This window comes from Artibeus jamaicensis, unplaced genomic scaffold (genome assembly GCF_021234435.1).
Source record: "Artibeus jamaicensis isolate MK-2021 breed Jamaican fruit bat unplaced genomic scaffold, CSHL_Jam_final contig_465, whole genome shotgun sequence".
Classification (NCBI taxonomy): Eukaryota; Metazoa; Chordata; class Mammalia; order Chiroptera; family Phyllostomidae; genus Artibeus; species Artibeus jamaicensis.
Window position 1 is genome coordinate 17474082 of NW_026521843.1, and position 267628 is coordinate 17741709.

The window sequence follows — 267628 nt, forward strand, 5'->3', positions numbered from 1 at the left end:
CCCTGCAAAAAAAAAAAAAAGGGCAAAGGGGACTACTGTGGCAGAGCAAACATGTATACAGAGTGTTTGCCACATAGGTAAACAGGCCATCTAACAGGTTTCATGTATTTTGACATTCTTCTGTGGGTGGGGCAGCAAAGTCCACAAAGTGGGTGATTTTTGTTAGTTCCCCAAAATATGAGATGACTGGAGGCTTACCTAGGGTGAGTTTGCTGTGCTGTGAACTGAGTCCTGGATGGATTATGAACTGTCTGAGCCACGTTCTTAGACTCAGAACAATAGGTGGTGACAAATTTAACATTACCTTCAAGGGAAGCATTATGATCACTCAGGTTTTCCAATCAAAGTGCCCTGGTCCTTCCACCTATAGTGGAATTTTGGACAAACTACTTAATTCTCAGCCTGTTTCCTCAAGGCTGCAATGGTGTTGATGATAGAATCTAACTCATCGGGCATCGTGGGAATCAAAAAGCAAAGGCAGGTACTGGTTAATACTAAGTCTGGTACTTAGTAACTCTTCAATAAACGGTGATTGGGATTTAGTAATCTGGACATATACCCGGTTGGTGGAAGTTTAGGAGAACCAGGTGAGGAGAGAGGCTGAGACTTCTAAGATGGAAACCAGAGTCACTTATGGAAAGGACGAAGGTAATAACCCAGCCATGGAATTTGAACCTGACACACTGACAGAGGAAGTATGGTAGGGAATAGGAAGCCATTTTCACTTGTTTGTTAAACGTCCATTTCCATGATAAGCCCACATACTGCAAATATTGCCTGAAGAGCCTGGTACTGTCCATCTCTGGTGTGTCCACTTGTTGCTGCACTGAGAAATATAAAAGCATTTGGCCACAGAGACATGAGTTCATTTACTATTGTGGGAACCTTGGTCATGGGCAGGCTGAAAGGCCATGAACTCCTTTGCTGCGTCCTGATGTGGTGCCCGTGGTGGAGGGGGACTGGAGAAACCCAAGTGCTACGTGTGCTGAAGGAGCGGGAGGCCAGCACTGGGGTGCGTGTCTGTGTCAGAGCAGGTTACTGGGTGCTTGCCCTACCCCTCTCAGTGTCCCAGCGTCCCTCAGGGCGAACTCCTTCGGGGGACGCCCAGGTCCATGGAAACACACTCAGAGGGTGCCCACTGTCGTTGCAGCCTGAGGAGGTTGCATGGACCAAGGCCCTATCCCATCCTGGGACCGTGAAAGGATCAGGGGATAAGATAAGGGGGAGGTTAGGAATAGTATAGGAAATGTAGAAGCCCAAGAACTTATATGTATGACAGACACATGGACATAAACTAAGGGGGGAAACGCTGGCGGGAGGAGGATGGAGGGGAATAAAGGGGAAAAATGGGACAGCTGTAATAGTATAGTCAATAAAATATGGTTTTTTTAAAAAAGATAAGCGATTCCGATTAATTTTAAAAAAAAAGATAAGGGATTCCGATTAATTTTAAAAAGATAAGGGATTCCGATTAATTAAAAAAAAAGATAAGGGATTCCGATTAATTAAAAAAAAGAAAAGGGACTCCAGTTGCTACTTCCTTCTTCGATTGCATCCCTGAGAAAGAAGTTCTGAGGAATTTGAGGTGAGAAGGTCAGCCAGTGCATGTGGTAGGCTGGGGAGAGACGGCGTCAGCTGTATTCTGTATTTTCATTTTTTAGCTAACCCAGAGCCTTGTGGAAAACCCTTCCTTCTTCCTGAAACATGATGCATGGGTAGGGACAGGTATAGATAAGAAATATAAAAAGTTGGTACGTAATGGCTGGAAGACAGAGGAAGGGCAATTGGTAAATTGGCGGGGGGAATGTTCACTTTCCAAGAAAAGTCAATGACCGACCTTGGAGGCGGGGCAGACCTTGGGGAGGGGAGGAAGAGGCAGCAGGCTCAGGACAAAAGACTGGCAAGCAGGTTCTTGCAGGGCCTGGGGAATGCCCACCAAAAGTTACATGGGGGCGCAATGGAAATAATCAGTTCCGAGTCAGTCACCTGAAGAGGCTCTCAATCCTGATGGGTGGACTTCCAGAGACCCTCTAAGGACAGGATCATGGACAGTGTGTGGATTTGGGGGATTCTCCATCTTCTCCCTGGCACCATGAACAAGCAAACCAATCAGAAAGGATGCCTGTGCTCTTTGGGGTGGGGAAACAGAGAGAAATGAATGTCCTGAGGAGACTGTCTTCATTGAAGCCAGTTTTGGGGTGTCAAAAGGGGCAGAGCAGAGAAATTAACCTCTGAAAAAAAAGGAGAGCACTCAGGGGACTTGGAGAAGAAGAAAGGGAGACCGTGGGACCTGGGCCAGCTGAGGATCCTGTGGAGCTCCTCACGGGGCTGCTAATGGCCCATGGACACATTGCGAAAGATAATCCGAGTAATTTCATTGATACGGATACTGGCATCATCACAAAGAAATTAAATGAGGAAGTTAAAACTGACAAGTACTACTGTGTATGAAATACGCTGAGATGCCTCACAGAGATCAGACTTCAGTTAAGCTCAGATATGCCTGTTATCATTAAAAAATGCAAGATGGGTGAGCAAAGAAAATAACGTGCTCTCTGGGAAAGAAAATGCTACTGGGGAGGTGCATACAAAACTATTAATATCTATGTTTATCCATCTTAGAGCCACACTTACATCTTGAGGGGACAATTGCTAGACAGCGGGCCAAGGGTGAAGATGAGCACAGTGTCCTCAATTGCCGACTCTTCCTCTGAACAATCAAGCTTTATTCATTTCTGGTACGCTTATCATGTTAACCTTTTATTATGCAAAACTGTCAGTGCAATTGCACAGTGCAAAATATTTGGGACAACTTACAAGCGATGCTTACCATAGCTGTTAAAAGGAAAAAAAGCGAACTAGAGAGGATGCTGGAAGGATCCTCATGCTCTGCTCGGATCCTCATTGGCAAACTGATCTGGTCATCCAGGCTCCACCACTGCCGCCCCTGTACCCTGGTCCTCCACCCTAGGTGCTAGGCCACTAAAACACCTCAGAGGGACCTGAAGGGCATCAGGAGCACAGCTATGAAATGCTGGACTCCCAGATTCAGAAGTTCATTCCAACTCTGACCTCACCGCACTTCAAGACACTTCGACAGAGGTTTCTCTTCCAGGGGTTCTTCACCCTCTGGGATCTGTCATCAACAGCTGTAACCAGGAATTTCCCTCCTCCAGCATGTCCTCCCCATGCCCCTTCTCTAGATAATAAACACACATTTTGCCTTGGCTGGTGTGGCTCAGTGGATTGAGTGCCAGCCTGCGAACCAGAGGGTCACCAGTTCGATTGCCAGTCAGGGCACATGCCTTGGTTTTGGGTCAGGTCTCCAGTAGGGAACACGCAAGAGGCAACCACACATTGATGTTTCTCTCTCTCTCTCCCTCCCTTCCCCTCTCTAAATATAAATAAATAAAAATTTAAAAATAAACACAATGTTTTATTTTCTAAGCTACAAATCAAGACAAAGACTTAGAAAGAACCACTCCTTTTTAAATTATTTTTTATTTTTTAAATATATTTTATTGATTATGCCATTACAGTTGTTCTATTTCCCCCCTTCATTCCCCTCCACCCTGCACACCCCTCCACCACCATTCCCCCCCTTTAGTTTATGACCACGTGTCTCAAGTTCTTTAGATTCTATATTTCCCCTACTATTCTTGCCCTCCCCTATCTATTTTCTATCTACCGTTTATGCTACTTATTTTCTGTACCTTCTCCCCCCTTCTCCTTCTCCCACTCCCCTCTTGCTAACCCTCCATGTGATCTTCATTTCTATGGTTCCGCTCCTGATCTAGCTGTCCTCCTAGTTTGCTTTTGTTTTAGGTGTGGTTAATAACTGAGTTTGCTGTTCTTTCACTGTTCAACTTTTTTATCTTATTTTTCTTAGATAAGTCCCTTTAACATTTCATATAATAAGGGCTTGGTGATGATGAACTTCTTGAATTTGATCTTATCTGAGAAGCACTTTATCTGTCCTTCCATTCTAAATGAAAGCTTTGCTGGATAGAGCAATCTTGGTTGTAGGTCTTTGGATTTCATGACTTGGAATACTTCTTTCCAGCCCCTTCTTGCCTGTAAGGTCTCTTTTGAGAAATCTGCTGACAGTCTGATGGGAATTCCTTTGTAGGTGACTGTCCCCTTATCTCTTGCTGCTTTTAGTATTCTCTCCTTCATTTTAATCTTGGCTAATGTAATTATAATGTGCCTTGGTGTGTTCCTTCTTAGGCCCAACTTCTTTGGGACTCTCTGATCTTCCTGGATTTCCTGGAAGTCTATTGCTTTTGTCAGATTGAGGAAGTTCTCTTTTATTATTTGTTCAAATAAGATTTCCACTTGTGGCTGTTTCTCTTCCCCTTCTGGTACCCCTATAATTCGGATGTTGAAGTGTTTAAAGATGTCCTGGAGGTTCCTTAGCCTCTCATTTTTTTGAATTCTTGTTTCTTCATATTTTTCTGTTTGGTCATTTTTTTCTTCCTTCTGGTCCGCTCCCTTGATTTGAGTCCCAGTTTCCTTTCTATCACTATTGCTTTCCTGTGCATTTCCCTTCATTTCAGTTACCTTAGCCGTCATTTGTTCCTCTAATTTGTGGCTAAAATCAAGCAGTTCTGTGAGCATTCCGATCACCAGTGTTTTGAACTGTGCCTCTGATAGGTTGGCAATTTCTTGTTTGCTTAGATTTATCAGCTCTGGGGCTCTGAGTTCTTCTTGAGCCATGTTTTGGTCTGTTCGCACCTGTTATGTATGAGGAGAGGGGCCTTAGGTGTTCACCAGAGCGGGGCCACCCAGGTCACTGGGTTGTGATGCTGTATGTGGGGGGCGGGGCCAGAGAGGGAGCAAAAGCGGTCCCCTCTGCTCCTTCCCACCGATGGGGTCTGCGCAGTCTGTCTCAACGCTCGCTCCTTTGCTGGTTTATCTGCGCACAAATGTGTGACTGTGGTTAGACTGGGTCCACCCGTCACTACCCCACACCTGGGATCTGCCCTTGGCTGCCTGCGCACCTAGGTTGGGGGATCTTTTTTGCCCGACCGCTCCGCTGCTGGCTCCACCCCTCTTACTGGTCTAGCTGAGTGGTTTGTTGTTGTCAGACTCCTATATTGTTCAATTTTCTGTGGTTTAGCTGCGTTTTTTGTTGCTAAAACTTTGTTGTTTTTAGACTCGGTTGTGTGAGAAGGCACAGTGTTTCCACCTATGCCTCCATCTTGGCAGAAGTCCAAGAACCCCTCCTTCTTAAGACATTCATTATCAAAAGTGAAAGTGCATCACAAGGCTACCTTACTATGCGAACAGCATAAATCATTTTATGCATGGATGACCCCAAACACCAGGAATCATCACAGAAGATGATACTCTAACATTTAGCATGGATCACCAGCCTATTAACCAGTGCTGGGTCTCAGGAGACTAATATGCATATTAGTCAGGAGACTAATATAATAAGGTACAACACTATTTAATAGTCTGGTGATCCATCCTAAATGTTAGATTATCTTCTTCTGTGAAGATTCCTGGTGTTTGGGGTCCTCCACACATACAATGCCTTAAATGAAGAGTCTATCAAAGAGAAGTTTGTTTTGGAAAAACACCGATTTGAAAAAGTATGTATACTTAGAATTGTGCACTCGGCACATTTATAAATCTATCCTGAAATATGTTTCTGTTTTTTATCATCTCTCTGTCTGCACACATATTTAAATGCTAACTGGGTCAGAAAGTATTGCGGTGAATTGTATCAAATGGGATCTGTCAGGGAAAGCTTCTGGGAGGAGGCGAAGCATGTGGGCAGTGATTTCAGAAGAAAGACATGGTCCAGCAGGAAAGAAACAGAATGCCTTTCTGGAAAAGAGGCGATGCCCATGGCAGGTGGGTAGTTTTCTGAATCATTTAAAATATACTTATACAATTACTTAAGTATAAGTTATTTAGTACTAAGAAGAGAGCACTAGAAGAATTAGTTTTCTTAGTAATACTAACATATTTTATAAAATAAGGTTTAACATTAATTTATAATAGTTATTACATATTGGTGATGTTTATTACGATGATATAGTATTGATATTTATTATGATGATGTTGCATAAACACAATTTTATATTATAATACCTAGAGAATAAGTCCTCCCTAATTATGCTTTCTTTATACAAACATTCTGTCTACTTATTTATTTTTATTTATTTATTTATTTTTGCTGAAAACATCCTGACCTTTATTTTTTTTATCTTTAAAGATTTCATTTATTTAGTTTTAGACAGAGGGGAAGGCAAGGAGACAGAGAGGGAGAGAAACACTGATGTGTTTGAGAAACATCAATTGGTTGCCTCTAGCACATGACCAAATGAGGATGGGGTGCCTAGCCCACAATTCAGGCATGTGCCCTGACTGGGAATCGAACTGGTGACCCTGTGGTTTGCAGAATGATGCCCAACCCACTGTACTACACTGGTCAGGGTCTGACCTTCATTTTAAATGAAACAGTTATGTCCAAAATGGTTATTATCAACCCAGGGCAGTAATATGCTAAACACTGCTTCTGCAGCTCCTGGGAGCCAATTGTCTACATCTCTTCCTAGGTTCACATTCAGTGACATCACAGGGTAGCTTCAAATCAGCCCTGAAAGGAGTATTTACACCATGGCCATCGGCAAACAGTACAATCAGGGTTTCTTCCCTCTCTTCTCAGAAGCCACTTACCACAAGGCCATTCGCCCAGGGCTTGTATAAACCAAATGAAATGTGAAGCTACGACTTGAGCTCAGGTCTTCTGACTAAATACCTGTGAATTACATAATGTCAGCAGTCTCCAGAGGACCTGACAGACTATGATTCCATCCTACGAAAAAATCAGCATATGGCATCTATATTGCCATGTGTATAAAGTCATCAGGCACTGACCCCAAATACTGTCAGTATATACTGTTGGGCGTATAAGCTGAGTCTTACAAAGCAAGTTAGAAAACACATTGAACGTCTTAAAAATGCTCATGTGAATTGGCCAATAGTTTAACTTCTAGCCCTCTATGCTGAGAAAATCATCCCAACAATAAAAAAAAAATTGTGCACATAGTTCGTATTCAACTTTGATATGTGTTATGGTGTTTTATTGCAACAAATTAGGAAAAGTAAAAATATTCAGCCATCCAGGACTGGTAGGTAAATATGATACATGCCCCCTGGTAACAGATGCAACCATTACAATTAATTTTATTAAGACTGCAGTATGACAAATGCACAGTTTAGTCACAATTATGAAAAAAAATGAGAGACACAGAACAAAACCTGTAAGTTTTTCTGTAGGCATTGGGCTGATAAGGTATATTTCCTCCCTATTTTAAAAATATTTTTATTACATGTTTTTTTCAAGATAAAAACAACTATTTTATTTGTTTTCAAATTAAAGAACTCAGGGGGATATAGGTGCTGGGCAGAAGCTTTGACTTTTCAAAAAAACCCCGATTTAAAATACTTTAGGTATCTGATGAATTTTATATACTTTTAAGTATCACCTCTTCTATGAACAAAATATAATTTTGCACAATAATCAATTTTAATAGACAGTTTCATTGATTTACTTTAGCTGTGTTCTATGAATAACCTCACATTGCTCACTGGAAAATGTATGTAGCCATTCAAACATACACACACACATACATAGTCAACAACACTGGGGAAAAATAATGTAGAGTAAAAAAAAGATTAAAATTTTATTGGTGATGCTACTGAAATTACTCTGCTTAAAAAACATAAGTAAATAAAATTGGGTCAAGCCCATAAATATAAATTTATAAAGAGGAAGAAGATGAGACAGAAATATCTCTGAATGATGGAATTATGAGTAGTAAGTTATTTTCTTGTTCAGACATATATATTTTCCAAATTATCCACAAGTACATATGTTACCTACAAGTTATTGAAAAATTATTTTAAAAATATTATTCTCTGCTTGGAAAATGGTATGGTAGTTCCTCATCATTCAAATAATTGTGTACTCAAGCAATTCCACTTCGAAAGAGTTGAAAGCTGCGCCCCAAACAGTATGGCATGCCCATGTTCACAGCAGTATTAATCGCAATAGTCAAAACATGGAAGCAACCCATGTGTCTATGAATGGATGAATGGATAAAGACGATGTGAATATACAACACAATATGATTCAGCCTTAAAAAGGACAGAGATTCTGATACATGTTGCAACATGAGTAAACCTTGAGGACATTATGCTAAGTGAAATAAACTAGTCACAAAAGGACCAGTACTGTGTGATTCCACTTGTTTGAGGTACCTGGCATAGTCAAATTCACAGAGACAGACAGTGGAGTGCAGGTTACCAGGGACTGGGGAGAAGGCAATGGGGAGTCAAAGTTACGGGTACAGAGTTTAGTTTCGCAGGATGGACAGAGTTCTGTGGATGGATGATGGAGATGGTGGCGTAACCAAATAAACGTACTCGATGTCACTGAACTTTACACTTAAAAATGATTGAAGGGGTAACTTTTAGGTTAGATATCCTTTCCACAATTAAAAAAAACAATTTCTATCTGATTTGAATTAGAACCCAGATAATACTGAGGCCCAGACAACATGATGAGGTTGATGATGAAGCTGGAAGGCAGTAGACTGAACACTGCAGCAGCCCACAGAGCTACTAGGTAGGGGGAGCGCTGGGGAGAAGATGTGAACAACTACTCTGCCAGAGAAACCATCAGCAGTCACGCTCTGGGTGAACTGAGCAGGTGTGTTAGGAGAGGGGAAGGAAGTCAAAAGTTATCAAAAGCCTCCTATATCCTGGATGCTCTACATAAACCTCCATGTTTATGGCTAAGGAGAGAAAGGCTAAGGGAAGTGACTTGGAAGTGCCAGGGTTCCAAAGCTGGCAGGTGGCAGACACTGTCTCTGACCCCATATCTGTGCTCTTTTCTTCAGGACATGTTACTTCTGGGGATTAGGAATGAAGAAAGGAGGAAGAATAGTGGAAGAGGAGAAGACGAGGGAATGGGAAGAAAGTAGAAAAAAAGAAGGGAAGGGAGTGCCAGGGGACAGGAAGGTGAGATGCAAAGCTGCAAACAGGAACCGACTTTTAAATAAGGCCCCCCGAGTCTGCATCGAACTTTTTGACGATTGTGGTTTGTCAGCATGGTAACTGATTCATAATTATTTTATGGGAGTTTAGCAACTCTAAATGTAAGGCTCAGAGCTGTTGCAGAGCTGTTAATCCTGAATATTTATTACCCACCATTCAATAGAAAGCTTAATAAATCTAAAGTCCAAGTTATGGGGGTGGTTATGGCATGCCATTCAAATTCTAAGTAATTACAATAAAACCATATCTATTGAGGGTAATACATTTTTTAAATTTGATATTGGAGGATGCAGGAATTCGACATTTCTTTGAGCTATTCTTTGTTTTCTGTCTGGACCACAGGGGGCCAGGGCAGGGCAGAGGTCAGAGGCTGTCCCTGGGTTGCTGACTGCCAAGGCAATGGAGTGAAATACGGGATGCTGGCTTATCACTTTCCATGGTATTTAGGGATCCAGGTTCCTGGTGATGGTGCCATTTCAAAGTGTGTGGTTCCCTATTCAGGGCTCATCTCTGGTATGGCAGAGTATGCCATAGCCTACATTGGAAGGGCTTTCATCATCATCTAGAAGGTAAGTGATTTGGGAAGAGTCAGGAGAGGTGACCTCTTCTCACAGGTCCCATCAAGATCAAGGACTTCTGCTCTCTGCTTTCTGCTCCATTCCAGGAACCTAATGCAGCCACACAGAGGGTAGAATAGAACAAAGACAAAATAGAACACTTCATGGTATTATTTACCCCTTGACCCATGGGTCTCCTCTCATTCCCTGATATGCTGCCTTCCATTGTCTGCCACTAAGGAAGCAACTGGTTGGAGGTGATGCAAAGAGGGGCAGAGGGACAGTCAAGTGGGAAAGATATTGGCCTAAAGGATTGTAGATCTGGTCCCGGTCTTGGCTCTTATCTTTACTGTGTGGCTTTGGACAAGTCACTTCAACTGAGAGGCCTCAGTTTCTCCTTCCAGTTCTGACATTCTGTGGGTTTATGCTTCAATAAAGAGAATAGGAAGCAAATTAGAGAGACAGGCAGGAAAGGTGCTGAGCAGAGAAGGAACTCTGTCCAAACTGGAAATAATACTTATTTACATCATCAAAAGGCAGAAGTCTGAATCCACCATCTCCCAGCTCAAATATTTATCGAGCACCTACCTATTCAGTGTGAAGTTCAATGTCTGAAATCGTATGCAACTGAGATGCATTCCCCTCCCTGTTAGTTCAAATCTAGTGAATTAGGAGACATATATTTAAATAATTATATGACAAGGAGGTAAATGCTAAACTGGTATTTTAGAGAAAATGTTTTAGGGGCAGAGAGAAGGAAAGCCACCTGTTTTGGTTTGGGGAAGGATGTGTTTAGGTCAGTCTCAATAGAGAAATTGACTGAGCTTAGCCTTAGAGGTGGATGAACAGATGACATTCACCATTGAGAAAACTGGGAAAGAGCACCCCAGGTAAAGGGAAGAACAAAGGTAAAAAGGCATGGAAATGCATTCATTCACCTGCAACATGCCAGGAATGGTTTGGGGGCACTCGGGGTACAATAGTAAATCAGACAGAATCTCTGACTTCCTGGAGGTTACAGACAAGTGAGTAGGGACCACTACTAAACGGTCAAACATATCAATGAATGAGATAGTGTTAGGACATGGCCAACCCTGTGTGCAGGGTGCATGATGAGCAAAAGCTAGATATCAGCTTGAAAAGACACTAAATTAAAAGATTGTGGAGGGTCATAGATACAGTGCTTAGGAATTTGTATTTGTTCTTTAGGTAGTGGGAAGCTAACAAATGTTTTTTAGTGGAAAAATATTCCCAGCTTTATGTTTTAGAATGAAAGCCAAGTAAAAAATACATTAGCAAGAAAGAGACTGGATGCTGAGAAAGCAAATACACTGTTGTTACTATAATCTGAGAAAAAGATGATGAGAATAAATAATAAATGTAGGGACACATCTGCGCAAATGAAGACACGAGGAGAGATTTGAAAGGCATTACAGAGGCACGAACAAGGTCTGGTGACATAAGCAGTGAATGAGAAGGAGGCAAAGATGAGGCTGGTTACAGACTGAGTGACTGGAAATATATACCATCCTTGAAGATAAGGAAGACAGAAAAAAAGAGGGGGTTAAAGGAAAACCATGCAGTTGAATTTGAGGTGACTACAGGTCAGCACTTGGACCTCATAAGTCCAGGCTGGAGCTAGTGATCTGGAATCTTCAATCTAGATTTATAAATTGAAGCCATGAGAATGCATGAGGCTACTCAGAAAGAAAGAAAAAGAAGACTAAGTCACACTAATGAAATTCATCCAGAAAGGGGTAAGTGAAAGAATTTAGAATAAACACTCAAGAGAACGATGTCCTAGAAAAGAGTAAAAGAAATAAGTAAACAGATGAAGGGGCTTTACAGGATAAATGCTGCTGGAAGGCCAACCAAATCCAGAAAAAAAGGGGAATGTACCATGCAAACCGTAACCAGAAGAGAGCGGAACAGCTTTACTAATCCAAGAAAATAGACTGTAAGACAAAATTGTTAGTAGAGACAAAGAAGATGGAACAAGTGAAAACACAAATGCACCTAATAACAGAGCCCCACACACATGAAGCAAAATGCATGGCAATTTAAAGGAAAAAACAGATAATTTAACAATAGCCGGTGTCCTCAATATTCTACTTACTAATGGGTAGAACAACTAGACGGAAGATCAATAAGGAAATAGAAGACTTCTACATAGGAAACAACACTATAAACCATCTAGACCTCCCAGACATCTCTAGAACATTCTGCCTGACAATAACAGAGCAGATGCACCTGGGGTATGCTCCAGGACAGACCACACTGAGTTCATAAGACAGGCGTCAATACATTCTAGAAGATTCAAATCCTACAAAGTCTATTTTCCACCAACAATGGGATAAAATTAGAAATCAACAACCGAAGGAAATTTGAGAAATTCACAAATTGGTGGAAATTAACCAACATACTCCTAAATAACCAATAAGTCAAATAAGTCAAGAAGTCATGTAAGTCAATAGTTATATAAGTCAATAATCATAAGGAAAACTAGAAAATATTTTGAGAAGAGTAAAAATGAAGACAAATTTTTAAAAACTTAATAGGATACAGCAAAAGCAGTGCTTAAAGGAAAGTTTATAAAATGTTAATATTTTTAAAAGAAATATAAAAAATAAAAAAGATTAAAAAACGAAAACCTAACCCTTCTACCTTATTAAGAAACTAGAAAAATAGGAGTAAACCAAACTTTAAAAAAGCAGAGGAAGGAAATAATAAAGAACAGAATGGAAATAAGTGAAATATAGATTAAAAATAGAGATAATCTATAAAATTAAAAGTTAGTTCTTTTAAAAAAATCAATAAAATTATAACTATAAGTATAGTTATAGTAACTATATAGTAAAATTATAACTCTAACTATATTGATAAAAATAAGAATGCTTAAATTACTAAAATTAGGAGACATTACTGTTGATTTTATAAGAAATAGTATTATAAGGGGATATTATAAATAATTGTAGGCCAACAAACTAAATGAACTAGATAAAATAGACATGTTCCTAGCAAGATATACACTGACTCAAGAAGAAATAAAAAATCTGAACAGACCTAAAACAAGTAAACAGATTGATTTAGTAATCAAAAAATTCCCAAGAAAAGTCCGGGATCAAATGGCTTCACTGGTGAATTCTGCCAAAGTTTTAGAGAAGAATTAGGACTAATCAATTTACAAAGTCTTCTAAAAAAAAAATGGATGAGGAAGGAAATTGGAACCCTCATACATTACTGGTGGGAATGTAAAAATGATACAGCTTCTTTGGAAAACAACTAGTTTGGCAGTTTTTCAAGAGTTAAACATAGAAATACCATATGACCCCACAATTATACTCCTAAGTATAAACCCAAAAGAAATGAATACTCATGTTTGAAGGAAAAAAATACCTTGTATTTGAATGAATGTTCATAGCAGCACTGTTCACAGTAGCCCATGGGTAGAATCAACCCAAATGTCCATCAGCTGATTAATGAACAAACAAAATATGATACCCATACAATGGAATACTGAGCCATAACAAGAAATAATTTTTTAATACATGCTACAACATGGGTGGGCCTTAAAAACCTTATGAAAGTGAATGAAGCAGATGCAAAGGCCACATATTGCCTGATTCCAATTATATAAAATGCCCAGAACAGGCAAATCCAGGGAGACAGAAAGCACGTTTGTGGTCATCAGGCACTGGGGGATGAGGGAAACAAGTGAGGGGCACAGATTTCTCCAGGTGAAGAATATGTTCCGGAATCAGGCAGCAGTGATGGTTGTAATACCAATGTACTGTGCACTTTAACAGGTACATTTTATGTACCTAAATTATAACTCAATTAAAAAAATCTATGATAGTTGACGCATTTTGGTAAAAAAAGATATAACAAAGATCTATAAAGTGTTCGCAATTGAAATGGTAGATAATTCCTCTGCTATGCAAATAGAAGTTATAAATTGACCAAGAGAATAAATCACGATAAACAGAATAAATTATAACAAAATATAATTCACAGAAGGGCATATGCAAATGGCACAAAATATACTCAATTCCCTGAGAGTCTCAGAAGTCTAAATTAAAATAACAATAAGATATCATTTTGCACCCATCAGACTGGCAAAAACTAAAAAGAATCATCCTATCTATGGCTGGCAGGGCTGGCAGAAGTGGAGCATTCTTATGTGTAGCAGGTGGGGACAGTGATACAATTACAGCTATTTTGGAAGCCAGCAAGCAACAATTATTAATTCAAAGTGCATATATACTTTGACCTCACGACTCCACTTCGGTGACTATCCCATTGAAATAAAAAGAATGGTTTCTAAGGACACAGACAATAGAAAGAAAGACACACACACACACACACACACACACACACACACGGGGGCAGTTGAAAGCAAGTGCTAGGGGCCATTGTGACATTCTTTTGAGTAAATAAAGCTATTGTAATAAGCATAACCTGAGTGTCTTTTTCCATAGAAACAACTGCAAACCTACTTTTGCCCACCCCTGTATATTTGCTGAATTGGTTATTGGTGTTTAAAATGGGCCCCAACTAAACAAACCATGGTACATCTATCCTGTGGAATGTTATATAATCACACAGAAGTATGAATTGGAGAACTACCAGATTTTAGAGGGAGTTCCAGGTGTTTTATTGGATTAGAAAAGATATAGAAAGTATATATAATATAATAAATTCCCTTTTCATAAAGTAATTACAAAGAAGAATACATGTCTACACACACATATCATATACTGATTAAAAGGAGGGAAAAGACCGCTCTGGGGGTAGTAGTGGGGAAGATACTTAAATGGAAGCACAAATGGGTGGTGCAGAGAGCAGCGGGGAGGCCCCTACAACAAGCAGTCCAGGAAAGACACAATGAGGGCTTCGGCTTAATCTACGACAGAGCCTGGGGGATCGGCCGGTCTCAAGTTCTCTTGGGACATCCTCTCCAGGGCTGTCTTTTGGATGTTAGCATCCCTGCTTGTCTTCTGCCCTGCAGACTGGTGGCAGGCCTGCTGGTTTCCTGCTCCTCGGCCAACGCCCATTCCTCTCTCTTGGGGTTCAGTACCCAGTGAAAGCATCTTCATGGCTTCTCCCCACCCCCATCCTTGCCCCAGTCCTTGTCATGAGCACACCTTCCTACCCTCCTGATATTCTCCATTAATTTGAACCATTAAATTACAAACAACAATAACAACAACAAAACAGACAGGGTCAATAAGACATCTACAGTGATATCTTAATGGCCTTTTTCTATATCCTCAGTCTAAATGGGTAATAAAGACATCCAGCTGTGAACCTTCCTCCGCTTCTCTCCGGTCTTCGGCTGGTTTTGTTGTTATCCCTCCTCTGGGAGACAGCTCCACTCGTTTCTTCACTGCCTAGAGCTTCTGAATTCCCTGGAAATCCATGTACTTCTCTATCCCAACCCAGCTCTCTTTTCTTCAGGCCTAGACTAGAAACCCTCGTGTTGGGGCTGGGTTTGTATATAAGAATCCTATGGGGAAAGCTATTCAAAATGCACAAGCCTGACACTCTATCCACCTTGGTTCCCTCCCCCATGTCTCACAGGTTCTGGAAAAATTTGTTTGTTTTTACTAATAAGTATTAAGATAGTACCATATACTATCCTCATTTTGCAGATCAGGAAACTGAAGACCAATGAGATTAAGTGATATTCCTAGGATTTATGACTTTGGAGCACACACTTTCTCTGCTACACTCCAAACTTTGTAGGAGAATTTACCAAAGACTCCGACCATGTTCCCTAACGTCCCAAAGGAACCATAGGAGTCCAATGCCCAGCAGCTTGTTCTAGTTTTCCCTTTTCTGCAAACAATTACTGGGCCGGGCATTACATAGGTGCTTGGAGTCGGGGATGAGGAAGTGAGAGGAGAGGTATGAAAATGCACAGATGGACAAAATAGCATTGATGAGCTCACAGGAAATGGGGAAGCAGATGAGTAAAATGAGGCCTTTACAATCAATACCACTGACACAATCCACAAGGCCAGAAGAACTGGGGATTTGTCCTGCCTGTGAAGGTTCCAGTGAACAGACGTGTAAGACCCACTTGCGATAAATGGGTCTATTTATATATTCCTGTTTGTAAACGGGAGTAATTCTGTCTCTCTGAGCAGGTAAAGCCTGACTTCTTGGGGTCCGTCATGTTTCACCCTTAACTTGGGGGCAGCCCAAAGGAGAACAAAGTCGACCACCACTTCCCCGATTCCCGAGGGCTCTGCAGGAACCAGGCTGCCATGAGGTTCTTTCTGGCAGCAGGGACTTCCGCACGTCCCAGCCTCAAGCTGGGTATGTGAGTCTTTAAAGTACCTAAGGACATGAGTGTGATCTTACAGAAAAGACAGAGCTTTACCAAGCGAAGAAAAAGGAGAAGAGATCTCTGAACAGACGGAGGTATGTGAGCAGACATGAGAGTTCAGAAGGCTCAGAGTCATAGATCGTGGACCAGGGAACTAAATTCCCTGGGTGGAGCCCCAGCTCTGTGGTTCCCTAGATGTGTGGTCATGGGCCACTTACCCAGGGAGAGCAGGACGCTTCTAATTTGAAACAGAGAGAAATTTGTGGACAGGCGGGTGGAAGAGGTGGTGATGCTCAGATTGTAGGTTTGTCCAGATTGTAAAAGATCCTGCCTGAGTTTGAGCTTTAGTTGGTTGGCGAAATTGGGAGCTAGAGTAGATTTTTAAGGTGAATGTTGCAAGGTCAAAAAAATTAATTTTGATCATTTCTTCCTAACTCCCCAGTGGTTTTACTGCCTGGCAGGGATTTTTGTGAGGCACTTGAAGAATGCCGGAGAGCAGAATCAGCCACAGAGGGATGGCAAGAAGAACACTCATCTGACAGGGACTGAATCACATGTCTCTTCAAAGCAGCGTGGAACCCAGGGGAGGAGCTCAGTGGTACCCCAGCGTGAGGGAGTGAGAGGGGCCTGCAAAGACGCGTCTGCCTTTCAAGCCCAAGAACTTCTAAAACATCTGGTCTCCCTCTGTGCTTTCAACTTATAAAAAACTGTCTCTTTGATCTAAAAGAAAAAATATAGATTCAGCCTCTAGGTTAATGCTGTTGGCTAGGTATTTCAGAGAGGCTGCATGACTTAAGTGTGAACAGAGAGCCAGGCATTGCACAAGCAGCTGTGGAAATAAAGCCAACCCACTTCACCAGTAGGAATCACACTGTCCTCATCTATAAAATGCTATAAGATGGGGGATGTCACCCCTGTCCCATATTCCCAAGGAGGGGGCACAAGAGGTCATGCAAGGCCAGTTTCTGCAGCAGATAGCTGTTGCCATACCAGTGATGCTTAAGCAAGCCCTCAGAACCACAGTGACATAAAACAGTAAACACGGAATTAGCCTATGAGTCCGTGGGGTCCAAATGATCTGGGTCCAGCCGCTCCTGACTGTCTGCCAGTATGACTCTGATCAGCTGCACATCACCTGAATGACTCTGCTGATATGGGCAGGGATCACTCATATACACCTGGGAGCTGGTTGGCTATTGCTGGTCTGGGTGGCCTTGGGACAACAGGGATGCCTTGGCTGTGTTCATGGTCATGTTCTTCTAATGGCCATGGCATGGGAAAAGAAGGAGTGAAAACTCGCAAGTGCTGCTCATGTCATGTCTTCTAACATCCCGTTAGCCAAAGCAAACCACTTGGTTATGCCACACAGTGGAAGGGCGTTGCATAAGGTGAGGGTGCAGGGAGCAGTGAAAAATCGGCCGTTTTTGTCATCTACTATGGCCTCTATAGACTGTAAGCTATGCAAATAAGTGTGAGATGATGCTACCACCCAAAGGCAATTTAATCAGTGGATGCTTGTTGCATTGATTTACATGGGCATTGGCCTGTCTCAGACCTGATTACTTTTGCAAGTTTTTCCCATTGCCCCACAGTTTTTCATAGCTAGACTAAAATTCCATTTAAAAATTATCTGTAAATTTTTCTTGGACAGCTGAAGCTCTCTGCTTTCTCTCCATCTGATATTACAATGTGTGCATGTGTGAGTGTGTGCGTGGGGTGGGTGGGTGTTAGTGGTGATTTTCTGTTTCCATTTAGCTTAAGTCATCAGCAATCACTTTAACTTGGCAGTTTCATCGGGGCTCTTTCTAAATGTGCTGACATTTCAATTAAATGTCAGTGGCGTCATTCTGTTTACCAGCCGGAAGACTTGCAGTGGGGAATATGGGTAGGGCTGGAGACACGAGACTTCCACTCGGTGAGATGCCCGCCAGTGCCTCTCATCTCTCCTGTACCCCGAGGGTCCTCTGCATGTGTGTCTGGACAGACGGATTGTCCTGTCAATATGTCCCCTGCAGTCTAGGGCAGGAATTTTCAAACTCTACCCTGAACCTTAGAGGATGTGATTCAGGCACATGGAATAAAACTTATTTTGCGCACCCAACGTAATTAAAGAATGGCTTGGGTTAGCAGGCTGGTCAGTTAAAAGGCTGCTGTTTAATCATTTATATATCTCTCGGGCTTTTTATTGGGAGCAGCAAAAGAAAACAGTTATTTCCATAAAGGGCTGTGGGGCTTCTCTGCCTGGGTTTGAGCCCGGCTCTGGCCACCCCCTAGTTGCGTGCTCTTGGTCCACTTACCCAGGTTCCTGTTTTCTTATTTAACTGGTTTTGAGAGAGAGAGAAACATTGATTTGTTGTTCCACTTATTTACCGTATTTTGCTGTGTGAAATGTACTCCCATGGATAACGTGCACCCGCATTTTCAGCCCAAACTTTCAGGAAAAAAATGTTCGTTTTAATTTTTTGGATGCAATTATTTATTTATTTCTATTCAGAAACAAAGTCGGTTATTGTGCTCCAGGGTATTATTTTACATATGGTTATTGTTATTGCTTTCTAGAGTTATACTTTTAACTGATAAACATAAATAAAAGAATTAAAAACATTTATGTGGATACGGAATTAGTACTACCCACGTGTAATTCGCACCCTTATTTTTCCCTCAAAAGTTTGGGAAAAATGCACATTATATATGGCAAAATACAATATGCGTTCATTGGCTGATTCTTGGATGTGCCCTGACTGGGGATTGAACCCGCAGCCTTGGTGTATTGGGATGATGCTCTACCTATTATCCAGGTTTCTGGGCCTCTATTTCTATACCTAGGAATGATAATATTGTCTGTGCTGAGTTAAGTGCTTGAAGCAGTCAGAGAAGTGTCGAAGTATTTGTTATTGTGTATTATTAATACAATACAACCAAAATAAGATACAGATATAAATCAAATGCAGAAGCTGATATAAAAAATACCACCGTCACTCATCGTTCCTGATTTGATCTTATTTGTTAATCCAATCTCATTATTGTCACCAGCAGACTTTGTAAAAAAATTAAATATCATTAATTAGAAATTACAAAATAAACACATAAGTTCCTGATGAAATTTCACTTGGGAAAAATATTCTGCTGCTTAAAAACGTTGAAAGCCCCTGCTTTGAGCTGTCTCATGTGATTCTGAATTAGGAGTTTAACAAGCAAATCAGATCAACCCATTTGGCCCTGGAGGACAGACGTTGGAGTGAGCACTTAAGTGTAACAGTAAGAGCTGAAGTCATTCCACAGTCCTTTCCACTAGCACATTTGGTTGCACCAATTTGCAAGAGTATTTGGTGGCAACAATCCTCTATGGACATAGTAATTGCCTCAGGTATTGACCAGGGTCTGGAAATGTCCTGTGAATGGCTGCTAAAGTAAAGGAAGCCTCCGAGACATGTGTGGCTATTACCATCTCTGTGATAGGCCCAGTTCTAATATTCTGTGTCCTCGGAATCCACAAACACCACAGGATATCAGGGGCAGCGGCAGCAGGTCCCTGCCTCTCCACTCCTGCCACCATGTGGACAGAGCGCTGTAAATCGCTTTGATTCAAGCTAGGGAAGAGCCTGATGGGACAGCAAGTCTAAGCACAGCAATGGTGGGCCCCCTCTTCTTCCGGGGTGCCGCTGTGAAGCTGCCCTTGCTCTTCCGGTGCTTGGACAAAGCCAAAGGAGCAGCAGGGAGACGGGCAAGTGGGGATGCTGCCAGCTCAGACTGTGCTCAACACAGCTCCCTGTAGTGGACAGAATCCACCCCATTCTACAGACAGACACACTGAAGCCTCTCTCAGTGACTCAGCAGGGCTTGGAACTAATGCTTTCTGTCTGCAATTCCCTTGTGGATTTGACTTTTCTGGGTACCCTTCAAAGGGGATTGCTTCAAGGAGGAGCTGGCAAGTGCTGAAAACTTTAACTTATAAATTAATGCGAAGTGTAATTAACCTGCATTATCACTTTGTTGTTGGTGGTGGTGGTGTTGGTGGTGGTGGTGGTGGTGTGGCACCCAGTTCAGCTGTTTCTGGTTTTGCTCCAAGCTGTATATGCCCAGGAGGCCTCAGGGAGACAGAACCTGTTCTCCTCCGGGTTTTCCCATCGAGGGAGCCCAAAGCTCCCATGCCATGAGCTCCTACCTCGATTTCACTGGCCTTATCCAAATCTACACAATCAAAATACTTTATTGTTAACATTTCTGTTGTGCTTGACCACGTGCATTGTTCTTACTTGTCACATTTCACTGTACTGTAAACATCTTCTGTTGAACGCCAAACCATCCCTGTCCATGTACGGGTATGCAGTTTGTTTCTATACACCTTATTATCACAGCAAGAAAACAGGCTCAGTTCGGAAACAGTGGAAGACACTGGGCTTGACCAGACACCTCCCTCGGCTGAGTGGGGATGGTGGGGCGGGGGTGCAGGAAAGACTGGCACCAAATTGCGAAAGGGCTTGAGTGGCAAGTGCAGGTGTTTATATATATTTTTTCTGGGCAACAGAAAAGGTATTGCTAAAGAGGAAGGGTGGGTGATGTAGGCAAGCAGAGTACGGGACTGTACATCTGCAGTCGAAAGTCCAAACTGAATGAATAAAAAGGTACGAGGTCAGGCACTGATTGCTACAGTTATTACGGCTCCCTTCATCTCTGCTTCCTTGTCAACGAAAGGATTGGACAGCGTAGAGCACAGAGGGGGAGTCCCGGGCTCAGAGCCAGATAGGCCTGATGCAAAGGCGAGCTCAGCTACTTTTCAATCTGTAAACTGGGGAGAAGGTTACGCACTCCATAGGATTATGCTGATGATACCGCTATGGTGTAGAGGACACAGTCCCATGGTTGCGTGAGCTCGGATACGCAGTAACTGTTTCGTCCTCGTTAGTTTTATGGACTGGAGGTTCCCTAAGCTGTCTTCCAGCTCAGATGTGCCACGCTTTCTTCATGTGCTGAGAAAACAATTTAGAAGAATGAGGGTCTAGAAATTAAATCACTGGTTAATGAATTCATGGCTTAATCTATTTTAAAAAGCCCTCTCCTGGCAGGAACCCCAAGGAAAATAATAGTAAAGATCTAAACATCTCGCCGAGAAACAAAAATGATGGTGACTAGAGAGTTTTTCTCTAAAGCGTGTTTAATTCACATCACTTGAGGCTGCCCAGGCCTCACGGGTCAGTCTCCTCGCGCTCTCAGGAGAGGAACGGAACGACACGAGGAATACACCTTGAAAGTCTTAGATGACAAAAAAGGATTAAAAATCAATACTCTTTCTGCTTCAACTCTTTCAATTTTGTTTCCATATCCCTCCTGGAGAATGAAGCACAGCTACTGACGAATGGCTGGTGCATTTAGGGCACCTTGTGTATTTCGCCAAGGGATGTGGAAGGTCTTTCTAAGGGCCATTGCCACCTGCAGAAGTCCACTGCATTGATGTTTGCAGAGGCGGCGGTGCTGGGCCTTAGGGAAGGGAAAACACTAGAGCTGTGCTGTCCAGTATGGGAGCCACTAGCCACCTTCCAAGTGGCCCACAGCCACGTGTGGCCGATGGCTTCTGGATTAGCATAGGAAGAGGGCATTTCCATCATCACAGGGGGTTCTGCTGCATAGCACTGGCCAAGAGACTAATTTGCTGGCCCAGAATCTGAGTCTCCCAATGTTAGAACACAGGGATATGAGAGAGACTAGTCTTGCTCCAAACCAGACCAGATGGCAGAAGACCTATTTTTAGTCCCAGCTCTACCACAACTTGCATGTGGCCTTGGTTTACCAACTAAGTGTCACGTGCTTTGGTTTTCTCATCTGTACAATGGATTTAATCATTCATCCAGTCTTTAAGCTGATTATTTTTTAAATAACTACTGAGATTAGACGATTACGAACATCAAGGCAGGTTTTACTGAGTTTCTAGCAGCATCCCCGAGAGCTGATGGAGACACACCACTGTGTCACAGGACTGCCAGTGAGAAGCACCCAGATAATACGCACTGAGTGCCTTCCACTGGGTGTGGCACACAGGACAGGCTCAATATGCTGTCTCACTGTGCTGTCAGAAGGCATGAGGATAAAGAGAACTCCTTTCAGGTTCTCCCTTCACATTTTGCTGGTCTTTCGCTCATGTTGGCAAGCTGAAAATGCCTGAGAGAAGAGACAGAGCAGTGATCCAGAAGCTGGTGTCTGGACAAGGTATGGCCTTAATCCAAGGCCACCTCCACCCCTGCCCAGAGAGGTTACAGGCTCTAGGAACCAATGGAAAGAAGCAGCCCCAGGGGCCCCCACCTGCTCAGATGAACCTGGAGTATCTGTTCTTAGGGGAGAACCTGGAGGCATTGCCTCCACATCTCGCCTTGGCCCTACGGCATCTTAGCCACGCTAGCATCTCCTACTTACAGGGCATAGGCGAGGAGGTAGATGGAAGAACTGATGCTCAGACAGGATAGAAAACCCACGCACCTTCACAGCGGCTGGTACTCAGGCCTCCTGAACAGGACATAAGGGCATTTCCTGTGTTGAGACCTGTTTGGCCCTTCCTGCCCACATCAAGTCTTGTCTGTGTCTCTTGTCATGTGTATGCCCAGGTGAGGGCGCCTCAGCCCCACAGCCTGTGCCTCCAGAGGAGTGTTCTGGGCTAGAGGAGAAGATACCCAAGGTTCTGTCTCAGACTTAGCTGTGTGATCTTGGGCAAGACAACCACCTCTGAGGGGCATTCATCTGTGAATAACCATAAGTCTTATGTGTGTTTTAATAAGAGCCAAACATTGAGAGCTAAAAGGAAAGAGCATGAGTGAATCAAAGCCCCAGACAAAGGTACTGATGTTTTGTGAGTAGCGTGGATGCTCTGGGGAGCTACTGATACCTGCAGTTATGTTCCAAGTAAGGAATCTGAAGCTTCAGGACCATGGAGAAAAGGCAAAGAAGGCCCCCAAACCCTTCCTCTATTGCTAACTGAAGCTTGCTCTAATGCCCATCTTCCTTCCCCAGCCATCTACATCCTGAGAATCTCAGGGACAGTCGGGTCTCAGGCTTCCCCTGTGAGCAAATCCCTGTGGCAGAATCTCTGTGCACTGATCACATGGCCTATGTTCAGACACTGCCGGTGACCAAGAGCTCACTGCCTGTCAAGCCTGCCCTTTCCATCTTTGGGCAGTCTTGGCTGATGGAACAAACAGCAGGATGAAATGCTCTTTTGGAGAGTTGTCTAATTTACTGTTAGTGACTGCCTAGACAAGCTAGTTAGGGAGGAGGTAGATGCTGCCAGGCTCAGTGGTGGAATGATTAACTACCGTATACTTGCCATTGGTGGGGAAGAAGGCAGCTGTAGAGAGGATGCAATATATCTGTCTCCTCACCCCCCGGTGCTAGAAGCTCTTCTTTCTCTAGGTCAACTCTGCTTTTACTTTATTGGTCCTTATTTTCCCACTATGGTGAACATTGTTGGTGGCCTTGCCAAACATCCATTTCCCTTTCTTTCTTCCCCACAGAACCCAATATTGCTCAGGTTTCCACTGCCCCGTGTCCCCACTTCATGAAATCCCAGAAGAAGCTGACCTGCAGCAGCTTCCAGCTGGGTCATGATTAGTAAAATTCCATCTTCTGGACCACAGTGATTAATTTAGAAAGGAGTGTGTCACCCAGTTCAGTCAGTGAGATGTAATCAGAGGTATAGGCTGGGGGGTTCTAAGAGCTTTCCTAGTTTTTCTGAGAGTTACGGGGAGTCAGGTCTTACTGGATATGAGCATGCCACCATTATCGCTACCAGTGATTGTCCTAAGCACACCAGAGTGACCAACTGAGGTAATGCCAACCTGAATGGCAGAGGGGAGGAATGGAAAGAACCTGAGAGCCAGACTGTAACACTGAGCCCCTGAATCCACCAGTCCTGAAGACCATCTATCTCTAGAACTCCAGTTACACAAACTAATAAATGTCCTAGTTATTTAGAGTAGGGTGTCCTGCTGTCCGCACTAATTCATTCATTCTCCTCGGGCCACACAGATGTGACAAGCCTAATTCATATTGAAACACCTAGAGATGGCCACCCTCTGCTCCTGGGTCTTCTCTTCTCCAGGTTCCACTGTGGTTCCTTCAACTAGACTTCATATGGACTAGGAGCAATTCAGAATTTTGCAAGCTATCTTCACGTTGTTTAAGTAACTCTGTATTACCTGAATATAGTTTTTGTTTTCCATACCTAGCCACCTGGTGAGGCCAGTAGGAAAGCGAGCCCACCATGTACCTGCCACCCTGCCTCCTGCCATTGCTCCGGCAACCCCTGCGCTGCTAGTGGTCACACAGGGTTTCTCTACTCCCCTTCTCGGCCCAGGCAGCCAAGTTCTTCTTGGCTTCCGGGTAAATAACTCATGTTCCCGTCACTGCACGTCACAGATAGAGAGTTTTCAGTGGGGTTCAATGTAATTGCTACCATCTATCACTTTAATAGCCTAATGAAGGTGAGATGTAATTAGAAAGGGTGTCAGTGGAATATGGAGTTTGTTTTACAATTATCCATACAGCCAGAGGGACCATCAGCACAGAACATTGCCTTTTAAAAGCCCAAGAAACATGGAGCATAAATGTTCATCACTAAAGGACATAAAGGGAACTGTGGTCCAAATTCCACCCCGTTTTCTTTCGGCTCCTTTGAATTCTGCTGCAGGTTTGTTTTGGGGCAATTAAGTGGGCTCTGAAGGACGCTGGGTAACAACTGAGTTTTTGTAAATCAAATCCTCACGTCTTAGTGGTTTACATTAACATTACTGAGCTGTTTCTCTTCTCTTTTCATGTCTTGAGTGTCTTTGGTTGCCCCTTCTTTGAAGAGCAGTTAGTGATTTTTAAATAAACATAATCATCCTGACTTGCTAGTAAAAGGAACTTTGATAGCATAACATCCCTTTTCTTCAAGTGGAGAATTTCTGCCTGAGGATTTTTTTAGTGCAGTAAAATATACATAACATAAAATTTAGTGTTTTAACCATTCTAGGTATGATTAGATGGCTTTAAGTACATTCACAGTGTTGTACAACCATTACCACCATCCATTTCCAGACATTTTGCATCTTTCCAAACGAAAACTGTCAATGCATTAAATCGTAATTCCCATTTCCCCCTCTCCTTAGTCCCTGGTAACTTCTATTCTACTTTCTGTCTCCGAATTGGACTATTTCAGGTATCTCATGTAAGTGGAATCACACAGTATGTGTTCTTTTGTGTCTGGCTTATTTCACTTAGCGTAATGTCCTCAAGGCTCATCGATATTGTAGCCTGTGCCTGAATGTCCTTCCTTTTTGAGGCTGAGTAATATTTCATTATATATATAGGATATATATGATATGATATATATGATGTTCATATGTGATATTACATATGAAATATATATATATATATATCACATTTTGTTTACCCATGCAGCCATGGATGGACACTTGATCTACCCTTATCCTTTTAGCTCTTGTGAGCATGACTACAGAAGTACCTGTTTTGGTCCCTGCTTTTTTGTACTCTTGGACCATGTATAGGCAATGAATCTAACTTGTCTAAGGTCCAGAACCAGGAATTGGTGGGTCTGGACTTGAACCTAGGTCTTCTGATGCCAGGTCTAGGGCTACTTTGATGACAGGTCATTCTGAGCTCCTTGACTCAAACACATTCCCCATTCAGGTCTGATGGTAAAAAGACAGGCAGCAGGTATCAGGAGCAACAAGAGCCTCTTCTTTCACTTCCCTCACAACCAGAAGTTCACCACCCTGGTCATTTTCTGGGTGTCCTGTTGTGTTTAGGCATGAAGGTTTGCTCAAGTGGAAGTGAAGATTCTCCCTGGTATTGTCTTCTGTGTTCTCCCCAACAGTTGTTCGTCAGACATACGTGAGACCCAAAGCTCAGGCCAGCTTCTCTGGCTGAGCTGTGGTATGACCACTTTCTGTAAACTTCTCTCTCACTGTCTCCCCACCGCCCTATCTCAGCGCCCCCCGCCGCCTTGCTTCGAATGTGGTTTATCCCACAGGAGGAAATCAGGGGCAGACAGACCACTGGATGACTGACCCTAATTTAGAAGATATTGTCAGTGGGAAGAACACTGCCCCCAGATAACAATCACTTCCCGCCAGATAAATGCCAGGGCTTGTTTCCTGATGGATGTTGCGGAAGAAAATAACAATTACTCACTGTAACTTGGTTGGATCACTGCAGCACTCACACTTGCTAAGGGGCACGCACACACTTCTGGGAGCTGAGCTGCGGGGGACCAAGAACGGCCTCGGTTTAACACTCAGGGCCCAGACCAGGAGGCAGGAGATGCTAAATGGGCAAGAGGGAGGGAAGAAGGAGGCTCCATCTCCAATCTGCTATGGGACTTTGGGGTATTTGGTTTGTTCCAAGGTGCCGGAGAACAAGCACTGACTTCCGCAGTGGGGATGATGAGGACGTGTATACTGGGCACCTTACCGGAAGACGCAACCCCCGAACTGGAGTTTCATTCAGCCATCACAGATATTTGGTGAGCACCTGCCCTGTGCCAGACACTGTGTTAGGGTCTGCAGTAGCACAGAGATGGCAGCCAAGGACCTTCCTTCGTGGAGCTTCCATTCTAGCCATGGAGATAATGAACGAGTAAACAAGGTAAGTACGGATGGTGAAACGTGCTCTGGAAGAGGTAAAGAGGGTAGCGTGATTGTCCATAGGCGGGGGAGGCCTATTTTAAACCTGGTGGGTAAGGAGGTATTCTAGGAATGGGCTTTTGAGTTCAGACTTGAAGGATGACAATAAGTCTCTTACAAGTAGGGCTGGTAAAAGCTCCAGATGGAGGAATCAGCAAGTGCAAAGGTCCTGAGGTGGAAAAGAGGTCATGTGTCCTGAGTACAGGAGGAGGTTTCTGTAGCTAGAGTCTGCTGGACACCAGGAGAGGCTGCACTCTCATGGTCAAGAGCTGTCTTGCTGCTTTTGGGAACAGGGGATGTTTATAAGGAAGGAAAGGATATTAGATAGATTTTAGGGTCACAGAGAAGTACATGGCCTGCAACAGACTCAGCACTCCCCACCTCACTACCTAAATGACCCTACTGATCCCAGGAATCTTTATTTCCTCTTTCATTCATTGTGAAATGTTTGCATTAGTTTTAATTTTTTTAAATAATATTGCATTAAAATATTGTTTACCTTGATTATTGACTTCTTGGTGCCTGCTTACATTTTGCTCCTGGAGTGACTGCTCTGTTCTCCTAGGCCCTTACCCTCTTCCTTCAGATGCAGCTCAGAGGGTACAGACTTAGAGATGCCACAGCTTTTATTTCCTGCCGATGCTTTCAGAACACTCCTCCCTGACTTCTGCACTGTTCTCTGGTGTGGTATCAGGTGTGCATGGAGACGCCATTCTTCTCCTTCATCTAATCTCTCTCAAATGCTGAGGGGCTGGGTAACAGCAGCTGTCCCCAGAAATCAGCAACCCAGGAGGGCTTGAAAAGCAGACGGAGCAAGAATCCAAACTCTCAGACACTTGGCAGCAGAGCCCCGCTCTGTGGCCCCATGGATCTGGCTGAAATGCCTCTTGTCCCACTCAGGGCACAGCACTCTTAAAGGGAGACTTTGCTTCCTACCCCGGAGAGATAAGAAAACCAACAGAGTCTGGAGAAGGGCAGAGAACAATGAGCAAATTTAATAAAGGGCCTTTGGGAAGCTCTAACCCCAGCAAGGTAGCTCTGACATAGGAGCCAAGCACGGATTTTGATGCCTTTATCTGGCTACCCCTGAAATCCCGCTGCCGCACTTCCTGATGCTGGGCCAAGTAAGCCTCCCACAGGAAATAAGAGCCTCTATTCAAGAGGCCCTGGGAGGCAGCCAGTCTTTCGGGAGAAGCCTCAGCTATGGCAGGGGATTAGGGCTCAGCTCCGTCTCACCTCCAGCCTGGTTCATGCCTGTGTGCCTCTGTGATAAAATCCCCAGAAAGACGCCCTAGTTCCCTACAGGTCCTCAACTTGTCCATGGCTGGGTCTGTGCTGAGCAGCCTTGTCTCCAGAAGCTTAGCTGGTGGGACCATCATTCCGATATGCCAAGGCTATGGGCTCGGTCCCCCCCAGGGCACATATACAAGAACCAGCCAGTGAGTGTGTAAATAAAACACACTACAAATCTCTCTCTCTCTCTCTCTTTCACACACACATACACAAATTAATTTTTTTTAAACTAAGTAAAATCTTATCTCTGCATGTGATGTGTGCCTAGCACATAGTTACACCCTTAACAAATTTTGGTGGAAAGATGTATAAGATTTTTAAAAATCAAAAATGTGAAGTCCTATGCCAAGGACAGCAGAGGTGGGGAGGGCACCTGGGGGCCTCTTCAACTGTCCTCAACTCAACAATCCTTGTCTTCTACCCTCTGCCTTCTCAACTGGATTTATCCCTTAGTGATAAACTCTTCCTCCCATGAGAGCTAAACTGGAAAGATCTTTGCTGTTCTTGAAGACCTTTGAATAATGTTTGAAGTATATTTAATATACTGGAGGGAAGATTGAATTTAGGGAAGAATTTGGATTTCATGCATAACAGACCTAGGCTTGGAAACTGCTTTTACTTGGAAAAAAAAGTTTCTTAAGTATTATATAATTTTTGAGGGCAAAGGATAGGCATTCACACAAATTCCTCAAATTCTCCCCACTGTGGGTGGTGACCCCTTTAGGGGAAACCCAGCACAGACCATTTGGATTGAGATCTTTTCTCTCCTCATTTCATGCAGTAGGTGGCAAGGTTAAATGTACTTCCTGGAATCCCCTCCTCTCCAGGCTTCCACAGTCGCCTCTCCGACTCTCCTACCTGACATGCTCCTTGCATTTTCTGTCTCAGTCTTGGCTGTCTGCATTCCCTCCTCCGACCTCTTAGTCATTGGAATTCTCTGGGACTCTCTCCCAGGACAAGCTCGCTGTCCCCTGTGCTGGCCTGTCACTTCGGTCCCCGTGACTTCCACTCTTTCTCTCCAGCTCTCACCTCATCCTGGGACTCCAGGTTCAATACCCAGCCTCCTTGGGGAAATGTGCTTGGATTCATATCGTGTCTGAAATGAAATCTGTCTGAGAATAAAGATTCACGCACCTCTCCCCGACCAGGAATCCTCATCTTAATGAAAGATTTCCCCACCCATTTCGGCCCACTGGGGCGAGCTTTGAAGTTTCCTGCCTGCTCATCTCTCACAGACAGATTAACAGAAATGCTACGGATTGTCCTTGGGAATATTACTTATTTGTGCTCTCCTCACCATAGCCACTACCTCTGATCTAATTCAAATCTTCACATTGTTTTTTAAATTTTGCAAAATTATTGCAAAGCCCTCAAATGGATTTTCACCCCTCAGCCTCTTTCTTCTCCAATGTGCCCTCCACGCCCTGGTCCACGTCTTTGTGGTTTGACCGTCAGGAATCAGCTGTTTTACTGCCTTCTGCGGCCTGGGAAGTGGGGGGAGGGTGCTGCCTGCATCCACGCTGGTCTAGGCATGTCAGGAGCTGACAGTGAAGCCCCCTGTGGTTTTTCTCATTCTCTCTCCAAGCTCCCACTCAACTGGAAGCAAAATGCCAGCTCTTAAATCAGCTTCGGAACTAGGACTTTAAAAAAAAAGCATCTTTTTTATTGAGGAAAACTTCAAACATATATGGAAATAGAGAGAAAAGTATAATAAACCCCAGTGAGCCATCACCTGGTTCAACCACCAATTTTTAACTCGTGGCCAAACTTGTACCTTCTGTACTCTGTGCGATACTTCTCTCCACACCTTGGGTTATTTTGAAGCAAATCCCAAACTACGACTTTGGGTTTTGACAGCGCAGACCCACCAGGGGCCCAAGCCCTGCAGTGAGTGATAACCTTGGTGCCCACAGTCACCTTTTCTCAGCACCTCCCTACAGAGCAGCTCTTGAGGGCAGGGCTCTATGAGGGACCCAGAGACTCAGCCGTGCTAATCAAGGCTCATGGGCCTCTGCTCCGCTGTCGTCCATGGGTGATGCTACCCTGGTGCATGGGCATGGAGAGAAGTAGCTGGGGCCGCGTGCCTGGTACCCCCGCACGCTGGCCAGGTTCCCCACCCAGGACCTCCAGCTGCCCTCTGCTGGAGGGATCTGGGCAGCCAGCAAAGCACTACCCATCCCCTCCCCAGGCTGGGATGTCTCACGGACAGGGGGCTCAGCAGATTTCCCAGCAAAAGTTAAGATCCATTCCTCAGCTTAAAGAGGGCCTAAGAGAGAAGGAACAGCAGCAAAACAGAGAGAAGGAACACAGATTCTGAAGAGTTAAAGTAGAAAGTACAGTATCCAGGTTCCCAGGGACTCCTTAGAGGGACCCGACAGAGTAGTTTAGGGAGGGAACAAGGGTGACCAAGTCACAGTTGGCACTGTGAGGAGATACTGTGTCCAGGCGGCTGGAAGCCAAGGGTGTCAGACCCGAAACTGAAGTGGTTAGTGTTTCCTGAGGGCCTCAGCAGAACCTTTTTTGTAATCAAAACCATTTGCAGAACTCTGGGCTCAAGATACAAATTTGCATATTGCTTTACATAAGTCAGCATATGGAGTTCGCTCACCCCTAACACCAAGAAAGGGAAATTAAATTCAATTAGATTAATTAGTGCAACTGATTGCAAATTGTTTTCAGGCCTAATATTAAGGGTGCTGCACGCAGGAAAGAGAATGGATTTTTTAATTGGGATTGGTGGGAGGATGGGAGGGAGGAAGGCAGTTGGGGCAGCTCAGGGAGGCTTTCAGAGCTGAGGGGGAGAAATATAGAGGGTGGGAGGAGGGTGTGCCTGGGCTTCCAGGGGGCATTGTAGCCCTCCCCCCACCCCTCCCCTGTATTACAGCTGTTCCAGACCGGGCAGAGGCCAACTTCCCTGGAAGAGAAAGCTTGGGCTTGGGGCCACTCTCTGGGGTAATCGTTTCCACACCCAGGGTTGCATTTGTAAATTTTGAAGAGAGTCCTTGAATGGTATGCTCCTTGAACAGTATGCCTCACATTCCTAAAAACCTACATCCGCCCCTGCTCCTCTCCCATCCTCCCGCTCCTCCTTCCCTTGCAGGTTCACTTCTCCTTTTTCCTGCCTTAGTTCTTGGAATTCAGAGTGAGGGATAAGGGCTCAAGGGAAGAGAGGTCTTGTGGGGGTGGGTGCTGAGGGCGACCCCTGAAGGCCCTATGAGCACAGGCCTGGCCAGCTCTGACACCCAGCCAGGCACACATTGGTAGCTCCAGCTCCTCCAGGTCAGGGGTTTACTGGCCACGTTTATCAGGTGCCTGCCCTGGCCATGTCTGAGACCTGTCTCTAGGGGCCTGTCCCCCCTTGGCCTACTGGGGTTGCTCAGTTCATGAGAAGGATAAGCCTCTGCCTTATACCCTGTGCTAAGAAAGGACCACTGTCAAGAGGCCCAGCTCACCTGGCAGGGGCCCAGCATCCTGCAAGCCCTTGTCCTGCCCACTGGACATCAGTTTTCCCTGGCATTTCCATGCCAACGGGGCAGACGATGGGAAGTGTGGCATGCCTGCCACTCCCTGCCACTCCCAAATCTGGTCCTGGCTCTCTCCCGTTTCCCTGGCTTGTGTCCCTGGGGTGTCAGTGTGCCTAGGTCTGTGTCAGTCTCAGATCTCATAAAAAGGGATTTGCATGCTTCCTTTACTTTTGCTTTCCAGGCCCGGCCTCTGGAGATGGCAGAAGGCAGGGCACTCCCCAGAGAGGCAGGGGGCCTGGTCAGGAGCCTCTGCCCGACTTCCTCCCCACACAAGTTCTCAACAGGGTGCTGTAGATGGGCTTTCTGCACAAGGAGTCCCAGTAGGTGGCACAGGGACTCCTGGGTGGCTTAGTAATGCCGAAGACTCCCCTCCCTCCCTCTTACCTTTCCTTCCTTCTTTCTTTCCTTCCTCAAACACATATTGCCTCCCATGTTCTAGGCCCTGCGCTGGTATGAGGTCATTCAAATTTAGACCATATAATCTAGTAAGGGGGGGTAGGACAAGGCCAGAAATAACGATAACAGGAAACAGAACAGAATAAGCCTTCAAGAGACACACACGCACACAGAGCCTAGGTTGTTTAGAGGTAAGGAGCACATATCTGGGTAGGCAATCGAGAAAGACTTCTAAACACAGACCATACAAACTGGCTTTCCGGGCAAGGTAAGAGGGCCACCAATAGGAATGGAGGGCAGGGCCCGATACAGAGGGACCAGAGCCATCACGGTAAGTTGAGGTGGGACGCTCACCCCAGGAAGGAGCTGAGCTTGGCCCTAGAGTTTGGGTGGGGAGCAAGTTGACAAGTCTAGAGAGCTTTGTGGGTGACGGGCAGCCTAAGGGGAAAGGAGAAGGTGTAGGTATGAAGGAAGTGGAAGAGGACAGACACATGGCGGAGGTGTCCAAGACCTCTTATTCCTTTTCACAAATTCCTCCCCTTTCCTGCTACTCCCAGCTGCTGGTGATAAGGGAGGTTAGAGGATCCTGTACTCACTGACCCCTAAGCTAGACTCTGCTAAGTCTGGGCTGAGGCCTCCATGCATATTACATGTAAACAGCTGGGGTTCCCCCGAGAGCCTCAGAGTTCCTCAGCTGGGCCTTGGGCATCTGAGGAGTGTGGCTCTCCTTTCAGGCAGTGGCTCATTCTGTGTAATGATAAGCATGTTCCTGACGCTGCTAACTACTTCTAATAAACCCCACACCGGTGGACACAGCATGGAGGGGTAATCATCACCTTCCTGGCTCACTCATACTGTAGTCAGGATTACAGACACATGAATCAGAGACGGTGGCCTGTAACAAAAGCTTTGTCTCCAGCTGTTCCGTTCATTTTCTAAACAACAACAGAGCATCCCCTCCTCCCCCACTCCTCCCATTTGTTCCTTTGTGTGTGAGAATTATTATCAGCAAATGCATTTATCTAAACCTCCCAGATCAGAAAACTTGAAGGAGGGAGGCCAGAAACCCCCGCATTGCAGGAGGCTGCCCAGTGTCCCATGGTCACTCACTTCTGCCTCTCTTTGCTGCTGGAAACTTCCTACTGAGAAAGGGCATCCCGGGTCCCTCTATGCCCAGCTGGACACCATCCATCTCCCCTGCTGGCTCTGTCCCTGACCCTTCTTCCAGGGCTGCTCTTGCTCAGGGAGCCCTGGCCCTGTGTGCTGAGGCTTAGCACCAGGACTCTGGCTAGTAAGTGGGCTACTGCCTTGTATTGTGTTTGCTCCCCACATCACTTATGTCTCCACTCGAATATCAGAGAGCCTGCCTGGTCCCTGCCTGGTGCCATGGCTGTCCTAAGGTCCTTATTGATTGATTGATTGATTGATTTTTTCATTGAGGTGAAATTCATATAACATAAAACTGACCGTTTTAAAGTGAGCAATTCAGTGGCATGTAGCACAGTCATATTGTGGTACAACCACTACCATCTTGTTCCGAAACATTTTCATCACTCCAGTAGGAAACCCCATACCCATTAAGCAGTTACTTTAAATTTTCTTCTCCCCACAGACCCTGGCAACCACCAGTCTGCTATCTCTATGGATTTACCTATTCCGGATATTTCATATCACTGGAATCACACAATACGAGAGACCTTTTGTATCTGGCTTCTCTCACTTAGCATAATGTTTTCAAGGTTCATCCACATTGTAGCATGTATCAGTACTTCCTTCTTTTTGTGTTAGAATAATAGCCCATTGTTTGTGTGTACCACAATTCATCCATTCTTCCATTGGTGAACATTTATTTCCATTTTTGGCTATTGTGAATAGTGCTGCTATAAATATGCATGCACATGTATTTGTTTGAGCAGATTTCATTTCTTTTGGGTATATACCTACAAGTGGAATGACAGGATAAACTCTACACTTAACTTTCTGAGAAACAAGCAAACTGTTTTCCACAGTGGCTGAACCATTTACATCCCACCAGCGTGAGTGTTCCAATTTCTCCTCATCCTTGTCCACACTTGTTTTCTGTGTTTAATACACCATCCTAGTGGATATCAAGTGGTATCTCATTGAGGTTTTGATTAGCATTTTTCTAATGACCGATGATGTTGAACATTTTTCACGTGCTTACTGGCCATTTGTATGTCTTCTTTGGGGAAAGGTCTATTAAATTTCTTCATGTATTTTTTTAACTGGGTTGTTTGTCCTTTTATTGTTGAGTTGTAAGAGTATTTTATATATTCTGGATACTAGAATCTTATTAGATGGTTTGCAAGCATTTTCTCTCATTCTGTAGGTCATCTTTCACTTTCTTGATAACATCCTTTGATACACAGAAATTCAAATTTTGAGGAAGTCCAATTTATCTATTTATTTCTCTTGTGTTACCTGTGCTTTTGGTGTCATAGCCAATAAATCATTGCCAACTATACGGTCATGAATATTTACCCCTAGGTCTTCTTTTAAGAGCTTTATGGTTTTAGCTCTTATCTTTAGGTCACTGATTGCTTTTGAGCTAATTTTGGTATATGGTATGAGGTAGGAATTTTTCACTTACTCTTACCTCCTTCTCCCAACTCCACTTCAGCCTGGGGTCCAACCCAGGTTTCTTAGCCTGCTGGCAGTTGCCCCTGATGCCTGCACTGCCAAGTGTTTCTTGCCCCGGATTATCCGTCGGTCTGAGATGCCCCTCCATCCTATGCTAGCCTTCATGATGTGGGTTGTTTGTCTAGACCGCTGCTCTTTGCCCTGGATTGAATTCCATTAGACAGTACTTCCTTTTAGCCACAGAGCTAGGTCTCTTCCTCTCTGTCGTAGATGTAACCCGGGCCCTCTCCCTCCCCTGAGACTGAGCTCTTTTGCTACAGCATCAGGCCACGCCAGCAATATCTTGTGACAACATCCCATTTCATCAATAAAGTACATGGAATCTGGAACAGGGGACCAAATGCCAGTTCTGCCACATACTACATGTGTGACTACAGGGAGTCGCTTAGCCTTTTCGTGCCTCAGTTTTTTCATGTATAAAATGGGGGAAAATATTACACATGCCTCACAGGGTTGATGTGGCAATAGAATTAATGTATTAAAAGGGTTAAGAAGAGTGCCTCCAACACATGGTAACTCCAACACTCTGTGACTGTTAAAAATGTCTAAAAATACCACTGGTCCCTGGGAAGGGTAATACAATCGACCAGAACAACACTGTAGCATGATGAGCTCATTGTTTTTCTAGGCCCAAGGTTGGGAGGGGGTTACCTACCACACCAAGGGGAAGAATAAACCTACTTATGCCAACGGCTATGATGAGCAACTAGACACAGGAAGGAAGGACAGGAGGAGGGTGCAGGGCTCAAAACCAGCCTTGCTGGTTGCAAAATCTTGTTGGTGCCTCCAGGTTAGATAAATCTATAGCAAATGCATGATCTAATAAAAGCAGCAGAAAGCAGGAACTGATTTCGCTGAGTTTTCCTGCGTTGTTCTATTTTTTCCCCTGATTTGCCCACCGTGGAGCTCTGGGGGAACCTTGTTATCCCTGATGTAATCACCACGGGCAGGTTTGTGTCCTGAGGCAGGTTTGTGTCCTGAGGCCAGGATCTCAAAGGTTTCCTCAGAGTCCCCCATAAAGAAGCCTGGGAAGAGGACCCCTCCCTGTCTCCAGCCCCATGGCTGTGTGTCCTTTTCAGAGTTTCAGATGTTTCATCCCCGGAGGAAGGTGAGCCACCGGAATTTATTATCTGTCTGAATAGGCTCTGTGCAGTGCACCAAAATAAAATGGAAAAAATAGAACTGTCTCAGCAAAATCTGCTGAATCAGAATTAACAAGAAAATCTTGTAACGAATGACCAGAAATTAACATGTACTTGGGAGATATGGTGTTTAACTGATTAGCAGGGCTGCAGAGTGATACTGTGCAGGATAACAGAACTGGAACAGCTCAAGTTCTGCTGTAACAACCAAGGGTAGAAGGTTCCCAAACTTATCTAGACTGGTCCCCAGCAACCTGGAGTGCTGCCTCTGGACAGGGGCTTCCTTTTCTCCTCACCCCAGCTCTCTGCTTCTCTCACTGAAGGTGCCTTACCTTTCTAAGCACCTCTCAGCTTACAGTCTGTGTCTCATGACCGCCGTGGGACACATGAAACAGTTTGCTGTGACCTCCCCTCATTTACACAGACACACATTGATGTGCACAGAGGTTATGCCCATAATTGGTAGAGCATAACCCAGGACGCGAGTTTTTGAATTATTGGAATCCCTGTACAAAGGCATCCTTGTAAACACATGATCTCTAATTCAACTTTTCTGTAAACCTAGATTTTCATGTATTGTGTACTTAACGAGCTGTGGACTGCAGCATGCTGGAAAATATTGGCGCCCGAAGTGCGAAAGTGTGGTTGTTTCCTATATTTTAAAATGTTTTCTTGCTTGCCTAACTCTAAAAGCACTTAAGTTTTACAAAGTAATTCAGATCTGGGGCTGCACTGAACCGTGAATGTTTTTAGTCTCAGAGCAAATGTCTCATAACTTCTTGGGAAGTTATGGAGAATGAAAAAGAAGGATGTAGAAAGAAAAGGGCTTGCAGCCTCACAATGCCACCTTGTCTTTCAGACAACTCTTGTGGCCACCAAATTATCAGTATCCCAATTAGCCACACTTCACTTGCCAGAATAATGAACACCAGTGAGGGAGGAGCCTGTCGGTCTACCCGCTGAGGGAGAGACACTGGGTGGTTTGAGTTTTATTTGCACAAGTCTCCCGGGAAAGACAAAGGAGGCCGCCCCTCCCAGGAAAGAGAGCTGCACCCTTTAATTCTAGGGACACAGCAGGAGCCTAGAGCAGAAGCCCGTCTGGAGGCTGGGCCTCCAGTCTTCCTTCCACACTTCAGTCTTGAGGTCTGGAGAGAATAATTCTCTGCTTTGCCTCATTTCCAACATCTCTAAAATGGGAATAATCATGCCTCCCTTGTACGGTTGTTGAAAAGTCTCAAATACTGTATGTAAATTATATGTCTATAGACATAAAAATGCAGTGCTTGAGCTAGAGTAGGGATTCAAGGATAACATATGTGGTTATTAGTAATACTAGCCAGAGTAGCAGTCTCTGTACTGTAATAGCAGGAGGCATTTGGTTCAGCATTTCCTAGGTCTGACTTGGCCCTTCTCTACGACTATACAAAAATGGTCTTCCACTAAAAGTCCTGCTGAACTTCATCTTAGTGTGACGCCTCCCTGCCATACCAGTCTGAGGTCATCCCCCCTTCCTCCTCAGTGTTGTCTGCATTTCATATGAGACCAAATATTGCAACACCCAATGACACATTTCCTATTTATAGAGTCTGAGGCACAGACCGAGCTGATTGGTCCAGAGTGGAGCAAAACATCAGAACTTGGGTGGTGAGTGGTGGGCGAGGGGTATGATTAGGCTATGAGTCTGGACAGGGCGAGTGAGTCTACAGAGCCAGCCTGAGACCAAGAGGCCAGTGTGAGGACAGAGAGGCGCCAGGTGGAGAACCAGAGCTGAGGGGCGATGCAAAGTTAAGGTCTGGGTTTTAGGTCATGTCCAGCCAGGCCAGTGGGTTGGCAGAGATTCAAATGGGCAGGCAGTTTGTACCAGGGATGTGTGGCCTAGGAGATCAGAGCTCCAAATTTAGGCAGTAGGCAAGAGAGGCAAGAGGCTGTCGATTAGTAAGTAGGTCACTAGAATCACTTTGGAGAGTTTCTCGAAATACAGATTCCCACGCTCCAGCCCCTGAGATTCTGATAGAGTAAGTCAGACGCACCGTCAGAGAAGTTTATGAGTGTTCTGGCTCTGCAAGTGCATGTGCTTACCAGGTGATGCTTTTCTTAAAAGCCTCATAATAGCAGTGACTTTCAACTTAAACGTTTTACCAAGAGGAAGGAGGTCTTCAAAGCATGTGAACCAGATGTTCAGAAAGTGTGATGAGCTTACAAACACTTTAGGAAGAAAAAGTTTTTAAAAAGAAAGGCACACACCATTTTGAAGACCAAGAAACCAAGATCAAATTATAGAAATAGAAAAAGAAAAAGAAAAAAAAAGCGGTTGTTTTCTTCAGACAGTTCCATGTCGTCACCAGGATCCCAGGTTCTTTCCTCAGGACATCCTGCCTCAGATTTCCCTCCTCAGACAGACCCACTAAGAACAGCCATGTCTAAGAGGGCACAGTAAGTATTCAATCACGCATCCCGTTGCCTTAATGAACTTGAAGGTATTTCCCTTGACATTGGAAGAGGCGGCTCAGGCTCTAAGCCTGAGGCCCATTGAGAGGCTGGTTTTGAGGGAAAGACCACTGTGAGGCCAAGAGGGTCAGGAGGCATTGGTTTATCAAATGCACTTATTTCTTCTCTTTGATAAAAACCTGCTTGCTGAAACTGGTAGCCCCCACCTCTCTTCCCCTGCCTTATACCCAGAAAGCCACGCTTGGCATACATCTCCCCAGCAGGAAACCAGCGGATTGCTTCATGGAGAAGCTAGAAGAACCAAGAGGAAACACCTTCTGACACTGACAGTTGAGTGAAAGGCCCCAATGACAAGGCCGCATCACCGTCAATCACCCTGTGGTTCAGCTCACCAAGCGGCATGCCCCGCCCGTTCCCAGGGATTCCGGTTGCTTTAGTCTCTCACTCTTAAATGCACGCTACATGCATAGGTAATTGGAAATCTGAGGAAAATACTCCAAACTGAATGACTGGGCAAAGCAATCAAACAAATCCACAGGAAACTGAAAAATTTCATAGGAAGCCATCTAATAACCAAAGAACTCATATAAGACGAGTCTCCAGAAATGCAGGATATAAGAATCTCCAAATTGATATGTGGAAATATCAAAAGAACAGGTATAAGGAGACAGGAGGGAAAAGACAAATACAATAAACTGGCTAAAGAGATCGATGAACTAAGAAAATGACTGCCCTGCCATCAGCAGAAGCCCAGGAGCAGTGGGGGAACTACGAGGCAAGAAAACCATTTTGGGTAGACGAGTAACCACATGTCTCCTGCGTTCCTGAATATCTTGTAAGAGAAGCACTGGCCGCCTTTGTTCTGGACCCCCTCTCAGGTATGCATGTGTGGTGAGCAGCTTTAGAAGACAGCGCAGGCATGCCCATTATAAAAGATTTGGGTTCCCTAAGCTTGGGGTTCCTGGCTTGCAACACAACTCATTGTGTGTGTGCAGGCGTCATGTGGCCCCCTTGATGTCCCCTCTGAGAACTGGGGTTAGAGAAATAGGTGCAGAAATGCTGACATTGTGGCTTCTCCCAGTGCTGCGAGTAATAGCCTGACCCAGGAGTACTGGAATCTCCCACCAGTCTCCAAGTACTGGGCCAGGCCAGCTTGCTGGCGGCTCCCGAGTAAAGCAAAACCTCACTCTTCACAGTTCCTGACAGCCGTGCCGTCAGAATTCGGAAGGAAAATGACTTTCACCTTAGAATTTCATACACGACCAAAGCAGAAAACAAATGGGAAATAGAGAGTTTTAAAGTTCAAAATTTTTATCTTGACAAACTTAAATTAAAAAAAAAATTACCTGCAGTGAATGCACCCATCCTTAGGAATGGATTCTAGGATGTTGTCCAGGAAAACTAACTAAATAAATTAATTAAGAAATAAAAAGGTTTATAATCCAAAAAAAAAAGAGAAGCAAAATTAGAGTTGGAGAAGAAAATTCCCAGGATGTCAGCATGCATTATGGAGAATATTTTTATAACATGTAGAAAAATTTGGAGAAGAGTTTGAAAGATCCACAGAAAACCAGGGTAATGAAAAAATGAAGCAATTAATAATTCTAGAAAAAACAAAAGTTTGTACAAGAAAAGAACATCTGGTTTACTATTGGCTCATTAGGTAAGTGCTGATTGTTAATTTTGCCAAAAATAATTTTATAAATATGTTATAGGGGTAAAAGGAGAGAGATGTGGGCATTGGGATGGAAAAACTAAGTCCTTATCTACCATGCACAAAGTCAACAGATAAAACTGATATTTCAGGAAACAGCAGCAGAATTTTAAATTATAGAGGTAATTGCCAGGGGAGAGCCCTAGAAGTGCGAAGGACGTTATGTCTGGGGACAGAAAGTGCATGTGGAACAGGGGATTTTCTAATGCAGGCATTACTTCAAACAAGTATTACTTGGTAAACATAACCAACAAATAGAAATTCGGGTCTTTAGAAACGAAAAAGATAGCTTGCACAGCCTCTTAGTTTCTGAACCTTTTTCCAACCAGAAAAAGGGCTAGTCATTACCAGATTGGGCTAGTCATTACCATCTCAAAACTCCCCTTTTTCTCATCATGAAAAGACAATTTTTAAAATGTGTTCCATTTTGAATTTCTTAGTTATACTATATATCACTTCAGTTTCATGTTTTTCTTGATAAGATCTTTTTGAAGTTAAACTTTCTTGAAAAAACAAAAGGAAGAGAACAGAGGCCTGGGATGTGGAGCCAAAAGACGTGGGTTGCAGCCCTGCCTGCCCTTGACTTGCTGTGCGTCCTTGGACAAGTTACTGCACTGCTCTGAAAGGCAGCCAGCCCCCTGGCCTGCGGAGAAAGCACACACCACCCTCCTCACGCGGGCAGTTACAGGCAGGGCTGGGCCTTTTATTATTGCAGCCTCAGTGGACTGGCTACACGCATCCACTAAGTTTTGATTTGATTAGAGTAAACTGAGTGATTTCTAAAGACATTTTAAAACAGAAGCAAGTGGCTGCTATTATGTGGGTGCAGACCTACCAAAAAGCTGAATTTGAACTTGAAATGCTGTTTCAAGATTCTGTTCATGCTCAGCCTTCTAGACTTTTCTTTCATTCTATCAGAGAAATGCACAATTTAAGGCAATACAGTCGGGCTCTTGCAATTAGAAAGAATGGGTAGAGAAGAGGCAGAGGTAATCATACCTGTTTCCCCAGGAATGACTTGGCCTTATTTTATCTTATTTCTTACTTTTTTAAAGTTCATTCAAGGACATGCTTTTTGATTTATAGAGAGAAAAGAAGGGAGAGAGAGAGGGAGAGGAACATCAACTGATTGCCTCTTGTTTGCACCCTGACCAAAGCTTGAACACATGGCCTTTTAGTTTACAGGACGACACTCCAACCAACTGAGCCACACCTACCAGGGCGACTTCGCTTTTTAATAAAGAATACGTGTAGGGCCACACTGGATTCCCAGCAGACGCGGGGACTTAATCTTCAAGCCACACTCCCTCACTGGAGCTCCCGGTTCTGGAGATTGAACTATGACCTGTGGTTGGCACACACCTGCTGGCGTCACTGTGCCTTCCTGTGGGTTCCCTTCCCCAGGCACGGCCTCGCGGGTGGGCTGTTATCAGAAGTTGAGTTGGTCTGGATGTCCCAAAGCCAACTGTGGCAGGGAGGAAGGTCAGTAGTCATCCCTTCCAGCTATGCTCTGCCATTCTCAGGAGGGCCAGTCCTGCTCAGGGTGGCTGAGTGAACCTCAGGACAGCAGGAGTTCCCTCAAGGCAGTTCTGAATGCTCTGAAGTTCTCATTAACTGTGTATTGTCAATTCCCCAGCGCTGCAGGGCAGAAGCACCTGATTATCCATCAACAGAAGCTACAGCCTGAGAGCTTTTCATTTGCTTCATGATCCAACAGAAAGAGTTCTTGTAGTTACAATGAACTAACGGCCTGTTTGTGCTGCTCAGGTTGCCAGGGTCCATTCTGGAGAAAAAAGTGGGTATGGCCCTGGCCTGGCTGATTAGACACGAGAGCAAGTGAAGGAGCAGTTTAATCTGGGAATCTGGTTCGGTCCACTCAGGGTGGTTCAGTCCAAAAGGCAAGCTGAGCACCAGTCCTGCCAGACACAGGGGGTCCTACCCTGTGAGGGGCTTACACACAAGTGTGGGGGTAGACAGACACACAGATAGAGGTGCAGGTCATGAAGCACTAAGTGGGCTCCGCAGAGAGGGCTGTTCCTACAGAAGGACACAGAGACCCCAAGTGTTCCATGAGGACAGAGGCTGCCACAGGGACACTTAGCCTCCCAGCACCCTGTCCTGCTGGGAGTCCAGAAAGGGTTTCCTAGGCAATGGCTCAGCTTCCTTCAGTCCCATTTTCGTATCCAACGTCAAAACAAATCCTCAAAAGTATGTAAAGATAATGCCTCCATTGTATCATTGCCAGGGTTGAGCCAGGTACTCAGAGACACCATGGAGAAGCAAAAGTGAAATCCCGGGTCCAGAGCTCTGCCCTCTCTTCCCCTTGCATGAGATGGTCAGCCTTCTGCTGAGAGGTCAGCCTTCCAACTCAGCCACCCTTTCTCTGCGAAGCTGGTCCAGCCTCTCCTCTGTGCCCCTTGTACTCAAGTGACCTCTGTCACAGCCATGATCACACCCGGCACATCCTCCACTGCTCTCCTCCTCCCCCCGGACTCTTTAATATAGGATCAGATCTCTCCCCTGCTTGTTGTCCTTGAAGGCAAGGGCTGGTGGCCAGCTCCCGGCATCATGCCTGTCATGTAACAGGTGTCTAGTAAATATTTGTTGGTTAGTGATTTATGGGTACGGTGGTTGGGGGGTGCTGAATCACCATGTACTTTGCGAGGCAGCATGGTCACTGAGAAGAGGCTCTGCCACCCATTGGTGGGGCCACCTTGACCAGTTATTTAACTTCTCTGAGACTCATGTTCCTCGTTTGTAAAATCATGAGGATAACAGCTACCTCACTGGAGAGCTGTTAGCATTCAACGACATGGTGACTGTTAAGCACAGAAACATAGCTGGTGCAAAAGTGTAGCTCGCTAAATGCTAGTTCCCTCCTCCCTTCCTTACCCAACAAATGGCTCAAGGGTGGACGAATTTGAACATCGATGTGGCTAACCAGTGGTTAAAGATGTAGAACTGCTTGATTTGAAAAGCCAGCCCCATAGGGAGTTTTGCACCAGGGACCTCCCTGTATTTGTGACAAGAACACACAGTCATTATTCCAACCTCAACGTGAGAAGCAGTGTAGCCCAGTGGTTATGAACCCAGAACTCGGGAGTAAACTTCTTAGATTTGAATCTCACTTCCAGTGTCAGTTAGGAGGCTTTGGGTAGGTTACGTAACCATCTTGGCCCTCAAGCTGCTTAGTTGAAAGATGGAGGGAACAGCAGTAATTATTATTATGTAGCTATTATTTTCATGAGGATTGACTAAGTTAAATTCTTTAAAGCTGTTAGAACAATATCGAGCATAGGGAATCACGGTATAAGTGGTTGCTAAGCTACTGTTCTTCTTTTGCATGTGTCTAAAACGTTTTATGATTAAATAATTATCAGGTACTCAAATAGAACAATTAAACGTGGGACCTTGAAGACACTAGCTAAGTAGACAGAGCAGGATCTGCTTGGCATCAAGGCCCTTCTCTCACCTTGCTCCATCTCTCTTTCCCCCCCACCCACGACAATCTCCCACAACCATGGTCTACTTTCTACTCTGGTGACATGGTCCTGGCCTCACAATCTTTCCTGGACATGGCCTCTGACAGGTCCCTCTCCCCAGAACCCCACCTCCAAACCACCTTACTCTCCACGCCTTGCTACCCCTTCTCCCTTCCCCTTCTCAGAATCTGGTCAGTGTTACTTCCTTGCTCCAGCACCTTCAGTGGCTCACAACTACTTACCCAGTTACGTTCAGAATCTTCTGCCTGGCATTCAAAACCCCCCTCTTTGGCCTCACCTGACCCGCATTCTCCTTCATTTCTTTTACCTCAGGCTGGCTGACCTGCTCCGCATTCACTGAGAAAGGCCAGTCCTTCTCTATTTCTCTGCCTTTGCTTAGGCTGTTTTCCCCTAGGATCTGTCCCCATCTCCAACCTTCTGAAGTCTCGCTTATACCTCAAGTTCATCTCACACAAGATCTTTTCTTCCTTTGAAACTCAGAGTTCTTTATTTGAACTTTTTTTCTGACAAGACATTCTGGCTGAACTGCTTTGGGATCTTAACATCCTGTCTGTTTTCTCAGGACCGTGTGTCCTGTAAAGCCACTCCTGGTTTAGTGAGACAGATGAGACCCTACTCCTGGAGCAGGGGACCTACTGGAAGGCAGGTGGAAGCACCGGCCCTGGGTGTGGGCGCTCCAGACAAACACGGTGTTCTGATAGCTTCCAAGAGGAGCTCCGAAAGTGAAAGCCTGCAGGTGCCGGGCTGCCAAGGAGCTAAAACAGGCCAAATTCAGGTATGAGAGCTGAACTCAGAGGTCAGACCAGGTGATTCAAACAGAGGGTAAGAGGCTGAACTGGAGACATTTCCTGGGTGTCGGGGTGTGATGTGACCATCCCTGAGAATAAAGAGGGAGTTTCTGGGGCGCGGGGCCAGGCTGGACTCTGCCAGGCCTCCAGGACTAGTATGCGTGTCCTGTTTCCGTCTATGACACCACCGACACTGTGCATGGTGTGGCTTCTCCACAGCACACACAGGAGCTAGCACACGGGTGACGGACCCAATCAGTGTGCACAGGCAGGGAATGAACACAAAGGCTGAGGAAGCACCCAGTGGGCAAGTCGAGGAGAAATGCTGGCAATGAAGGGCCAAGACCGCCATTTCCCTCACTGCTCTGCACAGCTCCTCTCTGCTTCCTCCTCCCCTGGCTCATCACCAATTCAGAACCATCACCAATTCAGAACCAAAGAGCAGGGCTGCAGGGGGCTCGAGTCCTCCACCGCCCAGGGCAGCCCCGCCGGGGAGTCTCAGGCCCCTGCCTGACCTCTAAGTGACCCCTGAGGTCGGAGGGTCAGTCCTCAACATTCCCAGTCCCTGCCCTCTGCTCTGATGTTTGAACCTCTCACACATACAAACACACACACACAAAATACAATGATGACAAACAGTTTTAGACATAATACATGCCTAGCTCTGTGCTGAGAAAGTCACACAAATCATTTCATTTAATTTCACACTAAAATTATGAGATTCTTAAAATTTAGAAAGGAGGAGATTAGGTTCAGAGAAGTTAAGTAATTTGCCCTTAGCCACACAGGGAGAAAGTGGAGAAGCCAGGGTCTGGACCTAAGTCCATGAGACTAAGTACATCAGAGGAGCAGGGTGGTCAAAGGAAAAGTGGGGACCACAAGAGAAGGTTTTTCTTCTGTACATCAGGGTAGGAGAAATTAGGATACTACTCCAGATGGTTTCCAACTCCCTGCTGACAGAGAAAAAAATGGTCTTTTCAGTACAGGCAGGGAGGACTTTGGGCTCGGGTAAAATGAAGGAGTCCCCTCGCTATGGGGACAGGCCTGCAGAACAGATTAAAAGTCCCAGCAGACCTGGCTGCCCCATGATCTTACACCTCGGTGTTGTGACTGGGAACAGCTTTGGAAAAGATCTTTGTCTCTTGGTTGACTTGAATTTAGCCCCTGGCTGTCAGCTCACCTGGTCACCACGGAAGCACCCTGCAGACGCAAATGGGGATAGGCACCCATTATCTTTCCTCCATCCCAGGAATGGGTGAAGCCCCACTGGGAAGTCGCTTTGTCTTCCCAAGAGAAGGGAGGCACCGTGCACACCCACAGTCCATCAGCTTGCCCTGGCATCCCCAACGGCAGCCCTTCACCCCAGCACTGCAGCCTGCCTGCCCCCAGAGCAGGGCTGTGCACCTGGAGGCTGGAATTTCTCAGAAGGCCACCCAGCGAGCCTTCTGCAGGGGCGCACACTGCTCCTGGCTGTGCTGGACAGTGAGTTATTGCAGCCTGTTATCTTCAGCAGCAGGTGGAGGCATCCTGGGCTCCTTCCTGCAGAGCGAAGCCAGGTAATATTTACTGGCTCAAATGAATAAGGTAACCAGTCCTGTCACAGCACAGAGGATGCTTCTCTCACCCAAGGGTCCTTTTTTTTTTTTTTTTTTGCCTCCTTTCTTTCTTCATTATGTTTGTAATTTTGTTTTATTATTTCCCATTGGAAAGCTGTGAAATGAAAATGATGCAATCTACTGCTGTGAAATAATGTCGTGCTCGAGTCCTTTTCCAATAAGCCCCGAGGTTTGCACTGTGACGGCTTCATTAAATTAGCCGGCTCCATAGCAAATGAAAAAGCGCTGGGAGCTTTGGATTTTGTTAATCTGGGTTGGGCTGCCTGAGACCTTAGACCACCAGGGAGCTAGGGAGGTTGGCTCTGCATGCCGGGTGGTAGAAGAGGCTGCCACCCGCTGTTTGCAGTCCCGGAGGCCACCGCGTGCGCACGGCTGCTCGACCTCTGCCATAACCCGCAAATCCTCACTGTGCTCCCCAGCACGCCAGATGCTGCCCTAGGCGTTGTCACATGCCAAGGAAACAAAGCGGTCTCTCTGGGGACACAGTGGACAAGGGCTCAGAGTACGGAGTGGGGGAAGGGGAGAGGGTCTAACTCCCCCTTGGGTCAGCTATGGTGGACCACAGATGAAAGGTGAGAGCCCCCACGAGGCCAGCCAGGACTCAGGTTGCCAGGTGCCTGAGAATCTGCCAGAGATGCTTGCAGGTGAGACGTGAATGCATCACCATCCCTCAGAGTTTATGAACACAGATTCTCTCTTGCTGGGCTCCACTGCAGTATTAAAGATTTCCATTACTGATAGCTCTTTCCAGTTAGCACTTTCAGTATTAAACTCTGTCATTACAAAGTAAAATATGCATGATCTCTAAATCTATGTATATTATAACGAGGTTTCACTGTTATAAATTTGTCTTCTCGGTCCTCCATTTCTGCCTTTGCTGTCTTTTTAAAACTGTAATGTCTGATAGCTGTAGCCAGGGGGTAATTAGGAAATGGTACTAAAGAATCACAGGCTTATTCCCTCACTTACTCACGGAAATGTGTTGGGTGTCTGTACTAAGATATGGGCCCACAGCAGGTGGGAAAGACAGCGGCGACAGCCAATTACAGCACTAAGGAATTTTGGTCTGAGCTGACATGGAAGCCCCCTCCCCCCCCACGTATAAATATTGGATAAAACATAATAAAACAACTTGACATCACAGCTGCATGCAGAGGATGGAAGGAAAAATTCCAGATTCCAAAAACAAGTGGGAATTCAGAGCGGAGTAGAGAGTGAGAGCTGAAAGGGAGTTGTAACCAGACGTGTGTGATCGGGCTGGGCTTCTGATACCCGCACAGAGGCAGACACTGAAGACTGGCCCCATGGGTGGCTATGGCCAGAGGTGGGTCCCGACGTAGGGCTGGGTGCTCGGAAGGGCTGGACAACCCCCACCCAGCTGGGTGAGTGGTGATGGCATGAAAGCAAGAAGACAATTTGGGCAGAGAAAGGTCATCTGCAAAAGATCGGAATCCAAACCTGTGCCGAGCATAGACGTGGGGTCTGAATTTGTATCATCGTCCCACAGCATGGGAAGCACAAATGGGGAAATGAATGTACAAACTGGGTTGAAATCAATGGCACCCAGCAGAGACAAACTCGAACCTTCCCTGAGGCATGCCTTCATAACTAGGGGGCCCAGAGGAAATAACTACTGCTGAAGAGGAGTTCGCAGGCGGAAATTACACAGCACAGAAGAAAATGAAAGGGAACAAGTCTCAGATTCAATATGGTGCCCGCCGGGCCGCCCATGCTGGCCCCGGAATTACCTAGAAACCCCCATTTCCACCCAACTATTCAACACCATCATCACTCCAACTCTCACCCAGACACTAAAGAGCACCTGAGGCCTCTGCCTCTCTCCTTTCCATATGCATGCACCCACATAGGTATACATTTCCTTTCACGTAATTTATATGCCACACCATTAAGATACATAGGAGCCCATACTGTTCACATCAGTTCCCACTAGCCAGTTGTGCTCCCAGGTAAGGGGGTTTCTGTCACACCTGGCCACTTCTTTTTTTTTTAAATTTTTTTTTTTTTTTTTTTATTTATCTTTAGAGGGGAAGGGAAGGAGAGAGGGAGAGAAACATCAATGTATGGTTGCCTTTTGTGCGTCCCCTGCTGGGAACTGGCCTGCAGGGAACCAGCCTGCAACCCCGGTCTGTGCCCTGACTGGGATTCGAACCACGATTGCCTGGTTCGCAGGCCCGTGCTCAATCCACTGAGCTACACCAGCCAGGGCCACCTGGCCACTTCTTCACCTAGCAGGTGGCGAGGCTGCTCCAGGGTGGTGAGTCTTTAAGCTCGGTTTGGAGTCTAAGTCTTGCCAGCACTAGAAATATGAAGAGTATAGGTTCTTTTGGTTTCCGTAGGTTGATGTCATTGGACTTTCACTTTCACCCACAGCCACGGGAGGCCCCCTGAGCTACTTACTCTAAGTTATGGAAGTTCGAACTCAGCGATCAGAGTTGACTGAGGACACTAACTCAGCGTCCACCAGAGAAACCCCGACCACCAGGTCACCCTTGCTTGGCTGTGCGTGTGCAGGTCATAGGCATCCCACAGTGGAGCAGGCTGCTGTCCTAACAGGGTATTATTGTTAGCTTTGTCTTGGATTGGTTGAGGGTTCAAATTGCAACTGTTCTTGCTTTTAAATCACAAATTATTCTTGCTTCACCACCAGCTTAGTGGTCAGAGGACATGTGGATAACTACACAGTTGCAGTGACTTCTGTTTGCATCATCAGAGTTTTTAACTTGCATTTTCCACTACGGAGGCCTTAGGATACATGCCCCTGTACTTGAAACTAGTCTCATGTTACAGGTCAATTATACTTCAATAAATACAAGAAAAGATGCACACTCGGCAGCTCACATGCTGACCATCCATATCTCCACCAGCAGGTTACCCTCCACATCCTTCACAGCCCCGAGTCCTTCTCTGTAAGTGGGAAGTGGTGGGGTGGGTGTTTGTTCTCCTGCCACGTGGATGTTTGAGACAGACCTACAGCCACCTACATGTTGTGACTTTTTAAAGGCAGTAAAATGTAAATGAAGTCACTTTGTTTTGAGCAAGGATAGTTGTTTCAATAATCCATTTAGGAAAACATTCACTGAGCGCTTGATGTGCCTGGCCATGCGCAGATGTGCAAGCAATAAAGAGACAGCTTTCTTGCCAACAGGAAACCCAGGGACAGGCACATATGCAGAGGGAGACAAGGGGACCGAAGGGGACAAAACCAGCTCCTTTAGCTATTTTAGTGTAGTGCCTGATTCCCCTGCTTAGGGAAAAGGGCACTGATGACCCTTCTGTTCTTTCTTCTTAGCAAGACTGAGACTGGCTCAGTCTATGGACACACAGCTTAAGGAGACATGAGAACGTCTCCTTCAGATGTCTATTCCATGGCCTCCCCTCCTTTTCACAGTGGGGACTGAAATAGTTCCCCAAAGAGCCAAATCATAACTAAGGCAAGAGGAGGACTGTGTGACCAAATGCAGCCACATCTACAGTTGGCCACAGTCATGCATTTTATTGGGTTGGCCAAAAAATTTGTTTGTTTTTTTACGTAAGATGGCTTTAGGAGTGCTTAGTTGTCTTGAATTTCATTCAAAGCCATTTTGTTAGCTTGTATGGTGACAGCTGTCATATTAGCATGCATTTAAACAAACTTACGAAAATGTGTAACCCTGTGCCCTTGAGTGTGGGCTGGGCCTACTGACTTGCTTCTATTGAGTAGAATGTGGGAAAAGTGATGGGGAAGAACTTGTGAGATCAGGTTATTAAAGATCTGGGCTTTCCTGGCTTGTCTGCTTTGGTGAAGCAGGCTGCTGCGCTGAAGAGACCTATGTAAGGAACAGAGGGGCGCATCTGACCAACAGCCCCCCGAGGAACCGAACCCTGCCAACCACCGCTGGATGAGCTCAGAACAGATCCCCCCTGCCGCACCTTCAGATGACTGCAGCCCCGGCCAACTCCTGGCTCATAGCCTCTTAAGTCACTCTGGAGCACGACACCCAGTGAGGCTGTGCCTCCATTCTTGCCCCATAGAAGCCAAGAGATAATAAACGTGTGTTGCTTTAAGCAGCTAAGCTTTGAGGTATTTTGTTACTTAGCAATAGGTAACTGAGACTGTAACGAATCTGTATGCAGTGAACTTACCTTGGCTGAGAATGTGCAGGCAGGTTTGGGGAACTTTTGAACAACACAGATTGGTTCTTCTCTTAAACTCTAGTTATGAATGGACACCCACCGGACCTAGAGCACACAGGGAATTGATGCTGGTAAGAAATTCTTTACATTAGTGGCTGCTGACAATAGGGCCACAAGGGCCCACAGAGCCCCCCAGCTAGGGCAGTAACTGGAACCAAGGAGGAGCATTGGAATCAGCTGAGCCTGGACCCCACCCTGGACCCACTGAAGCAGGGTCTCCACAGGCAGAACCCAGAGCCCCCTGAACGGGTACAATTCCCCAGACGATACGCACAGACCGTGTACTCAGGGGTAAGGACCACCAGTGAGTACCTACTCCCCAAGTTGACATAACAGGACATGAAGGGCCAGAGAAGTGACAGGTCTTTCTAAGGTCACACAGCATGTGGGTGGCAGCCAAGGTGTCCCACCTCCCTGTGCTCTGCTTTGTCCAGCTGCCATAAGGCCCTATAGCCCCCAGGCATCTACTCAGTAGAGAACTTGGCCCAGTCGTGGGCTAATCCAAGTAGAAACAAAATAAGAGACACACAGAACACTTTTTTTAAGTTTCTTTATTTGTTTAGAAAACAACTAACCTCCACTCTTCAAGTTTCAGTTCAGCCCTGGCCTAGTGAGTGACTTTTCTCTCCAGCCTCTCATGTAAGCAAACACGAAAACTTCCCATTAGATCTGTCTCCAGACACAAATCAGGGGCAGATTGGGCTGGGACTGGAGCTTCTCAGCATTGAGAAGAGGCGGGGTCTGCCTGGGAGCTCCACTTGGCTTGTAACTTTTCCTCCATCCTCCCTGAGACAGCCGCTCCTGCCCTGCGGGGGCTCTACCTGCACCTCCCAGGCAACAGTCACAGGCAGCTCGCAGCCCAATTTCCAGTCTGCGTTCCTCCGGGGAAGGGCCGCCCCGCAGTCCCCACTGGTTCCAGCACGGGTCCTCAGGAACTCATCATGTCCCAGTGCTGGCTCATGAGTGAGGACTCACACGGGTTGACCACGATTTCCCTGTCGTTCTCAGTGCCATCGCCAAACATGTCTGTGTCTAGGCAGAGGTGAGATGCCACATGCTCGATATGGGAGCCAGTCTTGGTCCATTGCTGAGAAGACGGAGAGGAGAGAGGATGAATCAGATTCTCTGGCTGAGGCCAGGTCCTAGCAATAACATCAGGAGGTCCGGCGGAATCAGAGGCCGAATCAGAAACGTTTAAGCATGCAGCTGGAGTCCCCTGGAGACGACTTCACGGTCTCGTGGAGAAATAAAACCGCAACTAATTGCTTTACCAGGTATTGTTGTTTTTCTTTTTTTAATCAGATTTTTAAAAAAGTAAAAGCAAAATCAATATGTTTGCTAGGAAAACTCATTAGAAGGGAATAACCTTCCAAGCCATAGGCCAGAAAATGTGAAGCGAGTTAGTCACAGAAGCAACCAAAGAAACGATCCACACTCAGTGTCTGCATTGGCGTGAAGGGTGGGAGCGAGGCAGAGGATGGCGATGCAAGAGGGGTGGGGGTGAGGGTGGGGGGGCCTCCTGGGCAGCACGTAAACCTCTGCCCCTCCAAAGTGCTCAGCACATGGGGGGCCCCTGAGCACAGAGTGGGGGGTGGGGCATCTCATGCTGCTGCTTCCCAGAGGTCACTTTGCATGACCAGCAGGGCAGGAATGGACATGTGTTGGGAAATCACCGCTGACCATAGGCCATGGGCCATGTCAGTTAATTTCTCTAAACAGCTACCCTGTGTGGTTGAGCATCACGGACTCCATTTCCTAGAAGGAGCTGAGGCTCAGAGAAATCCAATAAGCTGCCATGGGTCACACAGCCAGTGAGACATAAACGGACATTTGAATCTGAGTGTCCCTAGTGCCAGCAAGCAACTGGCAGGGAACTGAGTGGAGCCAATACCTTGCTGCTGGAGGAATGGAACATGTGGTGTACCCAGAGTACTACGGGCCTGGTGGGCATCCTGCCAGAGCACAAGGCTCCCGAAGGCAAAGGCTTGAGCCTTGCTCAGCCTGTGGTCCCGAGGCTTTGGCCCGGTCCTTTCCTGCTCTGGGACCTAAGGTGGGTCTCGGGGCAAGACATGATAGTACAACATATACATACACACTGGGGTCCGGCGAGGTCAATAGACTTCCATGTGGCAAGCTGACCACTGCTGCTGACCTCACGGAGGGCATCCGAGGCAGCACTCCACCCACGTCTGAGCCACAAGGACCTCTTTCTTATCAACACTCCTCTTCTACAGGTTCTCTCTTTTTCTGCATACGAGACTCAGACCCGCACAGGCCATCACATTTTGTAGGCAGCCACGCCCTAGGGCAGACCCACTGCGCACTTACCTGTTTATCATCTCCATTCTTGCAAAGGACAAGAACCACTGGGGCACCAGGGAAAAAGGTGATGACCGACAGGCACAGCTCCTCCTGGAGGATCTGCTGGGTATATGTGAAGGCCCAGATCTGGAGGGGCAGAGGCCAGGAAGCACCACATTAGGATCCTTGGAAGAAGTCACCACTGGTGGGTACTGCTGTGCCCATGTGTGATAATATAACGCAGCTTGGTAAAAAGCACTGGGGGGCAGGGCTAGCAGAAACCATTTGTCAACAAGCACCAATTGGAAAATGCTACTGAAGAGCCAGCAGGTCATGCTCCTGCTGAAGTCTCTGTCCCCACACCCCAGCCAAGCTGCATGGTCTCTGATGTCTGTTTTGGTAGGTGTCTGCTCTCCACACTTGATGTTTCTATCAGCTCCCTGGCAGGTTGCACCGTTCAGCTGTCTTCAGAATGTCCCTTCTCTGAAAAGGAGTCTAAATCAGTGTTGTGAGAACACGGGAGTTATGACAAGAGGCAGACAGAGGGACAAAGTGTCCTGAGGGAGCTAGTGGGAGAGGAGCGTAGAGGGAGTGAGGAAAGGCATGAAAACTAAAATCATTCCGGAGGGCGCATGCACACCAGCACTCCCGGCAGAATAGATCACTCGGCCCCCCCCCCCCCCCCAGGTCCGGCAGGAGAGCAGCTGAGAGGCTGGATGGACAAGCAGAGTCCTGACGACAAAGGAAACGGCTTTTCTATGCGGCTCATTAGGAGCCTGCTCCTCAGCACTTCCTCCAAAGTGCCAGAGATGAGAGTCCAACTAACTGCTGAAAAAGCCACATACTTTCTAGTTCTTTCATCAAGGGGTGAAAGCGCTGCCATAATAATATCAAAATGTGGACCTTCCAGAGGTTTTGCCCAGGCTGAAAAATGGGGAGACTTGCCCTGTGCCTTTATCATGGGGTAAAGAGGACAATCTCTTCACCTCCACTTCACCCCTGCCAACCAGATGACCTTCAGCCTCTGGACCATGCCCCTCAATGGCCACTCTCCTTGGCCAAAGAATGAAAAAAGGGTCTCTTATCAGGCCAGCCTGCCCGCTAGGACCCTGTGGCTTATAAGCTGATGCAGTGTTTACCTGCCTCGTGCTCTCCACCGTCCCCTGCCCATGGCAGCCACCTCCTAGCCCTGGTTCTCCCCCGACCTCCACTGTCTGCTAACATCTTTGATGTCCTTCCATGGCTTGGCTTGTTCCTCTCCCTTCCCACAGGCTTGGGTCCTTTTGCTGTCCCTACAGGATGCTGACTGCTGCCTCTCCTGATCTGGGACCTTCCTCTGTTTCTCACACCTGGATGGGGCCACCAGCCCGGTGGGAGCCTCTGTCCCCTAGGATTGGGGTATGCCTGTGAACTCTCTTGTCCCTTCTTAAGTTGCTGGTGTTGGGAGAAGACCTAGACGAGAAAGTACTCCCTGGGAAGTGAATGGAAATATAGATGAAAACGCACGGGCGTGACTTGAGAAAACTTGGGGCCTGGGGTTTTTTTCACTCTTCCACCTACTTCCAGATCTATATATGTTTGATTTTTTTCATAGTAAAACATTGTAAAATGTACTCCTTAGGACAGATCATGTTCTCCTCTGACCTGTGTACGTCGCCACTCCACACATACCCTGCCTTCCTCCAGAATGAGCAGAAAGGGAAGAGGTGTCTGTGTGTAGAGAAGCGCTGCAAAGCAGGGATGAGACCGCTAACAATGGCTAGTGCTTATGGAGCCCTTACTGTGAGCCAGGACTGTTCTGGGGGCTTTACATGGATTAACAGGATTCTCACGAAGATGGAATTAGATAGTTATTATTATCCCCATTTTACAGATGGTAAAAGTAAGGCTCAGAGAGGGTATCCAGAGTCATGTCCTATTAAGTGGCCCCTGCACATACTCTTTCCATCAGCTCAGCTATTGCTGCTGTTGCTGCCAGAGTCATGGCTGGTTCTAGAACCCTTTTATTCATTTAATTACGGAACATGTCTGTGCCTGACATCCTCTCCCAGGTTGTAAATATTAAAGCTATAAATCAACTCCACTTTGACAGAAGAGAGCTGGCAAGAAATTCTTCTTCTTGGCCACTTCCCAATGGGAACCCCTCCCCAGTGAGGAGGGAAGCAAAGGTCACACCCCATTGTCAGGACTGGGGAGGGGGCAGACCAGAGAGTAGGGCCCTTCCCTATCATTGGTGGGAAGCGGGCATGTAGTAATGGAGGCCACACTCGGGGGTCTCCACACCAGACCAGGGGACTCACAGAGCTCTGGCTTCCGGCCTGGACTGCCCCCTTTTCTTCCCACCCCTGGCTCTGTCCCCCATGGTGAACTCCATGTCGGCATGTCCAGACTTGGTCACACCCCTCTACATGGTCCCCCTTGGGTCTGAGGGTGTGTGCTAGGGACACACTGTACCTCGGGAAGGCCAACCCAGAGGCAACATCGACACACGTCCTGAAATCAGACTTGGGCTACTTGGGTGAAGGATTCGGGATTCCATCTTTATCATAAAGGTGGGAGAAGGGCCTGGAATTTGTGCGGAGAATTCCCTGCTCTGTTGTAAAAGGAGATAAAGGCCCATGGCCCAGCTTCAAGGGCAAGGCTGCCAGGGAGCCATGATGGACCTAGGTGTACCCCCCCACACAGCTGGCAGTGAACTGTGCCTCAGCAATTTACCAATCACCCTGCAATTATCTTATCACCACCCTAACCTGGCTTTCTACTTTTACATGAAAAGCATTAACTGGTTCAACAACAACAACTTTAAAAATATACCATAATTTCTGATTTTCAACTGGTATGTCACAAGAATTTTTAAGACATGCAATACCTCACTATTTAGTCAGGGGCACAGACCTCTTTTCCCTTAGATTGTCAAATTAAAAAAACAGCCAAGACAACAATAGCTATCTGGTGTGAATGCTCTGTCTGGAACCATAGAGTCACATCTTATTGGTCACATAGCATAATAAGGCTGCATCTTATTGGTTAATTCTTGGTAGCAGTAATTCTTATATAAAAGTATAGGCACCTGATTTCTTAAAAAGTCACTTTGAAGCAAAAAGGATAAGTAATTACTATTATTTTTTTAAATTAATCAAAATTATACCTATTTTTTGTCAGATTGCCCAAAAAATTTTTTTGGGTGTGCTGTAGAATTTTAGTAATTAGTTTGTGCCATGAGATGAAAAAAATTGAGAAAACACCAACCTCAGGCTTTGAAACCTGAAGTGCTGGGGTTGGTGCTGGGGGCGAGTCCTTGACCTCTGAGCCACCCCATCCACAAACCCCTTTTGGGAAGGAATGCACAGGATACACCCCTGGGGCTGGTGTTTAAGGAAACCACCCCAAGACCCCAAGGGTCTTGCACAGATAGGGATTGAAGCCTTCTCACTGAATGGACTTTCCACTAGCTGGTGCTTAACTGGCACTGAAATAATTTGGCCTCTCAATTTCCCAGAGGAGCACTGCTCGATGGCCACGTCCGCAGGAGAGGGGGCTGGGGAGCAGAACACAGGAGCGGGCACAGGAGCAAGGGAAGGGCTTTCCAATTCCCACCCTGTAGCCGGTCAGACTTCCCCAGAACGGCCGGTGATGAATGAAGGGGTTTATTAAACAAACCCCGGAGTCAGAAATGGATTTAGGAGGGCAGCAGTGGTTGCTCAGACTGGCCTGGACTCAGTTGGTAAGTGCTGGGCCCCTGCTGATGGTCCCATCAGGGGGACTAGCTAATTCAGACCCCCCCCCCCAGAGCACACAGGCACAGCCATACCCATGGAAGGAAACCGGAGACTATCCTGGAGGTGGTGTGGGTGGCCTTGCCTCCTTTGGTAAGGGGCTGGGGAAGAGGGGGTTCTCTCCTGGGAGAGGGGAGCTGATGATGGAGCAGGATGGTCCAGAATGGACAGCCCCGAGGCCCTCTGCGCTTGGAGGAAGTCCCTGTAGACAGCCACTGCGGTGGGAGAATAGACTGCCTGGCAGCAGGCACAGGAGACTTCTCTCTAGTAGGTGCACATCTGGCCACAGCCGTGAAATCTGGGATGAAACAGGCAACAGCGCCCCGCTTGGGGCCTACAGTCTTGTACTGGATGGAGAAGCACATCAGAGATTTTCTCCAGAGAAGATAACTGAAGGAGCAAAGTCCTGAGAGGGGCCTGCATGAAGATGAGTTGGGGTACAGTGGCTGAACTTAGAAAGGTCCAGGGGCCCCTCTAGGAGGCCAGAAACAAGTGGTCTGGGGCCACAGTTCTCAAGGGGGAGATTTTGCCCCTGCCCACCTTCCCTGAAGTCATTTGGCTTTGGAGACATTTTTTGATCATTACAACTAGTTACTGGCACCTGGTGGGTAGGGCCAAGGATGCTAACCATCCTACAACGCACAGGACTGTCCTCATGACAAAGACTTATCCAGCATAAAGCATCAATAGTGCTGAGGTTGAGAAACCCTCACCTAATTTTAAGGGCTCGGTCTTGGAGGCAGCTGTTCTGTGTCTGCACCCTGCTCTGATATTACTATAACCCGGGAAGCACTGGCCAACTTATCTGAGCCTCACCTACTCCATCTGTGAGATGGGAGTAATAATGGGACATAGTTGAGGTTGAAGAATACAGTGATACATGTGAACACACTTAGCCCGGTGCCCGGCCCCTGGTACAGTCTCCAGGAACAGTGCCTTTAATGACACGTGGGAAGAAGCAGGGCTGGGTGAGAATACAGAAACAGTGACGCAGAGAGAAAAGTTAGGGGCTGTGTTTTCATCAAAGCAGACACACAGCATTTATCAGTGGGGGTGTGTCTCCCATTCAAAAACCCTCCCGTGTGGGAAGCAGTACACAATGGAGAAGAAACACTGAAAGCGAGGCAGCATCGCTGCTTATGCTGTGCTTGGATGGCAAACTGGCTCACTCGGAGCTGACAAGTCCCGTATAGGTACTGCACATTCATTGTCTATTTCATCGTCATAGGATTCTACCTCTGGGAGGCAGGAACAATTTAATGGAAGAAAACCTGTTACTGAAGTCAGTGTTATTTTGGGCAATGCAAGAAGCAGACCTCAGGGTAGGTGGCGAATGTGGGACCTCCTTGGTGAGATGGGATCTGAGCTGAGAGTAACCGGGGTCACCAGGTGGCCTTGAACCTCTAAGGCCACACCGGGCAGCACACTAGTCCATCGAAGACTCCCTTGAAGCGGTTCAGATAAGATGTCTGGAATGAGGTAGTGGGTTCAAGTGAAACTTGAGTTCAGCTGACCTATTGATGCACCTAAAGCATCACCCAAATGCACCGACTTCCCGGGGCTAGAACCCTGGCTCACCTGCCTATGAACCCTTGTAAACTTGGGTGAGTTACTTAAGTCTGCATTGCAGTTCTCTTACATAAAAAAAACGGAGACAGAGTCAGCACCTACTGCAGAGGTCGCTGTAAGGACTAAATGGGTTAACACATAACCATGTCCAGAAGGGTGCTGGCTATAGTCTGCACGTTGACTATAATGATGGAAAAGAGGAAGAGATGGCCCTAGAGCATAGGGGGCAAACACAAGGCCTGAGGGCCGAGTCCGGCCCTCTACCTGGTTCTATCCACCCAGCACCTGGTTTCTCTCTGGCAGCAGCGCTGAGCTCTAGCTTAATTGTTACAGAGTAGTTACATTTACACAGTCCTAAAATTACATTCGACCCTTTGAAGGTAACTACGAGGCTGATGTGGCCCCTGGTGAAAATGAGTTTGATACTCCTGCCCTAGAGGTTTTGCTTTAGAAATCTAAAGGAAATCTCCCTTTGCTTTGACTCCCAGGAGATGCTGGAGTGGCAGTTGCAATGGGTCCACTCCCGAGAGGGTGTTGAGAAAACTCAGGGAGGAAGGGTGGCATTGGGTGGGACAGGTGACATGCTGGCAACCTGTCCCACTGGCAGACTCACCGAGAGGAACCAGTATGAGTCTGGGTCTGGGGAAGAGCTTTCCTCTTCATCTCACTGTGCCCCGGCCCCGGCCCCAGCCCCCACCTGGATTCCCAGCTGTCTGCACACCTGCACCACGAGCCAGAGGCCTGAAGTGCTGGGATCCAGGTAGAAGAGCACACTCAGAAGTTTTTCACTGACGTGGTTTCCTTGTCTTTAAATTGGGGTAGCAACTAGATTGGTGCATCTGTCTTCCTTCTAGGGAATCCAATACATATTTTTCTAGGGAAGCCAATAAAGTTAAAAGGAAACTCGGTAACCCGGAGGCTGCTCAGGCTTCATGCGTTTACAAACTCATGATGTATCTCTCTTGCCTTCCACCTAAGGCATCGGTTTGCTGATGTCTTCAATATATACTCAGATAAAACATTTTGCTCCCAAGGTTGACGAGTCAGCCAAGAAGGGGAGGTAAGGCAGGGCGAAGGACGAATGGAGCTGGGGGTGAAGCAGGGACACAAGCCAGCATCAGAGCCAGAGGACAGCCATGGTTTGAGAGTCTCCTTTTAACAATAAGGACACCCACATGCCTGGTGACACATGACCTGGACAGTGAGAGGCCAGTGGGAAGCAGAACTCAAGAGCTCTTGGCTTTCACAAGCAGCGATCGTTCACTCCAGACATCTAGGACCCAAATGGCTCAAGTCTAACTTCAGGATGTGTGTGGATGTCTCCTCTGGGTTGGCCTTCCCGAGGTACAGTGTGTCCTTAGCACACACCCCCAGACTTAAGGGGGACCATGTAGAGGGTGTGTCCAAGCCTGGACATGCAGACATGGAGTTCACCATGGGGGACAGAGCCAGGGGTGGGAAGAAAAGGGGGCAGTCCAGGCTGAAAGCCAGAGCTCTGTGAGTCCCCTGGTCTGGTGTGGAGACCCCCGAGTGTGGCCTCCATTACTACATGCCCACTTCCCACCAATGATAGGGAAGGGCCCTACTCTCTGGTGTGCCCCCTCCCCAGTCCTGACAATGGGGTGTGACCTTTGCTTCCCTCCTCACTGGGGAGGGGTTCCCATTGGGAAGTGGCCAAGAAGAAGAATTTCTAGCCAGCTCTCTTCTGTCAAAGTGGAGTTGATTTATAGCTTTAATATTTACAACCTGGGAGAGGATGTCAGGGACAGACAGCTTCTGTGATTAAATCTGAATAAACGGGTTCTAAAACCAGCCGTGATTCTGGCAACAGTAATAACAGCAGAGCTACAGCATGGAGGCTGGATTTTCTAAATCCACCTCCATCACTGACTGGCATGTAACCTTGGATAATCTCTTTAGGCCTTGGTTCCATCACCTGTAAAATGAGGATAATAGTAATACAGTAGTCCCTCCCCCCTTATCCTTGGATGGTACATCCCAAGACCCCCAGTGGATGCCTAAAACCTTGAATAGTACTGAACCCTATACAGACTATGTTTTTTAAAATACATGCACACCTTTTCACTTAAAAGGAACACTTTATGGCTTCTCTTTGGCATAGCTGAATTACCCGTATCACATTCTTGTGCTTGGGGGCCATTACTAAGTAAAATAAAGGTCACTTGAACACAAGTGCTACAATTCTGTGACCTTGGATCTGATAACACAGAAAGCTACTCAGTGACTAAAGGGTGGGGGGCAGAGACAGTGTGGGTGTGCTGGACAAAGGGATGACCGCATCCAGGATGAAGTAGGATAGCCCTAGATTTTTATCACACTGCTCAGAATGATGTGTAACTTAAAACTTGTGGATTGCTTATTTATGGAGTTTTCCTTAATATTTTTAGACCATGGGTAACTGAAACCATGGAAAATGAAACCGTGGATAAGGGGGACCACTGTACCTACTTTATAGGGTTCTTGTATCACTTCCTTGAAAGGGCCTCTCAGAGAGAAAAGGTGGGAGCAGGAAGGAGGGATGTATGAAGGGCATCCCTTCCACTGTGAAGGGCAGAGGGGCAGACACGACTCCTTCCAGATAGGCCCAGAGGCAGGTCAAGAAGAGAGATAGGAGGAAAGAGGCAAGAACCCCTGGATGTCATGATGCATTAGCAGAAATGGGTGGGAAGCAGAAAGACAGGCCTGTGAGTTTATGCAGAAAGGAGGAACAGATACTGAAAGGAAGAGAAAGGTGCCACAAGTCAGTCCTACAAGGTGCACACATGCACATACATGTGCACACATGCACACCACAGTTGGGGACCAAAGTGGCCCGGCCTTTCATTTCGGCATCATCACAGCTAGCAGAGAACATAGATGTCTGCTGAATGAGTGAATGAATGAATGAATTCATTAATGAAGATACAAATTTGTGAATCAGTGAAATAGAGAAGGTTGCCAAAGCTGGAAGCATGGATAAAATCTCTAAGAAACAGCTTACAGGGAAAAGAGCAGTGACCCGAGATTCTTGGTGAATATTCACTGTAAGAGTTGGGAAAGAATCCAGTCAAGAAGAGAGAGACAGGGAGAATGGAAGTGCGGGAGAACCAGGACCACGCAGAGCCAGCACAGCCAGAAGGGGAGTTTACGAGAGGGACGTACTTCACTGCATTCAGCAGGACAAATGTTACAGAGGTTGAAGCCGGCCATGTATTTGTCGGTGAGTCTGTGAAGAGCTATTCCATCATCAGAATGGAGAGCACTGGCCCACAGAACGTGGGGATGCTATGTTGGTGAATCGAGTAAGTCACCAGGCAACCTTTCTGAGAGGGGTCAACATGCCTCCTCCAGACCTGGGGGAAGCAGGAAATAGCAGAGGACAGGATGGGGGTGAGCAAGAGCCCTCCTCAGAGACAGGGGTAGTAGAGGATGGTAATGGCTTTAGCAAGTCTGATGTCACTACCTGGAAGTCAGTCAGCAGAAAGATTCACAGTGGGCTGGAGCAGCGACACTCAGTGACATGTGTTTCTGTTTGCATTTCGTACTTGGGGGGTAGCTGTGCTACCTGCCCTGCCTGACCCAGGCCACACTTACTCCAGCGGGTTGGTCACCGATGACATACTCATTAAACTGCTAATTTGATGGCAATTTCCTCTGGGCACGACACTGTCTGGTAAGGTGTCCTTCAGAGAAATCCCGTGCCCTTGGAAACTCAGCTATGTGAACCCAGCCTCACACCGAGGGGAGTCAATGCTTCTCCTCCTCTGCGGCTGAGCTCCGGCTATAACTGGACACCTGGTGTCACATAGAAGCAGGAGACAGAGGCTGAGTCCATGCACATGTTTGCAAATCCCCAGCTGGTTCCTTACCTGGGACTTTGCGTCCTCGCCTTTGCTCTTGACACATGGGCTTAACTTGAGGTTGTAGATCTCTGGGTTTTTCTGCCTTTGAGACTCCAGGCACTTCTGCCTCTGTCGGATGCTGCCCTTCTGGATGGAGGAATCCTTGGGGACTCTAGAAAGAAGCCACGGGAGAGGTGAGAATCTGTGGCTCCTGGGATTTTTATACTAGCAGCTAAGAGGTGGGGGCGGTGCTTTGAGAATGGCAGGGGCATTTTTTCCTGGGCTCTGCTGGGGAGAATACCCTTAGGAACCAGGCAACAAGGAAAGACCCAGGAGTCACAGGTCAGATGAAGCTGGAATGGAGCCAGCGGCTGCCCGTCTATGTCCTCGGGTAACATCGGGGGTGGGGGGTGGCAGTCAGACCCCAGCAGCTGAGAAACACTGCTCCGAGCCAACCTCAGTCCCTGATGGAGCTGATTAGTGTGACTCCTCTTCTGGTGTCGGGGGTCAGAGGGAGCTCACTGGACTCCTCAGACCGCTGTCTACTTAAAAGCCCTCATCCAGTTGCTGACAGGCTGTCCCATATCCAGACCAAGTCAGTGGAGGGCCTTTCCCGGGAGCCACCAAAGGCTCACGCAGTAGGGAAGATACCTGAGCTCTGGGTAGACATTCTCCAGGTACCACTTGAAGCTCTGGCAGCGCAGCTTCCTCCTCAGGTCCACTCTGCTCTCAATGCTGGGGGTGAACAGGAGGACAGAACACAGCGTGTCACAGGCAGGTGCCAGGCTGGGCGGCACAACACACAGCCTGTGCCCATGCTCTGCGCCCACCTCTCTCTGGAGGGTGCTGAGAAAATTAACCGGGAGAGATTTCCAGAGCCCCAGGCAGAGCTATGAAAACACTGAGTAATACCTCACAGTGATGCGGTAATGAGACCAAGGGCTTGTGCTTTAACTTCGAAATGGATTTAGGGGGTATTTTTTGACTTTTCACTGAAAACGAGGCTACAAGGACAGTCAGTGTGTTGTAATAATTCACCATTGGGGCTCTGCGTCTCCTTACTCACACATCCCTCTTAGGATTTTGCAGTTGAAATACCACCCCGGACCACCCCAGCCTCAAAGAATCCTCTTCTTTGATTGGTTCCAGGGCCTCATGATCTAATTGTTCATCAAATATTTATTGAGCACCTACTATGTGCCAGGCATGTGTCCAGTGTGAGATATAGTGATGAGCTTTTGAGTAGTAGAGAAAGGTCATGAAATAAGTGATCCCAACCTGATGTGGACAAGGGCTGGGCAGGCACAGACTGTGGGAGTGCCGCAGGGGTGCGCCCTTGCTTGGCAGGTCTGGTGGTCAGTGTAGTAACCCTGAAGGAAGAGTGGATGTTACCTAGACAAACCAGAAAGCGGGTGAAGCAGGTTCCCTAGTAGAGGCAGGGGACCAGCAGAGAGTGATGCATATGAAGTGAGAGGATGTGGGCAGGAGCAGCCCTGTGGGAGGTGAACATATGTGTATGTGCAAATATATGTAGGGAGGGGATGGAAGAGGGGAAATGAGTGGGACGAGAGACAAAGATACACACCTACGGGGTCTTGTGAGGCGAGGCTCTGTGGAGGAGGTGGGACTTTATTTTTAGGGCAATGGTGTCATGGATGGGTTCTGAGCAGAGCATAATGTGATGATGTTTGCAATTTAAAAGCATCTTATTGATAGCAAATGGGTCTGATGGGGCAAAGCTAAAGGCAGCGAGAGCCATTAGAAGGTGGTTGTAGAAACCTGGCTGCTGATCGTGATTTCAGGTAGGAAAGTGGGGGGTGGGAATGGAGAGAAATCACACGTTCAAGTCCCTCCACTTCTCTCCATCTGCACCACCAGTACCCACCTGAGTTCCATTTGCACCTGTTGCTCCTGGACATCTACACGGAGAGGCCCTGCTCTGTCCAGCCACGCCTCCTGCCACCCAAGCCCGCACCAGGTGCTGTCTTACCACCACGACTTTTTATATAGCACTAACTACAGTTTGCCACCAGACTCTAAGCAATACAGGGACAGGGATGACATTTTTTTTTTAATGCTGAATATTCAGTGTTTAGCAGGGACCTGGGTGCTCAGTGATGCCAGGATGTAGTGCTTGTTTGGACGTGAGCTGGGAGGGAGGAGTGAAGGTGGACACCCAGATTTCTGACTTGGGCCAAAGGATATAAGGAAGAGCGTTCACTGAGATGTGGAACAGGGGATGAGGAGCAAGTTTGGGTGCCAAGAGATGAGTTTGGCTGGAATTTGAGTTGGAGGAGCCTGGGAGACACCCAGGCAGAGACGTCTGGTTGATACTTGGATGTAAGGGACTGGAGCTCAGAGGAGAGGTCCAGGTTAGAGACAGACATGTGAGTAGCAGCAGCATTGAAGGGGTGGCTGATGCCAGAGAGACTGCATGGTAAGAAGGTGGCTGTGATAGATCCTCATGGAAGACTGACATGTGAGGGTGACAATGGAAAACTGAGGCTGAAAATGAGACAGCTAAGGTGGAGCTTGAGCAGCAGAACTAAAGCCAGGACAGTAGTTACTGAAATCCAGAGACCAGAGGTGTGCTGATAGTGGGGGGTGGGGAGAAGACTCATACTAATGGGGTAACAAGAGAAATCAGAGGGGGAGGGGAAGGCAGCTGTTTAATGAAGCTTGGCTTTAAAGGAGGAGAGGACAGGGTGCAGGTAATGAGCAAAGTAGGACTGAAGGAGAGTTTGGTAGTGTTTCCTTTCTTCCTCTTCCTTTTCATTCCATTCTGAAGATGGAAGACACTGAGTAAGTGCAAATGCTGGTGGGGGCCATGCAGTGGAGGAGGGAGGAGTGATCAGGGAGAGACTGGAGACACATGGAGGGCCAAGCCCCCTGGAACAGTGGTTCCCACATTGTCTGCACTTTAGAATCGGGGGGCGGGCGGGTCTTTAAATTAAAAAACCCGTGCAGCCCAGGCCACACCCCAGATTACATCAACCCTCTGGGAGTGGAGGCGAGGCCTCCGTAGCTTCCGAAGCTCCCTAGGTAATTGCAGTGAGCCGGCTATTTTGGGAACCACCACCCTCGAACCTTGCTCCTGGGGTCGAGGTCCTCTGACTAGCAATGCGGTATCAGCTGGGAACTTATTAGAAATGCAGTCCTACCGAACCGGCATGCACTTTTTAACAAGATCCCCGGGAGATCTGTGTGCACATTAAAGTTTGATAAGCTCTGAGCCAGGAGGCAGGAGGAGATGAATCCAGGCTGTGGGGACTCAATAAATGTTGATTTATAAGTGCGTGCAGGAATGAAAGGTGTGTCTGGAGTACAGGTAGAAGGCTGGCCTGCCCCAGCAGGAGGCAAGCCGTGTCCTCTGGGATGAAAGAGACAGAGAAGGATGCTGCAGATACAGTGAAGTGTATAGTTTGGTTCATCTTAGGAAGTAAATGCCATCTATGTCATCTATAAAACAGATGTCATCTGTTGTGAGTGACAGGAGGGGTGTGGACTCAGTGGCTGGGGAGAGCGGAGAAGATTTAAAAGGAGCTGGAGGGGAAACGCTGGCCAGGAGAGGGAGCGGGACCAGTAAGCATAGTGAGGGCCTCCCTGAGGCTGATGGCTGCAGTGTTAACTGTTTCAGCTGGTAATTCCCAGGACCACTGGGCAGCCTGTGCAGAGGGGAGGAAAAGGTATAGAATCGGGTTCATCCAGGGTTGAGAAAACTTTGCCTGGGGTGTTGATGGAGGCACAGCAGGGCTACAGATTTGAGGACATCTTTCAAGTCCTCCATTTAAGCAAGAGAACAGAATCCGAGCAGGAGAGAGAAGGAAGTAAAGAAAGGAGAGGTGGATGGACATGGCCAATGAACTGGAAGTTTGGTGAGGACAACGATGACGGCCTTGGGAAGCTCTGGGAGAGAAAAGTGAGGGATGTCATGGGTTAATGGCTTCAGAGATGCAGATCATTTTGTCAGGGTCTGATTTAACCCTCTGGAGCAGTGATGGGATCGGCCTATGAAGGGTAGGTTGCAAAAATCCCACCTACTCTACAGCCTCAGTCTGACCAATGAGTGACATTAATATAGCAAAAAGTCATTGGCTGGCCCCGCCCCCCAGAGACAGGTAACATAAACAAAGCTGCCACTTTTCCCTGCTTGAATCAGCTTTGGGCTGGGGAATGCAACATCACGTAGTTTTAGAATCAGACGGGTGTGGTTTTGGGGTCTTGTCCCCTTTTACAGTGGTGTGATCCAGGACAAGTACCTTAACCTGGAGAAACCTCAGTCGTCTCATTGTGAAACAGGTCATTATACCCACCTCTTACAGTTTGGGAAGTGCTAATCAGACAAGTATCTTCTGTAATGTCATCTGGCACTTCGTGCCTTTCCCCTACGAAGCTGGAACGCCACTGTAGGGGACATCTGTGTGACACTGTGCCTCCCAGGAAGGAGCAGGACTTGGGCTTGGGTGACTGAGAACTAGGAGGGAGGCACTCACTCCAACGTGCAGACATAGTGCTATGGTCCCATAGCCCAGCTTTCTGGAAAGAGCTGGGAATATCAGTCCACTGTACAAAGACAGCCCCATGGGAGCTGGTGGTCAGGGTTGCCAGGTAGTCATTCCACACAAGCTGCCCAAAGCCCTGCACACCCAGAATGGGGCAGGCACCACAGGGCTGCAAAAGAAGAGTAGCCACAGCCTGGGGCCTGGATGGGCTTGGTGGCTCCGAACAGCTAAGTGACAGGCCCTTCAGGACCCGTCTGCCTTGGGCCTGTGAGCTAGGGTCCTTCTGGACTCTCTGTGCAAATCAACCAGAAGGGCACTTACTTTCCGAAGGGCCTCTCCAGAGCAAATGGCCGGGCAGCATAATAGTATTGCCTGTATTCATCCATCCATACTTCAGCTGTCCGCTTGGTGTTCCTGGAGTGGGGGTGGAATGGGGGTGTCAGGGAGGTGTTATCTGAGAGGACACGTGACATATCTAGTTAAGGCGCACACATGTGAGCAAGTTGGCAGCATTCCCCAGGCCTCCGCGGTCCAGTAACACTACTCTTCCCAGGGTGCTGAGCAGAGCCGAGTCCCACCCAGTCTCCTACGGGACCTTTACCCCAAGACACAGGACTTCAGCAGTGATGACAAATGCGCCCCTAAAAGGTACGCACCAGAAAGACTGCTCATACATTGAACTCCCATGACTCAAAAAAGGAATCGCAGGGAGAAGAGAGCCAGGAGAGCCTGGCGCATCTGTGTGGCAACGGCAGCTCAGAGGACAGACAGGACTGCGGGGGCCACCTCGCAGTGCGCCCTCCCAGGGCTCCTTCTCCAGGTCTCCCCCCCCCCACCTTACACAAAACACATGCTGAGGTCTCAGCTCTCCCAGCTTTCCCCACAGTCTAAGCAACTAGCTTCTTGCGGGTGTGAAGAATTAAGTAATCAAGCCGTCTCAGGTATTTTGCCAGCACTCTTAGGCTTTTTTTTAAAATCGGGAATTGTTCTGAGTCTGACTCCAAAGGTCACAGAAAAAAGACCGGAGGAAGAGAGGCACTGAGAAATGTCACCACTCAGCAGTCAAAGAGGCGGGAATATCAGAAGGAGCCCCAGAGCGCAGAAAAAACATGCCAGAAAACCACCAGATGCCAGGGGCAGTGTGGAGAGCGGCACCTGCTGAGCCCCACCGCAGTGAACGTGGGCTCTCACTACAGATGCTGTGCGCCTCCAGGTTTCGGGTTCCATTTGGAGCAGGGGCATTGGATAGAGGAGCATGGCAAGCCCTTCCGAGACGGTGGGCCAGAAATGAGTCAGGCACACACAGCGCAGTTTGTTGGGCAATGAAGGTGGTTCTTGCCTTGCTGACCCTTCTACTGGCTGAACCATCAGCAAACTGGAAGCTCCCTAGGAGACAGCTCCACCTCATTTCTCTAACCACTTAATGACCCACCGGTAGCACGAAGGATGCCAGCCGGCCGGGGTCCGGTCTCATGGACAGTGGATGTTCTGGGGCCCCAGGTTCTGCCCCTCACTCCCAGGCTGTTTCCACGCTACATCACAGTCACATCACTTTCCCATGCCTGATGTCAGCTCATCTTTCCCTTTGGAAAACTCAAGAGCGGAGGCAGCCCAATCTTTGTTCCCTGCTGTTCCTGCCTGCTGGGAGTCTCACTGCCCCACCCTGGCCCTCCACATTCCCACAAAAGATGCTAACCTTCCTATGGCTCAAACCCACGTCTCCTTCGATACTGCCTCCGTGTCACGGTGTGACCCACACCTGTTCATGTATGTGAAAAACTGAGGGCAGAAGAACAGAGGAGGGAAGTGACACTCCGAAGGAAGAAGACGACTGAATGAGGTGCTTAGTCCTCCTTCCCCCAAATGGAAAGAATGATAGGAGAAAGTGGAAGAAATGGGTGAGTAAAACTTTCGAATGAGAAAAGACAAGAGAATTAGAGAAAAGACAAGAGAATTAGGGAAACGGAGAGAAGATGCTAGAGGGGAAAAAGGAATACATTATACATAAATTCATTTTAAAGGAGAGGAGAAAGGTTGAAAGAGAAGAAATGAAGCAAAGGAGAAGGCTGTAGGCAGGGAGAGAGCAGGAAAAGGCCGGTGGGCGCCGCTGGGTCACTGAGTCCTGGCGTCTTGTCCTTCCCCTGGCAGGAGAGGAGAGTACCCTAGGAGAGGGGCCCAGGCCTTGGGGCCTGTCCGGCCTGGACCTTTCTGTGCACAGGCAAGGCCCTGGAACAGCCACGGGCCTTCAACCCACTGTGCCTCCCCAGCCCTGAATCTTCCCAAGAACCTTCTCCCTGGTGACAGCCTGAACATGGGAGCAGATCTCCCAGAACTCAGAGGCCCCAAAATGGCTGCCTTTCCCCACCCCCAAACAACACAAAATACCTGGAACCTTGAGCCCTGCAGAATGGTGCTGCTCAGTGACTTAAAACCCCCAAGGCCACATGGGGGCCTTGCTAGTCTGGGGCCCCTGCCTAATACTGGACCGGCAGACCAGACCTCCTTGCGTAGGAAGAGGCCTAGACAGCACCACAGGTGGCTCCTGACCACCCAGAACACTCAGGCAACCTACCAGAGAACCTGAGACAGCCACAGCCCATCCCCAGGAAAGCCCTCGGGCACCACAGCTCCAAGGGAGCCCCTGAGCCGTGCACTTACTTTATGTACGTGTTGGCGTTTCCATCTGGGAAAACATACGGGTGCTTTTTCCGGAAGACATGGCCCACTCGGCTGCAGGGGACGATCTCTAGGCTGCCCCCACACATCCACACTCTGAAGGAGATCTCTGCAAGAAAGCCATGCCTTCCATCACAGCTCTACCTCCTGGACAAGGAGGGGGTGGGACACAGGACAGCCATTCTGAGGCCCCCGGACACACCAGATCCAAGGGAGCGGTGAGGGCCCACCGCACCCAGCCTAAGGCATAGCGTTAAGAGCTGAGTTCACAACCAACTGTGTGCTCCGCAGGCTGGGCAATGTTGCTTTCCCCATCCCCAAGGGGGGGGGGGGGATGAAGATAACTCACACCTGGGAGGGTGGTCTGAGTTAACACGGGAACGATGGACTGCAAGGAGGAGGAGCACGTGTCTAAATCAGCCCCCAGAACAACACATCAGGGCCAGCTGCGATGCCTTAGTCTGGAAAAGAGAAGGCCTGGGGCCACGAGAGTGCTGCTTTTGAACACGTGGAAGGTGTCAGTGTGGAAGCCAGGTCACATTCCCTCACAAGACCCCAGAGGGTTAGAACCAGGACTGATGAGAAACAATTTCCATTCCAAAATATGGAAAAACTTGCTGACAGTAAAGGTCAGGTTTCCCTCAGAATGGGGACAATGTGCAGAGTAGGACGAGGGAAGGACTGGAGGATGCCAGCAAATGACAGCAGAAACAGGGAGTGAAGGGACCGAGAGGAGCTCGGCTTTGGGGGTCGGTGGCCCTGAGTCTGCAGTATCCTACCAGCTGCGTTCCTGGGGACACCTGCCTGACCTTCCTGAGGCTGGGTCTCCTTGTACATCAAGTGAAAATCATAAAAATACCCTGCAGGATATCTGTGGACATCCAGGGAAACTGAATTTTGAGAGTAACTGAAAACTCGGGTGGGATGGAAAAGTCAGCAATAGTTATGAAGACATGTTCCTCTGAAGCTGGTGTCTTTAATAAAAAACATGGACACCGTTGGCATGGACCACATGTACCCACTTGCAACTTCTGCTATAAGGTGCATTTGAAATTCATGGACTTAACATTTGAGGTCTCTGCTCTCCAACAAGGTCTACGATACACTGTGATCTGGAGTCTCGTGGGGCACTTCTGGAATTGTGTGCCCAAAATGATGCTTGTGGGAGACTAAGAACAATGAGTGTGTTTCACTGACTGTTTACAAGCACTCTCCACCTTGCAGAGAACGTGCTGAGGGGCTGAAGGGCTTGGTGCAGGGAATTATGTTAGTACACGTGTAAGTTCAGTCTCTGGAGACGTCTTCCTTAACAGGTCTAAAGTCTACTGTGTTCCCATCAACTCGTCTCGTTCTCCCTCCTAAAAAGGAAAATGTGCTAATCCCTTAAGACTAGAGATGGGAGCCCTGCTTACTAGATATAACCAGCAAGTTTTGTGCCAGCTTTCTTAAAAATACGTGTATGTTTTGGCTATGGTCTCTTCCTTTCCATGTATTCAAATGAGACATATGTTCCCTACTCGTTTGCAAAGTGAATCCCTCCAACCTAGGCCTCAATCCCAACCCCCACCCGCAATCCCCTGAAACCTGCTTCTTTCCCAGTATTTTCTTGGCCCAGCACTTTGCTTTTTTCTGAATCTGCTGACCTCCCTCTCCTCTCCCACAGTCATACACAGATCCCCACCCTCGAAAGTACTGTCGCCTGGTCCTGGTCCTTCTGCACATTCCTTCTGGTCTCCTAGTGTTCTTCACTCCAAGGATGTCTTCCTGACGTGGCTTCCTCATCTGATGCCCATGTTCATTTGACACTGAGGACTCACCTCTGGGCTCCAGCAGCAGCTTCCAGTGGATGCCTGATGCTCTGCTCGGGTGCACTGGACACCCTCAGACACAGTGTGTCTTCTGGCCCTTCAGCATCCGCCCTCAGCCTGCCTCTGCCTCCAAAGCTACTCTTCCTCCTCGTTTTCCTGTGTCTGGTGCTTTTGCCCAAACCTTCTGAGTATCTCACTTCTGCCAACATCATCCACGGGAGGAAAATGACCCCTTCGCTTACTTCTGGCTGGGCTTTGCTCAGTCCTCCCTCAGGTGGTGGCTTATGAGTCACCCCAACCATTCCAGGGCTCATGGTTGTGCATGGTCTTATTTTCTGATGCATAAGCAGTTCTGATTGGGCAACTGACAGCAAGTAGCTGGGAACTGAAGTGCATGCCCCCAACTCCAGAGCTCATGCTCTTGCCCAATTCCACCCTCCCTCACTACTGCAGCCACGGACACAAACATACTGACTTCTCCATGCTCACCAACAAGAGAGACAACCAGGGGTCACACTTCTCCCTCATCCACTCATTCCCCCAATCCTGACAAATGTCTGTCTTTGATCTCCTTCAGGCTAGTCGATGTTGCCCAGAGGATTCTGTGGCCTTAGGAGCGTAGGTGCTCCTCTCCCTGGATGCCAGATTGTCATATATGAGCAGAGCTGAGGCAGTGGGTGACGTGCATGGCTGTGCTGCTGCAGCAGTCGGGGCAATGCAGCTTGGAGTGGTCAGATTAGCATAGTAATGCCCAGGTACTAGACTGTGACATATTTAAGACCTAGGGCACAGAGAGGCCCTTCCTATATCTACTCCACTGACTTCCAGATAATAATGTCTTATCCGCAAAGCACTACAAGTCAGGCCCAGAAATTCACAGATACCTGCTAGAGGCTTTGGGAAAGCCTTGTAACCCCACGACTCCAGGCAGTGGAGGGCCAGGACATCAGCATGTATCCCTTGAGGGCAAAGCCCAGTCCCTTGCTCTCCACTTCTTCTGGCTCTGCAATGTCACCCCTTTCTTATGTGAAGGAAGATGAAGCAAAGAGACAACGCAGGGAGTTTGTGAGGGGTCGTCACTGAGGAGCCCGCATCATCTCCCCGGCGATGGATGTCAGTTTCAAGTCTGCTGTGCATTCCAGGTAAGAGACGTGTAATTATTCCATCCTCAATGGGGATACTGATATCTTACTTTCTTAAACTTCCTTCAAACTTATTTTTAACTTACTTCTTGAAGCTTTCTTTAAAGTGACATTTGAGAGCAAATCGTCCTTCCCAGCCTCCATTCTTGCCTCTTTCTATCTCCTCATCAAGCCATCAGTTGTTTCATTGGGGCTTATGGACCCTGCTCTCCACCAGAACCGGCGTCTACCTGACAAATCCGTGACAGTGGACAGGAATTCAGGGGAAAAGGGACAGCTTCCTCCCTAGGAACTAAGCCACTGCTATTCATATGCCTCTCCTGGTCGAGGTTCTCATTTCATTTTACAGCCTGGTTTCTCGGCAAAGGCAAAAAAGAGCATTAGACGTGGGCTCCACCGAGTCAATGGGCTGTTCTGAGTGACGCCACGTCTATGGTACGCACAGCAGCAGTGTCCAGCCCACCTCTGGCCAGTTGAAACCTATGGAGAACAAAGGGAGTGGGGTGCCCAGTGGGGGCAGAGAGACAACCACTCCCCTGGCTATTTTTACTCATAAGGCTGCACACATAAGTGTGATCCCAGGACCTTTCCTTTCAATAATCGTCACATTCCCAGGGCCTCCTGGGCCAGAAATCCCTGTTATTATTTTTTAACAACTATACAGATTGAGTAGGGATTATCTAATTGGCCCATAAAAGGCAGCTTTGAATCTTTGAGCAAAACTGCTTCACACCATCTGGGACAATCACAGCTGCATGGGGGCCTCAGTCACACCATGGCCACCATGGGCCATACAACTGCCACAGTGGCACCCTTTGCATTTCCATATTCCCAGTGGAAGAGAATGGCCTCCAGGGAATCTCACCGGGACACAGGGCTTTAGCAAGCAGCCCAGACAAGGAACAGAGCAGAGGCCTGCTTTCACTTTGCTCTTCACCTTGGGGGAAAAAGTGACTTTTCATCAGGCTCAGGTGTCCTCAGACAGGGCCATTTCCCTCACCTTGGGCCACCGAGCATGGAAAGAATGATGCTGAAAGAGGAAGCTGGAGGGATAAACTGCGGCAGCAGGCCTGACCCACGCTCCACTAACCCAGGTGGCTCACACAGAACCGGGAGGGGAAGCAGAGAGGCCGCACATTACCTAGTCCATCTTCACGGCCACCCTGGGGAACGGTGGTGTGGTCAGGTTCTGTTGCTGCTGCAACAAACCACCACACTAACCTAGTGTGTGCATTTGCCTGGGCCTCTGCTGAGAGCCTCCCAAGGCCAAAATCAAGGTGTCTGCAGGATCCTGTTCCTCTCTGGGGGCCCTGAAGAAGAATCTGCCTTCAAGCTCGCCGAGGTTGTTTGCAGGACGCAGTCCCCTGTGGTTGTGGGTGGAGGGTCCCTTTTCCTTGCTGGCTGTAGGCCAGGAGCCTCTCTTCATCCGTGCTGCCTCCTCCATCTTTAAATCAGCAGTGGCCAAATCAGTCCCCTCTCAGGCGGCCAGCGTCTCCGACTTGTTCAGTTCCATCTCTTCTGCCTCCAGGTGAAGGAAGTTCTCTGCTTTTAAGAGCTCATGTTTTAGACTGGCCCCCTCTGGATAATCCAGGATCATCTCGCATCTTCACGGTCAATAGCCTTGATCACGTCTGCAAAGTCCCTTTCCATGTGTTCTCCCTGACCAAGCTTCAGCCAGCTCTCTTCCCAATGAGGCCTTGATCTTGGCCCTTGTCCTTGTTGAGCCTCCATTCTCCAGTTGTAGCAAGAATTCTGCTAATCCAGTTGAGAGGGAATCCCTTACCTGTAATGTTCCCTCTTAGTAACTTCCACCCACCGGCTCCCACCCGGCGCCTGGCTCAGAGTCCCCACCTGCTCTAATGGTCCTCTAAGTTGAGCCCCATCTCCTTCCCGTGTGGTGACAGTCTCGACACCTATTGTGATAGTCCTGAATGACATCTTCCTCACCATCTTAACAAGACTCAAAGTAATTTTTTTCTTTAACACAGGGATGAGGGAGTAGATATCTTTTGGGGGAGGCCATTCTCCCTACCTCAGAAAACACTGTCTCCAGTTTAAAGACTTTGACATAGGCCCAGTGAAGTAAAGTAACTAATTCAGGGACACACAGCTAGTTACAACTACAGGGTTCAAACGCAGGCCCCTCTGATGCTGAGCCCCTCTTCACGCACGCACAGGTGCATGACATAGCCCGCCGTCCTTCACTGCATCAAGGGCCAGGGGTGGTGGTAGCTTCTTGTTCTTTCCTCAGCACTGTCTTTTGTGTTTGCTATGCTTTAGAAACCACCCAGACTAAATCCAGAGATCCCATGCTCACCCTTCATAGACGTGCTAAGGCCTCCTTCCCCCACCCCTCCAGAAATGTGCACCCCCCTCCCCCTACACACACACCCTCTTCTCACTGGGCAATAGCTTCCTTTTATCTCTATAAAGACCAAAAGCTATGAGTGAGATGCGGCTGGGAGGGAGTAGATGTATCAGATATATTAGGTGGCCTGTGTTATGCAAATTAGAGTTAAAGTGGGCAATTTTAATGCAAAACAACTTCTGGGGGAATAAAAAGGCTAAAAGCCACATTTCCTTCCGTAAAGCCCGCTTCTATGCTAAATGCAGACAAAGTTATCAAAACTATTCAGCTCCTGTGAGAAACACTGTGGGAATAAGGCACACCAGGCTCAGGCTGGGGGAGTGCTTGGGGAGCCGGCTTTCCCGGTGCGGCTGAGTCTGCTTCCAACAGATGAGAGCGCGGAGGGGCGGCAGGAGGGCCCTGGCGGCCACCTGGGCCGGAGGCTTTTCCAGTAACCTCATGCATTTCTGTGAAACAGGGTCAGTGCAAAACAGGCCACCACGTCTGGAGCACCCAGACGTCCTGTTTCTGGGAAAGGACACACACCTGTCCCTGCTGTTGTTATTTTTCTCCACAGGCTCCATTTAATGCAACGAGACCTGTTTTACACGAAGCCTCGTGGACCAGACGTGTGTTCACCTTCCCCTCCTGATGCCCCTTCCTACTTCTCTCGATTGTGAACACACAGGGGTAGTTTCCACCATTCTAGGCCTTAAGGACGAGAAGCTGGAGGAAGGCTCTTGCTTTCGTTCCAGGTTTATTAAGAGGCAGGGCGGCAGGCACAGATGAATAATCACAAATACATGAGAGGGCTCAGTGCCCAGGTGCAGAGGAGAGCCGAGTGCTAGGGGCACAGAGTGAGGGAGAGGTGGGTGCCAGCGTGGGCAGGGAGGCACCCATGTGCTGGGTAGGCAGCCCCAGAGCCATGTTCCTCAGCTCGGTGGAGAAACGGCACTGTGGTGTCGGAGCGTGGGCACATCAAGGCAGAGCCTCTGGACCGAAGGCCGGAGAGGTGGGCAAGGCCAAGGAGGGACCCAGCTGAGGAGTGTGGACCTCGTCCTTAAGACAAGAAGCCGCCAGTTGGTGGCCGCCAGGCGGCCTGGGCAGGTGGGAGAGACCGGCAGTTTAGAGAGAGCACTTTGGCAGGCGTGTGAGAGAATGGCTTTGAGGGGCGTAGGCCAGAGGTGGGGGTCATTCAGGAGAGTATCGGGGATGAAGAGAGGGAAACAGACATGAATAATGGTGAGCAGGAGCAGATGTTCAGGACTTGGTGACCTGGGGCATGGGGAGGCCCCTCTCAACACACCCTGGTGTGGGACCTGGGACCTGGGACCTGGGACCTGCTTGGGACACACAGCCTCCTCCACTCCTGGCGCCATCTCTCCTTTGCAGCAGAACCATTGTTCTCTAACTCCATCAACCCTGCTCATCACCCTGTCCTGCACGAACGCTTCCAAATCCCCACCTTCGCACACTCAGGTGCACAGCCGTCCTCGCCCACGGGACCATGCTGCTCACACCCTGTGCCCACCGTCAGACCAGCACTGCATTTTCTCACATAAAACTCGAAGAGAAGGAAATGCGAGTGCTGGGAGCCAGCTACAACATCGTGGGGGGCTGCGATGGGAGAAAACCAAGTGTTTCCCGTGAAAGCTGTCTGCCGTGCTTTTTCTGTAGCTTAAAAATGCTGTGGTGGATTATAAAGCGTCTCTCCCACAGCCGTGCAGAAGCCCCTCCCTGCTTCCCTGTTCGAATCCATACTTGGCAGTGCAACCGTCCCGGAAGCCGACTAGATGAGGTCACCACGTGATGTGAGCAGACGTGTGTCCCTACGGCTATAAAGAGAAGGTGCTGGTAGGTTGGACCAGATGTGCCATCATTAAAAATACTGTGTTCTCTGAGTCCACGTATGGAAGAAGGGACAGGCACACTTTGTAGGGTCCCAGAGGGTACAAGCCCTGACCCACAAAAGCTAGAGGGAGAAAGGCTTCGACTTAAAAGAATTTTCTAACACTTCAACACAAAATTCTCAATAACCGAACGTGCTGAATTATGAAGCAGTGAATTACACCACCACAAGCCGCAGGTGAGCGGAGGTCGGAGACTGCTTGCTGTCTGTCAAAAGCGATGAAGAAAGAATTCACTTGGTGGCTGGAAAGAAAGGCTAGAGCACGTGGCCAAGGATCGTGGGAGGTGCTGTGGCCATCACGACAATGACTGGCTCTGCCCAGAAAGAGAGAAATCGCATCCCCATTGAGAACGCCCGGGGCGGACCTGGCTCCAAGCCCTCCTGGGCCCGTGCGGGCATCTCTGACCCCAAACCGACAGTGAAGACCCCTTCACATTCCAGGCCTGGGTCCAAGAAGGGCACTCAGTTTGGTCGGTGGGTGTTGGGGTTTCCTGCTTTGTTTGCCAAGCTTCCAATCCAAGGCCCGCATGGCAGGGGACCAGCTTTTCTGATGGATTTCCCTTCCCTGCCCAGTTTGGGAGAACAGATGCTGTGGATCAGGCCAGCGGCCATAAATTTCTGGGAAATAATTCTTAGTGACCGAGGAAGAAAGTCATAAAACACTCTGGAGGCAGGGACAGGAGAAAACAATGGCGGAGGACAATGCACCGGATCACTGCTAAACGCCAGATGATCCCCATGGAATCACCGTCCTGGCCTGCGCCCCTGCTCGGAGAGCCCAGGCCAAACACCGTGCCCCGGGCCCAGAGAGGAGATGGAGCCCAACACTTGGGGGCTCTTCCTCTTCCTTCACTGTGGTTTATTCCACAGAGTTACTGGAGCCTCCTTCAGGGCAGACTCCAGACCCCAATCCTTGCCCCTGTGCAGCTAATATTCTAGTCATCGCCTGCTGGAAGGGAGGGAGGGAAGAAAGCTAACATTTCTTGTGCCCGAACGGTACCCAAATTTTTACAGACTCACCTCAAAGGGCTGATTTTCACAATGACTCCAAAAAGCCTCCCCACGTTATCCATTAAATACACCAGGAAACTGGAAGGCCACACAGGGTCATCAGCCAATGGAACGGGCCCGCCCGCTCTTTCTGCAAACCACAGCCCTGCCCCTCTGGCCGCACCCGGCCCTCTCTCTGCCTGTGAGGTTTTGGAATCCAGTCTCTCCACCCCCGAGAAAGATAAGGGCGAGATTCCCCCAGAGTTTCTGCAACGCTCACCCCAGGCCCTCCTCATCAACCCAGTGCTGAGTGCTACATGCCTAGAGTGGCCAACACATGTGACCCAGATGTTTCCAGGGTCACTGTCCATCCTGCTCTTCCTTTTTTTATCTCGGTCTTGCTGCAACTCCAAATTCTCAAGTTCAATGCTCCTAGCTCACACCTGCCTCTGCCCCTTGGAGTTCCTCCCTGCTCTTCCTAACTTTTGGATGTCAACTACCCCTATGGGTCTGCCCGGTCCTCAGCATCCACCTGGTCCCATGGCACAGTTCCCTGGTTGCCTCTACCCTCCCAGCGGCTACTCCTCTGGTACCCCACCCGGCCTCCCCCACAGGGGTGACTTAGTCCCCATCCCCTGGCCCTTTCCCCAGGCACATGTGGTCCACAGACACAGTCCCCGACCCCAGCTCCAGGGTGCAGAGAGAGCAACTCACCAAAGTTCTCCCCACCCCAGATGTCCATGTCCGTGTCATATTTTCCCAGGTAATCGAACCAGGATTTGTCCATTACAAAGAGCCCTCCAGCTATGATTGGAGTCCTGTGCAGAGAGAAGGGGAAGAGGGAGGACCAGTGATGGGAGGGGACTATGGCCACATTCTTCTGCCTCAGCCACCTGGAACTCAAGGTCATTTCTTACCATTTTTGCTCCTCTTCAGGGAGAGGCCAGTGCATTTTCCAACTTACCTGAAACATGAACATGCTCCCGGGGTTTTCCCTTTCACGGTAAACCTTGAAAACAGCACACCTTCCATGGGGGCCAAGACTCGTTTAGATGCTGGCCACCCCACCGGGCCCTGCCCAGCATGGGTCTCTTGGGAGCTCCCTCTCTGGGGCCACTGACCCGGCAGAGGAGAAAGGCTGAGGCAGCAACTGTCAACAACACATCCATTTCTTATGACTGGGCTCCTCTCCCTTTTCTTCCCTCTTTACCCCTCCGTTATGGGTTATGTTCCCCTAAAACACATACTGGGGTCCTACCCCCTGTACCTCAGAATGTGACCTTACTTGGACAGAGGGTCCTTACGGAGGTAAGCAACTTGCAATGCAGTCATTAGTGTGGTCACCATGGGGCGGCAGAGAAATGGCGGATCAGGACAAAGCCATGTATACAGGGCAGGAGCAGCCCAGAGGCAATGCCACTGCCATGTTCTCACACAGAGTAGAGCAGATGAGTCTGTTAACAAGCAGCAGTGCCCTTGCCCTGATATCAGCCTCCACTTACTGCAACGGCTGCCTCAACCTCCCTGGGCTGAACTCTGACACCCAAGACCTGGGCACTCTGCTCCTGGCCCAAAGGGACCTTTCCTCTTGTCGGAGGCTGAGGGGACCATCCGGGACCCTCCCATGTTTACCAGGAAGCATGAGCACATCATAGCGTGTTTGTGTGAGAGCAACACTGGGTGACTCCCCAGCACAGGTCTCCTCCACCAGGCCCCCAGCCCCTTAATGGAAGTTTCTCTAAGGACAGAAACCTCCTGAAATGAAGGCAAAGTGGTGTAGGCCTGGCTACAAGCTCTCTTGGTCTCTGCCCAAACTTTTGAGCATCTAATGTTGCTATACCATGTAACAGCCGGAGGGACCAAGTGGGAATGAATCAGCCCGCCCCACCCTTGCCCTGACCTACCTAATGGGCTCAGCGGGGTCCAGGCGCCGAGCCTTCTGTTCTGGGGAGAGCTGCTCCCATTGGAAGTGGAGGCTCCAGTCAAACCCTAAAACATAGCACCCGCTCTGTTGCTTTGGTCTCAGGCGTACCTGCAAAGCTTGCTCATTCTGTCCCTGTTCTAGAAGTCCATGAATATACCCAGTTTCCCGGGAAAGCCAGTCCCAGGGATATCAAGTCTCGCCCCTGCTGATCACAGCTTCCTTGTCTTTCTCTACCTGTTCCTGCCTCTCTGCACCTTCTCTGCTGGCTGCAGTTAAGAATGAAGGGAAGAGGATAAAGAAACACGTGATGGGGACAAGATGGGCAGTTATGGAATGTGGCCCCTGGCCAGGACCCTCAAGAAGGTGGAAGCAGGAGGTCTAGAGGGGCTGAATCACCTAAAGTGACCGGTCTTGGGTTGGGGGGCCTGGGCAGAGAGGTGAGATGGGCCTTGAGGAGAGGGTGGTGTCCCATGCTGAGATGCCAGAACAGTTCAGAGATGGGGGGCCTTACTTCCCTCATCACCAGGCCCTAGAGTGAGCCCGGTGTTAAAGCTGAGCTCTGGGGGCTGGAGCTGGCTCTCCCCTGGCCTCTCTGTTCGTTCAGGCCCAGTGGTAAGGGCCACACTGGAGCTACAGGTATTAAAGGATGCAGGGCTGAACATTCCAGACAAACTAGTGGGAAGAAAGATTTCCTTACTTCTCCCCTTGACAACAACAACTAGGAGAAAAAAGAAAGTCCTTCTGGGGAGACGGCCTTAGCCCCACTCACCGCCTCGGAGCTCCGCCGCAGACTCAATGTAGCTGAAGGTGTCCAGGTTGATGATATCGATCACAGGGCACACCACCCGTGTGTTGTCCTGTCAACAGCAGACCTCGCGCTCAGTATGCGGGGTGGCGGGCACCAGGGAGCTCGGTAGGGCCTCCCCCTGGTAGTGCCAGAGACTGGTTTTGGGGCCTTGACCAAACACTTTCCTTCCCAGGTGTCAATTTCCCCATCTATAAAATGGGGCATCGGACACTGTGACCCATCTAGTTCTGATGCTGAAAATGCTGAGAGCCTTTTCCTGATGTCCGGCATGATGGCCAGCACGATGGCCATCTGAGTGTGGTGGAGTCACGGTGGAGGCTGGCTTGAGAGTGATGCACGCTGGGAAGGGGGACATCAGGAAGGGGGCACTCCAGAAGTCCTTCATCGTCAGGGGAAACTCAACTGGGAAGGTGACCCCAAGCCTGCAGCCCTAAGAAGCAAAGCCACCTACCCACAGAAGGAACCTCTTAGAATTTCTAAAAACTTTCACTCCGTGCTTATGTTTCTAGGCAAACTGATGAAGGGTGATCCCAGAGACTCCTCCCTTCAGCTGCCGCCTGTGGTACTCACAGATCTGCACCTCCAGCCCTGACTGCCCTCCTCCTCCCAGGCTCAGACCCAGTGGGCGGGAGCCGCAACCACGTGGATTTCACACGGCCTTTCAGTGGCAGCTTCGTCACCGTCTCCCCAAATATGCTCCTTCCCCTCGGTTCCCTGTTTCTGTTCACAGCCAGCATGAACCCCACTTCCTCCCCAGCACTAAATTCAGAAGCTTCGTCTCTGCCCATCAATCAAAACTGCTCCTCTGAATGAATCCCGCCTCTCCTTCAGCACCTCACACCTGCAGTGGACCCCTAGCCCCTCCCCACCCATCTCACCCTTTCCCTGTCAGTCCACAGGTGGCTGACACAGTCGTCTCTCTGGTATGCAAATCTCACTCTGCTGCTCAACAGCTAAAGACTTGAGTTGCCTCCAAGACAAAGTTCCAACTCCTTAGCTGGCATCCAAGACCATCAAAACCAGGCCTGTATCTAGCTTTCCAGCCTCATTGCTGGCTCCTCCCCGAAGGCCGCCCTGTTTGTAGGCATCAAAGTCATCCAGAGGACATTTTCAAAATCTACAAGACAAATCCACCACCTCCTGGGGACCGCCAAGGCATTACATATTTTAAATGTTCCCTAATTCTGAGTGAACATCTCTGTACCTGGTGTTTGGGAGGGGAAGCTAGACTCCCACGGGCAGCTGTGAACATGGAGAGCTGACAGCTGAGTATATGGATTCCTGCCGCGGCCGAGGGCCAGACAGCACCACTTCTCCAACCCCCTGCATCCACCACCCCCGGTCGGCACAGGTGGGAACCTCTGTTTCTCCTTGCAGCCATTTAACTTCCTGGGCCAATCTTCCCTCCGAACGAGGCTGTCTTCTTATTTTAAGCTCAGCAAATGCCTGCTTTTACGTTCACAGATTTGATTTGGCCCTCAGCCTCCCTGTGTGACTCATCCTGACAGTGACAAGGTGCCTCTGAAGCCAATCGGCCCACATGGAAACAAAATGCTCATTTTCTATGCATTGCTTCCACCCCTGGGATGCACACAGATGCTGCCTTCATGGCCAACAACAGCCCCTGCCCAGCTGCCGCTGTCCTCTGGGGCTCCTCCCAGGCCACAGTCATCATGCATCGGTGTGTGTGCACAGCGCACACACATACACACACCATGCCGTCCACACCAACATCTACACACAGACATACCCCCAAAGGCATTCTTGTGACTTGAATTCTGAAATGTTCTCAGGAGTTCAGACTCTGACCTTATTCTGTGGATCTGATAACATCCTCATTTTCCTTTTATTTGCTGAGTTTTGGAGATTCTGCAGCTTCACTAAGCCCTATATAGACCCTTGTGCAAGAAAGGATTAACCTTACCCAAAGATACATTTGGCCCTTGCCCACCTCCTTCGAGGGAACTTCTAAGCCCTTGAAATGTCCCACCTATAAGAATATCTCTACTTGGTGGACCCTTGGGCTATACCAGAGAGACTATGCTAACAGTGTGATTTGGGGTGAGGGACCTGGCCATGTGGTACCAACTCAACTTGACCTTTGGAGGTACATGGACACCATGGGGGTGATCAGTCATATCTATGTGACGGACCCCCCAATAAAAACCCTGGACACCAAGGCTCAGGTGGACCTCCCTGCTTGGCAATACTCTCTGTGCGTTGCCACACATCCGTGCTAGAAGAAGCGAGCAGGGTCTGTATAACAACCGGGACAGGACAACCGGAAATGTGTGCCTGGGACTCTCCTCTGCACCTCTCCCTGTTGCTGATTTAAACTGTATCCTCCCATTGTAATAAACAGTAACCATGACTGTAATAGCTTCGTTAAGTTTTAAGTCTTTCTAGTGAACTACTGAAGCTGAGGGTGGTCTTGAGGACCCCCAAACTGCAATCCTGTTTTTTAAAAAATCTTTCTTCACTATCTGGAAATTGAAATACAAAATCGAATGCAGGTTTCTTATGTCATCCCATATGCTTCCCTAGAAGCCAGCCATGGGCTCTCTGCCTCCAGGGCTGTTGCAGGCTCTGGTACACTCTCCCTGTAAGTTCTGAGGGTTTCTGTCCTATTATTCCTGTGACATTTTGATAACAGCATCTGCTTGGAGCCATGGAGACCAGATAGGCAATGAGAGATCTTTGGGGTTAAGTGCTGTGTAGGGCCATGACCTTGAGAAGGAGCTGCCGGAAACTTTCTGAACGACCCACCAAAGCCAGGACACAAATCTCTCTGAGTGACCCTGGGAGAGGGGTCAATACCTGCTCCGCTGTCATATGCCTCAGCCCCAGCCCAGAGCCTGGTGGGTGGCAGGTGTTTGCTTGGTGTTGGCTGAAAGAGGCCATCTATTAATTCCTGCTGAAGGCACCGTGTCATGGCTGGAGGCAACACAGGTGGATTAATTAGAGCAGAGCAAGATGGCCTCTCCCCCTGTAGGCTAAGGGATGGAGGGGCTCTCTGTAAAGATACTCATGCCCATCACGGATCCTCACCTGCGTTCCCCAGGAGGCTGTATCTTTAAGGCTATGTCCAAGCAGGCAGCTGGTGGGATCCTGGGCAGTCACAGAACAAAGCTCTCATCTTCTCCCCTCCCCCATGCAAATCCATGCCTAAGCCCCGCCCCATCCATGGGCACCAATGGCCATGGATCAGCCCTGCAGGCACGCCTCTCATTTCTCTACCCATTCATATAATTAAAACCACATTGTGGATGGGCAATCAAAGAACTCCTGGAGACTATAGTTCCTTCATTTTGTCAACCAACATTACTGAGCACCTAGTATAGTTTAGGACTTGTGGCAGGTACAAGGGTGGGTAAGACCTTGCAGTCTAGGGAAGGCAGTGGACAGGTGGGGAGTTTTCCGGTGAGGTCTCTGAGCCAGCCTGGAGGGAGGGCTGGGGGTCAGGAGAGGATCCTCAGGAGGCGATGCTGTGGCAGGAGACCTGGGTTCCTGTTTGGGTTCCGCCATCTAAAACACACATGACCTTAAGCAAACCAGCACATGGCGAGGAGCTGTTTCCTCATCTATGAAGTGAGAACAAATTAGTATTTGCAAAACTGTCCTTCCTTCCCAACAGGGTTTTTGGAATAATTGAGGGTTTGAAGCATATGTAAGCCATTGTTTATATCAATTTACCAAATGCTACAGGATTTAAATTTCTTAAAAATATCTTTTTGTAGTAAAAAAATATGTAGATAAGGAAGGGGAATAAAGAAGCCAATGTTTTTTAAAAAGTCAACTTGGTGTTTGTTTCAAGCTCCATCATGTCATTGAGGGGACAGAAGGGAAATCGAGATTTTCTTCCACGTGCAAAATACCAGCCGAGGACAGATTCTGACAGCTCAAGCCCAGCCTCTTTCTTATCTCTTTTCTATTTTTGAAAATCCCAAACCCCAATTACAGCTTAAAATTTCCACTTCTACTCAAAAGATCAAATCGCATTTAACTCTGAGACGAGACACATAGGAAGACACGTGGAAATGCAGGGTGGCGCTCACCCCCGTCCCGTCACTTATCCTGAAGGCAACGTTCCAGTGGAACCACTCGTCACTGAGAGTCAGGGCCTGGCGACAACCTCCGCGGTAGCAGAGCGAGGACCGCCGGCCGGGTCTGCCTGACCAACCCTTTGCTATGAAAGCTCTGGGTCAGACAGCAGTGAGGACTGGGAGCTGAGCCCGGGAGGCTGAGCTCAATCTTGGGGCCCAGTGACTCCCAGAGCGGGAGCCCTGGGTGGCAGGCAGCACTCACAGGCAGGAAGGAGGAGGTGAGGCTTCCCCTGCCTACAGGTTCGGCTGGTCACTGATGCAGAAATGGGGGCATTTTTCAGACAGGGCTTCTGAGATGGGACTCAGACTCTGGGAATGGAAAGGGCCTGGCAGGTCCATTAAGGCTTCTGAGGAAGGCAAAGCCCCCTTCACACATCCTGCAGGGACACCTCAGCCTGAGGGACCCTCTCAACTCCGAGTTACCATGACCCAGCAATGCCACTCTGTACCCCCCACCCCCAAACTGGAGGCGGGCACTCCGACAAAAACCTGTACTCCAATGTTTGCAGTGACATTACTCGCCACAGTAGAAAGCAACACACATGTGCACCAGCAGATGAACGATACACAAAACGTGGTGCTGTGTATACTGTGAAGATGTGCTATAATAAGAAACATATTTTGGCCTTTGTTCCTGGGTCATCAAACACAGCTATTAAAACCCTTATAACGTCCTGAGACAATGGGGTGAGAAGAGCATCTTTTGTTCCTAAGCCCCTTTCACATACCTGAGTTTATGCTAATGAGGGACTCCTGGAGGATGGGGGCTGGCTGTTGCAGGAGCCAGCCTGATGAGAAGGCTGGAACTTTCACCTCGCCTCTGCCACCCTCACCTCTCCCTCCAAGCTCCCCCCACCCCCACCTCAGCGAGGGGACAGATACTAGAAGGTCAAGTTCGATCACCAATGGCCAGTGCTATAATCAATCATCCCTGTGTGATGAAGCCTCTGAGCACAGGGTTCTGAGCACTTCTGGGTTGATCGACCAAGGGTGCCTGCCTAGGACAGGGCCTCCCTCCCTGGCGGCTCTGCCTGAAACAGGTGCTCAGTGAATGTCTGCTCACTTCGAGGCGGGAAGTGAGCCTGCTTTCCTCCCAGTGCAACCTCCTCACCTCCCCGTCTCACGGTCATTTCTGAACACTGGGCCCTGACACTACAACAAGCAGGGTGACCACAGGAGGTGACTGGTGCCCTCAGTCCGTTGTGATCTGCCAGGGGAGACAGAGAACTAAACCCAGAAAAGAAACTGCAGGGCTGGTGGGCACGTCCTGCTTGGAGGGATCCCAGCTGGCCAGGCAGCCGGGCTCCTGGAGGAGGAGGACCTGGAAGAGGCCCTGGAGAGTAAGGGGTTTGCAGAGAGATGGGGAAGGGCTCCCAGGGACAAGGAGGCCATGGTCAGAGCCGGAGCAGCAGGAATTCAGCGCATGTTCAGAGGGACAAAGTGGCCCAGGGTAAGTCTGGGGAGGCAGTGCCGTGGCTGCAGGCTGAGCCCAAAGGGAGGAGAGGGTTTGGAAGGGCCTCTGGAGCCAGGCAAAGGCCCTCCACTGAGCGGTCCACTCATAACCTACTGTTTCTCAGTCCAGACCCCTCTGCCAAGATAATGCCAGAAAGCAGGGCGGGGGTGGGTTGTAAACAGCACTGTGTACGAGCACCCCCACAACCGTGGGGAGAGTGGTCACGGGGCGGGTCTTCACATCTAGGCCCACGTGTGAGAACTCTGTAAACTCACCGAGCTTCCCTCTCAGGAACGAAGGAAGTTGGTAAGGATGTCCTAGCCCTCTGGGCAGGTGGCAGGACCCAGTTCTTTCACCCTCGCCACACCGTCATTTTGAAGGCAGCGTGGAAGACAACATAAGAAAGTGGGCGGAGCGGGGAGGAAGTAACCGCAGCACAGGCACCATGGAGGGTTCTGGTGGGAGTATCCACCCAAGTTATATATTCCCCCTGAGACTGGGTCCTCACCTGTGAACTGGGCATATAAAGGACACCCAACCTCATGTGTCAGAGCGGCTGTTGCAACTCGGGAGAAAGTGGATACCACCAGTGCTCATTGCCGGCACTGGCCCCCAGTACACAACACCATCTTCTGTATATCAGGATGGGGGCAGATAGATTTGGGGGAATATAAAATAACAATGGGAAAATTCCCCCAAATTTTTTCACTTTCAAGAAGAATAACTGAGACATGGAGAGAGACAGAATACAAAATTCTAGGGTAATTTAGGGACAGACAAAGGCAAGAAATTCCGGTCTCAGCAGCCAGCCCACCTGCCTTGCCCCTGGGTGAGGGCGATGTGTGGGTGGAGGCAAGACCCACAGACTAAGTGACAAGGCCTGGCTACTCCCACTGTCTTCTTTTCACAGAGGCACTCCTGAGGGCTTCCTTTCTAGAAACTTCTACTGTCTGGGAGAAACGGTTTTGGGCGGTTGGCTCCCTAGGCCAGGAAGCTGTGTGTGACAGTGTGACTCAGAGAGCAGGCCCTGGGCCCTGTCCCACCACTGCCTGCTCTGTGTCCCTGGGCAGGCTGAGCTGCCTCAGTTTCCCCACCCGTAAAATTGGGACGGCCCTCCATCCCATCCAACTCTCAGAGGGACTGAGGGCCTATGCAAAGTACTGAGCCTGCAGAGAGTGGGGGCGCGGGATCTCCCCGCTTCTCAGTTGGCTGCACTCACCTCTTTGACCCTGTGCAGCAGCGGCTGCAGCCAGTCCCTGTTCACCTCACAGTGGCTGTCAAGGAAGGTCAGAGTGGTGCCCTGGGCGACATCGGCGCCCCGGATCCGGGACCGCACCAGACCTGCAAAAGGGCCAAACGGCCAAGTGGGTGCCCAAGTCGCTCCACCTTCCAACAGGCCCACGGAAGAAGCCCTCAGCTTTTTCCCCACACAGGGGACACACCCCCAAACACACACATACACACGCACAGCACCAAACCCCCCCTCACCTCCCCAGGCCCTGCCAGCTGCCCAGACCCACCTTGCCGCTGGTTGTTGCGTAAGCATTTCACCTTGGGCAACTTGATGAGCTCTTTGCAGTCAGCGGCTGCAAAGACAAAAGGTCATGTGAACTGAGCACCTGGGGATGGAGGTGAACCTGAGATGAAAAGCGGATGGCTTTTGAAGCTTCGGACCATAAACTCTTAACACAGGAGACCCTGTTTGTCAACAGGTCCGTCCACAGCGTCTCCCATCACACAGAGCTGCTCCAACTTCCACCTCACAGGAAACGTGCCAGGAAGCACAAGGGACTCCACGTGCCTGGGGTCATCCTCTAGCTTGCCCGCTGCCCCAGCACTCGTCCAACTCCCCACCCCGTGGCTCTGAACTCTCTACTGTGATCCTGGCATGCTCGTCTGCTTCACCGGTTTACCGATGTGAGGCTCTCTGCTTGGCTTGGGACTGTCCTGAGTGACAGCAGAGACTCACAGAAGCTTTCTTGGGGCCAGGTGTTGCTTCTAAGCACTTTGAGTGAGTTAACATAGTTAAAACCTTATCTATTATCGTTATAATCTCAATTTTATAGTCGAGGAAACGGAGACACATCAAGATTAGTAATTTCCCGGAGGCACGTACCTTGTAAGATAAGCGACAGGTCTAGGGTTTGAAGCCAGGCAGTCTGGCTCCAGAGTCCGCGCTCCAACCACCAGCCTGTTCTGCTTCCCTGTGACTCTAGCAGCACTCCCTCCTGCAGCCTCAGTGCCAGGCTACCTCCCAGCAGGACAAGCGCCTCCCTACCTCCAGCTCCTGCCTCACAAGGGAAAGGAGATCAGGTCTCCGAGGAGCAGCCCTCGGGTCTGGCGCGGACCGCCTGCACAGCCTACCTACATATTCCTTCCAAGGTTCCGAGGCTCTGTCATGGACGTGGGTTACCAGACTTCCTACAGCACAGCCCAGCACAGTAGTGCCTCCTACTCCCAGCCTCCAGTGTCAGCACGGGTGGGGACAGACTCCACTCACCTGGGACGTGGAGCTGTCCCCAGTGACCCTTGTTTGCTTCCCCTGGTCACCACTGGGAAGGGTCGGTCCTGCCTGGGTGTGGCTGACTGCTTGGAACTGTACCCATGGCTCTCAGAAGAGAGCGGCACTGTACCCATGCCGGCACTATTAACACCTGAAGTCTAACAATGCTTCTGTAAGAATTGTACCTGTCAAACTGAACAGATGCTTGAAAACACCTGCAAGCTTTTCTCGGGGAAAGGATTTGGAGTGTGAGTTTCGGTGGGAGCCGGGTTCTTTGATAGGACAACTAGGAGACAGTGATATCCAGTGGGTTGCAGGGTTGGAAGGCATGGCCAGGTGATGGGATGTCCCACTGGAGATCCCAAGGACAGAGAGAGCCCGCCCAGCCCCCCCACAGAGAGGGAGGGCCGGCCTCAGCTCGGGCTCGCAGGTGATCGCAGCACTCCACGAAGGAATCCTCGGTGATATAACTGCTTCTGGGCATCAGGGCCAATCCTTTGAAGGTGTAGTTTGCACACCCAGGAGTGCAGGCCAAGGAGCAGTTGCACACACACACACACACACACACCAACCACAACCAGTCAAGAATCTACTATGTTTACCTGCGTAAGTCCTCAAAGACTCACGGCAGAGAACCCAGGAGATTGTTTCATAAAGGTGAGGTTTATCTCCTACCTGAGCCCCTTATGGACACTCGAAGTTTCCATTCCTGCCATAAACCCAGGCTTTCCCCCCTCCCCAGAGAACCATGGGCTCGCCTCTGCCTGTCACTCAGGGGCCAGAACAGACACTTGTGTCTACGGAGCAAGGGGGCGATGTTACTTACGGTCATTGCTGAAGTCATCCACCAATATGATCTCCTGGATCAGATTCATAGGGGTGCGGTTTAATACACTGGGAGATGGGAAGAGGAAAGATCATTAGGACTTCCAGAGGCAAGTATGTGCATTAAATCGAGTTTTAAACAGGCACCGCTGCGTTGGAGGAATAAAAACTCAGAGCAGGCCCTGGCTGGTGTAGCTCAGTGGATTGAGCGCGGGCCTGCGAACCAGACAGTCGTGGTTCGATTCCCAGTCAGGGCACATGCCTGGGTTGCAGGCTGGTTCCCTGCAGGCCAGTTCCCAGCAGGGGATGCATGAAAGGCAACCGTACATTGATGTTTCTCTCCCTCTCTCTGTCCCTTTCCCCTCTAAAGATAAATAAATAAAATCTTAAAAAAAAAAAACAAACCCCTCAAAGCAGCCAGAGGGCTTGCCCAGGCCCACCGCTCCCCTGGGAGCCCCTGGCAGAGAACGCTACTTTGTGGTGGTGACGACCCAGCACCACCCAGCCGGCACCCAGGCAGGTGCGCAGGAGTCGTCCTCCACAGCCCTGCCTCTCGCTGACACCTCACCCCAGATGGGCTGGTTTGACTTAAAAACGTCACCCAAGTCACTTTCACCTCTTCTCCCTGCTCCAGCCTCTTGTGTACGGTTTATTACAGTGGCCTTTGCCCTGCCCAAGCCGCCCTCCCGTGGCCTCCAGGGCGAGCTTCCCGAAGCACAGATCCGATCTCTGACTGTGTGACTTGCCTCGCTGATACAAAGTGCTCCTCAAGGCCGATCGCAGCCTGCAGCCAGCTCCCGTTTCCATCGTTCATGCCCAAGGTCCTTATCTAAGAGGCACCCTGCTCATTCCCACCCCAGAGCCCGCTTCCCTACTGCTATCTGTCGTGGCTGCTCATGCCCGTCCTCTGCCACAAGGACCAGTTCAAATGTCACTTCCTCTCTAACAGCTTTCCACCCCACTTAGTGAGAATTAATTGCTTCCTCCTCTGGGCTTCCTCAGCAGTTTGTATCTGAAGCTTCCTGCGGTTTTCACTGCTGCCTGACTCTGTGGGTTGGTTTTGCAGACCCTGTAGATGGTTAAACCCCCGGGGATGGATCATATCCTTGTGAAGTTCCCTCTGTATTGCCAGAGTTCAGCACAGCCCCTTCCTTGGCCCGTAACCATCCCCTCCAGAGACACTTAGTGCACACCTACTATGTGCTTGGCGCTGGTTATATAATGAGGAACAAAGGAGACATGGGCTCTGCCTTCCAGAGGCTTGTGGTCTAGCAGCTACTTACTGCAGGCTGTGTAAACCTGAGTAAGTTACTCTACTGCCCTGCGCAGCCAAGTCTCTCCATCTATAAAATGGGATAATAAGAGTAGCAAGCACTTCACAGGAATGTGGGGACTATGAAAGGAGAAACCATGTCCCAAGCATTCAGCAGGGTGTCTGGCACCCAGTAATGAAACGTTGTAGCAACGACTACTATTTGTGCATCATAATGGTTTTTTGAATTGACTTTGTTTACCAGGACAAGGCCGGGTTTTGGAGTCCACTCTGGGTGTCAGGCCTGACTGGGACGGCTGGATCGTGCTTCTCCTGAAAACCCCCAAAATGCATGTTCCCTCAGAAACACTCGTGGGCCACACCGCCCACTGAGGGAGACCCAGAGCCGCCTGGGGCTGGGGAGGCAGTTCAGATGGGTGGAGCCCAGGTGTCTCGTGTGTCCCTCCTCTCTGGAGGACCCTTCTGAGCCCTGTTTCAGGTGAGGCGCTTTTCTAAGTAGACTGCAGAGACTCTCCAGCAGAACCTTGCCTGGAGCTACCTTTATTTATGAGGCCTTAATTCTCACCATGGCAACAGCGGCACCAGTGTGTAAGGTGGAGAGAGAAGCCCCAACACCAAGCCTTGAGTCTGCTGTTGGGAGGTGAGAACCAGGAGGGGCAGGAGGTGGTGGAAGGAAACCCTTAACTGTGATCGTCCCAGGGAAAACACAGGCAAACTCAACAGCCAGCCCTCTAATCAGAAAGGGGGGCAGAAAGAGAGGGAAAACCTGCTTGAAGAATACCCTCTAATGAGGTTTGATTATGGCTTGCAGCTTCTGCATGTGATTCCCCAAATCCCTGCCGGCTCTTTGAAATTCAAGAGTTCTCTTCTGCGAACATCAAAAGGTAAATCGCGTGTGGCTCTGCACTGGTTGAACTGAGAGATGATTAGTGAATAAAAAATGTCCAGGGTTTAAAAAAGAAAAAAAAAAAGCAATCGTCAGCAGTAAGTGCTAATTAGACCATTTCCTGGTAACACCTGGCTTGTTTTTGCTCCTCTAATCAGAGCAATTGGAGTGATGGGGGAGGTGGGGAGGGGCCCACTCCATAAAAGGGGCTCTGGGCTGCGAGGGCCCAGGTGCTCTCAGCTCCTGGGGTGGCTGGTGAAGGAGAAAGGTCCAGGTCAGCCCAGGTCAGCTCTCTTCAGCACACCCTACACCCATTCCCACCCCACCCCCCGACCCTGGCTGCTCAGGTCTCTCCTTCACTCTCATCACTTCGGCCCACGCACCTCACCAGCCCCTTCCACAGGGAGGGGAACTCTCCCTTTCCCCAGGGCCCAGCTGAGCATGTTTTTATTTTCCTGTTTCAGTCCCTGGGGCTGTTCCATGCCCTTTCCTAACACAGCCTCAGCATGGGAGTGAGTGCTCACCTATAGCCAGGTCACACGGTGCCTGGGAATCAATCATCTTTAACTGAGTCTCCTGCACACAGCTCGCACCTCTGCCAGAGGACCAGACGGCTGTACAGGCAGCTTCTACACCTTCTGTGTTCTGCCTGCTGCCCTACCTGTGAGGTCCACACGGAGCGCCCAGAGAGGCAGCGGTCAGGGCGGTGTGGGCAGCACGGGGGGCCAGCAGCCTCCACCGCCTCCTACCTGTGCAGTCCTGAACAAGATGCCGGGCTGCCTTCCTTTGCAGCTGTAATTACATTTTCCTTGTAAAGGCGGGCAATATTAATACTTGACCTACTTCACAGGCTTTTGTGCGTATGAAATGAGGAAATGTATTTGAAATTGCTTTGTGAACTCCGAGGTGCTGTATGCAGGCAGGGTTTATCAAACGCTTCATAAATGCCAGCTGAATGAAGACCCCAGGCTGGTAGAGCAGTTGACTCGTTCTGAAGCCAGACTGGCTTGGGTTGAGTGAGGCACTTGCCTGTCCGTCCTCCATTCACCAGATGGAGAGCTTCAGTAAGTACTGAGCCCTCGGTGCAACTTCCTCAGCCACACGACAGGCCCCTAGCAGGTGCGCAGCACACAGCGGCTGCTCTCGGAATCTGAGTATTGATAATGAGACCGGTTCTCCGAGTGTGACCCCTGAGCCAATAACATCGGCGTCACTAAGGGCTTGTTAGAAATGTGTCTTCTTGGGCCCTGCACTGGACTTACTGAGCTAGAGTAACTCGGAGGAAGCCCAAGAAACTGCATTTTAACAACCCCTCCAGGAGATCCTGGCCCCTGCTCCAGTTTGAAGTTGCATTAGGACATTGCTGCCTACTCACCGGAGGCACATCACCTGTTGTCTGTGGCCTGTGTGGGCTCAGGTATTGTTTCGAGGCCTTTACCTTCCTGAGCTCATTCACTCTTCTCCACAATCATGCAAAGTAGTTATTACCAGTAGCCCTTGTTTTGCATAGAAGGAAACTGAGGCAGGGAGGTGAAGGAGTGTATTCAGGGTCACACAGTTGGTAAGGGCCGAGCAGGCAACTCTAGCCCCAGAGTCCAGTTTCTTCACCACCTGGACCTGAGAAATTGCTCCTCTAAATCTAGGACTTTGCAAAAAGCAACAGGAAGGAGACTAGGGATATAATGGATAAATGGCGCAGGCCCCAGAGCCCCTGTGGGAGGTATGGAGCTAAAGGTGCCCCTTCCCACTCATGCTCGGGACCCACTGCAACACCAGGGATAAACCATCTTTGGGGGCTTTCTCTCTCTTTCCTTACGTGAGAAGAGTGCCCTAATTCATCTAGGTCGTGATTCTCTCTCCCTCTCCCCATCGCCCACCCCATCGTGCCTCTGCCTGGCTCTGAGTGCCCCAGGTGTGGGCAGCCCCCAGACCCCCAGCTAACTCAGGGGCTGGAGGGCATGGCAGGCATGAGCAGAGAGGTGAAGGCCGGCCAAGTGCTGGGCTGGAGGGAGGAGAGGAACAGTCACCCACTCCCCGCCCCCAGTTCCTTGAGCATCTTTTGCTTTTGAGGGCCTGGCAGTAAAGCCATCCAAAATTTAGAAGATTAAAGATGAAAGAGACCTCAGAGATCCTTTCATCAATGGTGAGACGATAGGAAGAGCTTCTCACTCAGCCCCCACTCAGTAGCTAGTGACTTACTTGCAGGACGAGCAGGGAAGGGAAGGAAGTATGGAACCCTGAGGCAAATGCTACCTGGTTGTGGAGTCTTTTAGAAATACTAATCTTCCTCCCCCCCCACCCCTGAAGTTCACTTCCATCCAGCCTGCTGATGATGTACAGAGGTCTGTTCACACCTGGCTTCCCGGCCCCCACCCTGCTACCTTTCGAGTTACACCTGGGCCTGAGCCAGGGGCCTGGCTAACATCGAAGTTCCCGAGAGGCAGGACACAGGCCCAGGGCTCTCTCAGCCAAAGGCCCAACAAATTGGTGTGGAGCCTGGCACTGCAGGGATACCTTCTGAGGAGGGTAATGTCGATGGGCTCCAAGCCTCCTCCCAAAGAGCAGGGCACCAGGGCATTGGAGACGGACCTCTAGACCAGAGGACAGAGGTGCTGGGGCCACACCCAGGCTGCCCCCCAACTTCCACACAGGAAGTCGAGAGCCCGAGCCCTGGCCCCTGTGCTGCCTCACCCACTGTGGCTCTTGTCCTCGGTTCACCATGGGCACTGAACATCCCAGACTCCCCTGGGGCCCCGACTGAAGTGAGGGGTCTGCAAACTTCAAACAGCACAGGTTTAACCTGTTGCTGTTACAAAGTGTCATTGTCACTACTATGAAAAGAGGCGGAGGAGCAGCCGGAAGAGGAAAAGTGTGTCTTGGAGCGGAAGGGGATGAGTCTGAGGGCAGCAGCTGAAGGGCCCCCAAAACATAAACACAGTGTGAGGGAAACCTGGGGGCTGGGGCCTCCATATTATAATGCCCCCAAAATGTTTCTGAGGCATTCCCGAGAGGAAGGTCCATTGTGGGAAAAGTGATGGAACTTGAGACATCTAGTATACTTTCATCACTGTCTTTACAGAGGTGGTTAGTGACCTGCCCGAGGTCCCAGGGCTGGAAGTGGCAGGTAGGGACTTGACCCCAGGTCCTTAGACTCCAAGTACAGTGCCTTTAGGCACCCTACAGCCCCTTTCCTTCTGAGTTCTCACCAGCTGTGCAGGTATAGGGTGGCTAATGCTGATCAAGTGCTTTCTCTGTGCCCGCACTTCTCAGCCCCCTGACGGTGAGTGAGACTGTGTGTGTGTGTGTGTGTGTGTGTGTGCGCACAGATGTATGTGTATTGAAGGTTGAGGGGGACAGAGCTGCATGGCATCAGAAGGCTCTTTAACAGAGGAGAGAGGCCAGCCTGGAAGGTAAGGAGCTTCTCTCAGGTGCTGTAGTGCTCTCCAGAAAGTATCCGGTGGACATGCGCAGACACGACCATCTGTGGCTGGTCCTTTGGGACCAGCATCTCTGCCGCCGTGTGCCTGCTCCGTCCGTGGGGCCGTGGAACTCTGTTCTCCCTTCACCAGAACCTATCCAGGTAAGTGGGGCCATTCCTCATCCCCGCCCCTCCACATGGACCCACACTGGTTTACAAATCAGAAAGGCACACTATTGGTCTACCGGGAGACCCACAGTGACATCCAACAGTGACTTGGCACCTTTTCTTGTCAAAAGCTGAAGCCTTGTTGGAAAATCAAATTCAAATCAAGTGGCTTGTGGGGTGAATGCAGAAGCCAGGGCAGACAGGGCAAGTGGCAGGTGGAAGGACAGGGCCAGCCAGTCCCCAAGGACATGCGGGCAGCAGACACAGCTGCACCCATGGGCAGAGAGTAACACCAGGCTGGTGCCTGTGGGTTTGGGCAGGTCCCTCCCTACAGTTCTGAGGGATGCACTGGCCCTACAAAGCGGACATTCATCAGGAATGACAGGTGTTGCAGAGGACTTGATGCCTGCCACCAGGGGGACCCTACTGCTGATTTCCTCCTGCCACTTGGAGCTTCCCCACCTGTCCCAAGCCACGCAGGTACATCAGGGAGAGAGAGAAGGCATGGCTTGTTGTTGGGAATGATGATGCTTTGCTGTGCTTGATTGTCCCCTGCTTGGCCCACATCTAATCTTCTCGGGATTGGGAGACCACTTGATGTGCCGCCCAGCAGATGTGAAAGGGCTCTCATGCGCCATGGGCCAGGGGAGTGGAAGTACCACAAGCACCTTTCCCCAGGCCAGCCCCTCTCTTGCTAGATGTATGGCTGAGTGCACCTGTGGCCCCAACACCTCCCCCAGGGGCACTCAATGCCCCCATGCTGGAAAGCCTGGTTCTATTGAGGCTGCTGAGAAGAACTCAAATCAGAGTGCAAGGTCAAAGCCCTGCGTCTCTGTTGTTAGCTGAGCAACAGGAGGCCGCAGTTCAGTACCTCCGAGTCTCAGTTTCTCAGCTTTCATGTGGGCAGAGTGCTGTCCTCCTGCCTCCCCAGCTGAGAGCGTGAACTCAGGTATCTGCACCCGAGGGGACCTAGGGACCAGTGGCTGCTGTTCTAAGCACCATCTAAGATGCCAACGTGGCTAGAGACGTGAGTGACAAAAGGGTGGGCCAGATGATTTGGGGGAAAAGGGGGTTTTGGGGAGAGAGGCTCCAGAGGGGAGGAAGGAGCATGGCATAGAGAAGGGAAGCTGAAACAACCAGCATCCTCTGAGAACCTGGGCAAAAGATTCCTGGCCATGTCTCTGGGGCCTGTCTGTGTTTTAAGGGGTGTTCTGCTAGGGGCTGATGCTGGGACTTTTGCATATTAAAATGCATGCAGGCCACAGGAAAGGGCCTGCTCGTCAGAGCGATGGCATGTCCCAGACTAGGCGCTGAGGGTAGATGGAAAGGCCCAAGAGGGAATAGGGCTGAAACAGTGGTGACCGAGAAAGCAAACATCAGCCGTTTGCCTCCTGGGCCCTGGTGCATGGGAGGCTGTGGAGAGGCAGGTGCTGGAAGAGGCAGCACTTGGCCAACCAGAGTTCTAATCCTGACCTGACTCTGGGGGTGGGGGGCACCCTCAGCCTCTCATGGCCTCAGCTCCCTCGTCAGCTGTGAAATTAGAACTCATGTTCTAGAGGCAGTCTATACAGTGGTCAAGGGCAAGGGCTCTGCTAGGATCTCTACAATGCTCAGTGGCCTCCTGCAAATTACCCAGCATCTCAGCCCTCTGTCTTTCCCCTGTAAAATGAGCGAATAGCCACCCTCACAGGGGTGTGAGGAGAGACTGAGTGGATGCATGTGCGACATGTAGACCAGCACCTGGCAGGGGCTGAGAACACCTGATACCCTCACCACAAGGCCAGTACCCCCAGCAAGCAAACGCCCTCACCAAGTGCTGGCCCTGGAGGGCTGACCAACCAGGAAGGATAGCTTACCTGCGGATGGTCCTGAGCAGGGTGGAGCGGGCCTCATTGTGGAAGGTGATGATGATGCTGGTGGGAGGGAGGTCCCTGCAGTACATCAGCAGGGTGCACCTGGGGAAGAAAAGGCAGGAGACCACTAAGAACTTTGGGGGCAAAGTGGGTGTCAGGGGCTGGAACCAAGAGCATCGTCATGGTCACCAGCACGGACAAATGCCTGGCCTCTGATGGGGCCGCCCTAGCTGCACAGTCCTGGGCAAGACCCTAGGGCCTCACCTGGACCCTCAGTGGGGTGGGGAAGCTCCGAAAATAACTGAAACTTAATTTCCTACCCCCTAGGGGTACATGGGCTTAGAGCCACGTTAAGTCGGGATATAGAACATAAATGTGGGATTCCTTGCATGCCCCAGTTAGTGCCCAGTGGTTCCTGGGGGCCGTACAAACCTGCCCCCAGTCTGTGCCCATCCAGCTGGCAGAGGCTGCACATATTCTGGGCCAGCAGCTCCAGCCCAGCACACCTGACCAACCTCTTGCCCCCAACACTCCCAAATTGGCCATGCTTAAAGAGGCAGAGCCCCCAAACCCTGGCATAAACAATACTCACAAAACCCAGTCTTGAAAAATCACTCATTCCCATGTGTCCAGGATCATTTCATATGACAATTACATCTAGGGTACTTTCAATGTAATACCTTGCTGCAAGTGAAAATTGTAGCCCACTGCCTGAGAATTACTATAATAATGAAGATAAACCTGCCAAGGGAGCTGGTGCCACCAGGGGCTGTCCCTCAGTGAGTCTTTCCTCCTGTTCCTTGCTCTTCGGGGGGCTGTCCAAGTACAAGGAGGGGTATTGAACACAGAAGTAAATAAAAGATGTTTGGTGAATCAAGCATGTCCTCTCTCCCTATTCCATTTCTTCCTAGGCTGTTAAATTAGGGTCCAGACACCCAAGGATGGACTTCAAGGGGACTGTGAGCCCACTGAAATTGTTTGTAAAGCTGTGTATACAAATGTGCATCCCCCGCTCCCCCACCACCTTGGGAAACGGTTCATAGTTTTGTGTAGATTCTCAAAGAAGTCTGTGGCCTAAAATACTTACGAACCTCATTCCCAGGCCAGTGGGCCTGATGTCCCTGTGGCCTCACTGATAATTCTGAACACTTTTATCTATAAGAGCAAAGACTGAATCAGAGAACTTATTCCAAGAAAGGCGGGCTGTTCTGCTCAGCACCTAAGTGCAGGCTGGGCTTGGCTCACCCAGGAGAAGCCGAGAATTAGGAAAGGAAGGCCTCGGGGGAAGACACTGTGGAAAAGGTAAGTCATGAGCTTCAGGCCTTTCTGTGCTCACCCCACAGAGACAGGGTCTCAACACACACTGCCAGCTCCACCTGCAAATAAAACACCCCTGAATCTATCCTCCTCTCTCATCCCCATGGCCCTCCTGCCTCCAGCATCTGCCCCTGCCAGTCATCTGCCCACCACACAGCTCTGCCCAGGCCTTCCTCTGGCTGAAGCCATCCAGTGGCTCCTGATGTGCAAGTCCAAACCCCCCAGCACAGCTTTCAAAACCTTTTGTAATTGCTCCTTAATATAGTTCCATCACTCTCTGCCACTGCTCACACTGTTACTTCCGCATGAAGCAATGTTCTTCTTCCCTTCTCTGCCGGATGAGCTCCTGCACATCCTTCAAGACCCAGAGCAAATGTCCCCTCTGCTGCGAAGCTATTCTATGCTCTCACAGACAGCTAACAATCTGTCCTTTGTGCTCCCATAACTGTGCATATTTCTCTCTTCTAGTACTTCTTGAGATGGGACTGTCTCCCTGACTGTGAGTTGCTTTAGGGAAGAAGGACCCTTGTCCATCTCCCTATCCCTAGAATAGAAATTAAGGATACCAGATGCCCATTCACAGAGAAAGGGAGAAATTCAGAAAATGCATTTCTGGCTCAGCTGATGACTTTGCATTTTATGGTTTTAAAAGGTGTGGTAGCCTGCCTCCCAGACGGCTTCCAGTGATTCTCACCTACTGGCCCTCATGCCTTGTATACCTTTATCCTCCACTGAATCTGGGCTAGACTATATGGCCAATAGAATGTGATGGAAGTGACAGAATGTGAGTTCAAAGGCTAAGTCATAAAAGCACTTCAGGCTCCACCATAACCACTTGGGAGTGAAGCCAGCCCGCATGCAAAGGAACTGAGGCCCACAGCCGGCGCCAAGCTGCCTGCCATATGAGCGAGCCAGCCTGGAAGTGAGTCTGCCAGGTCGGGTCAAGCCCCAGAAGACAGTGGCTCCAAGCCAGAACCACTCAGCCAACATGCTCCGAATTCCTGACCATGAAGATAAATCAACAATTCCTGTTCTTTTAAGCCACTAACTTTTTTTTTTGGGGGGGGGGTAATTTGTTGTACATTAAATAACCATTATGAAAATGGAAGAAAAATGCCTTGAAATGGCCCCCCAATGAGACGGGCCTTGGACTTAGCTATCTCTGGGTGCAGACCTGTGTCTAAGGTGGGAGCAGTAGGGAGGGAGAAGGGCAGGTGGCTGGTCAAGGTAGATGTGGGGGTCCCTTGGTTGGTGTGCTGCCAGGTTCGTGAGGACGCGGAGAGGCATGAAGAGTGGGGTGGGTGGCAATGCTCATGGTCAGCTCCTTTGCAGGATGGCAATAAAGCTGAGGACTTAGAAGGCCAGCACTGCCAGGGCTGTGCCAAGGGTCAGACTCTGGGCACTGTCTTGGAGATGGCTTCCCCTCCACACACTGCAGGGCAATGGGACCCCCCAACCTTTGTGATATAAGTTATTCAGGGAAGGTGGTACTGAGACTTAATGGTTTTGGAGAGCTTTAGGGAACAAGGGACACTTATCCTGCCTTATAGGCATCCAGCCAGGAGACAGGTGTATTCACCAGCAGTGATGCAGCCCATGGGGCTGGAGGAGAGAAGAGGTGGGCATGACTCTACCTGGGAGGTGAAGAAGACTCCCTAGAGAAGGATGAGCTGAATCTCACGGATGGAGGAGACCTGGGCAGATGGAAAATGGGGTACAGCATCCTAGTGGCAGCACAGTTCTGGACCCGCGGGCCGAGTGCCAAGGGAGGCAGCTCGTGGTACCCTGGCCTAAGGGTCTGGACATCACTGACCAGCTGAGGGACCATGGGCAGACCACCCACCTCCTCAGCCTGCTGTGTTCTCATCTATAAGACAGGGCTCTCCTATTCAAGGTTCTCACGGCATCAGTGGTCAAAAGCTTTGATGAGGCCTGGCATTCAGTAAGTATGGTTGACTTGAATGGAATGTCAAATATTCTGCAGCTGAGGCTCAACTCTGTGGCTGGACATCTGAACTTACTTTCTAAGCCTCAATTTCTTCATCTGGAAAGTGGAGACAATCTTTAACTTGTAGACCACTCCCTGAGATTATTAATTGATGCTTGACAAAGAGTAACTCATGTTTAACACCAAGTTCAAATCTGTAGACCCCTCCTCCACTGGGTGGAGCCAGATCTTGCATGGGCTGAAAGGGTGTTTTTGGTGAGTGGTTTGGCCAGTGCAATAGAGAGTGAGGGGTGCTGGGAGGAGGCGAGAGCGAAGGAGGTTGCATCAATGTCAGAGAAAGGAGCCTGTGCTGTGATGTCCATGTGAATTCTGGATCTGCTGCACGCTGGCTGTGTGTGCCCTTGGCTGCATACCTTCCATGAGTCTCAGTGTTGTCACCTCTAGAATGTGAATAGATACCTCCCTTCCGGGCTTATTCTGAAGACCGCAGATACTGCAGGCAAAACACCTTGTGTCTCACAGCTGCTGAGTAAACGGCAGGCAGCTAGCATTATTATCACAACCGAGGCTGAAGCGGCCTCCATGCCATGTCCAGTCAGTACTCCTGAATGAGAACCACAAACTCATAGTTCAGAAAAGGGGTTTTGGAGATGACCCAGTCCAATCTCCTAAGCTGGGTAGAGATTTGGAGCATGCGCAGGTGTGCTCCAGGGCTTCAGCTGCCTCCAGCTTCCTGCGCCCGTAGGACAGAGGCTGTTCCTCCAGGCTAGGCAGGAACCCTGCAAGTGCCACCAGCATGCACAGGCTTTGGGGAGGCCAGGCAGTAGGGCGGTGCTCTGGCCTCAAAGGTACAGGCATCCTGGCTCATGGGACTTGGCACTATCTGCCTTCTGTCCCTGCTCACAGCACCCAGAGTTATCCTGTGTCTTGTCTGTTATGACAGCGTCTGAGAACCTTTACTCCCCAGATGAGGACACTGAGGTTCAGAATCTCGCTCAAGGTCACACACCTACAGAGTGAGCTGAACCCAGATCCTGTGACTTTTCACCTGGTATATGTCCCTAGTGTCCCACTGTGAACTCACCCTACTTAAAGTACAAAAGTTGGAGGGGCCCACCTGCCTGAGCCCTGTGCAACAGCCACCTGCCCTCTGAGGCCGGGGTGGGGGAGTGAAGCCCTGCTTTGGAACGAGCACTGGACATGGCGGCAACAAAGCCAAGGACTGAGAAAAATCCTTAAAACTGGACACAGTGCAGAGAGTCGGCTTTCGGAGAGAGCAATCTAAAAGATTAATCAAACAGCGAGACCTATTAGGGGCATGAGGGGAATGGAAAAGGCTGCCAACACGGAGCTCCGGCGCCGGCAGACGGACCAGAAAGCATGTTTATAATTTATTAAAGACTCAGGGGTTTTACTGGAGACAAAAGCTAGTGAGCAGGAAAGATGGGCATGGGGGTGGGACCAGGAGACAGGACGGGCCCACCACGGACTGTGTTGAAAGACAGACGCCAGCCCCGGGCTGCCATCCTGATTGCCACAGCAGCTCCTGAATAATGCACGCTCCTCTGAGTTGGTTTTCTCCTTTGAAGAAAGATTCTACTAAGACTCTTGATTTCCTCAAGTTCAGCTGGGTCTCAAAGTGCTTCCTGAACCACCTTCTTGAGTGTTCAGTGCTGAGGTTGCTTCCAAGAGAAGGTTCTGAGATGTTAACCCTTGGTCGGAGGTTGGAGCGTCTCCCTCTTTCGTCTCTGCCCATCTCTCCACCAGCCAATCGCTGCTCCCCCACCTGCCCCTGCACCTGAACACCTGCCAACTCGGGCATGTCAGAAACTCACCAAGCGAGGATCACTGTCAGTTATCACAGAAATGTAATGCTGTGCACATGCCTTTCATTTTACTGCACGAGCTCATTAAACGGGCAGCAACCCGTAAACAGTGTTATGATGGTCATCATGCCCACCTTCTCAGTGGGCAGGAGAGGCCCTGGTGGCCTGGGGCGTGCCTGCGGGGCAAGGACCCAGGTCCTCCAACTCCCATACACATCTTCCTCCCATAGCACACCACCCTTCGGGAAGAAAAGACATGGTCGTAAAGTAGAAACATATGGGATTTTATTCTTGAGCATAAAATCAGGAGGGTGTGATGGAGAGGCAGCCTCAATAACTTTGAAGCAGAGAGGAAAGCATAATTATTATTACAAAAATGTCCATGTAAAACAAAGGCACTCTGGCTCTTCTAGAACTGGCAATGGCTCCGAGTCTGAGAAGACGGACTCTGGAAGGGGCTCTGGAGATCCAGAGGGGAGACTGAGGGCAGTTAGATAAAGGGGAAGGTCATGTGGAGATCACACAGCAGGGGGCAGTGGAAATCCCGCAGGCCTGGGTGGGACCCACGCGGTCCCAGGAGCCTGGCAGTGACTTCACTTCTCTCAGCCTTAGTGCCCTGGTTTAGAGGTGAAAACGTCCACTTCAGCCTCCTCCTCGGTGATCCCTACTGCCAGGCACTATCCTGAACCCCCAGCATTTTTAATGCTCACAACAGCCCTGTGGGGGCTCCTGTTCAATGAGTTCACCCGTGAAGAAACTGAGGCTCAGGGAGGTTAAAGCACTCCCTGCAGCTAGCGACCCCAGACCTGCTGGAGGTCCCGTCACCGTGCCACAGCATCACCATGTCGGCACCGTTTCAAGCACCCTACTGTTCCTCAGGTCCACTCGGTGCCCTGAACACCATGTGGGCCCACGTGCTCATGCTCCAATCACCACTTCAAGAGCCGTTTCTACTGAGCTCTGCAACCAGCAGTGGCCCTGACCTGCCCAGAAGGGAGGGACAGGCTGCCACCCCTGACTAGTAACAAGACAGGGACACTGCTGGCTGGGCAGCCACAAGGGACGTGCTCACAGGGGCCTCTGCTTACTGCCCAGATGGAGCCGGAAGAGGTGAGTGGAGGTGGGATTTCCACGAGGCCCCCTTCTAGGGGTGGTTAATGAACAGCTCTCCTACACAGAAAGCCATGCTGTGTCCCTCCGATTCCTGGAGTTCTAGTGCGCTACAGACCTCAGACCTGGGCAGAGGAAATGAACGGGTTATTTCTTCCAAATGTTCCACTTCCCGAACTCCACGGCCACCAAGGCTGAGGGAAACATAAAGTGGGGTAGTTTCCTGGACGAACACTGTCTGTCCCCGAGGGAGGGACCATCTGTGGATTCCCAGATGCAGGGGGGCACACCCCCCCTCCACTTCCACCTGTCTCCCTGTGGCATTGCTCTAGCCCTGAAGAAGCTGGTGAAGACCACTGTCTCCTCCCCTCATTTCCCCTGCCACCAAAACTGGGGTGTGTGTGTGTGTGTGTGTGTGTGTGTGTGTGTGTGTGTGTGTGTAAGAAAGGATGAGAAGGGAATAGCTCTTGGCCCAGTAATCTTCCCAGAATGTCAGTTCCCTGAGGACAGGCACCGTGGGCTTTCTGCCAGCTTTTAGAATCGATTTAGTCCTTAGAGCAGAGAACACCTAATGCATTCCCTGCTCAGCTCTGTCTAAGGAAGCCTGCTCTCAGCTCAGAGGAAAAGGAAGATGCCCAGGAACTGTGAAATGCTGCGTCTGTGACTGGCCTCTAGGAGCAAACTCAACTCTTTAGAAGGGAAAAACACAAGCAGTCTAAAATGTATGACATCTGTAAAATCAGACATTCCTTCCATCTCCTTTCACGGGATATACTGTAAGGCATGCAGTTTTTTTTCCATGTCAATTTCCCTGGGATTTCACATGCAGGTTAATTCGTTCTTCCTCATAAAGACACACTGTTCCTGTTTCTTGCTTCAGTAGCTGCCCTCACTTAGTATAACAGAAATCCTCCATCTCGTAGACACTTAAAATGACAGTGAGATCTGCTATTCCACGGCACTATCATGTTTTGAATTGCTGAACGTGTTATTAAATTCCAGGACACTGGGAGGGCCTGGGGCAGGGACGTGAACTGCACAGGAAGTTGGCCGCACAGGGTGGTGGCAGCCGAGGGCCCCCGATCCCACCTCCTTGTGTGATCTCCCCTGGAGTGTGAGCTGAACCTGGTGACTTGCTTTCCGGGAACAGAACACAGCTAAAGTGATGGGATATCACTTTCACGACTAGGTTACCAAAGACTGTGACATTTTTTTGGCGTGCATGCTTTGGTGAAGCAAGCTGCCAGACCGAGGAGCCCCCACAGCAAGGACCTGAGCGTGGCCTCCAGTCAACAGCCTGTGAGGAACTGAAACCTGCCAACCACCACGTGAGGGGGCTTGGGAGAGGGTCCACTCCAGTCATGCCCTGAGATGCCTGCAGCTCTGTCCAACGCCGTCGTTGCTGCCTGAGAGAGACCCTGAAGTAAAGGACCCACCTGGCCATTCCTCAGTTCCTGACCCACAGACGCTGTGAGATGTTAAACAGCATCATTGGTTTGAGGCGTTAAGTTTGGGGACAATTTGTTATGCAGATAATAAATACAGGCACTCTTAGCTACGAAAAAACCAAAAACCAAAAAACCCTTCAGCAGTACCTTTGGGGTTTGTTCTGCTCTTTACAGATTCAATTCCAAGGTTCCTAATATAAAATATAACACGCAGGAAATTATTTGAATGACTGTCTTCTCGCTTCTCCCATGGATGGTACATACTTAATACCTGTCCACATGCATAGAGAAGTTAACTCACTTCAGACAACGGACATCCTAGGGCTTTATGGCTTAATTCTTTTACAGAAGTCCTGTCAGGGAAGGGCTGACCTACAACAATGTTGTAATAATCATGTCTGGTGTTCCACGGTTTCAAGACTTATCAGAGTCATGACTTTGTAAACTACATAAGTGTCTAATCACTATGTTGTACATCTGAAGCTAATATAACATTACATGACAGCTATAAAACTGTATTTGGAAAATAAATAAATTAAAAACAAACAAAATAACCCAACCTAAAAAGTGGATGGAAGGAAGGAAGAGGGAGAAGGAAGGAAGGAAGGAAGGAAGGAAGGAAGGGAGGAAGGAAGGGAGGGAGGGAGGGAGGGAGGGAGGGAGGGAGGGAGGGGGAGGGAGGGAGGGAGGGAGGAAGGAAGGGAGGGAGGAAGGAAGGGAGGGAGGAAGGAAGGGAGGAAGGAAGGAAGGAAAACAGACCCAGATGGCATCATGGGCATCCTTCCATTCCGTGAACACAGGGAGGGCCGTCCGACAGGGTACTTGGTTGCAGGGTGGACCTATTACATCAACAAACGCATCTCTCTGTATGAACCACCACCATAGTCTTGGCTGAATCTGTCAGACCAGGTCAGGGTCCACAGTCACTTCTTACTCCTCAGAGGACCTTTCTGGATTTCTTAGCCACAGACTTCCAGAAGCATCCGATTTCTAAGAAAGTCTGCATTATGACGATTCTAGGGCACTTCCCCATCAGACCAATTAATTGCAGGCTGCAGATCAGAATGGCGATCCCAGAAGTCAGCTCTGCAAGCCCATTTTCCTGGCAATGTAAGAATGCCCCAGGGATCCTTGCTGACAAACTGGGAGACTAACTAGGGAAGGGGGGCCCTATGATATAGAAGGCCATGTTGTCCAGAATTGCCTAAAGGTTCAGTCTCTGCCACTGTTTCATTTTGCAGCCCACAGCAACAGGAAGACCCTTTTCTCTCTGGCAGCAAACTCCTGGGTTGCCGAAACTCTGGACTAGAAGCGACCGCAGCGATCACCTGGTTAGGCAGTCCCTACACTGTAAGCTGCTGACGCATCTCCCGAAGAAGTCTATGCGTGCTCCGTGGGTTAAGTGTACAAGAGTCAAATAACTTTGCAAATGAAAAAATACTGGGAAAATACCAGATCACTATACCTCTTTTGGTTTTATTTTTTTTTTAAGATTTTATTTATTTATTTTTGAGAGAAGGGAAAGAAAGGAGAGAGGGAAACATCAATGTGTGGTTGCCTCTTGCATGCCCCCTAGTGGGGACCTGGCCTACAACCCAGGCATGTGCTCTGACTGGGAATTGAATGGGTGACCCTTTGGTTTGCAGGCCAGAGCTCAATCCACTGAGCCACACCAGCCAGGGCCAGATTACCTTTCTGGTGACCCACCAGTGCACATTAACTTGTTGAAAGTTCTGAGACTTCTACTGGCCTACTGTTTACCAAGCTTTGACCTCAAAACCTGTCCCCTCTGCTACTCTGACACTTTTTCTTTCCAAGCACACAATCCTTTGCATATAATGGGAACCCAAATATTTATCAAATATAGATTGAGTCAAGCCTAGCATTTACTATCCAACTAAACAGAAGGAGTGGGACACAGGTTTAGGACATGTTGGTTCTGGCTCCCTCCTTCTTTTATAGATGAGGAAACTGAGCCCCAGACAGTGAATTGACCTGCCCAGGGTCACCCTGCTAGTTAGTGGCAGAGCCAAGATCTTCTAGTTCTTGGTATTGAACTTGCTATTTCCTTAAAGCACTCAGGCTTGGGGGGCCCTGTCAGATGGTACAGAGAGGCCGAGAGCCCCAGTCCGCATAGGGTTACTGGCCACCTCGGCCTTCCAGTGCCCTTTTAGTACCCTCTCCCCCCGAAACACACCTGCCGAGTTCCCTATTACTTCTCTATGGTGCTAAACCCAATGGAAACTTTTCAGTCGTTTTTCCTACTTGTCATCTCTGTAACACTTGACATTGAGGCCCATCCATCTTATGAAATGCTTAGTTCTTTTGTTACCAAACAAGAGGTCCAAGGGGGGGCAATATTTGGCCCACCTAGGGATGCCAAATATTGCTACATAACAGGGGCCCCTCCCAAGGACAGAATACTAATATCTACTGGGCTCTTCTGTCCGCCGCCAATTGGAAAGACATCTCTCAATGCCAGAGATTCGTGAGAAGGAAACGAAATGTTTATTTAATGCTATTTAGGCTTAATGCCTCCACCAAAATATCAAAGTCCTTTAGGGTATACACCTACACCCACACAGTGCTCCCTTCTCCCACTGTCTCAACTCCGGGTACCGTAAATCAGGAAAAGAGCACACGTCTGTGTTGCAGGCCGCTGGCACCGTCAGCTGTGTCACCGTGCAGGCAGGATCTCTCTAGTTAATCCAAAGTACTGTGGTACCCTCTCATTGTCCACTGGCAAGAGTTCTTTGTACCCAGTTCCAGTCAAATTCTCTCTTGCTTTCCAGGCCACGCGGCCAAAGGGGGCACCCCAAAGCCGTGTGGGCCTCTTCTACCAAAGCTGCAGGGGTTCGCACTCCACCAAAAGCATGTGGCTTTCTTCTTCACCTGGCTGCAGGGATCTCCATTCTGGCAAAGCTGTGTGATTTTCCCTTTCACCTGGGCAGTTATCCCCTCATTTCCCGGAGCCCATCTTTTCCAAGCTCTCTCGCAGGCTCTTCTCACTCAGGGGCTCAGCCCACATCTTGGGTCCCAGCCACTCCCTTCTCCCTGGCTCAAAACTTGGCCAGAGCTATTTAACATATCTATGAAACCAGTTAAAGGTTATAGATATGTTAAATAATCATTCCAGAGGTTAGCTGCAAAACTGTTGCTATGCAAAACAGCTCTCAATGGCCCTGTTCCATGTGTCCCTTCCCCCCCAACTCACACCTGTGGTGGGGGGGAAGGGTGAGGACATCTTATATGTCTCTCCAATATTCCTATACACTTTGAATTCTGGGCACCATTCCAAATCTTTTTGGGGGGCCTCCCCTGGCTGCACCCTGTATCACTTTCCCCCTGGCTTTGGTGAAATCACCCTGGGAGCATGGCTATCCTCTTCTTGGGCTGTTTCCTCTTGGTTTTCCTTTTCTTTCCCTCACCTGAAATTCTCTTTCAGTCTCAAAAAAGACTCTTCTATGCCATCCTCTTCTCAGTCGTCCCTCTCTTTGAATTATCTAAGTTGTTTTCAAGGCTTCAGTTTCCCATCTGTTTGCTAACAACCACGACCCTAACCCCAGTCCCGACAAGCAGCTTCCCTTGCATGTCCCCCTGCCGTGACCTCTTCACCACCCTTTATCTCCCACATACAGGCCAAGCCTGATGCCCCCTTCCTGTTCCCCACCTCACCACCTACTGTGTGTCCAAACCCAAGAGGTACTCTCAGTGCTGCCCCTCCCTCCCCCACACCCAGTCTAATTAAACCTGGTCCTGTTGATCCTTCGTCCATAACTCTGATCAGGATGTTTTGGCCCATTCCCATCACGTTGTCAGGGATTACTGCAGCAGCTTCTAGCTGGCTTTATTCCCTTCCAATCTATCCCGCACGCTGCAGCTGGGATGATCTTTCCAAACTGCAAATCTTTCACGCCTGTCAGCACCGCCCAAATTTCTCACAAAATAAAGTTCAAAGCCCCAAGCACGGCTTATCGTCCCCTGACCCAGCACCACTTCCGACTCCTCTCTTTACACCCTCCGCGTTCCAGCCAGGTTCTGACCTGCTTTCTCCCTCCAGACCTGTGCAGGCACCGCCTCCCTCCCCTCTGTCTGAAACGCACTCTCCTCTCTTCCAAGGCTGGGCTACTTTCTCCTCTTCTAACCCTAGCTGGGAAATTATTTCCCCTAGGAAGCATTTCCTGATCTCCCAAGACTTTTCCAAAGGACTCCCCTAGGACCCTGCATTCACCTCATCTCTGAGAGTTACCACCAAGTCTGGTGAATTTACATTTCTTTCTCCTCTGCTGTTCGTTGCAGTGAAGGCACGTCACTGTAGCCTTCTTTGTGGCTGCATCCTCAGTTAGCACCGAGCACGGTGACTAAGCTCAACAGACACACAGCAAGTGTCTAAAGAACGAGTGAGGGAGCAAGCGGGTGAGGCTTCCATGGGGGCAAAGCCACAGGAGAAAATGTCCCCTGCTAACTTACGGTGACACCAACTCAAGAGAGCTGCAGAGCTGTGAGCTGAGTGAGGTGCCAAAGTCAGTCATGCAGAGAAGAAAGGCCAAACAATTCACCAAAATTGAAGTTGGAGTATGAAGTCACGGCAGCAAGAATGGGGCCTGGGGTAAAGGCCGCCCCGGGAGACATCTGGGGGAGTCAGATGGTGCTCCCAAACAGCTCTGACCCATTCTGTGTTGCACTGGAAATATTCAACTGTGCTGAATGGCTGGGATGTTCCTCTCATATACCACAGTCCTAGGGATGATACCGGATGCTTCCTCAGTAGGATGAGAGAGACAGAATCCTATCCGATAGGACCATGGGCTATGGCTCAGCACTGCCTGCCCAGATTTGCTCTGTCCAATCCGGTGTCACCAGATACAGCAGTTGCTGAGCACCTGGGCTGTGTCTAGTTGGAATGGAGATATGCAGTGAGTGAGAAATATACGCAAAAGTGCAAGGGCTTCGTACAAAACAGAATGTAGAAGATTTAGTATTGTTTTTACACTGCTTACAGGTTGGAATGATACTATTTGAGTATATTGGGTTAAATAAAATATATTATTGAAATTAACTTCCCTTATTTCTTTCACTTTTAACAATGTGTCTGCTGGAAATTTTTTAATTGCATATGAGGCTCACATCAATTTCTATTGGACACTGTGGTCCTAAGTCATTCCTAAGCCTTAAAATTCCTAATTCCTAAGCCAATTTAAAATTTCAACATTAGTGTCAGACACTGGTTTCTAGTAATAGATGTTGGGTTCTTTTGTATAAGTAGAATGAAATGCAAAAATTATAGACACCATTGCTTGCAACATTTTACTCTGCAGAAAAGAATATATTATAAAAACCCCATCATCTGGTATCATCATTATTTTATAAAAGGAAGGGTATTTAAACACCAGCAAAGGAAGCCATCACAGAACAGTTGAAAACCCTTTGATTGTAAATGTTAGCTTTGAGAAAACCTCCCTGTGGTCTTCCCCAACCCCATCAATCAGATGGGCACCAACTCAGAACCAGCACCCAGGGTTTGTTCCCCTAAATTATGATGAGCCTGTGTCTGACCGCCCTCTGCCGACAGCATGGACTCTGAACCCAGGACGGGCCATCTCCTCTCTCTGTTCTGGAACCAGCAGCCCCAACTCTGTCCTTGGTGTCACTGATGCTAGCGAGTCAATGTGCCTTTTCCCGTCTACTGCCCCAGATTTCCTCAGGCTCCTCGGCTGCCCACGTGTCCGGTCCGGGCTCCCTCCGGACTTGCAGAGCACAGACAGCTGCATGCACGGAGACTGCCTAGAAATGACCATTGCTTTAGTCTATGCCTTTGTTTTTCCAGAAAACTAGCTTTGGTCTTTTCTGGGGACCAGCCCCTTCCAGGTGAGGGGGGGACATTGAGTTTTGGTGAAGACTGTGGAGGCGGCAGTGCCTTCTCTCCAGGAAGATCAGCCGCCCTCAGGAGGCTGCACAGAGGGTTCTCTGGGGGGCACCACCAGGACCTGTGTTAGGTGGTAGCTTACACCTAACCTGTGTAAGCACCCCCCAGATGGCTGCTATGCATGTGTGTGCACATGTGTGCACACACATGCACAGGGGAGAGTGTTTTCCAAAGGCAAATGCTGAGTCTAACTGGGCCCCAAGTATGGAGGTGCGCCAAGGCTTATTTTTCAAACATTTTCTGAGAAAGATCCCTCAGTGTCTGAGACCAGGGCGCCTTCAATTCTTATTTTAGCCCTGCTTGAATCATATTCCACAGGGGCAATAATAGATAACATTTATTGAACCCTCGCTGTGTCTCAGGCATTCGTCAAGAGCTTTAAATCTGCACAGTACTTCTCGGAGGTAAGTGTTGCAATTCCTTCTCTCTTGTTGGGGAGAAGCCTGGGGAGGTCACAGTCAGTGAGCAGCAGAACCTCGGCATGAAACCAGACGGTCTGGCTCCCGACTCGGTGCTCTCACACGTTCCACTAGAATAACCTTTGATGGTCAGCCAACTCACTGGCTCACAAACCTTTATTTCATACTGACCTTTCTCTCTGTCTTTGGTCTTGAAGACCTCATCCTGGAAGGTTCTGGAAAGACAGAAAATCACAACTCTTGGCTTCCCGTCAGCTGCTACAGAATGACTGTGTCTCCTTGACAGTCCCTGAGCAACCTCCTGATATCTTTCAGACCTCCCAGCTAAAAGATTACAGAAGAGTCATTCCTTCCTTTCGCCTGTTGGGTGAAAAGTTCCTCAAACTGAAGGAGCTGAGATAAGCCTTGTAGCTTAGTGACTCCAGGGATGCAACCACACTGAGCACACCAAGTTCAGGAACAGGCTGATTGAGGGCCAAGTGTCCCACACGTCTGTCTTTTCTTCAGGACACACACAGTGGTGTGCCCCTCTGGAAGGTCCGAGTGGGACGAAAAAAGCAAAGGCCCCTCACACCTTCCTGCACCCTTCTGGTCAGGAAGGGTGGACTCACTAGTCCACCCCGAGTCAGTCCTGCGTGCAGGTCGGCGGCCGCTGCCACCTCCTTCTGGTCTCACTCCCATCAGGCCAACATCCATTTCCCACACTAACCTTCACAACACACTGCTTCACACCTGTAGCTCTATCTGCCGTAGTTACCTGAAGCTGAACCCTGACTGCATCTCAAGGCCTGCGCCATCAGGGGAGGCCTCAGCCCCGCCACGCTGTTCCCTAGCCTGAGCCTGCTGTCCCTGCAAACCCTCGTTCCTGCCCTAAGTCACAACCTCCATGCACCTCCCGTCCTGCCAGCTTCCTTTCTAGGGCTGCCTACATTGTAACTGCTCTGCAATGTTTGGCCCAAGTGGCTTCCTCCACTGCGCTTCTCCGGGGCTGCCTGCGGTGACACCCCTTTCTGCATGGCTGCGCTGTCTTCCCTGCGGATAGGGGCCACTTTCCACCTTTCAGTTCCTCTGGACGAGTTACTCAGCTGACTGGAGTCAATTTCCTCATCTCTAAAACCAGGATCACAGCAAATCTGTTGTGAAGATTAACCGAGAGAACGTATATAAGGTGCCTACCACATGTCAGGGAGATAGTTTGATCAATAAATGTTGGCTGATTATGGTCTTGGATTTATGTGTTAACACGGAGAATTCTTCGCTGAGTGAAGGTGGTTTTAAATTTCCCGTGATTTGATTTTCTCACTCAGTTCTGAGGATTCATTCCCATATGTACACTCCCAAACCCTGATGTTTTCAGAAGGTAGTTTGGGAATAACTCTAGTGAGGTGCTTTTTGAGTCCAGGTCGACTCAGCGGACACTGGTGAGGAGTCCGAGTGCCAGGCTCTGGGCGGGGCTCTGGAGGGAGGCAACATGGTCAGTCAGCGTCCCTGCCCCCAGTCACGCAAGGTCTCGGAGGGGGGAGGCAAAGCAAACTGATGCCTGCAGTGTGGGGCATAGGTTCAGCTGAGAGATGAACATGGGAGTGAGGAGCAGTTACCTAACTTAGCCGGGGCAGGCAGGATGTCTTCCTGGAGATGCAAGGGCCTGCGCTGAGAGAGCAGCAAGGAAGAGGAGACATGAACCCTTAGGTACCAACAGGCAGCAGCAAAACCTGGACCTGGCTGGGGTGGACGTACCTTCAGGCGAGGGGCGAACCCATAGCGTGGAAGGGCTGGAGGTGAGGAGTGATGTGTCTGCACTGGGAAAGCTCCCACGGAGAAGGTGTGGAGCACACACTCACGTGGGGTCAGAGCCAACTAGGAGGGCAGCTGGGGGCTGCTGCAGTCACCCAGGTCAGAGGGGACAGCAGATGTGTGTGGCAGCGAGGTCAAGGGTCAAGAGCTATCTGGGAGGCAGACTCAACAAAATGAGGGTGAGAGACGAGTAGGACTCCAAAGATCTGGGCTTACATCAAAGGGTGGACAGCAGGGCCTGCACTGTGAGGCAGGTGAGAGTGACATGGGTGCCTGTCATCTCAAGAGGTGGTCTGGGCAGGCTCAGAGGGACTCAAGTAAGGAATACATGGCATGTCTGTATTCTGTAGGACGGATCAAGGAGAGACGGGGAGGAGTGGGGAAGCAGGTGAAGGATGGAACGATGCCTGCTCTGGCTAGCTTCAAGGTCATTGCGAGGGTCAGCTGAGGGCGGAAGGTGAGAGCTGTATGGATACAACAGCCTCCGATCAAATGTAAGAGTCTCCTTGTTAGACCAGAAACACTGCGGACAACCACAAGGGGCATTTGCTGATCTCGCTTCTTGCTAGTGCAGCTGGAACCCGGCTGTCTCCGTGACTCCACGGGTCCCTCAGCCAAGTCCTCCTCCTGTCACATCGCACAGTCTTCTTAGTTTTGCAGCCGCCTCGGGCCCTGCTGAGCTGATCGCATCGCTCCTTCCCACTGTCTGTCACCTCCACCAGCCTCCCTGCCACCGCTTCTTCCACCCACAGCTGTCATCGCCTCTCTGCTCTTTTCATCTCCTGTCAACACATTTGTACTTCCTGGCCCCCGGCCCTTAAATCACTCTCCCTCCTGCCCTTGCCTTCTATCTCCGGCATCTTACAAGTACAAGCTTCAGCAGACCAGGCATCACAACCGCCTCGTTGCTTACTTTGCCTTCTGGTTTTTAAAGTAAGTTGGGCATTCAGGCATGTCAGGTGCTCGGTGCTTGGTGCCAGGAGCCGGTGCTGAGGCAGGAAGCTCTCTGCCCGTGTTCCCTCCAACCCTGCCCCACCTCACTCCTGGAGCGCAGCCCAGCTCAAAGGTGGGGGACAGGGCTAAGCCAGGACCTCTCCAGCCTCATTCCCGCCACCCCTTTCTCCTTTGGAGCTTCCCCCTCTCTGCCCTGCCTCTCAGACCTGCTTTTACCCACAGCTGGGAAGCAGTGAGGAGGAGATCACAGGGCCTGCGTGCTAATGCTGATCCTAACGTGAATAACCATTTGACTAACTCATCGCCACAGCCACAGTCACCCAGTGTCACTAGAGGACTAAGACTGCGCCAGCCTCTGACGTGGACTGTGGGTTTGCTCACCCTCCCAGCAACCCATGTCATTCCCATGAGGCTCAGGGACACAAGAACCAGCTAGTAGCTGGTGGAGGTGCCTTACATTGCAGCTCGCACAGCTAGGTGCCCTGTTAACCAATTAGCTTGCCTGGGCCTCGGCTTCCTCCCTGGTGAAACAGTGATAGTGGGGATGACCCGTCTGAGGACATCATGTGAGAGGGATGTAAGTGCACTCTTGGAAAGTCTCCCATAATTATCAGGTGTATCAGAGGTGATTATTCCTATGCAAGGTCATCCTGGAACAGTCAGCCATTTACTCAGGAATCGCGCCAGAGCCCTGAGCCGCCTTGGGGTTTCCCGCGCTGCTTCTGCAGGCCCCCTCTCTTCCAGCAGGAGAGCCCGTGGGGTGTATCACAGCACCCAAGGGTTCTTCACGGCCCTGGGGGAGACGGGAACTGACCGTGATGGTGCTCTGTGTTTTAAAGGGGCAGCGTCCATCTGTTCCCACTCCGGTTTCTAGGCTGAAGAAAGTGAGCAGTCACCTGTTCGCAGCCAGGCTGCCACGCACGTGATGTGCCAACTCCTAGGCAAGCCGCTTGCTGTTTCACGTTTAGTAGATCCTGGGCCTTCAGATGAGCTCAGTGACGGTGTGACACCAGCTTTTGTGTGTGTCTTAAGCTGGGAGCAGGCCTGGTGACCTCTGCCAGGTGGAAGGCACGGGGAGAGGCTGTGGTGGGGGCGGCAGCCGGGGGCACAGGAAAGGCTGCATAAGGAAGTGGACGAGGCAGCAGTGAGACAGGGTGGCTCTGATGGCTCGGCAGGTCCTGTGTCCCGCAGGGAAGAGGAGTGTGTGAGGAGAAAGACTAATCCGGGGCTGTAGGGGAGGGGAGCTGCTGCCGGGCTGCAGGAGTCGCGCATCTGGAAACAGCTTCCAATCCGATTCCGTTCCTAAGTCAGTTCCCGCACATCCTTCCCCGCGGAAGCATCTTCAACCGGCAGACAGAGCTGGACGTGACCTTAATAACCATCTCTGAGCTACTTCTCTCTTCTAACAGGGACAAACGGACATGAGATCACTGAAGGGTCGGGCAGTATCCTAGATAGGAAGCAGGTCTTCCCAGGTTTGGGCTAGTAGCCCTGCTCCGCAAGCCTTTAATCACACTGCCAAGATGCAGGACAAAATGAGAATAATCGGAGGAGAAAATAGACTAAAAGTCGGGCTTTGTGCTTGGTGCCTGGGCAAAGGGCCCGGGAAGATGAACAAAAAAGGGGCGTAAACCTTGATTGGGTATTCAAGTGGCCAATGAACTTATGAAAGGCTAATTTAAACCACAATAAGATACCACCACTCAGCCTCTAAAAAGGCTAAAATGGGAAAGACAGACAATAGCAAGGGACTGATAACAAAGCAGAGGAGCAGCTGGAACTCTCCTACCCTGCGGGGGTGGCTGGGACTGGGTAAAACCACTCCCTCAGATGTTTGACAGGACCTCCAAAAGCTCCCAGGGACACACCCTAGAGACACACACATACCTGTTCACTGAAAGACAAGCATGAGAAAGACTGGCATGAAAGACAAGCAAGAGCTCTGCTCTTAAGAGCCCCACTCTGGAAAAACCCCACATGTGCATTAAAAGCAGACTAGGTCCTTAAATTGTAATATAGTCACTGAAAGGAGTACTATACAGCAACAAGAAAGAACATACTGTCTTGCAAAATTGTGGCTGGATTTCATAAATATAACTTGAGGCAAAACAGACACACAAGAGCACATACTGTGTAACTGCATTTGTGGGAAGTTCAACAAGAAGCGACACATTTGAGGTTTGCACTGTTACCTGTGCTGGGGAATAGGGGCAGGGGCACAAGGGTGGCTGCTGGCAAACTAACAGTCTTCTTGCCCTTGAACAAGGTGCTTAATGCAGGAACATGGCTGTGTTCTCTTTGGACAAATCTTTGAGCTGTCCACATTTGGTGCTTGAACTTTTCTGTAAGAATATGATACTTTCATACAAAGTTTACTTAAGAAAAGATAAAGAGAGATTCTGGTCGTGAGGCATATTTTGGTCTCACAGCAATATTTCAAAAGCCTCAGACCTGGAAGAATTCAACACAGCTCATCAAGTAGTCAAGGAGCAAAACCAAACCCAACTGTGCCTTCTGCTCCCCTTAGACCCCCAGCTACCCTGGAAACCCACAGCACAACCAAGAACATCCCAGAATGCCGAGTGCAAATCCAGGGTCTCCTCCTGCACCTTCCACCGTCTTCTGTGCATATCCCCCAATTTTTTTAAAAAGATAATTTAGAGAAAGAAGAAATGATACCATATTCTCCTTGGCATTACTGGCCCTGAGTGCATGGGGCTCATTTTCAAAGCTAGCTCAGGGGAACATTCTTTCTTGGGTGGCCCACAGGTGAGAAGGTACTGGTAGCCTGTGGAGGGCACGGGGGCAGTTCCCAGTCACTGGCTGGGGGGAGTTGCCCACTTGGGGAATATAAGTCCCATGAGAGCAAGAGTTCAGAGTGCTTGTTTACTGATACAGCGCTAATAGCCTTATATTCACTAGTCTTCAGGATGAATTTTCATGGGAATTATTTAATTCCAAATCAGTTTCCCATCCTGGGCAGTGAACATACTTCACTATCTCTTTCCACATCGTCCTGTTGCCTCTTTCCTCAGGCAATCCGTACGTAAGGAGGCAAACCCAGGGAGGAAGAAGAGAAATCTGCCCCCAGAACGAAGGCCATTTAGCACCTTCCAAAGGCACACAGGTTCTTCTTGGATTACATGCCCATTAGAACTTGGCCTTGGTGATAGATCCCCAGAAAAATGACTGACCCGGTTAGCTCATTGATCTATGTTATATCTGTGCCCCCAATCAGAGCTAGAAGTATCCAACTACCCTAATTGGGAGACTCAGAATTGTCATGTGTCACCTCTTCTCCTTGTCCCATAGGCACAAGTCAAACACACACACACACTCTCCCTCACTCAGTGGACTTGGACAAAACAGGGACTTCATGTTTGTGACAGAATTATAATATATATAAAATCTGAAAACTTGTTTTTGTGTTTCAGCCAAGCATTGACTACCTGTGTGACCTTGGGCGAGTCCCTTAACCTCTCTGAGCCTGAATTTCCTTATCTAGGTCTATGCTTAATCCGCTAGTAGTCTCTTCTTTTGCCTGAGTCTCTACGACTAGTACTAGTGCTCAGTCCTGAAACGCAGCACTTCGTTTGGGGGTGGAGGGCAGACCTTTTCTAGGTTCCCACCAGTCCTTTTCCCTGAGGACCAATTCTTGCTTCTCATCCCTTCCACCACACCTGAGAACAGACTCCCCAAGGTAAGACCCACATCTCCATCTTGAGGATGCCAATGACTAAAAGCCAAGATCCCACATTATTGCCTACCCACTAGGGTAGCACCCAGTTCAAGCCAAGCTAGTACTATGCTGTTGCCCACTCTTCTCTTGTGGGAGCAGGGACATCACTGCCACCTGGCACAGTTCTGCTCAGTCCTACCTTTGTCCCCATCCCTTGGCTCCCAGAATGTGGTGCTGGCCAGGAGTGTGTTACTTAGGGCATCTCTCAGAGTTGTCATGGTGACGAGGCAATGACAGCATGAAAGTCAAAGCAATCCAATGTCTACTGAGTTAATGCTAAGCTCCTGATCCTGAATTCAAGACTTTGCCACAACATGACCCCAATGTTTCCTTCCAGGAATGTTTTCCTCCACTCCCTCCACTCCATCATCCCACAGTCCAAGGAAGCTGGGCTGACTCCTACAAGATGCTGGCTTTCCACTCCCCTGTCTTTGGCTGTGCCGTTCTCTCAACTGGGGATGCTGACCACTGGCGGAAATCCTACCTGTCTCCCTGGGCACCCTAGGCCCAGCCCAGATGCAATCTCCGACAAGCCTCTGCCTCCAGTCCATGTGCAGAGTCCTTCTCCATAGGCCCACCCAATGTTCTGTCTCTTTTACAGGAAAGCTCCTGACTCTTGTAGTTTGCTACATGGCCAAGACAGGAAGAGCTACACCCAAATCGGGGACAGGGCAAGAGACGGGGGGTGCTTGGAAACTGAGGGCAGGAAGTCTGTGCATTAACTCCAGAATCAAGGATATGGCCTCAGGGTGATCCACATGTGAGCATCAGGAATCAGTATTGTGTACATGTCCCTCACAAGACCACAGGCTCCTGGGAGTGGGGACCCATTCCTAGCACAGAGCTTGTCATGTCGTTAGTGCTTCATAAATGTTTTAAGCAGATGAATGAGCACATGATAGGAAAATGAATAAATGAATGAATGAGGTGCGCCATGCAATGTCAAAGTTGGTGGGAATTAACTAGGAAACAACGTGTGAGAAAACATTAATTAGTAAGGCAGTTTGCCTAGATGAATTCTCATCAGCATGTCTCCTTGACTGGTTCCCTTTCAAAAGCTGAGGAGCTGCCTCTTTGAGAAATCTGTCTGAAATGCACAGAGCAAACACTGGCAGGAGGGACAGTACTCAAGGACCCAGGGGACTGGGAGTAAAAGGAATCCTGGCCCAGAGGCACCTGCTCTCTCAGCCTCTGTGGTCTTTCTTCCCCCCACCCTGGTGAGGACCCGTTCCATGGCCCTGGTGGCACTTGAACAGCTGCCCAGGGCAGCAGACACAGATCTCCAGGACGTTCAGAAACTGCCTGCTGCCCCCTTCCAAAGCTCCCTGAAAGTCTAAGATGTTCTGCTGTGAAGTGCACTCAGCACCACTGTCAACAGGCTCACAAACTCCTGTATTGAAAAATGATGCACAGGAGGGACCAAGGTACAGCAGATGGGAGCTTGTTTGCAAAAGCTAAGTGTCTGTGATGGGCTGCCCCTCCCCTCCCCGCCGCCTTGATGTGGAATCACCAACTCTGTGTGCTGAGCTGGTGGAATAGCCTTGACTCTGAGGCAGTATGAACATTTTTTATGCTTAGCCATTCCAGCCGTAAAGAATTTTATCCTATTACTGCTAAGTGACGAGTACAAGGAGAGAAATGATGATGATCTTTGGCAGTCATTCCAACTGAGTAAATATGAGGAAGGAGAAATGCGAGCCGAGACTGGGCTACTGACCCCTCATTCCCTAGGATGAAAGGAGCAAAGGAAAAAAGTGCTCCTGATGAGATGTGTCGAAGTGTGGAATTTTCCCTCTAGGCAAGTGATAGGCATCCCACTGTCTGAACCGTTTAGCATGGCGCTGGGCACTGGACGAAGGCCTGGAGAATGTGCGGAGGGGAACGATCTTACTGGGCCAGGAGGAGGTGACCTAATGGGGTTTTCCAGCTCTAACTCCTTCCAGCTCATGGCTCCTGGGCCCAGTCCGCCCTGCTACCCAGTCCCCTGAAATCAAAGTAACCCCACAATAAGTGTTGCTGGATGGCAGTGAAAACATGTATTTGTGTCATCAAAATATTCCCCCCTTTCTAGAAAGGTGAGCCCCCATTTAAGGGCCTCTCAACTGCCAGATGTTCTATGTGCTCCTTGGATGATGGCAAATCCAGCTGTTGTCACTGGGATGTAGGGACAGGACAGTCAGAAGACAGACTATTTGTTGAGCCAGTCGATGATTTACAGACAGCAGAATCCCTGTGGGAAATCTCAGACTCACTACAGCTAGTTGCTGCCTCTTCCTTACACTGTAAGTTGTTAATGGCATACCACTCCCTCTTCCTGATATAGATGGCCCGGACTTATTCATCCTTGTGACCCCATGGGACTTAGGCAGTGTCCTAGAAGTTAGAGCTTTCATCAGTGTTAACAGAAATGTGGGCCTTAGAGGGGAAAGTTGAGGGTTAAGATGCCCTGATACAGGTGCAGTTGCTTCGTTCACACTGAGGCGGGGTGGGAGAGTAGAGTGCACGCCTGTGTACCTGTCTGGGCGGGGAAGACCGACAGTGGGAGGGTGAATGGATCTCCAGATGAGTGGTGAATGGATCTACAGTTACTTGGCGACTTACAGAATGATAAAGCCTCAAGTCCAACTGCAGGTGAGAAAACAAAGCCGAAAAAGGAGCAGGGGTGTATGGAAGGCCATGGCTGGTTACCTCATCCCCACCCCTCTACCAGGACCTGAACTGGGAAGAGGAGGATACCCAGCCGCAGCAAACACATGTTAAAAGGCCAACAGCATCAGGCTTCAATCTCAAGATTGTGAAATATCATGGAAAAAGTGGGGGCTGGGAGGTAGTTATTAACTCCAAAGGGTGAATGAATAGGGGGATCCATTGGAAACTGTGGACACGCACTTTCCAAACAATTCTGGGTGTGGGCATCACTCACTGCTTACCCCCGGACCTCATAAACCCTGGGATAGTGGAGTTTGTAGCCCCAGTCTTATCTTCTGCAATCTTCTCCTCAGTTACACCATGCATGCTCCAGGCAAACCAGCTGCCTCCAAAATACCGTGGGCTCCACAGGGTCAAGGCCCCAGAGAAAAATGGCAACTCTCTCCTATTCCATACAAAACACACTGAGCCCTCAGCCTCTCTGGGGCTTCTCCTATCACATGGCACCACGCTGTGACTTGCCTGGCAGGGGCGTTCCACACTGCCATAGCACCAGGCTTTTCCATCAGCATAGCAGCCCACTGGGTGACAACTTGCACAGCCTTCCTCCTTCTCCCCGTCCTCACCCCACCTGGGGCATCTTTGGATTCCTAGTCGGCTCACTCCAGCGCCTGCCCCCTCGGCAGCAACGCTGTTCTAATGCTCTGCTAATTGTTCTCTGTTTCAGGTGCTGTCCACACGCATCCTATATATAAATCAGAATCCAATTACGGTGGTAAGAAAATTGGAAGTAAATTTAATAAGCTCGGACCCCTCCCACAGGCTGTGTCTTCACTCTTCTCTTTTCAATAATGAGAACTCTTTAAGGGAAAAAAAAAGGCTCTTTCCTTTCACTGATCTGTTCAGATCCCTCATCTGAATGCCCTGAGGATGGAAGGAAGACAGAAGAGGCTTTTTCTAGCTTCCCTTCTCCTCTTTGCATGGGAGGGAGTAGCCAAGCGTCTTTCCAGTTTTACTCTCCCTTCCATCGGTTCAACAACATTTGTTGAATTCCTATCACACACCAGGCACATTGTAGTAGATACTATGAAAGATTACTTGCCCTAGAAGGCAACTGGTGTCATTAACTAGTAGAGCCTTAGCTGCAAGGCATGATGGGAACACAAAAGTAGCCCAGTGGGAGGGAAGCCTGTATCGGTGGGGCTGGAGCCCACAAAGGAGCCAGGAGTCCAGTGTGGGCCAATGGCCACTGGCCTAGGAATGCCCCACAGTGGGATGAAATCCTGGAGGACGGCTTCACGTAGATTCTGTGCTTGAAGAAACTGGGAGAAGGGGGAGGAGCTAGAAGGAAACAGAAGCAAAAGGTCTGCACAGGGCCCGAGACAGAAGTCCTGTCTCCTGGATGGAAGGACAGTGCCACAGCCTGCAGGCAGGAGTGCAGCCTTATTCCAGGGCCTTACATTCTACTCAAACCCTGAGTCTTTCAGCTGGACCAACTGGCCTGTGGACTTCATCTGGTTCACAAAAGCAAGCTCAAGTATCAGCTGATGCCCTATGGTTTTCAAACTCAAACACATGTCAGAATTACCTATAGTGCCTGTCAAGATGCAGGTTGCTAGTCTGCACCCCCAGGGTTTCTGAGTCCATAGTTCTGGGGTAAAGCTTAATAATTTGCATTTCTAACAAGTCCCCAAATGATGCCAGTCGCTATTGACCTGCTAGTTCAGTGGAACCAAAACTTGGAGAACTGTTGTTCTGAGTCCTTAGTGTTCAGAGTGGGATCCATGAATGGCCAGCATCAGCGATGCCCAGGAGCTTGTGAGAAATGCAGAAGCACAGGCCCTACCGCAGACCCGCTGCATCAGAGGTGAGTAAGATCCTCTCCTGGTGTGTTAGCGAGCCTGTTTAAGTCTGGGAAACACTGAGCTGGAGCCATGGCTCTTAAGCCTGACTGCTCGTGAGAACCACCTGCAGAGCTCAGACAAGAGAGACTTCAGCTGCTTGGAGTTTGGGTATCATCATTTTAAAAAAGCTCCCCATGTGGTTCTTCAACGAGACCTCGACTGAGAACTGCTGAGGTCCATACTCATGCCTACACTCCACACCCACATGTATGGGTTTAACGCCAATGCTCCCATTTCTCTAGCATTGAACTTAATCTTGAAACCCTCCAGCGTCCCTCCCTGCTCCACCGCCACTCCTGACAACTTAGCGATCTTCCTAGTGCCCCTTCCCGATACCTGGGGTCCGGCTGCCTCTCTGCCTGAGCGTCTTCGCTTTTCTCAGGAGGGCCCTTGCCTTCCATTTCCCACCCTGCCTGTCAGCCAGCTCATGTTATTTATTACCCTGTACTCTACATATAATTTATTTGATACTTAGAAAAAAACCATGTAAGATGGGTAGCATTATTTTTTTTCGTTTTTTTGTTTAAATGCCTGTTTGTTAAAAGAGGAAACTGCAGTCCAAAGCAGCCAGGTAATGTGAGATCCCACCGTTGTGTCCGTGGTGCAGACAGGACTGGAAACAGCATGATCTGACCCCAGAGTCTGCACCTGAACCCCCTGGGCTGCCTTCTGCCTGATTCTGCCTTTCAGGGAGGGTGTGGCCTCGTCCGGTTTGCCAGTAACACGTGTTTACATGTCATTCTTGAGAACTCGGGTAACAAGTGCAGCTGGCTTTGCAGCCGTCGTTCTCATTGTAACTTTGTTCCCAGGAGACATCTGGCCATGTCTGGAGATATTTTTGGTTTTGACAACTTGGGGGTACTATTGGCATCTACTGGGTAGAGGCCAGAGATGCTGCTACACATCCTACAGTGCACAGGCGCACCGCAGGAAAAAGAATTATCCAACCCAAAAGGCCAGTCTTTGCTGAATCTCTAGTCACAGGGGTGTGTAAATCACCAGCAGCCCCAGCTGGTGGAAACCGGGGCAGGCAGGGCCGGGAAGGGCCACAGGGCTCTGTCAGGCCAGGCCGGCAGGCCCCACGCTTCACAACAGGATTAAGCCAGTGCACAGTGGGGGCTCGACACACAGAAGGATTCAGGGACTCAGCTGGCAACTTCAACCTCATGGACACAGGGTCAAAAATGGGAGCCCTTATAGACTGAAGGTCACCCCACCATGGGGCCCATCTGAGGGAAGACACCAGGCTTTGCTGGCAGAACACCCAACACCACAAGAGTGAGGTGGGCACAGGGGCAGCCCTCTACCAAACTCAGCCTGGAGGTGGCTGATCCGGTCGCTGCTTTCTCATGGTGCTAGCCTGGGGCTTTGCACACAGTAGGTGCTCAATGCCTTGAGTGCCTGGTCCAAAGTACTTGTCCTCATTCCTAATCCCCTGTCCCCCTCCCCTTCCTGCTCTCTCAGATTAGGATCCATAAATGTGAAATGCTCTGAGTAACACAATCCCAGCCCCAGCCCCGGACAAGGAGGCAGACACATGCCTGGTACACGTTTCCTTTTTGTCTTCCCAAAGGGTGTCTGGATTTCCTGTAGAATCTCTCTCCCCCTCTTGCTGCAATCCCAGCAGATCACACTTACTGAACAGATGGAATTCACCGGGTTAGTTGCAGAGCCCAGGACTGGACAAGGGGAACTTGGATTACTGGGCACATCGGCCTTTATGAAACTCTTTCATAGAGTAGAGTGAATGCAGAAATTCATCCTGCACAGGGTCTCCCTATGAACTTGCCTGCTCAAGGAGTTCCTGAAGCCCCCCTGCTGCAGGGGGAGAGCGCTCAGGGACATCCCCCTAACCCTCCCCCACAACAGCTCTCACCCAGTCGCACCAGCTGCTTTCCTGGCCAGGAGGCGTCTCTGTCCCTCTGGAGGGCTTGGCCCCTAGACTCAGGACCAGAAAGGTGCCACTGAGACCCAGTGGGGCCTCTCGCATTCTGCCTCCTCCCTCTTCTCTTACATGTAACCTCTGCTCAGAGAAATAAAATAGCCTAATATTTAAATAAAATTCTATCAGATGCCAAGGACCAGGATCAGTGCTAGGGGATTTCCATAGCACTAATACATGACTGAGTCTAAGAAGCTTTCAGGCCAGCAGCAGGAAGTGTCCTAGGTATAGTCCATCCCCTGGGTCTTGGGTTGTGACTTCTAGTCCCCGCTGCTGGAGAAAGGGGCCTCCCACCCTCTCCACTGGGTGGCTCACAACAATGAGCAGCGCAGACACTGCGAATTTCCACATCATAAACCCTCCAGCAACCAACTGGCAACAAATGGTTTGCCTGCCCTGGCACTTGGCATTGGGCACTGCACAAATCAAGTGTCCTGACTATAGGGAGGGGCGGAGAAGAGAGTAGCAGAGAAAGAGGATTACCTCAGGTGGCGAGTGTCCGGGATGGCCCGGTTGCTGGCGATGCGCTCACTCTCCCGCTGGTTGAAAGCATACAGCTTATAGGGATCGTCACCCACACGCCACTTTTTGGCATTCAGATACCGCCGCTCATCAAACTGGTCCCACAGGTCATCCCAGTCAGCATCCAAAATCTGTGTGACAGGAACAGGAAGTCTGTGAGCACGGCTCCCGGCCTTCCACCAGCCCTTCTGTCCATCTGTCAGTGTCCAGCTGCAGACACCAGGCTTGTTCTGGCAAGTTTGGCTCAAAGATGGGCCAGAGGTAGGACATTAATAAAACCATCAGCAACCAAAGTAAACAGAACCACCATAACAGCAGCCACCATTTACTGAGCACGACATGCCAGGTGCAAGCTGGGACCCTTACTCCTGGGATGCTGTGTATTTCTCATAGCACTTCTGTAAGATGGATATTGCTCACATTCCCATTACACAGGCAAGGAAACAGCCTCCCTGGCTAAGTACCTTGCCCAACATTCCACAATCGGGGAGTGAATTTTAGTATCCTGACTCCAGGATAATTTGAGGACACATGACTAAAATCTCCAGCACAGTAGCTGGCACATAGTTGGTATACAATGACTGCCATCCCATCGGAAGGCAGTGACGGGAAGGAGGTGGTCCATCTAAGATGCTGTGCTACCCACTGGACAGGCACCGTACGTGTTCCTTTCCTGCTCCAACCCCAGAATCTGCAATTATTTTTATAAAGCATCAGTAGGGGGGGCTAGTCATAACCATCGCCATACAGGGAGACAGCACTCTAGAAGGTATTAGGTGGTTTCCTTATTCGTGAGCCCCTTTCACCCTCCCAAAACCCTGTGCACTGAGTCAGGAATCCAGGTTTCTCAAAGACGACTGGCTCATCTGAGGCTGCCCAGTGGATAGATGCAGAGCCAGAAGCAGAGCTTGTGCCCCGTACCCTCCACGCATTTGCACAGTGGAGGACAAGGGAGGGTCTACCCAGGGAAGGGGGGCCTCACTCAGAGCCCAAGCTGCCTCCTCTGCCCCACCCACATCAGCTCCACAGCCAACAGGGCCCCTCCACAAAGCCAGAGAGGATGGGGGCGGCGGGGGGGGGGGGGGGGGGGGAGTCCGGGCCTAGCCTAAAGGATGCTTCCCTCAGGAACCACTGCCCAGTGGATGCTAACACTGTCATCAGGAAAGGAGAGAGCTGGTCTGTATTCAACCAAACTCAGACCTTTCAGGTCCGTCAAAGCCAAAAGAACGCTGTGCCTCTGGGAGGAGCCTACTGACCAGGGTCTGACACGGGATGGGGGCCCGGGGCCCTGGGGCTGGCATCCTCACCGAGGATGAGATGCTCACTCGTGTGTTACTGAGCCTAGTTGCTATGCAAGTACTCGAAGATGCCCGGCTCCCACCGTCCCATCACTGAGCAGGACGCCCTTCTCCACTGGGGAGCCTGCCGGGAAGGCCCACGGACAGCAGTGCAGGCGCTCCGCCCACACGTGGCAGGTGAGGGGCCTCTCGCTGGGTATGCGCATACCTCGGGCACCCCTCCATCTTATCTGGTAATTGATCTCTTTCTCTCTCATTATCTCCTTTTGCAACAACATTCTCCTGCTAATAGCACAAAACGAAGCTTTAGAAACCAGTGATTTTTATCCAATAATTGATTTTATTAATGTCCTATGATACTATTGCTACTCAGGGGGAAGCTGGTGGTGGGGAGGGGCGTGTGCAAAACTCCCGAGCCTGTGCTGTGTCACAGCCTGACAGCTGTCACCTGTGCTTAGAACCTCACCACACGGTGAACTGACCCTGCATCTTCCAGGGAAGGAGCATGGGGTCCTGCACCGTCTCCTGCTGGCTCATTTCCAGTTTAATTCATTGCATTTTTGTAAATAAGCTGTGAGCCCCCACTGTGCTCTGTGCTACAAAGGGAGGCGCAGAGAGGGGAGGGCTCTGCCCTCGAGGGGGAGGGGCTGCCGTGTGGCACAGACACAGGCATGGAGACATCGCTCACACATCTAACAGGTGTGAGGAAGTGGGAAGGGCTTCCTGGAAGAAGGGTCAAGTGAGTCAGCGGTTAGAGTCTGAGCAGGAATTTTACTTCGCTTAAGGGGAGGTGGGGGGGGGCAAATACATGTGTAGTGAAAATCCAGACAAAAGGCGGGGAGGCTTAAGCGGGGAAACCTGTTCAGGGAATGGGTAGCTCAGAACCGGGGAAGCCGGAGTGGGATTGCAGAGAGGCGTGAGTGAAAGAAGACGCTGAAACGCAGCTGCGCCTGTAGGAAGCAGCTCAGGAGGAAAATGTCTCTGGCCACGTATGTAGGATAGGGGCGGGCGGAGGGGAGCTACGGCAGGAGGCCAGCTGGGAGGTGACCTCAGTCAACCAGCCTGGTGGGAAGGGGCAGCCTGAACTGGGGCCCTGCTGCGGTCCAGATGGATGGTTCCAGCATCAGCGGGAGAAGCAGGTGGAAAAGCAGGCAGCCGTGGAGGGGCAGGTAGCCAACCTCTTGGCTTCACCCCCACTCTCTGTTCCCACTAGACCAGGCCTGGGGCCAAGAGGGCATGAGGCTGGGTGATCTGCTCAGCCTGGCATTCACCATCACAGGAGCGGTTAAGCCTCCTTGACAGATCTGTCTCCTCGGAGATGAATGCCACTGAGTTCAGTGGCATTCCAGCCCCTAGAGAGCCTGGAGCAAGAGCAGCAGGCAGGCTGGCGAGAGCAGTCACCTGAAAAGTCAAGACTAAGCCACAAAGCTGTCCTTAGAAAGGACTGCTCCCTCAGATGGTCACACTACAGAGCTGGCCCACACATGTCTGCTCTGAGATCCACGGTGGGGGGCAGGGGAGACGCCCTGCACTGGGAGCTTAGCTTTCCTATCACGATATCCGGACATACTAAATAATGGTAAACCTGTGTTTAAAACGATAGCACTGCCACTGGAATGGCAAATTCTGTTTCACAGTGCAGCAGCGTGTGCGACTGTCACAGAATCTGCACACAACCCCATTCGCACAGGGAGGGATTGGCTTACCGAGGTTCAGTGACTTTAATAGCTAGTAAGTGACAGGACAGCTGATCGAATTCTCCCCAGAGGCTCCCAAGGCCACGGTCTGCTCTGTCTTCTCATGGACAGTAACGAGGGGCGTCTCCGCTGCTGAGGCTGAGTGGGCAGACGACAACCCGTCACGAGGAGTGGAGTGGGGCGTACCTACAGAGAGGGCCAGCCGTGGGCCTCTCGGCGTTTCTGGAAGGTCACCGACTCCCCAGATACTTCTCGTACTAATGTGGGGGTGGCTTCCAAGCTCCGCAACTGCAGTCCCATGTCCAGGTCTGGGGGTCCAGAGTGCAGTATGTTTCATCTACTCGAGTCCTGGCTCAGGTGGCCGTCCAGGAGAGAACTTGCACCTTCACAAACCTCCCAGGACACGGACTGACACTGCTCTTGGAAAGAAGAACGTGCACCGAGGTGCCTCCAGAGGGTCCCGCTCCAGGTCGTCCTCACTACCATTCACGTCCCGAAGCAAGTCCCCACTTAACTTTCTAACCAGAATGTATTCGGTCTGGAGTCAAACGATCAGTATGATGCCACACACAGGTAACAATCTTTTAAGTAGGAACCATCTGGTTAAGTCAGCCAAACCCCTGGCCAAGACCGTTGCCAAAATAATTTGGCACCTACAGCAAAAGCTCAAAAGCACATCTGTTAAGTTGCTCCATTCTCCCCTCCCACCATGCTTCCCGGGGGATCTTGGGCTCCTCATCCCTTCCCGGCCTGCTTCCTCTCACGCTGGCTTCAAGCTGCTCTGTGGCTCAGCAATCCTCGGGGGGAGACTTCCCTTCTGCTCGGTTTTGTAGCTGCCTCTGCTTTCCTCTATTTCTACTCTCTCCTCCTTTCCCCAGTTCGACACTCCAAGTTCTCTCTTACTGCCCTAATTCTCTCCTTTTTCACCTTTAAAATGAGAACATCTCTATCTCTTCATAAGGCTTCTCTCCAACTCCTAACAGTGCGTATCTGGAATAAAACTTCTCAAACTTGCCCAATAATATAGTAAAACAGCTCACACCTCAGGGGTACCTATTATGTGTCATAAATATTTACATTTAATCTCCACAATGATAGATGTCAACAGCACCCTTCCCATTTTATAGATGGGGAGACTGAGGTACAGAGAGATATAGTGACTTGCCCACTGAGCCAGAGTAAGGATTCGAACCCAGGGAGCCTGGCTCAAGCCCCCAGACTCTCAACAGTGAGGTGGCATTGCCACATCGAAGCCTCAATATCATTCCTTTGAGGTGTCTGCAAAGACTGTCTGCGTGTTTCCGGCATTTTTCTCAGTCAAGTTCTCTCTTTGCCCAGGGGCCTTCGTCCCCCAAAGGCTGTCTGTCCCCCCTCCCATCACCCCACCTGCTCTTCACTCTCCTTCCGGGCAGTTTTCCTCCCAGCAGCAGGCTTCTTCCTGGTGGCCAGAGCTACGAAAGCTGGCAGTCACATCCTGCAGGGAGGTGGGCACGTGCTAGGCTACCACTCGGGAGAAGGTCACCATTTAAAGATGATATAATTCATCTCACCATTCAGTGTTTGAAACCTCAGTCTAACATTCCATTGTCCAGCAGGCAGCCCTCCTGGGTCCAGCCAGGGACACAGAGGTCCCGAGTAGCCCACTCCAAGCTGCAGAGGACTGCAACTTCTAGAAGGTTCCCTCTAATATTGAACCAGAAACTGTCTCCTAATGATCTCTCCTTGGGGGCCTGATTTTATCCCCTAAGTTCTATGATACAAGTCTAATCTTTCTTATACCTTTCAAATAGTTAGGGGCGACTGTTGTGCCTCCTATACCTTGTACCCACTTGTCCCACCAGCTGAGACTTACAGCTCAGAATAAGTGACACAGAAGAGTGCCAGACATATATTGAGGGTCGAGGAGAATGAGCCCAGCGAAAGGCAGGTGAGGTTCATAAGGGATTCAAACACCCCGACAAGGCTTCTGCACGAGTGGTGTGACCAGGGGGACCTAGCTCACGATGGAGTCTAACCTGCATGTGCGGGTTTCCGAGACGGAAGCTGTTGCATGGAAATGCTGCATCTGTGCTAAAACAGGCACACAAAATTCATGGGACATGCAACAGAAAATTGTCTTCCCAATTTCCAAGTGAGGAAACTGAGGCATAGGATGGTTTGCCAAAGTTCACCCAACTGAGAAGTGTCTGTCCCAAAGCCCACAGACCCAGCTGCCAAGCCAGCTGTGCGGTCTTGGGGTTCTTGCCCGCGGGTGCCCACAGCCTCTGGCTTCCCCAAACTGCCCCCAGCATCCCTGCTATGTGCCCGCTGGGGCTTCCGTGTCTAGCACAGAGCAGACACTCCAGGGAACTCACACTAAACTACGACTAGACTAGATTCTGCCTTTAAATACGTGCCTGGGTTTTCTAGAAGGAAAATCTTCACTGTGAGAGAAGTGATAAAACCAGGGAAAAACACAGGGTACTAAACTCCAGGCTGTGATAATGGAATGATGAGTAAAGGGACATGAGCTGCCCTGAGGGGAAAGGCCCCACAAGGTGGTTAGACCAAACCCGAGTTTTCTGCAGGGAAGGCCAAGAAGGGGGATGAAAGGGTCCCAGATCAAAAAGATGGAGTCACGACTTCCGCCAAGATGGAGGTTTAGCTGGATGTGCCTGCCTCCTCACACAACCAAGTTTAGGGACAACTAAATATTAGCATCAGAAAACACAACCAGAACACGGAAAACTGAACTTTTCGGAAGTCCGCTAACAACAAATTCTTCAGCCTGACCAGTAAGGGGCGAAACCGGAGTCGGGTGAGGACTTACAAAGGAGGGCTCGGTCGGACCGGGCGCGGAATCCAGACGCGCAAATCCAGTCGCACGGGTTCCAAACCCAGGATTGGACCTAGTGAGCCACCGAGCAGCCCACCGGGGGAGCGACACAGTGGGGAGGCGGTGGCAGCGAGTTGACTGTGGTTGCCTGGTTGCGCGCGAGTGAGGGAGTGAGCGGTTGGACCGGCCCGGCGGCGGCGGCAGCAGCAGCTGCGGCCGCGGCGCGCCATTTCCCGCTCTGACCACGCCCCCACATACAGCGTCATAACCCAGCGACCTGGGACTCCAAGGCGCCGCTTGTCCCACTTAAAGGGCCAGAATAGACCAAAAATGTCGCAGGCAGAACTCAAAGCCCCAGAGATAAATCTAAATGACGAAGAAATAGCAAAACTCTCAGACGCACAGTTTAAAACACTGGTCATCACCTTCCTCACAGATCTGGTGGATTACAGCCACAAATTAGAGAAACATATGGAGGCTAAATTAAGGAAAATGAATGGAATTCCACAGGAATCCCATAGAGATGAAAAGGAAACTGGGACTCAAATCAATGCAGTGGACCAGAAGAAAGCAAATAATGGACAAACAGAAAAGAGTCAAGGAGCAAGAATTCAAAGAAATGAGGAGAGTCTTAGGAACCTCCAGGACATCTTTAAACGCTCCAATATCCGAATTATAGGGGTACCAGAAGGGGGAAAGACACAACCACCAGTGGAAAAACTATTTGAACAAATAATAAAAGAAAATTTCCCCAATCTGGCAGAGGAAATAGACTTCCAAGAAATCCAAGAAGCCCAGAGAGTACCAAAAAAGTTGGACTCAAGAAGAAACACACCAAAGCATATCATAATTACATTAGCCAAAATTAAAATGAAGGAAAGAATCCTGGAAGCAGCAAGAGCTAAGGGGACAATCACCTACAAAGGAGTCCCCATCAGGCTGTCAGCAGATTTCTCAAAAGAGACCTTACAGGCAAGAAGGGGCTGGAAAGAAATATTCCAAGTCATGAAATCTAAAGACCTACAACCAAGATTGCTCTACCCAGCAAAACTTTCATTTAGAACGGAAGGACAGATAAGGTGCTTCTCAGATAAGACCAAATTCAAGGAGTTCATCATCACCAAGCCCTTATTATATGAAATGTTAAAAGGACTTATCTAAGAAAAAGAAGTTAAAGAAACATGAACAGTGAAAGGACAACAAACTCACAGTTATTAACAACCACACCTAAAACGAAAGCAAACTAAAAGGACAGCTAGATCAGGAGTGGAAACATAGAAATGAAGATCTCAAGGAGGGTTAGCAACAGGGGAGTGGGAGGAGGAGATGGGGGGAGAAGGTACAGAAAACAAGTAGCATAGACAGTAGATAGAAAATAGATGGGGGGGGCGAGAATAGTTTGGGAAATATAGAACCTAAAGGACTTGAGACACATGGACATAAACTAAAGGGGGGTAATGGTGGGGTTGGGGGGGCAGGGTGGAGGGGAATGAAGGGGGAAATAGAACAACTGTAACAGCATAATCAATTCAAAAAAATAAATAAATTTAATAAAAAAAAAAAAAAGATGGAGTCACCATAAAAAGGGGTCAGACACACAAGGTAACAAGTCACTGTAAGACAGAGTCAGCAGCAACTAGAAACAATGGACAGGGGCCGGCACAGGCAGCGCCCATTTTTATTACAAAATCATAAGCGTGCAATTCTGTAACATAACAATAACACACTCAAAGCCCACCATGTGACATTTTAGGTGAAATGTTCCAATTAAAACTATAAATTATTACACGCATATTATTACCCTGCCAACCACACTCAAGCAGGTATTACTTCTCCCGAACCTGGAATTTTGATCTTCTAAGGACTTCACATACAGGAAATACAGATACAAAATGAAGCATAGCTGTAGATAAAATGGTTAAACTATGGAAGAGAAAATTAGCAAAGAACAAAGGTTCTTTGAGAAAGAACCAGCATAACTTAGAAACAAAGAGTCCAATAATGACGGAAAGTCCATACCAACCTGGGTGAAGGGAGATGGGTGTGACCTACAAAGGGTTTCACTGGAATATCTCACCTGTATTACCGCTATGAAGGAGGCAGGCCAGTTACATTGTTCCCATTTCACAGGTGTGAAAACGGAGGCTCAGGGAAACCAAGGAGCTTGCTTGAAACCACATAGATAGTGAGTTTGCTACTGAGACACTAACCCAGGACTTTTGCCTTCAAAGCTGGTGTTCCTTGCACATCACCAGACGGTTCACTCATCCACGGGGCCAGTTTTTCCCCATGCTGGGCAGTCACAAGAATGTAGAAATATCTGCTCACTCCTATACTGTTGGGCAGAGACCTTGTTTTTCCCAGGACCGGTCAAAGGGTTATGAAGAGTACCACATAACACCTGCTTTGTCAACCCTCCTTAGAGCGAGTGGTCTGGGAAAAGAATGCTGATAACAGACACTTCCAGTGTGCAAGACAAACTCAAACAAATAACCAGGGGCAAGCCAGCCCTTCCCTCACCTGCCCTCATAACAAAGAGCTGAGAAATCCTCTTCCCCTCATCTGGGACAGCACATCAATTATGGATTATTAAATAAGATCTTCATTTTAATATTTTCACCATGTATTAGCACCTCTTCATCTCACTGTAATTCTGTCTTGGGAGTTATTTAACTGATGTGCAGAAATCTAAATTTAATTTATTATGATCTAACTCACTTTGGAAGCCAAATTACCCAGCACTGGAGAAGGATCAAGTCAATATCCCACTTGGCTTTCTATTTATCTTCTGCCGGGTTTTCTCTCCTTCTCTTTAGCATTCATTTTATCTTGGGTGCTGCTAATAAATTTAAATTTTCCTCAGAATTAGGCAATTGCTTCTTCAATGCTGTAGTTTAATGGTTAGTATTAATTATCTGAAAGTCACTCCTCAAAGAATTTGATAGATGAAATGGACATATAATAGAGGGGAGAGGGCTATTTCTCAGACCGAACGAGGTAGCATGTAATCACCGGGGCTGACTCTTCTGCTCCTTCTCTCCACTTCCCTTCTCGCCCTCTTGCCCTCCCTCAAGAGCCAGGTTCCTAGAAAACTGGGAGCAGCTTGCTGTGGCCACTCCGAGGCCCCAGAGGGTCTGGCCACCCAGACGCCATGCCTAGAGCCTCCAGGATGCTGGCTTCTTCCTCCACCAGGTTTCAGCCTCTGACAAGAGCCACCACCGCTGGACTCCGTCCTCCCCGCCATATCCCTGACGCACGCGCTCACCACCCATATCACAACTGCATACCACATGTGCAGACACAGCTTTGGGGGGTGCGTCAAGCTTTCTGGGAGAAGAAAAGTTCTGATAATTATAATTGCCTGAAAACTCCAACCGCATAATATAATGTGATTAACAGAATGGACAGAAGCCCAGCTTTTGTTTCTGGAATAGAAATGAAAAAACTCACACCATTTGAACCCTACATAGAGATTAATTTGCTAACTAATTAGCATGAGAGGGAGGTGCCAGAGAAGCGTTAAGTCAGCGTGCCTGGGCAAGATGGCTGGCTCCCTGCACGTACCAGGGTGCGTGAGTGCTGATGCTAATTATGCCTGCTCCCTTCTGACCCAAAACCCTATAAATTCTGTCACCAAAGGGTAACCCAGAGCCTCTGGATGGAGACAGGCACCTCAGGTCACTTGTGGATTGCTTGAGGAACGCCTCCCCATTGCTGGGGGGCAGGAGGACTGAGAGAGAGTGGGCCCCACTCCCCCCCCATTTATTTCTGCACCCTCTTCTCTGTGTTCAAAAACTGGAGCTGATAACTGGGCCATGAGAAGCCTCTATCTGTTCCAGCTCTGGAACCCAGAGAACAGGAGATCAAGGAGGGAGGGAGCCAGGTACCCACGTGGGGCTCAGGAGGTTGAGGATTTGGTGGATGGCAGAGGGGCCCAGGAGGGTAGGTTTGCAGACACTGGAGGACAGCAGGCACTGGGAGACAGAACCAGTGCCTGGAAAAGACCAAAGGGAGGGACATGGGAGGAGAAGCACCAGGAGTGGGCGCAAGCAGAGAGGCGCCCAGCGGGACAGCACTGAGCACTGAAACACGCACAGTTCACAGTGTGGACAGTCGAACTGTCTTGGGTGAAGGGTCCCCTCATCAGACTGAAGGCAGGTCTGCCAGGATGGTGGTATGGCACCTCCCTGCAGGGAACCAGTTTGTCTTGGCCTGGCAAATGTGACTCAGCTCTGTATGGAAAACCTACAGATGTGAAGTGGTGGGCAGGAGCCAGACCTTCAAACTGAGTTTTCCTGTGGGAATCAAGCCTAGAAAATGCATACAGATTGCTATGGCTTGCTCTTGCTGAAACTCCATCGTCCTGGTCTAAAACAACAAATGTGTATTGTCTATCTTCAAGGTAATTTCCAAAGCCTGTATGAGTTCTCCCAAGGACAGAACTAATGAACTCATCGCCATTCCCCTTTGCATGTTATTTTTATTTCCTTGATTGTACCTAAAATGTAGACAATAATATTCTATGTGATACATAATAAATCTTTCTCTGATCTAAGACCCACGGAATACAATAAAAGCCTGACTAGGCAAGGGTCGGGGCACTCCCCTCTTGAGGGAGTGGCCGAGGTACCATAGGCACTCTCCCCTTGAGAGAGTAGTCGTGCCTGTTCCCTTTTTCCACACAGGGTTGTTGTCGCCTGTGAATGATTCTCGTCATAAACCACAACAGGCGGACTCTGCTGGACAAGGTCTGCAACACCCCCCAGGGCAGGGGTGTAAGAGAAAGAGAGGCCGACTCCTCCCAGGGTGGACCAGCAATGTGGCCAGAGTGGCCTTGAGCAGGACAGAGACAGGGCCTCATGGCAGAGGCTCACCCCACTGGAAGCCACTTCTAGAAGGAGAAGAAAACACTAAAAACAAGATTGTGATTTTTCAGTGAGTGAAATGGCTCCTCACAAGTCAGTCTCCTCTCTCCTCTTCCGTCTGGGCAGGCCCAGGGAATGTCTTCAGGGTCGTCAAAAAGCTCTTTAGCCGCAGGACCAGGCAGGGAGGCAAACAATTTTCAAGGGCACTACTGAACCAAGATATCTAGCAGGGGTCACCAATGAACCTGCCTTCAGGGTCACTAAGAAGGGAAATTGAAAGTGAGTACCTTGTAGGTAACTGCCCAGGTATACTATTTAAACCTCCCTTTGGGTGAAAAACCATATGCCTGTGGGCCGACGTGGGCCTGCAGGACAGCAAACTGTGAACCCAGGGACAGGAACAGATTAAAAGGAGAAAGATAAAGAGAAAAAAGGAGGGAAAATGAAACCAAAGGAAACGTGCTCGTCCTACGTGTTATGTTTTTGTGGCTTCTTTTCTTCTTTAAAGGGGCCCCTTGGACATTTTAAGCCAATTTCACCTGGAAGAAATGCAGGGCAACCGTGTTTTTGTGTGAGAAGGTGAAGATGGGCAGAGAAGGGGAAGCAGAACACTAGGATGGTCCTGTGATTCTTCCCCACAGTCCCATCGACACCTGGGAGACACCTGGGAGAGCCCGGGAGCCTGGAAGGCTGGTCCTGAGCCTGGTTCTGCTCTGCATGCCCTTTCCGCCTCTTGTGGTCGGTTTCTCCCTCCACCCTGAGGACAATACTAATCTTCACCCCATGCAATTTTACAGAATGAGATCTCAGAAATGAGATAAGACAGGAAAAATTGCTTGGCAAAACATAATGCACATGTAACCTATTATTATCGTCAACATTGCTTGTGGTTACCACTCTTTCTTTTGGGGACTGAATGCTAATGGAGAGAAAATGTAATTTACAGTCAGACAATTTAAGTTTAGCTTCTTCTTTCTGGTGGGATCTCTCTCCATGAGAGACTGGACCCACCACCCGCCATTCGGATGGAAGCCACTGGTCATCATCAACACCGATGTTTCCTGGGACTCGGCAGGGCTTTTCGGTCCAGAAGCTCCATCTCACACATGGGTTTGAGCCCAGCGCCATGCACACGATAAGACTGCTTTAAGAAGCATAATACGTAAGATTATCACCAGCTTAGAAGGCTAGAAATGGAGCTTTGTGTGGCCTCTTTGCTAACCCCTTCTTACGCGTGTGGAAGTGGGACCAGCAGCTGTGTTGGGCTATTTGGGGGAGAGACCTGGAGACCTTAGAACTGGGGTCAGAAGCCTGAACCTACTTGAAACCCCAAGTCTCTCATCTGGCCAAGGAGCCTGGGCATCAAGTCTCCTGCTCAAGTGCTGCTCCCTCCCCTCCCTTGACACCAGACCCAGGGGCTTCCCCAGGCTACCGGGGCTTGGCTTCCAAGGGCCGGAGGGCCTGTGCTGCAGCTGGGCCACATCTCCCTCTGGGTGCCACTCTTGGAGAGGTGACCAGAGAAATGCAGATGGGGATGGCTGTGGAAAGTCAAGGGAAAGGACAGACTAAAAAGGGTGATCAGCTCTCACACTGGACACAGCTCAGAACAACCACAACTCACCGTTTTGTAGAGTGTACTTTATGCCAGGCTCTGTCCTAAAAATGTCACTCATTAAATCCTGAGAGCAAATCTGAAGCAAGTGCTATATGGACCTTACTTTTTTACTGAAGGAGAAACTGAGGTTTGAGGAGCTAAAGAGACTTGGCCAAGGTCACACAATTAGTGAGTGGAGGTGCTGGGGTTAAACTCAGGCAGGCGAGCTGTGTTATATCCTTAACTGGGACTTGCAATGGCAGAGGGTCACTGGTGCAAGGAGACTTCCAAACCCAGTGCCCCACACAGAGAAGGACCAAGGAAGGAGGGGGAGGGGCACCAGCCAGAAGTTCGATCTTAACTTTCTGCTAAGGTTAGCCTGGAACCACCTTCTCTAATCCACACCCCAAGAGATGCTAATGGGGATCTGGCTGGACAAAGAGTTTCAGAGTCAAGTGTCCCCTGAGCCCTGTCATTCACCCCATAAGGTCACATTAGTGATAAGCCTCAAGCTCTTGGCTGAGATAAATTTATCCCCGTCTCCTTCCGCCTCTGAGGTGCATGCCAGATCCCAGACGCTGTGCCCAGAGTTTAGCGCATTTTCTACCGGCTCTGTAAATACAGTGACATCCAGCTATCCTCCAGTTCCCTCAAAACTAGGTCAGCTGCTGCGTGTGTAGGTGTGGGGTGAGAGTGAATGACTTTGAAATAACTTTATCTCACAGGACTCCATAGGGGCCGCTGGCTGGTATGCCAAAAGCAGGCCCACAGTACCCGCCGTCATGCCTGCTGAATCCGAGTGGGGGTGGGGTGCCCGCCTCAGCCAAGGGCAAATTAAGTACTGCAGATGATACAGCCCGAGATGGTGGCAGTGGGCCCAAAAACCGGGGGAAACCCTCTGAGCCTAAGTCCTGACCATCCTTACAGCACAGCAGGAAATGATTCCAGGGCTCAGGGCGTCTTGCAGGGAGTATAAAAGCAGGTTACATGCATTTGCTATGCAAACAAGACCCGCGAGGGTGTTTCCCCCACCTTAGGAACCACCAATAATTGCTCCCCAAATGACGCGCTTGTCACTGATCATTCTCATTGTTATAGGCACGTGGGGTGCCGAAGGGATATTTCCAATGTCTCCTACACTCTCGTTCAACATCTTTTCATCCAGAGGCCTTCATCTTGGCTTCCCCAGAATGAGAGGAGCTCTCACTTTCATCACGGCTGGGACTGAATGGGAATCCAGATTTGCAATTCAGATACTTTAGGAAGAGGTTAATCAGTTCACTGGAGTTGTTTTGGTTTGTGTTTTACCTTAGGGGCTCACTCCCTGCGAGATTCCTTTAAATACTCCACCTCCTTAGTGCAGCAATTTTCAACCTTTTCCATCTCACGGCACATGTAAACTAATTTCCTAAAATTCTGCAGCACACCAAAAAATACATTTTTTGCAAATCTGACAAAATAATAGGTATAATTTTGATTCATTTACACCGGATGGCTATTGTTGTATTGGCTGTTATTTTTTTATTAGACAATATAAGGGAAAAGAGGTCAGTGCCACAGACTAGTCATGTACTGCATGTTTTAAAAATTCTTACAGCGCACTGATTGAAAATCGCTGCCTCAATGCATTAAAATTCGATTGTGATGACAAAGAAAATTCAGCACCTGGACTGCTCCAGAGCGCTATGCTGGGAAGTGAGAGGAAAACTATCAAAAGCTGTACTGCCCCAGGGGTTCCCTGCCCACCTACTTTTACCTACATTCTCACCCTCCACTCATGGCCGTGGGGATCCCAAGCTCTCTGGGCCACAGCCCCTGGGCAGGATGCCATGACCACTGTGTCTCAGGTTCAGTCTCTTCCCAAAAGGAGGCCGTCAAAGCCAATGGACTGAATCCACCCCTCAGATTTTTCAGCACCATCCACTTTCTTCCATTTCTCACGGACCAGATTCTAGCTGAGGGCCGTCCATCACCAGGACCTTAGATCTGCTTGGGTGTGGCCTCCTCTTGCCTCCTTCACCAAGAGCTCAGTGCTGGGCTCCCTGGGCCTGGACGTCTTTGGCCCCATCAAGAAACCTCTCCCAACACATTAAAAATTAAGGTTTTCCAGGTGGCAGAGACGGCCATAACTTCTGGTCTGTCTCTGAAGCGAGACCAGGGAGAAAGGCAGCTGAGTGGGGGTGGCGGGAGGGCATGATGCGTAGAGAAAGTAGGTCATTAGTGGTAAAGACTACAATTTTCAAGCGATTGTTAATGCTTTATTTATACGGATTTCTCCAAATGTGACATTTTAATGGCATCGTAATTGTGTGATTACAGTACAGGCAACACTGCTCAGGAAGGAAAGACAGCAGGGACTGTGGGGACCTGCTGGGGGAGGCGGGGACCTGCTGGGGGAGGCGGCTCCCTGCCCGGGCAGCCAAGAGGACCGCCTCCGTCCTGGTCGGGCCAGGATGCCCGACAAGCAGGAGATGGGGCTCCCAGAGGGCCCTCTGCCAGACTGTAGCCAACGGTGTCCAGGAAACTTGCACCGAGTCTAGCCCTTGGACAAAACCAATGTCCAGGCTGCAGGCAGGGAGGTGAGGGAAGTTACAGCCCACCTTGGAAACCCACCAATAACAGCTGCACTGGTCATACACGTTTTCATTCACTGATGCTTGCATTCATTCATTATTAATTCATTATTCCTGAGTTCTTTCTGTAATCTGAGGGGAAAGGCCATCCTTGGAAATAAGAAAAATTCTAAAGGAGAGAGGGGCAAGGAAAAGGTTCCTGCATCAATGGACACCTACTGGCTGCCCAGCACTGAGCTACGATTTTTGTGTACTCATTGACCTTCACCTCTAAGCAACACCCCACCCCACTGGGGAAGCCCCTTCCGGTGCTCCTGTACCTCGGCTTCCCCCAGCCCTCTCCCATGACCTCATTCACACCCTGGCCATTTTCCCCATCTCCTTGCTGTTCTCTCTCCTTCCCTGGCTTCTAAATGTTGGATTCCTCTTGGATTTAACCCTCCTCTCTTCTCATGACTTGCGCACCACAGGTGACTTCCTCCATTCCTGTGTCTTGGAAACCTTCTGCAGGTGGGTAATTCCCAACGTATCTCTCCAGCCCAGGCCTCCTGCCTGCATCCCACATCTACTTTAAACATAGGCCTGTTTAACAGGCCCACTTGGGTGCCTCGTAAGCCTCTCACCCCAAGTAGGTTCCAGCTGGAGCCCTTGATCTTCCCATCACAACCGTGCCTCTGCCATCTTTCCCAGGTGAGAATGACACCGCCACCCACGCAGGCACTCAGTCAGGAAGCTGAGAGGCGTCCTTGGCACGCCCTTCTCTCTAACCCACATCTTTGTCCCTATCGCTTGAACTCCCACACACATGTCTATGTCCTGTCACCATGTCCTGTCCATGCTACCCCCAAAACATGTCTCTACCCATCCACCCGCCCTCTCCTATTTTTACAACCAAGCCTGGCCCCCACTGACTCCCTCCTGGATTATGACTGCAGTAGGCCCAACTCCGTACTTCTACTCCTGACCCCCAAAGTCCATTTTCCAGGATCACCTTTTCAAAAATGGCACCTGACCCTCTCCCATTCTGGGTTACAAACCCCACAGCGGCTCCACACCGCACACAGAATGCCATCCTCGCTGCACACAGAATACTGTCCTCACTGCACATAGAATGCTGTCCTCACTGCACACGGAATACTGTCTTCACTGCACACAGAACGCCGTCCTCGCTGCACGGTGGCCCTCCTGGCCCTGCACACTCTCCTGCCTCACCCCACTCTCCCTTCCTCTCTGTTCATTATGGTCCAGCCACACTAGCCTCCCTTCAGCTTGTGAAACAAGACAAGCCCTTTTCCATCTGTTAGGGGATGAATTGTGTCCCCCACAAGAGTCATTTGTTGAAGTCTCCAGTAGCTCAGAATGTAACTGTATTTAAAGATAAGGCCTTTGAAGAAGTAATTAAGGTTAAATGAGCTCATATGGGTGAGGTCTGATCCAGGGGTGCCGAACTCATTTTCACCAGGGGCCACATCAGCCTCTCACTGTTGCTTTCAAAGGGTCAAATCTAGAGCTCCTTGACCCTAGTTAAGGAGTAGTTACATTTATACAGTCCTAAAATTATTCAGCCTTTTGAAGGCAACCATGAGGCTGATGTGGCCCCCGGTGAAAATGAGTTTGACACCCCTGCCCTAATCCATGTGACTGTATCTAGAGATAGGACTCTCAAAGAGGTGATTGTTAAAATGAGTCCACCAGGGTGGAGCCCTCATCCCATATAACTGGTGTCCTTATACAAAGAGTTGCAGACCCCAAAGGCACCTTTGCAACAGAGAAAAGGCCAGGGGACACAGCAAGAAGGTGGCCCTCTGCAAGCCAAGGAGAGAGGTCTCAGGAGACACCAACATTGCCAGCACTTTGATCTAGGACTTCAGGCCTCCAGAACCTCAAGAAAATAAATGTCTTTTGTTTAAGCCTCGCACTCTGTGGTATTCTGTTATGGCAGCCAACATACCAACACGCCATCTCCAGACTCCATGCCTTCCTGGAATATTCTTCATCTGGTCAACCCCTACTCATCCATCCGCTCTCAGACAAAGTACTACCATATCTTTAAAGAAGTCTTCCACGAATCTTCAGGCTGAATCAAGTCCCTCCTTATTTCCTCCTAGAACTTGGCACATCTCCTTCATAGAATTTGGCGGTCCAGCCTAAGGCGGGTAACTCTGTCTAGTTATACCTTTCCCACCTGCCTCTGGGACTTTCTGAGAACAGGAACTGTGTCTGTTCCAGGCACCACTGGTATCCTTGGCACAGTTCCTGGCACATGGTAGATTCTCAAATATTTGCTGAATAAATGCGTCACTGGACGTCAAAGATCTCATTTAATCCTCTTAAAAGTCCCAGAATTGGAACATGACTATTCCCATGTCACATCCAAGCAGAGGTTGGGGGAGAAGAAGGGCAACCATCCCGGAGGCAGCGGGATGGGAGTTTCACCAGGGCCATCTGCCCACAGAGAGCTTGCAATGGCCCCACCCAGCAGAACAGGTAAGACAGTACTTCAGGAACAGACAAGGCTCGAGCTGAGCGTGCCATCTCTGTCCTCCAGTCACTATCTCCATGCCTTTGGGCAAATGACTTACCCTCTTCCTCTCACCTGAGAGTGACATAGCTGCCTGTCCTGTAAAATCTTGATATGTTCTGTTTTACAAACTAATGAGCAAATGTAAGTAAAGCACTGAGCACTCAGTATAGAGTATCTCTAAGTCTGGTAGGAAAATGAAGACAACACCGTGTGTCCACAGGACAGGGGGCGGTCTCACAGCCAGGTAGCAAGGAGTCCTTGGAGGACCCTAGAGCTCTGGCCTTTAGATCCGCCTCTGCCACCACCTTGTGCACTTGCGTGGATCCCTTCTGCTCCCTGGGTCTTGGTTACTTTCCCCACCTATGAAATGCAGGGTTAGATAGAGCAGGCATTCTTAACTACTTCGAGAAAACAGGTTCCCTATTCAATGTGATGGAACCCATGACTCTTTCCCCCAGTGAAATGTCCTTGCAGAAATAGAAGTGAATTTCTGCTTGCAGTATCAAGGACCCAGTGCCACCTTAGGGCCCCAGGAGGCACCTGGTTGCCAAGTTGGGTACAGAGGAGTGGGTGCCTCCCTGAAAAGATGAGCTCACATGGTCAGACCTGTCTGGCAGGGAAGAAATCAGTAACACCCTTCCTTCCCTCCCAGCTGCCCTGTAAGAAGCCAAGGCCTGTTCCCTGGCTCTGCCAGTCTCTGGCCATCCCATATGCTGAGCAAGGCAAAAGGCGTGCTGTGCAGGGGGACCTTATCATTGGCTCCTGCTGTGCGCTGTGCTAGAAAAAGACAATAACCGTGGGATGTGTTATCCAGATGTACAGCCCCCGGCCCTGGCTGCCATCTGGGTGACCCTCAAAAACATCTTCAGGGGGCCACAAGGAAGGGTCACTGGGAGGAAAAGCTGCATGTTCTTCTGCTGCTACACTGAAGTCGAGGGTGTTTTAAACAGGGCAGGAACGAAGAAGAGTGGGGGTGTCACCCTCTTTCAGGAACCTCTGTACTCCCTGGTGCCCCTGCTCTGAGTGTGAAAGAGATTTCCTTGGCCCCTTGACAGAGCTGACCAACAGTAGGCTCTGGGGACTTGTCTTTAGGTCTGTACTTAATTTTTCATACTACCGCTAGAGTGAGCTTACACAGGCGGATCCTGCTGACAGAATAAAGGCCGAGTTCCTTACTGGGGGCTGCAAGTACTTCACTGGACTTCTAGCCTCATCTGGTTCAGTTCCATCCTGGTCCCCGCACACTGGTATCCTTAAACTGCCACCACCAATACTGGAAGTAAGTTGAGAACATCTGGTCCCTGCAGTCTAAAAGTGTGCCCTCCTCTTATGTCATGGCAATTACTATAATTACCTGTTTATTGGGCCTTCTTTTTTAGGGAAGTGTGGGTTTTCTGTCTGAATCCTGGCCTCTCACAGAGAGGCCAGGTGTCCGGATGAAGACTGCTCACAGCCTCAGCTCTCCCTCTCACCACTCACCTGGCCGGGCTCTCAGGCTGCAGAACAGTGGACAGGACACAGAACACCTGGCCACGGAGGTGGCCTCAGACTCTGCCTCACGGAGGACAGGGGCCAGTGCAGGCAGGCAGGGAGAGGTGCCAGTACCGACCCACCTACATCAGGGTCAGGAGGCCAGGCAAGATGAGAACAAACTGCATGGCAATGATGCAGACATGTCAGTGGGGGAATAAAACAAAAACAAACAAAGAAATGGAGTACAGGGTAAAGAATATATTAAGAACACCACCGCATGCACACTTCAAATGAACTCCCCAGTGTGGAAGAAAACATAAACTAAGGACCAGAAGGAAGTTACCCAAACATGCTTCATGGTGTGGAACAACTTAAGAACACACATTTCACCAAATAAGAGCTGAAAGATGAGACAATGAAGCAGAGAAATGAAATGAAGGTTTATAAAATTGAGAATCGCCAAACAGTTCTGCAGAACCCAGTAAGTAAATGCAGGCACTCCAAGGCGCAGAGCAGGCACAGGAGAAAACCTAACTAGTGACACCAGCTGCAGGGTGCCCGTCCCCATCTGCCACGCAGCGGTGGGTCCGTGGCCGAGTCACTGTGACTGCAGAGGAGAAAGGCTCAAGTTATTGAAGCAACTGGAGGAGAGAAAAAACATGTAGAAATGGCAAAGGTGGCCCAACATCAGAAAACTGGTGAAGCTGAGGAGGAGACACAGTGGAGCATACAGACAGGTGTTCACGTCGGTGGGGGGCAGGGGGCAGGACACAGGAAGGCAATGGGGGGAGAATGAGGAGGACTGTAACTGAACAACAATCAAAAAAATGTTTTAAAAAGCTCCAAATCTGCACATCAAAAGAGTGGGCTGTGTCCCATAAAATATGGATACAGAACAATTGACATGAAGACATTCCTGGCTTACGTACTGAACTTGGAAAATCAAGACAGAAATCATCAAGCATCCAGGCAGAACTAATAAGTCACCTAAAAGGAGGAAAGGTGTGCTGACCTCAAACCTCCCCTGGCAATGTGCATTGTCAGATGACAGCGAGGAAACAGCCCATGAGGCTAACTCCAAGTGAGCCCCGAGGGCACCCGAATCAGCATTCGGATGGGAAAGGGAGAGGCTACCTTTCTCATTATGGGGGAGCTCAGGGTTGCTGCACATCAGACCCATTTTGAAGACTCTGCTAGAGAACATTCGGCCAGTGAAGAGATGGTTCATAACGAAAGCCTAGGAATGGAGTGTAAGAACCAGTGGAGCACTGAATCTATTTACTTGTGAAATCTACACTAAACAGCTATAGGAATGGCCTGAAAATTTACTCTTTACGTGATCTGTAGTAAGCTATTGAATCTATTTGGGTCTCAGTTTCCTCACCTGTACAATGGGGTAAATCATGTCTCTTTCAGGGTTTAAGGATTAAAGGAAAATATCATATGTAAAAAGCTGTGACTTGCTCACAGTGACTGTTTGGTAAGAGGTGACAGGGACCAAAGATGAGGATGAAAATGGGAATGGCAGTGAGCATGGCAAGTACCCCGACTCCCTTCCCCTGTTCCCTCCAAAGGAAGGCAAGAGGAACAACCACCAGTCTATGCTCTCTCAAGGTCCTTGTACAAGTGCTCCAAGTCAAAGAAGGGAGATGCCCACCCCCCAGAGAGGCATGGGACCCCCAGTTTCCAACCAGGCCCCTTTCCAGGACTGGGGTAGAGGAGCTGAAGACTGAATGAGAGAGAAGCCGGACTTCCTCTCAAGAAGGAGCACAGGGACAGGTGGTGTGGCCCCAGCTTGCTGGCCCGAGGGCACCTCCTCCTGGCAGCCTGGGGACATCTCTGTAGGACCAGCCTGGAGGGACTGAGCACCCCTGGGAACACAGCACACAGAGTCTGACTCTGAGTTCCAGGTCCGGCGGTGGCATCTGCGCGTACTTTGCAAGCACTCTGTGTCTGTTTACTCATCAGTGCAGTGGGAGGGTGGGAGTTCTCTGAGTTCTGTGGGTCTACCCTGAGTGCGGCGTGCTGAGGTCTGAGCTGGCTGCATCCTCTACATGAAGTCTTTGTGGACACAATTAATTCCACAAGCAAACCAAAGGAAACAGGGAAAAAGGCAAAGGAAGCATTAGATGGAAGTGGAAATTAACAGGGGAGGAGATGAGAAAAGGAAGCAGGAAAGAGCTAAAGCTCTGTGGGCCCTGACAGACCAAGTTGAATAGCCTGGAAGGAGTATCAGCTGCCTGCCAGTGAGGGCTGAAAGTTACATGCCTAGGACCCCACAATCCACTCCGGACAGGAGAACTGCAGAAGGAAGTCAACTCCGCTTTATAAAAGGGGGCCACAAAAGGCATAGAAAGTGCATTCCTCTGTCTTAAAACTGGTAGGCTGGAGTTGGAGAAGGAATAGAGTACTTGCATAGTTTCAAAGTACATTCCTCCAAGATTTTTATTAATTCCAAAGGGGAAAAAATATTAATTTCACAACGGAGAAACCGGGCAGGTACCACCTTAGTCACGTGATCAGGGTCAACACTACAGTAGTAAGACATATCGATAACACACATCCCCTGAAATCGCACACTGAAGGGCTCGGCATCACTTCTATAGCAGCATCCTCGCCACAAGCCCTTAACCTCAACCTGATCAGGGGAAACATCAGACAAGACCAACTGAGAGCCATTCTACAAAATAACTAATACTCTTCAAACTGTCAAGGTCATGAAAGACAGAGACACTGTCATAGATTGGAAAAGACCAAGGAGCTATAACAACTGAACTTGGTCCCAGAAGAGACAAAGGACATTAATGGAAAAAGTGGCAGAGCTTTAAACTGTAGTTTAGTTAACGGTAGGTCTGTAGTTCAGGGTTATGTAGCAAGGTGACATATGTCCCTCAAGGCAGAGAACTCTACACCAGGGCACGCTCCTGGGGCCTGGGAGAGACAGACCACACACACACACACACACCCCTGAAATATCAAGTGAAGATAGAGCATTTAAAAAAAGAAATCTAACATGGAACGTGAAACAAGAACGTGAAACAATCTGTCAACCTACCATGTCTTGAGGTCGAGCAGGCCTGGGGGAAAGCCATTGGAAAGTGGAACTGGAACATCCAGAACGGGCTGAGTGTGTCCAGGCAGCACACGAAGGCTGCATGAACAGGTGGCTAGACCCACCCCCTTGTCCCTTACGATGACTAGGGCATGGCCTCCCTTTCGCTAAGTGCGATCCAGCCACCACCAAGGCCACATGACCTTGCTGAGCCCCAAAGAACACCATCCAATGGGGAGACCAGCCAGCCACTGGGTACAAATGGATTGCACTGGACCTTCCCGTGATGGAAAAAGCAGAGATTCATCCCTCCCAGTTGAACACATATTCCAGGTATGTGTTCATGTTTCCTGCCCACAGAGCCTGAGCTAGTACCACCATTGGAAGGCTCACACAAAATCTGATCTACCAGCAGGAAATTACCCATCCACCCACAACACCGTTTTGTACCAAGGGACCCATTTCTGTCAAAGGGAGTACAGTGGTAGGTATACGACTGCAGATCCACTGGTCCTAAAACATACTCTGCCATCCAGAAGCCACCAGCCCGCTGGAGCATTGCTGAGGCACCAGCATGGACAGGCAGCCCTGAGAGGACAGCACACTGTCAGCGCTGCAGTGCGCCAGGCTCCGGGCTAGGTGCCCTGTACTCGTTACCCACTGACGCCTCCTAGCAACCCCTCAATGTCAGTAAAGGATGCTCGGTTCATGGATGAGCCGAGCCCTCAAAGCTCTGGCCAACTTCCCATCTGAGCCCCAATCTGTCTGGCCCTGCGGTCATTCTTAGTGCCGTTTCAGTTTCACATGCCGACTCTGTCTCCACATTTTCATAAAAACTCTAATCTCCCTCCATCCCTGTGGCCCTGGGATGACCTGACCCCTGGTACCTTGAAAGCCAGGACTTCTCCTCCCATAGCCCATAAGACCTGCCAGGAGGAACAGTGGACCCTCAGCATCCCCTGCCCACCCCCTTGCCCCAACCAAACAAGCATTTCTGACGGGTCCTAGCAAACCAAATTCTCCTATTACAATTTTAATGACATTTGAATTTAATGCAAGCAATGAACATAACACAGTATCTATTTTTAAAAATATTGCCATCTTCTCCTGAGAAAACACAGGATTTTAATTTTTACCTACAGGGGGCCCCGGTTCTTGGACAGAATGATGAAGCAAGGGGTTCAAAGACTGCAATCTTCTGACACAGGTATCAGAGGTAAGTGAGGAAGAAGCAAAACCAATAACCCTTTCGTGGTGCTCAGAGGGGCCCACTCGGCAGGGAGAGGGCCCTGTGTATCCTGTCCCCAAGTCCTTGTCACCCACAGAGACCACTCAGGGAAGACCCAGAAAGCCAGCTCCTGCCGGCTAGGCATCCGCCAGAGCTGCTGCACAGGTTCAGAAAGAAGGCACTTGATGAAATGAAAAGGCAACCAATTTAAAAGAGATTAAGCAGGGGAAAAGGAATTTAATGATCAGCTTTTGCCACTTTGAACTAAGTGAACCCAGTGGCATGGAAACTAATGGTTTAATATGTTGTTAAACAAGGGCGAGCCGCCTGTGTGAGTGGTAAGGGCGTCGGTAGTTACAGTGACTGGGGTAAATTACCCTCCCGCAGGCCCTAGGCCTTGGGGGCCGCCCTCCACTCATTTCCCAGGGAGGTCTGGGGCAGCCATCAGCGGCTTCGCCGCCCCAGGAGATGCAATTTTCCTGAGATGAAGGGGGGCCTGGAGCCGCGTGAGAGGAAGACGGCCCAGGCCACCTCTGCCATTGGCACGGAGGCCACGGCTCAGGGGTGGGGGGGTGTCAGCTTTGGAGGACTTGAGAGGGACAGCTACCACATACTGTCCCTTCTGGCTAAAGAGACCAGAGGAGAGGATGCTTTAAAATAAAAGTATTTGAGCGAGACAACCTCTCAAACAGTGAAGGCTTCTAGGGATGGACAAAGTGAATCGGGAGGAAATTTGGGCAGGTTCTGTGGGGTGTGAGAGCGTGATGCTGAGGATGGTGACAAAAATCGCAGTTTTACTCAGCATGTAGCCCTCACGGCCTCGTAGCTTTCGGTGTGACCTGCAGACCCTGAGGTCGTGCGGGGTAGCCCCGGGGCCTGCTGCCTAGCCCAGGGCCTGCAGGGCAGACAGATTCTCTGTGAGTGGTCATTAAATGAGTAAGTGACAGTGTGACGGGGCTAGTGACGGTGAGTTCAGTATCTGCAGTACTATGCTTTATTGAGCATCATCTCACATAATCCTCATACAGCTCCAGGAAGTAGAAAAGATTAAGTCATGTCCCCAAGGCCACAGGCTGGTGGAAGACAGAGAGGCTTCAGATACTGGTGTCCTAAACCAGCAGCCTGATACCTCCACCCACAGTGGAAGGGAGGGCAGCCCAAGGGCCCTCTCAGAAAGGGGGGGCGCTGCCGCTCCTCCACTTGGCCTTCGGCTGCAATTCTACATCAGTGCTGAGCAGGGTAGTCCTCGTGGCGGATCTGACTTGGGTTGACGGTTTGTTGACATCAGAGTTTTTTGTGGGTGGGTTTGGCTTTACGTTTCCCCCCTTTCTGGAACTGCAGAGCCTAGTGTCTGGCACCTAACTGGCCGCCACACTCGTCTGTGAGGGTCCCAAGTCACTTGTTCATTCACTCACTTAATGACCACTCACTCAACATCTAGCTGTGTCCTGCAGGGGATGGGCTAAGCAACGGGTCGAGGGTACTCAGCACGACCACACAACCACACTACCCAGTCCCGCATCAGGGGTCTGCAGTTGACCTTGAAAGGTCAGCAGGGTTATGATGGGCAGGCTCAAAGGACACAAGGGTTCTGCACAGTCATAGGTTGCCCATAGCTGCAGACTTCTGAATCATCCAAATGGTTTCCGTGGAGGAATGTTCAAGTATAATGGGAAATTTGATGCAGATTCATTGCTCTACTTGCTCAGTCATTTTAAATGTGACAGCCACAAAGTACACATGCTCACTCAACAGCATCTACCACCCCCACTGACCAGTACGGTGAAGTCGTCATTGTTCACACATGTACATTCCGGTCCACTCTCCTTGGCTGCCAGGTTACAGCAATGTCACACAAACATTCTCGTTATAGTAACAGTGGCCGGACATTTTCCAAATAGACCTTGTATGTGCTGTTCCCTTTCCAGAGTCTGGTACCCTGGCGTCAGCCTGGAGCCTGGACCCTCATGTGAACGGCAACTTGGAGCAGAGGAAAGAGTACTGGAGTCCAGCTCCATCTCCACACTTACTCCCTGCGCAGCCCCAAAATACCATGCACGGAAGCCTCCATTTGTCCCTCTGTAAAAATGGGCATCATGGTTCCCAGCTTGACTAGGTCACAGGATCATTGTGAGAATTAAGTGAAAATATGCATGTATAAGTTTCTTGACAACCTAAAACACATGCTACACATTTAAGAGAAGATTATTACGCCAGAATTTATGTATAGAATTGTACTGGAGTAGGGGCAAGAGGTCTACCCTACAAACAGCATCTCTGCTGAACAGACCACCCCTAAATATAAGGGATTTGGAAACATACACATTAGACAGATGTGTCTTGCTGCTATAGCACAGCAAGGCAGGGTGGATCATTATCCAGGACATGAAAATAGACTCCGTTTATAAAGCCGTACATTTTAACTGTGCTCATTAAGAGAGGAATGAACCCCGAGTGACCCTAAAGCGAAAGCTGGTTTTTCCCTGTAACTGTTCTATCAAAAACACGGCTACAGTTTTTAATACAGCATGTGGGTCTATGATGCCCCAGAGAACGGAGAGGATTAAAAGAAACAGGGGACCTCCAGCAGCTCCCGATCTCCCCACTCAAAGGCAGTCAGAGCACCCTCTGCATACCGGGCAGCACAAAGCTGGACGTATGCAGTTCCTGCATGTGCCTGGAGTTCACGGTGGCCTTGGGCAATCACAGAAGGATGGTATTATCTCCAGGCCCAAGGCTCCTGGCATCCTGGGGAAGCTATTTAACTCTCTACTCAACAATCGTGCCGCATCCAGGACTGGCCCTCCCAGGCCCACCTCTTCTGTTCCCTTGGGGTAAGGAAACGTATTGCTGGTGGGAACCACCTACCTCTGTCTTGTTCTTATCTGCCTCCTGGCTCCCAAACATCATACAGCTTACAGTGATTATTTGGGACAGGCGGCTCCCACCTGCTGATCCAGAATTCATCTGGCTCATCACCGCTCAGGGTGAGCCAGGCTCAGCCACGCTGAAGAGCAGGGTGTGAGGGAGAAGCAGGCTTGCCAGCAGCCTGCACATTTTCTGAAAAGCCAATTACATGCTTATTACTCCTCTCCAGGAATGAAACCCACATCCCACGTGGCCAGTCCCCTTCCGCAGCACACACTCGCTTATCTCAGCCATGCGGTCCCCTCTGCCAGCCACTGCTGTCAGAAACGTATAGCTGGGCTCTTAATCACCTGCCAATGGGCCTGGAGGGAAGGCAGGAGCATAAACGCCCGTCCTGGAGCCGAGAGATTCATGAAAGAGCTGGAAAAGCCAGCAAGCACTGCAGGTGGGCCAGCTGGCAGGTGAGAAAGGGACACTGATGGCCATGTGAAGCTGTGGTCACCAAAGGACATTGAGGTAACAGGTGGCTTTAGAGAAGGTCTGAGGTCTTCTCCCTCACCCTGTGGGCCACAAGTACACTAAAAGGAACAGAGACTTGTTGCATCTTCTCCAACACCACACTTCTGTGTACGTTCATGGAAGCGTAATTCCTTCTCTCACCCCCCACCCATGGGGTGGCCATGCCCTCAGTCTGCTCAGTGAGGAGGGCAGCAATGGCGGAAGTTAAAGCACCCAGACAGGGGTGCCACTGGGACAGGGGTGCATTTGAGACATGCCTGGAAGAACAGATACGATATCAACAAATTGAAACATAGGAAAAAGTTTTCAGGATATCTAAGGGCCTGGGCAAAACAACTGTGTGGAGGAGGGGGAAAGGCGTGTCTGAAGGGATGGCAAACACTTTAATTGTGCCTGGAGGAAAGTAATACGGTGGTGAGAAAACACCCAGGCTTATTGGCTCATGGGTGGAGGAAGGAAGAAGAAACCAAAGCTGAAGTCGGCCAGGAGAGCATTGACCTGGGATGAGGCTGGGGGACCCGCCACATAGAAGATGGAGATGAGATGCTGAGTGTAGCAGTCAGGATTCTCCGGGGAAGTAGAGCCAACCAGAGGGACAGAAAGCGTCGCTGGTTTTAAGGAACTGGCTCCAGCAAGAGTTGATGTTGCCTTCTTCAGAAAAATTCCTTCTTCTGCAGGAAACCTCAGCCTTTGCTCTGAAGGCCTCCCACTGATGGGATGAGGCTCACCCCCATTATGAAGAGTAATCTGCTTGACTCGAAGTCTCCTAATTGAAATGTTAACCTTAACTACAGGCTACTGATTAAAATGTTTGTCACTTGCTCGAAACACGTTCACAGCAACACGCAGGCCGGTGATGACCAAGCAGCTGGGCCCTGTCGTCTCGCCCAGCTGACGCACAGCACGCACCGCCACGGCGAGCTTGTCCTCAGACGTGCCGAGTGTGCCGAGCTGGTGGGAGACCCAGGTGGGTGTCTGGCGCTTCCAAGAGGCCATTTCTCTCCAGGAAGGGGCTGGGCTATTGGCTTTTCTGCAGGAGGTTAGCAAAGGTCAGAGTGTTGGTCCAGATTTCCCTCTCTCCTCTTTTTATATCGCCGGGTCCCTCAGGCCTTGTAGAAGCTTTTTCCTTCCCACTATTATGGCTGTTGTTATTATCCTTCTTAATCTTGGCACGGGATGCCCTGGCTGGCTTCCAAGAAGAAGAATTACTTTCTGTTTCCCTTACATACTCCTGTTGCTTTTAATTGGATACAGAGTATCATGTCTTCTCTCTCCAGACAGACACTGGAGTGTGGCCTGGGACAGTTTAGGCGGCCGCCTTGGCCTGGCTCAGCAATGGATGAGAGCTAGAATGGGGTGACGCCAGGTCGTCCTGGCTGCTAAATGAAGATGTTTGCTTCTAGGAAGACTCCTGAGGCTCCTGTGCCTCTTGCCTACTCACCAGAAGGGAAGCTGACCCAGGAATCACTATGGTTCCAGTCCTGTCTCTGCCACTAAAGTGCCAAGTGACCAAGGACCAGCTTTCCAGATCCCTGTGCTGGAGTTTCCCTGCAGACCTAGCTGATCTCCAAGGTGTCTTCTCACTCTAACATGTCTGTCATGCCATCATGGTGGGTCCTTTCTGTCATGCTCGTATACAAAGGAAGGGCACTGGCCTGAGTCAGGATGTGCAAACATGAGCTCAAGGATTTCAGGGCCACACCGGGGAACTAAACCCAGGACCCTCAACTCCGAGTCCAGAGTCCTTTCCTCTCCGGTCTTCCCCACACTGCCCACTCATCTGAGTGCAACCCAAAGTAAGAAATACATTTCATTATATGACCAGCTCACCTACATAGCACACACACAAAGCCCACGAACACAACAGAGACCAGCATGTTAAGAATGGAAGGCTCCCTTTCTGCTTTCCCATTCTGTCCTGCATCTTAAAAAAGATACAACTCACTGATGCACAATAATGCATATTTAAAAACCACTCTGGTCTACCTGATACTGACCAAGCACAGTGCAGAACCAGGACATCCACATGCTCTCACTGGGCTTAAAGGCAGGTTCTGGCCCTGGCTGGTGTGGCTCAATGGATTGAGTGCCAGCCTGAGCACCAAAGGGTCTTGGGTTTGATTCCCAGTCTAGGGCACATGCCCGGGTTGTGGGCCAGATCCCCAGTAGGGGGCGCATGAGAGGCAAGCACACACTGATACTTCTCTCCCTCTCTCTTTCTCTCCCTTCCCCCCTCTCTAAAAATAAATAAATAAAATTTTTAAAAAGGCAGGCTCTGTTCTCTGCATTTTCTTACTCTGAGAAGTCACGGGGCCCAGTCTGGGACCAAACCTTCACCCTCAGGGGCCCTGGCGTGGTGCACACAAACCCCAGGCAGTGCAGGGTGTGTGAGAGCAGGCGGCTGTGGCGGCTCCTAGAGGAGACCTGGCACACGGACACCAGTGGGTTCACAGAATTTTGTCCCCAGCGTTCCTTTCAGGACTGGTATACATTGTTAGTTGCCCATAATCTGTGCTCCTGTTTTTCACCCCAATTTCATGTGCCCACCCCACACAGTTAGACGGGAACTGAAATGAAATTCACACCCACCATCATGTACCCCTGTAGACGGGACACCTCTGCAAACAACAGCGTTTGTCTCTGGAAGGCTTCAGGCAGTAATTGTTGCCTGAGATACATGACAAGTGAAGAGTTCCCATACATGTGTGTGCATGTGTGTGCACACACTCGGGTGGGAGGGGGCATCTTGCTCCAGTGAATGAGGTTTGCAGAGTCCATCGGTCATGAGCATGCGTAACAAGGTATGTAATGCACATGAACACAGCTATAAACTCGAACCCCCTCTTTAGCGGTAAATGTTCCTGTTGGTGATTCTCATCATTCTCATCACTCCTAGCAGGACCTCCTTCTCATCTTTCTCTTGCTCCTCAATGTCGGAAGCCCGATGCCCTCCCTCACAAGGCTGCCCATGGAGACAGGAGCAAGGCTGTTTGGTCCCTCTGAGGAGGGCACCTTGTCCTCTATCACCAAGCACTTCCCTAGCTGAAGTGGCGCCTTCAGCCTGATCTGTCCTGGGGACGCCCCAGATCACCCTCCTCCTCCCCACCTCAACTTGGAACCAGATCAGATCTCTCTGCCCATCTGGAGCCAGCTCCAGGCCAAACACCAGAGGCCCTAATCCACCCCTGCTGGAGAATGACGCCCACATTCTGAGCTTCAGGGCAACTGCCCGAAGCCAGGCCCAGGGAACCGGCTCTCTCCGCTCAGGTTACAGCCGCCTCTGTCTGTCCTTCTCCCCAGAGTCTCCCACACATAACCGTCCGTGTCAGAAATACTGCTCCTGGATTATAAATATGCAAAGCTTGGAAGGCAGCAGGCAATGGGGATAAAACACTGGGAATTATTTACGAGTCTCCCACTCGCACGCTGGGGCTATATTTGCTTAATGAATGGCTAGGGCCAGCCATCAGCCCAAGGATTTATTTGTCACTGGGAGCAGAAGACACCAGAATGTGGAGATGTAAAAATGACAAATTCTCCATCGCAGCTGCAGTGGTATTTCATCCCCTCTGTATCCGGTGAGGAAGGGAAGGTGAGGTGAGGAGGCCGGCTCATGGGACGGGCAGCGACAGCTGAGGGGAGCCTGCAGTTGTGGGACTGGCCATGTTCAAAAACACAAAACATGTACATTACAGTGACAGCAGACTCAAAATTACTAACAACCACACCTAAAGCAAAAACAGAAACAAACTAAGCAAACAACTAGAACAGAAACAGAACCACAGAAATGAAGATCACATGGAGGGTTAGCAACGGGAGTGGGAGGAGGAGAGAGGAGGAAAAGGTACAAAGAATAAGTAGCATAGATGGTAGGGAGAAAATAGGGGGAGGGCAAGAATAGTATAGGAAATGTAGAAGCTAAAGAACTTAGGACACATGGACATGAACTACAGGAGGGGAATGTGGGTGAAAGGGGGTGCACAGCATGGAAGGGAATGAGGGGGGAAATGGGACAACTGTAACAGCATAATGAATAAAATATATTTTAAAAATTTGATGCAAAAAAAAAAAACCCACCGAAAAACAAAAACAAAAGCACCGCTTCCCACAATGCAGGCTGAGGGCCAGGAATGAGGGCATTGATTAGCAGTTCCCCAATGCTCTTACTACCCTCAGCACTCTGGGTGCTCCCTGGGCACCCCTTTATCAAACTGCTCGATTCTAATGTGTGTCGAAGGAAGTGTGTTGGCCCAGGAGACCGAAGATATGGGGTTGGGTCTCTGTTCAACAGCTCACCAACAGTGGGACCTTGAGCATGTCACTTCGGCTCTCTGGATCTGTTTTGTCGCTTGTGAAATAACAGGTTAGGTAAGCTCCATGACTTTTATACATAGAACTGAAGCCAGGAATAGCCAGCCTGCCTGTCACACACATTCCGCCACTTCCAGCTCCACATTCACTGTCACTGGTGCCCCTGTGCCACCTCCACCACGATCTGCCCAAACGCCTGATCTTCACCACCAGCACCTGTCTCTCTGGCCCGGCACAGAGCCGGTCTCACATGGCAGCACTTCCTGCATCCCTTCCCAGGGAAGCCATCTGGGCACATTGATCTCTGCCTCCCTGACTCGTTCCCCACTTCCTTCACTGGGTAACAGAATCCCTCCCTGAGACTGAGCTGGGCATGGCCACCCAGCTAGCGACTATATTTCTCGCTCTCTGCCTTGCTCCCAGATGGAGCCACATAACAAAAGGAAGGTGAGTAGAAATGATGTAGATAGCACACAGGAGACTGACTGTCCCCCACTCTTTTCATTCCCCCTTCCCCTGGCCTGGGACCTGGATGTGATGCTGATGGCCAGTCTCAGCCATGTGGACGAGGACAACACTCTAAGGCATGGAGAAATAACAAGACACAGCCCGGCTGTCCACATGACCTCATGCTGCAGAAACTACCTCCCTGGACCACCTGTGGACTGTTTAGAGAGCAAAGAAGAAGCCTCTATGTTGCTCTAACCACTAGTTTCCAGTATCTTTGTTCTAGCTGCACAGTCTGTGTCCCGACTCATATACCTCCACTGTCCTTCTAGGAAGACTGAGTCTGCCTCTGTGCACTGCAGCCACAGAGCATCATCTCCGTGGTAACCTCTCTGAGGGCCTATCATCCAACCTTATTAGGTTGCTACACATGTGTCTCCTAGTCAGTGAGCAGCTGGAGAACAGGATTTGTGTCTTCTTCATTCTGATATCACCAGGGCCTAAAAAAAGTGTTTACCAGGCACAGCACGTCTTCAAATAACATTGTTTGATTACAATGTTGGCAAAATGCCATAGGAACTTACCTCTCGTTTTTGTCAATGAGCCCATGGGAAGATTGGTTTCATTACCTGCTATTTCACTTAGAGCCACAGAACCTATGCATGAAGTTAAGTGAGGACTTACTGTAGCAAATGGTTATAAAATTATAGTTAGACAAATTAATCAGTTCCCTATCAGTCTCTCCCAGGACATCTTCAAGGGTCCTCACAGCTGCAGAACTATGTCAGGACTCAATTCTGCGTGGAACGGTCTGACCTTCTGAGTTCCCAGAACAGCCCAGGAGGAGGCGAGCAGAGCCTCTGGGACTTAACGGACACGCAGCGAGCGATGCCAACGCGATTCGTGCAGGCAGCCCCTGGCTGCCTCTCTCACGTCGGTGTCTCCTCCCCACCCCCTGGAATCAATGGAGATATCCCCCAGATAAGTATTTAAAAAGAAGGAGAAATCACACAAATCTAGGGCTGGGTATCAGGTTTGGACAAAAGAAGAGAATAACAAAGTGTTTGTATCAGAAACCACTCCAGGTATTTTTAGCAAGAAGAATGAACGTAGAGGAATGAAGAAGCTTATAAAACTGTTAAAAAGACCGAAGGGGTAAAAGTTAGGGAAGTCACCAGTGCTTAGGAATCAAAAAATGCAGGAATTATAGGTGATGACAACCAATTGTCTCAGTTGCCTACAGCACAGGGCACTTCTGTCACCACTCACAGGAGGACCCCCAGAAACCCTGGCAAAACCTCATGTGCACCATCCACTGAAGTCCATGAGCCTTCTCACTGAGCTTCTGCTTCCCTCCTGCCTTGCAAATTGTAGGCAAATGCTTCTTGTTGGTGGAACCTTTATGAATCTGAGAAACGTATAGCTTGAGGGCTTCTAGCCCCTGAACTGTAGATGAGAACCAAGAAGGACAGAGGAGGTGCTGAGCACTAATAGCCAATCACAGCCTGAATTTAGATAAGGGTCCACCAACAACTCTCTTTCTCAAGATACCTGCTGCTGCATTTTGGATTCACTGGGGGCTAATGGATCTTGATATTCTCACTTTCAGGCCAAAAAGCGACTAATATTCAAGCATCATGAGAAAGTGTGTTCACATGCATACATACCCCAAAGCAACTGTACAAACCCAGCCGGCCCCTGTACAACTCATTAGAGTTGAGAATGGAGTTTCCTAGAGTGGAGATCACTCTGTGTTTAGAGAACTTAATACCATAACCTTCAAGTGACTAAAAGTTCTCTCTCAAAATTGTAGACATCTCAAGTCCTGTCCTGACACCATGAGATTACTGAATAGGTGAATGCCTGGACAGCCACGGGAGCCCCGTCAGGTGACTTGAGGGTGTAAGCAGCCCCAGGGTTGGGGAGCAAGTCCCACTGATCCTTGCCTCCCATAATCTCAAGTGGGTAACTAGAAACATTTACCCAAAAAAACACCCCATTTTCACTCTCAGATTACTAGACCATCATTTTAAACAATCATGATTACCCTGACTAGTGTGGCTCAGTGGATTGAGCTCTGGCCTGCAAATCAAAGGGTCGGTCGCTGGTTAAATTCCCAGTCAGGGCACAAGTCTGGGTTGCAGGCTGGATCCCCAGGGGGTGTGTGAGAGGCAACCACACATTGATATTTCTCTCCCTCTCTCTCTTGCTTCCTCTCTCTTTAAAAGTAAATAAATGAAATTTTTTAAAAATCGTGATTGGATGTGATACTAATATTCATAAATGGCAATGTGGTAATGAGGAAATGATATCTAGACCCACTAAAGTGACTGAAATCATACGTGTGATCCAGCCCACCTCTGCATTGCCCTGAAAATCCTTTGATTCGCCACAGCTACCAGTGCTACTCCCACGCCTCCTACTTTGCTCATCACTTCCTCTCCCCTCCCCCAACACGTGAAGTTAAGGAAACTAAGTACCCAGTTACATTCACATCAGGATCCAGCCAAACAAGATCATATGGAGAAAAAAAGAAGTCTTTTTAAATATCCTGCCTAAACCTTTAAAATAGCTACCACCTTAGGAATTCCATAAAGTAATGTGGCTTTGGGTGCAGAATCTTGGCAATACATTCTGACTTGTAGGAAGAGGTAGAGGCTTCCCCCTGTCCCTCCACATCCCCGTGTGTGGGTCACACACAAGTCACACATGCAATACTGGGGTAACACATCCTCTCTGCAATAAGTACCTTTCTGTTCGGAGTCTCTGTGTCCAGTCTTACTGAGCTGTCCCTGCCTACTCCTCTAGGGACTTTTTGTAGCTGCCGCACTAATATGCCGAGCACCTTCCTTCACTTAGAAGGTTTCTTTGTCCATCAGGAAGGCCACACTGGAACCATTGGTAGGATTTTGGGAGGACCACCCAGGGATCAGACTTGTGGATACAATGGAGCCCTTGAGGCCCATGGTACTGGGTGCCCCAGGTAGGAGACTGATGGGGCTCAAGCCCAAAGCCCTAACCTATGAAAGTGTGATTTTTCTCTGAAAGCCCCCTTTGCCCATGGGCCCTAGAGGACTCCACTATTCAAGAAACTTCCCAGTCACTGACATCCCAGAACTTTCATCCCCACCTGAGACCAGGGTTGGGAGTGAGAAAGTCAGGTAGTGAGCGGTATGGCAGGCAGACCACAGTGCAGGGCTCCTGAATGTCCTGAACAGCCACCAAAGGCAGGGCCACTCTCATTTCCAGGTTGCAGAAAACAGGTGAAGCCGGCAGTTCAGGGAAGCTGGGCCTGACTTGCTGCTTCTACTTTTCTGGTGCCTTTGAAGGTCAAGTGTACAGAGAAGCATCCTGGGACTGCAGAATAACTGCTGCAGCCCAGAGGTCCGTGCAAGCAAGTGCACAACTTGCTCCCACCAGGGTAGCTGTTGAGAACACTCCCTCCACCTCCACCCCTGATGCTCCCTGCCCCCCGACCAGGAAGCCCCTCCGAAGCCCAGCTGAGCAGCACTGCTGAGCCAGTAAGGTCATATCAACCTCCCACAGAGCTGCTGAGAGAAGCTGAAGATGCATCCTGAACTTGGCAACCAGAAGCCCTGCCTCAGGGGGCACTTTGCTCAACACTGGAGAACAGCTGGCTTGGTGGGAGAAGGAGCCAGAAAGGCTGCCTCCATGCCCTAAGGGGACCACTGAACTAGTCAACTCCCAAAGCAGCCCTTGAGTTGGAAGGGACCTGGAGTCACGCCTCACCCCAAGCTTAGGGCCACAATGTGATTAGTGAACATCTTTGGGCTGGGGAACAGACTGGGTGTAATCTGGCTGGTGCCACATGGGTATGAGGACAGATAACAGTACAAGAATCAGTTCTCCAAAATGAACTCTGCTGGCTCAGGTGCACTGCTTCTCTAGGTACTCAAGCAGAGTCGCTGAAAAGCGAATGAGCTCTAAGGGCTTTTGGGCATCTCTGATTTGCAGGGCATTTCCTTCCAGCTCCCTAGATAGAGGCTTTCACCTGTCTATCACATGTGGCACAGCTCCTACTTGCAAAACCTGCACCAGAGGCAGGGACAATAAGGGGTCCCCTGTGTTCCCTTATGGCCCTGACACTTCTAACAGCAGAAGCGCTACAGTTTCCATTTTGAAATAAAGAACCATGAAATCTCAACACAAGAGTCTGAAATTGTCCCCAACCCCTCTTCCCAAGTGAACAGTTTAAAAGGAACAGGGTTGCCAACCTTGCCTTACTTGTGAATCAGATTCTGATCATGGTACTTATGCTTCCACCGTTTTCTAAGGAAATACCTGTGTGCAGATCACAGACATACCCTCACCCCCCATCCCGCTGTCTTCTCTCATCTCAGGAGTAATAGCTGCAACTCTGGGAAATAGCATCCTGAATTCCCGATCCCTTCCCCCTGGCCTGCCTCTGCTCCTAAGCATTTCAATTTCTTCCCAGGCTGCATCCTTGCTCACTCAAACCTCCATCTCACTCCACACTCCTCTCCCCGAGACAGATTGGTGATGCCCAAATGTTAGCTCTGGCACTAATGTCTCTCCAGAATTCCCTCCCATGTTTCCAACCGTCCAAGTCCAACATCTCCTCTTGGATGTTCTCACTCATTGAAATGAGTCAGAAACTGAACTCATTACGATAATAGCAAACAAGACCTCATACTCATCAAGAGTTTGAACATTCATGAGTATCTTTTACACCTACTGACACCCATTACCCCATTTAAAACATACCCGAAATCCTGAAAGAAAAGCCAGGGAAGCAATGCTATTCCCATTTCATAGGTGAGGGAACTGGGAATTCAGAATGGTCTAAGATCAAATAGCTAGTTAATTATGGAGGCTAGATTAACGTGGGTTTTTAGGCCTTCTTACTTCTCAGATCAAAGATCCAAACGTCCATCAAGTCCTATGAAGTCTTCCTTCCTTCCTAATCCCTTTTATACCAAACCCGTCCTTCTATTGCACAACTCGACTCCTGCCCCTCGCTGGCTGGTGTATTGCAGTGGCCTACTGCTTCACCTTACTGATTTCATCCTTCAGTCTTTATAATGCAATGGACCCCACTCCCAAACAATACACACTAACACCCAATAATACTTTAGAGCACATTTCATTTTGTTACTGTCCTAGGAGAAAGTTCCAAGGACTCCTCGGAGCTCACCCACCAAAACTCAGCATTGCGCCCAGCACAGGGCCCTTCACAAAATGGTCCCAGCATCCTTTGTAGCCTTGACTGACGAACTCCCTGAGCTGCTATGGCTGGTCCGGTCACTGACTTTCGGTCATTTCCTAGACTTGATGGTTCTTCTATTCTCCGTTTGATTTATTTCTGTTCTAAGCTTTATTAGTTTTCTCCCTTCCGTTTGATCTGCTTTTTCTAATTTCTTAAGGTGGAAGTGGGGCTTATTGATCTGAGATCTTTCTTCTTCTGAAAACTAGACATGTACAGCCATAAATTTCCCTCTAAGCAATGACTTAGCAGCATCCCGTAAGTTTTTATTGTGTTTTCATGCTTCTCAAAGTATTTTCTAGCCTCCCTGTGATTTCTTCTTTAACTCACTGGTTATTTAGAAGCATCCTATTTCATTTCCACATATCTGTTAATTTCTCAAATTCTCTACCGCAATTGATTTCCAATTTCACTCCACTGAGGCTGGAGAAACTACTTTGCATGATTTAAATCCTGTTAAATTTATTGAGGATGTTTCATGGGCTGACGTGTGCTCTATCTGGAGAATATCCCATGTGCACTTGAGAAGCACGTGTGTTCCACTGTTGCCAAATGCAGTGTTCTACAGGTGTTGGCTGAGTTGTTTATAGAGGGTCAAGCCTCTGTTTCCTTGTCAGCCATCTGCCTTGTTTCTCTGTTATTGAAAGTGGGGTATTGAAGTGTCCAACTGCTACTGTGATATGCCTATTTTTCCTTGAATTCTGTTAGTTATTGCTTTATATATTATGGAGCTCTGCTGTTAGGTGATTATATGCTTATATTTATGTCTTCCTGATAAGTTGACCCTTTTATCATTATAAAATGTCCTTCTTAGCCTCTACTAAAATTGGTTTTTAAGTTTATTATGTCTGGTAGTAGTAAAGCTCTTTTCGGGTATTGTTTGCATGTTATATGTTTAACTACTTTTTTTTACTTCCAATCCATTTTTGTCTTCGAATCTAAAATGTGTCTTTTGTAAACAGCTCATAGTTGGGTCATGTTTCTTTTAAATCCATTTGCCAATCTCTGCCTATTGATTGTAGTAGTCTATTTAATACAATGCATAATTAATAATAAGGTAGGATTTAGGTCTGCCATTTTGCTATTTGTTTTTTGTATGTCTTATGTCTTTGTTCCTATATTTCTCCACTACTATATTCTTTTATGTTAAATAGATGTTTGCTATTGTACCATTTTTATTCTCTACTCCTTTCTTTTTAGTTATTTTCTTAGTGGGTTCCCTGAAGATAACAATTAACATCTTAATTTATAATAAGCTAGTTCAGACTAATTCCAATTTATTTTAATAGTATTAAAAACTTTAATCTAATATAGCTTTATTCCCTCCCCACTTCATTCAATTAATGCCATACAAATTACATATTTATGCATTATAAGCCTATAATTTTAGTTGCTTTTTAAAGCAGATAAGAAAGGCATAACAAATAAAAATACATTCACACTGTAGCAACCTTTCCTACTGCCCTTTACTTCTTCATGTGAATCTGAGTTACATCTAGTGACCCTTCATTTCAACCTGAAAGACACTCTTTAGTGCTCCTCATAGGGCTGGTCCTCTGACATCAAATTTTCTCCGTTTTTGTTTGTCTGAGAATGTCTTCATTTCTCCTTCACTTTTGAAAGCTAGTTTTTACTGAATATAAAAATACTTGGTTGACAGTCGTTCTTTTTCAGCATTTCAACTATTTCCTACCACTGACTCCTGGCCTCCATGCTTTCTGGTGAGAAGTCAGCTGTCAGTCTTAGGCAGGCTCCCTGGCACTGGCAAGCCTCTTCTCTCTTGCTGCTTTAAAGGTTTTCTGTTGTTGACTTTTGACAGTTTAAATATGAGGACTATCTAGGTGAGGATTTCTTTGAGCTTATTCTACTTGGAATTTGTTGAATTTTTTTGATGTGTGGATTGTTTTTTACAAATTTGGGAAGTTACGGGACATTATTTCTTCAAATAGTCTTTCTGCTGCTTTCTTTCTCTCCTCTCCTTTTGGAAATCCTTGTCTGCAGACGTTGGCCTGCTTTGTGGTGTACCACAGGTCTCAGATGCAGTGTCAGTTCTTCTTAACTCTTCTTCATCCTGTTTCTCAGTCCAGATATCAACTGACCTGTTTTCAAGTTTGCTGAGACCTTCTTTTACCAAACCAAATAGGCTATTAAGCTTCTTTAGTGAACTTTTATTTAATATATATATATATATATATATATATATATATATATATATATATATAATATAGTAAATACATAGAGCTGAAATATCTACATATAAAATTTCAAACTATTGATATTCTATATTTAATGAAACAATTTCCTCATATTTTCCTTTAATTCTCATATGTCCCCTAACTCACTGAAGGACCCTCAGGTCTATTTCCTTCATCCCATTAGGTATGAGGAGGAGAAGGGTCTACCTTGGAGAAACTCTTTTGTCATTTAGCTCCAATTACTTCTGAAACAAAGGAGGGAAACTTAAAAGATTGTGCTTCAGCCATGAAAGAGAGGAAAAAACAGGCATGTTAATTGCATAATGATTTATTTGCCTGTTAAATACTAGGTACCACGTTTGGCGACATTGGTTCAATGATGAATAGAGTCCCAGCTCAAAGACATTTCAACAGGAGAAAGAAACAGCCAAGGTCATCGGTGGGAGAAGGCAACATCAAGGGCAGACCCTACTTGCTCAGGCTGGCCATACTTTTATATTACTTAGTTTATAACCTCTAACAGACATTTGTTTCAGCTCCTGTTCTGTTTAGGCTGTCGTGTAGTGGTACTATCAATAATATATGGTCATATTTAAACTCATAAATGATCTCAGTTTAAACAGGAGATAAAGATAGCAAAACAAGAGACTGGTGTCTGTGGTCAGTGCATCTGTGTGCAGGCTCCCAGATGTCCTTATCCTCACAAGTGGTCATCAAGTGGCTCAAGCTTCAAGAAACAGAGTCCTACATGAACACCTTAGAAGACTTTGTAGCCCCTTTATAATGCTTCACATGAAAAGTTTATTTTACAATCAAGTAATAGAAAAATCTTTGCTCCTCTTGAAAAGCTGATTGTTTCTCCTTTTCTGGTATTTGGGTTATGAAATCACATGTCCCTTTTCACTTCGACAACCAGAGAACTTAAAGTCAAATGTGAAGTTTAACTAGAGCAATTGTAGTCCCAGCAACTCTGGGTGCTTTCCCTGGTCCAAATTCTTTATTTCTATACTGCCATGGATTTATGACATTCACTTAGCACAAATCACTTTATTAAGATGTATGACAGGAAAATCAATCTGATATCCATTATTTTAGGAATGAAGAAAGAGGGTAAAAAGAACAAAAATTATTTCCCCTCTCTCATCTGGAAGAAGTTTTGAGAATGTCCCCTGAAGCTGGGATAAAGCCTGATCTCTGGAGGTACCATGAGTGGTGGATGCTGGCCCTCTTCTCCTTGCAGGATCCTGGGTCCATGAGAAGATCTCAGAAAGTACCTCCAGCCCTGACCCTCTTGCTCTCATGACACAAGCAGAAGAACCACTGGCCCACAGGTCCCATGGGCTAGGATGCTAAAGAGTCCTTCCCCAGACCTTCAGAACTGATGAGAACAGTGAGGCTTTTGCACAGTCCCCAGGGAGTGGTTAGGAGCAAGGGATTCTCAAAAGGCAGATTGAATTTCCTTTCGGCCCAGCGGGTGGAAGCTTGGCACTGATTAAATTTCAGATAAAGAAATGTGACAGCTCTTGCACCCTACTATTGTGGTCTGAAATTGACACATGCCACATAGGATATAAATAAATGAATGCGTAATTAAACAGAGCAAAGGCCAGAGTGCCTGGGATCAATTCCTAGTTTGCTGTGTTTCCACCATTAGGGTTGAGCAACCTTTCAAGGACTAACGGAGAACTCACCACCTATACAATAAACACCATCTGCAGGGACTGTGTAATAAAGGATGGAGGTTAAAAAAAAAAGGACAGTTCCAGCCTTCATAAAACTTACAATTTAGTGTAGGCAGCAGATGTTAACAATAAAACGTTACTGAGGAAAAGGACAGCCGTACAGTCACGTGACATATTCTGTACTCATCACACATAAGGCACAAAAGAGAAAGGTGAAGATGAAGATGGTGCCCAACAGGCAGGAAATGGACAGGTTGGTGAGGAAGATATGAAAGGTAGAATAACAACACACTAGGAGAGGGAAACAGGCTATAAATTGCTTTGCATAAAGTGCTATGGAAGGACAGGTCATTTGTGCCTGAAGAAAGAGGACTCAAAGAGGAAGGGGCAGTTGGCTGGTCTTTGAGAATGGAAAGGATCTGAACAGAGCAAGGTAGCCTGAGGGACACTGCAGGCCAGGGGTGAGGGAGGTGGGTGCACACCTGCTGGTGCTCAGGGCTTCGGGGGTGCAGCACCTGTTTCATCATGATGCCTCTCTGATGCATGAGGATGGATGATAAGCAGTGGTGGGGAGGCCAGACACGCGCATGCAGGTCGGTCACCGACAGGTTTTGGATACCATGCTCTGTCGGGCGTTTTGATGGTAAGCAATAGCCAAGGTGATGAGGAGATTACATATCTCTGAATAGAGAAAATCCATGATAAGAAAAGTGCTTTTGGCAGTTTGCTCTTTGGCCAAATGTGGGATGATTCGTTAGTGAACACAGATAACATAGGTGTAGAAGTGTTAAGAAGCCCATTAAAACATCCTGGGTGCTTACACTGTAATAGAGACAGGGGGTCTAAGAAAGGATGCAGGAGATGCAAGAGAGTTCACGGATGTGAAGAAGTGATGAGCTGGGGAGGGGGATGACTCTGAGATTTCAGCCCTGGGTAGACAGAGCTGCGCAAGAGATGGTTTAGGAGGAAAGGGATGAGCTCAGGTGAGAACACACTGAGCCAGAGGTCCCCATGGGCCCTCTGATGAGATGCTTAGCAGGTATCTCATGTACAGAGACATAGTATATAAGTGTGCACTCAGTCCGATACATTTACAACCTGATCTTTCAAAACTGATGAATTACTGGAGCTCCATAGTCATCTAACAAAAGGAATCTTCACCTTACAAAAGCATTAATAATAGGGTACTTCAACTAGTAAGCTCCCCTGGTGAATATAAAATAGGCTTTAATATTTTTTGAAAGGTGACTTACACCTCTCTTTTCAAAAACCCATCTATTGTGTTAAGTAAAGCATATCTATGTGTGAATACAGAATGAACTGGGAGACTTCAGCCAGGTAAAATTAATCAAGGTAGATGTCATGAAGGGGGTGATCCATCTCAAAGGGAGTACTGAAAGGGTGGCACTTGATTTAGTAAAAAGATTGAGGGCTCTGAAGAGGTGCTGCAGCCTCCCACATGGTCCCCACTCCTCCTCCTTTCAGGAACCAGTGCAGCTGTTTGGGGGTTGAGATCCATGTCCACCCACAGCCTTCTCCATCTCTGCTGATGGCAACTCCATCCTTCCATCTGTCAAGGTGAAAACCTGGGGTATCCTTCACTCCTGTCCTCTTGCATACAGCCTGCATCTAATCCATCAGGAAGTCCCAATGGCTCCCCAGGGTTTGAAATATATCCAGTAGCTGCCTTTTCTCACCATCTCTACTACTGCTACTATCTTGATCCTAGCCACCACCATCTTGGACTTGGATTATTTCAATAGCTCCCTAGTCGCTCACATTGCCTCCGCCCTTTTCCTCCCAAAACCTATTTTCAGTACGACAGCTAGAATGGCCCTTTTTAAAAGAAAACCCAGATCATATCATTCCTTTCCTGCAACCCCCCAATGGGTCTGTCTCCATTTCCTGCTGAATCTATGCCAAAGTCCTTTTTATGCCCTATAAGGCTCTACTTGATCTGTGTCTGGTTGCCCGTCTACCCTTCTCTCACCCTGCCCACCCCACTCCACTCTGCCAGCCCCATGCTGCTCCTAAGCCTCTCCAAGCAAACTCTTACTTTGGAGCTTTTGCTGCAGTTCTTTCCTCTGCTGGGAACACACTTGCCCAGATATCTGCAAGACTAAATCCTCCACTTTCTGCAAACCTTTGCTCAACTTCACTTTCTAACTCTCACCCCATGAAATGCTGCAACCTACTGCCTGCCCCTCCTCAATATTTCCAATCCCTCCCCTTACTCTCCTATTATTGTCGTTCTTTTACACAGCACTGATTTCCTTTGAACACACTATATACCTTCCCTATGGATTATGCTTATTATTTACTGGCTATCTTTCCCTGCTAAAATAAAAGCCCATTAGTTTTATCTGTTTTATTTTATACCTATACCTAGCCCATTGTAGTTGCTTGATAAATAACATAAGAATGAGTCAATAAATGGATAAGTGAAGAAGAAAAAACGATGTATAGAAGCAAGTGGGAGAAAAACCCACAACTCAGCACTCCAGCCAAAAATGCTGCACTTGGAGACAGAAGGCAAAGGACCCAGTCCTGGAGGGGTCCACAAGTCTGGCTGCGGAATTCCAGACAAGGTACTAAAACTCTCTGGGATATTCCACCTTACCAGAAAGGGACGGACCAAATGACTTTTTATTTTTTAGTGCTTTTTCAAAATTACTCAATTCGTTCAACAAATACATTTGGAGGGCCTACTACCTGTTAGGTCCTGTGCATATAAAGATTAATAAGACATCACACCGCATGGTCCCTCCCCGCTGTCCAGAGAGATGAACCTGTAAACAAGGAACTATCATCTAATATGATATCAGACATCTAAGCAAAGGGTCATGGGATCACAGATGCAGCAGGGATGAGATCTACGGTGGGGTGGGCGGGGGTTGAGGATGACCAGAGAATGGGCCCACTGGGCTACAGGGTGCCTCCCTGCATCTTGGAAAGCAGAACCAGAAGAACCCACCCTCGGTGAAGGCTGTCAAGTTTCCTGACTGCCAAGTTCATGTAATGTCCTCTATAACAACATAGTGACTTATTATAAGACCACCTAATCATTTTGAAGACCATTAAATCATTCAAAGACCAATTTTTTCACATAATTGATTCTTCATGTTCCTATTAGTAAGCCCTTTAAAGCCACACATTATTGGAAAAAGAGAAGCCTTTTGTCCTGACACATCGGAGTTCCCAGAGGGCTCCGCAGTCAAATAACGCACCGCTCTTTTCATCCCACAATGGTGCGGTGCTTACAAATGCAACACGCTGCCCTCCTAAAATAAACACTTTGCACAGAACTTCTTTTCCCTCCCAAAACCCAAGGTTTACATTCAAATCAAGTAACATTGTCCTCTTTTGCATTCCCAAGCATTATCATTTACTGACAATACCGCTGTCTTCATCAGGCCATTGATTTAATAAGTGTCCTTCAGTGCCTAGGATGCAATTCCGAGCAGGTAGATAGACATGTGGTCTCCACACTCTAGAAACATGTACTTTGATACTACATATTAACAGGGCACAAACCAAGACAGGATTCTTCTAGAAGGTACGCACTGGCTGCACTCCGTCCCAAGTGCATTCGGCTGGTCAGAAGAATGGGGCATCAGATCCACAAAGGCATTGGAAGTTCAAACCAATATGCTCACAAAAAGTCACCATCTAGAGAACCTTCTAAAAAGGCTTCCTGGCAGGAGGGAGGCAGGCGGGTGCCAGGAGCCTTCTGCATGTGGGGAAGAGAAGAATGGCCAGGTAGCTCAGGAACAAGGTGCAGGCAAGGATAGGACTACTGGAACATCTAGTAGCATCCATGATCTATCTTGGCGCATTCAGAAAGATGAAAACACTGGCCCAAACCTTGACCTCTGAAGCCCTAGCCATGAGGGGGCCATTCAACATCTCAGAATCCAGGGACTGGATGAGGTTTAACAACCGCCAAGGTGCCACGCAGAGCTCAGACATGGCTGTGGGAAAATACTGGCTTCCAAACTCCACCCACCTGAGTTACCAGGGACATTCATAGCTGGTTACCCAAGAATGAAAGTCTTTTCTACTTCTTCTCTTGAACAGATACAAGCACAAATGCAGGAGGAACTTCCATGATCCCTCCTCCTTTTTGAAAGAAGCTCCCACTGACCATTTCTCCCTGTCCCCTATAGTCATCAGGGAGCTGAGTAAAGTGTGAAACTTCCCAACAGGCACCACACGAGACCTCTGTGGTCCTCGCTGTCTGCTCTCACATTCTGACTCTTTCCTACCTCCCTCTTTTATTCTGCATCATCATCATGTTGCTATTGCTGCTCGCATCCCTCCAATCTTTTGTGCAACAAAGCAGATAATAATAACAATGACACAATGAAAACATAATAATAAACTTTCATTGAGAAAGTTGTGTTAGGAGCAGTCATCGGGCTAAACTTTTCATGGCTTACCTCATTCCATCCTCACGGGACTCCAATGAGGGAGGTGCAATTATTATCACATTTTACACATGACAAAAATGAGAGTAGGGGAAATTGAAACAACAAGCCCAAGCAGAGACCAGGTTCGAGTCGAAGCAGCCTGACTCTGGAGCCTATGCCCACAGAGCCTCCTTGTGCCGACACATCCAGGCATAAAATACTTGGCAGGGCCTTGTTCGGAGTATTGCTGTATCTCCGTTTATGAATGTGGCACAGGAACTGATGACACCTGCTTCTGAGCTGCACTTTACAGTGGAGGCTAGTTGTTGGCCAGAAGCCAAATTTAGCCCTTAGATATACGAGTTATTCGGAGGCTGCGTTATTTTTTTTCCTAAGCAAAGCTGATGTTGTCGTCCAGTTGTCCACCACTCCCAACCACTCCTCACTGCCTGGGTTGCTCATTTATGTCACCCATTTCAAGTTCACAGATCTTGCTTTAGAGTTTTCAAGATGTGTCTATCTCTCAGCTCATTGTATCTCTGAAATGTTTCTATAAGGGAGGCAAGAAAGAAAACAAAATCCCCTTTTGCAAATGGAGAAACTAAGGCTCAAGGAAGCCCAGCCCCTCCCCTGGGCTGGGCAGCCAGGAAGTGTCGTGGCTGGAAATAAACTCCATCCAGGTCTTCTGCTTCCTTGTGAGGGGGTAACCTCACAGCCGTCACTGTCGCCGTCAGAAGCCCACAGGACACAAGGGACATGATGCCAACCATGGGCATCTATGAAGACGGCTTTCCAAGAGAAAACAGCAGGGCCTGGCTGGTCCAAGAGGCTGAGCGGTGGGCCCTGGGCTGCTGAGGAGCAGAGGGGAGGACTACCTTGCAGCCTCACCTTACCTGCCATCCCCAATCACACCTGGCAAGCCAAGAAGGGAAGGCCAGTGGAACATCTGACATGAAGTCAGCACGTGGGATGTTTTACAGGTGTTCTGTGGCCTAGCGTCATTCCCTGGGGAAGGAGGTTATCCTGCAGGGGAAACCCTAAGTCACCCATCCCTAGAGCCCCCATCTACGTGTGCTGCTCCTGACCTTCCCACGTTACTGTAAGGCAGGGTGTCATTTCCAGAGGCCCAGATTCCATTTGTAGCCACTGGCAGGGCTCTGAATAGCTTCAGAATTGGCTCTTCCCGAGGACTCTGGACACTGAGAATCAGGCACACTAGAGGGAAGATCTCTTACCTTTCTGTAACTGAAAGCAAGGGCCAGGGGTGGGGGGCCCAAAGTGCTCCCCAGTCTCCCTTTCATATTCAAATCCATGAGAGCCTGGGCTGGTGACCCCAAAGGTATCCTTCCTAGAAGAAGCAGCTGGGCTCAAGCTGGGGTTCCCAAATCCAGCTGCATGTAGAATCACCTGGGAGAACATGGTCAAAATTCAGATTCCTGGGCCATACCCCAGGCACCCTGACTCGTAAACTCGGCAAGCAGGCCCCGGAGTCTGCACGCTAACCAGTTCTGCAGGTGAGCCGTGTGCCATAAGGAAACGAAGGTGTAACCGCGACCGGTAAGAGGACACAGACAGCCAGAGACGTGCTGCAGGGGGTCGAGGCTGCCCTTTGAGTGCCAGTGTCCAACCTATTCTGGGAAGCGTCGGCTCCAGCCTGGGGTCCATAATAGGTGGATTCAGAACATTTTAATCCAAAGCTGCTGAGCATGTGGGATGCCGCCAAACACCCGAGAGTCAGCTTCCAGCTCTCTGAGTCAAACAGCACAGACCCAGGGTCATGAGAGCACCTGCCCTGGGCCCAGAGGGGTGTGGCCAGAGCCAGGAATAACCTCACCACCCTCAGGAGTGCTCCTGGGTATATGTGCTACCCACCCGAGGTGGGAGGCAGGGGCAGGAAACCCATACTGGTGTCTGTAGCTTTCTATTCGGGACCACAGGCTTGGGGCCCTACAGGCTCTGTGGCTTTTAGCTGGGGACAGGAACACAGGAACGCCAAGGTTTCAGAGAAGCCTCCTGAATGCTCCAAGCCAGAGCTGAGCTGGCTCTGCTGCTTGGCTCTGCCGCTTGGCTCCCAGGTCCCTGGGGGACAGCCAGGCCCTGTGGTTTCTGGGCCGAGGTAACGAGGATCCACACTGGTAGCTCACGCTCTGGGTCCTGGAGAACCCAGAACTGTGGTGTGTGTGTGTGTGGCAGGGGCTGAGAAGAGGAGGAAGAGTGAGGGCACAGAGTGGGGTGAGAGGTGAGGGGTGAGGGGACGGGGGAAGGTGCACAGGCTGAGAGGAGGGAGAGCAGGCCGCAGGGCAAGCAGGAAGGACTAAGGCAGACAGAGGTCTTCTCAGAGTGGCAGGCCAGGCAGGGACCAACCTGAAAACCTGTGGGTCTATAAAATCCATTTCCCCTTCATTCAAGATTCTGCTCAGACCTCCCTCTCTGAATCCCTTCTGACTTCACATTAAACGTGACTATAATGCACAGCTTGTAAATGGCATCAAAACAATTTGCTACAGCCTTTATCTGCCTTGGTTTAAATAATAAACATTTTTATTTCACTCTTCTGTGAAATGAAACTCTTGGGAAGCAAAGTATGAAAAAGTAGAGGTAGGACCAAGAGGTGGGGGAGAGAGGCAGGAGCAGGAACAAATGCAGCGGGCAGTGTGGCGAGAGTTCCTAGACTCTCGGCAGCACCAGCAGCCCTGCTCACAGTCTCAGGGCCACGTGCTGAGCACCAACCACCCTTCTCATCCTAGACAAGGAAGCCAGACCCATCAGGGCCAGGAGCCCTGATGATGGGCACAGACACGACAGACTCAGGACGTGTTTCCACACACACACCCCTACAGGGCACAGGCCAGGAGATCAAGCTGAGGAAGAACAGGCCACGTGGACAGGGGATGAAGTTTGGTGGTGGGAGCATCATGGGGCAGAGCTGAGCAGAAGCCTGAAAGGTCCCTAAGAACCTGAGGCTGCAGGGATCCTGACTCCCGATTCTGGCCCCTAGGGCCTCTGGTGGCCGGGGCCCCACCTCCCGAAGGAGCAGAAGCCAATCCCACCTGGGATGTTTTAGTTGCTGGCAGTAACATTCCTCAAGTGGAAATCATTCGGGCTCTCAGGCCTTTGTACATCTGAAGAGTCAGCAACCAGCCAGCTTGTTACTTTCTTTAACTAATGCCTTTCTATTTCCTGCAGAGTAAACAACTTGATTCCATTAGATGTTGTAAAATATTTACCAAGTGGCCAGGGAGGCCTCCTTCCTCCCAACATGCAAAAGCAGCTCTGAGGACTCTGAATAGAGAGATCAACAGACATGGCGGTGGGCTCCGAGTCAGTGACCATGAACCAGATGCAGGAGACTGGGAAGGGGGCGCACTGAGAAGGGGTGTGATGATAAGGAGCAAGTGGCAGGCAGACCAAGCCTGCTTGGAACTCAGAGGAGCCTGAAACGCACTGGGGCATCCGGGGCCGGCCCCTGGAGCAGAAAAACCTGTGAAAGGCAGAGTCTGGAGTCAGGCTAATAGTTACCCATGTTGGTTTCTTAATTATGACAAATGTTCCCTGTAAGGTAATACCGTAACATTAGAGGAAAGTGGGGGAGGGGTAGGCAGGACCTCCCTGTGTTCTTTGCAAGTTTTCTATAAATCTAAAATTACTCTCAACTAAGAAGTTCACTTTTTGAAAGTGAATGTGCAGCCCTTTTGGAGGTGAAGGGTTCCCAATTATGGGTGGTGGGGTGTGGGCGCGGCCAAGCACCAAGAGGGACATGCTGCAGGTCACAGGCAAGTTATAACTAAGGAGAAGGCCAAAGGGGGAAAGGAGAGGGGAAAGGCTTTGCAGAGAGATGGAGGCAAAGGAATCAGGCAGGAAGATGCTACAGAGAAACTGCCTTCATTGCCAGAAAACTCTACTGGACAGAGACAGTGAAATGAACTGCATGGAATGCTTCACACCACACGGCATACTCTGGGCTGGCCCCGGGCAGCCCACGGCTGGGAGCCTCCGCTGGCATGTATGAGTCCCTCTACCGGCCAGATATGCTTGTAATTCTCATCACAGGCCCAAGGAGGGAGTGTGCAACCCACCTGACCCGGGACTTTGAATAAAGATGGACATTTAACTCAACAGACTTCGAGTAAAGCCAATGAGGGTGGGCCTCATCCAATCAGTCGAAGGTCTTAAGAGCAAATTGTGAGGTTTACCAAATAAGGAATTCTCCTCATGACTGAAACCTGAATACCCTGCTGGGGCCTCCATCCCGCTGACCTGTGCTATGGATTCCAGGCTCAAGACCACAACAAAAGCTCTTGTCTGAACTACCAACCCTGCAGATTTTGGGCTTGCCAGCCACCACAATCTCATGAATCAGTGCCTTAAAATTAATCTGGATGGATAGCTAGATACATAGATAGATAGACAGACAGACAGACAGACAGACAGACATGAGACAGAAACACATACTGGCTCTGCTTTCCTGACTACCAGCAGAGCAGAGGGTCAGAGACACCTGCTCCCTTCCTTGTCCCGTTGACATCACTCTGTGGGTTTACAGGCTGAGATGCCCCGTCACCAGTACATCCACAGCCCTGCCATTCAGTCACCGAAATAAAGAGTTCTTATTGATTGTCTTAACAGGATGTCTTTCCTTGTACTCAAAAGTGACAGTAAGCGACAAACATTTCAGAAATAGCTTAGTGGACAAACATTTCAGAAATAGCTTAGTGGACATTCCCCCGATGGCCTTTCATGTCCAACTCAGAAATGAAAGAACAGCACACTGTTCAGCCCCCCTGCCCCGCCCCACAGTTGCGTGTGCCCTGGACGGACAGAACTGCCTCGGTAAAGAGAGAAAAATGTGCCGCCTGTCAAGAAGACACACGCTCATCGAGGGGCTGAGTTACCAACGGCACACAACAGACCACCTCACTGGAACAGGCGACTAGTCCTTTGAACATATCCTTGGACCCGAAGTTCTCTCAACATCAAGGACAGGAACAGCTTCTGTGGAGCATCCCAGGGCCTGTGGCTCTCAGCTGACCAGAAGTCTACGGATCTGGGTGGCATCCCCAGCACCCTACACACTGAGACACCCATCCAGCTGTACTCCTGTGAGCCTCAGGTCCCTCACTCCGTGATCCAACAGAAAGGTTAGTGACCCATACAGTTGAGTGGGTGATGTCCTAAAGGCCATATCCTAGGTGTCAGTAGAGGACATCTTCAAGGTCAAACAACAAAGTAGAAAGTTGGGCATTGTTACTTGGGACACTTTTCAGGAAGGAGAAGTAGAGAGCAACAGCCTGCTCTCCGTGGAATCCTGGCTTCCTGGGACACACCAGGGCATTCCTCCTCCACTCGCCCAAGACACCCCTGCCACCTGCTTCTGCTCCGGTCACTCTGGCTCCTTCCTTCAGCTCAGCTGCCAACTCGGAGAACACGTGCTGGGGGAGGTGGAAGGGGAACAGCAGCTCCGTCAGCCTCGACCACTGAGGATGAGCCGGACAGCCAATGCTTGAGAAATCAGTGGCCTCTTTGGGAGCTTCTGACTTTTGCCTTCAAATTAGGATTGCCAGACTTAGCAAATGAAAATACAGGATGCCCACCCTGACTGGTGTAGCTCAGTGGGTTGGGCATCAACTCGCAAGGCAGAAGGTCGCCAGTTCAATTCCCGGTCAAGGCACATGCCTGGGCTGTGGACCAGGTCCCTGGCTGGGGGTGCTCAAGAAGCAATATGTTGCTATTGATGTTTCTCTCCCTCTCTTCCTCTCTCTAAAAATAAATAAAATCTTTAAAAAGACAGAATGCTCTACTAAATTTAAATTTCCTATCAACTACAAATACCTCTCATGTAAGAAGTAGAACATGCCTATAATTTAATTTGTTCATTGTTTCTCTGAAATTCAAATATAACTGTGCACCCTGTATCTTATCTGGCATCCCTACTGCCAATGGCAGAGATCTGTGAGCACCGCAGCATCAGGGCCTGTTTGGTCACCAGCCTCTGTCTGGTCCTTCCATTCCTGCTCCTCACAGTGGAGCCCGCTCACTCAGCTCAGGCCCAATTCCAGCCCAAGGCAAGAGGGGTTTAACCAGCTCCAGACACACACCAAAGGCGAGCCCCAGTGCTCCCAGCCAGCCCTCACCCTTCCCCAGCCCTCACCTGGCCCCAGGCCCTAGTCTTGCACGCCACTTGTACCACCTCTCTGTGCTGTGTTCTGCCCGGTACCACTCCGAGACCTGAGGACCTGCCTGATAATATCAGGCCCTTTGCCTGTCCTCAGATCCAGGGCCTAAGCCCCAGCATAATAGGAGGATAATCAGGACCGTCAGCCACTTCACCTTGGGTACACACCACCACCCTCCCTGGTGGAGCTGTGACTGAAGACAACTGCAGCCCCAACCCCTGCAGCGGCTGTCGGTGTAAACTCACCCACGAAACACCTGCAGCTGGGTGAGCTCTCCACCCAGGTGAGTGAGAACCTTCTCAGCCCGCCTTTCCCTACATGCCCTGCCATGCATGGCCGTTTGGCCAATCCCCGAGTCTGAGAGCCACGGATGGGACCTTAGCCAGGCGGAGTCCCTGCGCAGGCTCCCACCAGAAACCCCACGGCTCCCCCTGAGGCACCTGTTCCAACTGGTAGCCTGATCCAAAAACAATGATGCTTCTGAGTGGACTGGCTTCTTGGCTGTCCTGGCCTCTGTGCTTTCTTAACAAGAGACATAACAAAGAGAAATATTTTACTAAGGACTAAACCTTTCCTTCTCTTGTAGTCTTCAGGCCATAGTGTTCGAGGGGCTTGCAGATCAGATTAAGGCTAGAAAGACCCGTCTTAACAGTTCTTGCCCACTTTTGAGCCCTGTCAGTACTTGGCAAGAACCCCACCAATCTGTAGCCCTGCAAAGCCTGAGGAGAGTGACAATGGACATGGTTCACTCCTTCATTCATCCTTCTCCCTGCTGAACTTACTGCAGGCCTCCCCTGAGCCAGGCACTGCTTCAGGCCCTGCGGATACAGGAGAAGCAAGTCAGCATCCCTGCCTTCAAGGAGATCACACATTATTTAGAGAGAGAGAGACAACACTGGCCACTGCCAGGAAGTGTGACAAATCCTTCAATCCCCTAGAGTGACCTGTCAACTTAATGGCTGCTCTGCTTTTTAAAAAAATATATAGTTTAAGATGGAAGTCATATTTGCATATGTGCAAACTTACTCTGGCCATTATGTCAATGTCATCAGGGATGATCTTAATGTGGCTGGCTCCTTCTTGTCCTTGTGGTCTCACCTGAAATGTCCCCTCCTCTGACAGGCTTCCCCCCAACTGTCTGATCTGAGGTGGCCCTGTCACCCTCCCTCCCATCACCCTGTTTTGCTGTTGTCCCAACATTTATCTCTGCCTGACCTCTCCTGATTGGTTAATCCACCCTCCGCCTAGAACAGATTCTTGTCTATCTCGTGCGATGCTGCGCCCCCAGAGCCCAGCACAGTGCCCACTCCACTGATGTTTACTGCACAGATAAATGAACAATTAAATGAATGGAAAGAATAACAACCCACTGGTTCCCAAGCTCCAGGGGCCCTTGAATGTAATAGCAAGGCACTATGAGCTATTCTAATATATTCCAAAGCCTAACAGTCTTTATCTGTTTGCTTACCCTTGATAAAGCCCCATGGGAGAAATAAAATGTCATATTTCTTTGCCTTTGACTAGAATGATATGAACACAGTATTACTGGCTCCCATGCTAATCAGATGCTCTTCATTAGTAAGTATATTTTGGATATTAAAAGTGGGAAAAGAAAACATTATAACATCAGAGCCATTTATTTAGTGAATAACATCTTTCAAGACTAGAGACCATGGAGCAAAATAAAAAGCACTGGACGATATCACAGTAGAGGGGAGACTGGGGATACCTCTCTTATTTTCTGGGTGGCAAGACTGAGGTGAGAGGCCACACAGAGCCATCAGTAAAAAAAAAAAACAAAACCAAACTGTATACTGTCAGAGTGAAAAAAGGTGAGACTCAGCCATGAAAACATTGCTCATAGAAGAAATCACACTCCGGTAAAGGAGTAATTTAAATAAAAGCAAAAATCATTATTCACAGCACAGATACACAGTATCTTCAGGCTCACTGCTATCAAATAGATCATCCACATAACACTAGCAATCTTCAGAAAGGCTAATGAAAATTTGGAAAGGGTACACCCATTAGTAAGGCGCTAACACACTGCTTTCCATTATTCTAATATTTTTAACGCGTAAATGACATGGGCACTTACCCCCTGGAAGCTGACCTTTGAATAATGCTTTAAATGCTGGGACCAAAGGTGCTGGATAAACCACAGGCTTGTCATTTCACTTGATCAACTGCCTGGCAAAGCTTCAGGGTCAAAATACAACAGCCCCAGGTCAGCTGGGATTCCAGCTGCTGGAGGCCAAAGGGGCCATTATGCCATTATCTGCTCTCTGAGCCCTGGTCTGCCCCTGACACCGAGCACCTGCCACCCGTCTGTAGTACACTGGGTCCTGGGAGGGGCCTCCTGTGTAATGGGGGCTTTGAGGGGGTCCACAGCAAAGCAGACAGGCTCCCCACTGGCCAGGCCGTGGCTAACAGGGGCTGCTTGAAGGGCTGTCCAGTGGATCTGGTACTTCGCCTGCCTTCCAGGGTACTGGAGGACAAGGCAGCCTGCTAGCACAGAGACTGGCTGCTTACAAACAGTGCAGAGGAGAACCTAGCCTGGCAAGAAGGCCTCTAGTTCTGCTGCACAGAGTGAGAGGAGACCTGTTTGTACACTGAAAATTTTGCCAGGGGTTCCCTAACTTGCATGCTTTCATCCAAACCAAATGTAGCTTGGTTTAGAGATTAGATGTCTTTTCGAAAATTCAGTTAAAACTAAGCGAAATGAGCCAGGTGGTGAAAGACAAACACCATATGATCTCACTTATAAGAGGAATCTAATGAACAAAATACACTAACAAACAAAATAGAACCACAGGCACAGAAACATGGAAGAGACTGACAGTGACCAGAGGGGTGGGGGAGGGGATCATGGTGGAAGGAAGGGGAAGGGACCAAAGTATGAACGTGTGAATGACCCATGGGCATGGACAACAGGGGGGGATTGATTTCAGGAATGGGGGCTGGGGTGGGGAGGGCGGAGGAGGGCAAAGGGGGAAAAAATGGGACAACTGTAATAGAAGAGCAATTAAAAACATGATGCAAAAGAGTTTTGAACTTCAAGTCGAATTAAGTGCCCCAGAGCACTGAGAGTCTAAAGCAGTGGTCCTGGGTCTCAAATACCAGCATGCCTGCAAATCACCCCAGAAGCTCACAGAACCCAGATTCCCAGGCCCTGCCCCCCCCCAAATTCTGCTTCAGTCACTCTGAGGTGGGGTCTTGGGAGTCTCCAATTTAATAAGCTCCCCAAGTGATTGTGAGGTAGGCAGAGATGAACAACTCACACCTCTGGGAAACTCCATGTTGAAGGGGATGGTTTTCCGGTCTGCCCTGGTCCCCTTGGGGGGTCAGACTGACCCATCCCCACGCTGTTTTCCAGAGCACCAGTCTCAGAGGTGTGATCCTCAGAAAGAATCAGTGCTTAAGTCACTGAATCTAGAGGTAGAAAGAGCCAGGACCATACCAGGGACACTCCTGGAGCTCGGACCAGGGACCTTGGCCTTGGGGAGCCCCCGGCCAGGCCCTGTGACCCAGCCCTCCAAGGCATCACCTGCACAATCCAGCACCTGTGGTTACACCAATGTACATGACGCCAACCCCGGGCCGTCCAGATATCCTGAACATCCTGTGTGTGTTAGAGCCACGGGGAAGCCCATCTCAGAGCAATGTTTATAAACGCATAAAACAAAATGCATAGTATTACAAAGAAAACAAATTATATTCAAATAGTTTTTCAAAAAAATTTTTAAATTTGTATAATAATATGTTTCTTAATACCTTCAACAATAAGATCGAGCAGTAGGCTAGTAACTGTTATCATTTCATGGGAGTAACAAGATGAAAAATGAAAAAAATTTAAAATACCTATACCAGCTACACGTTTAACTGTACGGCTAGGGCCACGCTAGGAACCCAACTTGGCTGCTGAGGCCCTGGGCGTGGCTCTGGAACGGAAGGAGAGGCAAGAGCCCTCTTACGGTTACCAGGAGCAGCTATCACCAGGTGCTTCCCTTTTCTGTCCCTGAGCCTTGGGTCATCGCATGACACACCCCTGCGTGTGGGGGCCTGGGTGTAACTCCAGGTCAGCTTAGTGAAGTAGTAAAAAGCCCTGAGTTTGATGTCAGAGACTCGGGTTTGCATCATGATTATTCTCCATCTGCCCCCCCAGATACACTGCCTCTGACCTTTTCCATCCCACTCTGCATCCTGGTAGCTGACACCAAGCCCTGCTCTGCCAGGGCTCCAAGGTGGCTCCCTACCCCAGCAACACCATCCCTCCCCTACCCCTCTAGGCCTGGGGGTAACACCTTCCTGCTTTCACTAGTCCTTGAGGGGCTCTCTCTGCCCTGATGGCTCCTTCCCCGCTTTCCACAGACCTTTACAACCTCTCTTCATTAAGGTCTCCTCGGCCACACTCTCTGTGTGCCAGCCATTTCTTGCCAGAGTCCCAGTGATATAACTGCTCCTTAGCCATGTGACCTTGAGCAAGATGACCCTGCCAATCAGAGCCTCATCATCCATGGAAGGGGAGCTAGGGCTCCTTTTTGGCCACCAGGGGCACTGAGGGTTCAGTGGTCAGTGAGCATACAGGGATCAGCGGGGTCCCATCCTCCGGGAGCTCTCGCCAAGTCTCCTTGTATTTTTGAGCCGGTGATGAACTCTGCAGACAAGTTGTTCTGTGCCTTGTTCTTGGTCAACAACCCTAGCAGGTCTCTTGTCCAGAACAGCCATAATTGTTCTAGGGGAGGTCTTCAGGTAGCACAGGGCCCTCAGAGGCCTCTTGTCCTATAGGGGCACTCAGCAGTGGGGGCATTCCCCGGAGGATAAAGGAGGCCAGGCTGGCCCTGGGGAGCCATCTGGCTTAAGGGACAACACCCTCTAGATTTCCTCTTTGTCTGCCTCTCCTTTACTACTTGGGCAGTAAATCACCACACCTGACAGGTGCACAGAGCTTGCATGAGGACACCCCACTTGATCTTCATGATATTACAAAACTGGGCCTTACTACACTACTTAGTTTTTGGATAAGACAAAGTTCAGAGATACTGAGAGACTTATCCAGAGTTATATCTCTGTTAAGTACCAGAACCAGGCCTAGTTCGCCAATCATCTAAAGAATGTCTCAAATTCCGACCTGGTAGAAGACCTAAGAACGCAGGTATAAATGACTCAACGAAACCCTCATGCTCCCCATGGTCTTTGGGCCAGAAAGACAGGCCTTGCCACTGAGAAGCAGGACTGGCGTTGAAGAGACAGTCATCTGTCCACTGGTCATTGAGTGCACGTGTTTAATTGTGTCATCTAGAGAATTGGTTTTAGGGAAAAAAGAGAAATACAAGAAACATCTTTCATTTAAGTAAAAGTTAGAGAGCTGGAATTTCATCCTAACATCCATATTTCCCAAGAGGCAGCATTTTCTTCACCTGTGCTTTAAAAGGGGCAGCCAGGCCGGGGTCTTGCCCTCCTCCTTGCCTGTCCAGCATTAATGAAGAAAAATAAATAAACAAAACAGTGTTAGGTTTTCTTTGAATTAAAAAAAAACCCACAGCCCACTTCCATTCTGAACAGAAACAGATCAACACTCCATGTATCTGTTCTAAAATGTGACCTGTCCTGAACAAACAACTATCAGAAATTGCATTGAATGTACAATTTATTGGTAATGCCCTTATATCTCCCTTCCCCTTAACAGGACTTCCTGAGTTAAGGAGTCTTGAGGAGACTTCCCGAGTCTCCTCCATTGCTTAGGGTGGACACGACCCCAGACCCTTTCCTGTCCCCAACCTTGAAATGCTTCAGAGTCACCGATTCCTCCAGTATTCCGGAGGGGAAGAGAGAGAGGTGTTACTGGCTGCACTTCACAGATGAAGAGAGCAGAAGCAGAAAGGTTAAACGGTTCGCCCAAGAGTGACAAGGACAACGATGCCCCAGCCAGGAGTCCCTAAGGATCTCCCAAGTCAGGGGGTTTCTACCGGTCTTGGAAGGCTCTATTATGACCACATAGCTTCTCCAGAATGCCTTTCTCCACCCACCATGAACCAGTCTCTTAGGCCCCTGCTTTGCCAACAATCCACACAGGCCAACCACCCAGAGCCTCTTAGTGATTCTAAGTAGGACCAATGTCAAACAGATCACACCCCTACCAGAGAGAAAGTCCTTGGTGGAAGAATGGAGCTGATTATACATACACTCTGGAGCTTAATAGGGGAAAGCAAATTCATTCTGAATAATTGAATCCTCCTTCCCAGAGCATGAGGGAACCTGTTCATAAAACATTTGCTAACCATTAACTACACTCCTGCTATTAAATGCTGTTAATAGCAGCTCCTCAGAACTGTGCCTCATCAGGCTAGCTGCATCTTTAACGGGCCAGCGGCTTGTCAACGTGACACCTGGGGCCCAGCCAGCACAGCCGGGGTGATATGTTTGAGTTAAACAGCTCTCTCGATTAGTTCCGGTGCTTTGAGCCCAGCGAGTCACCCCCCTCCAAGGGAAGTAGGAGAAGCCTGGAAGACAACCAATTCTGTAGGACCACCTGGCTCTGCTGTGTCAGGAGTCATGACCGCACTCCACCCAGCCAGGACCTTTGTGGGAAAGCCCCAGAGGTGTCTGCTGTAGGAATTGCAGACTTTCAATTCCCAGTGGGCTTTTAAAGGAAGGCAAGCCTTCCTCCAGCCCTCCTTCTGCATTTCTTATCTTTCTTTCCCATTGCTTCTTAAGTGTTGGTATTTTTCTCCCTACCCTTCATGGGGTCCCTCATCACTTGTTCACACCTAGGCAGTCAACCATCACCCCTAGACCAAGGTCCGAAACTCCACCAGGCCTCTCTTCTGAGCCCCAAACCACCCACCAAACATCCCTCCTGAATGTCCAATAGACCCCTCAAACTCCACGCAGCTAAAACCCTCACTCCACCTCCCACGCCCAAGGTGCTCTTTCTTCCCTCTCCTTCAATCTCAAAGGCAAGTTCCTTTCTCCACCCAGTTTCTCAAAACAAACATTTGGCTTCTTCCTTAATTTCTCTTTCTCGACCCTCGTATCCATTGATGGGCTGATTAATTCTACTACCAGATATCTCTGGTACCCATCTCCTTCCTCACTCATTTTAAATGAGATCATCTCATTTCAGTCTGGGCTTCCATCATGACTCCCAAGGACAATGCGCAGCCTCTAAAATATCATCAGGGGATTTTCCCCAAACTGAGTAATATAATAAACTTTCTCCTCCTGGAAACCAACTCTCTGTCCTGTAGCTTATAGGGCTTTTCCTACTTGGGGCCCAAACTCTCTGGCTAGTCTCACCTCGAGTGAGTTTCCCCATTAAACCTGATATTCCATCTGCCCCAGACTACAACTCGACCTTCAGAAAACAGCATCACAATGCCCGTGAGTGTTTACTCATGCTTTTCCCCCTGCCTAGAATGTTCTTTCCCTCATTCCTTATCTTTTAAGCCTGGTGCCCTGGCCCTTTCAGAATAAAGTCTTGCGATTTACTCTACACCTGCCTCTTTTCTGACTACCTGCCACTACATCTTATCACCCTGTCATCTGCCCCCAGGTGCCTACTGTCACCACCCACATTAAACAGTCCTTGAAAATAGGATCATAGTTTAAGCTTACTCATACCCCAACATTTAATGCAGAGCCAGAGCCAAATGGTTTCAATAGAATCTTGACAATGAATTGAATTCCTGACATGGTAAGTAAGAATAATTTTGCCTGAATGAAAAAGATTTGAAAAGACAATTCTACAGCAGGGGACCTCCAAAATGAAGATCTCCTTCTCATTTCATCCTATTGGGCAGTGTCCTCTTTTACTGATTGCAAGAGGAGAAATGACCAGGCTCCCATCCAACTCCACTGGAATTCAGAGTGGACATCTCATCTGGATTGGTGGGGAGTGGCCAGCTTCCCCAGATAGCATGCTGCAAGCACTTGAGCTCAGTGGGAATAGAGACTGAAACCCAACTGTGCACACATCTGCCTTCGTGTTCCTACTGTGTGCAAGGACACAAATGGAAGATAGTGTGTCTGCACCACGGCTTTCACAGAGTCCCTGGAGAGTCTAAACTAAGGCACAACACTGAGAGGAGAGTAAGGCAAGACAGCCCATTTCTAGAACATTAGATCTGAAACAACTCCAGAGCCAAACCCTCTGGACTTTCCCGATCCCAGCCAGACCCCCAGATCGTATGGTGGTGCACAGAGAGACTAAGGAGGTAGAGTCTGCCCCAAACCCTGGCCCCCAGGGTGAAAACCAGAGCTCCGCTTTCATCCAGTTCAATTACAAGACCTGGCACAGATTTCAATCAAACTGTAAAAATTCCACTGGGGGGAAATGTTTGAAAGTTAACATCTAGTTCCCATCTAGGTCATTCAACTAGAGGACAGCCAAGACTGTACGTTTCCGTGTCAAAATACATGGCACAGAGGACCCTGACTCCTATCGGAGTGGCAGGCTTTAGATTGAGGTCCTGTTGGATCTTGCCAGACACTCCTGTATTTTGAAATCTGAAAGTGGGAGGTCACTTATGCCACCTTCCTACCTGCCACTGGGTCTCCTCTGCCTCTGGGTCCCCTCTGCTGCAAAGGCTTCTGGCACAGGAAGTCAACATTTCTGTCTAAACAAGACAGATGAGTTTCTCATGCTGGGTGTCTGTGCAGGGCAGGCATCCGGGTCCTCTGATGGTCATGCAGCATTGGAGCTGTCTGGTTCAGCACCACTACTCAGAGTCCCTTCTCAGAAATTGCTCTGCTCTAAGTAAATGTAATGGGGGAAGGCAAGCAGAACCAGGGAAGAAGGACTAAAGATACTTTTGTAGGTACAAAATAGACGGGGGGTGTTAAGAATTGAATGGAGAAGCCAAAGAACATATATGCACAACCCATAGACATGAACTAAGGCAGGGGATTGCTGAAGGGAAGCGGGGTACCAGATGGAGGAGGGTAAAGGGGGAAAATTGGGACAACTGTCATTTAAGTAATCAATAAAATATATTTTTTAAGAAACTACACAGCCAGGAATAACTTTTCCTTCATATTGATCTCCAGAATAAACGGGGACGAGGAGGGAGAGAGTAGTGGAAAGCTGTTATACAGTTAAAGAGATTCATCTCCTCCCCCACTGCCGGCACATCAAGTGTTTTACACTTTCAGGCTGGCTGCCCTTCTCCTGGGAGGAGGAGAGGAGGAGTGCGGCTGGTGGAGGAGGGGCTGGAAGCAAGGCCCAAACTGACCTCTCCTTTCCAGATCAGCCCTGGAGACGTCCCAGCTCTGGGTTCCCACAGAATTTCTAGTCTACGCTTCTACCTTGGTCCTTTATCTACTCTTTCATTTTACCCTTTTAAGTATTGCATGGATGCACTAAGTTCCTAGGACCCTGAGGGCAGAGACGATGTGTGATGTTTCACATTCTGCCTTCAAGCCACCCCTCCTGCTCTCCTCCTTCCATGGAAGGCTGAGACGATCGTGGGGACGGTGAGTCAGTCCAAATCCCTGTACGTCACAGCCATGTGATTTTTGACAAGTCACTGACACCCTCTGAGTTCCATTTTCTGCACTGGAAAAATGGGGAGAACACTTTTCAGGAGAATGGTAAGAATTAAGGCAACATAGACGCTTTTGGTAAACCATACAGTTCGGTACCTGGCAAATCCTAGAGGACAAGACAAGGCAGTAATCAGCACAGTGGTGGGTAGGGTTGGCAGACAAGTTCAAAACCAGGAGAAAGGCCCTGGGATGAATGGATGCTACTATACCCCTTCTAGCCTCATGAACCTGATAACAGCCCTTCCAGGGTCTCAGATTGACAGGCCCTGCTCACTACTTGGGACTTTAGAAATGATGTGTAGATTGAAGCATTGTGAAAGAAATCACCTTCCAGCTGCACTAGGAGCTTCCTATTTTGAGAAAGACGAGAACAAACTCTCCTACAAGTCCTCCCTAGGTACCCAACACATCCTGGGTCTCCCACATGTCCCAGGGACAGCCCAACAGCAGGGCAGAGGCAGGAGGCAGACATGGGTTTTGAGTTCCAGCTCTGATACATCTATGCCTTGTAACTTACTTAAACATCCCCACAAACCACCCCAAAACTGAACCCATGGGAAGTCAGTAGAGCTCTGGCCTGCTGCCAGGGCATAGGCCTTCAGTCCAGGACTCAGAACCCTGCCCCATCCTCTCTCAAGCTGTGTGACCTAGAGCAAGTGGCTCAATCTCTGAGCCTTACTTTCCCCAGCTGGCACGCAGGCCTGCTCTGTGGGAGAGAGGAGATCATCGCCGCAAGGTGCTGGATTCAGAGCAGGACAGCACGCAGCAGGCACCCCCTTCCTGGGAGCCCTCTGCCCTTTGGCTTCGCTCTGGAGGTCCCACTGTGTGAGAGCCCACTGTGACACGCTTTTCACTGGCTGCTCAGCTGAGCTGTTTTGAGGCCGCCCCTGGGGTCCAAAGCACCAGCATCAGAGGGAGATGGAGGAAGAATTCATAACGCCCTTCCCTGCCGTAAAGCACCCGAGAGCCTGTCAGAAGCTACGGGAGTGAGGCTGCGGCTTCGACAGCAGCTGTTACTCACTGGCTCTGCCCAAGGACTCCCAGGGGTGGTGAGGGATGGCGGGGGGTGGCATCCAGCCACCATTAAGGGTCCCTGTTTGCTTGTGAAAGAGAAACAAGGGACTTATTTATGTCACTACAGTTGCGCAAGCAGGGAGGGGGCCACGCAGGGAAGCCTGTTATTAGAGCTCTTCCCTCAGAAATGCTGACGTGGGTTAGACTGGAGCTACATCTCGGCCAAAACATCATCATCTCTGGGATCCCTGTGGGACAATAAAATCAGCTGCAAACATGGGAAGAGCACAGAGCAGCCTACAGGGCTTAGTGCAGGTGGGACAGGGAGCCACCCTGTTGCTGCCATAGCACCTGTTCAAGGCCACATGGCCCACCCCAGGCCAGCTTAGCCACTGGTGCCACATACTGCCACCCCCCTAAAGGCTGACCGACTCTACAGCAGCAGAAGGGAAATCATGTCACAGTGGAAAGCTGCCAAGAGTATGGAAATCCCAAGTCCCAGGCCCAGTCAGGACGAGAAGTGGGGAGTGGGGGAGGGGCACCTACCTTGCCCACGTCCCTGTTCAGGGTGCTCAGACACCAGCCCAACCCACTCGGGGCCGGGGACACCCACGCCAGCCACGCCCGTGATGCGGTGGGACAGCTGCCTGCTCAGCCAGGCATCTCCTCACTCTGCCCCCGACACTCACGGCATCACCGTTCACTCGGGCTCCTCCACCTGCTCTGACACTACCTCCCTCCGGCCCCAGGCAAGCCAGGTGTCCTGCCCCCTACACCCAGCCACCAGGCCTCCCTGGCCTCGGCCCCTCCTGTGTCACACAGAAGAGAACAAGGGAGGTGAGTGGGGAGGTCCCCTCCAGATGTAAGGAGGGATGCTGAAGAGAGAAAGGCACAGGCCTTGCAACCGCACAACGCGTCCCCACCCGGGAGCATGCATCCTCACCGAGGCAGAGGCCCACCCCGAAATCCCACCGGAGGTGCACCATCACAGGGCCCGACTTTCTGCACTGCATCCGGAGGACTTCATAGACAGGGGGGCTTCTCCTGCAGTCCTCCTCCCAGCAGGTTTGGGGAGGGGCTGACACCACAGGAAAGCGGGGTGTCCGAAGGTGACTGGACCTGTTGTGAAACTGTGCAGGGTCCCCAGCTCTGCCCCACATGGCCATGAAACTGAGGTTGTTTTCCATGCCTCGGTTCACCCAGTTTCACAAACAGAGGACTGAGGAGTCCGAGCTTCTCATGCAATAAAAATGACCTCTGTGCGAAGGCAAAGCTCTGCTCCCAGTACCACCGACTTGCTAAGTAAACATTTTATAAAGTAAGCATGCTTCCCCCCATTTTTCAGACAACGGGCCCAGGAGTGGTCAGCGACCTGCTCAGTGTGGATGAGCCAAATCCAGGCAGTCTGGACATGCGCAGTCCAGTAGTCCCCCCTCCTCCGAGAGAAATACATTCCAAGACCCCCCGCGGATGCCTGAAACCTTGGATAGTACTGAACCCTATAAATATCAATACTAAGTTTTCCCTCAATGTATAAACGAGGCACAGGAGGAGAGTAGCAGTAACTAATAATAAAATGGAACGATATGACAACATACTGTAATGGAAGTTACGTGAATGTGGTCTCTCCTCTCTCTCCCCCCATTAACAGATGTGATATCTGAGATTGCCAGTAAGTAACTGATGAGCAGGAAGCGTGTGCCGCGTGGAGACGCCGGACAAAGGCGTGACTCACGTCCCGTGCAACAGAGCCGGTCGGCACAAGATTTCATCACGCTACTCAGAACAGCACAGTGCAGTGATTTAGAACTTAAGAATTGTTTATTTCTAGAATTTTCCATGTAATATTTTCAGACTGCAGTTGACGACAGGTAACTGAAACTGTGGAATGGGCACTTCAGGACAAGAGGGGCTCTACTGTAGTACTATTCCCATGAGCTACAACCTAGGGAGATGCAGGCAGAGAGGCTGTGGGTGCAGCTCCTTCACCCCGAGCCTGCTCTCCCCTCCTGTGGGTGTGGATTCTCCCTGTCTACACCAGCGACAGAGCTCAGGGGCCTCCACTTCCCACGCTGCACCCAGATCTGCCCAGAAAGGGATTCCAAGCCATCCCCCAAACTAGGATCTCTGGTCAGACCTGGGGACCCGGCCCCACAGGCACCTGTGTTCTGGCTGCTTAAGAAGGAAGACAGAGGGCTGCACTCCAAGGAAGGCCCCTACAGGATGGCAAGCCACGTAAGTAGTAACAAAAAGCACAGAGCCCCCCTCTGCCCTCTCAACGCCGAGGCAGGCAGAGGTCACCATCCGGCACAGAGCAGCACCGCCGGCCCCTGCGCCAGCACAACAGTGGGGTCTGAGCCGATGCTGGATTATTCATCATAGAGTGGAAACAATAAAACATCCACCAGCTGATGAATGGGTGAGCAACAGGAGCATGTCCGTACAGGGGACTACTGTTGGCCAATTAAAAGGAACGATGCTGCAACATGGGTTGGGCCTGGGAAACATTATGCTAAGTGAGAGAAGCCAGACCCAAAAGGACAATCATTGTACAATTCCATGTACATGAAATGCCCAGAATAGGCAAGTCCACAGACAGAAGGCAGACTAGTGGGTGCTGGGGACTGGGTAAGGGGCCTGGGGAGTGACGGCCAACGGGTACAGCGTTTCTTCTGGGAGGATGAAGAAGCTCTAAAATTGGGTTCTGGTGATAGGTGCTCAACCCTGTGAACACACTACAACCAGAAAGCTGCACACTTCCAAGGGGTGGGTTTCATGGTATGTAAATGGTCTCTCAAAAGAGCTGTTTTGAAAAAATTAAGATGCTAGGATTATCCTCTTCGTCTTCCTTTTTAGAGAGGGCTAGGGAGAAGGTGAGGATCTCTGAAGTAGAGTTAAACATTCTCTTTGTTATTTCCCGCAGGGCCACAGGGGGTTGGTAAGGAGGTGTGTGTGTGTTAGTGTGCGTTTGTCAACGCGCAGGCGGGCAGCCTGCTTCTGCCCTGTAATCACCATACTTCCGTTTATGACATCCCAGTTATGTTCAAGCACTTTGCGTGTATCTCCTCATTTATCCTTCACAATGTCTGTGTGAAGGAAATGCTTTCATTACCCCCACTTTCCAAATGAGAGAATGGACTCACCGAGAGGTTGAATGTGGTCCCTCTTCCGAGGACAGGCAGACCCTGAGGGCTGGGGCTGGGATGGGGACTCAGATAGTCTCTCCAGAACGTTCCCTCCTCCCCCTGCCCTGACCCTGGGAGAGTTCACGCGAGGCAACCCCGGGCCATGCCGACCTGCCGGAGCAGGGCCCGAGCTTCCCGAGGGCTGACCCCGGCAGTAAACTGAACTCGCCATAGGAAGATGTCTTTTTCTTCCCGAGAGGCCTCAGGCAACAACGAGATGGATTTCCTTTTAAATGACTGTCCGCTGTTGTGTGTGATAGCTCTTTGGTTTTATCTAATCCTCCTCAGTTCCCGTTACTGCTGTCATTTGTCTCCCCATCCCGATGGGGGTGATGAACTGCCTCACTCAGTGAGGAGCAGGCGCTGTGACAGGGAGGCGAGGAATCCATCAGCGCTGGCCAGAACCGGGGTGCCGAGAAGGAGATGGCTTAATCAACCGGCCAACACAAAGCCACTGCTTTCCCTCCACCCACCTGCACCTCCCCTGGAATTCTGCAAAGCATCCTCCAAGAACATCTGGGAGGAAAGAGACAAACCATAAGCCACCACCTGAGTGAAGTCCCAGAAAGGCCCTGCCACCCCTTGGCAGGGCGCAGAGTCTGACCCCAAGTGCCTCCTCCCCGGATGAACCAGGACATACCCCGCGGACCCACTCACTCACAAGCACCTGCCATGAGCTCGGCTTGCACGCAGCATTGTCCAGCATCCTGAACAAAACCTAGGAGACCAGTTTGGGATGTGATAAAGGGGATCATTTAGGACCCAAGTTCCTCTGAAGATGGAAGGAACCTAGAAATGGCAACACTACACAGGCCTTGCTCAGGCTGTCCTGTCCTCGGAAACAGACACCTATATACCCCCACTGGGCCCCTGACCCCAAGGCCATCTCTTCCATCTGCCCATTTTACATTGAACTTTTTAACAAGCTTACTGTTAGGCTCCCAAAGTCCTGTGTTCCACTCATTTCCACCAGCCTGAAAAATGCTTAACCACCATTTGTCGGTGTGCTTTAGGGGGAGCGGCTGCCAGGCACGAGCCAGCGCAGCCAAAACAAGCCATCATGGGAACCACACTTCCAATTTTAAATCAAAGTCTTACATCCTGGAGTCTGAATTTCGTTCAGCTGCCTCCACAATCTAGGATATAGCCATTGCCCAAATCATGGAGTTGGTGAGGCAATCTGAGATCCTTGGTCCAACTGCAGAAATGCAGATTTGGAAGTCCGGGTAATGTGATGTTTGAGGGACGCAGGGAGGCTGGCCCCACCCGGTGCTGGGGACTGTGCTTGCAGGAGTGGTGAGAGATGCCCCTACTAGCAGTGAGATAGCAGGGCCTCCTTGGACTCGAAGAAAGGTGGAACCAGGGTCAACCAAGGACACCACCATGAGCCTGAGTTTTCCCTGGACAGGACTTTCTATGGCTCTTTCTTGAACAACATCCAGAGGACACTACAGCATAATGGAGAGCCACTCGGATCTGAAATCAAGGGTGGACAGAGCAGCTTTGTTCAGAAACTGGTGTTGAATGACATCGCCACTCTCATCACAGCTGTCCTTTTCCCTGTCCCCCAGGCAGGGAGGGGTTCCTGCAGCCAGACCCAAAGTAGCAGCATAATCTCAGTGACTGAGGCCCTGAAGGCCAACTGTGCATCCCTAGCTGGCCTCTCCTGCCCTACTGGGTTCCCTGGCTCACCTGGTCCCAGAAGTCTCCCCACAGCATCCAAGATCCACCTTCTTATGCTCGCCTGACCTGACTTGTCTGGGTCGCCCTCCCTCTCACCCCTGCCCTCCTCTGAATTCTGCAATCTCCTTCTCCCTCAGACTCCCCAGAGGGTTTCTGGACTCTGAGGCAGGACTGGCTGCATAACTGATAGGGCCCAATGCAAAATGAAAATGCAGGCTCCTTGTTCAATATTCCCAAAGAATTTCAATACAGCAACAGCAGGCATGAGACTGAGCACAGTGCAAATGCAGGAGCCGTCTGCCCAGGTGTCACGTGCTCTGGGGGCTGCCCTGACACACAGGCGTGGCCTGGAGGTGCTGGTCAGCAACCACCAGCAGAGACAGTGCTCAGGGGACAGCAAGGAATGCAGTGGTGTGGCGTGGGGACCGAGGGGGGCCACCACCTTGTGGGGGAGGAAGGCGAGGGCATGGGGGAGGGGCCAGAAAGGGAGATATGACAGAGACACATGGAAGAGCACAGTGAACCGGGGCAGAGGGGAGCATTTCAGGATGGAAGGACCGGGGGCAGGTCTCCAGCGTGTGCTGTGCAGAGGGCAGAGGAGCAGGGGTGCAGCTCAGGCTAGGAGCTCACTACCCCTCCCCGGCTTCCAGTCTCCTTCCTCCACCACGTTTATTTTACACACACACACACACCTGCATACACACACATGTATGTCAAATACACGTTTTTCCCCTTCCTGGTCCCATTTTTTTCCCTTGTTCTTTCATGGCTTTCTTCTCTCTTTCATTCTCACCCTCCGCTGGTCCCCTGGCCTGGCCTCTCTCTGCCCTGCCTCCTTCCTTCTCTCTTTTCCTTACACAACCCCTTGCTTTGGTTTGCTTGGGAAGTTCTGCCTTCCTTTGCTTCTCCCTTACTGCATTCACAGGCTCGCAGCCTGCCCGCTGGAGCTCAAGGAGACCTGGAGCACACGGGTCCCGCTACACACTGACACATACGTCCCTCCAACAGGATCCTTCACCTCAGGGCACAGGGACAAAGGGACTTCCTTCTCCGCCCTCTAGATGGGGCAAGAGGGTGAGGGAAACTATGAACGCTAGGACACCCTGCGGAGATGTGCCTGCCAGATGGGGTGACACAGGCCACCAGATTCTATCCTGGGGTTCCTTCCATGACCACATGTGGCCTCTGCCCTGCACTGGGCATCACTGTTGTCTATATGTCTTATTTAAGTCCTGAATGCTCAACACATAATCATAAACTGGCTTCTGCTCTGAAACAGCTGAGTGTTAGGAACATGGGAGATGTGGTTAAGGACAACAGTCAAGTTCACAGGAAATACCAGAAACTGCAGGGGCTGGGCAATATTTTGTTGGGAGAGCCCCTCCCCCAATTGCTTGAGTGATGGCAGCAACTGGTCGCTCAAGAATAGTGTCTACGGGCTTCCGATCAGGAGTCAATCAGCCCTGGCTCGAACACTGACAAGCTGCAGGATCTTGGACAAAATATTTAAGCATTCTATGCTTTAGACTCCTCATCTGCCAAAGGGAATGTTAACAGGACTCGCTCCGTGGGATTTTTACAAGGTTTAGATAACATAAATAATCTTGCCTGGTGCCTGGGACATTACATGTCCCTAGCACCTGTGACTTACAAAGAAGGGGCGTCAATAAGTATGAGCATTGCGTGCTGGTTGTGTGCAGGTGTTGACCCAGGCACAGGGGATACAATGGTCAAGAAAACCGACAAAGACTCTGCCCTCTTGGAGCTTGCATTCCAGTGGAGGAGACAGACAAATCATGGGTAAATTGTTTCTGCGACGAAGAAAAATAAAGCAAATTCAGGGGCTAGCGTGCAAAGGAGGAGCAACATCTGGGGTGCAACCCCCTCTTTCCATTGCTTCACAGGGCCCTCTGCCTTACACCAGGCTGACTACGTATCTACCTGTATGTTATTTGAGTTTTCTGCACATAAGAATCCATTGGGGTTCACAATGCAAACAGCTGCCTGTGAGGTAAGGACTTGGAAGAGGTAAACGTGGGTGAGGAATGACACCAAGCTGCAGGGGAAGCAGGTAAGGGAGGGCCACATGTCACCTGGGGGGAGGACAGAAGTCTAATGGAGACTTTCAGCTCCTAGTATACTGAGCAGAGAACAAAGCCAGCACTCAGTTCTGGGTCCAACCCTCCACTGTGTGAACTTGGAGAAGTCAGGTGACATCCCCCAAGTCTGAGCTTCTTGAACTATAAAACAAAGCCACAAGGAATAGTTGCTATGAGCATTAGTGATAGCATGCATGCAGAACCTGGTACATAACAGGGGTTCCACTGTCCCCACACCTCTTTCACTTGCAAATACGCCTCACTGAATCTTTGAGCCTCTACCCTCCACCCACTGAGAAGCTACTCCAAAAAGGCTTGTTGATTGGTATGCAAACTTCAGAACTGATCTCTGAACAGCGTTCCTGGGCTGGTGCGGAATGTGTGCCACAGCTGGCTCTCGCACGGTTTCTGAGAAATGGAAATGAACACCAGGGAGAGGGTGGGCTGGACCGGGCCCAACCCCGTGAGTGACAGCATGTTTACAAGAGCTATTAGGGCTGCTGCTCCTCGTATGCTTCCGGGATGATTTACTCCGCTGGGACTGGCAGGCTGCGCCTTTGCCTTTCGCTGTTGAATTGATCACTGAATCACAAATATCCCATTTGAATAACATGATTGAACTTCAAGGCAAGCAGGAAGTTCAAAGCCCACGGTAGAAAACTCTCTCAGAGGACTCTGGGCTCTGGGACTCTGGCAGGTTCTACTCAATGCTTTCATGAGAGCGGAGGGAAGTCTTTCTGAAGCAGTACGCAAACAGCTCCAGCAGCCACCAGCTCCACGGGACCAGGACTGCATTTGGCATTCACCAGGGAATTCCCCGTGCCTGGCATGGTGCCTGGCCTTCGCTGAATGAATGAGTTGGTCTACCCATCTACCTGGCCATTGAACTCAAGCATACTCGGGTCACCACGGGACCTGAAAACCACAGTGTACAATGAACAGCTGGAAAAACAAGAGAAAGGAGGAGTTGAGTAGGAGCAGGTAGGGACATGGTGCCGCCCACATCTATTTAGAAGACTGTCCTTTTCAAGGCTCCCACCTATTGAGCGCCCACTATAGTCGGGCCCCTTGCAATGCAGTCCTTCCCTTCAAGATGTATTTTTTTGCTCACTTTTCTGTATGAGCACGTAGAGATTCAGAGAAGTTCAATGAGTGCTCCAAGAGCACGTAGCTCTAGGTAAGAGGCGAGGATGCAGACTCGGTCTGTCCGCAGCTCCACATTCCAGAACCAGTTCTGCCCCTACAAACACCTTCCCCTCACCTCTCCTCTTAGTTCACCATCCCCTGGTGATCCTCGTTCTGTGAGAGGACCATCGCGTAGCAGACGGTGAGAGGGGATGGGTTCTGTACAGATGAACACGGAGGATGAGGTCACCACATCTCTTTGTGAAAGACTGATTGAAATGCCAAAGAAGTACTGGGTGGGTGTGTGTGCACGTGCAAGCCTGGCATACACATGGATTTCCACACATACACATACACAGTGGCCTCAGGAAACTCAGTGTATTTGAGAAATAGGAAAATAAATAATGCAATAATGCTGTCTTACTGACTGAGACATTAAGAACCACATGCCGGGTAACTGTGTGATTTGTCTCCCAAACTGCAATGCTTTTAAGAAGGGAAGGAGGCACTGCCACCACTGCCCTGGGACAATAGATTTCAATGGAACTGGCCAAGGTGACCCAGGACATAAGGTCGCCTAAGGTAGCTAGAAGGTCATAACCCCAGCCGACCTTACACAGACTCAGCTTTCACCGGTCCTATACGAGCGCTCACTTCCACACGGTGCCACCCTAGGCCTTGTGGCATCAGCACTAAGAATCACTGGTATTACTTGGATTACTAGAGTAACAGTCCTAATAAGAATTGCAGCTTCCATTGATTAGTTATTCCAGGCACTCCACTGAGCCATTCAAAACCTAATCTCATTTCGTCCTCACAATGGGAAGAGGGGAGCATTATTAAACCCAGGTCACAGATGAGTAAAAACAGGCTACAAAGAGTACAGTTTAGGTTAAGCGACATGATCAGTGGCCACAAAAGTGAGTGTTCGAAGCTAGGACTGAATTTAAAGGTCCTCATCTTCATTACAAACTATTGGTCCTCTCACTGTTTACGTTCATCTGAATCCCTGGAGGAGGCCGTGAATCCGACCGCACCCCCCCTCGGCCGCCTTCCACCACCATTCACAGCTCATCTGCCATCTCAGGCGGCTTCTTTCTCTCCACTGTTACATGCGTCTCCCTCTTTAACATCTGTCTGTTTCCCTCTTCAATTATCTCAGAAAATACTTTCCCTTCTCGCTAAATACTTCTTTCCCTGTCTCCATCCTTGTTTCAAACCTCCAGAGACACCAGCTGATCCTGTTGGGTAAGCCTAAGACTTCCTCGATACAAGCAAATGAAAGCTTAAGTTGCAAAATAAATTTTAAAATAATAAATAGTTATATCATTCCATAATGACATAAAAAGTGCCCAGAAGTCCCCTTTCACAATCCCCAGAAACCTTTACCTTTTTATCTGTCTTTGATTAAACTGACTTTTCCCTGAGTCCCAGCAACATACACACATTTCTCACTCAGTTTCATCCCCTTTGGCATCCATCTCACAATTACCAGGGGGGCCGCATCACTGCCTCTTTCCACTGCACAAGTATCACACTTTAGGTGCAGCCTAGGGGGACAAGCTGCGGGAGACTGGCCAAGGAGCCTGACCAAGATTTCCCATGTTGTGCCCACGGGGATGGGAGAGCTGGGGGGGGGGGGGGATGCTGACCAAGAGGCTGGGGCAACAAGGAAGCAAAGGATTCAAGTCAGGAGTTGAGGACGTTGCTCTGTAATGCCAGAGGTCACAACGCCCCTCAAATAAAGTGGGGAGGAAGGGTAATCCTGAGATCAGACTGGCCCCAAGGGAGACAGAGCGCATTCTGAAATGAGGAGGCTGGAAAGAGGGCCCGAACCAATTCTGGTCATTAGTGAACAGGGACAACCACCAGAAAGTATCGGGCAGCCGCGATGGAGGCAAATGGAAGCAAAAGTTCAGGCTCATTAGAGAGGGAGAACTGGAATGGTAATGATCCTACTCTACGACTTGCAGAGTTTCAGCAAGGCTGTGCAAATGGTAATTAGGTTTGATAACGTTAGACCATCATAAATTCCCCTGGTCTGCCCCCTACTCCTGTCTTAATCAGCTCGTCCCCTAATAAAGTAACACAAATTGACAAGAAAACCTTATTGTTTTAAAGGTTACCAGAAAATTGTGTTCAGAATTAAAGTCAACTAAATGCCTTTAGGAGAAAACATCTAAGTCGAAATCTCTCATCAGAGTGATCCTGGGAGGGTTTGGCCCACTACAGACTTACTTCTGTTCCCCATGCTTGGACCCTGTTCAAACCAGTCCCGCCCACCCTGCGCCGCACCTGGCTGTCGTGAGGGCTCTTGGCCAGAGGCCTGCAGGGATATCAGAACCAGGGAGATTGCAGGCCTTGCTCCTGGGAGTTGCACCGCCCACCGAGGACAGAGGAGTCGCTCAAGCTGGACAGCATGGTGAGACCACCAAGATAAGCAACAGGGAATGACGTGGGCACATGAGATCAAGACAAGAACAAGACATGGGCCTGGGAGGACTTGAGTGAGTAGAGATTTCAGGGCAAAGTTGGTTCATAGACCAGAAGAGACCATGGCCACAGACCCAGGCACCGTCGGGTCCACGAGAGCAGGGAGCAGGAAGAAGGGTGGGCAGGACCCCTGCCACACCAGCCCATCTCAGGGCCTCAGAGGGAGAGCTGTGCTGGGGTCCTGGGGTTGGGCTCCGAGTGACATGGGTGGGCCCAGACTGCTTCTGCAGGCCTTTCTCACTTCTAGAAAACAAAGAAATAAGAAAATGGAAATGCATACCATGATATTTGGGAAACAAGCTTGTTGGAACGAAGAGCCATAGCCCAGGCTCCATGTCAGGAGGGAAGCTGGTGGACAGGAAGAACTGCTCCAACCAATCAGAAAGCCACACATCTAGGGATAACTGGCCTCTGGGTGAGGCTGCCATCAACCGGCAAAGCGGCCGCATCTCCGGGAGGGTTGCACAGGCTTCCTTAGTCACGCACAGCGAGGCTCCCATCTCTCAGCCCCCGTCACAGCTACTCCCTCTGGTGGTCACCTGGGCATTCAGGGCTCCACTCCAGCCTCCAGCAGTCCTGGATTTGGCCAGTCCCCTGCAACCTGTTGCTGCACAGGCTGGCTTAGGAAGGCATGAGCTCTGTGAGCATAGGATCCTTTCTCAAGGAGGATGCAGTGTGTATGTGTTAATGAAAACAGTGTATGGGGCTGACTAAAATGAGACATAGATATGTGTGTGTATTTAATGTGTGTATGTGTATATTTAATGAAACAGAAACAGAGGAGTAAGGCATACAGTACAATTATAACTCCGGCACATCTGGCCACCTGTAGGGTGAATTATGTACATTACCTGACACCTTAAAAACACGTGAGAAAACAAACACAACACATTATCCTGAATAAGAGGGAGAACAGGATTTCCAGATACAAAGCAAGATGCCCAGTTAAGTTTTTAGTATAAGTATGTGTCCTGCAATATTTCAGACATACTTATGCTAAGAACACATTTGCTGTCTATCTGAAATTCCGATTCACCTGGGTGTCCTCTCTTCTCATTTGCTAATTCTGACATCCCTGCTAGAGAAGCAGGTGGAGTCCGGCCCACACCTGGACTCTTGAGAGCAGCTCTGTGAAAGCCCAGAAAAGGAGAGCTGTACATGAACAAAAATTAGATGTTTGTTCAAAGATGTTGGAAAAAATCACTGTTTTCCAGGAGACGAAGACTACGAGGAGAAAATATCCAAATCCAGTCATGACTTATTACAGGGAACCCTGTTTCAGGGACTCAGGGTACATGGTTGGTTGTTTGTTTGTTTGTTTGTTTGTTTGTCTCAGGCTTGGCATATATGCACGTCACTTAATTTTTACATTAAAGGGTTATTTTGAGGATGGGATGAGGAAATTATTGAGCTCCTTCCAATCTTAAAATGTTATGATTTTTCTTTTCAATTAGAACTGTATGAACAAGGTGAACACAAATGTATTTATGTTCCAAGTCCTAAAAAAAACCAGAGGGTACCTGAAAGATGCAGGAACTGTTCTATCTTTTTAAACAAATCATCATCTCACATCGTAACTTTTTTTTTGGTGAGAACAATTAAGATCTACTCTCTTAGCCAATTTCAAGTATGCAATATAGTATTACATCTATAGTCACCAGGGTGTACGTTAGCTTTCCAAAATGCATTCATCCTTCCTAACTGAATCTTTGGCCAACATCACCCCATTTCCACCTCCCCCCGGACCCTGGCAACCAGCATTCTACTCTCTGCTTCTGTGAGTTCGACTGTTTTTAGATCCCACTTGAAAGTGAGATGATGCAGTACTTTTCTTCCTGTATCTGGCTTGTCTCACTCAGCCTAATACCTCCAGGTTCATCCAGGTTGTCACGAATGGCAGGATGTCCTTATTTTTAAAGGCTGAATAATATTCCTGTGTGTGTGTGTGTGTGTGTGTGTGTGTGTATTTTCTATATCCATTCATCTATAGACAGTGACTTGACTTCCCAGCAGGCAGAAACGTCTCTGGAGGTGATGTCATGGTTAATCCAGAAACAGGCTCAGAAAGGAACAAGGTAAACTCATAAACCCAAGTAAGCTATCTGAGCCTTTAATGCGGTATGGGGTCCATCTCAAATATTCTGAAGCTGGGAGAGGGCAAGAGAAGGTGTCTTTCCATAAGACGGCCATGGCTAAGACTGTGACCGATTCCAAATGTGAGTCTTAAAAGGTTTTGTTGTTGTGAAAATACTTTCTTAAAATACAATCCACTGATCCCTGTGAAGACAATTGGCCTCAGATACAGCGAGGCCCAATTAATCACAGAAGATGCTGACAAGGCTTCCGAAAGTTCTCACCAGTGCCTGGCAGGAGCCAGGCCCATGGATCCTCAATGATGATTAAGAGGAATATCAAGTTGGTGTGATCACAGCTATTCCTTTTCTATACATGCAAGAGTGTCTTCTGAAGAAGATTAATTCAGTCTAAATTTAAAAAATGATTTGGCAACTATGAAAGTAGAGAAGCTTAACTTTCTTTTCTAATATAAAATTAAGCAGAAATGAAAGGGAAAGACTCTTGTTAACTCCGAAATAGAGTATTGTAAGTGTTTTGGGTTGAATCTGCCCCAAACAGTCTAATTCATTTTAGCAAAAACACATTTTTATATTTACAGCAAAAAAAAAAAAACCAAATAGTTAAACATTCAAAAGTGCACATGCTTATTTTGTTGGGAAAATTATACACATTTGTTTGATTAGCTTTGGTAAATAAAATAAACCAAGTCATCACTCAAGGCTCAGATGTGGCTGCAAAATTGATTCAACGAAATGTCAAAATAAATCACAGCTTAAAAATGCATGGTATGTGACTCCTAAAAATGAAAACCACATCTATCTCCGTCAGACTTGTGGAGACCGTGCATTAAAATTATATCAAAAATAAATGCATTTTTGAAGGGAAAATATTGATTTAATCGACTCTTCCTGACTAGTGATTCAAATCATGATCTGAATCAATTTGATTTTAATGGACCGCACCCTGTCCGAAAGTCACAGATACATGCCTTCGGAGTGCCTGCTGTTATTTTCGGTGCTGTTTGTCTTCCTGGTTACTGAATGCTTGGACTGATATGAAAAGAACTGTGTTCCCCTTGCCATACCGACAGAGCAAGGAGCACAGGCTTCTGCAAACTTAGACCAGTTGCAGATAATCCCAGTGAGGCCAACCAAGCCCCAACTATAATTACTAAGCAACTGAGCAGGCACAAGTCAAGGCAGCCAGAAGGGATCCAGAGTGAGGGTGCAAAGGTGAAGCCTCAGTCACAGGGGACTGCAGGATTCAGTGGGTCCCAGCCATAGGAGAGGTGGAGAGCTGGAGACCAGGACAAGGCAGTAGTGTGGGAGAAACCCGTTTTTACAGCCATAGAGTTAGAGGAGCCTCTGCAGGAGGCTGGCCTGATGCTGAACACATGAGTTGGGGGTACCGGGTGTCCAGTCTGTCCAGGATTGATGGGTTTCCCAGGATTCAGGATATTCAGTGCTAAAGCTAGTAAGGCAAATGAGGATGGTTGGTCCTTCTCTCTCTGCACTGTGCCCAGACTGATCACAGAGCCTGGGGGTGGGACAGACCCTGCAGGTGAGCTTATGAGCTGTTAGCTCCGGGGATCAGAGGTCAGTAGAGAGAGGGAGTGGGACACCACAACTCCTCAGGTGGACAGGTATTCAGCAATCGTGGTCTGGCTTTTCTCCTCACCTAGTGAAGGGAACATAGCGAATCGATGATCGTTAACCAGCTGTCTGGGTAATCGTTTCCTCCAGTCAGTTCCAGTTAAACAAAACAGAACAAAGGGTTGGGAGGGGATGGTGAGGAAGCTAGGCCTGGCCGTGCTAGGAATCACTGAGTTTCAGCTGGAGATCCTCACCCTTCACCAAGTTTGAACCTCCAACCAGGGCCTCACTCAGTAATCTGGCAGGTGGGCACTCAGCAGCCCTCATGCACCGGCAGCTGGTGGTGGGGCTGGGATTCCAATCTGCCACCTCCTTGGACATGTCTCTGCAGAAATGCCCAGGCGCTTGGCTGGAATTACTACCAGGGAGCTGTGGTTCAGTGGGAAGGCCCTGCTCCCTGCCCCAAAGGCCTTGCCCGTAACCCTGACTCCAGGGAAGGGCAGTTACACAGCCTTGGGTTCCTACTCCCTCTTCTGCTGCTGGTGAATCTTAAAACTAGGAGCAAGAAGGGCCTACAGAACATTTGGATTTGGGGATGGATTGAGGTAAACAATTTCTAGAGGCTGCAGATATAGAGTGCAGCAGGGGAGAAAGTGCACTGGATTTGCAGTCAGAACCTGCATGCTTAACACCCTCCAAGTTCAGCTTTGCCAAACCCCTGCTGGCCAGGCATTGGGAGCAGCTCGTGCATGACACACTTTCTCAAAGTGTGTCCTCCTTTAATCCTCACCACAAAACTGCAAAATGAGCACTGTTAGGCCTCCTTTTTTAATGAAAAAATCAGTCTTAGGGAACAAAAACCTGAGGCTAAGAGAGGGGAGCTATCCAAGACAACAAAGCTATTTTGCTGGTGGTTCGGTGTTGGCTAAAGCTGAAACAGCTGATTTTGGAAACCTGAAGGTGTGGGTCAGGTCAGGCAATGTTCACCGAGCGGATGATGGCCGATGCTGGACACCAGCCTTCTCAGGACCAGAAGGGCCTTCTCTAGGCAAGCCATCCACTGTGGCGTTGGAGGCCCTAGGTTGATGTGTCTAGCTCCTCTACGTTTATTAAGACTTCAGTGCCCTGACCTGATGCTCAGCATGTCAAGGTCACAAGGGTAGGGAATACTTGGAAATACTGCTCAGGTGGGATGGTAAAGGAGAAGTGTAGGTACAGACCCCACAAATCAGGACTGCAATAACGGCTCTGCTCCATGGTAGCTGAGCAGACTTCAGTGAGTCACTTAACCTTCCTGAACCTCAGTCTTTTCATTTAGAACCTGGCTTACCCAGAGCTGGTGCATTAGAGATAGCAAGTGTGACATGCTTTGCATTGCATGGGGTGCAGGTGGTTCCCCCCCCACATGAGGAACATTATCTTAAGCAAACATTTACTAACTGCTATGGTGCGAGGCCCACAAGCCAAACAGAAGCTATCCTTCTCCCTATTAATGGCATTTAACCGTGCCAACTGACTCGTCTAACTAGAAGCCTGACTCAAAGTCTCCATTCTTTGCTCCCTCTCTTCCCTGAAGCCTAACTCTCAGGGCCTCAAGAAGATGCTCCCAAGAACAGCCATAGACAAGTTCAACTTCCAGCAGGAGACAGGAAGCAGCCTTAGCCATAGGGGCCCTGGGTGAGGTGGGAAGTCAGCTCTGTGGCTCCCTGGCTTGGGCACTGATGTACGCACCAGGGAAACCCCACGCTGACCTCTCACCTCAGCCGCACTTCCCCTTCTCCCTCATTGGAAGTCACTCATTTCCTCTCTGTGTATTGACGGGACCCCTTGGCTCTCTTGTGCTTTTCTGATGTTTCTCAAATTGAAATGCTCAGTTCCTGCCCACATGTGACACTTGATCTGCCACTGTGACCCCCACCCTGGCTATCAGGACTTCACTACATCCCAAGATGTCTGGACTGGCCCAGTCTCTGGGCTGAACCTGTTTTCACACACATAGAGTTGCTGGCTCTTCCACCCTTCCACCTGCTACTCCAAGTCATAGGCTTTCAACCCCACAAATCAGCTCGGGCCCAGGGACACGAGACCACCGCCCACAGCAGGTACCTTCAGAGTGTCTGCTTCACAGCCATGCTCTTAATCACCAGGCTGGGTAGCTCCCCAGTCCCCTGACCCCTTTCCATCCCTCTCCGGGCCTTGCTGCTGCTGAAGAACCTGACCTTGAGCAAGGACTGTCCTTCCTCTGGAGCTGTATGTACACTAGAAAGATAGGAGTTATACAAATTATTCTAGGTGAGATAGAAAGGCCCTATGAATTTAGTAATACCTCCAAATGAATTTGTATTTTATTCATTACAACATCATTTGAAAAACAGTAGTACACACATGTGTGAGTTGTATCCATTTGTTCTCCAACAGCGAGGCGATGATTAGTGCACTGCGGACTCCTGGGCCCAGGGTAATAACGCCACAGTCCCTGAGAGCCCAAGCCTGCAGATTGGCAAACAGTGCACTAGACCACCTCCACGAGCCTTTCAAGGTCACTAATTCACTCAGCAGACATTTACTGAGTGCCTGCTAGGAAGCATACATTCTAGTTAAGGAGACAGAAAACATCCAAGAGAACAAATAGAAGAATGCCAATAATTTCTACCAATTATGGTAACTGGTAGAAAACATAGGACTGAAATTTTTTTAAAAAGTGAGAAGGCATAGAAAACACGACCTCCTTTAGAGAATATGATTAAGGAAGGCTGCTCTGGGTTAGAGACACTCAGACATATGACCTGGATGATGACAAGACACCAGTCATCAGAGAGCTGGGGTGGGAGAAGAAGGTCACAAAGCTTTCCAGGCAGAAGAAATAGCTTTTCCAAAGACCCTGAGAGAGCGGCCAACATAATCTGTTTAGGACCTTTATGGCTAAGGGGTGGAGGGTAGACATTGAGGGGGCAAATTATAGAAGGAAAATAATTCCATCTTGATGTATTAAGTTTAGGGGTTATCATGACACCCCAATGACAACGTCAAGACAGCTGAATAGAACAGATGGTTCCAGACGTCAGAAGATTTAAAGTCTGCTAGAGGAAAGATGAGCTCAGACTGGATGGACTCGAACTTCTTAAGAAGTGGAGAGGCAAAACCATCAGGAGAGTATTGTTGGCAGTGTTGAGGGGGACCTCATTGCCTGTCCTTTGCCTTTCCTTAAATGTGTCTTTCCAATTTTCTCCACTAAATTAAATCCTGGCAAGTCTCACTTTCTCTTTGAAAGCCTTCACTAACTCGTTCAGCCTACCCCGACCTCTCTCTTTTCCTACAGCATCCCTAATCTCCACCCCAGCCCAACACTTTATTAGCCTTCTCATTGTTAAATGCAGGACCTACATATCTTCTCTCTGCTGAACTTGAGCTTGATAAAATGGGAGTGGGGTGGAGGGTGAGAACATGCCGTCTGCTTCTTTTGAAACCCCCACAATGCCCATGACATAGTGATGATCATGCTGAAGAGGCTTAAAAATTACTTGGTAACTAGTTCGAGATGAAAATGTACTTGTCTGTCACTATTTCCTCTTCCAGAAGAGCTGGCTGGGACCAAAGCAAACCAGGCAAGACAAGCTGTGAAGAGTTAGCCACCAGAACTATTGTTTTTGGAGATGGACATGTTTTCTAGTTTAGGGTTATTTTTTTCCTACTTCTTATGCCAATGTCCCCAAAGCCTGATCCATTTTCTCGAGCACTTCAAAAATTCTTTCATCAATCCTGCCTTGGACATACTGACACCTTCCCTGGGAAAGCAGAAGGGTTATTTTCCAGATGTTCTTTAATGCCATTGCTCAGAGGGCTTTCTGTTTTATTTTTAATGAAACAAAAAGCACCGTATCTGACAGATGATGCTAGGAAGCCTGTATTTCATGCAAGGGGTCCCAGAAATAACAAGCAGCCGGCATGCTTGCTCCATCCCAACGATGTGAGTCAAGAGCAGAGGGAGCTCTCAAGGGACTGACTCCCCAGACTGAACCAAGGTGGCTGAGGATACCTTGAAGTCTCAGTTCAAAGAACCTGAGAGTTTCAGGAGGTCCTGCGCCACCATCTCCAATACAACCAGTTATATACGAAGACAGAACTGAGCCACAGAACACTTGCTTGGCTGCAGGACGGCCACAGGCAAACTCGCCAGGGAACTACCTTCCCTCCCCCAAAGGCTGCAGTACACCACCACCACCCCCAGTTCACTTCATTTCCAGGCACCAGAATTATCAAGCCAGCCCACCCTTCCTCCTCTGCTGGAGCAAAGTATCCCTCAAGAAGCCCCTAGTCCACAGTTGACTTCAGGGTCCCCTCTTCCGAGCTCCTGGGAGCACTGTATCCTCATCTTCTAGGGAAGCGCTGCCACTGACATTAGAAGACATTAGATACTTCCCTCATGAGACACTGAGCTCTCTGGGACTGGAGCCGTACCTCGTCCACCTGTATTTCCTTTTCCAGCAGGAACAAGAGAGTGAGTGCCCACTAAATGCTTTGTTATCCTCTCCCAGCAGTGGCGGGCAGAGAGCTGGACCTGCCTGTGAGAAGCCTCAGCTCGGCCTGAACGGTGGAGCCTGAGGAAGTCAGTTGATCTTTAAGGGACTTTCACCTCGCTAGTGAAGGGAGCACTAAAATAGCTACCTCACAGGTGCTGTCCGGATAGAATTAAATAATGCATGTTTCAAAAACTGGCAAATGTTTCACAATGGTTAAGTCATTAACACTAATTCATACTAAAGTTATAAAGGTGGTAGCATCTCTACCAGTGTATTTTCACTTTATAAACAGACCTTTTGACCCCCTTCCCCTCTTCTGTGGAGGGCAATGTTTTCCTCCTTCAGCAGCAGTGGCGTTTGGGTATAGGCAAAAGAAATTTCTTTGTTTTGACTGAGGGGGGTACTCAAGGCCCTTAATTACAGAATCTAGAGCAAAGGTCAGCAAACTATGTCCCACTCCCCAAATCTGACCCATCCCTTGTGTTTTGTATGGCAGGTGAGTTAAGAACAGGGTTTTTTTTTTAAAGATTTTTATTTATTCATTTTCAGAGAGAGGGAAAAGGAGAAAGAGAAAGTGAGACACACCCATGTAAGAGAAATATTCATCTGTTGCCTCTTATATGTGCCCCAACCGGGGACTGAATCCATAACTCAGGCATGAGCCCCCAATGGGGAATCAAACCAGTGACCCTTAACTTTATAGGATGATGCTCAACCGAGTCACACAGAGCAGGGCCAGGGTGGCTCAGTTGGTTGGTACATTTTTAAATGGTTGGAAAAAAGTCAAAAGAAGAATATTTTGTGACATTAAAATCATGTAAAATTCAGCCCTGGCTGGTGTAGTTCAGTGGATTGAGCGCAGGCCTGTGAAGCAAAGGATTGAGGTTCGATTCCCAGTCAGGGCACATACCTGGGTTGCTGGCCAGTTCCCAGTGGGGAACACATGAGAGGCAACCACACATTGGTATTTCTCTCCCTCTCTCCTTCCCTTCCCCTCTTTCTGAAAATAAATAAATAAAATATTTTTTAAAAATCATGTAAAATTCAAATGACCATGTCTATAAATAAAGTTTTATCGAAACACAGCTGTGTCGCCTGTGTACATATTGTCTATGGCTGCTTTCATTCCACACCAGCAGAGCTGAGTAGATGCTACAGAGACCATGTAGCCTGTAAAGCTAAATTATTTACTAATTGATTGTTTCATGAGAAAGTTTGCCAAACCCAGATGTAGCCCATTTCTGTACTAACATCAAGGCTACTCCTGGAGAAGGATCTAGAATGAGTAAGGGTTTGAGTGATAAGGATTGTACTTTAAGAGAGATATAGAAAAAAATGCATCCTATTCAGGGCTTCAACCAGGGATGTGCTGGGACTCAGACACATCGTGGGAAGAATGGTTAGAGAGGTAATTCGGGGGCTGTCTTCAATTACCCAAGAGCTGTCATGAAGAAGGAAGACAAGGGTAATTCTCTGTGGCTGCAAGAAGCACACTTAGGACTGAAGGACAATCTCAGTTCAGTATAAAGAAGCATCCTAGCTGCCTGAACTGTCTCAGGTGACGAGTTCCCTGTCATTACAGATATTCCAACTAGTGGATGTACAATGGCATAATTATAAAATGTAGTGTGCAGTGACCAGCACCTGTTCCTCTTTTAGAAGACTACTTATCTTGCAAAGGCCTCCTTAACTCCACCACAAGCATCCACAGGATAGAATGTCCTGGATGCCATGTTTGTACGATGTGATTCAACCACTGTTTATTGAACCAGGCATGGCTCCTGCCTGGGGCCGGGCCCATGGGGTTCCCTCACCTTAGAACTTGAGAGCGGGTCACAGTGGGGAAGAGAGAGAGGATGAAGGTGCTCTCTGTGTGGCTGGGAGGGTAAGCTTTTCATCCACCATGTGGGCTCAGGAGCAGAGAAGGCAGGTCTACTAGGAAAGAAGAATGAAGCTGGTATCCAGAGAGTGGGAGAGGGAGGAGACAGAGAAGAGTGTTCTCCCGGGGCTCCCGACGGTTTTGTGTCCTGGCCTCCAAACTCTTGGTGAGGCCTGGCTTCCATGAACACACTCCTGGATCACTGCAAGAATCTCATTTTTCAACTGCTGGTCAGGACGAAGGCATAGACAAACATGCTTTGCCTCCTCGCACAACCACAGAAAGAATTACGACTAGACCTCAAAACAAATAACTTATTTTGTCATGTATAATAGGCAGTTTTTGACCACATTTTTTAGGGAAAATAAGGGTGCACATTATGCATGGGTAGTATCAATTCTGTATCTATATAAATATTTTTAATTCTTTTATTTATGTGACTCTTCAGAAAATGACTCTTCAGGAGACACTGGTAATGTAGAAATTAAAGAAGATGATACTTCTGATATTGACAGTAATGAATTCTTGGCCTTCTATGATGTGTAAATATTGTAAATTTGTTACTGGTCCATAAAATTTCTCATACCTTGCATCTGTTCTCATATTTTCTAATTATGTGTTACATAAAATTTCATGTGTTCAAAAAGAAATGCTAAAATTTCTTTATAATTCCTTTACAAAAAGTAAGTATCTAACTATAAATAAATAATGGAATTAAAAATTAAAACAAAAGACTTACTAACTGAAAGTTTAGGCCAAAAACATGGGTATACATTATACATAATAAACTATGGTGATGCTCAGAACCGTCAGAAAAATCAAGCTGTATGGAAGTCCACCAACCAAGGATTTAAAGAAGCCATATTCATCCAGACAGGTAGGAGGGACGAAGGGGCACAGAGAAGCGCTGTGAGCTGTAGGAGTGGCAGCAGAGGAAGAATGGGCAGTCCCACATTCACATGTGATGGATAAAAATTGGAGGGATACCTTGGGAGAGAGTAATCCCAGCTCCAGGCCAGACCACACAGCCCAGTATTCAAGTGCCAAGAAGCTAAACGCACAAACTTCTGGCTGTAAAAACCTGTGGGGTTGGAGCCACAGAAGAAACTGCCAGATTTGCAGGAGACTGCTCAAAGGGCCCACATGGATTTAAATGTATGCAGACCCACCCCTCTGAGAGTCAGCACCAGGGCAACAGCTGGAAGGGCACCAGTCACACAGAGTGAGTGCCGGGCAAACCTCCAGAAGCCAGGCAGCAGCATTGTCCCCTCTCTGAACCCTCCCCTCACACAGACCCAAGAGCAGTGAAGCAGGGTGCCCCACCCTGGTGATTACCTAAGGCTCCACCCCACACAATTTACAGGTTCCTTTTCAACAACAGGCCATGCTACTAAAACAGGGAGTCAAAGCAGCTCTACCTAATACACAGAAACAAACACAGGGAGGCTGCCAAGTTGAGGAGACAAAGAAATATGGCCCGAATGAGGAGAAGAACAAAACCACAGAAAAGAATGAAATGAAATGGAGAAAACTAACCTATCAGATGCAGATTTCAAAACACTGGTGATCAGGATGCTCAAAAAACTCACTGAGCACGGCAATATAATAAAAAAGACTCGAAAAAATGCAAGTTACACTAAGTGAAATAAAGAAAAATCTACAGAGAACCAACAGTGGAAGGGATTAAGCCAGGATTGAAATCAATGATTTGGGACATAAGGAAGAAATAAGCATTCAACCAGAACAGCAAGAAGAAAAAAGAATTTTTTTAAAATGAGGATAGTATAAAGTACCTCTGGGACATCTCCAAATGTACCAACATCCAAATCATAGGGATGCCAAAAGAAGAAGAGGAAGAGCAAGAACTTGAAAACTTATTTGAAAAAATAATGAAAGAAACTTTCCTAATTTGAACGGAGATAGATGTACAAGAAACACAGAGAGTCCCAAACAAGTTGGACCCAAAGAGGATTACATCAAGACACATCATAATTAAAATGCCAAAGGTTAAAGGTAAAGAGAACATCTTAAAAGCAGCAACAGAAAAGCAGAGAGCTATCTAAAAAGTAGGTCCCATAAGGCTATCAGCTGACTTCTCAAAAGAAACTTTGCAGGCAAGAAGGGACAGGCAAGAAGTGTTGAACATGATGAAAAACAAGGACCTACAACCTACATTACTCTATCCAGCAAAGCCATCATTTAAAATGGAAGGGCAGATAAAGTGCTTCCCAGGCAAGGTAGAGCTAAAGGAGTTCATCATCACCAAGCCATTATTACATAAAATGTTAAGGGACTTACTTAAGAAAAAGAAGAAAATCAAAACTATGAACATTAAAATGGCAACAAATTCACAACTACCAACGACTGAATCTAAAAAAAAACAAACTAAGCAAACAACCAGAACTGGAACAGAATTATAGATATGGAGATCATTTGGAGGGTTATCAACAGAGAGGGGGGAGGGGGAGAATAGGGGAAAATGTACAGGGATTAAGAAACATAATTGGTAGGAACAAAATAGACAAGAGGATATTAAGAATAGTACAGAAAATGGAGAAGCCAAAGAACTTACATGAACAATCCATGGACAGGATTTAATGGGGGGACTGCTAGAGGGAATAGGGGTACCACACGAAGGGAGGCAAAGGGAGAAAATTGGGACAACTGTAATTGCATAATCAATAAAACATATTTGTAAAAAAGAAAATAAAATGTTTTAAAAATAAAAAAAGAATCTCATTTTTCAGAAGCCAGCATGAGATGGATTCTCTGACTTACAGCTCAGAAACTTTAAATAGTGTAGTTTTGGGGTGAGGGAGATTCAAATCTTGATATTGGTATGGGAGATCTAAGATCCTACTTGTCAACCTAGAAGAGAGGCCACACAACCTCTAGAAGCAGTTCCTGTGGAGTCTGCCACGGAACATTCTGAGCAGGAACAACAGACATATTAGATCAATTCCCATCCACTGTGCCTGTGTCTCTTCTCTTTAGGAAGAGGATAATGTGAATCTATCACATCGTGCTGCTATGAAGAATAATGAATAGCACCGTTAACAAATGACAAGTGCTACATTTCTTATTATTATCTATCATGTATACATCACCTTATTTCTGTAGCATCCAGCAGGTGATGAATGCAAATGGACTGAAAACACATTTTTGCAGACTAGCAGTCTCCAGAAAAACACCTGTGAGCACAGAACAGAAAAGCTGCCAGGTTCCTCCTTATCCTAGACTGAACTACCCTGAACAGGACTTGAGAAGCCCCTCTCAAGGATGTTGATTGGCTAGAAAACCCACTGAATCCAGGTAATTAACATTCATTTTGGTGCAATGAGATCTACCCCAGCTGTAGGCCCCATTTGGAGGCCAAAGCTATTGTGTGATCAGAGAGTCCTAGAAACTGGATATGGGCAATATATGGCTATACGCCCATGACTCTTTGCTCTGGCAATAGGGTAGCCTCAGGCCTACCTTGATCCAACTTATTCCACATGCCAGACTTCACTGTTCCCCAGGTGTCTCTCAGCATCTTCTCTGCTCTATCTTGCATATGGAAAATGAAAGTTCATGTTTAAGTAATTTTTCCAAAGAACATGAGGTTGGTCTCAATATTAGAAGGCATAGGCATATCTTGTCCAGCAATGATGCCTCTAAATACTCACTATAGGAGGTGGACCGGAAGGGGCAAACAACAGAATGAGGGACACTGAGCTCTGGTTCAATTGCTGTCCCAGTGATACTTGACCCCATACAGGGAATTTCTCCTCTTTGGCCCCAGTGGTTAATCAGTCCAATGAGCAGATTGGACCAGGAGCCAGGTCAGAGCCACAAGGTAGGAGTATCAAGATCAAAATGAGAAAGAGGCCAAGAGCTGATACAAAAGAATGACCAAGTAAAATAAATATCAAGTCTAGGATGGAATCAGCGGGCATATTCCAACTCACTCACTAAGAGAGAAAATGATGTGCTGAGAATGAACAGCAGAATCGAGTCTTGAAAGTGATCTCTGAAGATAACTCAGGACTCTGGGTCTGCCACTTCGGATTCCTGTACTCTGTCAGATTATATCCTGTTGAAAGCATCCTCCTAGTCCGTATTCCTCCTTTTTCGCTATGAGATTATCAGCACAGTCTTTGGTCTAAACGAAGAAAGAAGTCATAAGCTTCTAGCTGGGATTAGGGGAGGGTCTCATGTCCTTTGTGCAGTGCTGGGGACACTGCTGCTTAGGTGAGACAGGACAACTAAGCACCATTATGAAATCTTCTCCCTGTCTAAGTCAAATCCAGTGCAAGGAAAAGCAGGAACAGTGAAGACATTCTCTAGGAAACAAGGAAGGAGGAGGGAGCTAAAGATTATCTATCTGATAGTCTTTGAGGTGCAGTAGACATTTGCTACTTTTTGGCCCCTAGCATCCACTGTCACATCAAAGTGTTCTGGCGACAATCTCCCTATTTTCAGACCACCCACTTGATCTATTCTCCAGCCTCCACTCCAAGGGTGGAAAATGAACTCCAACCACAAGTACTTACTGAGCACCTAATATGCACTCTAGGCAGGGGAAATACAAAGGTAGACAAGTTACAAGAGTAGATGAGTTCCCTACTGTCATGGAGCTAACTAATAAGTAAATCAGTAAAACTAAAACATCTAAGAAGATACTTTTTCAAGAATATTATGGACTATGAAAAAATGAAATAGGGTTTGTGTTACAGGGAGACACCAAAGGTATTATCTGGACTTCTTTTCCATTATGTTAGCTAATTTCCTTTTGTTTAAGTTCATTGGGTTAGGTCCCCCCTTGTTGACACCAAGGCATCCTAACACAGATGGTGCTTAACTCCCTAATACCATCCTGTCCACAGCATCACACTGTGCTGACCCAGCGAAGACCTTTGTGATCATGGGAAATGGGTGATGAGAAAGACCCCAGGACTTTCCAGCTTAGAAGCTCAGGCTCTATCTAGTTCCTCTCTGAGCACTGGCAAGGCACATACCCTCTATTTGGGCTGCAATGTTTCCTCACCAATGAAATGAGGGAGTTTCACAAAACAGTAACACCCATTCCACTTCTGCAATTTGTGTCTTATGCTCTACGTGGTCAGAGCTGCTCCGACATCCATTATAACTGGAAACTGAGTAATCTCAAATTGGTATCAATCACCATTGCACGTCTCCATTAAAAAGCTGCAAAACAAGCATCTAACACTTGATCCAGATCCATGCCGAGTCGTCAAGGGAGATGCAAACCGCACACTCAGCAAACACACTGTGTTCTTGCAAACAAACACTCCAGAGCCCAATAAAAGTCAGTGATTCGAGAAGATGCTGATTTTACCTGAAAAACTCACAGTGGACGCTGAGAAGCTCTGTCTCTATCCTTCATGGTTTATTAAGGTGGGAGACCTTGAGCAAATTATATTTTGTTGGAGTAGAAACATTTGTACCCATTTCTGTAGGTGAGGGAAAAAAGGGTATGTATGCATCATCTTGTTGATACAAAAATATCAGTGAATATGTCAGAATCATGTTAGCATAATAATCCCTTTCCAAAATAAAGGAATCTACATGGTTGAAGAAAAGCATACAATGAAAACCTTCCCTTCTCCCCCTAGAAGGACAGGTGGACCCTGTCCACCTCTAGTTCACATCACCACCTGCAAAGGCAAACCACTGTTAGTTTGTTGTGTATCCTTCCAGAATTTCTCATGCATGTAGATGCAACTATAAATACACATTCTAATTCTGCACCCACCCTCATTCCACCATCTTTTATACAAAATTAGTATTGTATACACACTATTCTGTACCTTTTTTCTTAACTTGGCAATATGATGAAATTTGGTGATATTAATACATAGTTTTAATTTGATTTTTTATGACATAAGGTTGAGTATATTTTTAACACATTTAAGACCATTCACAGAGAAATTGTTTCTCAAAAGTTTGGTAGCATCTGCCCTGTAAAGCCCTCAGGATTGGCGCTTTCTTCTTAGAGGCATGGTATACGTGCATGTCTGAACAGTTTTTTTGGTTTTGTTTCTGTTTTTTAATTCCCACCTTGGAAACTATGGATTCTTTTCTGGGGTCTGTGGAGTAAATTTTATTTTCTTGAAAAATATAGTTCATTCAACACTTTCAAATGCATTTGCATAGAATTGAAAGTAGTCTCTTGTGAGTCCCTTAATTTCTTGTTGTACCATTACTTCCCACATATTTCTTATGTTATGTATCTACACTCACTCCCACATTCTCTTGATTAGGTTAATTCGTAGCTTAGCTATTTTATGGTGGTTGTTTTTTTGCCCCCAAACCAGCTCTGAAATCTATTTTAACTGTTTTGTGTTCTAAGGCATTAATTTTTACTTTTATCTAGTTCTTCCTTCTGCTTTCACTCCACTATAATCTGTTTTATTGTTATAACTCCTTGCCTTACATAACTAATTCATGTGCTGTCATTCTTTTGTGTAAATATTTAAGTCCATCATTTTTCCTCTGGGTACTGCTTTAGCTCTATCATTTCCTCTGGGTACTGCTTTAGTTATATGACATCTGTTCTCATAGTGTTTTCATTAGTTGTTATTTTCCAGAAAATCTGCAGTTTCCATTTTTATGAGCCAGGCATTGAGTGTTTCCTTGTTGTTGTTATTTGTTTTGATTTTTCTTTCAGTGGAATGGTTTTTCAGTTTTCTGATGCAGTGTTAATTTCTAGTTTAATTGGACTGTAATCAGAGAATACTTTTTATGTTTTTCTACCTCTGGGGATTTATGGAGGTTATCTTTGGGCCCTAATAGATGGTCAATATTTGTAAATGTTTCATGGGCCCTTGAAAGACGCATTCTTTTCATTAGTCTACAGGGTTTGCTATTAATCAAGCAGATCAGCTTTATTACTTATGTTAATTAGGTCTTCAATATTGATTTTTATTCTTTGTCCACTTACCTGAACATGTAAATTAAAGTGATCAGTTACAAGTGTGCTTTGTTCTATTTTCCCTTGCATTTTTTTTTTGGTATTGCTGCCATGTTTTTTCATTCTGAAATGTACACTTTGGCATTAAGAAGCTCCTTTCTTTATCTTAATGCATTTTAGCCTGAATTCTACTTTGTGTGATACCAGCTCATAATTACTACTCTTAATTTCTATATTTACTTTTTAGTAACTTTTTTAAGCATTTTCCTGGTATTCACTACTTCCTGTATTTTCAACCTTTCTCTATCACTTTCTTTTAGGGGCATTTCTATAAATGTGAAAGGACTGGACGGTGACTTGTGATCCAATCTGAAAATCTTTCTAAAGGGTGAGTTTAACTCATTTATACTGAGCAATATAACAAATGGATTCATTCCTAGTTCTCGTTTTATATCATGTTCTCTAGTTTCTTGGCATTATTTTTAGTCTTCCTGAGATTGTTCCTGATGGGTGGTTCTTCTGGGAAGGTTCATGTTTTTATTCTAGTGGCTGCATTCATACCTACAATGCTACATAATAATCATAACACATGTCTTTAGACATCATTATTAATCCTATACTACAAGCACAGATAAAATTGGTACATGTTCTCTTTTTCCCCTTTATGTCCCTTCCCACAGAGGCATAACAAAGGCTTGGTTGGGGTGGAAAGAGAAAGAGACACATGTCCCCAGATGGCAGTTCTGAAAGTGCATGGAGACGTTAACACAGTGGCAGCTGCACTCAGGGAGATGACAAACACATTACACAGTCCCTAGGGACCACTTACTCCGCCTGTGCTGCACCTCTTCTACCGCCTGATTTTAGTCAATAATGTTTACCATTTATTTTTAAATATAATTATGCTTATATTGCTTTATTTGTCAGCTCTAAATTATATAGTTTGACTTCCTGACATTACAGAATGAGGCATGCAAAGAGCGTGCCCTTCTTTCCTCCTTCCCCTCCCAATAGTTGTTGGTTGTGTCCTTTCTACAGCATTGGGGCACAGAACATTTGCATTCTCCTCTGTTGCTCTAATCCTTACATGTGTTTTAGCTTACTTTGACAGTTGGGAGTTATTTAGTGTTCACCCTCAGTCTTCTCTTGGTTGGCTAAAGTTCATCCCCCACTAGTTTGCTCAGGAAAGGCTCCTGGGAACAATAATCTCTGAGATATCACATGCTCAAAATTGTCTTTATACTTAAAAGGCAGCTAGGATGGATATGAATCTTTGGCTCACGCTTGCTTTACTGGGTTATCTTGTAGACGTTTCACTGTCTTCTGGGCATTGAATGTTGCTGCTGAGAAACCCAGGGCAGACCTGATATTTTTCTCCTTGGAAGTAACTTGATTCCTTTACCTGGATCCATCCATCCTTCCATTTATTCTTCTTATTCATGGCTCTCTTATTAGTTTTGAAGTAATTTCAAACGTAAGAAAAAGCTGAAAGTTTAGTACAAACTCTTACACTCCCTCTACACAAATTCCCTAGGTGATGGTATTTTATTGAGACTGAGATTTTCCTTTTCACGTGATGTCTATCACTTCTAAGTACTCCTGTGAATGCCTCCCTTCCCCTATATCTACCAAATAACACACACCTGATCCACAGACCCATTCAAATTTCTCCAATTGTCCTAACAATGTCACCTTTCTCTTCCCAGTCCAGGATCCTATCCGCCATCAGGGATTGCACTTTTGCATTTAGTTATCAAGTCTCACCAGTCTCCTTCAATCTGAAAGATTTCCTCAGTTTTTCTCCCTGTTTTTCAAATTTCTCAAAGTTGCAGACCTTTCATTCTGCAGAGCCTGAGTCTATTTGGTGTTATCTCATGACCAGACACAAACCACGCATTCTAGGCAGGACTATAATGGAACTGGTATCACGGTCTCAGTACATCATGTCTAGGGGCACCCTAGGTTACCCATCCCACCACCAGTGATGTTAACTTTGATCACCTGGCCAAGCTGCTGTCTGCCAGGTTTCACCACTGACATTTCAACCATGTTTCCATTGTCTTTGATTACAATCTTGTGGGACACTATTTCTACAACTGTGTAGGACACAATATTGGTACCTAATATGGTACCCATATATTGATCCTTATGAAACCTCCAACCACAACACTTAGCATCCATGACAACTCGCCTGTATCATCAACTACAATGCTTGGCAAGTGGTGAATATGTATTTCATCATCCCCTCTACATTGACCAGTTGGCACTCTACTATAAAGAAGAGTTTTCCCTCTACCCCCCAAATAACTCACTTATGTATGTATGTATTTATTTACTCATCCACTTATAACAGTATGAGCTCATGGATTCCTATTTTATTCAATAGGTGGTAATCTGATATCATTATTTACTTTGATGCTCATATTGTCCTCAATTTGGCCCATGGAAACTCCGTCAGGCTGGCTTCTGTGTCCTTTTCACATGTTCCAATCTTTTCCTGACTATCTGGTAAAATTAAATATTTTGGGTTCATTTTTACACTTTCTTGGCCCTATCCCTAAATCAGCCATTTCTCTGAGGAGCCCCAGTAACAATTGGTAAAGGACAGCATTCAGAAACCAGGGTCTGAATATTCAATGCATACTCATTGCTACTGCTGTTCCACTGCTTCCAGACCATCTCAGTGGGATGAGTCAGGAAATACATTATGTCTACACACAGGGCACTACCTCTAATTCCAATCTAACACTCAGGTTCTCCCTTGCTTTCCTTCCCTCTTTCCATGTTTATAAATGTCTTTTCAAATAGTGAACAACATGGGTCCTATTATCCTCTCTATATTTGTTTACTTGCTCCATCAATTAACTTTTATTTGCCCTCTATAACTAATCTTTCAATCATTCTAGCCACCCTCTGTGTCTGCCACCTGCACACACGCCCCCTACCCTGCTGGGGAGAGAAGAGGGACAGAGAGGAAGAGAGAGGAGAGGAGGAAAAGAGAGAGGAGAGGAGGAAAAGAGAGAGGAGAGGGGAGGGGGGAGAACACAGGAAAGGAGGGGAGGGACAGAGAGAAGAGACCAGAATCATTCCCTGTCTTTATGTCTAAAACTATACAATGTTATGTCTTGGCTTTAACTCGTCTGGGTAATTTTCCCTGATACTCATATTGAGTTCTTTCAACATTTAGATTTAAGCCTGCTTTATATCATGAATGCTTTCCTCATTTATATTTTAAATATTGGTTCCATTAAATTATTTTGTGTTTTCCTTAAGGGACTAAAATTAAGTTTATGGTGGATTTCCATTGCCTGTCTTCTATATCTATCACTTTCTCCCTAATTTTTATTAATGTTTCCCTTATTTCAGTTGCATTTATTTGCCTGTCTCATTTCCATTGTCTAATCCTATGCTATATTTTCCAGTGTCTATTTTCCCTTGAGGTCCTTCCAACATTATCTCCATTTCTGAGATAAATTTGCCTTTTTAATCCGATTTCCTCCTTGAGTTCTGACAGCTCACGTTTCACCTCTTGCTGTCTCGTCATCCCTTCCAGAATTCTTTTCTGCATTGTAGCTTTTCTTCTAAAAATCATTGATTCATTGAGTTCTTTAAATTCATTGTGAAATACTTGATTACAGTTTTCATCTGTTCCCTATGAACATTTTCCTGGGTATATTCCTTATTTGGCAGGCAGTTTTTGTGGCTACTGTTGAGACATTTTTCACTAGAATATCTTTGATTCTTTTCTACCAATCCTCTCAATTTCTCTTTTATGCCTTATCATTATATGGGGTGAACTTTCTTGGACCAGCTTTTTTGGTGGAAGTTCCTGCAAGGTGGGAGGAGGAAGCAGGGTAGCCTTTGTTTACAAAAAGCTCTCTTTGTGGGACGGAGTGATGACTGGGAGCAGTCACAAAGAGACTTTGGGGTGCCAGAACTACTCTAGATCCTGATCCTGATGGTGGTGACATAAGTGTACACATATATAAGTCTGTCAAGCTCAAAGTAATTGTGTATTTTACTGTAAGTATGTTAATACCTCGAGAAAAATGTTAAAGGCAGAAGAATGGAGGGAGGGAGAGAAGGAGGGTTTGTTTTGTGCTGCCACAGACAAGACTTCCTGCAGACAGGTCTCCTGTATGAATCCACTGCCTCTGCCTCTCTGAAGCAAAACAGGCCCAAGAGACACCTTCCTTCAGTCCTGCTCCTGCCAGTCCCTGCCAATGTTGGCAAATAAATGATATAGCTGGGGACTCTTCAGGACACCGCTAGGACACACATTTCGTGGGCATTCTGCCACCTGCTGCTCCGAGGCCCTCCTGCCACTCTCTTAACCGACACCCCCCTAGTGGCCTCTCCCTAACCTAACTGACTGGGCAGCCCTTGCACCTGTAGGTCACACCCCAGAGATTATATCTGTTCTTTAATTCCACTGAAAACAATGGAATTTAATTTTTCCAATTGCCCTCCTTGTTGTTTCTGTGTGACATACAAGATCAGGAAGTGGAAGATGTTGATTGGCACAAACAACCATATCATGCTGGAAGTCCTATTTACCTGTGAGCCAGTTACTGGCTCACCACAATGTCAAACGAGTCACGCCTTGAGCCTCAGACTCCCTATTAGCAGAGTAGGCAGAAGGAACTGCTGTCCTTCTCCCAGCTCCCTCTGAAGGTGATCAAAGCAAAGTATGGAGAGCACAGACATACGGCACGTCTCATTGCAATCAGGAAAAGTGTCCTAAATGGCCAAAAACTGGTGCTCTCCATGGTGCTGACCGCTTTACCTCTCATCCAATTCCTCTGTTGGCGTCTGCACTTCTAGAGCCCACCAGCTAGGAAACAGCTGGCTCTTTTGGACAGAATCACACCCCACACTTCAGACTCTCACCACCTCCCCCAAAACACCCACACTCCCACCCAAAGACAGAGCAGATTCTTCAAAATACCAACTTTCTGGCTGCCCTGTCTCATTTCTCTTGCTGGCTGCAAAGTAGCAGTAGGAATGTGCCACTACTTGGCACCAAACACCTGGCTGTGAGCAAACACCACTCCCTCAGCCAGGCAGTATGACTTGGGAAATAACAAACCCACACTGCTGCCTCTGACCCTGCGACCCCAGAGTTTCAGCCTGCAGATGGTTGACATCAAATCACCAAAGCCCCAGGCCGCCACCATCACCACATCAGTCACAAATGCCATTCCTACTAACAGAAGTGGCAGATGGAACATAAATTCTTCAAAAGTAATTCATTTGCCAAGGACTAAGGAACATACGAATGAAGTGTGAACAGTAAATTTTTCCAAGTTTAGAAGGCTGGACATGTCACCTGCTCAACTACACAAACAGGCTCTAGAAGACCCAGCCTAGTTTTCCATCCAACTGAAAATCTTTCTGGCTGACTTAAGGGTGTGTTCTCTCTTTCCTCTGTGTCCTCTTCCATGAAGGCCCAGAACGACAGGAGCAAATCTCAAGAAATACAACACAGGTAGGTGCTGTTTTCCAAAAGAATGGCACATTTGTTTTTCCAAAAGAATGAAAATAAAGTCAAAGCTTTGATAAAAGAATCCTTTGACCCTAGCTGATGTGGCTGAGTGGACTGAGTGCCAGATTGCAAACCAAAACGTCACAAGTTCAATTCCCAGTCAGGGCACATGCCTGGGTTTCAAGCTAGGTCCTTGGTGAGAGGCCCTCAAGAAGCAGCCATACATTGATGTTTCTCTCCCCCTTTCTCCCTCCCTTCCTCTCTCTTTAAAAATAAATAAATAAATAAATTTTAAAAGGTTCCTTTAAAATCATATGCCCTCATTCAGGATGCTCTGCAGGATGTGAAGTTTTCTTGGGGCAGGAGCACGATACAAGTGTTAATCATTTGCATGCCCTGTGACATGGCAGAGAGTCCACGGCTCCCCAGCTTTCCTGTTGGCAGCTCCCAGCTCCCTGCTGAACTCTGCGTTTCACAGAAGGAACAAGCAGAAGACAAAGAGCTTGGATTAGGGGCCACGAGGCCAGGTTCCAGATAAGTTCTGCCATGAACCAGCTGAGTTCTCTTGAGAAGGTAACTTCTCCTTAGCCTGAGCATCCTCAGATATAGAGAGAGCAAACAAGTCTGAGAAACTCATAGGCTTCCTGTTCTACCCCGGCCAGTGTGGCTCATTCGGTTACAGCATCATCCCAGAACTGAAAGGTTTCCGGTTCGATTCCCGGTCAGGGCACATACCAAGGTTGCAGGTTTGATCCCTGGTCCTGGCACATATGGAAGGCAACAAATCAGTGCTTCTCTCTCACATTGATGTTTCTCTCTCTCCCATTATCTCTCTCTAAAAGCAATGAAAAAAATGTCCTCAGGTGCAGAAGAAATAAAAAAGGCTTCTTGCCTCAACAGGTGGAGATTCTGGTTTAGCCCCCTGAGCCTGTCATCTCATTCCTAGGTCTCCCAACGCAAACACTGTAAGGGAAGGCCTTGTGTTTATGAATGAGCCGCCACTCCATCCAGGCCCGGAACGCAGCTGGTACAGGGGCAAAATGCAGTCATTACTTCAAAACCAACGGCAATGGCAAATGGCTGGGAAAATAAAATTCAGCAAACTTTTACTGCAAAACCAAGCCAGCAGATGAAAGCATGGAGGAAGTGACAGTCTAAGTAACATTTCCCTAAATTGCCCACCTTTCGCCTCTCCACGAGAAACAGATAACAGAAGGAAGCCACCCATTGAGTCGGAAAATGCATCAGCCCTTGTTCTCGGATGAATTCAGGCTGCTAATAGTGCTGATATTTTCAGAAAACCAAAGACAAGGAATCTCAGGCCTAAAAGGGGCCTGTCAAAAAGCGAAGTGATGCCCTTTCCCTTCCTTGAAAATGTAAACTGACTTGACTCAAATTAGGCCTAACTGAGACACAGCAACAATGAAATATACATAAACACACACACACCCAGAGACACTTACACCTGAGAACTGGCCCCTCTGTCCACGGCAGTGTGGACACTAGATTGTAACGGGCTTGGTGCGGTCCAATCATTAACCATCTCTCCAGCTTATTTGTGTGCAGTGTGTCTCTCAATAATGTGTTATGAGGTGTGTTTGTAATTGGCTGCTGCTGATAGTGGTCCTTGAAAGGGAAATGGAGTGTATCTAAATGCAGACAAAGCCACTTAGCGCGCCAGGACAAGATGAGACGCTCCTCACAAGGCCCAAATGGGGTACTCAGGGCTTCTTCCACCCATAGCTTGGGAGAGAGAAAAAGGAATAATCTGTCTCAATTTTCTCAGCTCCAGAAACAATATTTATAAAATAGAAGGTGATTTCAGAGCTCATTTATTTTCCTGGTTCACAATCCCCGCTCTCCGCTGACATCATTTTCTAACCAATTTTATTTCCAACAATCACAGGAACAGGCTCAATTCCACTTGAAATCGTTAAAAACAAATCCATTCTTTCCTTGTCTTTGAGTCCCATTTTTCCAAAGAAAATGGTTTAATTTCTGCATTGCCTTTCTCTGAAACAATATGCCAGGTCTCTGAATAGGATATCCTTCTTCCCCCCTTACCTCCTAAATCTCTGCATTCCCTACAAATGCAAGAAGCACACAGATTCCCTGTGGCCCCCACTTCTGGGCACTCTCTTCACTGGTTCATCAATTCAAAGGGTGTCCTACCTGTACTGATTCCAGGGGACAGGTCTTTCAAACACTAGGCATCCTAGAAATTGAACAGGCCTAGGATCTTAAAAGTCACAAAAAGAAAGACCTGTTTCTTACCCAGAAGGCAATCTTTAGCGAACAAAATCAAAGCGTACCAGGAGATGCCAAGCACAGTTGCTGGCTTCCGTGAAAACTGTGGACGGATGCTGACACAGGAGACAATGCATGCTGCCTCTCTGAGTGCCGGGGTGAGAATGCCCGCACACGGGCCAGGCGTTGGCCAGCTCTCCCCTGAACCCCCAGTGGCACGACCACAGAAAAGAAGACGTGCTTTGCTTTTAGGGGAGCTTGGCAACCACCACATTTTTTCCCCTGAAGTGCTTAGAAAACCATCTGTTCTAATTTTTCAGGGAACTCACATCAAGCTGATTGGTCTTTTTCTCTGAGTGGGAAACACTGACTCTGCAAGACTTATATCAACTCTCCCATAGGCACTCGATTCAAGCAAAAGAATTCTTAAAGTCTGATGTTCAAAGATATGACTGAACCTGAGTCAGAGGAGGTTAAGAGAAAAGGTAGAAGAAACTGGGACTCCAACTCCAAATCCCTGAATGACTTGGGGGTCAAGCACTTCAGTGTTCCCGCACTGACGTGCCCCATTTGTAAGAGAGAGTTATAAAACCTTCCCTCACCCCTGTGGTCTTCCTGCAGACTCAGAGGATTTAAAGTAGCAGCGCTCCCGAGTATCAAAGAGATCATGTGGAGGATGGCCGGAGAGTGTCCAGCTGTGGTCGGGGAGATGCCTCAGTTGAGCTGCCCAGCACATTGACCCAGGGTTTCCCATTATCAGGACACCAGGACACCAAAACAGGGCCACCCGCAATGACGACCCTCCCAAACGTCACCAGCCTCCAGGGCTAAGGGCCAGGGTTTCTACTGGGTTGGCCAAAAAGTTCATTTGGTTTTTTTCCCCATAAGATGGCTCTAGTAGTACTTAGTTATCTTGAACTTCATCTGAAACTATTTTGTTGATCGTATTGTGACAGCTGTCCTACAGCACACATTCTAAAAAAACTTACCAAAAGTGGTGAATTTTTGTGTAGCCAATTTAATGTTGAAGATGAAAGGAAATACACAACATTTTGGGTATATTATGCTTTTTATTTCAAAAAAGGTAAAAACGCAACTGATATGCAGAAAGAAAAGTTTTGTGCAGTGTATAGAGAAGGTGTTGTGACTGACTGAATAGTTCAAAGTGGTTTGTGAAGTTTAGTGCTAGAGATTTATCACTGGACGATACTGCCGAGTTGGGTAGATCAGTTAAAGTTGATAGCAATCAAATCAAGACATTAACTGAGAACAATCAACATTATACCACATGGGAGATAGCCAACATACTCAAAATATCCAAATCAATAAAGTTATTGGAGAAAATGAAAAATGTGTCTCTTATGTTATCGGGAAAACCATACGGACTTCTTTGCCAACCCAATACTTTTATGTCCACAATGATGAGTTCAGTGCCAGGTGCACAGCAGATACTTGTTAAACGTTTCTAGAATTGAACTTGTTGACAACAGTGAGAAGGCCCCTATCCGCTTGCTCCCCGGGCTGCTTTGGCTGGAAAAGCTGTCCTATGAGCCACCAGTGTAGCTTTCATCCAAAGTTTCAAACTACAACCCACCAAACTGAAGATAAACTACAACAAGCCACCACAAACTGTGCAGGGCCCACCCCTGCATCCAGCCTCCTCGAGGGCCAGTGACTCTGAGGCACAGCATCAGCACACTTTGCCTGGTGAAAATGTAGTCTTGGTGGGTTAGCAGATGCCTGTAACTTGCTTTCAGACAAAGGTCCCTCTCTGACTTTAGTCACTTTTTATATGCAAGATGAGACATCATTTGGTCCTTTCTTCCTTTTACTACCTTTATTTTGCTACTCCCTCATATCTTACTTACCTTTTAACTTTTTAGGCAAGCCACCCAAAGTACCGACAGGGCAGTCCCACAGGCAGCTGTAGCCTCAGATGAAGGGGCTGGGTTCCTTCTCACTGTATAGCTCTGTATTTGCTACTTCTGTTTTCTTCTTTGTATCTCTCCTTGTTCCACAGACAACATGAGCTCAAGGCCAACAGCCCCACTCCTGGCCATTCAGGAGAAGTGCCCTCCCAGGGAGCAGTAAGCCAGCCCCTGGGCACAGGGGAGGCATAGGGGAAGCAAACATGCCACTGCTTTCGGACTCTCAGCGCCGCCTGAGAAACTCCTGGGTGAAAACCTATGCTCTTCATCAACTCTCTCTCCTCCTAGTCCGGCCTCCTGGTCACTCATGAACCTGGTGCGTGGGCATTTATCGTCTGCAAATGGAACTGAGCTCCTCGCAGGAGTCATGGAAAGGACACAACCCAAAGGGTGTTTCTGAGTTCCAAGAATGACCTCATAAGCCCCCAAACAGGAAAAAATAAGTAACTTACCAAGGAAAGCAATTAGCCTTCAAGTAGACCCACCATCTACAAAACTGGCGTCTAGAAGACAATAGGAAACCATCCACAAACTGCCAGATGTCCAAGCCACACGGTATCCGTATTTGTGGATATACAAAAGGGTTCGTAGAAAATATCACCCTAACACTTGAAACCAATATACTATTGTACGTCAACTATAATTGAAGATGTTTAAGTAAACAAATTAACCTATTTGTAGAAACAGAAATTCAAACAGAAAGCTCTAGGTGGGTGAGATGAGCAGAGTACAGTGGAGTGGGATGAACCCCACAATTTGCACGGATGGCTCTAAACAGTGCGTGCTGGACTTCCGCCAAGATGGAGGCGTAGGTGGATGTGCCGTGCCTTCTCCCACAACCAAGATTAGAGAAAACTAAATATTAGCAACAGAAAACACAGCCAGAACACGGAAAATTGAACTTTTCGGAAGTCCGTTAACAACAAATTCTTCAGCCTGACCGGTAAGGGGCGAAACCAGCGGCTGGCGGAGCAGGGTTGCACAGGAGGACTCGGCCAGACACACTCAGGCCCGCGGAGTCCAGGCGCAGGGTCAGATCTAGTGAGCGACCCAGCGAGCAACCAGGCGAGCGACCGCGGGGGAGACAGCCGGGCCCGGAGCTGCGTGTTGACTGAGGTCGCGCATTTGTGCGAGGGTGGACGGGCGAGGGAGTGGGCGGTTGGACCGGGCCGGCAGGTCCCCACGGCAAGCGGCACTGGAGGGCGCCGCCATTTCCCTGCTCTGACCCCACCTCCACATACAGCGTCATAACCCAGCGACTCTGAGTGGCCCGGCCCAGGTGAACCACCTAAGGCACTGCTCCTCCGCACCCAGCCGTGAGAAGCGGCAGAGGGGGTCGCCATTTCCCGCTCTGGCCACGCCCCCACATACAGCGTCACAACCCAGCGACCTGGGAATCCAAGCCGCCGCTTCTCACACTTAAAGGGCCCGAACAGACCAAGAATGGCGCAAGAGGATCTCAGAGCCCCAGAAATAAATCTAAGCGATGAAGAAATAGCAAAACTCACAGACGCACAGTTTAAAAAATTGGTGATCAGGATCCTCACAGAACTGGTTGATTATACGGACAAATTAGACAAATATATGAAGGCGAAACTAATTGAAATGAATGGAATTGCACAGGACACCAATAGCAATGAAAAGGAAACTGGGACTCAAATCAATGGAGTGGACCAGAAGAAAGCAAATAATGGCCAAACAGAAAAGAGTCAAGAAGCAAGAATTCAAAGAAATGAGGAGAGTCTTAGGAACCTCCAGGACATCTTTAAACGCTCCAACATCCGAATTATAGGGGTACCAGAAGGGGGAAAGGCACAACCACCAGTGGAAAACTTATTTGAACAAATAATAAAGGAGAATTTCCCCAATCTGGCAAAGGAAATAGACATCCAGGAAATCCAGGAAGCTCAGAGAGTACCAAAGAAGTTGGACCCAAGAAGGAACACACCAAGGCACATCGTAATTACATTAGCCAAGATTAAAATGAAGGAGAGAATCCTAGAAGCAGCAAGAGCTAAGGGGACAGTCACCTACAAAGGAGTCCCCATCAGACTGTCAGCGGATTTCTCAAAAGAGACCTTACAGGCAAGAAGGGGCTGGAAAGAGGTATTCCAAATCATGAAATCTAAAGACCTACAACCAAGATTGCTCTATCCAGCAAAACTTTCATTTAAAATGGAAGGACAGATAAGGTGCTTCTCAGATAAGATCAAATTCAAGGAGTTCATCATCACCAAGCCCTTATTATATGAAACGTTAAAGGGACTTATCTAAGAAAAAGAAGTTAAAGAAACATGAACAGTGAAAGGACAACAAACTCAGTTATTAACAACCACACCTAAAACAAAAGCAAACTAAAAGGACAGCTAGATCAGGAGTGGAAACATAGAAATGAAGATCTCAAGGAGGGTTAGCAACAGGGGAGTGGGAGGAGGAGGAGGGGGGAGAAGGTACAGAAAATAAGTAGCATAGACAGTAGATAGAAAATAGAGGGGGGGGCAAGAATAGCATGGGAAATATAGAATCTAAAGGACTTGAGACACATGGTCATAAACTAAAGGGGGGGTGATGGTGGGGATGGGGGGTAGGGTGGAGGGGAATAAAGGGGGAATAGAACAACTGTAACAGCATAATCAATAAAAAAATTTAAAAAAAAAAAAAAAACAGAGCGTGCAAACGTGCTGGAAACATGTAATGTCAGTGACCAGTAAGAATACTTAAAACAAGAAGCATTCAGCAAAGAAAAACTTGACATGAAGTTGTAGAAGTGTTAAATTATCTTAGTAAAACCTAGGAATTAGGAGTGGTGGAAGGAAGAGTGAGTACAAGGCTTCTAAACATCTGCCTGCTTTCAGTGTAAGAAAGAGTAAGAAGTAAATCCTGGCAGGCTCAGTTTATTAGGTCGATGATAAGGAGGTGAGCAAAACAGCCTGGCAGGTTTTTAAAACTTGTCGATATCCTGCTTTTATAGATATAGGCATTTAAATGCCCTGATAAGGAAGGTAATGGTGTTGATGTTATAGTAAGAGATCGAACTTTTTTTTAAACCACGAGTTGACATAGTAATTGGCCATACTGAGGATAATAAAAAGATAAAAATAAAGGAAAATAAATAGTCAATATTCAACGTATCAATTATTTTTCTAATTATGATATGCTGAATATTGCTATTAGAATACAAACATCATCAGATTGGATTGATAAATAAAAACAGGTATTTAAGACAGTCACAGGCCACCACTGGAAAAGTCAGCAGTATCAGCAATTCCAGGGTGGAGTTGTAAGTGGTCATTAATGAACAGATATGCCAAAGTTATTTAAAGTCTTCCCACGTGTTCAAAACAATTCCTTAATTCATTCCTTTTCCCTAATTATGGTAGCACTATGCTTAAATCTAAACTCTATTGAGTACCAAAATACTATAAATCAATCTAATTCATGAGTATAGATGTTAAAATTCAAAAAAAATTACAACAGATAAAATACAGAAGCATATATAAAAATAAAATATAAATGAATAGGGCTTATTTCAGGAATACAAGGTTGGTTCAAATATAGAAATCAAAATAATTCACTGCATCAATAAAAGACAAAAGCTTTATTTATGATTCAGCCCCAACTGGTGTAGCTCAGTGGATTGAGCATGGACCTGCGAACCAAAAGATCTCAGTTCGATTCCCAGTCAGGGAACATGCCTAGGTTGCAGGCCAGTTCCCAGCAGGGGCCAGTTCCCAGCAGGGGATGCACAGGAAGCAACCATACATTGATATTTCTCTCCTCTCTCCTTCCCTTCCCCTCTAAAGATAAATAATTTTTTTAAAAACCTATATCTATGATTCAATCAAAATATCATAAAAATCCAAAATAATTTCTAATAAAAATTTGAAGTAAAACATGAAAAGAAATCTACAAAAATGTTAAGGAATATTCCATAAAAGTGAACAGTAAATACTGAAATATTATAGCCATTGCATCAAAAGCAAGAAACAGCCCTATATGACCATTGTAATTCATTTGGAATGTTCCTATGAACGTGACAAACAAGACAAGGAAATAATCAAGATAAATACTCAAAAAATTAGATAAACTGCCCTAGCTGGTATAGCTCAGTGGATTGAGCGTGGGCCTGCGAACCAGACAATCCCTGTTCAATTCCTGGTCAGGGTACATGCCTGGGTTGCAGGCCAGTTCCCAGCAGGGGATGCATGAAAGGCAACCATACACTGATGTTTCTCTCCCTCTCTCCTTCCCTTCCTCTCTAAAGATAAATAAAATTTGTTTAATAAAAAAAAATTTAGATAAATTTAACTCATTTTTATAATGATATAACTTTGTACTGAATAAACATATTGACGTTGGTAAAGTGAGAGATAAATAGGTCAACAGAATTCAATGGAGATTTCAGAACTAACACCCAATGTTTATGGGAAATAAATACATGAGAAGGATGGTATTTCAGCTAGTGGAGGGAAAGATGGTTTATTTAATTAAAGGCCTTGACACAAATAACTATCTGCTTGGAATGACATGGAGTGAAATCCCTACCTCACACTAGATATACAAATAAAACCCCGTTGGAGTAAAGATTACAAAGCATTTCTAAAGTCATAAAGAAGAGGACATTTAGGATGTTTTATACACAATCTAGCAGTTAGGAAGATATTTTTAATAAGACACAACACTCATTAGCTATTTCTTAACAGACACATTTAACTATATAAAAATAAGCAAAAAATTGCACGGCAATAGATACCATGAAGTCAAGAGCATAACAACTGGTTAGGGAGAAACGTCTGCAATAGTTATGACCAATAAAGAGCTCTGTACAACACACAGAGAGCTCTTAAAATTGACAACGAGGAGATAAACAGCCCCGTGGAAAAACAGGCGGAGGCCATGAATAGACACTTCACAGAAGAGCAGTTCCTTCAAGGCAATAAACACCTGAGGGCCACTCTAGTAGTCAGAGGAATATGAAATTACAATAGGGTTCCATTTTACACCCTTTACTAGGGAAAATGAAAATGACCACTTTACGCTAGAAGGGATGCTAGGGAAAGAGTACTCTCATACTTGGCTAATAGAAATGTGCCGTACCACCCTGTCTAAAAGGCAGTCTTTCACATGTGTCTGTGTGTGTGTGAACGTGAGGCTCCCTTTGACCCAGAATTCCCGCTCCTCAACATCCATTCTGTAGAAGCAAAAGCACCAACATGTGAAAATGTGTGTACACAGACATTTAGTGCAGCACTGTGTGCAGTGACAAGAGATAAAAGCCAAGTCCGATATCCATCGGAAGGAAATGATTACACAAGATGTCACATCTACACGGTGGAACGGCGATTTTCAACCTTTTTCATCTCCTGACACACACAAAGCAATTATGGAAATTCTGTGCCACACAAAGAAATGTATTATCTCTGCTGCTGACCTGACCCCCCCAAAAAAACAGGTGTAATTTTGATTCATTCACACCAGACAGCTATTGTTGTGTTGGCTGTTGTCATTTTTTAATTTGACAGTCTAAGGGAAAAGAGGCCAGTGCCCCTGACTACATAGACAGGTATTGCCTGTTTAAAAAAAATTTTCCCCCATGGACATAGGTTTTATTTTCCCATGGACAGTTGGGGAAAGAAAGGGGGGAGCTAGGACTGGTGGGCCTATGGGGAGAGGGGCTTGTCAACTTGCCTTTTCATTTAGTGACTGTTGCCTAGAGATTAGGGTGAGTAAGAACAGCTATAGAAGTGAGCGAAGAGGAAGAAGGAAGGTCCTAGAATGAACAGTTTTCTTGGGGAAGGAAACTGGGACCACAATATGGGGCCTGAGGGTGGGTGTGTGGGGGAGGCACACTTTGAGAAGCACAGCTCTAGGGCAGGAATTAGCAAACTTTTTCTAAAAAGGGTCAGTTCAAGTTCTGGCTTTGTAGGCCAGGTAGTAGTCTCCATTGCAACTGTCCAACTCTGCCGCGGTGGTGTGAAAGCCAACACGGACAGTATCTAACGGAATGAGCAGGACTGTGTTCCCTTATCATCAGTGGACACTGAAATTTGAATTTCATGTAATCTTCAGCAAAACTATAAAAGATTATTCCTAGTTCACCAGCCATACATAAACCACAGGAGGAAGGGTGTCTGGATTTGCCCTGGGCCAGCCCTGACCTAGGATGCCCCAAACAGTACAGAACCTGCAACGGCCTCCCCACACCCCGCCAACGCTAATTAAATGAAAGGCGGCTGTTCAGTCGGCCTATTTTCTATCCTGAAGCTGGTTTTCCTTCCCCGTTATTCTTCCACTAGCGCTATGCTTTTCAAATGGCAGGCACTTCGGGGACGAGTGGATTCCAGCAAATATACTCCTTCAAAAATCACTGACTTTAAAAGACCGCCTGAAATCCTTCCTCTTCTAATAAAAGGCCCTGTGGAATAACAGGGCCCTGTTATAGTGAAACAGCTTTCAGGAGGAGATTAAACTTCAACCGCAGTGTTCTGAGCTAGCGGTAGAGTGGCATGATCAGGGGAAGAAATTCAACCTTGCAGAACGACGCCTAGGAAATTCAGAAGCAATTGTCTCAAACTTTTATCCCATGAGCCCGTCTAAAGATTCCGTCCATCCCCCCGGCCTCACTTTCCACTGTGACTCAAAAGAGAAAAGACTTCAGTCCATCTCCAGTCCCTTCCACCATCACACAGACGCAGTTACATCTTTCTAGAGAAAAAGCAACACACCTTCAAGTCCAAGAGGGAGATAGCGTTCTAGAGACTGAAGTGGCCAGGGGCCAGCCGCTGCTCCGCACTCCCCAGAATTCACCCTGAGCAAGGAGAGCAGAGCCCAGGCCTCCTGCACAGGGCTTCCCACACTGCATGGCCACCTCAGTGTGCTGGATGAACTGATGAGCTTGACCCAATGACCCTGCGCAAGGGAATTTGCCTACGGGGTAGACATGCAAAGGGAGAAACTCCTTTAAGGAGCGTACCATCTTTCTCACTTGGCAGTGACCCAGTGGCACCCAGCGTGGGTGCCAGCATCACATAGACCTGTCTTACTTCTGCCACGGGTTAGCTCAACAGCCTTGGGAAAATCATTGGATGTTTATGAACCTCAAGTTCTGCATTGGCAAAATAAGGACCGTCAACATGTCGTCCAGAGATAATATCTATCAGACAACACTTTGACAACTCACATGGCTCAGACACTGTTTAATGAGAAAGGTACTGGCCTTAAACACTGGGAGGCACTAGCTAATTCTCAGCCCACCTACCTCGCGAGGTGGCTGTGAAGAACAAATGACTTAACACACATGAAGCACCTAGCATTTCTCTCAAAGGCAGTCACATGCCCCTCTCCCCGTGAAAACCTCTACTCTCCACATACACTCCTGGCATAGAATGGTGGCCACAGACAGTCCCATCTCAAGCACTTCAGGACTCCTGACAGGACTTACATCACCTATCAAGGTCATGGCCAGAGGTGAACCTGCATCATGCTGGCTTCTCTTTCTCCAGATAACCCAGGGAGTTCCCAAGTGCTCTTCCAGCTGGTCCTACTCACAGGACTCAGAGCCACCCAGGCAGGAAGACGGCAGGAGCCTCACACTGCTGGGGACACAGGCCGATTGTAGGAAGATGGCTGATTTGGAGGGGAGGAAAGAGAGGTACTATCACCTGAGCCCCCAAATGCCCATCCCATTCTCCTTGAATCCAGAATAAAGAGGATCTAACCTCACAGTGCCACAAAAGAGCAACCAGGTCATGTCTTTGACAATGAACTTGCGATCCCAAAAACCTTACCATCCCTTACCCTTAACAAAGACCCTATGCCCTCGGAAAGACCTGGATCCGGTTCTAGAATAGCCCTGACTCCTTCCCTGAGAGTACCCAGCACACATCACAGAGAGCCTGACACGTGGCACTCAGTATATGTCAGCTCTCTCAGCCCCTTTGGAGACGATTTGATTACAGCTCAATAAACAAATACGCTTAATATGACTGGGGAGCCTGGGAGGTCTTGGCACAGAAAAAGAAGAAAGCAAATTGCACATTACCAAAAAAATATGCATTAAAAAGTAGAAAATATCATAAATGCAGTTTATTTATGGTTAATAGCAGGTATTTGTTTTTGTTGCTAATAATCTAATTAGCAGTCAATCCAATGCATCCGTTATCATCAGCTGATCCATAATTACTGCTCCATGCTGAGTATTTTCCCGGCACATGATAGCTTTCAACTCCTCAGCACAAACAACCAAATAATTGGTGCTATTATGCTATAATAGATACAAGACTATTCCTCTCCGAATGGTGATGTGGGGAGTGTTTACCATCCACTACGGCCTTTGCATTTGCTGTATCTGTGGATCAATTCCTCATTGTCCCCTGTTAAGTCAGTCTTGGGGTGTGCCCAAAGCACATTAACACTCCCCAGAATGGGAAGGCACAGAGGCTCCTTTAAAATTTAACCCAGGGGACAGAAACATTCCTAGTCATCTGTAGGAGAGAAGTATTCATAAGAGATGTCAAATAGTGCTGAAAGCCCAATATATTTCTCTTTGAAAATGCTGTAAAGTTTTCTCTTTGACTGTAGTTTTAAAAAGACTTGTCCTAGAAGAGATAGCTGATGATATAAAACTATTTCATTCAACAGCTCTCATCTAAACAAGTGTGTGCAATTCTGGGAAGCAGAACACAGGCAGCCTATAAAGGCTGGCTGCTCAGGGGAGAATATATTGAGGCCATCACTTTCGGGAGACCAGATTCAGTGTGACTGTGAGGCGAGAGAAGGAAGCAAGGGGTGAGGATGGTGAGGCGGGAAGAGGGGGGCCCTGGAGCCAGACAGATCTGGTCAGGAAGCCAGCTCATCCTCGTCTGACCAGCACGACCTTGGGAAAGTCCTGACACTTCCCTGAGCCTCCTGTCCCTCATCTGAAAAACAAAGTAAGGCCCAGGCTTGTTATGGAGAATAGATGACTGAAATACACAGGAGGCACCTGACACCTACTAGGGATTCTGATTGTTAGTTTTCTGCTTTTTTCCCCAAAAATGCAAAAAAAGAAAAAATAGAAGCTGATTTTCTACAAGCCAGGCACTTGTGCCATTTAATTCCATTCTCTCCAATTAAGCCTCCGCCTCTTACCAATTAGTATAGGTAGATTTCTGTGCAGATTCACTGGGAGGGCAGCCATGCCAGCGGAAGTCCTACTCATGGTTCCCATGGTCCTGAGGAACTTCCCTCTGCCCCTGCTCTCTCCAGGAGCCTCCCCTAGCTTCCTGTGATCGGCAACTAAGGGGTTAACACTCATCACCATACTTGTACTTGGGTTGGCTGGTGCATGTACCACACCGGTTGTTAAATGTCTCCCTGTCTATAAAAGGAAATAAGATCTGGGAAATTGGAAAGACCTATCAGACTTTTCCTCAAAGACTCTCTTAATAGAAAACAGAAAGCAGTGGCTATAAAAAGAATGAAAACTGCTACACTTTAACCCCAAACGAGGTGCTTAAACCTGGAGTCAGAAGCCACACACAGTTTGGATGTTTTCTTTCTGAACTTTTAATTAGAGTGGAATATATTGTACAAACACAGAAGAGCATGTCTTGAATGAATGTTCCCACAGGGAATACGTCACCAGCACGCAGATTAAGAAACTGAACAGCGCCAGCCTCCCCTCAAAGCACCCCCTCTCCCGCTCCCTTCCAGTCACTACCCCAACCAGGGATGACCATGAAACTGACTCCCAAGGCCATAGCTTAGTTCTCCTTGTTCTCACACACTGTGTAAAGGAAATCCCACAACCCTCGGGCCGAATCCCGCACACCGCTTCCTCTAGTACAGCCTGCAAACTAAGAATGGGGCTTACATTATAAATATTTGAAAATAATACCAGAAGAAAAAGAATATTTCATGAGACATGAAAAATATATGGAATTCAAATTTTAGTGTCCATAAATAAAGCTTTATTGGAATACATCCACTCGCTCTTTCACAGGCCATCTTTTGCTCTCTCCAACAGCAGCTCTGACTACTTACAACAGAAACTGCCAAACCTAAAAACCCTTTACAGGAAAAGTTTGCGGACTCCAGTTCCAGTGCATGGCGTAAGCATCTCTGCTGGGTTCGAAGCTAGGAGTGCATTGCAAGGTCATTTACATATGTTCAGCTTTAGTAGACATCATGAAGCTTTCCAAACACATATGCTCAGTTTTAAGAGAAAAGCTAAAACCATAATTTCATTTAACAATAAACGGGGAGGTCTGCAGGGAGCTGATCTGAGCCCGAATGGAGCAAGTGATTCGGAAACCATCAGGGCCTCCATGCAGAGAGGTAAAGTTCCAGAATTGTCTGGGTTTACATTCCTACTCCATTCCTACTCCATGCACTCTAACGATACAGTCCCCTTTAATGTTGCCATTATCAGTAGAAGTGGACGAGAATGAAAAAGTCACACTTCTGCTGCGGATCTTGCAGGAGAGACCAACCCTGTCGTTCAGGCCACGGAACATGAGCCCTTCGGTAGTTTACCTGAATTGCGGACAAACTGCCGTGAAGACATAAGCAGCCTCCTGATTTTATGCTTTCATAAGGTTAAATACACACACGAGCAGCAACTTTTAAGTCACGCCCAGCCACAACCATCTGTGCCCTGTACTGGGCAGAACCAGCAATTCACCTACCAGGGGTGGCCAACCTTTTGGCGTCGGTGGAACACACTGGAAGAAGAGTTGTCTTGGACCACACGTGAAACACATCACGACATGTTATCACAAAAGAACCTCATAACGTTTTAAGTAAACTTACGATTTTGTGTCGGGCCACATTCATAGCCATCCTGGGCTGCTGCCAGTTGGTCACCCTAACACGGAATGGACTGGACTGAGCAGTCCTCAGTGGACATTCAAGGCTCAACTGCAAGACCCGGGCAGAGCGCCCTCTGCTGTTGAGCAGGAAGGAGGCTCTCAGGTGATGCTGCTGAGTGTCTAGTTCTAAAGGCAATTAAGTCCCTGGAATCTTTCCCCCAACTCCACACACACACACCTGCCTTGCATTTCAAATAGGCTGCATTAAGTTCCTTCAATGACATTTTTCTTCTTGGAGAGAAATTGCTTCTGATTCTGTAAGGACCACATTCATCATGAAAGGGATTCCAATCAACAGTTTCTGTGTTAATTGCACAATCCTGTTCACTTAAGAGTTGAGCGGCCTCATTTCCTGCTGTCAAACCCCCGGGCCAGGCAGGACTACGTGGCTGCCCAGCGCGGGCTCTTCACACAAGGGCAGAGTCAGTGCCCACCACGGGACTGAAGGGATGGGAGAGCCTCTCTCCACTGCTCCCTGCGACCCCAAGTCTGCCACTCTGGCCCAGCATCTTCCTACAGCACAAGGCAGTATCCTGTGGTACATCTCTCTAAGGCCTGCAGGTGGTTTAAACTTGGCCTATCCTGGAGGAAAACCTAAGGTCCTCCTAGGCCCCCAGTGGCCCTCCAGAGACAGACTCTGTGTTTCCCTTCATACACTCCCCAGTTCCCCTTCAGGTGCAGAAAAGCAGTTCCAGTGTTTCATCAGGAGCCTGGAGCCATTTCTCAGCAAGAGTGCTCACTTTCTGTCCACATGAAAGTTTGCATGTAATACAGACCTAGATAAAACAGGCTTGCTCTCCCTGCAGAAGGAAAGCTGAGCCTGGCCTAATGCAAACAGTCAAACGAGTGAGTCCAAGCCACTCACAGGTTAGGCAAGCTTGCCCATCTCCTCCCCTGATCCCCTCTGACTCATCACACTTCAGAAAACGAGAATAGTAATAACGTCCACCTCACAGGGTGGCAGGAAGGATCGAGTGAGGTATTTGTGAAGAAAAACACTTCGTGAACTGTGAAAAAACATCACACGAAGTGGTGGAGAAAAGAGCTACCTCTTACCTTCCGACCCTGATTCACCTGTCATCAGTCAAGTCTCCTGGCCTGTCCCTCTTCTGTGGAGGACCATAGCCCAACAGCAGGACTGGAGTCAATTCAGCACCCAGCTGGCAGCCACCAATTGGCCATCTATTAACAGCCAATTATCTGGGTGGCTTAATTAATACACGTGGTCTGGTCTCCCCAGATCCTGGAAAACAATGAGCCTGAAATACAGGCGCCAGCTAATTTTTCAATGGCCACCGAGGAATTGGGCGTCCATTATCCTTGCATGTTGCAGCTGCGAGGAATGGGAGCATAAATATTGATTAGACCAGCCTCTGTGGCCGGGGGGAGGAGGAGGAATGATTAGAATGTTCTCAAAGGCACAAGAGAAGATACATAAATCTTTCGCCTGGACCCTAGGGAAGAAAATCCTAATTTCTGAACCTTAGTGAGAACAGAGAAAAGGGACAGTCACCTCTCTGGGAAGAGCTGGTCAAGATGGGGTGGTCATACCATTCCAATAGGTGTTTACCACTCTCCCCTGCACTGGAATGAGATGCAAATTGGGTTTGAACAACAGGAGCATTAGAATGGAGACAGCTGGGGGAGGTTTCTTCCTCTTGGTATTCAAATCCAAGGCAGGGACACAGGAGTGTGTCTCTCTGCCCTGCATTTCCTTGAAAGATCTCTGTAGTGCTTACAGTTAAAAAGACAAGTGACACAAGGAGAATTTAATTATTTTTTTTAAGTGCCTAATCTTGTCTCCCGGAAATGGTATGCAGAAGAGCCTTTGTGCTCGAAAATCAGCATCTCCCAGGAGGCAGTGGGTCAAATGGCTCCTTAATTCCTACAACGAGGGCTCCTGCTGGTCTCCGGGCATCTGAGCAGAAAGGCTCAGGGTGGCTGCTTTCCTCCTTCAGAAAGAAGTGCCTTTGTGTCCAGAGCAGCAGCAAGTCAGGCTGCTCCTGCCCTTGGTTGGAGTCTGCTCCTGGAGAGAGACGCTCTGGGCTCCTGTCCCTCCAGACTTCTCCCTAGAGCTCCTGGCCAAGTGCTCTGGGGCTCTCTGCTGTAGACCCCAGTAGCCTGGCAGGGGATGTGAATAAGGAGGAGACACGTGATGAAGAAAGGAAGGACACATGGAAAGAGAACAGAAGGAAAGAGGACTCCTGGAGTGGCACATAATCTCTCGAACCGTGGCGTCTTTCTCTCTCCCTACCAGCTTCCTAGTGTTCGTGAGGTCCTGTGATGGCAGCAGCTGCTGCCAAGTGCAGGCTGCTGCCCCAGAAGGTCACATCAGGCCATTTATTCTGAAACACCAAAATACCAGAGCCAGCAAATTTCAGGAGCTTCGGCAGAATTCCCCAGGGTACCAGTGTGCGTGCCTGTGCGTGCATGAGTGTGGGTGTGTGTGCGCACACTCGCCTGTAAGTATCCCAAAGGGCTTCTTTTTTAATCAGCTCAACATCTGAGGACTCAGAGGCTGATTTATTTTTTTGGTTAATCTAGCATTTCTGGTAAAATAATTAAAAGATAAGCAATAGACTCGGAGTATCTGTGGTGTAATTATTGATAGCCACGAGGTTTCACTTTAGAGTCATTCACAGGTGACCCGAAATGCCTCAGACTGCAGGCAGGCCAAGTGAGAGACAGGCAGTGCTGTCTCATGCTGCTCCCATGTCACAGTTGAGGCCACTGGGCTGGAAGTGAGGATCTGGGCTGTCCTGGCACTCCCTATACCAGGAAGAGACGCCGGCACTGCCACGTGTGTCAAAAAATCCAGAAGGCGAAAGCTCGCTTGATTATGACACCTCGGGAGCGACCGGGAGAGGGTCAGACTCTCTATGCTTGCCCCTCGTGGGCAGTGTGAGTTTCTGAGGGCCACACGAGGAGGAAGGCTGACCAACCAGCTCAGGCAAGCAGAAGAGTCAGCAGCCAGCTACAGGGGGCCCAGGCAGGGCCAGACTCACCTCCCCAAACAGACGGCAGGTCTAGAATGCTGGTCTTTGGGGTGGGATGTGCAAAAGCCACGGCAGGATTCACAGTCCCCACCGCCCTCCTTCCCCCGCTAAGAGTGGCACTGGGATTTTGTCCCTGCTTTCTAATTCAGATTCTTAAAAAAAAAAAAAAAAGGCATGGGGAACTGTGAGATGCTCTGGAACTAACAAAACTGTGTGCATTAGAAACTATACCAGGGCAGAGCAACACCTTCCCTCCAAATGTGCTCGTGGGTGCCTGGTCATGGTTAAGGCCATCTGGGAAATTTGTGAAGGGACAGGTGTGGGGAAGGATGCAGCCAGACATTGCAGACAATATGGCCATGAACAGACTGTGCGGAAATCCCGGGCCAAGGGCATCAGCCAACAACGCAGCCTCATTCTTACCCTGTTCAGTTTATCAGTGACCTCTGGTTGAGTTGAAATTAACACTTTCCAATGATACAAACAGATGAGCAACCTTGAAAAAGGGCAGTCCCTAGACAGGCTGGGGAGGCCTGTGACAGGGACATTAATTTCTCCTTCCTTCCCAGTTTTGCCCCTTTGTCTTCTCGGATATGGGTAGGTATCATTCTGTACCTCCAGGAACACTGGAGACAGGAGTTCCTAGTCTTTGTCTCCAAAAGCACCAGGCCAATTAGGGGAGTAAGGGTTTAGGGACGGAGAGAGCTCCGCAGACTGACTCAGAGAGGGTCCCTGGGACAGACCTCCCACCAGGACCTAGGGGAGACTGCTGGCTGGGAAAGGGAGCTAGGACACCGGTACAACCCAGAGAGGCCCCCAAGGACCCAGGCGACATTCCCACCAGCTTGATGGGATTGGAAGGGGGCAGGGGTAAACTCAGGTTGGTTGGTTGGTTTGTAAACCTTCTTGATTTCTGGAAAGCAAAGACATGCTATTTCTTAAACACCTGAGGTTCCAACCTCCTACTCTCATCTCTCCCAGCCTCTGATAGCAGCCACTGCTGGGCCATTCTCCCACCTGCTCCAGGAACCTGCTGTTGGGGAAAACACAGCCCCGGGCCCAGCTCAGGTGTAGGCGTCAATGAGAGGATAAACATTCCTGTGATAATGAGCTACTTTTGGTCACGTCAGAGTCAACATTCCCTGGATAGAGTCCAATGTGCATGCACCAAGTGTCCGAAGATTAATAGGGTCTCTCCCTAAAATGCATGATTTTTTTCATGGAAGAAATTACCTCCTAACTGGGGAAAATAACAGTACCATATACTGAAGGCATTGGGCGCTGTGCACATGTTACAGAAAGACGAGTTCCTTTCTCACAGTGTTTGTTTTACTTCCAGTACAGCACAAATACATCTACCCGGGCCCGAGGCACTTTGTTCAAAGCTTTTACATTTCGAATCCTTTCCTCAAAAAGTACCCTCAGGTCTCGAAAAATATACATAGTTTGTTGCTTTTATTAAAGCCTAACCCCTGGACTAAATTTAGTTTCAGGAAATAGGAGACAAATTTGCTGGTTTCCTATCTTTTTTTAATTCTGTCATTTATTGTAGAATTCTCCAAATGGCAAACAAATGATAGGGGAGAGAACAAATACAAGCATTTGGGGGGTATTTTTTGGTACTGTATTTATCACTAAAACGCAGTTTGAATTAAGACATCAGACTTGTTACAAAATTTCCAATTAGGAATTAGAGCTGGCTGGATGTGGTGGTAGGGGACCTGGTAAAAGAACAGAATCAACATTAAAAAGTCAAACTTAAAAAAAATCTTTACTTGAGGCTATTAATAGAACCAGCCCTTCTTGAAAGGAAGGGGGAAAAAAAAATCTCAATTAATTTTCTTCAACTGGTAGTGCAGCAGTCTTCCAGGCCGTCCCCTGTGGATTGTGGCCAGGCATGGGTTTTATTCTACTACCAGGCCCACTGTGGAGATCCCCCACCTCTGGGTGAATGCAGACGGTCCCTAACACGGTGAAGAACGGAGTGAGGGTCAGGAACCTGTAGCAGCCCCCCGCGAGGCAGTTTGCTGCATGGAGTCTAGAATTCAGGAGGTCCCCAGCCCAGGCGCGCTTGCAACAGCCCTATCCTCTCCGAGTGGCGAGTGGCGAGTGGCGAGTGGCGTTCCCAACTTTTGTGAAGACTCTGAAGGGCGGGGAGCCCAGTGCCCTTGCCTCGGCAAACAAGCTGACCCCTCCAGCACGGCGAGAAGAGGCCTAGGCAGGGGGAAAAGTTCCCAGCGGCTTTGACGGGTCCAAGGCAAGAACTCTCTGCATGGCTGTGCCCTAGCATTTCCTAGGAAAACCTAGGGTACAAAACTCACTCAAAAATGGAGGGTTTTTTGTTTCCTGCAATATTCAAATATCCCAGGAAATGTCCAAATTCCTACTGTTGAGGAAACAATCCCCACCCTGACAAATAATTTCTAAACCAAAGGTGCTGCAACCATCTGCAGCTTTCGGGAATGACCTCCCACGGGCCCTTCCCCACCAGGGTGCACTTCGACCAGCCGGAGGAGGCTCCTCTGCCCCAGATGGCCTCCTCCCAGGGGCAGAGCGAGATTTCCCTCTGAAGTGGTTCTCTCACAAGTCACAGCAACCCCCAACCCGCCCCTGCAGCTCTCCAAAGGCCAGCATCCAGGCATGAAAATGCTAGGAAGTGGATTGGGAAGTACATGCTATAAACATCCCTAACCCCACCCCACCACCCACAAGTGCGGGCCCAGACAGTCCACGCTGCATAGTGACAGAGAAGGGGCACAGGGGTGGGCAGTTGCCAGAATGATCCCATTCCACCCTTGCCCTTGATGCAACCACTTAATAATAGCCTTGTTATCAGGGGCCAATTGTATAACTTCATTAGTCAACCTTATCTGCAGGAAAGTATTATCTGCTTTATTTATCTGGTGGCTGTGACGATTAAAAGAGATCATGAATGTAAGTAAAATGGAGTTTGTGAATTTGGAAAGCACCTTCCAAAGCCTGGCTACGGTTATTTCACATGAGTGCACACTCTCACACAAGCTCAGTACACCAGCAGCTCAGGAAGAATGAAGTCACTCAGGCACACTTTACATGGGGCCAACAGAATTATTAAAAAATCCACACACTCAGTATTCTTCACCAGGCTCCCAAATGGCATCCATCAGTAGGCTGCTTCCAACTCACACGGAGCACTTGCAAAGATACTGATTCTAGGACCTTCTCCCAAACTCACAGGGTCACAACCCCCATAATGAGTATAGTAAACCGGCTCTCGGGTGCTTCTGACATGCAGTCAGGTTTGGGAACCAACTGCACTTCTTCAGGCGAGACGAGCAAGTTTTCTTATCGCATATAGATCCACCATGGGCATAAAGTTTTTCTGGGGCTAAGACAAGATCTCTCTCTATCTCTCCACCTCTGTTCTCAGACATAGACACACTAGCTACAGAGGGTTAGCTCATCCTCCAGACACAAACACACCCACGAACACACACAACACATCTATGCATATGTATAGCCAGACAAACACATGAAGAACAGGAAGGAGAAATATGCTAACAAAAACAGAAGGGCACCTAAGAAAAGGTATCAAGATTTTTAAAGCGTATGGAATTTGTAGTTATAAAGGATACAGAAAATGGGGGGTGGGAGAAAAATAGAATGTTAAGACAAAGAGCAAGTGCTCAAAGCTGGAATCCCCCTCCTTCTGTGAGGGCACAGCACAATGTCCACACTTTGCTGCTAGGCCATTCCCAACCCTACTTGTCTTCTCGTTTGTTTGCAATTCTGCCTCATCTAGGAACTGCGAGAGCAGCCCCCCACAACGGGCAGCCCCCAACCCCGGCGCAGAGACAGGCCTATAGCGGCATATGTCCGGCACACGCCAGGATGAGAACAGGAGATAAGGAAGGAGAAGACACGGTGCACAAAGAAGGAAACATCTCTCGTCCCAGGTCCCTGGTGGAAACCAAGAATAAGTGAACTTCAGGCAACGAGTTTCAGTGCAAAAGAGAGTTCACACCCCCACGGCATCATTAGCTGCGTCACCAGGAGCAGAACCACCCAGGGAAAAAGGAGAAAATCTCTCTAGACCTATGGGCTGGCCTGAGGCGAGGAAGAAAATTGATCCTGTGCTCTAAAGGCTGTTTGAAGTTATGAGTCTGACCTTGCCAATTCCCTGCTTAGTGCCCCTCCAAGGTCCCCTAGCACCCACAAGGTGCTACCCAACATGACCCATATACACCTCCCTCCCAGCCTCATCCCTGGCGTCTGCCACCTGCTCCACACCCCAATTGTGCCAAACTCACACAACGTGCTGTGTCATCCCTCTGAGCCGGCTCGGTGCAGCTAACCTCTACCTGGAACGCCCTCCCTGCCCTACTGTTTGTCCTTCTCAACTCAGTTCTGTGACGCCCTCCTCCAGGAAGTCCCCAGGCTCCCAAAAGACACCACGAGCACTGAGACCCTCTGCGCCCTCCACACTGCCTGGTCTGCCCATGGATGAGTAAATCCCACCCAGAGTGTAAGTGCTGCATCTCTGTACCCATAGCGATGGCACATGGCCCCCCAACAAAAAAATGCTTGTGAAACAACTGAAAACTGGTAAGATTCCAAATCCTATTGCCAGAAGGCTTAGTTAGAAGGGGATCTGAGAGGAACCTGGGTACAGTAAAAAGGTCCTCAACATCTGAGGTCTGAGATTAAGTCAGAAAAGTGACCTAAGGCAAGGCATTCAAAGACTGAACCAGCTTCCTAATCTACGAAATAAGGATAGTACCACCCAACTCAAACAACTACTTATAAACGAATGCCCACTATGTTACTTGGCAGATCCTGAGTCCTCTGTACTGTACTTACTGGGGAGACTCCCCACTCTTTTCAGCCTCCTGCTTTAGACCTTAAGTTCTTCCAAGGGCTTTTGCCAGTCTCTGCTCTGGACCCAGTTCATAAATGTTGCCTTACTGGTCAGGAAACCAGAAGGCCTTCTTCTTTGGCCCATGGCCAGGTGCGTGGAAGTGAAAGAAACTGAGGAATGGGGGCTCTGAATTAGAGGTAGAAGCGAGCCTGTGGAGAGAACCTCCTGGCTCCGTTCAGATGGACCGACTGGGCAAGAGTTTAAAAAGCCACTTGAATTCTCATTTCCCCAACTCCCCACCAATACCAAGGAGTTTGTTTTACAGACTCTTTACTGGTGTTCAATTTCCAGTGCAGCTTAAGGGTTCAGGGACAATTACAAAGCAGGGGTGGCAGCAGGCCAGGTGAGCACCGGCTGCAGCCGCCCTGGGAGGCTGCAAGGCATTCGCGGAGACGCACACGCACGCGGTGCACCCTCCGCCTCTGGCCTCCGGTGGTGGGGCCTGTCAGCTGCTGGAAGAAAGAGGTCAGTGCAGCCGCCAGACTTCTCACAGAGGCCAACACCAGCCGGCCTGGCCACCCAACCCAAACGTCGCCGGCGACTCTCTCGTGGAGTCCACAGACCGCCACTCTTTGGGCCACTCATCTGCAGTACCTCCTTTGCCCCGGGACCCCGGCGCGTTGCCCAAGTTGACAGATCCGCTCTGCCCGCGACGCATGCCCACTGCCCACACCCACTTTCACACAGTGCGGGTCCATAGATAACCCCGAGCTTTTTTTAATCCAGAAATAACACTCTGTAGCCTCATCCGGCTCCCAGTTACCGGCTCACAGCACCCACATCCCGGACCTGGCTTCCCGGGAGCCTGCAAACCCAGCGCGCGCGCGAGCGAGCGGCGCGCCCTCCTGCAAACAGCTGCCCCGTGCCCGGCACGCCGCCAAACCCCATACCTTGGGGGTCTGCACTTCAGGTCCCGTCGACACTTCCAACTTCTTCTTGTTTACCCAGAAGAACAGCAGCACGGTGAACCAGAGCACCCCGAAGATCGGCAGTACCAGGCGGCGAGACAGGCACCGCATGGTCCCCTTTGCCTTTTCCTCTCAGCGGAGCTACGTCCCTGGGGCACCCCCTGGTGGTCAGGGTCGGCGGGGCAGGAGTCTCGAGAGCGCCTTGCTCCGTGGAGCGCTAGCCCGGGAACGCGGTGCAGTAGCGGGGGATCGTGCAGAGCGCCCCGCCCGCTTCGGAGTGAAGAGAGCAGGGGTGGAAGAGCAGCGTGCCCAGAGGCGCGGCAGGGAAGGGCTGAGGGTCAGCCAAGCTGGACAAGCGCGGCGGCAGCCGAGCTAGTCCCCGCGCCACCTCCGCCGCCTCGTCCGCCGCCACCGCCGCTGCCGCTGCCGCGGGGGAAACTGACTCGAGCTGCAGGGAGGGAGGAATCCGAGGCTGTGCCCGGCACCCCAACAGGAACACAAGGGAGGAAGGGGAGGAGGGAGAGAATGGAGAAGGAAGGTACGACAGACTCGGAGGGAGCCAGGGTGGGAGCGAGGGGGTTCTGACAGGGGGTGCTACCGCCGCCCGCCGACCAAGGCGAACGGTGCTGTTCTGGGGACGCCCGCGCCGAACACAAGGCGCAGCTCCTGGGCCATCCTGGGTTGGGGCGGGGCGGGGCGGGGCGGGAACGGCGCACTCAAGAGCCCGCCAACGCCAGCTTCTTTTTGATACTGAAGGGGCAGGATGCGCCTTGCAGAGCTGCGCCTAGGAGGACTTTCCTTTTCACAGCAGGGGGCTTCCCGTAGCGCTCAAAACCGAGTCCCGCCCTCAATGCATTCGCCCCCACCACCCCCCACCTCTCCGCTCCCCTCAGCCTGCTCTGGGACACTAGAGCTGCTCCTGGCAGTTCAGGGCCAAAGCCGAGTTCAGCCAGCTCCCCAGGGTGTTTGTTTCTCTACCTGCATGCAGATGGCTGGCAACTTTTTCTGCTTAATGGAACTCTGAGTTGGTCTAAATTTAACTTTAAAGAAATCGTTTAAAAAATTAAGGAGCAGTTATCTCCTTTAAGGGTTTTCTTGTAAAGCATCAGAGCTCTGTATCTGCAGATGTTTACAGGGAGGAAGTCAACCACATGGAGCTCCTAGAAAGTGACCCTGGGCAGGGGGATACCGGATGTAGAGGGTTACCTTTCAAAAGGAGGTGAGACTGATGTACCTGCCAATGTAGCCACTATCCTCCTGCTTCTCCCCATGGAGCTCAGCACAAGGGAAGCACCATACACTGGGAAAGTGGGGTTCCAGAATTCATTCTTCAATAAACTGGAGCCCCCAGGAAGAGTCCGAAATGGAGGAACCTGCCAAAAGCCACTGTGTTTAGTACCTTGCCTTTCAATAGCGTGGCAGTCCTGCCTCACATCTCTAAAAGTGCTTGGCTAGGCTGTAGATCAGAAGTTTTTGGTTGGGAACAGGGGGTGGAAATCAAATGGCCCAGAAAAGCTGAGCGCTCTTGCTAGCTGGTCTCGAGATTCGGTGGAACTCTCAGACGACCACACAGAACCCTGGGGTGACCCAAGACTCACCTTCATGAGAACTCTATATACTGAAAGATTGGTGTAGGCTTCCCAGCCATTGCTTTGGCCTTTGACCTGGCAAAGGTCCAGGTAAAACATGGTCATGGGGTGGGGAGGTGGGGAGGGGGGAGATGGCAGCAAGAGAACCCATCCCTGCAGCATCTTGAGCTGCCTGGGTCTCTTCCAGGAGCCTCACCCTGGACCTGCAGGCTTGGGCCTGCAAATTGTCTGCAGCAGACTCTGCAGGGGACCCCCAGGCGCACTGCTGAGCCGCTGTCGGCTCCAGGCAGGAGCTGCTGCACTGTAGTCCATTGCTCAGCGCTTTGTGATACTACTGCTTCTGAGTAACAGATGGCAGGGAGTTATACAACACCACCGCCAAGCTTTTGAGATAGTGCAGCACCGCACTTCCTGCTGCTGAGGTGCTAGGTGCTTCCTTCTGTGTAGCATCTGGGGAAACTGAGGCCCTGGGATTCCCACAGCAGCTCCATGCAAGGTGTGCGATGCCTGGGGCAGCAGGGATTGCCTTGGAAGGCACTTGCCTCTCCAGTAGCTGTTTTGCCCTCCAGTCTAGTGGAGATGTCCTGGGCCTCCGGAAGCCATCAAGGGAATCCAGTTTTGCCAGTGCTACTACCTGATCTGGCTGAAGGGTGTATTAGTCTAGGCCATCAAACCAGCAAATGTTATTAGGATTGAAATCAATTTCAGATAGGACTTAAAGCATCTGGAAGCCAAGTGAAACTCCACCCCAACCGAGCCCAGCCCAGTAGGTCTCCCCCAGGACACAGTCTATCCAGAGGACATCCACGCTCTGGCAGATATTTAAAACTTTAATAACCAGCCTGAGTAACGCAGAGCACAGTTGATCCCAGTGGGGGATTAGCTATCATTAGTGATTAATCCATGTTACTTTTTTTTCTCATCACAGCCTATGTGGGGAGGAAAATCTCCCAGCAAAAGATTTAACATGGCAGGAAATAAGGAAAAAATAATAGTAAGTGCCCTCTTAATTAGGTATATCCTGGTGCTTGAGCATGAGTTGACCTCGCTGGTCTTGATATTCTTGAGCTAGTGCCACATTTCTCTGGGTCTCTGCTTCCCCATCAGTTGTGCCAATGCCCTCTGAAAGACCCTCCCCCTCACCCAGGGTTCTAACCTTCCTTGTCCCCGAATTAGGATTCCTTTTGCCACTCCTGTTGTTGGCAAGTTCTGCGTAAGCTGTTCTCTCCTCACAGCCGAAGACATTAGAGAGCGAATTGGGTATTGGAGCAGATGTGAGTCATTCATGTTAGTATAAAAACTACGGAATAAAACCCGTTATGGCTCTGGAAAGCCGTGTAAAGCAGCATATGGAGCAAATGCAAGCTGGAAACAGGAGGACGCTGTGAAGTCCAATGCATATGCTCTCCAGCGGCTTTTGCTGTGGGGTTTCACACTTTGCTTCTTGTTTCCTTGTGCCGTCCTCCTGTCGCTCTCTCCCAGCTCACTGCAGAGGCTGCAGCTTTTTTGTGCCTTTCGGATCAGATTCCCCACACCCCTCCTATCTGCCCACCGCGTGACTTCGGTAAGAGTGTGTATGCACGTGTGTCTACCAGCCACACGCTTATCGCACCTGTCACCACCAGCAAGATGCCCTCCGTGCCAGCCTAATGAGATTTCATCCCCAGAGGCCTGAGCAGCATTCTGTTGAGATCTTTGCCCTTCTAGGCCACTGGGGAGGGTAACCAGTAGCAGGGCAGACTGTAGCACAGCGATGAGACACCCGCAGACTGGCCTAGCATGGCCACGGTGAGTATTCGGACCTGTCTGTCTTTATTCCACAGCCCTACAGACACGAGTCTTTGGGCCAGCCCTTGCAGTCTGCTCTGTGCAAATTGTCCAACTGTAAATAATACATCAGCCCCCCCTCTCTGCATCTCCCCCTTCTTTTCTTTGCCACTGTAGATTCTGTCAAAACCTCATGTCCGAGTTTCCTGCAAGGCCTTCTTATAAAGAGTGATAGAACAGTTTAGGATGCATTGTAAATGGGAATGAGCTATTACCAACCTTCTAACCTCCTCTCTCTGCCACCTTGGTGCATCTTTGTCAAAAGAATAAAGCCAGCCAGCTTTTTCCTCTTATCTTTGACGAGTAGCTGGGTGGCTTTATCTAAGGGATCTGAGAGTCACCTTTCTGGATCGTTCTCTATCCATTAAACAATTTCTTCACCATCCCGATACCCTCTACCCCTCCACCCTTTTTTATCTTAGCTACTACTGCATAATTTGCCTCCTGGAAAGGGATTCATATCTTTGCATTTCAAAAACCTGCCTCTTTCTTGCGATATTTGAAATGCCCCCAGACTTCCTTTGTTCCTCCCCCAAATGCCAAGTGTGAAACTTACTACTGCTGCAATGATAGGCCTGTGCCGGTTGGGGAAAGTGGTTTGATCTTCCATGGTGGTGTCCTGCGGTGACCTGAGCCAGGACCACCCCTCCCCCAGAGAAAATGCAAATTTCTAGTAGCCTGAAGGGGTGACCTAGTGAGCTTAAGGAAACGTAGAGGAAACTTCTTTATCCTGAATTAATTACCTAGAAGGGTCTCTGAAAGAGGGGAGCACAGCAGAGGAAGAAATGGAAGGATCTGAAGGCAGATGTCTTTTACTTCCCAGGTCCCGAATTTCAGGCAGCCACTCTGACAGCCCCCTGCATCACCTCTGAGAGCTGAAAAGGCTGTCCTTCGTAGTAGGCTTAGGCTTAGAGGCATGGGCAAAAGGCAGAGGGGGCAGGAGAGCTCAATTCTGGAAGGAACAGAACTGTCCTGGGTCCTCTCTAACGTGGTGAGAACTCCAAGAGTGAGAGGAGCCGAGCGTGTGCCCGGGATGGAAACTGGACAAATCTGGTTCCCAGAACAACCCCCGGGAGCCAGTGGCAGATGCTATAATCAAGTCATTCGTAGATGTCACCTATTCAGCTGAGTGACCACACACCCGTTTGCTTGCTGGTTTATTCCTGTTTTCCTGGCATCAGTATTAATAATGTCCCCTTTGACTTTTAAAAAATGTCCTAATTTAGGCAACAAATTTCATGGCCACTCCAATGGTGACTAAAATTGTGGGTCTTCCCTGTTAAAGTTCTTCTGAGCGTGTGCCGAGTTTGGGACGACTTGTGTTTGTGTGGGGCCCTGATCCAAATAAGTGATATGATATTTAAGACACTCATTCAAGGAAGAGACCATGTGGACAATCTGAGCCAGTTTTAAATAGGAAGTGATTGTGTTGCCCACGTCGGTCAATGGCTATCTGATCCCATCCGCCCAACTGAAGGCATGGTACCCACCGAGCAGCTCACACGCCCCAGGAAACAGTCACGTTCCTGGCATAGGGGTCTCTCCAGAGGGCAGGCAGCTCCTGACATCATCTCGCCAACCATCTCTTCTTCTCACCCATGTACCTACTAGGGCCATGAAAATCACACGGATGAGTGAATGAGACGGTGTCAGGGAAACCGCAGGGTAAGCCCAATGATAACCATGGAACTGAAACGCAGCCTTCGTGTTGAGGACACAGTGGGGAATGGTGGGGTCCATGTAGGACTCACAGGAGGGAGCTCCAATGGGCCACTGCCAGGGTAGATGAAGTGATGCCAGAGTTGCCCTACTTCTCAACAGAAGCACAAGTCAAGATAACTATGAGACCGCCTGCATTTTAACCGTTGTTAACTAATTCAGTTCCTACCACCTACCCCCAAATCAGCCGGGCTCAACCAAACATGTCTGTGGTCTGGATCCAGCCTGCGGCTTGCCAGTTTACAACCCCTGCTTCTGCCACAAATGTTTTAATAAGCACTGAGACTCCCTGTGTGCTGTCATTCTTCTAACTTAGAGCAGATAATCCCCGGCCAACACAAAGGAGAAATGCTGGATGGAGCTGACAACATTAGGCCAGAAGGAGACTTGGAGACCAACTAGTTCAACGCTCCTTATTTTGTAACCATGGAAAGTGGAGCCCAGAGAAGCTAAGTTATCTACCTATAGCAGGACAGTAGATCCTTTGGTGAACCTTGAGTTATAATTCATCTCCCCAGATTCCCCAGTTCGCCAAGAGACATTCCCTACTAGGTTTAATGGACCAAGTGAAACTGGAAGCTGAGACATTTTGGGGGACTATTATGCCCAGAAGTTTCCAAGTAATCAGCAAAGCAATCAACAAATACATTGTGAGCACAGATTCTGGGCAATTTGCTGTGAAGAGTACAAATAGATATAAGGCCTATTTCCAGCTCTTCAAGAAAGTATGAGCTGGTGATTAGGATGCATGCTCTGGTGTTAAAAGACCTGGTCCCTCCTCTCTTTTGAGTTCCGTTGAGTCATGATCTGAGTCTCAGGTGAAGGGGCTTCAGTCCACCTGAGAAATGTCCTTTGTGTAGCCACACTCTACTCCTGTCTTTGGTTTCCCTCTCTAAGTGCTGTAAACATATTAATTAAACATAGATGACTTGAAAGGCACTTGCTTTTAGCATTTGCACTCCACCGGGCTGCACCAGGGGGGGAGTAGGAAACTATCGCCTGTGGCAGAAAGCTGTTTTTTAAAATAAAATCCCTTCCCTTTTGCAGTTTTCCCTCACGCAGACTATTTATTTTGTCCATCCTCTGGCTACTTCACCTTTTCTGTCATTATTTTCATGAGACAAGTGAAAATAATATTTCTCTTGCGCTTCAAAGAGCCAGATCCCTGTTTCTGGCTGGATCCAAAGTCGGCGGATGGCAGTGCTAATGGAAAGAAGGCTGATGTACAGTCCAAGCACAGATCCTCAGGGAGAGGTAATGCATCTCTTTGGGGGAAGAAATAGCTTATACTTATGTGGTAGGTGATTTCCAATTTATAAAGGTTTCCTATTGCCTCCAATTGCTCGGATAACTGCATTTCAGAAGGTTAGGCTTCTCACGTGTAAGACAGGCTTGCCTCCGGGAACCGGAATGTAGATTCAAAAGTGATGAGTCCAGATAAGCACGCTCTCCACCCCCTGCGCCACTACCCCGGAGGCTTTGCAGCAGTGCAGAGCCAAGGGTTAACGTCCATTCCTGGGAGAGATGGCCAAGTTCCTCCCTGTGATTCCTTCCCCTATCACTGCTCTCAGGCCTGAATTCCAAATTGATTTCCTTAATAACTATTAAAGATCTTTTTAATTAAACCAGGCATCTTCTCCCTTGGCAAACTTTTCCTGATGACATCTCTGGTTAATTAAAGGTTTAAGCTGCAAAGACGTATTACATAAGAACAAGGGAAGCCGCTTCATGGCGTGCCTGCCTCCTGCTGCAGGAACCGGGGCTCCGTCCGAGGGCTGGTCCTCTCTTCCCCTCATGGGGGTGTCCAGCCTGCAGCCCGCCAGCAGCCCAGGATGGCTGTGAATGCATCCCAACACAAAATCATAAATTTACTTAAAACATCATGAGATTTTGTGTGTATGTGTGATTACGTGTCACAGTGTGTTGACTGTGTGGCCCAAGACAACTCTTCTTCCAGTGTGGCCCAGAGACGCTGAAAGGTTGGACACCCCTGTTCTACAACAAGCGTAAGGAGCTCCAAAGTGTCCGCAATAAAAATGGTCAGGCGAGGGGGGAGTGGTTAATCTTTCCATTCCCTGAGCTTCAATTTCTCCTTTCAGGCTTGCTGGGTAAGTGTTCATCAAGTGGTTTTCATTAAAAACATCATTCATTTTTATATAATTCACTGATGCTGACAAAACATTTTTACCTCTTCATCCAAAATTTCTGAGGTAGTTGATACATTTCATACTCAGAGGGCAACTAATAAAGGCCTCTTTCCACCCATCAGTAAAACACAGCCACCTCTGCAATTGAAAGTACTGTAGCAGGTTCTCATATGAAGGGGAAAAAATCATATATGTATTCACAATAGTAAATTTCTCTGAGCCATAGACCTTCTTTCTCCTGCTTCTTTTTAATTTTTTCATTTTTTTCCCAGTGAGACCCCTATTTCAAAGTGGCGGAACAGGGTAAGCACAGCAGGATGTCATTAAAGAAGTGAATGTCCTGCAAAGTTCAGTAGCTCTTAGGCTGGGAATCAAACCCATGACCTTGGCTTTATGGTCATGACGGCTGAAAACAATGGGTGTCAAGCCTAGATGTCCATTAGACATACCTCTGATTGCTGTTAAATTAGAACATTGCGTCTTACTCTAAGCCTGCTGAAAGTCCATGGCTCGTGTTTCCAGGCACCCAAGTTTGGGAACCATTGGTCTAATCAAGTTGAGTCATTGTCACTTCTAGGCTGGAAACAAGGAAGGTGGCCCACTATTTTGATATTTTGGTTTTATAGACAACTCAGGCAAAATGAAGCAAGGAGACACAGAACCATGCCACTATTGCTAAGGAAAACAGGCTCCGGTTCTTACAAGACATCAAAGAGGGGATTAAAAACATTTTCCACTCACACATTGTCATTCGTCAGTGGGTCACAGCTCTAGGTAACTGGATCTCAAACTGTTAGAAAGAATCAGAATCACCTGGAGAAATTGTGTTCCTAATAATCATATCATAAAAAAGTTCAAGCATACAGAAAGGCAGAATGATAGTATGCTCAGTATCCACACATGTAATATACCTTCCACCTAATTTCAAAACTTGTTAACATGTTGCCACATATGTGTGGGCACATGCATGCACGCATCCACAATTGCCAAACCATTAAAAAGTGAATGATAGAAATCATGGTACATCACACCTAAATAATAAACTTCAATGACCCAGAAATACTCCCCCCAGCACACAGTCCCCAAAATTCAAGACCTTCCGGACATAACTACAAAACCATTATCACACCTAACTCAGTTAAAAAGAAGTTCCTAAGATCATACAACACTCAGCCCGTAATCGAGTTTCTAGGGGACTTAAAAAGACAAGCGAAAACGAAAAGACAGAGCTTTCTGGCCAGATTCCCAAAAATGTTTGTTCATTTAGGTAATGATCATGCTTTGAGCAATGCTACTGTAGATGACTGACTAATTAAGAATGCTTGTCTTCCTAATAACTGAAATGCAGTTTACTTTTGTACTTGAAAATTGCTTGGCGATTTGCATGGCACTTAGTCATTATGTCATCTGACGCTGTTAGCACTGCCACTCTAAGGTACACAGGAGTGACGAGGCAACTGGGGCCAAGAGTTACTGCGACCTGCCCGGTTCCTGCAGCTAGATCACCGGGACAGCTTGGATTCCAGTGCTGGCGTACTAGATGAGCACTGAGGTGGGAGTCTGCACATTGAGTGCCGGTTCTCACTCTGCATCCAGCTCTCTATATGACTTGGGACATTGGGCCAAGTGTCTCTGGTCTTCGAGGTCTTCATCTGAAAAGTGAAGGACTAAATTGGTGGCCTCCAAGGTCTTTTCCACTTCAGTCTTTCTTTGATTCAATGCATTTCTGACCCCTCTTCCAAAACCCTTTATTCATCTCCATGTAATTCTGTACAAATTGATATGGGGGGGTATTGAATCATAGGGAAATAGGAATGGAATGTTGCTGAGAAATAAATTAATTTGATAAATATCTCTCCACTTGCTATGGCCAAATGTGCCCAGGCCCCTTAAACTCAGGAGGGTGTGAGCCAACTCTGAGAAGCTCTTTCGAGAAGTCAGATGGGATGAGGACTCACATGAGGAAGTTCATCCGGAGACGCCCATTCCATTTCACAGTTGACCGCAGCTCCCCATTCTTCCCAGTGTCACAATGGCTCTGTGCTTCCTTAACCCTCCCCCCGCCTCCATTCCCTGCCAGGCTCACCCACATTCCCTGAACTGGTGCCCAGCAGAGCTGCGATCTGACACATGAGCACCAGAGCTAGTTAAAATTCTTTGCTTGGGGAACACTTTAATTTTATAGGGACTGAATTGTGTGAATTTTTTACAACCTGAACATATCCATGTATTGCTTGTATAATTAAAAATAAATAATTAAAAGTCCTTGACAGCTTGATTGGTTTTTCTTTTTGGACTCTCAAAGATAAAGCAGTCTCCAGGGTGCAGCAAATAGCTCTGAGATTCTCACTGGTGTGTGTGGGTAGGAGTTGGGGGCAGGGAAGTGGTATCAACTCCCATTTACAGGAACTGAATGGAAATGGCCCAATAATGCCAACACAATAACAATAATCATGTTTAAGCACTTCTCTACAGATCCCGTGCACCTCAGAGAGCAATATGAAAACTAGGGCTAGATAACTGTAGTGGAACCTGGACCAGTGAAGAAAGGTGGGCTGGAAAGACATGCAATAAAGAACCAATTTCTCTAATTCTTTCTGTCTGTCTCTCTCAACCTCGTGTGACCCTTTTCAGAATATCCTCTCTTCTTCACCCCAGCTCTGCCGGATCTGTCCAGTTGGGAGGCATGTCCTCGCAATGTCACTCCCTATGTCCCCTACCAAAGCATTCTTCTTCTTCTAAAGACATTTTTCCTCATTAGGAAGTTAATCACCCTCAGCAGCCCATCCTTGTCCTTTAGGGAAGGAACTCACCAGTGGTCAGGGGGACCAGCCTAAGATCATACAGCTCAGCAGTCTCACGTATGGGAGTTAAAATCCAGGGCTTTCTGTCCTGAAGGGGTCACAGACCCTGGGAACAAGCCTTCCTTATGGAGAATTGGGCCAAGAGGTGCCTTTCAAGATCAGCTGTCAATGCCCTGATTCTCTCTGTCCTACCTTCAGAGGATCTCTGGGTGGTTTGATTTTAGTGACACGCACCCCATCCTGGAATCAGCTGCATCATCAGTGGTCATTATCCCTCAAAAAGATGAAACTGGAAAGGTCAAGTTTAAAAACCTTAGGACTGAATAAAAGGCATTCAGAGCAATGTAGGCAAAAAGGGGCAGGCCAGCCAATACAAGGGGGGGAAGTGAGCAGAGCTGGTATAGAGTCAGTTTAGTTCAGTGGTTAGTCTCCTGGGTGCAGGAGTCAGAGGCCTGCGTTCAAACCCCAGCTCTCCCATCGGCCTCAGACTTCTGTCGAGCCACTGCATCTTTCTGTCTCCCAGTGTCCCCAGGTGGGACAGACCTCTAGAACATGCAGCTTCTTATTTGTGTGACTTACATGTTGTGTAGTCTTTCTGAGCCTCAGTGCCATCATCTAAAAAAAATGGCATTATGTTCTTGCAGAAAAGTTGTCAAAATTTACAGACAATGGATTCAAAGCATCAGATACAGAAGGTTATCAATATATTTGTCATTAATTGTTGCTGCTTATGACCATGTGATGACAGTTAAGGCTGTCTCTTTGAGGTCAAGGACCGCATCTTTGGCACCTTTGTATCTCACCACTTGGTGACATAATGAGTGTATTGAACATACTCAACACTGTGCTTGGTTGATTAATATTTTAAAGTGAGCATCTCCTTTTACTTGATTGGCAGCCCTACAATAGGGAATGTGAAGTGATGGGCCCTGGAAATAGAGCACCAACTGCACTCCTTAATGTACACGTACATCATGTTGGCAAATCTGGTGGGCATGTGACTTTTGTTTGGTTGCCTACATCTGAACTGTTGGGAACCTTACACCTGGCTTCTAGCTAAAAACATTGCATTGATTACAGGAACCTGTGCGCTCCACAGAGCCAATCGGCTACAGGTACATGAGGTGTGCATGCGCTCCCCAAGCCAATCAGCTACAGGCACATGAGGTGTCCACGAGTACCAGTTGCACCCAAGTAATCAATAAGCGGGCCCTTCTTTGTCTCAAGCTAGCCAATAGCAAGCAACCTAATCTCCTTCCTCTCCCTCCCCCCTATATATATACCCAGTTCGGAAAAATAAAGTTTGCAGCTTGATCAGAATCTTTTGTCTTGCTGCCATTCTTCGCGCCTCTTGTCCCCCCAACTCATTTGTTCTAGGTAGGTGGTCGAGCCCCAGTTGATTGCTCCGCGGGCCGGAGCACTGAACCACTTTCTTTCTTTGAGGAATTTCTCCCTTAATGAAGGACTAAACACCTCTCCCAAAGGAGTTGAAAATACTAGCTACTTCCTTTCCTAGCCTCCCTTGCAGCTAGAGCCCCAATTTATGCTTTCCCAATCAGACCAGACCCCAGAGCCAGATTTTACCTGGGAGCTGATAGAACAAGAGAGGACAGAGAGCAGTGAAAGTAGTAACAGCTAAAAGGCTGAATTCTTGGTACAAAAGCAGCATGGTGCTGGCATCAGTAGCAGGAGCAGCCCAGCTGAGTACCTTCGTGTAAACCTGGGGTATGGAAATGGCAGTGCTGCAAATACGGGCAGGGCATCCAGCTCTCTGCAAGAGACCAATTCTGCAGTGCGAGGTTCGGAACACCTCCAGAAGCTTAGCCCTGGCTTGCTGCAAGCTTCCCAAATCCCTTTAATATTCTGTTTTGGTTTAATCAGCCAAAGTCATCTTCTATAGCATGGAACCCAGATTTTGACTGATCCAGCAAGGCCCTTAATGTCTCTGCAGGTCAGTTCCTTCATCTTCAGGATAAGGTTAATTCTTCCAGGACAGAAGGAGAAAATATATGCCAGGTGTCTGGCATCAGAGTACTCAATAAATATCATTTGCCTCATACGCAAGTCTAGCAGCAGTCATAGCCTCAAAGTACTGTGTTACTTACACTCCTTTTTTACGTTTGAGTATGTAGGTGCCTCAGGGATTCACACATTTTCTAGAGAGATCCCACTGTCTTGGCTGATTCTTTAGCTACAGTGAGAGCCAGGGGTAACCATGCCCAGGTTTACATGCAGAATCACTCAGAGCCATCAAGAGTGATCTGTATGAACTGAATTCAGTGTGGGGACCACCTCTGGTCCACAATTCCAAGAGATCACAACTCATGCCTTCATATTTCCCCGAATCCCCCAAATGACATAGGATAATCTTGATATGAATACATACTTTTTAATGCTTTCAAAAGAATAATTTCTACCACTTAAAAAATTTGCTAAAACCGGAGTGAAACAGTTGTAAAATTATTATCTCTTGACAATCTGTTTTGCTCACTGGTTGTGTTTGGAGCCTTTGTTAAGGCCCCTACACTTTAAGGGTATTACCAACAGGGGGTGATAAAGAGCCACATGCTCTGCCTACCCAGCCTTGACAGAAATTCCAGGTAGTTTATAACAGCATTAGACCCACCTTTAGGATTTGTAGATGACTTTGACATCTGTTGACTACAAAAAAAGGAAAACCACTCAAACTGACTTAAGCAAAAAGGGATAATTCACTGGATATGTAGCAGGTGTCTCACAGAACCCAAGGACAGTAAGGACAGCTGTATCTCAAAAAAAAATCTCTTTCATTTCTCTAGGGCCACATGAAGCCTTGTCCCCAAGCCTCTCAACGACCTGCTTCATTCTTTCTAGCTGCATGGCTTGTACCCTTGCTCTCCTCTCTTGCCCTCCTTACCTACAATGGCAGCCTCTCAGTCTCTATGGCCTTAGTGTCTTGCTTTTCCTTCTTAGCAATTATTAACAGCTGAGAATATCATATATATTTATTTTCTGTCTCTCCTTTGTCTCTGTGAGGTGAGAGACTTTGTTTTAATCACTGTGGTATCGTCTGGGCCCAGAAGAGGGCATGATGCATAGAAGGTGCTCAATAAATAGTTCTGAATGAGTTAGGAATGAATGAATTCTCCTTCTCTTTCCAGTCTTGTTCTCTGCTTCTAGGTACTTCTGGGAAGTGATGGAAGAAAATGGCTACCCAGAACCAGGTCTCTGTGACACCTCCCACCCCGATTCAAGCTCTTAATTATGGACTAATTTGGTTTTTTAGTGAAATGTTTGAGGAGAGAAAGAATCTGATTGACTCAGTCCAACCTACCCATGAATCACTTTGGAGTCCATCGTATGTATGTCCAAAGACCTTTGGTTACAGAATGGGGCCCAAAGTACAGAAAGGCAGCCAGGAGTGTGGGAAGAAAGGACTTGTATACCCAAGTCAAGAACCACTAGTGCACAGTCCTTGTTTTATTTACTCTCATATGTGTATATGTGAAATCAAAAAACAGTTAGTGGCCCCAGCTGGTGAGGCTCAGTTGGTTGGGCGTGGTCCCAAAAAACAAAAGATCATTGGTTCAATTCCCAGTCAGGGCACACGTCTGGGTTGCAGGTTTGGTTCCTAGTTGGGGTGTGTACAGAAGGCAACCAATCCATGTTTCTCTCCCTCTCTCTCTCTTTTTTTTTTTTAAAGATTTTATTTATTTATCTTTAGAGGGGAAGGGAAGGAGAGAGGGAGAGAAACATCAATGTATGGTTGCTTTTCATGCATCCCCTGCTGGGAACTGGCCTGCAGGGGACTGGTCTGCAACCCAGGCATGTGCCCTGACTGGGAATCGAACCGCGATTGTCTGCTTCGCAGGCCCGTGCTCAATCCACTGAGCTACACCAGCCAGGGCTTCTCTCCCTCTCTTTCTCCCTCCCTTCCCATGGGGAACTTGGAAAATCACTAAGTTTTTTTTGTTATTGCATACATGCACATAAAAGAAAACCAAAAATTACCAAAATGTATGTGTGTATGTCTTCTTTATAAATTCCTAACTTTTTATAAAAGCCCTTCCAAGTGGAACTTCTCACAAGCCCTAGTCAGAGCGAGCCTTCACAGGGAACCTGAACCCTAACTCAGTAATCGAGCTTCTCCCTTGATGGATCCTTCATACTGTGGTTTTCTTCCTGCCTAAGGAAACCTTCAATTCATTTTTTGCTGGTCCTCCACTTGGTTTTGAGCTGAACTGTTTTCATACATAACAACCTCCACTCCCATACACACACCAGTTTTCTCAATGTTTTTTTCCCAGTTATCTTTAAAATGGGACCTACTGCTCTATGCTGTGACATTCGTGTTGTGTTTTTTCTTCTACTTGTCCTTCTCAAACAAGAAAATCATCCCAACCTGTTTCTTCTGCTCTGTAGCTCGAGTTGGGTGCATTCACTGCAGTGTTAATTAATTAACAGGCCCTTGGTACAGTTGCCCTAGCAATGATCACCAAAGCATCAGAACCCTTCCAACAGAACAGCACATACGGCAGTCAATTAACTGTTTTCTTCACACATGTAAGCCAAGTTCACCGAGCACCTGGTACAGAGAGAGGCACCCAGGGGATGCTCAGTACACACTTGCTGACTAGCTGACAACACCTAGGCAATGAGGAGGTGCTTAGTGTGCTGACCTGAACATCGGAAGGCATTTAGAGCTGGTGGCAGAGACACCGTCCAAGGGGAGCAGTAGCCAATGTGATTTAAAAGGGCATCGGCATGGTGCTAACACCTAAGAAATAATCTAGAAGAGCAGGGAAGAGACCAAGAGCCTTTTGCTAGGGCATGCTACTACTGAAGGGGAAGAGGGACAATCTCGACAGAATCTTTCTCTACCTGTCATTTCCACTATCATCTCCCAAGGCAACACAGAAGACTCTTTACTTTGGACCTCAGTCTCAGAGGTTCTGTCATTGCAGGATATTAGCCCAACTCCAGATAGGTCAGATGAGCAGTGAGGAAAATCTCTCTCACGGAGGTGTGAGTGCCAGGGAATGCTGACTGTACATGTAAACACAGCTAGCTTCCAGCATAGCTACAGACGGGCACGATCTTCCCAGCTTATTTCTGCTGAGGCTATGTTTGTGGCTCCATTCTCTAGGGAAGTTGGATCCTCCCGGGCACACCTCGGATTCAGACAGAAACAGTTTGCCCCACGATATACTCACTCCCTGATGGCTTCCCATGTGTCTTTTGAATATAAAGAATGGAGAGAGACCCACTTAAACTAGCCCTTAAGAAGGAGTTTATTGAGAAAAATACAGAGCTCACAGTCTCCTGTTCCAGCTGGGCTCTTGGAAAGAAGATCTAAGTATTGGGTTGGCCAAAACGGTCATTTGGTTTTTCCCCTAAGATGGCTCTAGTAGTGCTTCGCTGTCTCTAACTTCATTAGAAACAATTTTGTTCAATTGTATTGTGACAGCTGTCATATCAGCGCACATTTTTTAAAAATTGTCAAAATTGGTGAATTTTTGTGTAGCCATTTTAATATTGAAGATGGAAGAAAATACACATATTCAAAATATCCAAACCAATAAAGTGATTGTCAAAAGTGAAAAATGTATCTTTGATTTCACAGAGAAAAACTAAGTGGTCTTTTGGCCAGTCCAATAGTTGGCAGGCATAGGGACACGGCAGTTCCTCTCTGTGATTCTGACACAAAAGGTCTTGCATCTCTGCCTCCCTCCAACTTGTGCGGCCTTCTCCCCTCTGCATGCCTGCTTCCTCACCCATGGCTTCTGCTCCCATAATGTCAGCTTTGGCTTGCGTTGGAGTGACCTTGACCCCATCTGCACAAACACTTTAGGCTCAGGTTCTGACAAACAACTCAGTCCCTCACTATTCCACTTCCAAATTTCAAGAGAAGGGCCTGATCGGCTCAGCTCTGCTCAGAAAACTGCCCTAGACCCAACAATTGTATGGGAAGTTAAGGGGCTAAGAGTGGGTTGCAGGCCACAGTTACGGCTGCCTTGGCCAGCCTGAGCTGGGAGCAATGGCCTGAGAGGAGAGCTTCAGGACGAGGCAGAACCTCAAGCTATGTGACTGTCAGCAGCTCCCATGATCAAAATTTCCTGAGCCTTTTTTATTTCCCACAGTTCCTGTGCACTGCTGCCCTTCATTCCACATGTCTTGTTCTTGTCCTTTTCATGACCATGACCTTCACTTTCCTATCACCTACCCTAAGCTGTATCTACTCTTGCACGATATTCTATATTCAGTTTGGGATGGAGGGTATATGACGGCATATGATCTCAATCCAGAGAGCCCACAGCTTCCGTCCCCCTTCACTCACCCACTCTCCACTCACCTAATCACAGCGGTCACTTTCTTGCTCATCGGAAAACATCAGTCTCTGAAACTCACACTGATATGGTGTCTACAACCATCTGTCTAACTGAAGTCTGCTCTGTAAGTCATTTTGTCGGCAAAACCTGCTTCCTTAGAGCATTTGATAGAGTCACAGCATAATCAATCAGCATAGTCCTCAAGGCCAAGTTAAGCCATAAACCAGTTTTCACCAATTTTTCAATTAGGACTTTTTTTTCGGAGGCCTACTGCTTAATTTGGATTCCTAGGACTTAGCGAAGCCAGGTACTTTCTGGGCGGGTTCAAAACAGCACCCATTGGAAGTAAAATCTGCACATTCCTCATTAATGCATTTACTCTTTCTCTTATTCACCAAATATGCACTGAGCACCTGGTGTGTGTTATGTCTTACCTTCCAAGGCTAAGGAGACACAGGTAAACAAGAGCAGGCAAGTCCCTGCTCTCCTGGAGACAAAAGTAAAAAGTACCTGGTGTATAATTATAAGTAAGGTGGGGACAATGAGGAAAAGGAACACAGTGCTATGAGAATATCGTCTAGTGGAGGAGTTTTACTTAGACCGGGGCTCAACTGAAAGCTTTCTCGAGGAAGTGAGATTTGTACTACTCAGTCCCAAAAGCAAAGTTAAAGGCAGAGGCAGCACACTGCATCTCAGGAACTGCAAGAAGACCAGCATCAGAAGACAATTACACAAGAGGAGATCAGAGGGGTGGAGGGTAGCCAGACCCCAAAGAGCTTTGGAGGCCATGCTCTAATTTTGGAGTTTTATCCCAGAGCACAGAGAAGTAGACCATGAGAGGATTCTAAGTGGCAGGGTTGGTGAAAAAGAGTTGCAGAGGATGATGTGATCAGCCTCCTGTGTTCAAAAGTCTCCTTTGGCTTCAACGATGAGAGCAATTTGGTGAGGCCAGGAGTGGGTGGACAGACCAAAGCAGCAGCTGCTATAGCGAATAAAGGCCAGATGACGGGTCTGGGACTGGGCCAGCAGGGCAGGGGTAGGAGAAGGGCGTGGACTGGAGAGGGAGTGAGGGAAAACCACCGAGAGGAGGCAATCCGCTGAGAGAGTGAATGCACACACATAAAACACAATAGAGTTCACCTGTTTTACATGATGTGGGGAAACTATTGGAAGAGAAGGGCAGGGTGAGCTTTAGCTGGGGAAGGCATCGTAGACAACACGGCTCTGAACTGGGACTTACTGAAAGATGGTTAGACTGGGACATGCTGGGGTCAGGGAGCACAGGCACTCCAGACAACCCTCGAGAAATGTCTCAAGGTTCAGGGGATGGGCTTTAGCATTAGTGTAGTTTATACACAGCCTTCTCATTGCCCTATATGACCTAATTCATTGAAAAAACCCATCAGGTAATGTTGAAGGTACACAGAAGTATTTATTTAACCTTGGCCGATGTGCACTGGCTGTGTCCTCTGTGACGGGCATTGTGATCCTACACAGCGGACATCACACAGGTGCTGCCCTCAAGGTGCTTACCCCAAGCTCCCCATCTTTACACACCAAGGGGCAGTCTCTACAAGCAGACCTGAGGACCACCTGCATCCTGTGTGTCACCTGGGCAGCTTGCTCAGAATGCAGATTCCCCACGACTAACCGAATCTGATTCTCCACACTAGGACCCCAGAATCTCTCTTTAAAGCAAGCACACCAGGGGGGAGTGTATGCATCTCTCGCATAAAAACGAAGTGAGGAGGGAAGAAGTATTTTTTGAGTGACAGTATTCCGTATGTGACGAGCATTGTACACACTAAGTCATTTAGTCCTCCCCAGGACACCACCGAATTTGTATCATCATCTCCCTTTCACAGTGGGGAGACTAAGATGTAGAGAGATTAAAGGATCTGCCTAATGAAACAACTTACATGTTATACAATGGAGGCTCCAGAGGTGACATCATCTCTTTCATAAGGTGAAATTTGTAAGTTCAGCCTGACAAAGGATGAGGCAGACCACCCACCTGTTAGCTCACCAGTAGAATGTCAGTTCATCTGAGGAAAATGCCCATGCAGTTCCGTCATTTTCCCATCAGAAACAAGCAGGTGTAGTTCCTGTGGGCATCTCCAGGAGGGAAGAGGTTGGTGGCCAGAGAGAGAAGGCATAGAGGAAGAGGAGGGACCAGCGAAGAAGAAAATTAACTTGTAGATTAGTCAACTAAGCCAGTTGGGACTGAGAATCGCCCAAGGGCCCCCTGGGGAATTCCCATGCTATCTCTCAGCCAGTCTTGATGCCTCTCCAGCATTTAGACTCAGCAGAAGCTCCTTGGGCCTGAACTATAGACCCTGCAGGGCCAATTCTAACAGGGAGACACAGCAAGCCAAAATATCAGCATCCTGTCTCCCCCTCCACTGCTATTCTAACACAACCTCCTGGTCCTTCCTTCCTGGATTGCAGACCATGCCCAGCAAAGCAGACACAAACCCAGAGAACCAGGCCTGCAATTAAGCCACGGGGAGTTAATGAGGAGAGAATTGCCAGGTAGAATGAGCAGACACTGAGACCACAGCAGATGACAGGTTTAATTCCATCGTGCCGGGGAAGATTGGCAAGCAGGTCCCAACCGAAGCAGATTATTGTGGTGGAGGTGAAATATTTCATAGGATATTTTCAGAGGGAGATGCATGCAGAGGAAATGGTTCCAAATATATTTCTTTTATATCTTTGCCGTAACAAGCTAGGTAAGGAGCATGTGGGTAATTGATGCATATGCATGAGAGCATAATTAAGAACTATAAGACCTGGAAGATTTTCAAGCTCTATGGCAATTATAAATCATAAAAAAAAAGCCCTTCCTTTGGGTGCAGGGCTATTATTCAAGCATCTGTCCTTAGGCCATAAACTTCTTGATACTATACTTCTTGTCCTCAATTTTCCACAGCTGGTCTGATCCTTCTGTCAAGCCTCCCCTTCCCTTCTCAGTCCTGCCCTCCAGCTACTAGATAGTGAAGGGGAAATACTTCATCTAATTCACAAGTTCAAATTTGAGTTTTATCTGTTAGCAGGCTCTTTGAATAGCTCGTACTCTCTGGGTTACTCATCACTCAGACTTCTGACCCTTTCCCACCAAAGACGGCAGCCAGGCAAATAAGGAGGCTCTTCAGCGTGCAGCCCAAAGCTGTCCTATGTCCCTGCCCAGCAAACAGTTTGAATACTTTCATGTTGGAGTGGAAGCTGCCTGGAGACAGGGACTGTGCTCTACCCGGTGCTCCAGGAAGCACTGAAACCGTGGGATGGATGTCAATGGTTTTATGAATTATAACGAAGGGGGACCAGGCCCCCTCCCAAGAGAGTTGGCATTCTGTGGCCAACTAGTGAAAAAGATCAAAGACCTGATGCCACACTGTTTCTTGGCCTCATTTTCCTTGTCTATGAAAAATAAAAACTGCAAATATGGGTAATATTCTTATTGGGTTTAATTTACAAAATCAAGGTGAAAAGGCCATTTTGGGGAGGGAAGAGCAAAGATCCAGAGGAGAAAGCATGACCGCTGACCCCAGGCCCCAGCTCTGCTCTGGCTCATCGTCCCCACATCAGTTACACTTCACCACGGATCAAATCCTACAGAGACAGTCATGTCCCAGTGCTGTCCCTGGAATTCCAGAACTTCCATGGTCTCCCAGCCCTGCCTCCTTCTCCAGCCCTGTCTTTTCTGGGTCTGCTATGTCGGGCAAACCACTTGAACATCTCCCTGCCAGGGCTTTCCTATCTGGAGATGCTCTCACCTCCCTCACTATTGTCAGCAGGCAACTAACTAAGCGAACCTGACATGACAGCGGCAAGAGACTCCTGGCTCAATTAACCCGTGTCAGTTACTTCTCGGCTGGGACACCCACCTCCCTGCACCCAGACAGGCCGTGTTACATTAGCTCTCTTCTCTAGCCTCAGCTCTGCACCCGATCTTGTTACCGAACAAGAGGTCCGAGGGAGGGGCAATACAATATTTGGCCCACCTAGGGATGCCCAACACTGCTATACAACAGGGACCCCTCCCAAAAACAAAATACTAAAATGTACTGGGCTCTTCTGTCCACCGCCAATTGGAAAGACATCTTTCAATGCCACAGATTTGTGAAAAGGAAACAAAATGTTTATTTAATGCTATTCAAGCCTAATGCCTCCACCAAAATATCAAAGTCCTTTAGGTTGTACACCTACACCCACACAGCGCTCCCTTCTCCCACTGTCCCAACTCCGGGTACCGTAAATCAGGAAAAGAGCACACATCTGTATTGCAGGCTGCTGGCACCGTCAGCTGTGTCACTGTGCAGGATCTCAAGTTAATCCAAAGTACTGCGGTACCCTCTCATGGTCCACTGGCAAGAGTCCTTTGTACCCAGTTCCAGTCAAAGTCTCTCTTGCTTTTCAGACCCCGCGGCCAAAGGGGGCACCCCAAAGCCGCATGGGCCTTTTCTACCAAAGCTGCAGGAGTCCGCACTCCACCAAAAGCATGTGGCTTTCTTCTTCACCTGGTTGCATTCTGGCAAAGCTGCGTGGTTTTTCCCTTTCACCTGGGAAAGAGCGGGTCCGCACCCTGCCAAAACCATGTGGCTCCCTCTTTCACCTCACCAAGAGGGGGTCCTCACTCTGCTGAAACCGCGTGGCTCTCTCTTCATCTGGCCAAGCGGGGGCCCTTCATGTCTTGAAGCCAGTCTTTTCCAAGCTCCCACATACCGGCACTCCTCACTCCGGAGCGCAGACCCTAGTTCCATCCTGAGTCCAAGCCCTTCTCACTCAGGAGTGCAGCCCCTACTTACATCCTCCTGAGTCCCAGCTACTCCCTTCTCCCTGGCTCCAAACTTGGCCACTCCTATTTAACATATCTATGAAACCAGTTAAAGGTTATACATATGTTAAATAACCATTCCAGAGGTTAGCTCCAAAACTGTTGCTATGCAAAATAGCTCTCAAAGGCCCTGGCTCTATTCATCCCTTTCCCCTTGGGGGGGGGGGGGTTGGTGGTGAGGACATCCTATATGTCTCTACAATATTCCTATACACTTTGAATTCTGGACACCTTTCTAGATCTTTTTTGGGGGGACCCCCCTGGCTGCACCCTGTATCAGTCTGAGGTCTCCCCAGGGACCCTCCCCATCTTCCCAAGCCCAGGACAACTCCTCTCCAGGAAGCTATCTCAGAACCCTTCAGGCCACACCAATCTCTTCCTAACTGGATACTTACTGCATTGATCCTAAGCAAAACCATACACTGCAGGGCTTAATTCCCTTCCATTTGTTCCATATGACTTGTTTCCTAGTTGTAAAACCCTGAAGGAGTGAATCCTAGGCATCTGAGTGCGGAGAAGCCAAGAGGGTGCCCAATCCCCAGACGCTGGCCAAGGGTGTTCCGACCCTCCTTCCTCCCGGAACATGCAAGCTCAGACCTCAGCCCTTCTAGACACACGGGCCCTTGCAGCAGTTGGAGGCATCTCTCAAATGAAGAAGGTGATGAGGAAGCTATTTGCCCATAAGTAAGTAACTATTGTAATTATGGAACATCATTCTCAGCAGACCAGCAGACAGAAACCAATTTACATAACAGTCGCGGTTATTCATGGAAATGTTTGTGATTTATCTACCAAAGCAGATGAAGACCCTAAAGTCAGTGTGTACATCAGCAGCAGTAAACCAAAGCTCACTCTCCTCTCAGCGAGGTACCCATATCGCCAGCAGGTCGGATTCAGCATCTTCAGATCCATGTGAGGTTGGGGAGCTTGGGAAAAAGTGTGGGTCTGCGAGAGCGCCACAGGGGACTGGGGGTGGGGAGGATGCAGAAATGTATACCGCCCCCCCCCCAGTATTTTCCATTACGCCCCAAGGTCAGGGTTGCCGGTGCCCATCTTCTGGCTACCTCGTATGAGTCTAGCATGTCCTAGAAGCCTGTGACAGGAACCGTCTGGGAGAGAGATGGAACAACTGACTGACACGTGACCAAGAGAAGTTGGCAGGTACTGAAATAATGACCTTTGCATACATCAAAATCATTTTATAGATTCTTTTGTGAACACGTGACTTTTTGCGAAATCCTGGGACTTTCATGTCTTGGACCCAGAATTTCAGATTTCAGTGCAGAACTGAGGTGCCTCGCTGCACCCGCAGAGAAGCAGCCAACTCGCAACCACCTGAAAACCTGAAGCACATAACACGCCGTGAATGTGCCGAGTGTAGTGAAGACAGAGATCTCGGGGACCCTGGAAGCCGTGTCTTAAACTATCTCAGCTAATTCTGATTTAAAGTCCCACTGGGCAGACGCACCAAGGTATCCCGGTACCCGATCACATGACTCAAGCCTCTAGGGTCAACTCTTTTAAATCAAGTAAACAATTGAGTTAAAAACCTCAGTTTTGAGGCAAACTGCCTCCTTTAAAGATCACTTTCCTTAGAAATGGGCTCTACAGTGAGGAGTCGTCCAAACGACGAAGAGCCCAAGCCACCAGGGATAAACAGACAATCCCCCAGTGAAATTCAGAACTGTGGGTGCAAAGCGGGGAAATCACCCTCCAAGACAAAGACTTCTGTTTCTTAGGGAAAATTCTCTTTTAAATGCCTGTTAACAAACCATTGTTTGCTTTTTTTTTTAAATCTTTTTAAGGGGAGGAAAGGATTCAGTTTCAAAATCCCAAACTCTTAAACTCAAAGGTTGGCTCTGCTTAAGGCCCCTGCACACTTACTATTGTTTTTGGCTCAAAAGATATTTATATAAGCTCCCATGAACTCCTAACAACATTAAAGACAGCAGCTATTAGCTAAACAAACCAACACTGTGATGCTTTGAGGGAAGGGCAAATCACAGGGAGTCTCTATAATCAGGCCCAATGGGAACCGGCATTCCTGTTGGGGATTAACTGTCTAAGCGGGAAATCCTCCCAGGAGGAAATTGGGCTGTGGGAGTGACTGTGGGAGCGAGCGCCCCCTGGTGAGCAGGGGCCCTCCCTGCACACTTGAGGAAGCAGCCACTCAAAAATGCAATCAACATAAACCCATCTGTGAACTTGGACAGCGTGGCCTGCCGTGAAAGCTCCATGTGTTCACACGAAGAAGGTGATGTCATACAAGTGCAGGCAGATGGGTGAAAAGAATCGACAGCTGATCACGGCGCAGTCAGGAAGCAGAGCCCGCCACGGTCCGGAGGGCCGTCCAGGGGGACCGAGGAGGACGCATCTGGCAGCCCAAATATTTAATCACTAGAAAGGCCGGTGCTGCAGCCGCCCAGGCTGCTCTCACTCCCTGGGCTGTAAGTCTGTTCAGCCACCTAATGATTTGTTTGCTCTGCCACGAGCCCAGAGGTGGCCTTTTTTGGAGGACGGACATAAGCATCCGGTCACTCCAAAGGGGCATCTCAAAATGACACGTGATGGACTGGATTCCCAGGACACATTATAAGCTCATGACGTGACTGGTGGGGACCCAGTTTCCAAGGGCTGGTTGCTTCTGGAGATTTCTGACCAGCTCGGGCTTGAATAGTGACAGTCCCATCAGGGTTCAGTCCCTTGGAGGCCCGGCCAGAACACTAGCCTGCTCCTCTAACCTCCCACTGCCTCTTAATAAGGGGACTTCCCACAGGTTTTATTGTCTAAAAACCTCGCATTTGATTACTTGCAAAGGCATCAGTTAGGAAGTGTGCTGAGCATATCTAAGAAATGACTAGAAATCCTGGGAATTGAGTCCAGGGAGACTGTCCTTGACTGGCTAAACTAAGGATAGGAACAGGGGGAGGGGATAGAAGGACAACATCTCAGTTGTGGGAAGCGGAGGCCATAAGCATCTGAGGATCCTATTCTCAGGCTGGGCTTCCTCCCTGTTTTACGAAGGGTGAGAGACTTACCTGGTTTAGGAATAACTGACCATGCTCTGCTCTGCCCTCTACCTCCTGGGGGTAAGCAGCGCAGACAGCCCTGTGCCCAGCGTGCTGTGGGCAGCTGGTCTACCTGCTGAGGGCTGGTGGGGTGAGGGGCCTGAGGGCCCCCTTACCCACCATGTGTATGGGCACAGCACCCACCTCTCGGTAGCCAAGCTCCATGGTTTGAGGCTCCAGCCCCCCCACCCCCTGCCCTGGCCCCAGGTGACGTGGGGGAAATTACCTTGTTGCAGCCATGGCTTCCACGTCCACTACCATGTTGGGAACCTTACACCTGGCTTCTAGCTAAAAACAGTGCATTGATTGCAGGAACCTGTGCGCTCCACGAGCCAATCGGCTACAGGTACATGAGGTGTGCATGTGCTCCACAAGCCAATCAGCTACAGGCACATGAGGTGTCCACGAGTACCAGTTGCACCCAAGTAATCAATAAGCAGGCCCTTCTTTGTCTCAAGCTAGCCAATAGCAAGCAACCTAATCTCCTTCCTCTCCCTCCCCCCCTATATATATACCCAGTTGGGAAAAATAAAGTTTGCAGCTTGATCAGAATCTTTTGTCTTGCTGCCATTCTTCGCGCCTCTTGTCCCCCCAACTCATTTGTTCTAGGTAGGTGGTCGAGCCCCAGTTGATTGCTCCGCGGGCCGGAGCACTACCAGAGAATTATTCCAGCCCCCAATCAGAAGCGCTCATAGCCCAAAGCAAGAGGCTCAGAACACACAGCTGATCATGGAGATGGGGTAGCAAACACACTTAGAATATTGTGTGTGGGTGGGCAGGGGGCAGAGGCACCACACGACTAAATCCTGAGTGTGCAATGCTCATGTCCCCACCCTCTGTCACATCAGCCCTTCCTGCTAATGCTGTGGTCACCAGCATCCGAGGGAAGGCTTCAGCAAGGAGCCCAGAAGATAGAAGGTTCTAGGGCCCATCCTCACAGGTGCTCTGTCAGAGAAAAACAGGGCAGGGACGGCTGGCCACAGCTGCAACCCCTTAATGAGTCGGCTGAAGGCCCTGGCTGTATGCATTTCTAGGGGCTAATGAGGCCATTGGGGCAATCCCAACGGGAGGCTTTGAAGACTGAGAGCCTCATGGGACTCAGGTGTGTTTGATGTTTCCCGTGCCCTGTGTATTTAGTGTGAATCACAAACACTCAGGGCCACGCCTCACCTCTTTCTTCCGTTGTCAGCACACATAGCTCACTTTCTCTATGTCTCGCCTTCTTCAAGCCATTTGCTTCCATTCAGTTTGATCCATCCTCCTTACTTGTTAGTTTCTCCTGTTTTTGGAGCAGAATCATAGGGTCTTGAAAGTCCAGCAAGTGCACATGACATCAGGTGTGCTGCTGGGACAGGGACCCCGAACTGTGAACCCCACTTTACAATTTGCAAATCTCCTTCACATTCACAATCCCATCAAATTGTTACGCCCACACT

The 267628-nt window shown here is 48.4% G+C and overlaps 1 protein-coding gene across 1 annotated transcript; it reads right to left on the reverse strand.

Moving 5' to 3' along the window:
• Nucleotides 1-50760: 50760 nt before the first annotated feature.
• GALNT14 (polypeptide N-acetylgalactosaminyltransferase 14) lies at nt 50761-242004 on the reverse strand. Its single transcript, XM_053667053.1, has 15 exons — nt 241876-242004; nt 123448-123617; nt 95992-96090; nt 88392-88459; nt 86583-86648; nt 86282-86403; nt 79468-79555; nt 78679-78763; nt 77489-77592; nt 68561-68687; nt 66224-66316; nt 62052-62135; nt 61428-61572; nt 52241-52360; nt 50761-50999 (listed from the first exon to the last, which is right to left on the reverse strand). Exons 1-15 carry the CDS (start codon nt 242002-242004, stop codon nt 50841-50843), a joined length of 1659 nt encoding a protein of 552 aa, XP_053523028.1. The 3' UTR covers nt 50761-50840.
• Between the last annotated feature and the right edge of the window lie 25624 nt (nt 242005-267628).

What these genes read in the sequence shown, in the direction of transcription:
- GALNT14 (XM_053667053.1), bottom strand. Translation starts at nt 242,004, where the DNA reads ATGCGGTGCCTGTCTCGCCGCCTGGTACTGCCGATCTTCGGGGTGCTC. An exon ending in ACGCAACAACCAGCGGCAAG is followed by an intron (nt 86,404 to 86,582) that starts GTGGGTCTGGGC and finishes GCCCTTTTGCAG; the next exon opens with GTCTGGTGCGGTCCCGGATC. An exon ending in AGAATGGAGATGATAAACAG is followed by an intron (nt 51,000 to 52,240) that starts GTAAGTGCGCAG and finishes CCGTCTTCTCAG; the next exon opens with CAATGGACCAAGACTGGCTC.